The 276,350-nt window shown below is 40.8% G+C and overlaps 9 protein-coding genes, 1 long non-coding RNA gene and 1 pseudogene across 20 annotated transcripts; 6 read left to right on the top strand and 5 right to left on the bottom strand.

Annotated features, from left to right (window-relative positions):
* Window positions 1-40,769: 40,769 nt before the first annotated feature.
* Window positions 40,770-46,001, top strand: LOC124406120 (probable aconitate hydratase, mitochondrial). Its single transcript, XM_046881506.1, has 9 exons — window positions 40,770-40,934; window positions 41,911-42,065; window positions 42,281-42,447; window positions 42,606-43,015; window positions 43,077-43,422; window positions 43,714-43,916; window positions 44,112-44,674; window positions 44,767-45,115; window positions 45,250-46,001. The coding sequence occupies exons 1-9, from the start codon at window positions 40,902-40,904 to the stop codon at window positions 45,388-45,390; spliced, it is 2,367 nt and encodes a 788-aa protein (XP_046737462.1). The 5' UTR covers window positions 40,770-40,901; the 3' UTR covers window positions 45,391-46,001.
* A 544-nt stretch (window positions 46,002-46,545) lies between these two features.
* On the top strand, window positions 46,546-49,984 carry LOC124405141 (B9 domain-containing protein 1-like). 2 transcript variants are annotated; one of them, XM_046879797.1, is made up of 5 exons: window positions 46,546-46,929; window positions 48,273-48,384; window positions 48,592-48,700; window positions 49,203-49,321; window positions 49,502-49,984. In XM_046879797.1, exons 1-5 carry the CDS (start codon window positions 46,804-46,806, stop codon window positions 49,603-49,605), a joined length of 570 nt encoding a protein of 189 aa, XP_046735753.1. In that variant the 5' UTR covers window positions 46,546-46,803; the 3' UTR covers window positions 49,606-49,984. The 2 variants fall into 2 exon arrangements, with proteins under 2 accessions (XP_046735753.1, XP_046735755.1); XM_046879799.1 differs by lacking the exon at window positions 48,592-48,700 and having other exon boundaries at window positions 48,273-48,388.
* Window positions 49,630-74,185, bottom strand: LOC124405140 (trehalase-like). Of its 2 annotated transcripts, none has more exons than XM_046879796.1 (10): window positions 73,985-74,185; window positions 63,782-63,898; window positions 63,327-63,634; window positions 63,030-63,208; window positions 61,145-61,329; window positions 60,349-60,595; window positions 58,957-59,197; window positions 58,239-58,438; window positions 55,633-55,801; window positions 49,630-50,310 (listed from the first exon to the last, which is right to left on the bottom strand). In XM_046879796.1, the coding sequence occupies exons 1-9, from the start codon at window positions 74,077-74,079 to the stop codon at window positions 55,634-55,636; spliced, it is 1,740 nt and encodes a 579-aa protein (XP_046735752.1). In that variant the 5' UTR covers window positions 74,080-74,185; the 3' UTR covers window positions 49,630-50,310; window position 55,633. The 2 variants fall into 2 exon arrangements, with proteins under 2 accessions (XP_046735752.1, XP_046735751.1); XM_046879795.1 differs by lacking the exon at window positions 73,985-74,185 and adding an exon at window positions 68,829-68,997.
* A 12,499-nt stretch (window positions 74,186-86,684) lies between these two features.
* LOC124405652 (major royal jelly protein 1-like) lies at window positions 86,685-88,981 on the top strand. 3 transcript variants are annotated; one of them, XM_046880728.1, is made up of 5 exons: window positions 86,685-86,702; window positions 87,431-87,595; window positions 87,663-87,902; window positions 87,994-88,419; window positions 88,573-88,981. In XM_046880728.1, exons 2-5 carry the CDS (start codon window positions 87,509-87,511, stop codon window positions 88,873-88,875), a joined length of 1,056 nt encoding a protein of 351 aa, XP_046736684.1. In that variant the 5' UTR covers window positions 86,685-86,702; window positions 87,431-87,508; the 3' UTR covers window positions 88,876-88,981. The 3 variants fall into 3 exon arrangements, with proteins under 3 accessions (XP_046736684.1, XP_046736682.1, XP_046736683.1); XM_046880726.1 differs by lacking the exon at window positions 86,685-86,702 and adding an exon at window positions 87,049-87,302 and having other exon boundaries at window positions 87,431-87,597; window positions 87,684-87,902; XM_046880727.1 differs by lacking the exon at window positions 86,685-86,702 and adding an exon at window positions 87,160-87,302.
* Window positions 88,982-90,511: 1,530 nt separating this feature from the next.
* LOC124405653 lies at window positions 90,512-93,793 on the top strand (annotated as a pseudogene).
* A 39,867-nt stretch (window positions 93,794-133,660) lies between these two features.
* Window positions 133,661-162,709, bottom strand: LOC124405091 (allatostatin-A receptor). Of its 2 annotated transcripts, none has more exons than XM_046879693.1 (5): window positions 162,169-162,709; window positions 158,246-158,375; window positions 152,477-152,755; window positions 150,356-150,607; window positions 133,661-133,740 (listed from the first exon to the last, which is right to left on the bottom strand). In XM_046879693.1, exons 1-4 carry the CDS (start codon window positions 162,570-162,572, stop codon window positions 150,356-150,358), a joined length of 1,065 nt encoding a protein of 354 aa, XP_046735649.1. In that variant the 5' UTR covers window positions 162,573-162,709; the 3' UTR covers window positions 133,661-133,740. The 2 variants fall into 2 exon arrangements, with proteins under 2 accessions (XP_046735649.1, XP_046735650.1); XM_046879694.1 differs by having other exon boundaries at window positions 152,477-152,737.
* Window positions 162,710-168,081: 5,372 nt separating this feature from the next.
* On the bottom strand, window positions 168,082-179,676 carry LOC124405090 (prisilkin-39-like). Of its 4 annotated transcripts, none has more exons than XM_046879690.1 (6): window positions 179,535-179,676; window positions 177,087-177,168; window positions 174,624-174,761; window positions 174,397-174,489; window positions 168,658-169,134; window positions 168,082-168,534 (listed from the first exon to the last, which is right to left on the bottom strand). In XM_046879690.1, the coding sequence occupies exons 2-6, from the start codon at window positions 177,157-177,159 to the stop codon at window positions 168,146-168,148; spliced, it is 1,170 nt and encodes a 389-aa protein (XP_046735646.1). In that variant the 5' UTR covers window positions 177,160-177,168; window positions 179,535-179,676; the 3' UTR covers window positions 168,082-168,145. The 4 variants fall into 4 exon arrangements, with proteins under 4 accessions (XP_046735646.1, XP_046735645.1, XP_046735647.1 ...); XM_046879689.1 differs by having other exon boundaries at window positions 168,082-168,568; window positions 168,692-169,134; XM_046879691.1 differs by having other exon boundaries at window positions 168,082-168,568; window positions 168,692-169,116.
* Window positions 179,677-198,982: 19,306 nt separating this feature from the next.
* On the top strand, window positions 198,983-199,962 carry LOC124405092. The gene is made up of 2 exons (XM_046879695.1): window positions 198,983-199,230; window positions 199,849-199,962. Exons 1-2 carry the CDS (start codon window positions 199,007-199,009, stop codon window positions 199,952-199,954), a joined length of 330 nt encoding a protein of 109 aa, XP_046735651.1. The 5' UTR covers window positions 198,983-199,006; the 3' UTR covers window positions 199,955-199,962.
* Window positions 199,963-216,343: 16,381 nt separating this feature from the next.
* On the top strand, window positions 216,344-256,002 carry LOC124405350 (voltage-dependent calcium channel gamma-5 subunit). Of its 2 annotated transcripts, none has more exons than XM_046880174.1 (8): window positions 216,344-217,511; window positions 249,723-249,815; window positions 253,681-253,824; window positions 254,456-254,544; window positions 254,779-254,934; window positions 255,227-255,436; window positions 255,521-255,687; window positions 255,889-256,002. In XM_046880174.1, exons 1-7 carry the CDS (start codon window positions 217,277-217,279, stop codon window positions 255,674-255,676), a joined length of 1,083 nt encoding a protein of 360 aa, XP_046736130.1. In that variant the 5' UTR covers window positions 216,344-217,276; the 3' UTR covers window positions 255,677-255,687; window positions 255,889-256,002. The 2 variants fall into 2 exon arrangements, with proteins under 2 accessions (XP_046736130.1, XP_046736131.1); XM_046880175.1 differs by having other exon boundaries at window positions 255,521-255,693; window positions 255,867-255,977.
* On the bottom strand, window positions 241,144-256,054 carry LOC124405352. The gene is made up of 3 exons (XR_006929103.1): window positions 255,923-256,054; window positions 254,304-254,308; window positions 241,144-241,154 (listed from the first exon to the last, which is right to left on the bottom strand). It is a non-coding gene; the product is annotated as an uncharacterized LOC124405352 (long non-coding RNA).
* Window positions 256,055-258,681: 2,627 nt separating this feature from the next.
* Window positions 258,682-266,527, bottom strand: LOC124405351. 2 transcript variants are annotated; one of them, XM_046880176.1, is made up of 6 exons: window positions 266,209-266,527; window positions 263,513-264,827; window positions 261,114-261,342; window positions 259,896-259,973; window positions 259,590-259,727; window positions 258,682-259,318 (listed from the first exon to the last, which is right to left on the bottom strand). In XM_046880176.1, the coding sequence occupies exons 2-6, from the start codon at window positions 263,543-263,545 to the stop codon at window positions 259,068-259,070; spliced, it is 729 nt and encodes a 242-aa protein (XP_046736132.1). In that variant the 5' UTR covers window positions 263,546-264,827; window positions 266,209-266,527; the 3' UTR covers window positions 258,682-259,067. The 2 variants fall into 2 exon arrangements, with proteins under 2 accessions (XP_046736132.1, XP_046736133.1); XM_046880177.1 differs by lacking the exon at window positions 266,209-266,527 and adding an exon at window positions 264,898-264,915.
* Window positions 266,528-276,350: the final 9,823 nt, after the last annotated feature.

The raw sequence follows: 276,350 nt of genomic DNA, 5'->3' as shown, positions 1-276,350 counted from the left end.
TACGGATTGTAAAATCGCCAACGCAGGCGAAAGGGAAAGACTCGCTTCAGGGCTCGTTATGTAGGTACGGGCGTTGTCCAAGAATCGCTGATGCCTCGAGGGCTTCTCCTGCTGCAATTACTATACATACAGGCAGAGAAACGTGGAGGTTGGATCCAGCAGGCGATACGAATCGGTAAAAATCGGCACCGACCACCAACAGAACGAAGTTTCGTCTGCTCCGTATTTGGGCAGTTGTTTGATTCCCTAAAAAATTAATTCGATGTAAAGAATACGGCCGTGATTTTGCGAGCGCAAGTGATTTAGGAAATCCTTGCTCCGCAGCCTTTATATCTTCAATAAATTCGCTGACGTAATTGAGGCACGCAAAGCGTAACGAGCTGAGTTGAAAAAAATTTTAAGAAACAGGTCCAATTCTTTAACGCCTCGGGCTTGAAGAGCCTCGAAATCCTTGGAATGTTTCGAGCTAATTGCACATTCGATTCTAACTTTTAGTCACTGAGTGTTATTTATATGGATTATTTTCTGCAAGGAAACAGCTCGCGCGATTGCGAAAATCCATTTACTAGTCGTGCACCTCGCAATTGACCCAGAAATTTACCGCAATTTCGATTTCCATTTACTCCCGGAACCGGAGTCGATTTGACCCAACAAAAGGTTCGGTTTCAGCGTCCTTCGCCCGGGGTTATAGACAACTAATTCATGTCTGTAATATGGACATATACCGTACATCATAGACTCATGGTTAGCAATTTATTTGCCAACTAATTGCTAACAATACATCGATGAGTCAGCCATAGTGGAAAACGCAATAACGAATTAGTTCCTGTTCTGGATTAAATGGAACTGGGGCAAATTTGTTGTTAACAGCAAACGTTGATCGAATTTCGTAAATCGTTTGACGAGTGTAGCGAGTCTGTAAGTATCGTAGGTGTAACACGAAGTTACGTGAATACGTATAACGTATAAAGAGAGAGAATTAAGAAAGAGTTACGCATCTGGTGTAGTATAAACGGAAAAAACGTCCAGCTTGGTCATGTCTTTAAATATACAATATCCTATTTGCGATCTTGGTTAGCAGGACTGTCCGGCATTATTTAGCTCGTTTGAAAAATGGATGTTTACTCCGAATTTTCGACGTGTCAATACGTAATCGAGGAACCAGCGTCCTTAGGCGCCGCGCGCCGAGCCTTGTGTAATTATTTTTCGCTTTTTCTGATCGTTTTTGTGTTTCATTCATCGCATTTTATTTTCTCTCTTTTCTTCCACTCGGTGATGAATTATGCAGAGGTCTAACGACTCTGACATCTCTGTTTGTCGTGGCGTGCAGCCGGCATGAGGAACAATTATTGCCGCAGCTTACCGGGTCCAGCAAAGATATTTCTAATACTCCTAAAAAAATACACGTAGTTCAAGTATCTAAGTCCAGTTTCTCCAGATTGTGACACGTCGGATCTAAATTTTTAATTAGCTACGTTACCGGCGTTTAGTTTTCTAAATAGAGATAGTCAGATTCTATTGAAATTGTATCCTTCAATGCTTCGGCTGGTCTCTTTTTTCTCTTCTTACCATATCTCTACTTTTTTCTCTTCTTTCCATATTTCTACTTTTTTCTATACAGGCGATCCTTGGATTTGGGCGGCACGATTATAGCAAGTAGTTACTATAATGCGATGGATGCAATGCGTTCTTGCACGCTTTGAACAAGTGTTCTAAAGCTGAGCTAAAACGGTCGCGTTTCGCAAACGGCGCTGAGCTTAATCACTTCTTTTATCTCTAATTGTAAACCTCGAGTTTGCACCTAATGTGCGCGCATAACGACAGAGATGAATTCTCTCGAGTGGTAACGCAAGAAGAGTCGAGTGACGCAGATTTTTTCGTATCGTTATTGAATACCTCAATCTGCATTTCACCTCCAAGACCTTGGTGACGTTCTTTACCATATTTGACAAAACCACGCGGTTCTCCAAGCCGAAGAACTTTGAAGAGATTTATTTTTTCCTTCACGATTCTAATCAATTTCATACACTCGATTTATACGTGTCCCCATTTTGCCACTTCCTTCTATCGAATCTCTTCGTTCTTAGAGAGAGAGAGAAAAAGAAGAAGGAGCAGATGACATTCGTTATTTGTTCAATGAAAATTAAGAACCGTGATTTTGGTCATCGTAATCTGTCATCGATCGTAGTGGGTATGAATAATCGCTTCAAACGCAACAAAACATTGTTGATGTCAGACTTGATCGCGAAGTGTAGATATGATTGCATTATGCAAAGTATAATATACGTGTAAGAAATTGTTGTTGTTTTTGTTACTATTATCATTGTTATTATTATTATTATTATTATTATTATTGTTATTATTGTTAGCCAATTTAAAAAAAAATACGTGAACACAATATGACGGAATGCGCGAATGTGTTTTCGCACTAAATTGGAGTGCTAATTTCTTTAGGCAACCACACGTAACGATTCTGTAACAAAGTTATACGCCTGACTCTTTATTTATATGTTTATTTATTTTTTCTCTTATTCCGACTTCCTGTTTCTCTATATATATTTGCGATGAGAGTCACACAGTAGTTGAACCGTTGTAGAACCTAAGTGTGAATTTTCTTCAAACCGAAAACGAAGCAACAACCGACTTTACACAACAAAGTGGTGGCAATTCGCATGACCTCACTACACAAGTACCTCGTTATTACCTATAGTAGAAAAGGTGTTAATTGATGCGGTATTTACCAAACCAAGCCCGTATCAGTCTCTTTTCAACATTATCTTATACATCAACGTTTGGGATTTACCGCGACGATCTTAGTCGTTAGTGCAATTTAGGTGTAATCGAACATTCTTCGTTGTGACCCGGAAGTAACGCAATTCTTGTACCGTGTCTCACGATTTTGCCAATTTCGAGAACATTTCGTGTTTCGAGTAGCAACGTGCAGATTGCACCTAGGTAATAGTTATAGTTGATATGAGTTGCATAAACGCAGTGCAATAACCGTAAGAGTTGAACAATAATTCGGATCGTAATTCATTCGTGAACATTTCATTTCAAGAGATAGGCAGTTATTCGAACGTTAGAATTAGAAACTTTGAAATTTGCATAGAAATTTGCACCAGTTAAAACGATTTTGATTTATCGCCGACAAGTTTCAGTCGAATGTAAATTTCCTTCTATGAATTTAAATAGGGTATAATTATATAAAAATCGTATATTTCTCGTCACTATAATAACACGGTTCAATTTTCTCCTTAAATATTATTTAAATCACAGGAATACAAGTTTCGTAAGATATGAATGTTATTCGGATCTAGTTTGAGGGATCAAACGACATCTTATGTCACCGTAAACTGCTCGCTAAAAGGCGCATTAAGCTTGTGTTCGAGCAGTGTCATGTGAACGTGAATAAAAAATCAACCATAAATCAAGTTCCGTCCGTCTCTGTCTAGACTCGGTGATCGTCGTTCTCTGCAGGCTGCAGCGACGCTTCAGGCTTAAAGAGATCAAAATCTTCCAATCGACACCTGGACCTTACGCGTCCGCAGGACCCGGCACACCCTGGTAATCTGCTACTGGGAAATCGAGCGAGGCCGAGGAACACGACGGCAGGTTGTTCTTTCGGCAAACCATTAACCGTTTGGCAACGCGAAAGTGGGCGATTGGCTTGTTCGTCTGCACCATGGAGAAACGATCTTTCGACCTCTCACGCTCTCTGGATTAAACAATCTTCGCCGCTACATCGCTCCACGTGTCATTTGAAATTTATGAACGCCGAAAAGGACTCGCATAATACTTCACCTCCTGCCCAACGAAAACTAACTGAGACCGTTAGTTATAATCTCCATGTTGGAAATCAGGTACCCATTCCGTTTTGGAAACATTTTTAGTGTTGATCGCGAAAAAATTGATCGTCGTTTACACAGTTCACTTGAATTAACACTTTTCCGACGATTTATAGCCGAATCGTTGTATTTCGATTTAAATTTTATCCTCGTTCAATCGTCCAAATCTCTCGAATGCTAGAATCGTTTCACATTTATAAGATAACTCATCGAACTGTCAGTTGTTCCGAAAAATCTTTGCACTAGGTTTTGATTCTGATATTCTTTTCTCACTAGCAATTATTCGAATCAACTGTTTAAAAAGTCATCCACTCGTCGAGTCACAACTGACCTTTCTATAAAAGCGAGATCATTATGTCATAGAAAGGAAGTGGGTTTCTATTAGGAAGATGAAGACACGAAAAATCGATCAGCAAAACGCCGAGGGAAGAGGAGGAGGACAAAGCGTGAAACCGGACAGACACACAACGACGAGCAATTTTAAGTGACTGATTTGCATACATACGTGGTCCGCGGGACGGGCACTTCCATTACGAGACGATAACAGGTACTTTCGGTTAACATGCCAGCTTGAGTTGAATTTTGCCGAGTGAACAATTGTGCAAGACCTTATTCTGCGACTGCAAAGTACCTACATCCAGATGAGTTATATACGTCCTTGCGACATCCCTCGTCTTTGCATAAAAACAGGACAAAATTCACATACGATAGAACCGTCTGACGGTCCATACGGCCATTTGGTTCAGTGCAGGATGCTGCGAAGAAAAAGAGTGTTAAACAGCATTGTGAAACTGAGTCGAGTCGCGGATGTCATACCAATTATATAGAAACGCGTGATTTTTGTTGTCCACGAAAGTCTGCTCATGCTTTGGGTAAACCAAATTCGGTAGGTACTTGATCTTCTGGGTTATTGGAAATTTTTCTCAAATCGAATCTTTACGAGTTTAGATATTTATACTCTGTTTTCATCTGCTCTCTCGATTATTCTCTATCGTTTATTGTCACCGCAACGATTCCTTCGGCAGAGATTTTTCTCCCGTTTCCTTTTTAGGTCTGTGTGGTATGCAGCGAAGGACCGACGAACTGTGTGGCTCCTCATCGGATGCATTACATACCTGGGAGGCGCCTCTGAGGCGGTCAATGCTGCAGCATTCGCTCCGCAAGTTACGCCATATGCATAGGGAGAGACAGGGTTTCTGTTGCGAGATATTACGGTGTTGACCACTGTCTGGACCGTGAAAGATGCCCTACGGGTCTCGGTTCGGTTAAAGAAACCCGAGTCAACGGTCTCTCGACGAATAACAAGCCTACAGTATCTAACGACAAAGATTTTTATGTTTCAAACGAAGCGATGTCGCGAGTCTTCGTATGACCAGGTGTAAGTATACATGCGAATCCAGTCTATGCGAGGAAATGAAAACGAAAGAAGAAAGAATTTAAATCTGGCTAGTATTTCGGTACGATTACAATCGTATGAATTATGAAGCGGGCAAACTTTGTTTTCACTTTCAAACCTGCGTTGGACGTAATACTTATTATATATATGTATGAGTAACAAAAATCAACGTCTCACAGCCATGAGCTTGTCGGATATCAGGTGGAAGCGATCTAATCGCATCAAAGAGTGTCTAATATATATATATTGGACACAAGATTGGCATAAACAAGATAAGAAACAACGCCCAAGGAATTCTCTGCCGTTATGTTTACCGAGCATTGGAAAATAACGGAATTTCTCTGCAGCTGTTCGTATGGAAATTTCCGTGAAAATAACAATTACACGCGGTGCTTGCAAGAGGCAAAAAATTGAATGAAAACAACGAGCTTGAAGAAGAATTACATTCTATTTGTATATTGACTGCTATGTCGCAGATTTGTGCAGGTTGTGTTATAAGGAGACCCGCATTCGCCTTTGACTGAATATTAATAAGCCGAGTTTGTTTGCTATACTGATCACGTACACCTACTCAAAAAGAAATTCAAATCGAGCAACAAAAGCCGATCTTATAGTTAAGAGAGCTGCGGAGATACATGCGGAAGAAAGTGGCCGCCAAATCCATTCAAATCAACACGTGCTATCCGACACGCACTCGATATAATCTACGGGCTCAGAGGCTGGTGTATACATAAATCTATATGAATGGGGATTGAGAAAGAGTTTTTGAAGCAACGATTTGTAATCTATTTCAGTGCTTTACTAAATCTTCAATAAAAAAAAAAAAGAAAAAAAAATCAGTCCAGGGACTCAAAAGTTACGTTAAAAAGAGAAAACGGGAACTTGAGTTTGCCAAAATTTTATATTCTTATTGTTATTCAGGGTAGAAAAAAAAGTGCAGCAATAACTCCATGATAATATAATGAATTTTTGTGAACAAAAAATGTGAAAACAATAAGCAGCGAATGTCTGCTTCTCGTTCGAGTATTTTTTGCGCTGCACTAATTTCCTCTGGGAGTGTAGCGCATAAGACTGCGGTGAAATTGCGCAACCGGCCGCAATCCGTTTTTCAGATGCTCTGGCTGCGTGGATGGACGGCAAGTATCAAAGCAAGTACCAAAGTGTATGGCTAGGCCACAGTCACGCGGCTCATCTACAGTCACGCGGCTCATCTACTGCCACACACACACAAACGTGGCAATGAAAGCGCAAGAAATTAACGCGTCTGTCCACTTTGGGCGAGTAACCTGTTGTGCGATGCAGGGCTACTGCAAAAGGTACGTACCCATGCAGGCATTTTGCCGCCATAAACAACGTACACAGGTGCACGTGCACAATGGCATCAGACAACCAACGTGGGCTGCCTCAGTTCGACCGATTCCGAAATAAGACACGCTTTCTCCCGGGCAAAATATCCGAGAGACATAATTCGCACGAGTGTCTGTTATATGGGGGCATTCACGGAGTTTTGAACCGTGAAAATATGGAATTTCATATCGGACATGTTACGGGAATATTCCGCGAGGATGTCTTCATTCTCTCGCCCTCTTATCTAGGCGGAACTGCTTCACCGTTTCCGGTTTTAGCGAACGATTTAATGCACCACCTTATAATTGGACGGGTTTCACGCTGGGTCAGCTGCTCGTCGATGCGGAAAATTGAAGAGAGTGAATATCTTGATATGGGGCTTACAGGTCGTGAATCCCGGGCTGAAAAACTTCTTTTGTATGTATAGTACGCGTATTGGAGTGTTCTGCAGTCAGTGAATTCGAATTGTTTATTCCATTTCGTTTTGCATTTCAGATTTAAAGATCAAGCGATCTATGGAGCAGAAAGAATAGACGAGAAAGACACGAACAATCGATAGGTTGAAATGAATTTTTACCCCTCCCAGCGATGCTGTACAAACAGTTCCTGAAACATCTCGTTATGTTCGTTCCAGCACAGCGATTCTCTACTAATTGTTAAGTGATAGTTCCTAACTACTATAACAATACAGTGTGAACGAGATGTGATATTCACGAAAGCTCTGGGAGGCGTATCTGCCCAACTCCGTTTGCTTTCATTTCTAATACTTACAGTTATTAAAGAGTCGGATCACGTACGCAAAGACGACTCGCAGCAAAATGTTCTTTTAAAGTCTGTACCTAAGATCGTCTACAGAAATATTCACAATGATTTTCATAATTGTGCCCTTTCCAAACAAATTGGTCATCATCATTTCTCGTATCATCAAAGTGCAACTTAAAAAGACGTTTACATGTCGACATGCAAGCAATTTCAAGTATCTAACCATTACTGAAACGGTCTGGCAAATATCGAGATATATATGTTACTGCAGATGACGAGAGGCTGACGTTGGACAACATTGGGTAGATAATTATCACTGCAATTAATTGTTTCACATGATTCAGAGAGCATGTATCGTGGTCTACGCACATGGGTGAATGTGACAGTTCAGAATTGTCCAATTAGAGTTTGTTTGCTAGAATAATGCTGGTAAATAAATCACTTACCGTACGTCAAGGGACTGTCAGTCACTCACGTTGACGGTCGATTCAAGTCGACGAAATGTCTCGAAACAATCAACGAAATAGTGAGTAATTGGTTTAAGGTCGCGGCCTTGTCTCACATTTGCATAATACGTACAGTCTGGATTTAACATGACTTTATTTTTCGATCCCATTCTCGACAAAGTTGCAGACCTCTGCTGATGCGATATACTCGATCATTTATTCCGCTCATGAGACTGTGTGAGTTTTATTTTGATCTACGAACGAGTATAAAATCGAGTATAATAGTTTGAATCGATTAAAAATTTCGAAGCCGGTTAATATCGAGCGTGAAATCTTTCCTTCGCTGATAAATTTGGCACAAGGCAGTAGACTATGCAGCGAAGTGCTCGACTAGGTATATTATGTGTAACGTATATGTGTCAGCATCACTGGTACAAAGCAAACTCATATAATTACTAAGCCGAGCGTTGCGAAGTGAAATTAATTATCGTGTTGTAGAAATTATAACGCTAGTTTCATATCCTTTGCCATGTTTGGCGTCGTTCAATCCGGTGCAGGCTTCTCGGTAGCCACGCTAAATTTGACTTATCTGAATTACTTATTTGAATTACTGAGATTGGAATGGTGTAAGTTTGCGAAGTTTATTTTCGATTAGGAAGACGTTGGAATGTGCGAACGTTTTAGTGCATTCTCAAAAACTGGCTCGCCTTGGCGAAATTTTTTCCTCAAAATTATTTTTAAGTGATTGAAGAACAACTCAGGAATTGAATAGAAGTGAAACGAAGAAGAGCGAAAAAATAGATTGAATGAGTTCATCGCGTTTCTAATATATACCTTTTTACAGCTTCTGAACAGCTATTATTCTCATGGCGCACATTATTCTGTATAAGTGATTATATTTCAAAACGTTGAATTAACGTACGTTCGTGGCTAATCTCGGCGATAAACTCATGACTAATATGAGCCTCCGCCGTAATACGCGTTTTATAGCTCACCTAATTAGCTCCGAGGCGTACAATATATTCATGCTCGGTTATCATTCTCTCAAGTCTCGAAAATAAAAGTGAAACCCGTCTTGTAGGTTTCGCCAAAAATAGCAGATCTAGCAAAAATGCTATTATAGACCGAAAAAGGCATGAAGCCAAGCCTTCGCGCGGTGCTTCTAGTTTGGCCAATGACGAATACAACTTACACAAATAACAAAACAAAGAAATAAGAAAAAAACATTTCACCGATGAAGGCCAGGCTTAAAATTATTGAAATGTAACCGAAATCGAACGGGCCAAGGCACAGATATGACTCTGACCAGCCGCTCAAACGATGAAAATACTGCAAGAGTTTGTTGACCTTATTAGATGTATGGAGTTTCCATATTTTGCATAGAAAATGAAAAAAAAAACATACATGTACTTGATAAAAATAGAGCTCGAGTTTTTAATTTCAAACACGAACAAAGCCATTCTACTCGAATGACGTAATCTTAACAAAGTCCTCTGCCGCAATTTAGCGGACAAGATGTTTGGACCAGGTGTTTGAACTCGGCAGGTCTTCGTCCAGCAGCATCAGAATCGCAAGGTACCCAGAAGCGACGGATGTGAACCTTAACTATAAATATCTGATGAGTAGTACGTGAGGCGGAGCTGGTGTCGAGTTCATTGTCATAGTGATTGCAATGATGGTTCCATCCATGATTGACAATTTGAAGTAGCTGAGAGGCATGAGCTGGTGGGTATCGGTTCGTAGAATTACGTCAGTGAAAATGGAATTCCAAGTGTGTCTGTTCGTAGGAGAAGACGTAAAGGCGTGATCGAGTACGTGTACTACAGCACCCAGGTGAAACAGCTGGCGCATAATTACCAGCTTGCATTGTTAGTTCCAGCTTGTCGAGCACCACGGCCAACGCTTGGGTGTCCGACACACTCCATCGGCCACCAATGTCAGCTGGATGATTTTTCGCTAATCACTCTTCGCGTGCAAAGCCACGGCTCCAACATTCCGGAAGAGAAAGGTTAAGGCTTTCCGTGCTCGAGTAAACACGAAGGGAAAATGAACGCATGACTATCTTAAGCGATGCCGTCTGATCGGACGTACCCTCCTTACAGCTAAGTGAAGCACTTCGTCTTCAGCGAGAGCCAGTTTGCTTACGGGGCCTCAATCAGCGGCGTGACGCGGAATTTTTTGGAATTGGGGCCTTATTTGACACCGTATTGGAAAGCTTTATCACCTGAACAGAGCTGCGTGATAAAGTAACCAAAGGTTAGTAGAACTTTTGAGTTTTCGCCTACGTTTATTTGTAACACAATTTTATCGCAGAGCACTTTTGAGAAAAATAAGCAAACAAATTTTCATTGCTTGTTGTTATTTTGATCAGTGATTAGTTATTTTAATCAGAATTTAATTTCGCTGGCAACCCTTATTTATTTTGTTTTTTGCTGTGATTATAGAATGTCATCCAGTCGCAAACAAGGGAGTGGAAGGAGAACTTGTGTCACCCCGCTGGTGTCAACCGTTTGACGAGAGGATAAAAATGACGACAAAAAAAAGTGAGGCCAACTTCTTTCAAAATTTCCTGAAAATATAACTAATTTTGTGGAATACTGTGATCAATTGACTGATGCAATATGAAGACATGATTTTACGAGAGATACAAGGTGCACGCAGTCCAGAAACTCTGGGAGCGACGAATCATACGTAACTGGAAAGAACATCTGATTCGTACTGATTTTAACGAAGAGACAGAGGAAAATAATGGATTCATATCTCCGAAAATCTTGTTTCAATTCACTTACAGTTTATTCAATATGCCATAATTCTGGTACTAAGGTACGGGTGTCAGTGCATAGTACGTTAACAAGTTAAGAGGTGATGTACAACTGATTGATGAGGAATATAGTGATATGTTGGATTATTTTATAACAAAGCTAAGTGATATGAGGGCGGAAGAATACGATACATATAAGCTTATGCAGCATATAGAGAGAAATCTGTGGGATGAAAGGATTGGTATAATTTGTAAAGTTCCGCCATGTTTTTGCGTGCGTAAACCTTCGCGGGACACGATATGGACGACATTGTACTGTTTTATGTAACCTGAATTCTTGAAATCGAATAAACGAACATTAAATGAATTTCTGTGTGTCGTCTCTGTGTATACTGAACTGTTGGACGCGCTTTCTCATGTGTTTTCTGAGTTCCCTGGGGTCGAATTACTCTAGAGAGGGTCATACCAATCAATTCCAGGACGAGAAATTTTCGGCTCCGGGAATGGTGAGAAAACGAAGGCTAACCCCTTTGGATTTGTGACAAAAAGGTCTACGTCTTTGGAAAGAGTTAAAATTATTTCTTTAGAGCACTATTCCGACGTAATTTTGCGAGAGAAATCGATTTGTCGCAGTCCGGATAGGCTGCGAGCAACGCCTGAAAAGTTACAGCCAAAAAACTGCTCATTTTCGTCGTCATTTCTCTGCTGTTGGTCCTACGCTCTTTTTTCTGTGTTTTCTGAGTTCCTTGGGGTCAAATTACTCTATAGAGGGTCATACCAATCGATTCCGAGACTAAAAATTTTTATCTCCTGAAATAGAGAAAAAACTAAGGCTAACCCCTTTGGATTTTTGACGAAAATTTCGACGTCTTTGAAAAGTGTTAGAATCAATTCTTTAAGGCACTATTCCGACGTAATTTTGCAAGAGGAATCGATTGGTCGCAGTCCCAATAGGCTGCGAACAACGCCTGAAAAGTTACAGCCAGAAAACTGCTGATTTTCTTCGTCATTTCTCTGCTGTTGGTCCTCCGCTCTCTTTTATGTGTTTTCTGAGTTCCTTGGGGTCGAATTACGCTAGGGAGGGTCATACCAATCGATTCCGAGACGAAAAATTTTTGGCTTCGGAAATGGAGAAAAAACTGAGGCTAACCCCTTTGGATTTTTGACGAAAATTTCGACGTCTTTGAAAAGTGTTGGAATCAATTCTTGAAGGCACTATTCCGACGTAATTTTGCGAGAGAAATCGATTGGTCGCAGTCCCAATAGGCTGCGAACAACGCCTGAAAAGGTACAGCCGAAAAACTGCTCATTTTCGTCGTCATTTCTCTGCTGTTGGTCCTACGCTCTTTTTGATGTGTTTTCTGAGTTCCTTGGGGTCGAATTACTCTAGAGAGGGTCATACCAATCGATTCCGAAACGAAAAATTTTTGGCTTCGGAAATGGAGAAAAAACTAAGGCTAACCCCTTTGGATTTTTGACGAAAATTTCGACGTCTTTGAAAAGTGTTAGAATCAATTCTTTAAGGCACTATTCCGACGTAATTTTGCGAGAGGAATCGATTGGTCGCAGTCCCAATAGGCTGCGAACAACGCCTGAAAAGTTACAGCCGAAAAACTGCTCATTTTCGACGTCATTTCTCTGCTGTTGGTCCTACGCTCTTTTTCATGTGTTTTCTGAGTTCCTTGGGGTCGAATTACTCTAGAGAGGGTCATACCAATCGATTCCGAGACGAAAAATTTTTGGCTCCGGAAATGGAGAAAAAACTTAGGCTAACCCCTTTGGATTTTTGACGAAAATTTCGACGTCTTTGAAAAGTGTTAGAATCAATTTTTCAAGGCACTATTCCGACGTAATTTTGCGAGAGAAATCGATTGGTCGCAGTCCCAATAGGCTGCGAACAACGCCTGAAAAGTTACAGCCGAAAAACTGCTCTCTTTCGTCGTCATTTCTCCGCTGTTGGTCCTACGCTCTTTTTCATGTGTTTTCTGAGTTCCTTGGGGTCGAATTACTCTAGAGAGGGTCATACCAATCGATTCCGAGACGAAAAATTTTTGGCTTCGGAAATGGAGAAAAAACTAAGGCTAACCCCTTTGGATTTTTGACGAAAATTTCGACGTCTTTGAAAAGTGTTGGAATCAATTCTTGAAGGCACTATTCCGACGTAATTTTGCGAGAGAAATCGATTGGTCGCAGTCCCAATAGGCTGCGAACAACGCCTGAAAAGGTACGGCCGAAAAACTGCTCATTTTCGTCGTCATTTCTCTGCTGTTGGTCCTACGCTCTTTTTGATGTGTTTTCTGAGTTCCTTGGGGTCGAATTACTCTAGAGAGGGTCATACCAATCGATTCCGAAACGAAAAATTTTTGGCTTCGGAAATGGAGAAAAAACTAAGGCTAACCCCTTTGGATTTTTGACGAAAATTTCGACGTCTTTGAAAAGTGTTAGAATCAATTCTTTAAGGCACTATTCCGACGTAATTTTGCGAGAGGAATCGATTGGTCGCAGTCCCAATAGGCTGCGAACAACGCCTGAAAAGTTACAGCCGAAAAACTGCTCATTTTCGACGTCATTTCTCTGCTGTTGGTCCTACGCTCTTTTTCATGTGTTTTCTGAGTTCCTTGGGGTCGAATTACTCTAGAGAGGGTCATACCAATCGATTCCGAGACGAAAAATTTTTGGCTCCGGAAATGGAGAAAAAACTTAGGCTAACCCCTTTGGATTTTTGACGAAAATTTCGACGTCTTTGAAAAGTGTTAGAATCAATTTTTCAAGGCACTATTCCGACGTAATTTTGCGAGAGAAATCGATTGGTCGCAGTCCCAATAGGCTGCGAACAACGCCTGAAAAGTTACAGCCGAAAAACTGCTCTCTTTCGTCGTCATTTCTCCGCTGTTGGTCCTACGCTCTTTTTCATGTGTTTTCTGAGTTCCTTGGGGTCGAATTACTCTAGAGAGGGTCATACCAATCGATTCCGAGACGAAAAATTTTTGGCTTCGGAAATGGAGAAAAAACTAAGGCTAACCCCTTTGGATTTTTGACGAAAATTTCGACGTCTTTGGAAAGTGTTAGAATCAATTCTTCAAGGCACTATTCCGACGTAATTTTGCGAGAGAAATCGATTGGTCGCAGTCCCAATAGGCTGCGAACAACGCCTGAAAAGTTACAGCCGAAAAACTGCTCATTTTCGACGTCATTTCTCTGCTGTTGGTCCTACGCTCTTTTTCATGTGTTTTCTGAGTTCCTTGGGGTCGAATTACTCTAGAGAGGGTCATACCAATCGATTCCGAGACGAAAAATTTTTGGCTCCGGAAATGGAGAAAAAACTTAGGCTAACCCCTTTGGATTTTTGACGAAAATTTCGACGTCTTTGAAAAGTGTTAGAATCAATTTTTCAAGGCACTATTCCGACGTAATTTTGCGAGAGAAATCGATTGGTCGCAGTCCCAATAGGCTGCGAACAACGCCTGAAAAGTTACAGCCGAAAAACTGCTCTCTTTCGTCGTCATTTCTCCGCTGTTGGTCCTACGCTCTTTTTCATGTGTTTTCTGAGTTCCTTGGGGTCGAATTACTCTAGAGAGGGTCATACCAATCGATTCCGAGACGAAAAATTTTTGGCTTCGGAAATGGAGAAAAAACTAAGGCTAACCCCTTTGGATTTTTGACGAAAATTTCGACGTCTTTGGAAAGTGTTAGAATCAATTCTTCAAGGCACTATTCCGACGTAATTTTGCGAGAGAAATCGATTGGTCGCAGTCCCAATAGGCTGCGAACAACGCCTGAAAAGTTACAGCCGAAAAACTGCTCATTTTCGTCGTCATTTCTCTGCTGTTGGTCCTACGCTCTTTTTCATGTGTTTTCTGAGTTCCTCGGGGTCGAATTACTCTAGAGAGGGTCATACCAATCGATTCCGAGACGAAAAATTTTTGGCTTCGGAAATGGAGAAAAAACTAAGGCTAACCCCTTTGGATTTTTGACGAAAATTTCGACGTCTTTGTAAAGTGTTAAAATCAATTCTTTTAGGCACTATTCCGACGTAATTTTGCGAGAGAAATCGATTGGTCGCAGTCCCAATAGGCTGCGAACAACGCCTGAAAAGTTACAGCCGAAAAACTGCTCATTTTCGTCGTCATTTCTCTGCTGTTGGTCCTACGCTCTTTTTCATGTGTTTTCTGAGTTCCTTGGGGTCGAATTACTCTAGAGAGGGTCATACCAATCGATTCCGAGACAAAAAATTTTTGGCTTCGGAAATGGAGAAAAAACTAAGGCTAACCCCTTTGGATTTTTGACGAAAATTTCGACGTCTTTGAAAAGTGTTAAAATCAATTCTTTTAGGCACTATTCCGACGTAATTTTGCGAGAGAAATCGATTGGTCGCAGTCCCAATAGGCTGCGAACAACGCCCGAAAAGTTACAGCCGAAAAACTGCTCATTTTCGTCGTCATTTCTCTGCTGTTGGTCCTACGCTCTTTTTCATGTGTTTTCTGAGTTCCTTGGGGTCGAATTACTCTAGAGAGGGTCATACCAATCGATTCCGAGACGAAAAATTTTTGGCTCCGGAAATGGAGAAAAAACTAAGGCTAACCCCTTTGGATTTTTGACGAAAATTTCGACGTCTTTGAAAAGTGTTAGAATCAATTCTTTTAGGCACTATTCCGACGTAATTTTGCGAGAGAAATCGATTGGTCGCAGTCCCAATAGGCTGCGAACAACGCCTGAAAAGTTACAGCCGAAAAACTGCTCATTTTCGTCGTCATTTCTCTGCTGTTGGTCCTACGCTCTTTTTCATGTGTTTTCTGAGTTCCTTGGGGTCGAATTACTCTAGAGAGGGTCATACCAATCGATTCCGAGACGAAAAATTTTTGGCTTCGGAAATGGAGAAAAAACTAAGGCTAACCCCTTTGGATTTTTGACGAAAATTTCGACGTCTTTGAAAAGTGTTAAAATCAATTCTCTTAGGCACTATTCCGACGTAATTTTGCGAGAGAAATCGATTGGTCGCAGTCCCAATAGGCTGCGAACAACGCCTGAAAAGTTACAGCCGAAAAACTGCTCATTTTCGTCGTCATTTCTCTGCTGTTGGTCCTACGCTCTTTTTCATGTGTTTTCTGAGTTCCTTGGGGTCGAATTACTCTAGAGAGGGTCATACCAATCGATTCCGAGACGAAAAATTTTTGGCTTCGGAAATGGAGAAAAAACTAAGGCTAACCCCTTTGGATTTTTGACGAAAATTTCGACGTCTTTGAAAAGTGTTAGAATCAATTCTTTTAGGCACTATTCCGACGTAATTTTGCGAGAGAAATCGATTGGTCGCAGTCCCAATAGGCTGCGAACAACGCCTGAAAAGTTACAGCCGAAAAACTGCTCATTTTCGTCGTCATTTCTCTGCTGTTGGTCCTACGCTCTTTTTCATGTGTTTTCTGAGTTCCTTGGGGTCGAATTACTCTAGAGAGGGTCATACCAATCGATTCCGAGACGAAAAATTTTTGGCTTCGGAAATGAAGAAAAAACTAAGGCTAACCCCTTTGGATTTTTGACGAAAATTTCGACGTCTTTGTAAAGTGTTAAAATCAATTCTTTTAGGCACTATTCCGACGTAATTTTGCGAGAGAAATCGATTGGTCGCAGTCCCAATAGGCTGCGAACAACGCCTGAAAAGTTACAGCCGAAAAACTGCTCATTTTCGTCGTCATTTCTCTGCTGTTGGTCCTACGCTCTTTTTCATGTGTTTTCTGAGTTCCTTGGGGTCGAATTACTCTAGAGAGGGTCATACCAATCGATTCCGAGACGAAAAATTTTTGGCTTCGGAAATGGAGAAAAAACTAAGGCTAACCCCTTTGGATTTTTGAAGAAAATTTCGACGTCTTTGAAAAGTGTTAGAATCAATTCTTTAAGGCACTATTCCGACGTAATTTTGCGAGAGAAATCGATTGGTCGCAGTCCCAATAGGCTGCGAACAACGCCTGAAAAGTTACAGCCGAAAAACTGCTCATTTTCGACGTCATTTCTCCGCTGTTGGTCCTACGCTCTTTTTCATGTGTTTTCTGAGTTCCTTGGGGTCGAATTACTCTAGAAAGGGTCATACCAATCGATTCCGAGACGAAAAATTTTTGGCTCCGGAAATGGAGAAAAAACTAAGGCTAACCCCTTTGGATTTTTGACGAAAATTTCGACGTCTTTGAAAAGTGTTAGAATCAATTTTTCAAGGCACTATTCCGACGTAATTTTGCGAGAGAAATCGATTGGTCGCAGTCCCAATAGGCTGCGAACAACGCCTGAAAAGTTACAGCCGAAAAACTGCTCTCTTTCGTCGTCATTTCTCCGCTGTTGGTCCTACGCTCTTTTTCATGTGTTTTCTGAGTTCCTTGGGGTCGAATTACTCTAGAGAGGGTCATACCAATCGATTCCGAGACGAAAAATTTTTGGCTCCGGAAATGGAGAAAAAACTAAGGCTAACCCCTTTGGATTTTTGACGAAAATTTCGACGTCTTTGAAAAGTGTTAGAATCAATTTTTCAAGGCACTATTCCGACGTAATTTTGCGAGAGAAATCGATTGGTCGCAGTCCCAATAGGCTGCGAACAACGCCTGAAAAGTTACAGCCGAAAAACTGCTCATTTTCGACGTCATTTCTCTGCTGTTGGTCCTACGCTCTTTTTTATGTGTTTTCTGAGTTCCTTGGGGTCGAATTACTCTAGAGAGGGTCATACCAATCGATTCCGAGACGAAAAATTTTTGGCTCCGGAAATGGAGAAAAAACTAAGGCTAACCCCTTTGGATTTTTTACGAAAATTTCGACGTCTTTGAAAAGTGTTAGAATCAATTTTTCAAGGCACTATTCCGACGTAATTTTGCGAGAGAAATCGATTGGTCGCAGTCCCAATAGGCTGCGAACAACGCCTGAAAAGTTACAGCCGAAAAACTGCTCTCTTTCGTCGTCATTTCTCCGCTGTTGGTCCTACGCTCTTTTTCATGTGTTTTCTGAGTTCCTTGGGGTCGAATTACTCTAGAGAGGGTCATACCAATCGATTCCGAGACGAAAAATTTTTGGCTTCGGAAATGGAGAAAAAACTAAGGCTAACCCCTTTGGATTTTTGACGAAAATTTCGACGTCTTTGAAAAGTGTTAAAATCAATTCTCTTAGGCACTATTCCGACGTAATTTTGCGAGAGAAATCGATTGGTCGCAGTCCCAATAGGCTGCGAACAACGCCTGAAAAGTTACAGCCGAAAAACTGCTCATTTTCGTCGTCATTTCTCTGCTGTTGGTCCTACGCTCTTTTTCATGTGTTTTCTGAGTTCCTTGGGGTCGAATTACTCTAGAGAGGGTCATACCAATCGATTCCGAGACGAAAAATTTTTGGCTTCGGAAATGGAGAAAAAACTAAGGCTAACCCCTTTGGATTTTTGACGAAAATTTCGACGTCTTTGAAAAGTGTTAGAATCAATTCTTTTAGGCACTATTCCGACGTAATTTTGCGAGAGAAATCGATTGGTCGCAGTCCCAATAGGCTGCGAACAACGCCTGAAAAGTTACAGCCGAAAAACTGCTCATTTTCGTCGTCATTTCTCTGCTGTTGGTCCTACGCTCTTTTTCATGTGTTTTCTGAGTTCCTTGGGGTCGAATTACTCTAGAGAGGGTCATACCAATCGATTCCGAGACGAAAAATTTTTGGCTTCGGAAATGAAGAAAAAACTAAGGCTAACCCCTTTGGATTTTTGACGAAAATTTCGACGTCTTTGTAAAGTGTTAAAATCAATTCTTTTAGGCACTATTCCGACGTAATTTTGCGAGAGAAATCGATTGGTCGCAGTCCCAATAGGCTGCGAACAACGCCTGAAAAGTTACAGCCGAAAAACTGCTCATTTTCGTCGTCATTTCTCTGCTGTTGGTCCTACGCTCTTTTTCATGTGTTTTCTGAGTTCCTTGGGGTCGAATTACTCTAGAGAGGGTCATACCAATCGATTCCGAGACGAAAAATTTTTGGCTTCGGAAATGGAGAAAAAACTAAGGCTAACCCCTTTGGATTTTTGAAGAAAATTTCGACGTCTTTGAAAAGTGTTAGAATCAATTCTTTAAGGCACTATTCCGACGTAATTTTGCGAGAGAAATCGATTGGTCGCAGTCCCAATAGGCTGCGAACAACGCCTGAAAAGTTACAGCCGAAAAACTGCTCATTTTCGACGTCATTTCTCCGCTGTTGGTCCTACGCTCTTTTTCATGTGTTTTCTGAGTTCCTTGGGGTCGAATTACTCTAGAAAGGGTCATACCAATCGATTCCGAGACGAAAAATTTTTGGCTCCGGAAATGGAGAAAAAACTAAGGCTAACCCCTTTGGATTTTTGACGAAAATTTCGACGTCTTTGAAAAGTGTTAGAATCAATTTTTCAAGGCACTATTCCGACGTAATTTTGCGAGAGAAATCGATTGGTCGCAGTCCCAATAGGCTGCGAACAACGCCTGAAAAGTTACAGCCGAAAAACTGCTCTCTTTCGTCGTCATTTCTCCGCTGTTGGTCCTACGCTCTTTTTCATGTGTTTTCTGAGTTCCTTGGGGTCGAATTACTCTAGAGAGGGTCATACCAATCGATTCCGAGACGAAAAATTTTTGGCTCCGGAAATGGAGAAAAAACTAAGGCTAACCCCTTTGGATTTTTGACGAAAATTTCGACGTCTTTGAAAAGTGTTAGAATCAATTTTTCAAGGCACTATTCCGACGTAATTTTGCGAGAGAAATCGATTGGTCGCAGTCCCAATAGGCTGCGAACAACGCCTGAAAAGTTACAGCCGAAAAACTGCTCATTTTCGACGTCATTTCTCTGCTGTTGGTCCTACGCTCTTTTTTATGTGTTTTCTGAGTTCCTTGGGGTCGAATTACTCTAGAGAGGGTCATACCAATCGATTCCGAGACGAAAAATTTTTGGCTCCGGAAATGGAGAAAAAACTAAGGCTAACCCCTTTGGATTTTTTACGAAAATTTCGACGTCTTTGAAAAGTGTTAGAATCAATTTTTCAAGGCACTATTCCGACGTAATTTTGCGAGAGAAATCGATTGGTCGCAGTCCCAATAGGCTGCGAACAACGCCTGAAAAGTTACAGCCGAAAAACTGCTCTCTTTCGTCGTCATTTCTCCGCTGTTGGTCCTACGCTCTTTTTCATGTGTTTTCTGAGTTCCTTGGGGTCGAATTACTCTAGAGAGGGTCATACCAATCGATTCCGAGACGAAAAATTTTTGGCTTCGGAAATGGAGAAAAAACTAAGGCTAACCCCTTTGGATTTTTGACGAAAATTTCGACGTCTTTGAAAAGTGTTAGAATCAATTCTTTTAGGCACTATTCCGACGTAATTTTGCGAGAGAAATCGATTGGTCGCAGTCCCAATAGGCTGCGAACAACGCCTGAAAAGTTACAGCCGAAAAACTGCTCATTTTCGTCGTCATTTCTCTGCTGTTGGTCCTACGCTCTTTTTCATGTGTTTTCTGAGTTCCTTGGGGTCGAATTACTCTAGAGAGGGTCATACCAATCGATTCCGAGACGAAAAATTTTTGGCTTCGGAAATGAAGAAAAAACTAAGGCTAACCCCTTTGGATTTTTGACGAAAATTTCGACGTCTTTGTAAAGTGTTAAAATCAATTCTTTTAGGCACTATTCCGACGTAATTTTGCGAGAGAAATCGATTGGTCGCAGTCCCAATAGGCTGCGAACAACGCCTGAAAAGTTACAGCCGAAAAACTGCTCATTTTCGTCGTCATTTCTCTGCTGTTGGTCCTACGCTCTTTTTCATGTGTTTTCTGAGTTCCTTGGGGTCGAATTACTCTAGAGAGGGTCATACCAATCGATTCCGAGACGAAAAATTTTTGGCTTCGGAAATGGAGAAAAAACTAAGGCTAACCCCTTTGGATTTTTGAAGAAAATTTCGACGTCTTTGAAAAGTGTTAGAATCAATTCTTTAAGGCACTATTCCGACGTAATTTTGCGAGAGAAATCGATTGGTCGCAGTCCCAATAGGCTGCGAACAACGCCTGAAAAGTTACAGCCGAAAAACTGCTCATTTTCGACGTCATTTCTCCGCTGTTGGTCCTACGCTCTTTTTCATGTGTTTTCTGAGTTCCTTGGGGTCGAATTACTCTAGAAAGGGTCATACCAATCGATTCCGAGACGAAAAATTTTTGGCTCCGGAAATGGAGAAAAAACTAAGGCTAACCCCTTTGGATTTTTGACGAAAATTTCGACGTCTTTGAAAAGTGTTAGAATCAATTTTTCAAGGCACTATTCCGACGTAATTTTGCGAGAGAAATCGATTGGTCGCAGTCCCAATAGGCTGCGAACAACGCCTGAAAAGTTACAGCCGAAAAACTGCTCTCTTTCGTCGTCATTTCTCCGCTGTTGGTCCTACGCTCTTTTTCATGTGTTTTCTGAGTTCCTTGGGGTCGAATTACTCTAGAGAGGGTCATACCAATCGATTCCGAGACGAAAAATTTTTGGCTCCGGAAATGGAGAAAAAACTAAGGCTAACCCCTTTGGATTTTTGACGAAAATTTCGACGTCTTTGAAAAGTGTTAGAATCAATTTTTCAAGGCACTATTCCGACGTAATTTTGCGAGAGAAATCGATTGGTCGCAGTCCCAATAGGCTGCGAACAACGCCTGAAAAGTTACAGCCGAAAAACTGCTCATTTTCGACGTCATTTCTCTGCTGTTGGTCCTACGCTCTTTTTTATGTGTTTTCTGAGTTCCTTGGGGTCGAATTACTCTAGAGAGGGTCATACCAATCGATTCCGAGACGAAAAATTTTTGGCTCCGGAAATGGAGAAAAAACTAAGGCTAACCCCTTTGGATTTTTTACGAAAATTTCGACGTCTTTGAAAAGTGTTAGAATCAATTTTTCAAGGCACTATTCCGACGTAATTTTGCGAGAGAAATCGATTGGTCGCAGTCCCAATAGGCTGCGAACAACGCCTGAAAAGTTACAGCCGAAAAACTGCTCTCTTTCGTCGTCATTTCTCCGCTGTTGGTCCTACGCTCTTTTTCATGTGTTTTCTGAGTTCCTTGGGGTCGAATTACTCTAGAGAGGGTCATACCAATCGATTCCGAGACGAAAAATTTTTGGCTTCGGAAATGGAGAAAAAACTAAGGCTAACCCCTTTGGATTTTTGACGAAAATTTCGACGTCTTTGAAAAGTGTTAGAATCAATTCTTCAAGGCACTATTCCGACGTAATTTTGCGAGAGAAATCGATTGGTCGCAGTCCCAATAGGCTGCGAACAACGCCTGAAAAGTTACAGCCGAAAAACTGCTCATTTTCGTCGTCATTTCTCTGCTGTTGGTCCTACGCTCTTTTTCATGTGTTTTCTGAGTTCCTCGGGGTCGAATTACTCTAGAGAGGGTCATACCAATCGATTCCGAGACGAAAAATTTTTGGCTTCGGAAATGGAGAAAAAACTAAGGCTAACCCCTTTGGATTTTTGACGAAAATTTTGACGTCTTTGAAAAGTGTTAGAATCAATTCTTCAAGGCACTATTCCGACGTAATTTTGCGAGAGAAATCGATTGGTCGCAGTCCCAATAGGCTGCGAACAACGCCTGAAAAGTTACAGCCGAAAAACTGCTCATTTTCGTCGTCATTTCTCTGCTGTTGGTCCTACGCTCTTTTTCATGTGTTTTCTGAGTTCCTTGGGGTCGAATTACTCTAGAGAGGGTCATACCAATCGATTCCGAGACGAAAAATTTTTGGCTTCGGAAATGGAGAAAAAACTAAGGCTAACCCCTTTGGATTTTTGACGAAAATTTCGACGTCTTTGAAAAGTGTTAGAATCAATTCTTTAAGGCACTATTCCGACGTAATTTTGCGAGAGAAATCGATTGGTCGCAGTCCCAATAGGCTGCGAACAACGCCTGAAAAGTTACAGCCGAAAAACTGCTCATTTTCGTCGTCATTTCTCTGCTGTTGGTCCTACGCTCTTTTTCATGTGTTTTCTGAGTTCCTTGGGGTCGAATTACTCTAGAGAGGGTCATACCAATCGATTCCGAGACGAAAAATTTTTGGCTTCGGAAATGAAGAAAAAACTAAGGCTAACCCCTTTGGATTTTTGACGAAAATTTCGACGTCTTTGTAAAGTGTTAAAATCAATTCTTTTAGGCACTATTCCGACGTAATTTTGCGAGAGAAATCGATTGGTCGCAGTCCCAATAGGCTGCGAACAACGCCTGAAAAGTTACAGCCGAAAAACTGCTCATTTTCGTCGTCATTTCTCTGCTGTTGGTCCTACGCTCTTTTTCATGTGTTTTCTGAGTTCCTTGGGGTCGAATTACTCTAGAGAGGGTCATACCAATCGATTCCGAGACGAAAAATTTTTGGCTCCGGAAATGGAGAAAAAACTAAGGCTAACCCCTTTGGATTTTTGACGAAAATTTCGACGTCTTTGAAAAGTGTTAGAATCAATTCTTTTAGGCACTATTCCGACGTAATTTTGCGAGAGAAATCGATTGGTCGCAGTCCCAATAGGCTGCGAACAACGCCTGAAAAGTTACAGCCGAAAAACTGCTCATTTTCGTCGTCATTTCTCTGCTGTTGGTCCTACGCTCTTTTTCATGTGTTTTCTGAGTTCCTTGGGGTCGAATTACTCTAGAGAGGGTCATACCAATCGATTCCGAGACGAAAAATTTTTGGCTTCGGAAATGGAGAAAAAACTAAGGCTAACCCCTTTGGATTTTTGACGAAAATTTCGACGTCTTTGAAAAGTGTTAGAATCAATTCTTTAAGGCACTATTCCGACGTAATTTTGCGAGAGAAATCGATTGGTCGCAGTCCCAATAGGCTGCGAACAACGCCTGAAAAGTTACAGCCGAAAAACTGCTCATTTTCGACGTCATTTCTCTGCTGTTGGTCCTACGCTCTTTTTCATGGGTTTTCTGAGTTCCTTGGGGTCGAATTACTCTAGAGAGGGTCATACCAATCGATTCCGAGACGAAAAATTTTTGGCTCCGGAAATGGAGAAAAAACTAAGGCTAACCCCTTTGGATTTTTGACGAAAATTTCGACGTCTTTGAAAAGTGTTAGAATCAATTTTTCAAGGCACTATTCCGACGTAATTTTGCGAGAGAAATCGATTGGTCGCAGTCCCAATAGGCTGCGAACAACGCCTGAAAAGTTACAGCCGAAAAACTGCTCTCTTTCGTCGTCATTTCTCCGCTGTTGGTCCTACGCTCTTTTTCATGTGTTTTCTGAGTTCCTTGGGGTCGAATTACTCTAGAGAGGGTCATACCAATCGATTCCGAGACGAAAAATTTTTGGCTTCGGAAATGAAGAAAAAACTAAGGCTAACCCCTTTGGATTTTTGACGAAAATTTCGACGTCTTTGTAAAGTGTTAAAATCAATTCTTCTAGGCACTATTCCGACGTAATTTTGCGAGAGAAATCGATTGGTCGCAGTCCCAACAGGCTGCGAACAACGCCCGAAAAGTTACAGCCGAAAAACTGCTCATTTTCGTCGTCATTTCTCTGCTGTTGGTCCTACGCTCTTTTTCATGTGTTTTCTGAGTTCCTTGGGGTCGAATTACTCTAGAGAGGGTCATACCAATCGATTCCGAGACGAAAAATTTTTGGCTTCGGAAATGGAGAAAAAACTAAGGCTAACCCCTTTGGATTTTTGACGAAAATTTCGACGTCTTTGAAAAGTGTTAGAATCAATTCTTCAAGGCACTATTCCGACGTAATTTTGCGAGAGAAATCGATTGGTCGCAGTCCCAATAGGCTGCGAACAACGCCTGAAAAGTTACAGCCGAAAAACTGCTCATTTTCGTCGTCATTTCTCTGCTGTTGGTCCTACGCTCTTTTTCATGTGTTTTCTGAGTTCCTTGGGGTCGAATTACTCTAGAGAGGGTCATACCAATCGATTCCGAGACGAAAAATTTTTGGCTTCGGAAATGGAGAAAAAACTAAGGCTAACCCCTTTGGATTTTTGACGAAAATTTCGACGTCTTTGAAAAGTGTTAAAATCAATTCTTTTAGGCACTATTCCGACGTAATTTTGCGAGAGAAATCGATTGGTCGCAGTCCCAATAGGCTGCGAACAACGCCCGAAAAGTTACAGCCGAAAAACTGCTCATTTTCGTCGTCATTTCTCTGCTGTTGGTCCTACGCTCTTTTTCATGTGTTTTCTGAGTTCCTTGGGGTCGAATTACTCTAGAGAGGGTCATACCAATCGATTCCGAGACGAAAAATTTTTGGCTTCGGAAATGGAGAAAAAACTAAGGCTAACCCCTTTGGATTTTTGACGAAAATTTCGACGTCTTTGAAAAGTGTTAGAATCAATTCTTCAAGGCACTATTCCGACGTAATTTTGCGAGAGAAATCGATTGGTCGCAGTCCCAATAGGCTGCGAACAACGCCTGAAAAGTTACAGCCGAAAAACTGCTCATTTTCGTCGTCATTTCTCTGCTGTTGGTCCTACGCTCTTTTTCATGTGTTTTCTGAGTTCCTCGGGGTCGAATTACTCTAGAGAGGGTCATACCAATCGATTCCGAGACGAAAAATTTTTGGCTTCGGAAATGGAGAAAAAACTAAGGCTAACCCCTTTGGATTTTTGACGAAAATTTTGACGTCTTTGAAAAGTGTTAGAATCAATTCTTCAAGGCACTATTCCGACGTAATTTTGCGAGAGAAATCGATTGGTCGCAGTCCCAATAGGCTGCGAACAACGCCTGAAAAGTTACAGCCGAAAAACTGCTCATTTTCGTCGTCATTTCTCTGCTGTTGGTCCTACGCTCTTTTTCATGTGTTTTCTGAGTTCCTTGGGGTCGAATTACTCTAGAGAGGGTCATACCAATCGATTCCGAGACGAAAAATTTTTGGCTTCGGAAATGGAGAAAAAACTAAGGCTAACCCCTTTGGATTTTTGACGAAAATTTCGACGTCTTTGAAACGTGTTAGAATCAATTCTTTAAGGCACTATTCCGACGTAATTTTGCGAGAGAAATCGATTGGTCGCAGTCCCAATAGGCTGCGAACAACGCCTGAAAAGTTACAGCCGAAAAACTGCCCATTTTCGTCGTCATTTCTCTGCTGTTGGTCCTACGCTCTTTTTCATGTGTTTTCTGAGTTTCTTGGGGTCGAATTACTCTAGAGAGGGTCATACCAATCGATTCCGAGACGAAAAATTTTTGGCTTCGGAAATGAAGAAAAAACTAAGGCTAACCCCTTTGGATTTTTGACGAAAATTTCGACGTCTTTGAAAAGTGTTAGAATCAATTCTTTAAGGCACTATTCCGACGTAATTTTGCGAGAGAAATCGATTGGTCGCAGTCCCAATAGGCTGCGAACAACGCCTGAAAAGTTACAGCCGAAAAACTGCTCATTTTCGTCGTCATTTCTCTGCTGTTGGTCCTACGCTCTTTTTCATGTGTTTTCTGAGTTCCTTGGGGTCGAATTACTCTAGAGAGGGTCATACCAATCGATTCCGAGACGAAAAATTTTTGGCTTCGGAAATGGAGAAAAAACTAAGGCTAACCCCTTTGGATTTTTGACGAAAATTTCGACGTCTTTGAAAAGTGTTAGAATCAATTCTTTTAGGCACTATTCCGACGTAATTTTGCGAGAGAAATCGATTGGTCGCAGTCCCAATAGGCTGCGAACAACGCCTGAAAAGTTACAGCCGAAAAACTGCTCATTTTCGTCGTCATTTCTCTGCTGTTGGTCCTACGCTCTTTTTCATGTGTTTTCTGAGTTCCTCGGGGTCGAATTACTCTAGAGAGGGTCATACCAATCGATTCCGAGACGAAAAATTTTTGGCTTCGGAAATGGAGAAAAAACTAAGGCTAACCCCTTTGGATTTTTGACGAAAATTTCGACGTCTTTGAAAAGTGTTAGAATCAATTCTTTTAGGCACTATTCCGACGTAATTTTGCGAGAGAAATCGATTGGTCGCAGTCCCAATAGGCTGCGAACAACGCCTGAAAAGTTACAGCCGAAAAACTGCTCATTTTCGTCGTCATTTCTCTGCTGTTGGTCCTACGCTCTTTTTCATGTGTTTTCTGAGTTCCTTGTGGTCGAATTACTTTAGAGAGGGTCATACCAATCGATTCCGAGACGAAAAATTTTTGGCTTCGGAAACGGAGAAAAAACTAAGGCTAACCCCTTTGGATTTTTGACGAAAATTTCGACGTCTTTGAAAAGTGTTAGAATCAATTCTTTCAGGCACTATTCCGACGTAATTTTGCGAGAGAAATCGATTGGTCGCAGTCCCAATAGGCTGCGAACAACGCCTGAAAAGTTACAGCCGAAAAACTGCTCTCTTTCGTCGTCATTTCTCTGCTGTTGGTCCTACGCTCTTTTTCATGTGTTTTCTGAGTTCCTTGAGGTCGAATTACTCCAGAGAGGGTCATACCAATCGATTCCGAGACGAAAAATTTTTGGCTTCGGAAATGGAGAAAAAACTAAGGCTAACCCCTTTGGATTTTTGACGAAAATTTCGACGTCTTTGAAAAGTGTTAGAATCAATTCTTCAAGGCACTATTCCGACGTAATTTTGCGAGAGAAATCGATTGGTCGCAGTCCCAATAGGCTGCGAACAACGCCTGAAAAGTTACAGCCGAAAAACTGCTCATTTTCGTCGTCATTTCTCTGCTGTTGGTCCTACGCTCTTTTTCATGTGTTTTCTGAGTTCCTCGGGGTCGAATTACTCTAGAGAGGGTCATACCAATCGATATCGAGACGAAAAATTTTCGGCTTCGGAAATGGAGAAAAAACTAAGGCTATCCTCCTCGAAATCGGCAAAAATTTCGACGAATTTACAGTCACAATCAAGTGAACTGTAGAAGTTCCAGCGTAATACTGGTATCAGCACAACATCCGAGCCGAGACTCTATGTGATGTTGACGCTGTAGTTCTGAATGCATGTCTGCCTTCTTGAGAGGACCTGTTGTCTCTTGCTGAGCGTATCATAGACCAACAGTGGCGGTTTTAAAAATAGAACCCACACTACTCTTTCAGGAGGATTGGAACATAATTTACAAAGACATAGGTTTAAAGTTTAAGGTTCAGTTTATTTAATTTGCCTTAATCGTAGTACAAGTGTTCTGGTGTCAGTGTCAACTACTTCAATAAGTGATAAGTAATGTTAAGGCGGAAGACTCAAAGAAATGCAAAAGAATGCTTGAATATTACATAAGACATTCATCTATCATATGATAAGGAAGGAGTGCAATATACATAACCTCATCCAGAATATGATCAATGTTATATCAGATTTTTATAATTCCAGTTCGTAAGAAGAGTTCAAGTTCTGTTGTTTCTACAGGTGCAACGAATCTTCGCAGGATACGACATGTTCGATACTGTTTTGTCACTATTTCATGTTACTTGTATTGAAATTAATGAATAAATAAATTACCCCACATATTTATCGCATTACCTCAGCTGTTTGTTCTACCCCACCTTAAATGGTTTTATTGTAATTTGTGTCGATTTCTTTGGTGCTCTACTTCTGCTTTTTTTCATATGTTTTTTGCGTTTTTGAGGGTCCACTTAGTCTAGAAAGGGTACTGCAAATCGATCCCGAGACGAAAATTTTCGGAATGGAATTTGCTTCTGGAATGGGGCTCCTGGCTTGGTTGGAGCCCCTAGAGGGAGGTTCTGGTAGAGATGTCACATATAAACCACCGCGCCGTGATTGGTCGAGCGCCTGTTCCACCAGTCAGCTAATGATCCTAATCGGTGCGCCGGCGTATGTTGGCTTGTAAACGCTCGATCGATTTCGTCTGAAACAAATTCGAATGTTAGTTTATTCTGCTGTTAGTATCACTGCTAATCGTAGTGAAGCAAGGTTGCATTTTGCAACAATTAAGATATCTGATAACGATATTTTGTAATCTGCGGGTAAGAACAATTCAGAATCTGAAGTCTATCTAGCCAACGTCAACGTGAAATTACCAATACGGCTGCATGGGATGAATAAGCAGTATATTTTTTTTTTCGAAACATTGTTTTCCGTGTGTTTCATCAGTCTAGATATACATGCCTGTTCCTTGTTTATGATAAGGGATAAAAATATTTTATATTATGTTTATTCTAAATATTTGATTCGTGTTCATGTCGATTTTGTGTCCAGCATAAAACATAAGTATGTTTGTATCCTGGTTCCCAATAAATGAAATATAATCTAATAAAATGTTTATTCTATTCCCATGTAACTTCATTTTTAATTCCTCTCATTACACCGTGTGTTATGTCTGTAGATTTCAAACGTAGAAGTTATTAAATACTCACTCGCGACATAACTGTGTAAGTATACAAGAAGCCATATGTTTTTGCCGTGTTACTTTCGTTAGATGTCCTCCACGGCATGGGTTTTCGAATATAAACTTTAAATGGAATAAAAACCTATGTGAGTCGTGATTTTCACATAGTTGAAAGAGTTTCAGTTTTCCTTACGGGGTAAGCAATTATTTTCATCTGATGTCAAAATCATGTTTCACGTGAGTGCAGCTCTGCCTTCGTCTTGTTAAATCGTTAAGATTATTCTAATTCCGTCCGGTTAGCTAATATAACCTCACGAAATTGCTTCATCAAGATTCATGCGTAAGATTTTTATCTTACTGATCAATGTTTGTGTTAGCTTACAAATTGTGGCTGGCCGTACGTATGGTCCACTTTCAATTGGACAACATAGATTGGACCAGCAATTAACGATATTTCAACAAAAATCGACCAACATTTTCCGACGCCATAGAAACTGCATGAAACCGGTGCAATTCGGCGAGCGCAGATGCTTATACCCTTAAGAATTAAAAATCATGTGAAGGGGTCGATCAAAATAGATACTCGCGTAAGTTCTCCCACGAACAAGTTTACCCACAATTGATACTACCGTAATAAACGCCGAGGCTTTGGTCGAATGCAACGGATTAGCACATTTTTAAATCCCATCACCTGCAGCTGTGGGTATATCAAGTCATGCAAATGATGCCTGTCCGAAATGTCGCGTCTAGCTGCCACCGTGTGAAACCCTGTGGAGTCAAAGAACAATTTCTCTACCTGTTGCAATACATTTGTCGCGCCCGAAGATCCTATCAGCTGTATATACCCAACCCACATGTCTAATATGCAATCTAATAACCCTGCAAACAGTTTAACGTATAACAATGACGTGCCCCCAATCGTGGGTGGCGTTGCAAAAAATTCAATCAGCTAACAATAAATCTAATTTCAAACTCACCTTATCAGTATCTGACCAGGCTCTTACTCAATGGCTCCTGATTCAATTTCGACCATCGTTGCCTACCGCACATTACTACGTACGCTTCAGGACAAACAATAACGGCCATGGATGATATCTGAAAAAACAATGACACAAGACACCACATAAGTTATGGCAAATTGAGCAAAGACGAGTCTAAGAAAGTTAAGGTTTTCCATAAACTAGAAAAAATTAGTGAAAGCAACACGTCAAGAATTTCAATTCTACCTGTGAGAACAAAATGTTTATTGATCACAACTCGTAATTATATCTTAGTCCGACGTAACGGCTTCCTTAAATCCTTACGCCTCAGAGCTTATGATGGATCTTCTCATTTTAGATCACTTTAGTCTGCTCCAATGACCCGAAACCCTTGACTTTTGGAACATTGGCCTCATTTCAGTTGAGGGTTAGACACGGTCAGGCCACTGTGAGTTGGAAACAGATTATTTCTTACCCAATCTGCAGACTTACTTCACACTTGTGGTTATTCACTAATCCACGTTGTTTTTTTTTTGTTTTTTTTGGAATTGTCGCCGAACGAATTAATTCGATGCTTGTTTCAATGTTATGCAATTTTAATAAAACTACCTCAGGGTAAATCATTACTGATCGTGAGCTGTACTCATGCGGCTCTTTCTGGCGACCGTGAACCCGTAGAAAAAGACAGTACCTATATCAGTGCTTAACACCTAAGAAACACATTCACTTTGGATTTAGCAAGCGCCTTGATGATTATTTCGATTTCTCTATTCTCTTGCAGTTATGCAGTTGGTATGAACACAAAAATTGTTTGATCAGTCGATAGAGATGAAACAAGAATGCGATGAATGGAATTTTTTCTGCTTTGGACTTTCAAATTCCTTCAAATACCCACCTGGACACGAATACCTCTCTCTCTCTCTCCCTCTCTATTTTTCTCGCGGTTATTTTAAGCCTCTCAATTGCTCAACCCAACTGACTCAGACATAATAAGAATGAAACTTGACTGAAGGAACAGCTAGGCGAGGCCCTTTCACCCCTTAATGATTTTGATCCTTTGTTTCCTGCGATATTGGGTAACGTCGATATAATTCTAGCTTTCTTCAACCTTCGCCATTTGAAACCTCGAACCGATTGATCGCCATGCCTGTCAACGGAGTGCAATGAAAATTGTGATTAATGAATGCACAAACTTCAAAGATACAGTCCTTATTTAATGAAGAGATAACTCGGCATGAAATTTCATTCCAAATCAGGACTCTGCATTTTCGAGGTGGCATTGGAAGCTCCAGCTTAGGAGATTTATAGCCGGACGTTCGATTTCACAGTTAGCTCTTGTTCATTAGGGTATGATCAGACCAATACCCTGCAATCATCGAAGTAGTGTAACGGCCCGAACAATCCCGGTGCGGCGTCTATAGGTATGTATAATTATACAAATGACGTAAGACTTTTTGATCTATGACTTGAGGCGGCGAGCAAGGTCGCTGGTACATAAAAGAGCATCGCTCAAGTGCTCTTCATCACGCCTAGAATCTCGCAACGCATCGCAGAATATACTCGTCGTAAGACAAACGAGTTCCAAACCTGGTCAGGTCCCACCATCGCGGCGTCGCTCCGGAATCCTTACAGGCTAGGTTTAGGTGAGGCACGCGTTTTATTGTTAGTGCGTGCTTTACCAATTATTTTTCAGATGATCCAAAGGTCACGTTCAATTAGTATGAACCGGATGAGTGAACAGCCTTTAGCCGAAGAGTAGTCTGAGGTACACAACCTGGGCGCCAAAGAACTCGATACCGATTTTCCGTTTACTCGCTGACATGATAAAATCGCCAGGGAATTTCGAAACTCAAAGGACGTGTTAGACTCACCTACGGCGGTGATGCGATGCTCGGTATTTACGACTCGGCCATCATTACCTGGGACAATAATCCTGCAGGTTCTTCATAGTTCGGTAATAACCGGACTCACCTCAACCGGAATCAATCCACTGGGTGCGCTGAAATTGCAACCTTTGTCACCTAATAAAGTCTCCTGAAATTCTTCTCTCCTCGAAAACAACCGCGCTGAATCAACTAACAATAAATCATTTCTGCAGTTAAATAAATCCAAACTGACGAATATAATATTATTCATTCAATTCAAAAACGCGTTGGTTGATTCAATTGGCTCCCTTTAACTTAATCGTTTGTTACACTCAAATCAATCACGAACCATACTCAACTCAATCATTCATCGCATTCAACTAAATGCGAGTGGCTGAATCGACTTTTATTCAGTTAATTCAAACATATGTTGATTGATTCAATTGGGTTCCTTCACTAAATCATTTGCCACACTGAACTAAATGCGATTTATCAAATATGCTGTTATTCATTTGATTCTAGAAAACGTTGGTTGATTCAATTGCCTCCCTCGACTAAATATTTAACTAAGCTCAACAAAACAGGAACTGTCAGAACTATTTTTTTTTTATTCGATTTGAATACACGTTGGTTGATTTAAATAAATTTCTTTTGATCGAATATATTTAGTTGGTTTAACAAATTCTTTTTCTCGGTGTGCTTTTTTATCGATTATATTTTGAGAACCATTGGCGATATTATTGTCAGAAATAAGCTCCATGTAATTTTAAAAGCTTTAAACTCGTTCCATAAAGCCCGTTTGGTATGGTGAAGTGATTGCGGATTGATTTTTTTCCAATCGTCATACTTCGATCGACGGATTTTTGGCGCGTTATCGATCACTGCATGAATAATAATCTACTGCACTGAATAATTCGATATAATATTGTTACCTGTGATATTGCTGTCGTGCAGGTTCTGAATAATAAATGCATTTGGATCAAGTTTGTGTTGTGATATGCTAGCTGGGAGCCAGACGATCGTGATTCCTATCGATGCTACGCGATCCAAGCTGGAAATAATACACCTTGACATTTCGATTCGGGTTATTATTACTTAATAACTCTGTCCACTTTTGATCTATCCATGTAGAAATTATGCTTCTGATCAGTGGACCGAGCTCCTAAAATTCCTTAGGTTTTCTCTCGAATCCATAAATCCTGCCCACCAACCACAGCTCCATGGTTATTAACATGCAACATTAAGTACCGGATCGAATCACATGGTTGTTTGGTTGTATGATAATGTTCTACCAGAATATCTACCTTGAACACACAAGGCATAAACACCATCACGCTAAGGCTATTCCGATCGATATCGTTTCGTCAAACGATGCTGACTTCGCATGATCATTTCTTTCCTTATTTCTCATGAAAAAAATCCGCCAACGGCGATTATACAAAACATATTGCATGAACATATTTTCCGCAAAAAAAAATCCCAAATGGGAAATTTATTCCAAATTTTTGAGGTGAACCGATTTTTTTCAAAACTAATTGTAAAATTAGAATGAAAATAGCTTCACAAAAAACATCAATCGCTATCGAGAGAGATTCCCTTGAAATAAAGCCGAAGGGAAAAAAGTCTCAGCACATTCGAAAGTAAGAGTTTGTCATAACACAAGGTATGCACGAGTACAGGCAATGGTAGCTTGAAAAAGACGTTCCCTGTGATCTGGTTCATCTCGGCAATGATTTGCTATTTTGAAATTGAGTTTCGGTAGGATGTCGGAGGTGAGACTTTACAGCCAGATATTGCGGGCACCGAAACTTAGACCGAGACATAGACGAATTGCTCAGCGTGTTTGCTCTGCAGGTGGGAGTGGCTCGTGGAATTTTTCATTGTACATTTATCCCGATCGGCTGGCTCTTGAGCAAGACCGAAAGATCTCGGTTCACAAGGCGATCGGTTTTGCCCGAAAGTTGACTGCAGTATTATCTCCTCTCTGTCCTTTCGTGGGAAAGAATATTTATCACTCCTCATCAGCAGCGTCGAATAATTGAAGTCGCACTGCTGGTTGAAAGAGGGGTGCGTTGAGCAACGCTGTAATGGCCGTAACTCATTTTCACGAGCTCGTTAGAGTAACCGAGACGGTAGATATATATTTTATCGCGACTTGTTCACCGGCTCAAAAACGGTTGTCAGAACGCAGCTGGCGTAAAGTCCTCGTCGTCTTTACACAATGGACCACTGTTTGACGATATTCAGCTGCGATTACTCCGGGTGTAACCTTGTCTGCATCAGGTAACTCGGGTGCCTTAAGTTAAGCTTCAAAGTCTCGTACCCTCGCCGCAAGCGCGACGCGGAGACGAATGATCGAGATAATATCTGATTATACCACGCATTGTGCTCGGTCATACCCCGCACACAATCGAGAGCTTGGCAAAATGGCGAACTCGGATTTAGTAATTGGGGCACTTAAGATCCTATCGATGGATCGTTTGGTGTACCTACACGTTACGCGTTTCGTTTGTTCCACTGATGTAAATAGTCCACGTCCACCCACCGTTAGAAAGTGTTTGATGGACTCTGCTAGCCTCTTCTATTCTTGTCAAAATCCGATTGATCATGGGCCTGATCGATCAATCCATCGTTCATACCGCTACCGTCTGACGTGCTCAAGGTGACGATGTGCTCGTCAAAGTGTTGCTCCCAATCCTTACGGTGCAAATCGAAACTGAGACGAGTTATTCGCAGGAGTTGTAAACCGTAACATAAACCATCGAAGAAACCGAATTGATGAAGTTATTCAAATCGAGTAAACATGACGTCCCTGCATTGTGTTCTTTGCCCTGAGTTCGTGTCCTGAAGGACGTCTTCTGGACGGGGCAGCCTTGAGGGTTGCGGGAGTAACCTCGATCAGAAATCGGCTCGTATTCAGGCCACTGGTTTTCAATTGGCATTCGTACTCCAGGCGCCGGCATTGTCGGCATAGCTAGATCGATACTCTCGTCCACTCACCCACCTCGAGAAACTTCTTCCAACTTTACACGTTAAATCTGTCTTATTTCTTACTGCTGTCTTTCACCCCGAATATACTATAATTCACCAAATTTCATTCAATGCCTTTACTCCTGTGCAGTACCAACTCTGAGCTTGGTTCGCCCACTCGATTCGAGATTTATCTACTTCTACAGCTACTATTAACAACTGTCTGGATTCTAACTGATAGGACCCCAGTGCCAATGATCCACTTATATCGACGAGATAAAGTGTTGGGTTTAATTAAGACTTCCATTCGTTTTCGCTGTTTATCATTCCAAGGATCAATACCTGGTCGGCACGGGCCGAAATTCCTATTCTTAAGTTCTGAAAGCAAAAAACAAAAATATACCAGTCAAGGATCAATGTACCGTTGTTGCACCGCAACTCGCTCGTTCGATCTCTGGAACAATGAACCGAAGCTGTGTTAGAACTCGGTGTGGGCGTTGGTGTCATGTTAGTGCAGCTACCGCATTTAGGTACCTATTATACTCACGGCATAATTATATTCCTGCAAGTAAGATGTCCTTTCGCTGCCTTCGGGCTAGGGAACTTTTTAGAGAGTATTATTACGACGATGCGGTTATACATTGTTACGACTATTAAACAAGGTATGCTATAACGTTGTGGGCGTGATGTGGTTGCTCACCCACCATTGTTCCGGTATTTCATCGTTTTTAGTAACTACAGTGTACCATTAATTCATTCCAAGTTTTTCTAGTCCGCTTTTGCTACATGATCTATTTTGATTTTTTCTTAAATTATTAAGTGTCAATTTAACTGTTCCGTTCACCTTTTATCGGCATTTGCATTTGTTGCAAAATTGTCCATATTCTCTTCCGTACTACTTTATTTTACAATTTCGTTATGGAACAGAAGCTCTGTGAATATTAGACGTCCTGTGATGTAAAAATGTTGTAAGTTTACGTGGATTTGATTCAGTTTCAAAAGTGCAGCTGCACTGCAAGACGGAGCTATGATGACCTTAGAAAATAGAACTAAATTGAAAGAAAAACAAGTGAATACGTAACGGAACAAAATAGAAAAAAATGTATACCTACGGCAAGGTGTTCCAGATTTAAAATACCTGAATATTAATCGTTGTATACTTGGTCCGGGCTGTACCGTATATACAGCTGTTACAAAACCGCCTGTGACATTTCGTTATCTACTTTTCTATGTATACGCACGTTGTAGATTTTTTACGAAGGTATGCAACGATTGTGAAATCGAAACCAACCGAAGTGATGGTATGAAAAAAATACCGCATCGGTATGACGTACAATAATATCCGTAAGACAGTCCAACCGGTGAATTACACTGCATAAAAATACGCTGCGGTGTAATTTGCAGTGCAATTTGCAAACGAGATCACACTGTATTGCCGAAGACGCAGACCAACAGGAGCTTCAATAATCGTTCAGATACGTCTACACGCTAGTTGGAAAGACAATACATCCACCCACACACCGAACCTGCGGCAAGCACCCGAACAGAATATATCGCTGCCGATCGCCGATAAGACTGACAGGTTCGATCGGCAGTGACGTAAGGTCGGACAGACTCGTGTCCGACATCGTTTCAACGGCGAAAAAAGGAACCGCCCTAAAAATTAAGCCGAGTATCCTGCCAGGCATCACCTACAGGCTACCAGGGTACGCAGGTTCACCAATAAAAAGCAAACCTGCGGTGAGACAGAATCGCGAACCGATCGATCGGACCGAAGTCCCTGCAGCTTGTAGGTACATGCACGTTATCGTACTCGGAGGAGTAATTGTTATCCGGATCTATGGTCACCGGCGATTTTTATTTGTCGGCAAGAATAATGACTCCATTCTCTGCAAGGAGTCGGCAACTGCTCGACTCATATTCAGAGGTAATATGCACGCATTACACCGAGAGGATGTCATGCGGCGGCCGCGGCTAAGGTCCTTGACATAATTGCGGCCGCGTTGGGTGCACGATCGCGAAACTTTTGACCATAATTCCCTCCATCGGTCGCCACCCACACCTCCGGTAAACTGCATTATCAGTCGCGTGCAGACGGTGATCGATGATCGATGATCGATTTTCGACTCGCCGCCGGTGAATCGGCTGCTCCGAGTCACGGCCAGCATCCTGCACCCGCTGCAATACGTACTTACGCCCAGAAATTCTACACGCCCGTGAACTGGAACCGGTATTGGGTATTTTAAGATTGAGAAAATTATTTTGTTCCCTCACTGGCGACTGGAATTGGGTCAGTGGATCGCGTCCCGCCCGCGTTTCAACCCAACCTTCAATCTTATCGCTGCAGGTCGAGTAATCAGGCCGAAATTTTTGATAACGCGAGACAAGTTTTACTGCCTGTATAAGCAAGGATGAAGCAATTTATCAGATCGTCATCGTTTCGACAGTGTTAACAAAACTCTGTTTAAACTCTCGATTTCTATGATAATTGCCGAACGAATCGTGTTTCAGGAGATGGCTTCATTTCGTCGAATCACTTTCACCAATGGGATATTCAGTTCGTGCGTAGGTGGATTCGATGCAGAATCTAACAGAACTTCATCACTTTATCTTGATATCTGCTTGATGAAATATCTTGTAATTAGCAATTATAAACCAATGAAGTCACAACTTTAAATCATTTGGATAATTGAATTTATATTAGAACGTTTAGTCGATACCTACCACTATACAGATTGGGTAGTTAGAAAAATCATTTAGCAAATAGAGACATTAATATCATTTTGTGCATATTACTGACCACACAGTAATTCCTGCAGTAATTGCTACAGCTCTCAAAGTAATGTAATATCTAACTATTAAAAAAGTACAAAGCGGAGGTATCAATGGAATTAAATAAGCCTCGAGGTATATCGTAACTGTATGGTACGTTTAAAATCTATTTATTTGTCCTGCGTTAAAGAATTCCCAAATTTCAAATATATCTCATCATTGCAGTGAGTTTTTTCAATTGTCTATCATACGACATAAGGAGAGTGACTTAAACAGCGCAGACACAGTAGGCATGAATGCAGATCGGACAATAATTATACATCGCAAATCGCAGAGCTCGTGGGCGTGGGCGTGTCTGACAATGTGTAACACGGGACCGACTCACGCGATTATGACTAAGTGTACCTATGATATCAGTTTGATAGTGTACGGCTGCGATTCGTATTGGATCAGTTTTGCGCATAGATACGAACCTGCACCGGGTGGTCCAGGGAGCACTCTGTTATAATTTTATCTGATTATCTGAACCCTGCTGTCGTTCTGTTGTCCACCGCGATTCGGCGATCTTGTCTAATAGTGATCGATTCCCATTTATGCATATAGGTATGTCTATGATACGTATTATGAGCGAGTGAAATGTTCGCTTTAGTGCGCTCGAAGGACGATCTCGAAATAGTTGTATCAGCCGGCTTAACTTGGACTCAATTTCATGGAACAAGTGCGGGTAGGTATACATATACAGGCTTGCGCGACTGAGCTTTCATCTTGCTTGCAAATCCTTGCTTTATGCGTTTCACTGTACCTGCATTTTTGCAAGTCTTCTGCAGTCAGACCCGACAGCTTTGTCACCGTTCTCTCTGAAGTTGCACACCCTTTTTTGTCGCGTCATCTAGGAACAATTTGATGGGAACGGCAGATAATCACCCTCTGAGAATGAAAGCGTGCTATTTGCTGATGAAATATATTACATACAAGTGGATGACACCTTGCTATTCTAAGACGAAAAAATCACGAATCATATTATACTTATGCGGTGCTAGTAAGAATGAGAACAATAATGTTTCGATCCGATAAATATAATTCATGATTCTGCAGATGCTGGGTACCCATATTTCGTTATTTTTAAGAATAACATTCAAACTTAGAAATTTCTTACTCTCCAATCACGATTCTCAAGTTCCCAATTGATGTGGAAGAGTATAGAAACGCGATCGACGTTTGGGATTTATGATAATCAATTTCTGTAGAATTATTTATAACTAATAGTTTTCTGTTCATAATTTTATTTTTATTCGTAAAAGTCGTTCAATTACAAATACCCAGTGAAAACTGCAGCTTAACATTTATAATTTAAAAAAATTAAAGACCGATGTTACTCACTTTCGAAACTAATATTAGGTCAATTGTATACAAATCGGAAGTAATTATTTCTGTCGAAATTTCATTATCCGCCTCAAAACCGTCTATTTAATTTCTCTACTCAAAGGAAAGTGCGACTTTCAGTGAACGAAGATTTTAATACTTCTGATCTTCTGAAGATTTTACATACCAGCACAAGTTACGTTATACTTGGGACTAATGCTCCAGATGAGTAATAGGATACCTACAAATTACCTCTTTGATCTATTTACAGGTGAAGTGTTCTCCACTTTCAATGATCCATATTAATCTGCGCTGCAGTTTCATCTGACGCACTTGGCGCTTGCCCTAGGTGTAAATGGTCTGCGTCAACTAACCAGTCGGGTGTAAATACAGGTACCTGTATGTATGCCAAAACAAGAAAATATAATAATCGCAAAAGTAAAGTTATAATATGTAACTTCTTGCCTCGGAGCCTGACGCCACTTCCCTGGGGCGCATTTACAAACAAATAACATGCAATTATGTGTGCGAGGTAGTACATAATCATCGGAGAACAATTCGAACTAGCCAATGAAACCCATAAATTATACATTAGTGCATGTATATAATACGTATATTCATGTCACACAACCCACTTCGTATACACGACATTGTTTTGCGATGATACCGCGCTTATTGAGGTAGGTAACGACTTGTCACTTTTCCTTCGCGTTACTTCTCGCCTCTGCCTCGTTGTATACCTAAGTGCAAAGTTGAATGCTGAACTTCGATCATGCTAACCAGACTTGTGAGTTAGTAATTTAGAAATTTTTCAGCGGAATGAATATTCTAAAACGAATAAATGAACTCTGAGTAACTATAGTGATAGATAGAGTGATACAGAGGAGATCAATGATTCGACTTTGAATCGATGAAAATCACCTAAGAAGTCATATGAACCGAATCCAAACTTGCTAACCTCATCAACATCATGGCACCGATGAAAATGCTTGCTCTTTTTTGGTACTTATTAATGAACTACGAAAAAATAAACATTGTTAAATATTGGCGCTATCTAAAACCGCCGATAAGGTAGAACTCCAACAACTTAGTCGGCAATTCTTACCGGGTACGTCAAAATGATCGACAGCGATGTATCGATATCTTACCAACAACAGGTAAGTATAAATCGAACAGCAGTATCAGTAACAGATCCGTTACCGACCGAGTAATCTGCGGACGTGTCAGAATATGTGTTATGATTGAAAAATCGTCCAGAGTACGCAAGTTAAATGTCATATGATGCCTGAGATATATTTGCGTGTTAAATTCGTTGCACTCAGCTTACAATTTTATTTTTGAAACGTGTATCTTTAAAGCTATGCGGAACACGCAGTAACGAAAATCACGAGTTTCATGCCTTTGACATACCGAGGCATCATTCATCTCTCTATCACATGATATCAAAGCTGATCAAAGTGTTCAATCAAGTCTCATTTCGTAATGCAATTGACATGTCAAATCAGTTGACGCAATTGATGTTTGAGGTGGATTCAGCGTACGCTCGTTGGAATATTTCAACTGTAATAAAACATTGAAAATCATCTGCATGATGAACCTCGTCGTCATACATTTAATGAATGGTAATCGCGGATTTTTTTCTTTCGGTAGAATTCCGTTATCTGGAACTAGTTGTCAAGATTGAATCAAACAGAAAGAAAAACGAGTTTGGTCATTTTATTGAATATCTAATCAAGCTTTCGTTTTCAATTTATTTGAAACACCTGCGATCTCTATTGCACCGACGCTTCGAAATTTCACGGTTACTGTAGCATCGTCTTAATTATCATCGAATAGAGAAGGCTCAACGAAAGCTTGAAAATTTGTGCCATTAATTAATCCGCGAATAGCGTTTCTAACGCAAACGCAAATCCGTTTCGTTGAATTGAAAAATGCAATTGCATCTAGCGTGTGAATTGCGACTATTGGGCATGCGCGTTGAGTCGATGTCTTATAAAGTGAATCAGGCCGTCGTCCAAACGAAGTGGGTAAAAGGTTTTCAGTTCTCTGGTGGCCGGTTTGAGAAGAACTGCCACAAGAGTCTACCAGGTTTGCGCGTGCGCGAAGCAGCTGAGTTGTAAGCCAGTGACGAAGACCCGACAAGATTTCCCTGCAGAAGAGCAGCAATGTCGTATTGCGTTCGCGTTTTTAAGGCTCAGGTATGAGGAAAACCATTCGTACCAAATACCGATGAATAAAACATAGAATATTCAAAACGCCGGAGTTCCAATTGAAATTCGAACGGCGCACTCACTTCACGAGATTCGAAAATCAAACCGAAAAAACGTTAAAAAAGACTCTTGTATAAGCGGCACGCAGTAGATATCCACCTCGACCTCGTTCAGAGGTCACACGAAATCTTACGCATTAAACAATTAATCGGCAGACAGTGAACTCTGAACTTTGGCCGCAACGATGGGTCTTTTTTTCTAGTCCATATCGCACTAATTATGCGCATCTGTAATTCGTGAACAAACCTCGAAGAAACATGTAATAATGACGAGTAACCGTTACAGATGTTCATCTCTCCGCCTATATTTTGCAGTAGCAATGCGCGTCGTCTCGTCGGCGATGATTTATTCGTTTCGTAAACTCTTATCAATGTAAACTTTGATATCTAGACTTGAATTTTTCGCCTGAGATGTATACGTAATTTATTGCTGGCCTTGCTTATCGGTATACACATACTTGATGTAAAATTGCGTTACAGCTGGACTTTTCATCTTACGCCAGAAATAGATCGCAGGGATATTTTTCATTCAAAGATTAATTATCAGCGATACGAAATCTGCATTGCGGTAAACTCGATCTCGATTGTCACTCATTGGAGGCTCGTTATGCTCACTTTTCTGAATCGCTATAAGTATTATGCAAACAAAAATAACTCCGACAACCATTCAATAAAAATAGAAAAATGACCATTCGTTCCTCTCCACTTACGTAACTGAACGAGGAAAAAATACTATTGATTGTCTACCACGGTTATAGGTTATGTTGTCTTTGCTCCTGCTACTGCTTTGACTGCTCAGAATCAATTCCCAAAAAGTACAACCGTATTGCTGCGTCACACTAAATTCTTTTTAGCTACCTTGTGATCCTTGATATTGATAAATTTTGATTTTTTGTTTGAAACAGCGGCTAGCTGGGTTCGCTACCGACATCCAACAAAGATGCTTCAGCGTGAGTCCGTTAAGCTTCGCCGCCGCAAAGGTGGCCATGTCCAAATTCGACCAAACTACGTACCTTCCCTATGACAAACTCGAAGAGAACATCAAAATTGTGAAAAAACGGTGAGAGCTTCTTCGTTTGTTGGCAGAAAGGCAGAGCTGTTGAGCCGTCGTATCTTGACATCAGAGAATACTTGGAAATCACTAAATAGTTTGTGGAAATTAAAAAATTGTTTGTCACTTCATGCTAGCGACTTTTTATTTTATGAAAGCGTTGCCTAAATTATCTTTGGAAAGGAACTAATCGATCAAAATTATAATTGAAATTCTACTTTCAGACTGAACCGACCACTGACATTATCTGAAAAGGTTTTGTACTCTCACTTGGATGAACCGCAGACTCAAGATGTTGTCCGTGGAACAAGTTACCTCAGATTACGACCAGACCGTGTTGCGATGCAGGATGCTACAGCACAGATGGCAATGCTGCAGTTCATCAGCTCTGGTAAGAAGTTTTACCTATTCTCTAGACAAAAGTGATCGATTAAAAAGTTTTCAACGTATAGAGTAAAATTCTCACTAAAGATTCTAAACACTGAGAATAGTTTTGTATCCTAATAGGTTCAATTTCTGCTACCTTGCTTGTTCTTGTCTCTTCTTTAGGTCTCCCCAAAGTCGCCGTGCCTTCGACCATCCACTGTGATCACTTGATCGAAGCTCAAATTGGTGGAGCTGAAGATTTAGCCCGAGCCAAGGACATAAATAAGGAAGTATACAATTTCCTGAAGACAGCTGGCGCAAAGTATGGCGTTGGCTTCTGGAACCCTGGATCTGGTATCATCCACCAAATTATTCTGGAAAACTACGCGTTCCCTGGTCTGCTGATGATTGGTACAGACTCTCACACACCAAACGGAGGTGGCTTGGGAGGCTTGTGTATTGGTGTTGGTGGAGCTGACGCTGTTGACGTGATGGCCAATATTCCGTGGGAATTGAAATGCCCCAAAGTTATTGGTGTTAAGTTGACCGGCAAGCTCAAAGGCTGGACGAGCCCGAAGGACATCATTTTGAAGGTGAGACACGTTGTGGGTATAAAATGGGTTGCAGAAATAATGAGGAAGTAATTTTCCATAGGTTGCAGGTATCCTGACCGTAAAAGGAGGTACCGGGGCGATTGTTGAATACTTTGGCCCTGGTGTGGACAGCATTAGCTGTACTGGTATGGCCACGATTTGCAACATGGGTGCGGAAATTGGTGCTACAACTTCAGTTTTCCCATACAACGGACGCATGCAAGATTATCTGAAGGCGACTGGACGTGGAGACATTGCAGTTTCAGCTGATCAGTACAGGGAAAGTCTCCTCACTGCTGATTCCAACGCTAAATACGACCAGGTCGTCGAATTAGATCTTTCAACGCTGGAGCCACACGTCAATGGACCGTTTACTCCAGATCTCGCTAACCCTATATCCAAATTGGGTGAGCTTAATTATCTAAGTTGACGTGGTAGACTCGTGAGTTTATCGATCTTTCCTTACTTTACTTCGATACACCTTTGATGGCATCATGAAAATGAAGACCTGGTATTTAAACGATTGCTTTAATTTATCTCGTGATCAACAAAGTTCACTGTTTTTTGTAGTATTATATAATCTCCCCATCCCCCATTGTCTTCATGATCATATATTGATTGGAATCTACATGGTTTGATTAATTTTTTGTACTATCATTCTATAGATTCGGTTGGTTCAAATTGGTTTAAAATTTTAGGTGAAGCTGCTAAGAAGAATGGATGGCCAAATGAGATAAAAGTCGGTCTCATTGGATCGTGCACAAACAGTTCCTATGAAGACATGGGCCGATGCGCAAACATTGCCAAGCAGGCCATGAAGCACGGAATCAAGGCCAAATCTACCTTTAACGTAACTCCTGGCTCTGAGCAAATTCGTGCCACCATCGAACGCGACGGAATTGTAATATTATATTCCTAAGACATATGTTTCATCACTGATAATAATGATAATAGGGAGTAACTGACTTTTTTCGGGAAAGCCTATGTGGTTGAAAATTATTACAGTAACAACCAATTTACGTACACTTGCAATTAAAACAAAATGCTACATCACTTTTACTTAATCTCGAACTAACTCTGCAACCCATTTAAACAGGCCGAAACTCTTCGTCAATTCGGAGGTGTCGTCCTCGCGAACGCCTGTGGTCCTTGCATTGGACAATGGGATCGTCAGGACATCAAAAAGGGCGACAAAAACACTATCGTAACATCGTACAACCGTAACTTCACCGGCCGTAACGACGCAAACCCGGCAACTCACGCTTTCGTAACAAGTCCAGAACTGGTAACAGCATTGTCAATCGCTGGACGATTAGACTTCAACCCGGTTACGGACAAACTGAAGGGTGCTGACGGCAAAGAGTTCCTTCTGGACGATCCATTCGGTGACGAACTTCCTAGCCGTGGCTTCGACCCTGGCCAAGAAACGTACGACCAACCTCCTGCTGATGGTAGCTCAGTCAAAGTTGACGTCGATCCCAAATCTCAGAGGCTCCAGCTTCTGGATCCGTTCGACAAATGGGATGGCAAAGACCTTACCGACCTAGTCGTTCTTATCAAAGCCAAGGGAAAATGTACGACCGATCACATATCCGCCGCTGGACCGTGGCTGAAGTACCGTGGTCATTTGGACAATATTTCTAACAACATGTTTATCGGGTATGTGATCTAGATTACGTATTGTTTTTTCAATTTTTAGAAAAAAGTCTACCTACTTTTTTTGGAGGGTTCCAATTTACTTTGTTTTTTAGTGCCGTCAATGCAGAGAACGGCGAAGTAAACAAAATAAAGAACCAGCTGACGGGAGAGTGGGGAGCCGTTCCCGATGTTGCTCGTCATTACAAGAAGAATGGCGTCAGGTGGGTGACTATTGGCGATGAAAACTACGGTGAAGGTTCGTCTCGGGAACACGCTGCTCTTGAGCCTAGACATCTTGGAGGACGTGCCATAATCGTGAAAAGTTTTGCTAGAATCCACGAAACTAACTTGAAGAAACAGGGTATGCTTCCATTGACTTTCGCTGACCCAAGTGATTACGACAAAATCCAACCAACTGACAAGATCAACCTCCTTGGACTCAAAGATTTAGCTCCTGGAAAGGTTGGTTGATAAAGTTGTTTGAAATAAACGCAAGAAGTATCTGAAATTTAATTCTATTCCCTAGATAAGATCAGTAATTAACATATCTGATTCAGTGCTTGTGGTTAATTGCTTTGTTTTTCAACTTGTTTTAGCCTATCAAGGCAGAAATCAAACACAAAGACGGAAAGGTTGACACCATCACTTTGAATCACACGTTCAATGAGCAGCAGATTGGTTGGTTCAAAGCAGGCTCAGCGTTGAACCGTATGAAGGAAGTAGCCCTAGGAAAGTAGAAGGGTAAACAAAGCTGAACAGACGAAAGATGAAGATGATGAATTGAGAAGTCGAACAATGCCAAAAATGTAAACTAGCTGTAAGCTAGTATGTCACATAGATTGAATTTTCGAAAGAAAATAAGGAAAATTTACAAGGTCGTTCGTTGCTAGGGAATTTTAGTTCCGATAGAAATTTGATTTTCGAAGCGGCAGTTACGCGTACGTATGGTAGGCACTTAGGAAATAGAACAATGCAAATATAAGGTAGTATTCATTACGAGAACTGAAATGTAACGGAGCTGGCTATCACTAAGAATCATGCGATATTAGAGAAATTTTATAATCGGGCTAAAGTTGCATACTTTTTTAAGCACGTGCAATGTACAATAAGTAACGAAACATCTCTTCAATTGAATAAATTATTGTACGTATTATTGATTATGGGTGTGTATGGTCAGACTAGAATCAAAACCAGACTCAAAACTAGAATTATTCGCTACTTTTTACAGTGTCAATTCTACGATTCTATTCTGCATCTTTATAATCCATTGCCGATCATTCAAGTCTGATTTTGCCAACTGAATAAAAGATAAATCATAAAGAGCGATGCTCCTTCAATCAGTTCTGTATAAAAAAAATATTGTAAATTAAGCAAATCGGTAGTTTAATCCGAATAATAACGCCCATTAGTACTTTAATAATTGTTACCTAGGATATCATTTACTCAGTAATACTTATTGTACATATTATTCACTGTATCAATCGATTAAAAAGCAAGAGCTGTCATTTTTAACAGTTTTTGCCGTGTTAATAAAGTTTTACCTAGTATGCGTTAGTAGTTTCAACTCGAAATTTTTCATTTACCAATCTTGCGGCTACTTCAAAAAGAAATCAAAGCAATAAACATACCTTGCGAGTTATTAGTTTCTTCATTCATTTCAAGCAAAATAATTCTCGTTTTGAAGTTAATAAGTTTATCATTTGAAAATCACCTATCGTATATTTTAGTAGAGTCCTGCATAGTTATTTTCAAAAATAATAATTTCATTAAAAGTTTCACTGAGTTCTTATATTTCTACTTATTTGATCGTTAAATTTTTTGAATAAATCAATCCACCGGAAAAAATTAAGATCCATGTCACTGGCTACATAACAAAATTTTGAAAGTTTGCAATAATAAGCTTGAATTCTTATTTGACGTAGAATATAAACGCCTAATATACCTATTTTTGTAACCACAAATGTATCACAGGTTAACTGTCTAAACTTTGTCAGGCGCTTACACGTTCATCGTCGAAACGCGCGGATATCGTCATGACAACATAGCATGGTGAAATTCAAAACAAATAGTGAAGCGAACGTGTAAAAGCAAACCGTCGGAAGTCGATAGAAAAAATCTGATCTGTACTGAAAGAGAAGTGATTTTTCTCCATGTCAGCCGAGGGTGAATTTTTTTTATCAGTGACAGGATCGATCGAGTACGCAAACTTCTACGACATTGATAACGTGTATTGCAAATATGGATACCACTTTGGACCGGACTGGAGCATCGTCAGGGTACACACATAATTTATTATTGTCGTACTTTCTTATCTGTGTTCTTTTTTTTATTTCAACATTCCGATTGATCAATTTTCCCAGTGCTAAATCGTATTTAATGAGCGCAGTAATGTTTCCACGCTAACTATTCCATTTCTCACGGTAATAATATAAAAATGTTTTTTGTTTTATCCACTATCGTAATTGTACCTATGCTTGGCAAAAGTTTCAATTGTTATGTACCGTTGCTCGGTTATTTATTTAATAATTTCTACGCGCTCAATGTAGCGATGACATTAAAAACATTTATTAATTATCACGCCAGTTATTCAACGATGCAGATAGTTATTATATTCCTCGAATACTTGATTTGCATCTTACCTGCAGCTGTCGTGGAATAAGGAATGATTCGTGTGTTTACATCAGTCGGTAACGTTCTATGTGATATTTTGAGAGAATAAAGTCAGTTGATAAAAACTGACAAGGTAAAAGTTACTAATCTGATTTCCGATTTGCGCTAGTCATAAACTTCTGTTACGAAAAAATTTTTTCCACTAATAATCCGCATCTATGGCAATGAACTTACCTCGGTATGAATCTTGATTATTCCTGGGCGTTGTAGCCATAAAATTTAAGTGTCCAATTCATTACGGGCTGCATAATAAATATATTTTATATTCAAATGTTAGGCTTCGCGTACAGCACAAGATCCTACTTGCCATTAGTTATGTGATGTAAATAATCGCTTTCTAATATTTTAATAACGCTACATATTATACATAATACAGCCGTCTCGATCAATCTTTGCAGAAATTTATTCAGCCACTTAATCTTGATGGTTTCAAATAATCTTGATGGAGAAAAACGAGTTTGGTATACTATTCTTTTATTGTTATATTTCTCTTGTTTTCTTCCGCTCTCGAAAGAATTACCCATACATTTCATAACCATATCAAAGTATAGGTAGCACTTAAGGTTATTAAATTTCGCTGAAAGAATTTCGTCTCTATGAGTAACCAAAGTATTCACCCCCGGTTATATCGTCGCATAAATTGAATGAGAGAATAAATTCAAAACTGGGGATTGAACGTACGTGCTGTTATCGTTCCCGAGATCGGATCATGAGGTAGCCGGCTGTGAGAATTCGTGACTACAATTGAAATACTGCGAAAAAAAACGTGACAAAAGGCTGTCGTAGGGTATCATCCTCAAGGATTCTCATGCAGTATATGTAAAATAGGGGTGTAACGCGCCAATAATTTTTATTTGTGCGATCTCCTCTCAATAACAATTTTGACGATTTGAATAATATTCAGAATATTGCATATTGAATTGTGAACCAGAATTTGTCGACTCCACAGGGAATCGAGGAGGGTCTTACGCAAATGAGTAAAAAAAGCACCGACGCTCGCCAGGTTGCTGTTTGGAACTTTCCTCTTGATATTGCCTTCAAGAGTATCAATCCCCAAGGATGTAGGTATAGTTTAACACCGATAAGAAAAAAAATAGACCAACCACCCTCTACAATATTTGACAAGTTTCAAAATATTTTTACTCATACAATTAGTGTATATTATATAGGTATGACGTATCTATAGTATTTCTGAATATTTTTTTTTAGCTATCTCATAGCAAAATACATCGGTTGCACTTACGAAATACCGTTTTCCATCTTTTTAGGGCCTCAGCTAATTCTGTCAGTTTACGGTTTGGACTGTTTTGGCCATGACGTGGTTAGAGGCTACGGAGTTTGTCACTTACCACTGGCAACCGGAACGCACACAAAAAAGTACGTCAATTTTATCTACATTTTCCAGACGCTTATCTATATTTGAGTGGAATTGCATTATAGTCGTTTAGCTGCCTTGATCGAACCTTGAGAAAACAATTTACACAGCAATTGATTCAGACGTTTACTTTTCAATTTCTGCGAAGCGAGAAATGTCCTTTTGATAAGGCACGTCAGCCTTAGATACGACCTGCGGAGGCTGTTCACGAATGACGTGACCCCATTTTCTTCCACTTACCTACTTTCTCTCGAATAACAGATCAGGGTCTTTGCTCTTTTCGCTTCCCTTAAACTTCTGTATTTTTTCACATGCACAAATAAACGATCCACATTAATTTGGTGGAAAAATTTCCGGCTATTCAAGAGTGACCGCTTAATTTTCTGCACACTTGATGTAATAAAAATAAATTTGTAAATAAATGAACATAATTTAAAACCACTTTCGGCAAGATAATTATACATATAATCACTTTCATTATTAGCGCGAACCTTTCGTTTCCAGGGTGGCAGTGTATGTTCCGCAATCTTCTTCAATGTTGCAACAATTTATCGCCTGGTTCTCCGGAAGAAGACCGGAACTAATAGATCCAACGATACTTGCAACTGGTGGAGGGCGTGAGTGTAAGAGCCAATCGAATACCTACACATCCACAGCTTACATGACACATAACACATTTATTTTCTCAATAATCGACGTGAAAAGAGCTTCGCGAAAGAACGCTGAAGCTCGGCTTTGGCACCATCCAAATTGCAGTTACCGCAATATTATCTTTATAGTTGAATTTAATTTTTGTTTTTCAGTAACGAGGATGATTTCCCAAGGAACTATTACAGTGCGTTTTAACGTATCGATGAAGGATTTTTTTAAACTGGGTTACAGCAACGGCCAGCAGGCGGATAGATAACACTACGTTATCGAAATCCTTGAATAAATATTATGCCTTGTATGTTTATTGCCAAAACCCTATATTTACACATATACGTATATTGTATGTATATATTACAAATAAATAACCCGTAATTAGATGAACCGTATTTATGATATTTCCAGTACATCTGTATACGTAAACCAACGCGGCCTATTCGCAGGTAAATTAGGCATTATATTGTAGCATTTATGCTAATGGCATCTGCCGTTATTCAAACATAACGTATTGTCAATTAATATGTCCACTTAAGCGTATTTATCTGTACCGCGCTTTATTATCATAAGAATACTGTTACGGCGTTCATTCTGCAAGTTCCTGATGGCGGACGTACTTCAAACCCGTCGCATTACGATATATCAAGACATGATCCAAAGATTTGTTATAAAACAGTTGCACTTTGTCCGTACGAATCAATTTGATTTTCAATTTTTGTAACACGGTATTTTTTTTTTTAGATTGTAGCGGCGCTTTTCGTAGATATTAATATCGTCGATTATATTAATGAAAAACAATTAGGACTGGATTATTTTATCACCCTTATCGTATACGGTATAACGACTAATATAATATTTGCGGAGCGTCTTTTGTAAGCAAAACGTTGTAGACTAATTCTCTACGAAAGCGCTCTCGGTGAACTTTTCTTCTGAGGTATTTACATCTAATGCCTGAATCCCGAGGGATCTGAAACAGAGAGAGTAGAGAAATTTATTCAGATTTTATTCCATAGATTAAAATATTATCAGAACCTTATTCGTCCAGCTGTGCAGTCCAATTCGTTTCTAATTGGCAATTTTGGCGCGTGTTCAATTCGCGGGGACGTCGTGAGGAGAAAAAGAAGAACGAAAGTTTCGAATCAAATCTTTAATCACTCTCTCGTCGCTGGTGGATCGCATGCGTCAGAGAGCATAAAGCAGGGGTGGCTAATTGAGGCTGAATTAATCGAGCGATCCTGTTCGATCACGGTTTTAGTGGTTTGAGGGTAAAATGAGATGTTGGTGGCCAGCTGAACGCGGCAAGTCGCATCGAGTACACGTTCATTGATCTTCGTCGTTTCGCATGTTGGAGAGGATCGTTTAAACGATAAAAATACCCGGGTTTCAGGGGGTCGATCACGATCATCCTCTTTCAAGTACATAGATTAAAGCGTCCGTCGTTTGTTCCACCGATACGCGGTGCTGTACTACTAGAGAAACTACGTCGTTTTACCCGTCGACTAAATTTCCAGCTGTTATACCTATTATACTGGCTTTGCACAGGTATTTGCCGTCGCGGATCGATGCACACAGAGTCATACTGAAGCTGCAAAAAGACTAATTGTAAGACAAACACGAAAGGAAAAGCTGAGGGCATCGGTCTACGGGGAAAAGAAAAGGGTGGGTCCGAAAAATCATGAATTTCTTCTCTCACTGCAAAACCGATCACATCGCAAACCGTGAGCAGTTATGTTTTCAATTTAGAGCATGGTTCCAATATGATTCAACAAAATAAAGTGAATACCTGGTTGTTTATAAGACTCTGAAATCCGGCAAGTTATTTCGCTTGCAGCCGTTGCCGTGTCCGCAGACTATTCGACAGTAAACCTTGTGGAAAGGAAGCATAATGTATATAGAAGCTGTATACACAACCTTTCTGAAGAGGGCAGTAAAAGTTTGCTTATTATCACTGCCTTGTGCATACAAGGAAGACGAGCGTTATAAGTTGCAATAAAGGTTGCAAAATAAATGCCGGGGACAATAAAGAACACGGAATAATGCAGCGTCGATCCAAAAACGTGCAAAAACGTAGCCGTTATAATCTTGTGGATCCGGAAATCCGCGTGACCCCTCGCAGGATCTGCAGGGAATAAACGATCGAGCAAAACGCGCACTTTGATACGGTTTAATTCCGCGTTCGCGTGTCGGGGATTCTTTAGGATATTAACCGTTGTTTCATCAGTAGAAGGTCCTTAGAAAAACAGCGGACAAATACGGGATTCTCGCAAAGAGAAATTCACAGCAGTTTTGCCGCAGGCAACGAGAGACGAACAGCATCCTGACTTGGGATTTTCTTACTCGTGACGCTGCTTTTCGACTTTGACATCCCTGAAACACGCTGCACTGCTTCCCACGCCCGGAACCCAGATCTCTGGAATTTATTTTTATTGAATTACTTTTGTCGCGTAGAATTGGTTTTACATTTTTTAATTTCCATTGGATATGGATACATTACGTCGGATCACGCGTAAATAGATCAGCGTCTTTGCTCCGCCAATATACTCGAAACTGATGTTAAGTAATCAAAATTCATGCCGTCGTGTGCAAATAGTGTATTTTCAAATTGCCTGGGAATCGAATATATAATCGTAGGATATTTATTGTGCGATTGACGATTGATCGAAACTGCAGTGCAACTCAATCTTCTGCTGAATAAAGTACATCCTTAGACATCCATGCTTAATTAATTCCGAATATCTATCTGTACCTCGATCATCATCCATATTGAATTCCGCGATACTCGTTACGCTCTGTTCGCTATAATGGAATATAAATTAGCAATTTTTCCTCACACTGCGTCAGCCTTCGCGCGTATGTTCGAATTCAATGAGGCTTCGAAGGTCAATTGAATAGCTGATATAATTATTGCATCGAGCAATTAATTACCTGCAATTTCGCTTCAATAAAAATTGCTTAGTAAAACTGCATCGATAAGAAACAAGAATTTCCGCACTTGTCCGCGTTTATTTTTTATAATTTTCTCACTTAAGAGAATAATTCATACATCTGTCGTATTACCTGCGGTTTTCGAAGCGAGTTTTCAACTACATAAGACGTATGTACGTGTGAATAAATATAATTTTTTCTTCACTCCACCATAGGAAGTTCAGTCGGAGCTGTTGCTGTTCAGAGCTCATTTCGTCTCTCTCGAGACATTCGTACCTATGTGAAATGGCATTTTTTTCACACCTAGCTCGTTCCCCCGTATTTACGGCTTCCTTACGCTTTTCCTCCTCCTCCGTATTTCTCCCATCTATTCTCCTGAGAGCCGAATCAAATATTTACGTCGGAAATTCATCCGGTTCAACACGGCCGCGCCTCCGGCTTGACTGCGTCACGCACTGTCGCAGAAAATTGCTCGTCAAATTAAATTCTGATGTCGAAATTCATTTGGATATAATATACGATACTTTTAATGAAATTATTTTTCATTTTTCCAATGTACGTATAATTACACCGCTATTCAGATTTTTCGCGTACAATATCGATCTCCTTCGCAGAATAATTTGTTTTCTCGCTGTAATTTTTTTGGATCTTTCGATCATTATGCTCCTTCAGTTTCTCTGCATTTTTTCGCATGTTATACATCATACAGTACGATACACTATATGTGAGAACTCCGGACGCGGGATTCTGTGGTTGCAGATCCCTCAGGGCTCCATCATGTCACCCTGAAAATCCGTCTTGTAGATTCTTAGCACGGTGTTAGTAAGCCTTTAGGTATAATAATGATAATAATAAGTGCAGGAGTGAAGGGAAGAAAGCAGTAGAAAGAGAGAAATTACAGGGTAGTCGGACATTTCCAATACGAATTAAATGGAAATAATACATAAAGAAAAAGAGCACTTTTCGCAGATGAACGGCTGCGAACTTTCCCAGTGGAAGTTGTCCGCTTTAACAAATGCAAATTATTGTCGATGGTCCTGCCGAGAAAACGACGGGGTTCCACCAGCGCCAATTTCGGTAGAAGAAGGAAATTAAATGGAAGAAGAAAAAAGAAGAAAAAAAGAGAAACGTAGACATAACTGCGAGGCTTATATCGCGAGACTTTGTCACCACTTTGCCTCGCGCTCAGGTTCCGAGTCCTGCGGATCCCCAAAGGACTCTACCACAGAAATACATGATCCAGAATTCTCAACACGGTTTCACCATATAACCGAGAGTGTGGCTATTCGTGACTAGATAATCCAAGCTGCAGGGTTGTTGGCGGCGTGAATAATCCCAGCCAATACATAACCGGAAATATTCTGGCTCTATAAGTGCGTGGCTTTGATTTTCCCTTTTTCTGTGTTCTTCAATTGCTACCGTTATGAATTTTTTTCACGTAGCATTTTTACTCCCAGGGAAAGCGGAGAATGCGAAGAAGAGGAAAATTAAAAAACAAACCAAATTACGAGGAAGTTGGTTAATTGTTGGACGCGGCTTGCGCCCGCCAGTTCTGCTTAATGACTCGTGCTTCATGCCAAAGATTTACCTTTGACATTTAAAATTTTCCCTGCAGCTTACCGCGAAAATACGTTTGAAAAATGTCGTATCGTTTCATTCTGTACCTTCATTATTCATTAATTTCTTCTTTTTTTTTTTGGTACGATCCGTAATGTAATATTTGAGTAACGATATCTATTCCGCAAATTGAAGGGACGTGAAAATTCTTTTAGCATGATCGAAAAAAATCCAACCTTTTTTCGACAGGGAGTTGTAATATATATTTCTGACAAAAATTTCCTCCTCTTTCGTTAATATATTATTGTATTTTTAACGATATATGCCTGGAGGATGTGTTTTATTGCGAATACCGCAAAACATGTGATTAAAATGGAATGATTCCATTAAAGAAAAAAACGTTCGATATATTTCGACAACTTGATTGGATATTTTATATTTTCACCTTGCGAAAAAAGAGATAACCGTAATTTCCCGCAATTGCCAATTATTTGCAAGGTTACCCGCGCACGTGTGTATACATATAATTTTAATGAGCGCAGGTTGCGATTGAGAATTGAAAAAATATTCATTTCAACTCGAGAATTTATGTTTCTCTGTGGTAGGAAAATCCTTTAAAAATAAATGTTTCACGAATGAAAATAAAATTCCCAGGTAGGCCGTAGGATTTCCTACAATCCCGCGGAAATTTACATCAAAAATATATATTGCTCGACTGGGAATAGCTTAACGACTCTCCCGAGGTGCAAAGTGGCCATCCTCAACAGTTGATGGTAATATTTCAATTTTTATCTCGCAAATAGAAAGTCCGAGTCCGTAAATTTTGTATTCCGTACATTATAAAAATTTCATTTTGCATGAATTAGATGAAGACTTGATTGCGTATGATACATAATTTTTTAATGCCATAAATTTAGAAAAATCTACAAATCAGATATTATTTCAATTCTTCGAAGTTACTGTATTCATGGGTAACAAATTTCCGGATTCCACGAATAATAAATGTGCGGATATCCTGCGCTTGCTTTCCGGTTTCGAATCGTTCGACATTCGTAATAAGATTATAAGACTCTCTTCAATACTTGAGTAAATACTTGTATTACTTTCCAATTATTTGTTTTAATCTTCGAGCCATAAGGGTTCGGTGTGGTTTCCTTGTTTACCTTTAATCGCAATTGAATTAGGTACGTACATAATGAGCGGCATGGGATCTGAGAGAGAAATTCTACTCATCGTAAGTTGAAGAATAAATTGCGCTCAGAATCACGTAGCAGGACTTTCCCAAGCCGCCTTTCCGTCAGAAATATAATTCGGGTTTTTTTTATCACCCCTCGCTAACTCTTAATTGTAATTATAAATATTTTTATTTTCACTTCTTTTCCTCCTCCCCCCCCCCCCCCCCCCCGCCCCCTCCCGCCATCTTTATCCCACCGTTTGTGAAGATGAGACGGCCTCAAGTAATTCGATAAACAATTTTATTACCTCTTTGAACTTCCGCTGACTGGAAAGAAGTTTTTTTTATTACACACCAGTTAAAAACTTCTTTTATTTTTCATCTTTCTTTGCGTCGATAAAAGTGAGGACAAGCCTTTTGTGGTGCTTTATGTAGGCTAGCGAAAATATTTTCCCTTGTCTTTCACCAGGCAATATATAGTAAACGCTTATCGATCTATGTCGACACCGTATTGATGTAGCAGTGATGAAATTAGTGCGGCTATTTTCCTTATTAGCGTGTCAGTGTACTTGGTCATCTTTCGAAAATAAATTGAATCTAGTAAAAATAGTTAATATTAATCCGAAATCTCACCTTATCTCTCAGCTCCCTCACTGTCTGAACTTGATGCGCTATCTGTGCTGCTTATACTCTCGCCCCATTGGTCCATGAACTCCATTATCACTCCGAGTGTCCATCCGAAGCCGGTCTGCACAGTATATTCACCCCCGCCCCCATATTCTCCTGGGTTGATTGCACTGTACTGAAAAATTATGATTACAGTGTTGGAATTAAACAGGCAGATGAACAGACGCGGTAATCACTCGGTTGGTAAGCAGACGGGAATAAGATTTCAGATTTATAAGCTTACTTAGGGATAACTTAAGCATAGCCGCAGCTCTTTGACGGTAGAATTTCATTTATTTTCACGTTTAAACGCAAGGTAGCGAAGATAAGAAAATAAAACTGTCGAAGCTATTAGCATGCCAATTTTAGCGCGATCAATGATTCGGCGACTTTAATCGTACAGAATTTATCGTTGAATGGCAGGAAAAGTCTCCTGCAGCTTGATAGTGCTCGATTAACATTTTCTTAATTTGCAGGGCGTACGTTCGATAAGACTCTTCTTATCATAAATTAAAAAGAATTTCAATCATTCCCAGCTTTTTGCACAGTTCGGTGGGCTTGCTGCTCTTCAATTTATTATTATATGACTTTGGAAATTTAAATCCGCATCGTATAAACACGTCTCATACTGTCCAAGAGTGTTATTAAAACTTATATTATACGACAAAGTCCTTTAATAATGAATCTTACTTCTTAAGCTACTTGAGTAAAACTTATATAGGTACTACCATTCGGCAGCGCATTTATATTACATTTAACCCTTTGACTCGTAGCGTATCGTGAAATATATGAGTAAATTATGCAAAGCGTTTAATTTCAAATAATATTTCAGCTTACTAAATACCAGAAAAAAAAAAAAATGAAAAAAAATCGGAGAAAATTGCTTTTACTACTACGGCCTAGAGGTAAAAAGTGAACTAATTTTTGAAAATATAATCTCCACGACGTACCTAATGTTTGCATTAATATTAGCACCATTTGTGGTAGGTATCATACGTATGACGTATTCTTATTGTCACTTGGAAAATATTAGATGAACACTTGGTGTAAATAATAAATTTTCATGCCGTATAATATATGCGAGCACCTTCAAAGCAGCGTGTTAATCCCGTCTCGGGGCGGTTTAAATCGTTTACCAAGCACGTGTAATCCAAGTACGTGCCATCCCTTTGGCCTAATTCAAGGCCATTGCATATCAATAAATTAAATTTCAAATTATGAATTACCCAAGTTACATTGCCTTCCAAGCCTGCAAAGAGCCAGAGGCCAAAGGATTTTGAGTTAAATTGAAACGTACAATTCAATCTAGCTAGCATTATATTTATTCCGGTCCCGTTTTACGACGCGCCAAACAACGCCTTTCGCAAAACTTACGCCTTCGTATAATTCTCCCGCATAACGCATTGTGTCGCAGATAAAATAGTTACGACTAGGATTCTAGAGATCGTCATAAAACCCCATAAGTACAGATTGCAATTCTTATACGCTCGCACACACTCTGATGAAATGTATTTCCTTGACAGAAAATTTTTCTCAGTACATCGCAGGAAATTATTTCACTGAATTTTTCCATTATTTTTCAATAAAATTAATCTCAAATCACTGCAGCAATTGTCCCGCAAATTAGGATTTTTTTTTTACCAAATTTCGACTAGTGTAAATCCTTTCTTGAATTACAGAAAAGAAAAAAAAAAAAATTCCAATCCTGTGTAAAATCGCATCACAAAATCAGCATCTATGAAATTTTTAAAAATGTTTTCATAAATTTTGATACAATAAATGTGTGCCGCGTTTCGTTTCCACCGCAATAATTAACGTCGACGGGTGAGCTTGAATAATTCAGGGCTGCGGAATTGTCGGTATGAAATCTGCACGCCGAAGGAAAGAATTTCGCTCTGAATCCGACGTCCGTATTACTAAGCTCGACCTGAAGGTAGGTTTGCTTCTTTGTCAGTCCGTACCTTGGATCCATCTCCGGTATAAATCTTCCGTGTGAATTCACCTACGCATATCGCATTTTCTCCGATATACTCGAACGAAGCTGGCCACCTTTCCGAATATCCCAAAAATACTGAGACGCACAGCCGTGTTATTCGATATATCCAGGACCCATCGCTTCGCAGGATTTTATTTATAACCCGTCTTATTTATATTTTATCTACCCATCCAGGGTTTGTTCCACCCTCCGCGTCCGCACAGAGATATTTCGAAACGTCGGAGGGGTGAACATCTGCCTCTTTCACGTGCCACTGTGGCGGGTATATAACGGCGTTACTCTTACCAAGAGATTTGAATTTGCAGCCCGCAATGCTCCGCAAGCATCGTTACTTATCGCCTTGACGGAGGATATTTATTTCGCGAGAACTTGACAAATTTCACCCTTCCTCTTAAGCTCCCTCCCCATAAATTTCTCTTGCTCTCTTCATTCGCCAAAAATATTTCCGGCAGAGAGATACAATCTATTTCAGGCACTGTCTGAATTCGAGATGATAAAATTTCGAGATCATCAAGCATTCCGCACCCTTCGTTCTTCGCTATCCCTCAGTTCGTTGCTTTATCCTGCAGATCCTTACCTTTTCGAACAGCACGGAGTACTCCGAGTATCCGAGGTAGTTTGCATGGATCCACCTGGTCGCCAGGACCTTCGCTGTGGACGTGGCAGGCTCCCATCCGGTTCTTTGAAGACCGAATACTATAATCGATTGCATGTTGGGCCAGGCATTGGGGTAGTCCCATTGCTCCCCGGTGTAGTCCGTAGACACGGGGCTGCCTCCTGCGAAGGTATCCATCACACCAAGTTTCAATTAGTTCTAAGTCGTAATTACTTTCAGGGTAAGTTCAGGGTGCAGGAAGAAGAGATTTATTTTCTCTAATTTCAATGGGGCTTGTGGATAACTGGACAAGATCCCTGACAATGCAGATCGATTTGAGAATAAAGAATCGCGGTAATTTTTTTTCTGACCCCTTCACGGTTTTGATAAAAAATTCTGTGCAGCAGACACAAAAGCGCATTTGACATCGATGCGAGAATGATAGACGGACCTACGAGACGCCTGTCCATTGAAAAAACTGTATTTTCAATTCGGTCAAGATAACGTCGAGAAAATTTATGGAAAAGTTGATAACGAGGACGCTAAATAATGATCCTGGTTCTTATGATTCGCGAGCAATATCAACAGTTCTGATGTAAAAGAAGCAAGCCCGGTGCTTGTGCTCCGGTAGAACGATTGATTGGACATTTTTCTGTTTTTTCGTTCGTTTTGTTTTGATGATAAAAGTCATCGAACTCACCCATAAACTTCATGATGCCGTGTTTTTCAAGATGTCGAACGCTGCTCTCGGCGAGATCCTTAGCCTTCGAACGATTGTAGCTTCCGCAGTAAAGTGGTGCAAAGTTCGAGGCGTAGTACCGATTCCTCGATCTCTGATTTTCGATGTCGTAATCGAGCCACATCTCTTCCTCCTCGTTCCAGAGAATGTTATCAATCCCCTTTAGCATGGATAGGGCAATGTCGTGGTAGTAGGCAGCTTTCTGTGAATAGAGTACAGAGATGATATGTATATATGGGGTGTAATTAGAGGTGTAATTAGAGGCAGGTGAAATCTTTTCTTACGTTCGACCCTTCTGAGAAGAAGAAAACGGTTACAGAAAAAGGATGTAAATAAATGAACAAATATAGCCCACGCGAAACAGTCAATTTTCGCCGAAATAGTCTGGGTCAGGACTTGATTAGGGTCACTCGCCGAAATACGAGGCCAATTAATCCAATGCCATCCAGGAACGTGGATTCGAAATATTTCGGCCCGATGTTAAATTTCTATTAAATTAATTAAAGGAATAGTGAACGTGAATTTAAAATCAAAAACATGATCCTATTGCGGATACCAGAAACTCTGAATCACTTCGGACACGAAGGCGTGTAAGATTTGCGATTCCGCTTAAAAAAATACCGTTTTCAATTTTAGTGCGAAAATTTGAAACGTAAGTTCGCGCCATCATTAGTCATGTCTAAAAGTTGTACCTGAACTTGGAACCTTCATCAATTAATTCTAGAATTTTAACAGATGTAACAGAAATACCACAAATAACTTGTGCGACGTAGTTTTATCATAAGCTAAAGTTGAGCCTGAGATTTTCCTCAGTCTTTCAATTTACAAATCAAGTATAATACAGTAACATCAAACGCCAATAAAATTTCTTCGGCCAAATTCTTGTAACGGTGAGAAAAAGAAACTTATCTTAGAGAAAAAATAGAAGTATGAGAAAATAATGGTCTGCTCCGTTATTCGCGTGCCGAAGAAACTCTAAAAGCAAGCAACCTTAGCAAGTAAGTAGTTTGTTTTCTCAAGTTCGTGTCTTTAGCTGTCTGAGACGTGAGCAGGTGCTTTTGGCACGTATAATACTGCAAGCCCACGCAAGACTTCTTCTCAAAATCTCTCAGGGCTAGTAAATAATGGAGCTTTAACTCAGACGTGAAACGGACACTAAGTTACACCCGCGTGTTCTTGGAAACGGATCCGGCACGCGTTGACTTCCTTAGGACATAAAAAAATCTGTCTGGAAACAATCAATTGCTAAAAATTGAAATCAAAATCAATGAAAGGAAGGAACAGTGAGAAAAGAGAAGAAGTTGGAAGGAGGAAAGGCAGACTTATGTGTATAACATCCAGAAATAAACTCACCTCAGGATTGTTTAAGAGTGAGTGAAAATCGGCCATAATCCTGAAATCTTTTTGTAAAAAGGCGTTGAGATCGACAGGTACGATGGTTCTGGTCCTGATCGATGTGAGATTACCGAGCACCCCGTCGTCGGTCTCGTCGAACCATCGACCCGTGAAGTCCCAACCACTTTGGGCACCAGCCTTCATGTCCGTGTAGAAACTGTCCGCACATTCGCTCCCAACCTTCTGTGCGTTGTTGTAGTCCTCCCTACACGTGGGCAATGAAATTAATGCGAAATTCCGTGTATCGTTTTCCGTACTCCAACACGTTGGTTCATCAGATCCCACAACTGTTGCAGAGGCACGAGAGCCAAGGTTTGTCTCCAAACCTTTGCTCCAAGCCTTGGCTCTCGAGGCATCAATGATTATGGATTTTCTTCCACTTTTTGGAATCGAAAGACCGGGAAAAGCATCGACAGCGGAATACGGACCGTTCTCTCTTGGATATAATTATCTTGAAAAAACGTGCTCAAGTGGTACCAGAGAGTGGAAAAAGGTGGAGAAAAAATAAAGGTAAAATAAGAACAAAGATGGGAAAGGGAAGATAACACAGAGTGTGAGAGAATGAGACGGATCTTTCTTCTCTGCTGATTCATGGAATTCCTGTCATTTGCTTTGTCCGGAAAAAAAGGAAACAGCTCTTGAGGTTACTCTTCTCGATCCAGCTGGCTTGCAACTCTTTTATTCATGCGTACCTACTTCTCTAACGACAATGATGATAATAATGAATATCTCGCATTACTGCGGTTGTACATACCGGTAACTTTCTGGACGTGGTCCGACATTGCTGTGGACCGTGTATCGGGCTACTCGATACGTTTTCCCGCCTTTTTTGACGTCGACGAACATCTCCTGGAGCCAATAGTCCAACTCCGTTTCTATTGCAGCAATGTTGGCACGCAGAAATTCGGTGTCATTAGTAACTTCCATGTAACTTTGCATCTGAGCAAACGAGAATATTTTGTAGATTTTTTTGCTTCATACTTGCTTTGTCAGGTTATTGTCACACGGTTTTAATATGCCCAGAATTTCACCCCCTATCTCAGATCGCCTTGAATATCAACCTTCTGTGCGAGTTTTAACGATCATATTAAATTTCGACGATTTACCGATGCGAATTTTACATGTTCGTGTAATTTATTTTAAATACTTGTAGACATAATATCTCCGTATTTCGCGCAAGCGATTAGATCGTGAATAATAAACACGCGACAGTAATTTGAAATGGTGTTGATAACTTTTTCAGTTGAGATTCGGGATCTGTGAAATTAATTTCTGCGAAGACGTTTCTTTTTCACCCCCAAATGATTGGTTTACTTTGTTTAAGAACGGAACAGTTCCCTTCAATAGGAAACCTAAGTAAGCCGAACAAGTGGGTGCAAACGAAGGTTGAAATTACAGGTAACATGAATAATTCATTTCGAATATTTGACAGTTAATTAAATCCCTTGAAAGATGGTAGGTTTCTTGAGTCTTCCTTTTTTTTACTTATTCGATGTTTTTCGTTTCGCATTTTTCTTCTTCAGTCTCGTTACTACTTTAAGCCTAAAAAAATTTGTCGACCATCGGGATTAAGGGTTTTCCGTCTTTCCTCTTGTCTCGACTCGTTAAATTGTTTTGGCTGACGAGTTTGTTTCGAAACTTTTTCACTTTTGTCCTGTGAGCTTTACAGATACTTTTCGGTTCTTTTTGCGAAGGCAAAAAAAAGTCTAGAGATTCTTTCGAATACAGATGAGAAAATACTAAGTAACATAAATACCAAAAGGAAGAAATTTAGATAAAGAGAACCTTCTATACCCATTATAATTAATTCTGTGATTGCATTCGTTTTTTTCTGTATTGCCAACGCTGCTCGTTTATCCCTTCTGCGACTTCCATTGCAGCAGTTCTTTCAGACATAATTTTTTCGCAACTTTCTTATGACGGAAAATTTCACATCACGAGATTGAAATATCTTCGAGACTTCGGATACGCGAATGTAGTGGAAAATTACATCGAGAGAGAATGCATTGGAACCGTGTCAAAGATCCAGTATATCGTCTATTACACTCGAGCGTCTTTACAGCTGAATGGGTATTGCAGTATAGAGATACGTTGGATGTGGTGATGATAACCTTTGGCACAAGTGTATCGTAACTGTATACAATTGAGGAGAGAAGTGGTTGTGGTTGCTTCCACATGAACGGAACACAGAGAATGGCAAATGCGACGATCACAGACAAACTAGGAACTGGTATCTACTCCTGCTCCAACTAACATCAGAAGTGTCGGTTCGATATTCTCAACATGAATTCAAGCCACATTCACCAAGCTTCAAATAGCGTACAAAATTTGTCGAAATCTGCGTGGCACAATTTACACATGCTTTTGGGATAAGTTGAGCGATAAGTTTCGCTGGTGAATGGAAGTTTCGATCGTGTAACAAAGTCTGTTTTCCAAGCTTCTCAACAAAGATTCCCAGCTTCGAAGAGGTTCCCGAATCTTTCTAAACCCCCCGTTTAAATATCCAATTTGTCGAAATGTAAATCGTGTTTGGTTAAGAGAAACAGCCGTTGGTATTTTTTTACATCTATGGGTAATATCGATCGCCTGTTAAATGAATGATAAAACAGATAAAGAAAAGCTTTCGTCGTTACACCTACCATCTGCGCTAACATCGGTGGCTGACTTCTCATGAGGTAGTAGGTTCTGAATCCGTTTGGTATGAACTTGAATTTTTCTGCCAAAGTAACGAAATTAACCAGCATTCCGCGAACCGTTTCGTGCATACCGCACAAAAGCATACCATTCATTGCCCAGTAGCTGTCCCAGTAGTAGCATTCTGAAATTTGAATATTTACCAAAAGAAACGATGGTTAGATATTGCACTGGCTTATCGCTCGAGGGTTTAAGGAGGGAAAAGATGAAAAAAGATTGCTCCACATGCAGTTCATCTTCACCTCTAAATCGGCCACCAGGAATAATGAAACCATTTGGCGTGTAAATGAGACTGTGTCTCTCCGGGTGTTCGGCCACTTCAGGCTTCACTTTTCTGGCAAGTTGAGGCCATATGCCGTTTAGCTTCTTCATCCATTTTTTCATTTTTTCATCCTTGACGCGATTGAGTATTGGTGGATTTTCTTGCCAGTCAGGCAGTGTCCAGGTTTCGAGCTCGGACTCAGATTCCGATGCGAAGTTTTGACTCACGAACTCCGACACTTGAGTGTGATTTGGATTGTTGTTCGTTGCTTCCATCATTTTATTGAAGCTGTAACAGAAACAGGATTGCATTCTTCTTCACGTTGTGTCTCAAGGGGTTTATACTAAAGTAAATTTAGCTACACTACACATCGATGCGTTGTCGAGTTTAAATTTTTGACGACGTTTTACATGCTGAAAAGAACAATGGACTCACTTGCTGAGCGTAACTTCTGGGTCGTTGCGTTGGGCGAGGTCGACGAACGTCTTGCTGTCGTTGAATATTTCAGCCATTTGAACGCATTTCAGTAACTCTCCTTGACAGTAGATTTGGCTGAAAGAAAACAAGGGTCTGGTTATAGGTGGGTGATTCAAGATCAGATCATTCGGACAGAAATTTTTCTTCATCATTATGGCCGGACATGTTAATGCATTGAAAATTTCTCGAGGTTAACTTCAGTCTGTAAGTCCCAACCTCACGTGCCGTACCAGAATTCATTTTTCTTTATCCAATCGGTTTTGTTTCAAGGATATATTCACTTGTTTCCGAAGATCGGTTCGCCGCGCCGGTCGTGGAATATCGAAGTAGGTACGCAATCAGTTATTCGCGATCTCCTTGCGAAGACAATATGAGTGCGATTTTCGCGTGAAATATATCCATCGAATGGCGATGTGTCTTTCGAATTCCGATCAACTGCTTACGGTCTTGATTTATCTTATACGGTTTTTTTAAGGGCTGGCAATAGAGAGGATGAGATTTATTCGCAGAAACTGCAAAAATAAGTTACAGCTCTTGAGTCTTCCTTTCCCTGCAGAAAAAGACTCCAACTTTTTGTAACAAGAACTTGCAACTTCGCTTTATATATTTTATCGCCGTACCTCGAGAGTCTCAAAAAGTTTCTAAATCCTAAATTGTGGTCACTGCTCGACGGTGAAGTTTCGTCGACAATTTTCGCTCAAGGACCGTGGAACAGACGACAATTTTTCATCTTTCACTTCAGACGCGTGCCAATGGTGGTTGGAAGCGTGACTGCAGCGCAATTTCGTCAAGATTGTCTAACAAATATGCAGAAATGACTTTGTCGAGTGGAGCTATTCGTTACGTGCATAACTTTTATTCTGCCTCTCTCGTCGAGAGTCTGATCGTAAATTAACGGGAATATTAGCAGGTAAAAGAAACTGAAGTTAACAAACTATGAACTTTATCGTCGTAATTTTAATCTCACACCTCGAACTTTATCGCAATAAACTTTCCGCCTTTTTTCCCTGTTTTCGTCACACTACACGGAAAACGAATGTATGTACCTATTACATCATTTCAAAAAAATTTCCCACATTTAGCAATGAATCGGATTACACCAACGATATTTGGCCGTTTAGTTTAATGAGCAAAAGATAATTGTAACGGTATGATGAAATTTCTCCCCTTTTGTCATATATACTATTAACATTCGCTGCTTACAAAATTGCTATAATTACGTGCTGTAACTCACAAATAAAAATTAAACGTGTACAATTTCCGAGTTCTCAGAGAAGAAAGACGACGAGGAGAAAAAAAAAACGACGACAATAATTAAAAATGCACAACGCTGCCTGATTCTCTTTAAAATTTTTAATTAAAATTATACATAAATTACGAGAAGCACATTGAAAAGCGTGCATGTGACGTGAGTGGACAATCTAAAAGCCGTGGAACGCGCAAATATTCATTAATTTTTGAAATTATTATTATTATTACTCCTTTGACCTCGTAGTAAAAATTTATGCAACCTTAGAATAAGCTAAAACGTATAACGTACGTTTTACTAACCCACTCAGAGGTTTTAAGTTTATTTCCGGATCCAAATCATCGAGTCTATATCTTGACCCCGACGGATATCTATATACATATTATATATATATATATATATACATGTATAAAAGTATAGGTAACACAGGTATATATTTATCTATATCCAATATTCAATGGATCGAGTAAAAACAAACACGACGCTAGATGATGCCTATAAACCGTCCTGCATCGTTAAAACGGGAATGGTCCATAAAAGTACATTTTATTAAGGCGTGGACATGGGTTATTCATTTGATGAAATTGATCCGTTTATACCGACCGTCACTCACCGAGAGCTGCGTATAGAATAATACAACGGCATTGACCGAGGGAGCGACGTTCGCAGTGGCAATAATTCACCGTTGGACCCTTTATCCTCCGCAAAAAAATAAATAAATAAGAAAGTAGGCAAGAAAGCCTCGGACATCTTTCACCGGATACAAGTGAATGACGTTTCCCGACGTCATTCGAGTGGGAAGATCATGCCTCGATGCATCGCTAATTAATACCTCATTATTCCGATAGCGATGTGAACTCGTGCGTGATCTCTAATTAATTTCGGGCGTTACTCGGCGAATAAGTTTTCGTTACTAAGTCATTATACAGCTCAACTTACACCCACGATTATCGATTTGCGGATTCCCCATCACCCAACTTACAGTGTAACGTATAATCTTGATGGCTGCACGTTTCGACGAAGTTTCGGCCATGTACTTATCTTGGAATATCCTGTTGGACTTCCGCAGATTCAAGCGAATAGACACATATTTATTTTAACATTAAGGGTGGCTCGGTTTTTCTTCGAAGCCTGCATATGTCTTGCCAATTAATCAATGAACTTTGTAGGAAACTGACTGCACGGAAGACCTGCTGCTGCACGCTTCGATTATATTAGTATGAAATACGAAATATTTGATTAGACACGCAACGTCTGTTGATTGCAAACATCACTTTGAAAATCGACAATTCAGCTTGAGAATATTGCACGCTATTCCGTGCAGTTTCAATTTACAATTTACAATCTAACTTCACGAAGTACGAATGTTCGAATTGTTTGCAGCCTGTAGATGCAATCTTCTATAGTCTTACTTCAAGCAAAAGGTGTGCGAGAATAATTCTAAACGGAATATACGAGACTTGACTCATGCTTAAAGCACCGAGGATCAAAGCTGAGCAGCTGAACAAATGAAATGTTTGAAAACCCTTACGAAACACGTAGATTATCTTCGTTCTCAAGTGTTCGACATTTTTTTTCGAGTCTCGCAGCCTTTCCAATGAATTACGAGGCTTCTACCCGGGAGTAGAAGTCGATGCTTGATTTATTACTTCGCTTTGCGAGACGCCAATTCGTTTGCTTTAGCGCAGATGCGATCAGCAGGTGATGCGGAGCAAAGAAGAGACGTAAAAGAGGGCCGGGGATTAAGGGGTGAGGAAAGATATATCCACACGTACTCGAGGTCCGCCATTATAAAGCTCAAGCACTTGAACCGCGGTTGATGTTAACCAGAACCAGCTGGTATCTATCTATCCAGCTGAATTTCCTCCTCGAACGCGTTTCCGATACACCATATCCATATAATCGCAGTAACGACGTCTCAGCGCATCGCGCTTCACTCCCGGCCATCATTATACAACTTATTTTCTTTGCACGCGGTGCACTGTGTTATAATTAATTTGGCAAGCAGGTACTTTGCAATTTGCAAAAATTGGAATCCCCGAGGACAGAAATCATTCATCAGTCGGTGTAATTAAGACCAAGATTTTTATGTAGGAAAGGGGCGGGCAAAACGGCGACCCTCAAAAGTTTATTTAAAATGTTTTTTAAATAGTAAAAAATGACTTTTATAAACATTATCTATCATTATTTAGAATTTTCAATGAAAAAATTTTATTAAAAAAATTTTTTTTTTATCGTATTTGAGCCCTCGAAAACTAAGTATTTCCTTAAGTTCCCCGTTTTGCCCCTCCCCCCCCCCCCTCCCTGCCCCTTTAAAAATATGTGAACGTTACGAGTTGTAATTATATATGTACGCGAAATCGTAAAAATGTATGAAACGAAATAAAATCCGGTGTTCTGCTCCCCTTGTATTGTGAAGTAACTAGACAGGGAAAAATCTGATCCAGTTGTATTTGCACTTGTGTATTCATTATACGTCTGTACCTGAAGCATTTTGTAACAAAAAGTAGGAAAAATGTTGTGCTGTTCCCGTACGCATTTATAATAATAACGGGTTCAATATCATATTCAACGAACGTCAGTTGTTGTCCTCCCGGATAACGCAAATGCGCGGCTGTATTGTTCTTGGGTTATAAAAATGGAGAAAAAAATATTTACACAATACCTGGTGTTGTGTATCCATCGGACGTGGCAATAATTACCTACCCGCGTGTATTTGTACAATAAAAGTGGGTCGGTTTACGCAACGTTTGATATTTTAAATTATGGATGAACTATATACCTAATACCGCCGTCGTTGCACAAGTAGGTACGATGTGAGATTATTGCAACGCGTCGGAGAAAATTGAGGAAAAAGGAAGATTTCGAAATAGATGAAATGGGAATAACCTGCATCAACGTCTCGCCGTCGACGCTTATTGCTGCGCATCGTGAAACTGGGTGAGCAGGTGCCGCCAAGTGTGACTTAAGAACAATCGAAATTTTAAGTCCAGAAAAATCATGTGTCTTATATGTATTGAAAAGTTTAAAATGCATCCAAGTTTAAGTGTTCGACAAAAGCATCGGATTATTGTGAAAGACGCGTGCCGTGGTAAAAATGACCAAAACTAATCGATTATTTTTCCTTACATCCAGTTTTTGTTCGATATTCAAAGTATCAATTATTAATTATCGTTGTTTGACTTACCAAGTACCTAATTGATGTAATAATAAGTGAAAGATAAATGAATATTTTCACTTGAAATTGAAAAATATTTTGAATCAAACTATAAATTATCAAAAAACTTTTCCGATATTAAAACCATAAACTGAAGTTTACGAAATTTTTGTTTCAAATACACCGTTTCAAAGAAAAAAACAACGAAATAATCGATTAATCGATTAATCTTTACCGATTCAATCGAGTTTCCTTCGATTATTTTTTGCTCTTGATTAATCGATGCATTGATTACTTGTAGCTGAGTGGCCGTCGCTAGTGTCGCGTAAAGATAAGCTTGTGTGATAATCGTTGGGTCAAGGTCTTCGGTATTGACAAACGGAGGTTGGAGAGTTAAAAATGAGCTATGCTTTGCAAAACGGTGTGAAAAATAGAGAAAAAAAATAGTAAAATTAAGGAAAGAAGCGAGGGTAAAACAAACAATGTTGAAAATGATCGAACATACGTGTTACATGTCGAAAATCGGTAATTTTCATTTCAATTGGGTGTTTTTTTTTTTTTTACTTTTATTTTATTCTTGCAATGATTTTTGTACCTACCAGCTAGGTTTTGCAAAGGTAAAATTCATGCGTACTAATTTCACCGAGGTTCCAGTAGTCCTCAATACACATTTTAAATACCATAATTTTGCAGGTAGATAATTAGGCCGACTGCAAATCGGCTGCAGTACTTTCAAAATCATCTGCATCTCACTGCAATATATACATATAAATATTTATATATATAAATATATGCATATATATGTATGCTCAAATTTTTTCTCTCTCCTCTGTCGCAATTTTGCAATTATGCAAAATGAAAATCGCGTGTCTTAATCGTCCCTTTTTATAATTTGTAAACGAAGTCACGGTTTACCAACTATTTACCAATACTTATGAATAATCGAAGCCACGTGAACAATTTAACAAACGAGGAAGAAAAATCTGTTCCCGAATCAGATCGCGCCGTTTTTACCGATCATTATTCGCTTCTTAGGTACGTCAATTGGTTTCAGAGGCCTTCTAACAACTGTCACTTATCTAGCCACGTTTTTCGACCTTTAAACCGTATCCAACTGCGGCTGTACTTGAACGGAGGTTCGATTGCCAAGTCACGTGCATTAGTGCAGGTCTAGAGAGAGAATTATGAATGCTAATACCTACTGTCTGTGGATAGTTCGACTTTACAACGCACGATCTCAAGCGGTGTTAGTGTGGAAGGTAAAATTAGCATCTGAGTTGTCCAACGCCACCGGCGATTCGAAAATAGCATCGCCGGGAATATTTGAATCCCATTTGTTCATTGAGTTCCACAAATAACTGGGGCAAACTCAAGGCGCACTATCGCCACGGGGCAATGCAAACTTTTTAAATACTTTATTACTCGATTATCGGAATTCAGATTTACTTATATAATAACAACCGGTTTCGTAGATGCAAGCTTTCCGAGTCGATACTCAAAAGTTGCTGTATTTTTTAATGATTAAAAATTGAGAAAATCACCGCTCTATAGGTAAGTAAAAAAAAAAAAAAATATATTCGCCGAAAAGTTCACTCGACAGAACACGAGGATAGCAAATAGCAATTTTCTTACAAAATTTCGTATTGTTTTGAGATGAAACATATCTCGTTCCGCTCGTGGAAGGTCCTGGGCATGTATTTACTTTTCATTTGTATTAACCACCTCCGGCCTAGTTTACGTTTAATTCCCTATTCCTTAGACGGTCGATTGTCTCATTGACGCAGTATATTCAGATGTGCCGCGGGTGGTTTATTCACCACCCTGCGAATCCCGAATCACAAATTTTTCGTGACAAACGGGTTCCATTCATGATTCAACGTTCACCGTATGGTTAAAACGTTACACGCCAATGAAGCGGAGTCGAATATTCCACTTGAACAAAATTTATCCTTGGTCAAAATTCACGTCTGTTATTTTCATCCAAGATTACAAGATTTTTGTTTTGTCTAGCTGAAAAATATTTTCATCCAAATCCAGCCTCGTTTCTCTAACGATTCCTAAGTGCCTTACAATTTTTCATCAACACAATAGCGAAACAGACGGATGAATATTGGCCGTGAAAATTTTTCCAGACGCTGTTGCACCGCGTGGGCATGTAAATTTTTTCACACAATTCATGCTGTATGAATGGAATGCCTGCATTCGTAGATTCGCAGGTGCTTTATGACGTGTAAATAACCGTAATTGCCATCGTTTAGAGAACAATTAAAATTCAATTATTGTCTCGCAGAAACGTGTTGAGAAATACGGGATCAAAATTTATTTACCCCAGTCAGTTAACCTTCGTTTGAAAATTAGATAGTACATAATTGCCAACAATATTTGTGGATTGATTACTTGGTCATCAAGTGGAGCTTTTGAATATCCGACCAGCTTTCCGAAAATTGAATTATCACTACAGATGATTATTCTCTAGTGGTACTTCGTTCTTACCTTGCTATTCCTGTTCCCCTTTTCTTCCCTATCTTCACTTTTGCCGACGGAACTCAACTTTATAAACGATCCCGCAGACCTCTAATTATTATATCAACAGTTAACGACGTGTCAGGACAAACTATTGCCATTAGCGATAACAATTAATCTTCTTCTATAAAGTTGTCACTATTCATTCTACTTAAAGTACGGATAAAATAATAGCGACGGGTTTACTCTAGACCATTAGAAGCTAAACCCATTCACGCAATGATTCGCCTGATTATCCATCCAATAATTTTCCTACTTTTAATATCACACTTGTGTTTTTCACCACCAAAATTTTCGCTGACTTAGGTATATGTGTAATCGTTCACTTCCGTCGGAAGAATCGAGCATACGTGTATAATTCATAGTTAAGGATTGGAGAATTCCACTCGTGATAATGAGAATATTCATTTCCCGTGCAGAAAGGAAAAATTCTTCTTGTTTATAATACACATGTCCACAGCTCAAACGAACTCGAGTAATTACTCTAAGTGGAAATTTCCACAGGCACTGACAACTTGAAGAGATAATTATTATTGCAGTTCGAACATTGAGCAGAACGTAGAGTGAAATCGAGCTATTCCCTATTGCCGTTATCTTTTCCTCCCTTATCGAATAATTATAACATAAATCTTTTGTTTTAATTTATTTTTATAAGACAGTTAAACGATTGAAGCGGAAATCCGTAGAGAATTTTGTCGTGTATGATATTATTTTTAGCTTGAAGCAATAGTTCTCACATAAAATTGTATACACATTAATTCTTAATTTTGCGATCAGACAGGTGGAATTGGTCGAGGGTGTACACCACCGGCTATTGAACTCATGAGTCAAGTTCTGTAAGACTTTGTCTTGATTTTACGCGGATATACTTGAATCGTTACGTAATTCGTTCCTGACCCTCGAACGGCTTACGTATACGGGCTACGATATTACAAGATTAACGTTCTATCCTGCTGTGAGACTGTTTGTGTCCATAAATCGATTCCAATCTATTCAAATCCGAGGTAATTACGGTAGTCAGGTAATTAATTTATGGCCGTATGGTTACTCGGCGCTGAATCGAGTATACATCTCGTTAACATGACAAGTAAGTTTCTATAAACTGTACCGTTGACGGGATCGATGTTTTTCCACCATAAATTTCCCCCCAGCCGAAAAGTTTCCCTCATTAATTAATCTCTGTTCTTGACCATAAGTTTGGAAACATAGAAAATAACGATGATGTCAAAAACCAAAAACTTGCTCAATTCAATATCTTATTATTTTCAATTTTAATATCTACCATTAAAAATCCTTCTACACGCGAAACGAAGTCCAACTAATGCAAATGAAGATTCGTTAGCTGTCAGTCGATTTGATTCCTTGTGTGATTAGTCGTAAAGTGTTTGCCGAAATAAATTTAGAGAGGCTTCAACCTGTACGCAATAAGCAGCAGGCACTTCGTTTGTTTATGGACACGTCGATCATATTTCACCGTGTTAATTATCTTTCGAGTGGCTACGAGGTCAGACTTTTGAAACTCGATGGTTGTAGTTATTCTCCTCACGACAAGTTTGACTTTACTTTGCTAGAAGCGTTGATGAACTGTGCGGATACAGTAAGACTCTCTCAGATTTCTTGTTCGCGTCGCGTATAACGAAGGTACAACTTTCACTCTAGCTCTGTTAATAATTTCATGTTTAGAAGACTTTTCATACGCTTAGTATTTTCACACACGCGATGCGAGTCGCGACCCTCGTTCATTCGCTGACCCAGCTGGGCTCTCAACTGGAGTAATTACAACTCTTCGACAATAATAGCACTTACACGTGACACGGGACAAAGTCTCGTGCGTTGAAATACACGTGTCACACCCTACGGTTTCCAATGAGTGAACCGGTGTGAGTTATTATAATTCTCCCCGATCTACAATTTGTGCAGATATATTAAATCAGGTCGATATATGATGGACTGAATAATGAATGAATTACAGGATAAAGCTAGAGAGACGTAAGCACTTCGAAGCTTATATTATTTTACAGATCGTGTAGAATTTAGTTTTTGTATAATTTCATTGATCGGATATTCAAGAAAGTTAAAAATTTTCAGAGGAAAACCGATGGATCAATTATTCGATGCGTGTAATTGAAATAGATTGAAAATAAGAGAACGTTAATCAAGCTTGTCGATTTATTTTTGCGCTAAAGATTTTGACGCGCATTTTTTGACGCGTTCTGAGTTGGCAGAGATAAAATTCACCTACCATGATTGGCGATACGATTAATATAAACATAAGGATTTTATGATCAATGAATTACCTGCAATAATTCGCCTTTCATGAACTCAGCGTCTGTCGCCGTATCAAGATAAGAGAGAGAAGCAATCAACAATGAGTATTCGGTGAAGAGAAAATATTTTGCAGTATCGTGCCTCACAGCGACGATTTTATTAAAATAAACTTAGGTAATCGGTTTTTTTAAATTGTAATTTTTTTCCTGGTAACACATGCATTGTCAATCAAACACGTTGAATAACAAAAGTAAAAAGTTGATTAATGCTGCAGGGATTGTAAGCAAATGTTTATCGATCACCTAATGTTGATTTAACGAACAAGGTTAATGGGAAGAAAACAAACTGAAGAAAAAGATTAGAGGTGCGCACAGCCTGAAATAATAATTTCAAAATCGCAATGAAATGTTTTTGTTGGTTTCTTTTTTATTAATTTTTTTTTTCATGCGATGACCGCGTTATAAAATTCTGCAGAAAAACAAAGTTTCGATAAATGTTCGCAACTGTGTACGATGTGTGCTTTCACCTTTGATAAGGAAAAAATTCGCACTGCACGGTAATTTAACGATATATAAGTATTTTCAACAGATAGAGTTAAAATTTGCGAGAAAAATTAATACGAGTAATTGGTATAAATTCTATTCATTTACGCAGTGTATATCGCGACCTGAAAAAGAATGTCGCGATACAGCTGTTATTGACAGAATGACGGATATTGTTACACGGTTATTCTAGTATAATAACTTGAATAATTTATGATGCTCTGAAACGAGATACTTTTCAATATATGAAATATTTTCACCTATTTCCAGTAATAATAAATGAATCAACAACAGTTCAAGTAGAATCTCATACTTTTATCGGTATGTAGTGCCAAGAATCAGTGTTTGTAAAAGACGGTGATGAGTGGTTTTCAAATGAATTGTCAGAGATGAAAGCGATCGAAAATATCAATCATATTTACCTGTCACAGTCATGTTGTATTTTGCGGTGTTTACTGATCGTAGCTGCGGTTGAAAGATGGATCACAAGACACGCGAGGAACGAGTGAAAGATCATCTTGATGCGTTTGTAACGGTGGCAAATCGCCGTATGAATTGATAAATCTTGGATTAATTATTCGCGGATACTTTTCACCAAGCGGATCGCACAAGTCCTTAAATTTTGGGCCCTCCGTGTTTTTGGCCGCTGTTACCGGCGTCGCGACGTCGATACTTGTCCGCAGCTTTGACTCGGATCGGAGAATAACAACGATAAAATGAAATAAACGCCGGTGAAACTGTGCGGCGCGGCGTTGCGAAAACGATTTGCGGCAAATAGTATCCGCGCGGTTTCTAACGAAAGGTTCGCGCCGTCGCTCGTTTATATGCATCGTCGATTGATAGTAGCGCCTCGTCGATTGGTCGGCAAGCTTAATTTTCCTTTTTCTGATTAGTCGCAGATTAGCCCGGGAGTCGTCAGACCGAAGCGACATGCGAGCCGCGCTTCGTGCCACGTATATTCGACTATCGTCGTCAATTAAAGTAATATCATCGTCGGCGTTAAAACCGCGGACTCGACGAGACGTCGAACTTACGTGCACACGCTACAACGAGAGACATCGATTAATCCTCCAATCAGATTATTTCGATCACGAATCCGAGAGCTGCTCTCCCGGGTTTTTCGAATAAATTTTTATTTACGATTGCGCAAAACAGTTTCACGCTCAACGCCTGCATAGGTAACTGTAATTGGGAAGAGTTTTACGCAGTTAAAAATCCAGCGATTCTTCCGCAACCGTTTTAATTTCGTTTCACATCACCAGCTGCAGCTGATCTCGTTAGTCGGATCATGTATGTGTAATCACACGACACGTCGGGAAGCTGCAGGTATCAACTCAACCTGGGGAATCGATTGCACTGGTCCGGAGACTAAGGAAATAGGAATTGCAATGACGAAGCGTAGTCAAGGCAATCGCGTTTCGAGCGCATCGATCATCGGCGCAACTCGAGACGATTTGAAAATCTTCGAACTTTGAAATTCTTCGCAAATTCTCGTCGAGCTGCATTTATTCACGGACAGATCGAGCAAAGGAACATATTCTACTGAAAACTGCAGGAAAATAGGTTTTTCATTAAAGTATACTTTATAAATACAGTTATTAACTCCAGAAACAGTGAAAACTACTGTATGCCACACTTTTTTTTACGTGGTTATGTTTAACTAAAAATCATTATGCGTCACTCTTTTCCAACGATTTTGACGATTTTGACGACTCTCCAAGTCATTTCTCTGAAATTAAAAATATTCAAGGAATCGGCATAGTCGGCACATCCGATATTTGATTGCACCAATCCGTACCAATCGCAATCGCTGATCATTATGCCCTCGGAGATACGTTATCGTCGTCTTTACGACGACCGGATTCTCCGCAAATATAATAAACTGTCTTTGTGATCACCCTCATGATCAGTAGCATTGTTGCGTAACGAAACAACGGAAGATGATATCTATCGCGTTGTGTATTGAGCACAGGTATAAGGTTATACCCACGTAGTACAGGTATAGGATTTCCCGGCTTTGCTGCAATTAATGTCACGAGGCTTGATGGGCTCTCGTATTTCCACACACTCGCAGACACACGTGTGTGTTTGGTACAGTACGAAGCTAGTGAATTCGCCTGATGGATCGACTCTTTCGTTCAGCCATACACGCAGGACTTCCCACGTAAAATCGTGTAATTTCCATCGAACCCGTGCTTTTTACTCTCGGATCTGTTATATTCTGTATATTATTCGTATAAATGTCGACGAGGATTGTACGGCAACCGACTAGATCCGAGGAACGGAACGAGGATTTGTGACAAAAAAAAAAAAAAAAAAAATGGAAGTGACGGATAATCTTTTTCGAAAGGTTAGCCACAACCGCGGGGGCCGAAAAGTTCCGGCGAAAATTCACTCCGGTTACGTCGATCGGAAATTCGTTTGATTGGGATCGCAGCTGGGTTGGAATGAGAAAACTCGGGTCAAATGGAAAGCCAGGAATGCCTCCGCAATTCCGGAGCTCGTTCCCAGGCTCGTGTTTGAGATACCTATTCCGTTTTCATGGCCGCGTTATGCTCGTTCACTTGGACGTAACGGCCTGCCCTCGACGTCCCTCTAGTACCTTCGCCTATCCGTCCAACGAACCAGTTCACCTTGACACTAGGCGTAAATGGGTTCGTAAATAGACGAGTTATTGCCATATCTATAATTTTTACGAAATTGGGCTTCAACGCGCGGACCGAATGAAAACCCTTAAAAAAGGCTGCTGATTTCTCCCTTTGCATAGATTTTCGCACGAACGAGGAATAATTGATTCGAAATGCGGTTTTAATCTCGTCAGAAATCGTCGATCAATTGGCGACAGTAAGTTTGCAAATATTTTTGAAATCGCGTATTAAACTCTTAAATTTTCAGTTATCGTTGCTCAGAATGTGTCGTTCATGCGTCGAATAAAATTGACACATTCTAACAATAAAAACGATTAGCCTTGGTATGTTTTTCATCAGAGCAATAAACATTCCTTTTTCGATTTCATTGTCTCTACTTATACACGGTGAAGATGCGCAGAACTGTGTAATCAGCTGCTCGAGACTATTAATCCGAGCAATATGTGACCATGTGTTAATAAATTGTTGTTGTACAGGTGACTGGGTTCGTTTATTTAGAAAAAAATACTCCTACTCTTGTATTTACTGCATTATATACACACTTGTAGATTAAATTACGATAATCAAATATGCTCGCTCGGATTATGATCGTGCATGTCGGCACGTTCAGAGACTTCGTGATGAAACCCCTTTTCAAAAAGTACCCAGCTACACTGAAGTGAATGGAATTTTACGAAAAGATCAAACTATATCTAGCGGTTCTTAAGTCATGTTTCGATTAAAATCTGGCGCTTCGTTTCTATCGATAATTCGTGTCGCCATTATATTTGCACATATTCAGAAATTTTTATCACCTATATCGATCTGGTTGGCTAGATCGCACTATAGTCATTATACAGGTCATATCTTCATTCAAGCTCCAAGATGCTTATCAACTTTCTATATGCAGTTACTACAATTGTTCGGGAGATGAGGAGAAACTTAACGCTTATTACTTGGTTTGTTCTAAATTTAGAGCAAGAGCTATAAGGCATATCGTTTGTGGACAGTTGAATGGTTTGTTGTATAACAACCGTAACCAGTCACGACTTATGGAAAAAGGATTTTGAATAAAAAATGAAAGACGAAACTTGTAAAATGCGAAGTAAGCTTGAAGTTTAATTCGCGTTTCTAGTAATTTCACGCTGCTGTCAAGTATTTCTTTGTCTAAATCGTCTTTTTAAGTTTTATTTATAGGTATTCGGAGTTTTTTCCGTTTATTTTCGTTTTTACTTTCACTTGTTTGATCTACCTGCAAATTTCCTCCACCTGTATACATATAACACGTTCCCATCAGAATCGGGTTTAGATTTGTTATCAGAACTTGATGCGATAGCGTAATTAACATATTCGCCAAGGTTTTTCGTTCTCTTTCTTTTTCGTTTCATTCTTCCTAGTTAGGTTATTTGCCTGGGATCGTCTTTTTGTGTTTGCTTAGTTTTTTTCCGCTTACATATGTGTATCGTATACTGACTCTAGCTTGACAGATACTAATGGGCCCAATATGTGAAAGAATAGCAGTTACGTAACAGATATTTAATTAGACGTTTTTTACAATCTTCGGATATTAATATTCGTTTTAAATCTTTTTTTGTGCTCAAGCTGGACCGTCGGCTATAAAAAATAACTGCCAACGTTTTGGAGAAGTGGATTCACATGGCAATTTAATTTGATTACGTAAAATCTCGGATCGCTAATTTATCCAATGTAATTTCATTTTTTGCCATTTTTATAGCGTGAAACTCCGCCATTATGGTATTCGAGTAAGTGATTTGTGATCGAAATCAAATTCAATATTCAATTCACAACCTTTTTCCATTCCCAGCACTCGTGATATGAATTTTTCCGAAAAAGCGAAGCGTACGTGTGAGATCTTGAGATCGTATTCCGTTTTTAAGCTCCAGGGAACTCGAGTGATTCTTTGTAAAATGGAGTTTTCTCGCCACGGGAATATAATATAGTCTCCTGATCGCGCTGATGGATTTTATCGCAGATCCGAAGATTCCGTCTCCTCAAAATTGGCGATAATTTATACGCCTCAAGCCAGTCAACCTTGCCTCTTCAATAAGTGTCGACAGAATATTGCCATCCTCGAGCAACAGGCATACAGGCATATTGTATAATCATCGTGAGCCGAAGAGCTTACTTTTCAAAATAAGTAGCGTAAATTTTTCAAAAGATTAATCATACATTACTGCTGCATTTCTTGAAACCTTTATGAAGTTTTGAGCTCCACGGATATTGTTATTTTTATATATATGAATATTAGGGTGGCGCAAAAAAATCGACTTTTTTTTTTTTTTTCTTCGAGTCTGGTGTGACAAAATGTTAGTGTTTGATGTTCTAAGAGCCTACTCCAAAGGACAGCTAAAAAAAAAATTTTAAGAGGTCGCTCCACATTTTTAAAAATGTCAAAAATAGTCCAAAAAATTAAATTAAAAAAATTATATTTTCAGTATTTTGTTTGATTTTTAATTCATGTCGTGGTGTATTGTTATCGATTCTTTCTTACTAAATTAACGAAAAAAAATTTATGAAATTTTAATATGAATATTAAAAGGTTGCTCGAAAAGATCTAAAGAAGTGCACCAAAAAATTGAAAAAGAATTATGAGCGACCTTTCAAAATTCAAATTTTGAACTGAAACTTTCGGAAACTTATTTTTTTTTTTTTGTATATAAAATTATACCGTGGCGAGGAGAAAAAGAAAAAAAAATTTGTAAAATCGATTTTTGACGATTTCTGACGTTTTTAAAAATGTGGAGCGACCTCTTAAAATTTTTTTTTTTCGAACTGTCCTTTGGAGTGGGGTCTTAAAACATCAAAAACTAACATTTTGTAACACGAGACTAAAAAAAAAAAATAGTCGGTTTTTTTGCGCCACCCTAACGCATATGTATGTATCCATGCACGTACGTGAGATAATTGAAATCATGACTGTACGAAATCATTGGAAATACCGCAGATAAGCGAAGGCAATTATCCGTGAAAGAGATTGAGTTTTACATTAAAAAATGACACGTTTTCCCGAGTGTTTAAAGATTTTACTATCTATATTTTTTTCTTCAATACTTTGTTTGTCACTCTTTTAAAACCTAACCGTGCGGAGCGTCGATAATTTTTCCAACGTTCGTGCATAATGAAACTTTTTTAGTGTTTTCAAGGTGAAGAACACGGCTGCCGAAAACGAAGTTTTGGAGAGAAAGTAAAGATCTTCGCCATACGTGCCAACAAGTACTGAAGAAAAATCATGAATGAAGAAACTTCGTTGTTTAATCTCGACAACATGCAGGTTTATTACATAACGATTATAAAAATAAGCTTAGTGCCAGCCTTTGACGCAAATCAATTAAAATCATAATCCATGGTAGATTCAGGTACTGTCGCAACTCAACCGGAAGCAATTTAATGCAGCGGTCCGGTTTTCAATGTCTGTTATACCGATTAGATCCCAGCATTAACTCAAAAACCGAAAAAATGACCAATATTTTATATAATATTTTGAATCTTGAGCCGTCTAGGTAATTAACATCGAATACTCCAACCAACTATTTTTCTTCATGATAATTCTCGAAAACGATGAAGAGGAATGAATATTCATCGGGGATCGCCGCTAGCGGTTTCAAATAATAATTTTTCACGCTATTATAGAAGAATTGCAAATGATCATTAGGACTAGAATTGTGTAACGAAAGAAAAAAGAAAATTAACAATTATATCAATGATGAAGTGTTCGATTGTAAATAAACGATCAAGCTTACGAGTAACTTTTAATCCGATAATAATTGCGCGGTTGTTTTTATTGAATTCATAATATGAACTTGATTTATGAAAGCCACCTGGTATACATACACGAGTAGCAAAAAATACTCACAGATTTATCCGTTCAGGTTTCTTCCTCATTCGTTTGCAGTCTGCGCACGTGCGGACATGAAGTTCTTGAAGTTGAGTGACGCAACATGGAGAATTCCGAAATGGTGATGGCCATATCCCGGAGGACCTGAATCCTGTAATTGAGGAGAAACCATTCCTCGAATATCAAAGGGCCATGATGTAGGTATCGCTTTAGTTTTGGCTGGCCATATCCACTCTGCAAATCTAAACACCAACCCAATCCAATGCTATGACCCCAAGTTACACGCTGCGTCAAAATCCAAGCTCGCCTTGATCCTCAGCTTCCGTTTACACATGGAACAATGTGTACAGTGAGAGGTAGACGTTAATTCGAAACTTCTCCCTTCAATAGCCAAACAGAGCAGACAGTTCCGTTTTTCAAAATTTCGAATATCACCCGTCGAAATGCGTTCGAAAAAAATAGAATGAAATAAAAAAAATAATAAATAAACAAGCGAGCACTTATTTTAATTCATCCCTTTAATTTTGCTCTCCAGAGAAATAAATATATCACATGTCGACTTTTTCCGAGTATTTTCTTAGGGAGCGAGGTAATTTGATTTAGGGTAATTAGGAGGCTCTGCGGTTATTCCACCCCTGCGTGACCAGAATGGCTGTAGTACCAGGCGAGCAAAGTCGAGAGCAATATGGCGCCGCAGAACAGTTGGTCGCAAATTTCGTTACATCTCGCATTACTAGGTATATACACGGTGTGTATGAGAAAGATGGGAAACAAAAGGGTGTCTTTTGCATCTCCCTCTCTCTCTCCCTTACTGGGGGTGTTGAAAATTTGGAATAAACGGTCCCGCAGCCATATTCGCGTCCTGCGGAAGGTCCCTTTAACAATTTACTGCCTGCGCAATATCTAATTAATTAATGTATGTGATAGAAAGGGTTCGAAAATGTCCCCCCGCGCTTAAAGGGTTCGTTTTTAACGAAAACTCTCCGCACATTTGCACCGGCCGATAATGCAGGGTGTGTTTTACTCTTCCAAATTCAATTCAGGGGACGTTGTACGCGGTCGCCAAGGATCTATAGAGTGGCCAAGCTGAGGCCATAAGCTACCGGACGCAGGCCGCATATTGCCTTTTTCATGCGGGTCGTTGTTCACTGATTTTTTACGAGGGTGATATATAAGTTTAATTGGCAAGGCCATCCCCAGCTTTATGGGGCGTACGCTCTTGAATCGCGGACGTACTTTCACATCCGCTGAAATCTTAACTGCGCTCAGATCCCCGCAACAACTTCAAAACTGATGCACACTATAATTAGACTATTTTCGCACCTTCCAACACCCCAGAACTTCTAGCGGTGTGTTCAACAGGCGTAATTTCACCCCTGCAAATACAGTTCGCAGGCGAAAACGGGCTCGCAGTTTACCCTTTGTTTGCACTCTGTTATTCCGTTAATTAGCTGCTTATGAAATGCTTGCCAAGTTATACAGGCACGCCGTAGATTAGAGTGTTCGCGTGTGTCCTTAGTTCATTTGAAACCGAGTTCTCGTTTCTTAGGCTCACTGTGAATTACACCGACTTACCAGCGGCCTGGCAGCCTTCTGAAAGCTCAGCTTTCTCGCGAATAAATTTATTCGTCGCTGAAATCTTCATCTTCCCGGAGTCCATCACGGTGGCCAGTCAATTACTATTCAAATCCGACGATTACATCGGCTTAAAATTCTCCAAACCACGAAGTCTCTGTATCGAGAAAAAACCGCTGGGGTTAAGGAGTTAATCTTTTTTGCGATCCGGTGAACACCAGTCGGCGAAATCTTTTCAAAGAATCACCCAAGATTCTTCAAGTTAGAAAATGAATTCCGGATACTTAAACCTTGAATTCTGCAAATTGGTTCGCGGTTGTAAGCGCGTCGATATAATTAGGTATATAATAGAAATTTCCTGTCAACGCGGAAAGCACAAGGACTGTAACTGCTCTCGAGCGTTATGGGCTCGAAATTCACACGGCACGTTTGATTGCGCATGGATGAATTCCGTTTGGCAATATAAGCATAGCAAGAGCTTAGACTATAATTAATTCCAGCGACCTGCGGCACAAGGATCTGTAGTATACACGACGCAAATGGTACTTATTTACGAAACGTATGTGTTTGTCGCTCCTCCAGATACACTCGGCGTCACGTTCGCAAAGCAAACACGAGTAGGACATTCACGAGAGCACATCGTTTTCCGCATAATCAGCCTTACATCCTGCAGGTTGGACAGACACGGTTCTTTGGATTTCAAACAGAGCTAAAATTCAAGTGTAAAAATACCTGAGAGTTTCTGTAGTGAGAATGGCCCCGTTTTTCTCATGGATCAGGTGAATATGATGGGAATAAAAATCGAGTTCAAGGGATCCGGCGCGGGGTGAGGCTTCAACTCGAAAATGTGAGAACACGTCGACATGAGCTGCTATTTTATCCCTGGCCCTCGAAGCCTTAGGCCGTAAAGGAACTGATGGCCCCTTCTTTTTCACTCAGGTCGTGCCAAAATTAAAGACATAAATTACGGCCCTGTTTCACCCTCCAACGGTGGATACTTACCGATGTTTTATCGACCACAGGGTAATATCAAGGGATGTTTCTTCGCATCCTTGCCACAGGCCTTGGCCATAGTCTTGGAGTTTAATTAATCGTTGGCGATCTGCATGGGTTAAGTATTATCCTTCGGGTTACTACGCACAATTTTCAAAGTAACTTTGTTTCTTCTATCAAGTGTGCTAAGCGAGCCAATCATGTTGAAACAGAAGAAACTGAATTTCTGCGGTGACTTTCGGAGAAATTAATGAGGGATCGCATTGTGATGCAAAAAATAGCTCAGCCCCGCTGCGCGTTATTTATGAAGGGTTGTAACAAGCTGGATTAAATCTCAAATTTCCACCCTCTAATCCCTTCTCCAAGGTTTTTCCCTAGTTAAACAAAAACCATAAGGATTAGCGGGAGAAAAGTGTGGCGTTATTTATTCCTGTAGTATGCAAACAACGTCTAGTTTGTGTTGATGTGCATCACCTGGATCACGTGATAAGCAAAGTTTGTTGTAATTATAAACCTCAGCGCTTATAAATTTAACTCGATTGATTTGGGGAAAATCAAAGTTGTTACTAAATCGTGAAATTCGAACTTGAGTAAGACGGTTTTAGTAGCTCATCAGTATCATAATTCAAGTTTTGAGCATCGTTGAATGACAGCCGTCTGGGTTTGGGAAAAATTTGAAAATTTGTTCAGATTAATGTTTCATTTCAAGTTATACAATAGCCTGATCTTGCATGGTAATGTTTCCATGTTCAAATTTTTTTCTGTAAAAATTTGGTTGAAACTAATTCAACGAAACGTCGTTTTTAATTACGGATTGCATCGCACTCCATTTTTTTTTTTTTGTTTACGTATTTCTTTTTTCTTTATATAAAACAATTTGTTCATAGTTCAAGCTAGATTTTCAACGAAAGATTGAAAATTCGATGCGAAAAGCCCGTTTGTCACCTGACTGTGAGTGGAGATGACGTTTCATTTTGCAGTAGTTAGGGGAGGCAGGTGACAAGCCTACAGTGAACGAGGCGTGGCGGCGAAGTGTTTCTAAGTGCTAAGTGCTCGAATAACACCCCACACTTACGGGTCTTCGATGTTATGAAGCCTGGCTTAACGAATTTTGAACCAAGGTCTTCATTCCGCATATGTGGCTTTTGTGCTTTTGTGCTTTGCCCCTAGGCAATCCGAGAGCAAAAAGGCTTGAAACTTCAGCGATATAGTATATCAAACAAAACGGCAAAATGGTAATAGTGGAGAAAAAAAAAAATTGAGAGAGGGAACGAAGAGCGAAAGTTCTATCCATTTATCGGCGCCGAGGGCGGTTCATTGATTCCTCTCAAGCCTATTTCATTGGTGTTCATTTCGCCACTTATGAACGCTTCCAAAACGCTACGATCTAGCTGGCTAACATTCCACACAAAAAATTCATCAATTCGAAATTTCGCGCCTCCATTTTCTGCACTAATTGTTAATTTTCATCGATCCGCACGGATTGTAATTGGCGTAAAAATTCTGCGCCGTTTTACCTAGTTCGGTTAGTGGATTTCCGAATTAGCATACCATCGAGGCTCGCGAGTTTGCCGTCTTTTGCATACACAAATATCACCACGCAAATCTAACCCAGTTAAAATTCAGTACCATTGCCATTTTTTCATAGTTTTCGCGCAACTGTCGTCCATATCGTGATTAATGGGGCTATAAAAATTATATGAGGGTTGTCTACGCAGGGGGACTTCAAAACTGATTAACGAGGTGAGAATTATATTTACATGCGTATCTATACTGCTATCGAAATGGAGGTAGAAATAGACGTAGATAGAGAAAGTGAAAAGAGAGTAAATGCATTTATTTCAAGTCCCGTTCGTCGTGCAAATAGAGAGAGATCGACTAACAATAAAAAAAAAAAAACGAAAGAAAAAAAACTTTCACAACTCTATAATTTAGCGAATAAAACCATGTCAAATAGTTCTCATGCGTTGCACTTGTTTTTTTCTTTTTAGAAGAGACTTTTTCACTTTTCTTTTCCTTCTTTGTAAAGCATGAACGATCCATATCGGTGATAATTTTTTGCATCACTTTTTTCACATCGCAGGAGATAAATTCATGTGACTTTAGCTTAGTAATTATTTGAATTAAGAATTGCGACGCTTGCATGCAGGCAGCCGTCGTAATAAGGCCATGCAAATATTGTTGATCTTTGCGGCACCTTGCGTCTTGTGTCTGGGAATTGTCACCTGCTGCAAGCTCACGCTCCAGTTAATTTATGGAATACGATTGAAAAATATTGACACGTATTATACTCATGCAGCATTTTCGTTGGGGAATTTGGCCAACTCATCACCGAGTTTCTGTATGGATAGCACCCATATATCACCCTTTCAAATTCCCATCCCCTAGAGACAAACGTCTCTCATTTACAAGACGCACTTCCTTCCCATTGTTTGCAATGTCGACGTCACCCTGGTTGAGATTAGGCACGAGGCACGTGAGACAACCACAAGCGGGAGGTAACCTCAAGCGTAATTTACCTGTCTAATATGATTAATATAAACTATTTACTGTAATCCAAACACTCGAATTCCAGGGTGCGGATCAAAACCACGATTGGTCGAAAATTCGCGATGGTTCTCTAACTTGCAAAAGTATTTCGACTGGATTAATCCTATTGGGTTAGATATTAAATAATTTCAAACATCGACCAGATATTTCTAAGGGATGGTTCATTCAGATTTTTCTCAGATTACTCTACGCCCTCTTTTCATGGTCAGTGAAGTGCCGCAGCGAGATGAGGTGGCTTCGGTGGTGATTGGATTTCACGAAATCCTCTTTGGTATTCTGAGGGTACAACGGAAGTCGCTGGACTGGACATTCCGGAAATTCGCGAAGGTCTTGTCGGGACAAATCTATGACTTGACGGATCGGCACAAAACCGATGACTTCCGGGATACGAAGGTTCGATTGTCGCGGATATAATCGCCTGACCCAAGGGCGCGACGATTATGATCCCGGGTCTGATCTTTGGCTCGCGGCTACCGCGTTCCTGGGGGTTGAACACCTTCATCATCTCCTCGCAGTAAACCTCTTCAATGCATGATCTGCGGAGATTATTATTCTGCCCAGCGACAAAGCGCCGAGTCGAAATTATACCGCAGCACAAGATGCTTGACTCGGTTTACGTCGACTGTGAAAACGGTAATTAGTTTCTAACCGATCGCACCGTAATTGGGTTACGAAGTTTCGGTGCACCGGCGCGAGAAGTTCCTTCCCGAACATATTCAGGGTTTGTTTGGACTTGGGATATAATTAATTATATTTCCTCGCCACGCAAAGAAGACCAGGCCGGTTATTGCTTTCAGAACTTCTAACTTGATCGTGGTAAAGAATTAACCGAAGAAAGTCAGCCGCTTTGGTCCTTGATTATTCGACTAATTTTAGCTTCGTCTCAGCAACGATCAGATACGGTGCAATCGTTAAGAAGATAGCAGAGTCCTTTTATCGACGAATAATTGAGAAAACTTTTTCTTTCTCTTTCCCAAGCGCTTTTACATAGCCTAACGATGCGTTTCGAATATAAATTGGTTTTCAAACTTCAGTGAAAATATCTTCAGAGTCTTCAGCCCTTCACTCGATATCTTCGTCAAGAATTGTGAATGTCGCAGAATGCATAATGAAGATATATAACCGAGAGTAAGTACCATTTTACAGCACACAATTTTAACTTGAGACGCTTTTCATGTCCGAGTGGGACTGAGAATCCAGTTCGGAAGCACAGATCACGAATTATATTTGAACATGTCACGTGAAGATAATACGCTAGTCGTGACTTGGGAATAAAAACTGACATAAACTGAACACAGTGATTATCTGTATCTGCTTTGACATGTTTCGTATTTGCAGTAAATTTGCAATAAATGGAGTTTTAATATAGTTTGCTCTACTCGTTTACGACTATGAAGAAGGTATTGAATGAGTAAATGGCAAAAGGAAAATAATTTGTAGTAAAAAATATACTGCCTACAGCACAACCATTAAACGATCGCACAGAAGAAGTCTTGGTTGGTTTTACTGGTTGGATTTAACTCGAACAAGATTTTTCACGTAAGTTTGACAACTATTCGTATCATTTGAATAAACATAAGCAAAGAATTTTCGATATGAAATCATAAAGTTAATCAACGTTCCGACAAAAATAATTTATAGAAATTGGTACAAATTCATCGTGAAACTCGAACAAATATAATTTAGATCAGACTTTTTTTACTTTGGTAAAATTAACTCTAGAACCCACAGCGCACGAGTCACAGTACTTATCAAGGATTCCAAATATCAACCGCCATGATTTTGGAAATCGCTCGTTCAAATTGTGTTTGTTGCATTCTTTTCCAGGAGTGTACAAATCAAGTCCCCAAAAATAAACTTATCACTTTGAAATAATCTGTTTCAGTTGCCCTGTTTGCGGCTAAGCAACAGAAATTCAAGCGTAAGCTATAATAATAACAACTGCATGTAAAATGAATCTCATACAAACGGTCTTATTGACATATGCTGGTTGGACGTTGGCCGTTGAGCTTGAAATTCTTTACGAATGGAAGTATATAGACTACGTCTGGCAGAATGATGCGCAAAAGCAGGAGGCGATTGAAAACGAAGAGTACAATTACACAAGAATTATTCCAGTTGATTTCGTGAAAATCCCAGGTATTCACTAGAATGATCGGAGATAATTCACTTTTCATATGAAAAAATTGCAGACGATTTTGTTCTCCCTTTTGTCTGACAGAACATTGGAAGTAAAGTGATGTGAGAACTGATTAACCATCTTCTAGATGATCGAGTATTGGTAACAACCCCAAGATTATCCAATAACCCCGCGAGTTTGTCAACAATTTCGAATCAGACTGGCGATGGGGGTCCATTACTTGAGCCCTACCCCAATTGGGATTGGCACACGTCAACGAATTGCACAGGCATTACCAGCGTTAGCAGAGTTTTTGTGAGTAGAGCGAAGCCTCCCGAGTCCAGACTGATAGTCATCGACTTTATACTATGGAATTTTCAAATCTGGTATCCACTTTGCAGTTAGACGATTGTGATAGGCTGTGGATCGTTGACTCTGGAAAAATAGGAGATGTGTCCATATGCCCTGCTAAGATAATCGCGTTTAACACAACAACCGACGAGGTCCTGGAACATGTTATTATTCCATATGAATTAACGCATAATTCTGTAAATATAAGTAACGGACGACTCGAGATACAAGCCATTGAAACCCATGGAGACTCATGCAGTACTACTTGGGTTAGTAAATTACAAGTCAGGCGTAATTAGTTGGGAATAAAAGGTGTAAGCGTGTGGAGTTCAAACTCGCAAAATTCCATTCTCTCTTTAGCTCTACATCGGGGACCCGATAGGATATGGTCTTGTTATTTGGAACGGTTCGACCATATGGCGGTTGGAAAACGACAACGTTTACGCTCCGAATCCAACAGAGACACTCTTTTCGGTGGCCGGTGAGAACGTGACTCTCAATATCGGTATTTCGAACCTCGATATAACACCTTCTGGTTTTATTGAGCAAGATTACCTCCTCTTCGGACCCTTGGCTTCAAAGAATGCATATGCTGCTTCACTGGACGACTTGCACAAGTCCAATACAGCTGGAAACATGATAACGTACTACAAATCTGACCATACATTTCCTAGTCAGCTACTTTCCAGAATTTTATTTAAGTCGGGAGCCCTGATCGTCGTAAGCGCCTCGCGACTGTTCCTTTCCTGCTGGAACATACAATATCCCTTGGTAGCAAATTATACGGTAAGTATGCTTGCATGGGAAGGTTATTAATTCATTCAAGTCTACAGAGTTTCAAATCAAAGCACATCAGACCCTGAGAATATACATTTCCGTAATGCCCAACGAACATTAGTATATCAGTATAATATTATTCATCAATTTGAATTGATGTAGGCTGAAATACTCGAGGATGACAATGACCTACAATTCGCTAGTGCGGCCAAGGATATCAGTGGATCTCAGACCGGGCTTGAGAACGAACAATACTGGGTACTGACGAATCGACTGCAAAAATTCATTCCGGGTACTATGGATTTCGGAGAAGTAAATTTCAGGATCCTAAGTGGGAACGTGACTGTCCTTGTTAATGGCACAGTGTGCGAGCCTAAGTCACACAACGTTTCCTCTGGCATTGAGGAGAAACTGTTTTTTGAATTAGAAACAGTTACCGTCAATACTTCAGCGATTTCTCCGTAAGAATATTTTAATTGGGTTGTACAGTTTAAGTCGGTTTAGTCCTCATGTACCACTATTTTAAACAAGGATTAATCACCAAGTATCAATTGGTCTTCGTTCTTTTCCGTACATGATGAAAATTTTATTTGTTTACTTTGTATGGAATGAAGTTACATAAAAAAAACTTTACTGTGAATATCGGAATACGTTAATTCAGTCTGCTAATTCGGCGGATGAAAATTAGTACTGAGACGTTGTAACTGTCTTAATCGTTAACTGTTAGCTTCATCATCATACTTTCTTCAATTCTTAGAGGTAAGTCTACCACTGGATTGTTATATGGAAGAACCGTTGAATCGAAAAGCAACAAAGGTGCCACCTACATTGCGTAAAATTAGGGTTAGACGATTTACACTCAGTGACACAGTGCGTAAAATTGAGTTACTCGAGAGTGTTCACGCGTCAAAGAAAGCCTCTATGTGTAAAATCGAACATTTGAGTTGCGTGCACGCGCCAACATCGTTTTACAGCACTTCACGCACGATCCACAGACTTTGGAAATCGGACATTCTTGAGAAGATTTAAATTGTAGAGCAAAAAGAGTATCTGTAACGAAGTTTACACTCCCAATTAAAAGCATTCGTAAAATTTCGAATATCATTGATTTATGTTTCCTGGTTGACTGCACCCAATAGACGAGGCTGCTACCTCATATCATACCTCACACCTCGATCATATGGGCCTATTTACTGAAAGTGTGCCATGGAACACTTGCGTAATTCAAGATGCCCACTAAGATTATTAGCGACAGAAGCACTTGTGTTACGTCACAGACTTTCTCAGAATTCTGCAAAAAGTACGGCACCAAATATGTTTTAAACGCTGTGACTACATCGAAAAGAAACGGATAAGTGACGCAGTTACACTGAGAAAAAATTATATTTATTGTTAATAAACGTATATATGGATATGACAAGATAGATGTTTTTTTATTAAATTATTATCAACTTTTAGTCGAGCTAATAATGATCGATAGAATTTTGTTAATAGTTAACAAATCATATTTGGTGTAGCTAAAATTTGACAATAATCACGAAACATTTACCTTGTCAGATCCAAATATACGTTTACTAACAGTAAATAAATTTTTCTGAGCGTCACAGCGTGCAGAGATAAATCACATTTTTCACTTTCGATTAACGCAAGGTAAAGTAGCTCTAGAATTCTTTTGTTGTTGTCATGTCAGTCGCATGATTAGTCCAATCGCCGTCATATATCGCCTCACGAACATCAGAGTTCTCGTAAAAATCGCAGATTGCATAAAAGTATACATCACGACAGTCGACATGCGGTAAGTTTTTTTAAACAAAAAATTTGATATCAGTCGAACGCATGCCTTCCACATTTAAGTGAGATAATAATGCAGTTAGAAACTACAGGTCACGAATTATTCGAATACATTATGCAAAAATAACATGCTAGCCGTGACTTCATTAATAGACTAAAAAATGACGGAAACTCAACACAATGATTATCCGTTTTGCCCCGTTTCGTGTCTGCAGTAAAGTTGCAATAAATGAAGTTTTAATAGTCTGCAATAATCATTTACGACTATGGACGAGGCATTGAAGAAGTTATTGGCAACAGGAAAATTATCCCCAGTATAAAATCAACAGCGGCTGCAGCACAAACATTTAACGATTTCACAGAAGTCTTCGTTGGATTCCACTAGTTGATATTCATTCGAACCAGATTTTTCACGTAAGTTCTATAGCTAGCTGTATTGTTTGAACGAACGCATGAAATGAATGTTTAACCTGAAAATCAATTTCACCTCGATATGGAAATAATAATCAAAGCTGGTACAAATGTGTCTTGTAACGAAATCGATTGTCATTCTAAAGATACCTCTTAACGCAATGTAAAACTTACGCCGAAACGAGTGCTAATCGCTGATTTACCATATAAGTAAATATAATTACGTGACGCACAGCATTTTCAGCAATTTAAAAATGAACCGATAACAGGAATCCTACAAAACATTGTATAATTTCGAATGCACGATGAATCTGATTTACCCGAAATTTTGGGATCAGAAACTCCGGTTTTCATAATGACACTCTAATTCCGCATCCATTTGATCCTGCCAATTATTTTGGCTTATGCGGACAAGATGTGGTCAAAGAGGACTTTCACAGTGTCAACAAATCGCTTTTTCAAAATTTTCGCTATCACTGTAGCGTGATTCTATACGAAAAGAAATAAGGATTGGAGGATAAGATATGGAACGAAATAAATTTGTCTAAATATTCAATTGAGCCAAGAGAAATTGTTGCAATTTATTGGCTCACAGGGGAAAAGCCGCTGAGGCATAAAAACCCCTTATTATTACAGTAGTAAAGTCGTGTCAAGAGTGTATGAGGTGTTAGTGTACGATCAATGCTTGTGTCTCGCAAGTGGAGAGCTGCCGTGAGATTCAGAGGCCGAAGGCGTGAATCTACGGAGGTTCGATCGGCTGGCGAAAAGCTACCATTTAAATTGGAGAGGAGAGGAAGAGAACAAGAGAGTTCCGAGCGCGACTGGAATGGCCGGAGACTCGAATCAGACTGACTAACCGAGCGTCGATTCCCGGTCAGTTATTTATTCTTCCAACGATCAGCGCCATCTTTGCGGCTAACGATGATCCAGCCAATCGCTTACCCCCGCGATCGCGCTTAAATTTACCGCGGCTTATTGGTAGCGGTACGATCGGTAGAGATTTCGGGTATCAGATGGGGTAGAAAGTACGCGGGCACAGAAAATATCCGGCGGAAACCACGATTGCCTGTAAAAAACCCAATAATGTATTGTACATAAACAAAAGCAGTATTGCAGGCAAGCAGAGTTTAGAACAAAACGGAACTATTGGTCACAATCTGAAATTTTATCAATTGCATATATTGCATACAATCTTCAACGGAAATCGAACAGTTTGATTGTATGGATATGAACTTTCATATATGTAGGTAACCAGAAAACAAATCTTTCATAAGTTTTCCACGACTGATACAAATTAAGTTCACAAAAACGAACTGACCACTCGGAAATCATGTGTTTCGGTTGCCCTGATTATGCCTACGGAACAGAAATTCAAACATATGTTATAGGAATAACGGCTGCGTACCTACAGAATGAATCTCATACTCACGATCTTGTTGACATATGCTGGTTGGACGATGGCCGCTAAGCTTAAAACTCTTTACGAATGGAAGTATATAGACTACGTCTGGGAGAGTGATGCGCAAAAGCAGAAGGCGATCGAGACCGGAGTGTACGATCACACGAGAATTTATCTGGTTGATTTTCAGAGAATCTCACTGTCAGGTATTCAATAGAATATTTGGTTTCATCTGATCTACTCGTTCTCATTGCTATTGTTCTTCTAGCGCTTCGCGAGTAAACAAGATAAAGCCGGATTCACCTCATTTCGATTCGCCTCAATCGACATTGCACCTGAAAAAATTGCATACGTTGCATAATTGCAATTGATATTCGCCACAGCGTTATTTTATCAGGATGTGATTGCACGTAGGTTCTATCCTTAACGTTCTGCACGGTCAATTCGTAAAACTTCCTTTGATTTTGGACGACATTGTTTGATTCGTTCAAATACATTGCGATTCCGATGAAAGAATCAAAATCCTATGCAAAAAATGCCTCTGTAGAAAAAAGTCTTGACGACGAACCGAATAACGTCGTGAATGCTGATAAGATCGCGTGCAAATTTTTCATATACAAAGTGGACTTGTGCGAATCGAAACGAAGCGAAGGATACTTTTTCTCATGGAAGTGACGCAACAACTGATTGACCATCTCCTAGAGAATCAAGTATTGGTGACAACTCCAAGGGACTGCAATAACCCCGCGAGTTTGTCAAGGATTTCTAATCAGACTGGCGACGGGGGTCCATTGCTGGAGCCCTACCCCAATTGGGATTGGCACACGTCAACGGATTGCACCGGTATTGTCTCTGTTGCCAGGATTATTGTGAGTAAAAAAAAATGTGCCTGGTCCAGAGTGATGTTGATCGATTTTTGCCACGTCATTCCCATTAGTCTTCATACCCGTTTCGCAGTTGGACAAATGCAATAGGCTATGGACCGTCGACTCTGGGAAAATAGGAGATGAAGCTGTATGCCCGGCCAAGACACGACTTGCACAACTCCAATACAGCTGGAAACAAGATAACGTACTACAGATCTAACCATACATATCATAGTCAGCTTCTTGCCAGAGATTTTTCCCCGTATGGAGTCTCACTCGCCTCATTCGCAACACGTCCGGTAATTTCCTGCTGGAATATACAAAATCCCTCGGCATCTAATTATACGGTAAGCACGCCTGCATGGCTAGTTTATCAACCCATTCAAATCAACATTGTTCAACATCAAACCAGATCCCATGAACATGAATTTTCGTATTGTACGATGACCATTATTAGTATATTAATGTATTATTATTACTTGATTTACTTTCATATAGAGTCCAATAATCGAAGATGACAGTGCTCTACAATTTGCCAGTACTGCCAAGATTTTCAAAGGGATGGAAAACAGCTATAAGTACGAACAGTACTGGCTACTGACCAATCGACTGCAAAAATTTCTGCTCGGTACCATGAATTTCACAGAAGTCAATTTCAGAATTCTAGTTCAAACAGTGGCTGATCTTGTTGACGGCACAGTGTGTGAGCCTAAGCCACACACCATTGTCTCTAGCATTAAAGACAAACGTTATGTTGAATTTGAAACTGTTACCGTCGATTCTTCAGCGACTTGTCTGTAAGAATATCTTATTTTTAATTTAATTTAAGTAGCAATTAATCACTAAAAATCAACTACTCGTCGTTCTCTCCTGAACAAGATCCAAATGTTATTTGTTTACTTTGAATAAAATGAAGCTGCGTAGAAAAACTTTGTAAAAAAACTAATTCAACGAATGAAAATTGATACCGTGACGTGGTAACTGTCTAGACTCGTTGACCATTACCAAGGTAAGCATAATTAATGAAAATTCTTAGAGGTAAGTCAACCACTGGATCATTGTATGGACGAATCTTCGAAGTGAGAAGCAGCAAAGGTGCCACCGGCAAAATTTTCCGACAACACGCCTCGTATTCCCAAAACGGTCAGTTGGTTGATTGTATGTGCCACGCTGGGACGGTTGTCGGAACGGATGAAACGATCACGCGATCATTGCCGGAGAAAAACCTTTTGCCCGCGATCCTGCTTCTGATCCAACGCATTCATTGCTCTCCTTGTCTTTTCTACGGACCGATCACAACTGAGGGAAGAAACTGTGTTTCTCACAGTTTTCGAACCGGAGTTTACAGACTTGGATGCACTTTATAATTACAATTGTCGAGTCTTATTCCACATTGTTACCAAAGTCGCAATTCTTGACAGAATATGAAGCGAACTGACCACAGGTGGGATCACCAACGGTTAATGAAACGGATTTTCTTTTCTGCAATGGTCAATTCAAAGTCGCTTGTCGTTGATGATGGTTAATATCGATGAAACTTTGTAACATTAAGCAATCAACAACACCAATTTGATAGAAAAAAAGTGTTTATGTGAATTCATTACATGGTTACCTGAGCTTTTATTTCTAAATTGATGAGTATTTCGTATTAAATTCTTGTAGATGCTCTTGAAGAGATCTTCATACCTTGCGCATATAGTAACTTGATGAATCCTCAATGTTCGACCATCTGTCGTTTATATGAAATTAAGTATCGATTCTTAGCTAACCATCCCCCTCGAGTAGACTCGAAGTACGTTACCCAGAGCCATTTCGCTTGACTGACATTGTGAAATGGTTCAGCAAGAAATGGTTGGATGGACGAACCATCTCGCACGCACCGCGAATATTTATATTACGACCCAGAGCCTCTTGTCGCAGTTACATATCGCCTCGATTACTCTACGCTCCTCTACGCGGGAAATGGAATTCAATGATAAGAATAAGACATCCCTTACTCAAAACGATTTCGAGGCCATAGTGAAGCGCCGCCGCTGGTGCTGCTGCTGCTACTGCTTGACGATGAGAAGAATAATTTTCCTTATTCTTCGGCTTTTTCTCAAGGCGTCTGCAGGTTTTTAGCCCGTAAAACGCAATTTCGCTTCTAAACCTGCCGAAAATTTTTTGCCCTCGGTGTTTTAAGGCGGGAACATTGTCTATTTTACATTAGACCGTTCCACGCCGGTTATACGCGTGATCGAGGAGAGAAAGTACCATACGCCAAAAAATTTCTGCGAGATAAAATCCACCGTCATCTTTGCGAAATCTCTCCTTCCTCTTCTCCTCCTCCTGCCCCTCTCCATGCGTGTCACGTGCTTTTTATCTTCACTATCTTCTCATAGGGGATACCGTTTTTCCTCGTCTTATTCAGGCGAGCAAATAGCGCGTGGCGTGCCGCATTTAAGCCGAGGCTTGAGGGTGGCTGAGCATGAGACTCCGGCTGTACAAACTGGGAGTAAAAACGCTATGTAAGCAAGGCGGTACGCTGGTGGATTATGGGGGTGGTGTCGCGTTGACAGGAGACGCAAACAGAAATTTACCACAATTTAAGCGTTGGGCATACGAGACATTTTTCAACCTAATGCGATGTGATGAGCTTGTTTAAACTGAAATCGTTCCAAGCTACTGACTTATTGCGATCATTTCATTACTGCAATAGATATCGGGACTCTTAGACCCTGAAAATAATTATCATACTTTGTAAAGTAAGGTGGGATTTGATTTGCACTATTTAGGAACAGCTAAGCTTTGAATCTAGAGTCTTTAAGCGATTCTTAGAATCCACTTTAGGGATAAACTCATTGGATAAAAGTTGGAGTAGGTGGAAGATCCGAGAAATTCGGTGTCTCTCAAAATTCCTGATACCTATTATTGAAATCGAGACAGATACGTATAGTTACAAATCCATAAAAATTTCATTCGTAATTGAAAGTATAAAAAAAAAAGAAAATAATATCAATAATTTGATTTTATTTCAATGCTCGATATGACAAAGTTCTTGTTTCTTCACGTGAAGTCGAGGATTGGGATTCGAAAGCTCAATTTTCAGTCTAGAATACCGTGCACTTGATGTTAATTTTCAGATTTAATTCCTTTTTTTAAAAGCAACTAACACTATTTATCATCAATATGTTATCGAGGCCATACTATAACGTTTTTCCCACACGGTAACTCAATGTTTTGATTTACGGTGGTTACAAGTTGCCCCGCAGCATCTGTTTTACTTTTGGCTAATGTAAACTCCAGCTTCCGGTATCAAGGTGCAGGTTTAGATAATTCGTCCATACCTACCTTTCGTTATTTTTTTACTTACAACCTTTATTTCTATATACTTAATTTCCTGCCGAGCCTTCTCTATTCCATTTCTTCTACTATAGTACACTCCTAATTTCTCTATACATCACAATTTACCTCTCACTTAGTACTATTATCAAGTCCTCCTTTCTTGTCATTAGATTAACTTATTTTCCAAGTCTGTTACTCTAGCGGTAACAGCTCATTTACACTAATTTATACTTCGGGATACCTGCCCTGGTGTAATAAAAACACGTTCTTTTTCATCATCTTCTACGTTTGTAAACCGACGGTCACAAAACGTTTGTAATTATTGAGCATAATAAAGAGTGCTGCCTTCATCTACATCGATGATCAAAGCCGAGCAGCGAATTTACTTTGCCGACGGAGGTGCAGCTTCTGTACAACTAGCAGATAACCCAGGTAACGTCGTCACGGTCCACCGATATTTACTCCGCAAACAAACCCAACGTTGTTGCCTCGCCACTGTGCTTCCATTTACCCGACGGTAAAGTCAAGTCATCGGAAGTCCGCGAATTTTCATTTTTCTTTGACAACCGATACGAATTTCCAAAGAACGAGACTGCATCATGTCCATGTCAAATTTTTTAAGAAAAAAATTAAAAGACCGGAACCGAAAATCTTCGAGACTGCGCCAAGTAAAATTTGAAAAATGGTATTCCTGGTTGGATTCTGGCTCTTCAGTCCTCATCAAAGGACTGAGATATAAATTTCACCCTGTAGATAGGCTCGTACACGTGTTTCAAATGTTTCCATTAAATCACGCAAGAAAAGCGACCCTTCAGCAGCCCCTGATGCTGGTTTGATCCGGCTCCGATTGTTTCCAGCATCATTTGGTCAAAGCAATCCGCGTTATCGATCCTTCGGACAATTTCATACCCCTATAAATCAACGACTTGTGCGTATCGCCGACATCCGGTAATTCGTCGTTTCCCCCTCTTCTTCTTTTGCCTCTTTTTCTGAAATTATCGACGCTCGCTGGCAATCAATGCCGATGCCTGTTAACCCGCTTCGATGAACACTGACGGGTACTTTCTTCCCCTCGTGGAATTCCCATCGCAACGTATCTCGAACACGTGTTGGATTTCCAATATTTCAACCACACCTTGAGATACCTGCGTATATACCTGGAAGAGAGACCCGCTGGATTTACTCGGTTCCCTCTGGGACGTGACTTGAGCGATCAATTAATCCGAAGCAAGATTGTTACTTTTCTGCCTTGACACCCCGTGCAGACATGTATTATGAGAACGTGGCGATTATGCTGCGTGAAAATTTCCTTGTTCGCCAAAATTCGAGGCGTTGTGGAAACTTTACAATCGCCGAACTTTATATTCGAACTCTCGAAAACTTTTTCTAACGACAGTCACTTATCGGGGTTGGAAGACGAGCGTGTCTAAAACCACCCGCAAAATACGCCTCATTGAACTTTGCGGGGTAAAAACATCAATTTCTATATGGTTTTTGTGCAAACTCTTACGTAAAACTGTTTCTATTGGTTGTAATAACTTTCAAAATTACAATTTTGATTTACCTTTGAATTTGCTTCTACGATAATTTAAGGTTCAAAGTTTGAATTCCAATTTTGAATTTCACATTGAGACTTAAAATTTGAAACGTTTTCACTTTGATGATAAACAAAAGTTGAATGTAATCCGTATCTTGACGAGCGCATGAGCTGATAGTTGACTAACGATGCCCAGAAATGGATTTTGATATGTTTGAAATTCGAAATTGTTTGATTTCCAGCCGAGTACAAACAGTCACATTCGATTTTCGGCGAAGAGGGTTAACGAGCTCGCTAAATCACGAGGCTCCCCCAATAATTATACAGCCGGCGTTCTCGAACTTTGGATTGAGTACGAGCAGTTCTGCCTCTGGGTAATTATAAGGGTAGGTATCTACAATTGGTACCCGACATCCACCAATGGTAGAAAAGTACATTTATACGTCCCCGAAATATATATCTATATATATAAGGTATTCCACGCCAACTCGACAAACGATTTTCTCTTACCATTTTTGATTTTGTTTATAATTTTTCATACGATTATCCTGACTCTGAATAGTACTCCTGAGTTATTTCAGAATTTTTATGAAAAAAACGAAATTTTTTTTAATTTCAGAATATTCTGAAAAGTTCTTGGATCAATGACGATCACTTTAGACCCAATCTGGAAGTGGAATCTATTTTTTTATACTTATTTTCTCAATTTCAAGATAATAAATATTCGTACATGCAGTATGGATCCCAGATTGCAGATAAATTGTATTATTGGGGAAAATGGGTCGTCATAACTAATAATGAGAGATGCGATAAATTAGATGGACCGGAATTTTATTCCGTCGTATAACAGGAGATTCCTAGCTGCAATAAATTTTTATAGAATATTACCTCTTGTATAATTTTCTGATCCAGAATGATCTTTCACGTGTACAATTTCATTCAGCTGCGGAATTAAACAATGTAATTTTTGTGTAGCCAGTATGCGTTCGCTATTCTTAAAACGATTCTCTAGAAAATTCTTTGCCACTTCGTAGTTTATTCGCGCTGAAAATTTGATTGCCACATTCGTTAAATTGTGAGTTTTTTTTTTAATTGGTAAAAGAAATAAGAAAAACGTTGCCTCCACTTCCGGATTTGAGCTGAAGTAATCTTCCTTGATCGAAGAATGTTTGAGAATTTTTCTCGAAATTCTCAAAGACAGGATTTTTTTTGCCTTTGAAAATTCCGTCAACAAAAAACAGTTTACGAGAAAAATCTGAAATAATTCAGGAGTGCTATTCAGACTCAGGACAATCGTATAAAAAATTATAAACGGAATCAAAAATGGTGAGGGATAATCGTTTGTCTAATTGGCGTGGAATACCTCATATGTTTCAATTAATTTCAGAAGTTGAGAGCAAGGTGTGGCTGCAGGAATAATTTGAGCTGATGGATGTCGAGTGTGATGAAGCTGCTTCGGGCAGCTCTTTTATTTAAAACAAGTCGTTTGTTTGCGCCCTGGAATGAAAGTAATAAATCTTCTCATAAGTTATTTCGCAAATCTATCAACAAACCACACACGGCACAACAATGGCTCTAATTTGCGACACGCCTTTGATGCTGAATTAGCACCACACCATAAAAAATTTTCGTTTTCGAGACACGTCAGGTATCGAATTAAGCAACTTGCAACAGGATGGAATTCCGACCACTTTACTGCAGCGAAACCATCTTAATGGAAATAAAGGAGTCTAACGCATGGCGACGGGTCCTTTACAAACTATACACTAGTGGCGAACAAGTATTAAGACAAATGCACGACGAGGGCGTAGTTTCCATTAAACTTGTATACTATACATATAATCAGCAAAGTTCATCTGCCACGAGTGGAACGGGTTACTTGGAGGTAGGTATGTAAATAGTTGCACACAATCATAGGCACGTGTGCTAACGCCACGTGTGAGTAATGTTGTTCATGTGTCACGTGCAAACAAATCAATCTCTCGCTAGAGAAACGCTCGACTCGCTGAGTACAGAAATTACGTTTTAATTAGTTACTCGATGCTGGCGGAAATCGGAAAAAAAAATTTCCCATGCCTGTTCGAGTTCTACATCGAAAACCATAATTAATATTTCACGAATCTGATCGTGACGAAGAGCCCCTTTAATCAGTGTACAAATAATGAAATAATCTCAGCCTGACATGCAATGAAGGCCAGAAAATATCGACGATGATATCAGGGAGGAATCCACTCAGCTGGCTGATGTGTTCAAAGACTTTGAATAAAAATTTTACTCGAATTAAAAACGTAACTTGTTATTCTTCTTCCTTTATTCAAACCAAATGTACATGGCAAAGACTCAAGAGCACTCGACCATAATTGTGTTCAATTTCACGAACGAAGAACTAACCCCATTGAGAGGACGCCGTGCACAATGTATACATTCATTACAGGCACCCAAGGATAATTAAAAACACAGACTGCTCGTATTTAAGCCGAGAGTACATCTTCAGAGACGACAACTACCAGAAGAAAGTCCTCTGAACTGGAAGTAAAGCGTATTTTCCATTACGTCAGAGTTATTTCCATCTTTTTAGACTTCCGTCTTACATGCAAGATGTGATATTATATCTGCAACTGTAAATGCTTTCGATTAAAAATGGAACCAGCTATAGTTAGGCTCAATTAATTTTACTCCCTGTCAGTAATAAATTCGTTTTCCTCTCTCTGGAATTAAATCGGATTATTTACAGGAGCAACAGCGGCCAACTTTTAAAATATTCGAGAAGCGTAGCTTGATTTTTGGTATTTTTGACGGCTCAGTAAGTTCGATCTCGACTCGTGTGTCTCTCGTCAGGTTTCTGGCGTGAAAAATGTACTACCTGCCGGTGAATGTACAGAATGAGTGAGGCTGTTATTGGCGCACGTGAGGTGGGTTGAAATGCCCCGCACGTGAAAAGCGCTGTCCGCGAGTTTCAGTCGGTGGGAAAAAATAAATGAGGAGCATTATTTTGAAAATCTCGAATCTGAGGGAGAATATTGGCTGCCAAGTTGCGGCGAACGAGGAGGACGAGGTCATCCACAGCCTTTCGAGGGCTGCCGATATGAATAAACGACGAGGGCTACTCGGATAAATGGCTTCTAGTCTCGTCCCATAAATATACAGAGCTGCCATCGTCGACAGAGCAAATCTTGTCCAAGACTTGACCCTCCGCCCCGACGACGTCGACTGTGATCGAGATTTTTTTCCTCGCTCGTAAAGCCTTCGAACGAATGAGTGAGAAAAGAGCGGAGCAATCGAATCTGGCAAACGAAGTGAAAGCTAACTTATACTCTGTACGAAATTACTCCACGGTTTTGTACCCTTACCTATTTGCCGTACAATAATTGTGTCCATCTAATTTTACGGCCAACGCAGAGCCAAGCTCTCCGGGGAACGAGGCCGCAGGAATTTGATACAATTTTCCCAAACTCGCAGTTTTCGGTATTAAAGGGCGAGGAAATTCTTCCCGGATGAATTTCATTCGGTATCACAAGGACCAGTTTCAAAGTTCAAAAATACTTTCAGCTAATAATTTGGTCAAGAATCGCGTCGCTCCTTTCCACGTCCATCGACCGCACACTTTTAGACAGATTCTCTCAATTTTTTGCTGTGGCATAGCTGGGCTGCTGTTTGCTCGGAGAATTGAAAATCTTGAGACTAGACACGAAATTAAATACCGCCACGGCCGGCGGCCTCAAGTTCTGTCATCTGAAAATAAAAGCTAACTCCGCTGGACTTTTGCTCGTCGTTTAGTTTTGACTGGCGCGATTCTTCCCCAAATATGAAAAAATTTCTCATCTCCCTCCTCTCGACAACGTATTTCAACCTAACGCATTTTCCGATGGCGATTTAATTGGGAACGAAATTTCATATTCCAGATTCAATTAACACTGTGAAAGTAATGTAGCGTTCCTGGACCGCAAACATCAATCATACGACGTTATTTTGCACAAAATTCATTCCAAAACTCGGCGAATAGTGAGAAAGACAGTGGCACGCAGACCCCTTTCATCCCTGGCGTAATTGCTAATGGTTTTCTACACAACATTTTCCGCCCTAATAATTCAGGCTTTCACGGCTCAAGTGGCTGGGCAAAATTTGCAAAAACACTTTCGCGTGACGCGTGTATCTTGAATTTTTCATTGTTAGCAGGAGACGAATTCCGAATCTTGAATTTAAAATGCAATTGCTTAGTCGCTCTGAGCAACCGGCTTAGACTTTGATGAACATATTCGAACGTTTCTATGGAAGCTGGTTGCGAGGTGACTCGAGCTGCTGTCATCGTTAAGGGAAATTATAACCATCCTGTCACTTCCGGTGTTTGCACATCTCGATTGTTCGACGTCTTGCTATCTTCCGGCGCTTTAACGACCGTTCAGTGAGGTGGAAATCGCTTTGATTCATTCTCGAATCCAAACTTCTCACATCCGAGAGCTAATGACTAGGTTATAATCAAATTCAGTACATTTTACTGAAACCCGACTCCGAATGCGTCTAATTAAACTCAGTCAATCAATCACGGGATGAATCGTCTACATTCTACTTTGAGACAGGCGTTTCTGAAAGTCAAGAGAAGATAAGATAATTTCAGCGACAGATCTCTGTTGCATCATATACTCAAACGTCCGCTTGAATTGCGTTGAAAGCTCGTTGGTCGACGAAATTTCACTACCACATCCAAGTGCCCGTGATTTTCCACCATCACCACTTTTTTTGCAATTTTGCAATCATGTTTCCTCGTCCCAATAGTCCCACCAATAATGGTGGTTAGCCAGAAGCTACCCGTAATCGAAAACTCGCGTTCAAGTCGAGCTTAATTTTTGTAATGAAAAATATATCTATAGAACTGAGAAAGCCGCCTCCCGACCACCGCGAATATTAAAGAATATGAGATAATTTACATGGGGATCTTTTCAAGAGGAAACCGCGTGCCATTCCCTAAAATATAAATGCCCGGATGGCCGCCATAAAAGCTCAGCCGTATCAACGAACCGTTGCGTGTACTCAAGGGTTGGGCATAATCCACGATATATCGGCTGAATACCACCTGAAACGTGTGTTTTAAAAACAAAAATTAATGTCCATTATACACCCGTCGAGTAACGTTGATAAATTAACTTTCTCGGTAGGCTGTACCTTTATACATTTTTATCGCTAAATTCTATGGAGCCGGCTTATCGCTCAGGTGTCTCGATCGCTATATTCGTTTTTATTTCGTTCCTTTATTCCCTTCGTTTCTCTCACTCGATACAGGGTATATTCTGAGTGACGTCTTATTAGAGCCTTACAAATGGGTTACAAGAAAATCAACAACAATAGCCAGCTTGCTTGTATATATGAAAGAATTTTGGCTCGACTATACGGAGAAGAAATAAAGAAAATCGTGATAAGGCGACTGATGGATGGATGGATATATATTCGCGATCCATCTCGCCCATCAGTCAAAGAAGCTTATCCTTGGAATACACGCGTCAATATATCACGAAATTCATTGATGCACTTATTGGCAAACAATTTCAATGCGCCACAACGAACCGTGAGGATTTGTCAGAAAGAAAAGCGACGATGTTGCGGAATATTTGTCCATCGTCTACCCACGTTTAGATCCGCACATTTATTTCCTTCTATTTCGCAATCTGCATTCTACATTCTTTTATACTGGGCTGCATGATGATTTAACGAAAGGAATTGAGGCATCGAACGATCAAAAATTCACCGGACGATTCACGTCGCGTTGCATGAGAATAATTCTATTGATCACTGGCTCACGAGCTTAAATCGAACGGCTTTCAGATCAAAGATGCGCAATTCTGCGAATAAGAACTCGGGGATCAGGGAATGACGCTTCAGACGGGACTTACACCGAAGAAACGTGGGTGAAAACACGCATCTCTTCTTATTTGAAACGATCTAAAACCGCTATTCGTCGGAATTCCGCGCGTTGTAGAAGTTGACAAAATTTTCGTAAGGTACGAGGGAAAGTCGTTGTTTCATCCCTCGCTTTAACTCTGGTTTGAAAAATAGCCTGCAGGCTCTCCACGTATAATGGGGTGCAATTATGGCCAATTTAGTCTCGAGAAAACCGACACTCTAACACTCGGGTCTTGTGACCAAGTTATCCCGTTTCAGGACGCTTAAGCCGACGTGCAGACACGCGATGCCCTGCAGGTTGGCTGTTATCGCGGAAATAATTTGAGAAAACATTTATAATTAAGCGTTTTTTTTTTTTAAACCCATCAAATTTTTCACCAAAATATAAATTTCCACCCAACTTTGAAAATCCCCGCAAAGACGATGGGCGGGATAAATTCATTGTGTAGCAAATATTTTTTCTCTCAGCTTTCTTGCGAGTATCTATTTTTTTTTACCACGCAATCCAGAGACAACTATTTGTCAAAATTCTTCTTTTTTCTTTTTTGCTCGACTTTTTCTGGAGATGCCTATGGTGAACGAAATTAGCTTAAAAATATTCGGAGCTTTTTCCAAATGTAATTAAGCACCATGTATAATAATACGTAATGCCTAATACAACGTTTACGTGGAATTTCATTGGTAAATTAATACATATATAGTAAATATCGTGTACGCTGGTCAAAATGAAAGTTATGACAATAGATTTTCATGTGTATGGTGGGTACAGGACTCCCCAAGTGGTTAACGATCCCTTTGTGCTTTCCTCGAGTTTCAATTCCTTACATAAACTGGACTCGGATACTATACGGAAAAAATAGATTTCTAAGAACGAGCTCGATCGTATCGTCGCATTTCCATTTTAATTACCACGTGACACAAGGCGCGTTATTGAGACTGTTCATCTTACACAAAATTGCAAAGTAAAAGTAATTAGAAGGAGAGTGAAGAAAGCTTCGGCGAAACTTCAGAATTAGTTTCCTTGGAACAATCTCTTGTGAAAAAAAAAAAAAAAAAAAATGTCACTCACAATCAGCAGAGACGAAATTTCTGTTGAAATATGAATATGTAAAGCTGCAGAAGAAGTTGGTCAAAGAGAAAATTTCTCTCATTTAAATGTATCTCACGTATACAAAGTCTCAAGGTTTCATTCTAGCAAATCGTTGGTTAATTATTTATAGCGAACCAAGTTTTTTCTATTAGATTCCAAACGAAACTTGGTTTAGCTGTTTCTCAGACATACTTTCGCCCAATTTTTTTTTTTTGACGCACGATATTCCACTCAATTTCTGTGCCATTAAAGTACGAGCAGAGCAGCTGAGGCGATTATCGCGGGGAAATTTGTGGAGGCGTATCGTGTGTGCATACAAGTCGACGAAAATCGATCTGCACGCAGATCCTGTCGAGCGAAGCTTTGCCGGTGAAACTATGGATTATGCGCAGTCACGTCTTCCCATCGAGAACCATCGGACAGCTATATAACCCTGCAATCCTGTATTCAATTCTTGTTGCGCCTAATGAATGAATGGCATGTCAGAGCCGAGGTGAGGCGCCAGGCTTTCCTACCACTATCTGCTTTACTTCCTTCGGCAAAGAACTTGCAATATCCATGCATATATATTCGAGTGAATTTCCATTTTGATTCGAACGAATTTGAATTGACAATGAGACTCGGCGTTTTCTTTCTTCTCGTTGCAACAGCAATTCTGGTGTTTACACAAGTCGATAAATAAATTACAGTGGACTTGAAATGAATTGGGAAATTTTCACCCCTGGGAAAAGACGGTGATCAATGGAAAGTTACCACCGCGGAATGCCGTCAGAAAAAAGATATTATTTGGAATCGTTCTCGCAGAGAAAAAGTGAACACGAAATAATTCAGCTGACAAGCTCTTTCCTTGCTTGGTAAAGTGTAAATAATTCAATTGCCCGTGTGCAAATACATGTATATACATTATACATATGAAATTGTAATCTGGAGAAAATTTATTTACCTCACACCGTAGGCTCGGTTAAATTTCACATTTTCCCTTTCATTTTTGTCAACGTCGGCTTTATTTTCCCGGATTATATGCCACGTTTCTCTTAGTACGCACACACACACGCACAAAAAAGCAAACGTGCGTACCGGTTGCCTTCAGCTCGCATTTTGTATTCAGAATGTCCTTGCGTAGTCAGGTTCAATCACCAGTTTTGTGCCAGGACACGGGGGTGCATGTACATTGATGTAATAATAATAAACTTCCCGAGGTGTATGTATAATAGTACATTCACTCTTGGCGTTGGTTGCCTGCTTCTACCGCCAACTTGGAAGATCTAATTTAACACCAGTCAGTCACCTTCGGCAACGTTTTGACACAAGGAATCAAGTAGAACGAATTACCTAGGAATATTTAAGCCGATTTTTACTATGCTTATTCTCATTTCGAAACATCGCAGACGTAAACGTAAATTGAAAAAGTTGACCTGCGATGAATGACTAAGTGCCTATACGTTGTATAAAAGCCACATATTAAATGTAGAATGATCGTTGAAGGTGCAGAAAATACCTGCGGTGAACCGTTTTGAAACACAATTAGTTCGTTCTCGAGAATTCGCGATTGACATGGAAAAATGTTGAAATATTTTTGAATTATTCATGCCGAAATATTGAATTTAATTAATATACCTGAGTATACCAAGACGAGAAATGACAATTACCTAAATAATTGTTCACTCGCTGACAATGGTGAATAAAACTTGAGAGGTAAAAGAGGAAATGAAGAGAATAAAATTACTGATATTTGCATCCCATCGATTGAATATAAATTCCCTTATTGTACCTACGGACTTCGTAAACTCATTTTAAAAAGGCAAGTGTTATAAAAGTGTAATAACCTTCAATCTAAGACTCACCTGTGCAATATTTTTAAATCGCAGAACGGAATGCATAAGGTAGGAATAAAGTTTAACGTCAAAGCGTTCCCGTATTGTATAATTAGATAAAAAATCGCTACTCACTTTATTGCAGGCTGCAGCCATCCAGCTGGCCTGACGTGATCTTGATCCACTGCTACATAAACTCGACAACCGCACTGTATCTCGGCTGTCCGACGACATTATGCCGCGACTACTTGCCATAGTTTTCCACTCGACGTTAGTTACGCGGCATTAAGATGATACTGATCGGTGGATAATGGATCTGGAAAGGTCTTTGATACGTGGATACGTCAAAGAGGGGAGAATTCCAGGAAGTTTATTTAACGCAAATATTTTCCACTTAACCAGGGTAGGACGAACGACTATACAGGATGAGATGTGGGATTAAGGCTTGTCAGTTGCCCGGTAAGATGTCGTGTAACAATGCAATTACCTTTCACCATAAACATACTTCGAGGAGTTTAACGAAGCGAACACAAGATCGTCATTACCGACCACAGCTCTCTTCTTTTTCTTCTTCTTCTTATTCTTATTCTTATTCTTCTTTTTCCCCATCACCAACAACAACAACAACAACAACCATCTCTCGACGATGTTGAATTTTATAGATTTCATTATGTGCCCACTTTGCTCGTCAAAACAAAGGTTGATACCCTGCCCCGGGTTGTTCGCTACTTCACAAGTATCTACCAATACACACACTTTTTTCACTTTATATACCACACAGCACCGAGGATGTAACAACGGTCGATCGAAATTTATAACCGCTATTAGCCTTTATGAACGCATCATCAGACTCGGCACTCATTTTCCCTGAGAATGAGAAAAGAAGCGGGTATTGTCGAGGATTGAATGGCGATTCGATCGAATGTAATTGGAACTGATGCGTCCACGAAGATTTTTACTTCAACCTCAATCTCGCAGGGTGAATAATGCTTACAGCCCAAGCAGCTACACAGAACAATAAACAAACTCTAAGAGCATTTAGTATACAAACAAGTTTCGTACCACAGGTGTCGCTTATAGATGGTCACGTGCCAATGAAACACATCGCGCTCTCAATTCTCGGGATTATTTGACTCTTCTTTGTACGGCAGAGAGAGCTTCGCCTCGTTTTTGGCGTTCAACCATCTTTCATTGCCGTAAAATCTCACCATGTAATTGTCACGTGTACTCACATCTACGCCCTCAGCCACACCGATTCGACCCGATATTATCAACGATAATCCACACGCACTCACACAATAAACAACGCTAGGCAGTGACTGGGAAGGAATAGACAATGAATACTCGCACAAGGAGCTGTAGCGACAAGTCGTGTATCGAATTTGGTGGACGCTAACGAGGCGAGTGGGCGTTCAATGGACCAAGAAACATGGTTATCGTTAGCTCGCATTGTGTGACATAAATAGAGAGAAATTTTCGTTATACTTTCCGACTGCTACACGTATCTTGTTATTGCGTAGCCACGGGACGTTTGTCTCAATAACGATCTCCAGAAGCCGCTTCTGCGCTTAGGAAATAAGTTCAAATTGACAGATAAACGTGATAAGTTTCGCTGAACCGACGCGTGAATTCTAAAAGCGATACTTACGTGCAAACCCGAGGACAGATTTTTGCTCTAACTTGCCGTCGATATTTCCTCCGTAATTATCTAAGCAGTATCGACCAATTTTGCAGTATTTTATTATGCGCATATAATGTGGAAGTGATCCAGATTTATCGAGAGAGGGGATTTGGTACCAGAATGAATTCTAAACGGCAATTAATCAGCACCTCAAGATTATTCAAGGTATAATTTCGGCTCTTACGCATGAGAGTAATTCTCCCATCTAGTTGGGTTTGAACCTCTCTCTCGATGGCGCAAAGTAATCAATTTCGTACACGCTTACGGGTGTAATTGTCGTTTCGCCATTCATGGCTGAGTCGTCACCATTATCCACATCGCATAATGAACTCCGATTGTATATATTTATTTATACATAGATGTTGGAAGACATAATGGAATATTCTGGGCGTTGCCTTATGCTACAAGCCCCTGAACGAGATGGTTACTACAATTCAGACTCGGTGAATTCGTCCCTCGTTAAGCCGACAAACTGTATGTAAAATTGCCACCAAAGAGAAGCTGTAAGACTCGTTTGCATATAATATTTACAGACATTTCCACCTGGATCTACGTGCCTTGTGCGCTGTATGACTCGAGAAATAGGCATCGTTACATTTGCGTGGAAAGTTCCTTCTTATCTAGTTGTTAATCCTCCTAAGCAGACGTAAAAAAAAGCAAGAAAGGAAAAGGAGCGAAAAAAAAAACGACATGAAAATGTTTTCTCACCTCGTCTACGAGAGGCAATTTTCCACTTCTGTAATACAGAGCGGGAAAAAATCGCTACTTTCGTTAAATTTTCCACATAGCATTTACAGTTGCTCTCTGATTGAACATTCTCAAAGAAGCGAAGCGTTCTTTGAATAATATGACGACTAGTTCTTCTTCATTATTTACTGTGACCTGAAATATCGCATTCCGAATCTATGCTATGGCAAAGGTCGAGATAAATCCTGGACGAGGTTGGTAGCGGATTTGTATATAATCCTTGATAGGAATCAGCATGGGATTGGAGGATATTTCCTACGAACAAGATTTTCTTTATCCAATATCGAATTCCCATCTAGCTACGACTGCATGCATGTATCTATACGCGATTCGTGAAACTGATCGAATATTGAGAGCCAATCGAGGTATTCGAATATCGTACACTTTAGATTCTTACTTTTAGAATCAAATCCAAGCCACTTGTAACGTTATTGCGATATATTTTTGCCGATAATATCCAGCCTTGATTGGTATGTATGAATATTGTAATAATATTTGTCCGAATACAGAGTGCACGATCAAATATCAATCGAAGATCTACAGCTGTGCAATTGACTGAAGTACAAATAAAAAGTCTGCAGAATAAATTAAAAGAAAGTTTTACCTCTGCCGATGAAAACTTCGAGGCATCCGGCCTATGGGAGTGAAATATAAATATTCGTTCTTCGCTCGTTTTTTGGAATTTATACGTCTTTCCAGGCAGAAATTAATCCATGAAGTTCCGGTACGCTGTAATTACGAGTAGCCTTATTACGAGACGGTAAATAATATTATCTCGGTTTTTTTTTCTCTTGTGAAAACTCCCGGAGCTACAAAAGAATATTAGCAATTAAACTTTGTTGGTTTTAATTAACGATCGAGGCAAAAACTCTACGAGAGTCAAAATAAAGTAAGCATTTTACCCCTTTCGTATTGTCCCATTCAATTTTCCCCTCAACATCCTTCTGCTATTAGATAACTTCACTTAACGAATCATGAACAATAAGACTGAAAAAAGAGATTTGAGTCTAACTTACCGTGCCAATTTTCACTGGCTTTGTTTCAATGTTCGAATATACGAAGCGAAACCAGATCTCCGAGTCTTAAATTTTCACCGACTTCCGGTACACTCTACACACAGCCTGCACGGTATACGATCATGGTGAAAGGCACTGAGAAGGTCTAGCAGCGTCGTAATATCGTAATGGGTCGACGTATGAAAATGGAGAAAATCCATTTCGAATCATGGGATCGTATCCGACCTTGTTTACGATACCATAAAACAAATTATCCTTGCAAATGTTATCTGGACGTCCTGAAGGATATTCGGGCCACTCTGCTCAAAGGTGCCCATCGAGACCCTCGGAGGTGGTGCTGGACGGGAAATATCCTTTGCCTAATGGATCCGGCGGATGGTTCTGCGTACCTGTACGCTTCGCTATAGAACAGACTCGGTCCTTTCTGCTCCGTGTTTGAGATGAGAGCCGGTGCACCCGATACCAGATGGGGTTTCACCCCCCTCTAATGCAGATATTAGTTGAACAAGCCGCAGCGGAGTGTTTGTCTAGGAAATTGAATGACCACCGATCTGAGAGAGGCAGCGGGAGGAAATAGGGATGGTCGGATACGATGTTCGAGAGTTGATTCAGCCCCGTTTTTCCTGCCTGGCATTAGTTTGCCAAGCTGAGAAGTTGGGCACGCATTCTTCTTTGTCTCCAGTCTGCCAAACCGAGGGGTTCGGAAAAACCGCTCCGTCATATCGATCATCGATGAGGAAAAGAAAATGTGAAGAGGAGCCGGAGCTGCTCACTGACACTGGATATAATGATTTCTACTCACGTTTGCTTTTCATCTTCTGACAGACAGGAGCCTACCACTCGCTTATCTCAGCTCTGCACACACGAGCGCTTCACCTACAACCAGCACACTTAAAGCACAAATATTTGCCCACGGTTTATCTTCCCTGACCGTAATTTCATTTCTAAGTCATATCTTTTTCTGTACTTATATATATATATATATATTACATAGGGGGATGATACAATAAAATATATATATATATATATATGTAGTTAAAATAACACCCCTTACGATTCCTTCGATCGCACTGCTGGGAAATATGTTGTTCTACTTACACGTTGCAGTCTGTAACTTCAACAAGCGCAGATAATTGGACTCGCTATTTTTTGGGAGATCAGCGACTTGATATACTCGTATACCTACCCACACATACACACACTTGAACACATGTTCTAGAAAATGCATCTTCGAATGTAGATTTTGTTGAAATAGGAAAAAGTTTCCTCGAATTAACGTTTGCAAAATAAAAATGTTTGAAAAAAGATTGTATACGAAATAGCGATAACAGCTACGATTTAGCCTGCAATGCTGAACAATCGAGATTAATAATCCATAAGCTGCTGCGAGTGAGCTGATATTTTATAAGATCGTTGCAGTAAGAGCAGTGATTACTATTCAGGATACATTAAGGGTGATATGCGATAATGATTTATTCACGAAGGAGCTGGCATCTCTTAAGTAAGTCATCGCAGAGAGGTAGGAGAGCAGAGATTATTTCATGTAATCTGGATTAACGACGGCGTCTTGGTGCACATTAAGTAGAATCTGCAAGGTGAACGAGGCGCAGCTAACTGAGGGGGTGAGAAGAGGAACCGCAGTCGAGGGTCATAAATGCAAAGTGTGCCTTTGAAAGGGTAGAAAATCTCTCAGCTTCCGGCGCGAGGATCTTAAATATTCATATACGTTACTTGTTGGCGTTCTTTCGTCGGCCTCGATAGCATCTACTCGATATTCGTTCGATTGCAAGTGACGATTCGACGAGTGAACACGGTGAGCAACTTCCGCTAGCTACAGATTCCTGCACGTGTAGATAATTCCAGCAGCGTAGGTATATATACAGTCGCCAGATTTTCCGAGAGTCCATAAGATACCTGGAGTCTAGAAATATCGAGGAAAATTTCAGAGGGGTGACTTTCCCTTTGTATAAACTCGAGTAACCGGAAGACAAGGGATTCGCATCGTTCCCCCCGCTTTCTGGAGTTCGAAACGAGTTCGAGGAAGGCAAATTTGAGTACCGAAAGTGACGTTTCTCCGTAGAATCCTCCCATGGGACACGGTGAAACGAATGGATGGTCAAAGTCTCTCTGGTTTCTGCGCTGCGGCTACACATTTCTCGGATGTAAATCGAGGCCGGGAAATATTTTACAGTTACCTGAGACGAGAGGATCTGCGAATCGAGTCGATCTTTCGAATGAAGAATGCCGCAGAAAGTGGTCCCAACGGATTTGTTACCGGAATGTACGAAGATTGAACTGCTTCTCAGGAAATTCATCCGAAACGCTGAAGTGGCAGCCATTTTGGAACAGCTGTAATTAATTCAGGCCTTTTCCCTGATTGGTGTTAGGCCCTCGGATCGCGGTTAAACACTCATGGATCTACGCTCTTGTTTACGAAAATTATCGGCCGTCTATTTCCAGCTGGCATAGAGCATCGCTCTTCGGAGTCTTTGCCGAATCGTAGATCACTCTAAATTTATCGATTGTTAAGCAAATGACAAACTTATGACCATGTGCCCGCCACCATTTATCACCGTATAAACAAACAGTGAACGATGTGGCAAAACACGAATTGCTATAACTCCGGCTGTTCAGGGTGACTTTGCAATACGTTCCTGACTGATCTGTAAATCTTTTTCATACATGTTCGCTTGTCGGTAGAGATTCTTTTCCGTCGATCTAGATGTGGGTGTGTGAAACACACTGGTTTCTAGCTTAAACGCGTGTCATTTTTAGTAAATGTATCGCTTACGAATCGCTGCAAACATGTTACTGTGATGTTGTATCCATATATTGTTGTACCATATATCGTACCTCATATATTGAGAATAATCATCCGAGCAATAAATTTTTATAACTCTAGGCAATGGAGAATAACAACCAACGAGATACTCCACCTTATTGGAAAACGTTGAATGAAAAATAAATAACTCACAGAGCTTTAACGTTACGGTAAATTTAACTCGTTGCGGAATGCTTCTTCGACGAATAGAATACGTAGACGAGATGCTATCTCAGGCTCGGAAACGAGTGTGTATTCTTTTGAAACGGTGAACTCATTCCGGGGATGAACTTCGCCTCGATCCCTGGATCTCGATCTTGAACTAGTTCCAGAATCACTCCAAGTGCGTCATAGCCGTCGATGTCGATGACGTGGAGGGAAATCCCGTTCACGGACGTGCGTTTATCGGGATTTTAATACGTCCAAGGAAATCGAAAGTCCACCTCTCAGACCGTCGGCGGGAATTCGAGTGTATGACAATATCCGAGAGCTGATGGCGCACCGAGAGAAGATTGCCTCTCAAGGATGAGTGTGGATGAGGAGAGCCTGGGAACGAGAGATAGGGAAGCGCGTGGATCCTGTCGGGGTTCAAGGGGTGAGGAAAACAAGGAAGCCTGATCACCGTTCGCCCATTTAGCTCTTCCAAAATAAAAATCAGTCTGGCCAGACTAAAAATTTTTTAGAGATTATTCACATATTTACTTTTTGGCGGCTTTTTGCCACTCGACAAGTTTTACAAATATGTCATTCACTCTCAGGTACGTGAATTTATACTACTTTCTGTGCAAGGGAATTCTTTCGATCGATTAACGGATCCCGAAATATCCTTGACTCGCGTGGGTTTTCGCTTGTCTGACTTTCGCCCGACGTGTCTTTAGACTGGCAAGCATTGCGCACGCTGTTCAAGCTCACCTCTTTTACGCCAGGTGCGCTCGCTCTTTCTCTAAGAAGGTTTATTTTCTGACCAAGCATCAAACAAGACCCGCCACAATATATTTTCAACGTCAGTCCGATAACCAATGTTAATATTGTGCTGTACCGTATGCTTGCGAGTATGACCAATTCCGTTTATAAACTTCGCGTCCTGTCCTTATGTTTATAATACCATCTCTTTAGGAGATCGTTGCGAATTGACTTTGATGGATGAAGAAAATACTCGCTATGTCAGGTTGTGATTATTCTCTGAACAACACGCCATTTTTCATACGTAACGAACGAAAGTTGTCGGTATAAACCAAGGCGAAGGTTTTCCGAAATTCGGTTTGGTTCATTGATCATCGTCAATTAAAATTAGATCGATTTCTCGACGTTTGAATTCAGTACTGTGTGCTGAATAACGTATACATGAAAAATGGCAAATTGTCAATTTACGGTGATCGATAATTGCGACTAATTGAGTTAGCGTTAGTCCGGGGTTGATTCATATCTAAAAATGATCGTACCGTGATCGAAACACCCTGCGCGATATTATCTCAGCAATTCGATGGAATAAAATTGAGTATCGAATCGTAAAAATGGCACAATTACGAGCGTGTGTAGCGGTAAAGTCAGCTTTTGACGAGCACGTGTAACACACAAGAGTATTATTGGCCAAATGAACATTTTGACAAAACGCGTACGGATCAATAAAGATTCGAAACGTTTGAACAAACAATTACCAAAGGCAGCGTAAGCGTATATCACGTACCGCACATATCTGAGAGAGCAAGTATGTGCTCTCATTACGAGATCGCAATCGTATAAATATCATACGAGGACTAAGGTAAATATAATAAGCGATAAAGAGTACGAGGATAAATATAGACGAGGCGATAATGCAGAGCAAACCTTCGCGTACAGCTAGATCTCGGTTCTATCTGTACCCATAGATTAATCTCTGACCCCAATACTCACCAGGGTGCACACGCCGATGGTTATTTCCGCGGGTCGGACGTGCCGGGTGAAAAAATTGCTCCTATTGTGACCCCGGCGTTGATTAATTCATGTTTTCTTTGTTTCCAGGATGAGCCGTTAAGCAGGAAGAATTTCAGCAATGAGTCGACGATAATTCAGTACGAATGACGTCACGTCCACGTTCCCTCCTGTCAGAAAATTCCCACCGTCAATGAAAATTCGATTATAAATCTGTGTCATGCGTATATTCTTGCGATTAAATCAGCAGCGTAGCAGTATAAACGGAAATTATTTTACTCGTCGAAATAATATTACTTTTCTCATCCCGTGTATAATGCAGTAATTATAGTGATTGCTTCCTGTAAATGATAAAAAATTTACCCTCAGACTTTTCAATTTCGCCGAAAGTGTGTTTGTACAGGGTATCAAATAATATATGTCACCGTTTTACCAGATGATTCTCCAGATCGAAGTTGATAGTGAATAGTTAACTCAGGCTGAAATTTTTTAAGAATTTAAATTTTTGGGCTGGAATTATCAAATTTGCGCGCTTTAATTTACCTGCCCAATTAACACTCCGATAACTTGTTCAAGCCCTCGATAAAAGCGCTCTAATTCACCATAACTAGGTCATTATCCGACGAACAGCAACAAGTCCTAGAGCGTGGCACCCGATGGTCCGATTCCCGGGTTGCGACTAAATTTCAAAGCACTTTGCGAGCCACAAACCGGATTTTCGCCCGTCCGTTTAATTCAGATCGATGACACCCGAGCTTATACAAAAGAGAAGAGAGCTTCTCCAAAGTTAGCTGAGAGGTTAATGGCTCGTCGCTAGATTTTACGAGAGGTTAATGACTGTTTCAATGAGATCAATCAACCTGCTCGGTCTTTTTTTTTTTGTATGATGAAAATTCAGCGTTTTAATCCAGGACGATGCCGCTCTTTAATCCCGTCTCATCTATCAGCCGTTGTTAATAACGACTTTTGAACGAGGGTGTACGGGTCTAATCCCTTGTTCGCATGGTAATAATCATACGCAAAAGTGTGATCGATGGTCGGAATGGAAATCGTCGGTTATTACGTATCGCCAACCCCCCAAACTCGCGTTTGAAAAAGTGAAGAATATCCCGTCTCTGGTGCGACAGGGAAATAATAAATGCAAATGCACATCTACCCATTTAATCGCTGAATCCGTAACGTCCATTTGCCTGAAATTTTCCGCCTGGATCGCGATTTGAATATATATGTATATTAGGGTGGCGCAAAAAAACCGACGATTTTTTTTTTTTGAGTCTCGTGTGACAAAAGCTTAGTTTTTGATGTTTAAGAGCCCACTCCAAAGGACAGCTCAAAAAAAAAATTTTAAGAGGTCGCTCCGAATTTTAATAAACGTCAAAAATCGTCAAAAAATTAAATTAAAAAAATCATATTTTCAGTATTTTGTTTGATTTTTAATTCATGTCGTGGTGTATTGTTATCGATTCTTTCTTACTAAATTAGAGAAAAAAAATTTATGAAATTTTAATATGAATATTAAAAGGTCGCTCGAAAAGATCTAAAGAAATGCACCAAAAAATTGGAAAAAAAATGGACCTTTCAAAATTCAAATTTTGAACTAAAAACTTTCGGAAACTTATTTTTTTTTTTTGTCTATAAAATTATACCGTAACGAGAAAAAAAATTTAAAAAGAAAAAATCGATTTTTGACGATTTCTGACGCTTTAAAAAATGTGGAGTGACCTCTTAAAATTTTTTTTTTTTGAACTGTCCTTTGGAGTGGGCTCTTAAAACATCAAAAACTAACAATTTGTCACACGAAACTGAAAAAAAAGGAAAAAAAAGTCGGTCTTTTTGCGCCACCCTAATATATATACATTCTATACACATTTACGCTACCCTCGCAAAAGCCAGAAAATGCTGTTGCGAGGGGAATGCCAACGATTGCAGCAGATAGCACATAATTGTCGAGACCGAGTAAACGAACCTGCAAATCCAGGTAATTCGTGGAGACATTCAGGGAGCTGATCGTTCTGAAAACGTTGAAACTTTGAGTGAATACAAAAACCCGGTCTGCGGGTGAGGAAAAATTAGGGTTGCTACCCACGCGGCTTTTTTCAACTTTCATACGGCTGACTGGTGGGCCAAAGCAGTTCTGACCCTCGATGTAACTGACATTTCATTTCACCCATGAAACTCGGGACCGACCCTTGCGATTTATTCATTCGCACCCACAACTACGGCATGTCAAGAGAGCTGGATATAAAGAAAACGGCGAGAGCTCTTTGTGCTTGGCATTCGAGTCGACTCTGGGTATTGGAAGACTCCATCATCCACTTTTAATTCACCGATTCCTCACTCTGCTTGATTACGCATTTCGTTAATTACGCCGTTACGAGAGGTGACGCTGAATGGATGCTGAAGCATGCAGACCCTTTGCTGGATGGCATGAATCGTTTCTCAGACTTGGGCAATCGAGAGAACGACGCCTTCGCCGCGACGTCTGTAAGTGAATTTCTCACTTTAATAAAGTGATTTGCTTTGGTTGGTTCGAAATATGTTTTTTCTACGGTGCGGTCTGGCGAGTAAATATATGCCCTAACAGGAATTAGGTACGCGCTGAATTGTAAATCATCCACAAAAATTTTTTTCGCCATTTTTCGCCCGTTGACCGAAGTAAACGGTTCCACCCTCTGCACCCTCGAAACTGTGCATCTTCCAGGCTTCCATCTTTATTTTAGACCGTCAGAGTCTGACGTGGCTAAGTCAACTCGGCTGTATAAATTGGAATGAAATCTTTTCTCGAAAAATATATTGCGACAATCAAGGTTTGCAGAGGTATTCGGGGACGTCTTGGGATTAAAAGTTGCCGTCGCAATTCAGAGGCGAGTGTATCGCGGTGTCTTTCAGATGTCGGGAGTCCAGGTGAAGGTAATATCTCAGCATTTCCAGACCTCGTTTCATTCCCCAGGAAACTCATCAACCTCGACTTCTGATTGAATCAGCGCAGATGATTAACGGCTGTAATTCACAAGCGGTATAAAAACACCGAATGACCTGTCGGTTATCCTCGCCTCGATCTTTCCTCAGGATCTATTCATCTTGTATCACGGCCACGTGTAATACGCGCGAGACTAGAAGTCACATTTCCAGACGAGCGGCTCTGCTCCCGACGTATTTTCCATCCGGTTGAACAATCGATACGTACCTTATGTATAAAGAAGGGAGTTCAGCTTGACGCTGAGTGGTTGGAACGTGCCTGAAGTAGGTATGAAGCGGGGGAGACTTCTAATGAATTCATCAACAGAGACTGGCCTCAACGTCTTACTACGGAAGAGAATTTTCAATTTCCAGAGGCTGCTGTGGAGGCGACGGTAATGCACTCTCTGCACCGACTTCAGCGCTGCTCATGCTAAAATGCAATTATTATTATCATGTTTATAATCCCGTCGACAGTTTCTCCCAACGGTTAAATTAAAATTTCCAAATTCATGATCTCGGGCATTAAACTCGCATCAGCCTTAAGAACTTCCGACGTGGTAACGCACCTCCTAATCCCCGACACGCCCACAGGGCGCCACTTTTCATCTGCGATGCTGATCGAGCTGATAAAACATCCTCACCGATGCCAGGAGGACCTGGTTCCACCGGTCGTTATTACGCCCCAACTACGTGGCGTGTTAAGTCTTGATTATGCTGATTGTACGACCTCGACCAGCCCACGTTTCGAGGGCACCATGCTCTTTGGCACTTTATTCTTGCAGGGCATGCCCGAAAAGGGGTGCGCGGTGCGTGCCAAGTGATTTACTTCTCACTTTTTCCAGTCTCAAGCACCTTCTTAACACTTCGACCCGCCATTGACCCATCGGAAATGTGTTACACTGCGGCAAACATGGAAATATGAATATGATGTGAAAGAGTGACTTGGGCACATAAGGCGGGGAATAATTTAGCTCAACCTGACGATGCAGAATGCAGATGCTGGCAGATCCGTTTTAGAATATATCAGCCCACACAGTAGACTGTCGGCTTGCTAAATATCCGCTAGCCGGGAGACGCCCGAATTAAACGACGGATCTCAAGCACGACTCCGTAAACGAAGGTGAGGAAAACGAGGGAAGAGGAAAAAAACGGAAAACTTCCCGTGGCGAATTACGTCCGACGCGATTCCCCTGACGATTCCAACTATCGTCGCTACTTCACACCCTTTTTGGTTAAGGGGTGGAGTTCCATCCCCCTGGGAGAGCGTGAACCACCTTTATTATCGCTGAATCAAATATCACGAGTCACAGAACGCGTAGACTCTTACATGTAGGTATACGTATTGGAGTGATGGAAAAGCAGAACGGCATTTAAGACTTTTCAAAAGCAGTTTCAGTGGTGAAAAACGAGTGGCTGCAATTTAATGCAAGATTCTGCAAGGATTTTTCGTTTCTCACATTTTTATGTATATTTACTTTCTCTCGTTGCCTGACATTTCGCTTCTGCAGTTCAGCGTTGATACAGCAGATGTCATCGTTTATTTTCCAGCCCAGCTTAGGCCTGCCAAGTCACGCGAAGCTGGGGAGATTTCGTATTTGAACTGACGAAGATTACGGCAACGTCTCGAAATAAGTATTTCCTGAGCGTTTCCGGATGCTTGTCCGTCGTGTCCGTTGATAAAATTTATCCTCCTTTGTTTTTCTGTAGCCCGGTTTTTTTTTTTTTGCTTCTTCATTCCTTCAAGTCAAGGACGGAATGAAAAGCTGTTCCAATATTTTTCTACTCTGATTAGCTTTTGAACCATATAAGGGTGTTTAACAGGTATTGTTGCGAATGTAACCAGTAGCAGTAACGTTGATGAAATACCCATCGCATATCCCATTTAACGATTTGTCAAGGATGGAAGGATGCTTGTTGCAAGCTAGGCCTCTACTTCCCTATCTCGGCGCATAATCTATCACGTGGTATATAATGAGGTATGCGAAGAGGAATTGAATACGAGCTGAACATTGTTTAGTTGAGACCCACAATACCTTGTTTGGAATTTCAACGATTGAGAAATGTGAATTCTTTGGAATGGAATTTCATGGTATAAAAAGAATATGAAAGAAATAACTAATTAACAAAACGGTGCTGTAAAGTAGAAAAATAAAAATATCTAAGTGACGAAATTTAATAGAACAAGAATCGCATGCGTCATTAATCCAGATAGAACCTAAAAAATATTACCGCGGCGAACATAATTGCATGATTACATAATGCATAATTGGATTGCATATTCAATCCGTTGAGAAGAATTGGTGATAATGCAGAAGAATCAATTTTGCTTGTGTAAGAATTACTGCCAAGTAGAAGAATCTAGGATTTACTAATATCGCGTTGAAGAATATTAGTGGTTGCAAAGTTGAAAATCTGCCAGTTGGATATGTGAAGATCCAATCAAGTACTTGGTTTGAAAATCCGATGTTTTGAGTTTTTGGAGGAGCTGTAAGTGAGGAATAGTATCGAACGCTTTGCTAAAGTCAAACAAAATCAAGATTGGAATTCGCCTATCATCAATATTACGCCTGACGTCATCACATATGCGTAAAAGCACTGATTTAAAGAGAGAGAGAGAGAGAGAGGGCAGGTGGAATGGAAGAGAAGCGAACGGAGACAAACATCCGAATTCAACACAAGTTGGATCACGAAAGGAAATGCGAAGGCGAGAAAATAAGCTCTAGTATTTCGAACTTCTCACCCCTCCCTTAAAATGCAACCTCGACGGATGTTTCGCGGATAAAAGAGTGTCTCGGTGAGGTTGACGAAAGTAGCAAAACCCCGTGAGTCTCCTGCACGAGTGTATAAATCAAAGGAGTGCGAGAGGAGTCGAAGGAAACGGAAACGTGCCCATCTCCATGTCCCGATAGGAAAAGAGCAAAGGAAAGACGTCTCACGTCCTTCGGGATTGGAGCCAGGAATCTCCAATCTTGCTGCTTGGGGACAGGAGCTGATCGCTTCCGGGTCGCTTAAAAAACATAAAAGAATAAAAGGGCCGTGGGATGGCCGCTGAAGCGTAGCGACGTGATCCGGCACCCCGAGCTTTATTGCTGCAGTGTATGGAGCAGGCGCCTAGGCTGCGAAAGCTCGTCCATGAATTCATGCAGCTTCAAAGGAAAACGAGTGGCAGTTTCCTGCCTCAGCCCGAGCTGCTCAGAGCTTTTGCGACGGGATGAACCCGGCTGTAGGTACTGCACTACCCATGCAAATGTCGGCTCTATCATCCAGCATATCCAGCGAAATGTGCCAACGTCGTCCCCTGGCTCACACTAATTCATTCCGGGTTAGCTGCGCAGCTGGGACCTCGGAACACCTTCAGGACTCGGTCCCACGCGAAGGGGCCATTCAAGTTTCTATAAAGCAACATTCCGAATATTGTAATTATTCACATAGTCTAGTTTACTTACTCAATGAGCGGGTGTGAAAAATTAGATAAACTGAAAATCAGAATTACCAGGATTTTGAACGTAAGAATGTCGAAAATCGAAAACAAAGAAAGATCAAAGTGGTGAGATTGCTCCAAACCAGATATTCACAGAAGTGAAAACCTTCGATCATTCAAAATTTCGACGTTTCAGATTTTTTAATTTTCTCATTTTCACACTTTTGGAATTTTGACTTGTCGATGTTATGTCCTTTGGGAACTTTGTACTGTTGGAACTTTAAGCGTTACGTTTGGGACCATTTCAGACTTTAATCTTTCGTCAAAATTTCATTTCTTTACATCCAGTTTCGTCACCACAAAATCGTGAATTTGGTGCTTTCGGAACTTATCAAATTCGGGATTTTTGCTTGTTTACGCATCTGACAGGTGCTGATCCTGCTTTGGTACTCTTGAGGACCTGCTGGGAGTTGGCAATGGAATTGCAGGGTGCAGTTTGGAGTTCGGGGAGCTTTTTTCATGGGGACGTTATATACCTCGATGAAGCTCGGTTCGTATATCTGCTCTGTGAGCTGACGGTGATCAGTTTCTGTAAGGACTTGAGAGCGCCGGGACTTCATATCGCGGGGAAGGGCGAGGCGGTGCGACAGATAAGCGACGGTCGAGGGTGGCGTATTGATTTTCATTTTTAGGATGACCCGTTAACTGCGTACTTATCTGAAGAGACGGCGCTATTGGCGGTTCAATTCACGGGTAGCTTGACGCGGGCTGAAAGAATCCGACGAACATTCTGAGAAGACGGGATCGGACGTATCAAGGAGATCGACTACTCGACTTGATGGGTTGGACGTGATCAGCAGTTATTAACTCGACCGGTGTTCAGTAGTGAAAAAATCGTGCAATTCGCTTCAGTTGACTCAGTCCACGGAAAGCTCTGATAGAAATCTGGAGACTGCTTTAAACCTTGTTTTGTGAGGTTCAAACATTTCATGGAGAGCATAGAAGAACTGAAAGTATGAGAAAATCATACTTAGAGTAAAATCTTAGAGTGAATAAAAATTCAAATTATTCTTTCCAGGGTAAGTTACGATCTACGATAGTGTTATAACAATGAAAATCGCTAGTCAGTGTCTCCCCATAAATATAACATTTAAAGAACTCCGCTTTTAACTTTTCAAAACACGCATTTGACGTGAAGAACCAACGGATCTCGTAAAAGTGAGTGCAGTTTCGTCGCGCAGATCTGTGCAAGGCGTCACGCTTTATCGCGGATCAACAAGCTGCGATTGTAGAAGAAAAGAACATATTTACATCTACTCGTGTGTCACTTCTACTATAACCACCCGATGCCGGTGATTGTCAGCAATAAAATGCCCAAAGTTTGACTCAATTTTATTGTTTGAAAAATTTTGACGGTGTAAGCTTTGGAGAACGTGTGCTTGAGTCTGAATTGCGGATCGGTCCATGATACCGAGGTGTTCAAGAGCAACAATGAGCCGTAATTTGGCCGGCACTTTGAGGGACATTAAACGCAGACGTGACACGTTGATTGCAACTATTAGAGTTCAATTGGGTAGAGACTCCCGGCGGTTAAATTCTGTTGCGTAAGCTCGTCGACTCGTGAAAGCGATCCTCGTGTCGGTGGCGAGGCTTTGCCTGGCGGTTTTAGGAAGAGCTGCTTAACTGATCTGAGAAGTCGCTATAAGAGCTGGCACACCGATGATAAAGACGAAGAGCAGAGCTTGATAATCAGTTGAAAAACTTTGGCGCCAACTTGTTGCGCGTGCAGTGAAAAAAAAAATAAACACTTTCCTTTGGCGTAACTAGGAGGAAAGTGGAAAAGCTCGCTTTTTGTCGATAGGGTTCACGAAATATGCGACCTGTGATAATTTTAGAAGTTTGAAAAATTCAGAGGCATCGAATCCGCCTGAAACACTTCACGGATCAATTTGTGAGTGCATTAGTCGGTAATAATTTTGGCAAAGTGTTTTTCCTCGATCGGAAACGATCACCATCAAATCGACACTTACGTGTCACTATAAATTTTGGGCAACAGCTTTAGCTTGTACGCCCGAGATTCCAACGGACCACCTACCAGCGAAGGTTTATTTTCCAGCAGCTTCAAGCTCGGCACCAATCCAATAAATTCACGTGCTGTTAGTTACAAGGCTGCGATTCAATTGCCGGATCAAAACTCGAGTCTTTCCTTCTCTCTCTGTTAACAATAACCTTATACAACTCACCGCATCGGAGGAAATAACTTCGAGTGTTAACTGCCGTATAAATACGCAATGTGCATGTGCGGGCTTCTTCCACTTTTCACCCGGACGTGTAATCCTGTGAGAGAAACACCGTATTTTTGGGTTTCGAATAAATCAAAACACGCTTTTCTCGGTTAACTGCTTTGATCCTGCTTAAAGAAAAATACGTACCTGTAACGCTGAGGAACACCTGGTCTTTCCCAAGTGCGATATTTGTCGTACTTGTGAGTCCTGTTATTAAAAAAAAATTATTTTCAAACCCGAGTACGTCGCATAATTTTGTCGTCCTTTCTGAACGACGGCGAAGTTTTATATCACTGTATCGCATATCTGTGTAAGTATGTTTTTTTCCATATTTCGCGTCGAAGATTGTCTTGTCTTTTTCGCAAAACTGTAGAGAGACAGCCAATGATATTGCGAAAATACGCGCCTACGCAGGTGATGAAAGAAAATGCGATGGGAATATTTATTTAATTTTCTTCCTCGACAGGATGAATAGAAATCAGGTTTGTAAGATGTTTTTACTAGATTTCCTTTGAATCGGATGCTGGGCAAGACGGAAAATCCGAAACTCACGAATATATATCGCAAAATAACGTCGCATTGATTTTGGGAGTGTATAAATCGTGACTTGACGAATACGAGAATATTCTCGTAATATACATATATTAATGCAGTGAGAATAATACAGATTAATTGGAATCGAAGTATCGAGTTTGCTGTTTGAATAACACCCTGCGATCCTTTCCCCGATAATATTCGAGTATAACAATTATTCAATATCGTGATAATTAAACAAAGTCGTAACAGCTTGACAAAAAGAGAAAAAAAAACCGGGATAAATAAATTCGAGGGAAAAAAAGAAAAAGTACGGAGATCAAAGAGAATTTTTCGAATGAATTTTACAGAATACCCGAAGTCGGTTCAGCCCCCGCGCTTTCTCCTCTTGATCCGCGACCCCTTAATTAATGAAAATTGTCTTTTTTCGTAAATTTTTATTTATTTTTTTCGGAACCCTCTTCAATCCCGTGTATAATACTCCAGACACAAAGGTTCGAATTCTTCAGCCCCGGTTCTTGGGCTCTCCTGACTTTTCCAGCGATCGGCAAACTTTGCCACGATTGCCTTTATATCGGGTATACAAAGAAAACAAGGGCTATTGATTGGGTGACCTAAGGGTGCGATTCGCGGCCTTCGGGACTCGGAGCCCTGGGCTTGGGAGTGATAATCCTCGCCGAGATTCAATACCTTAATACTCGCGGGGCTGCGGAATTTCCCGACATGGCGTCCCGTCATCCGTATAGCAATTTACCTACCGGCGGTGATTGACCGTTTCAAGATTAGCCAAACCTGATTTCTAGCTGCGTTGCCTCAGGCTCAGAGGATTTTGGAAACGGTAGCCAAACCAAATGTCAAGACGAAAATCGATCCGGAGTATGAATCACGGACTGAAATCAATATCGGTCGTATACACGAAACCGTGATAACGGCATAACGCATGGAAATGCCAGACCGCTGGAATTAACCAATCAACTCCATCGGGCATCTGCGCCATTTCCTGCTGCTGGCTGATTTCATCAATCCAGCGTTGATAAGAAAGAATATTTTACACCTACACAGTAGAAAAGTAGTCAGCGTATATTTCTCCTGTTTCATTGAAGTCTCGAGTCTTTGAGGAAACTTGAAAATAATAGAAAAAAACTTGTCCGTCACAGCTCATTCTGGATAAGAATTCGGGTTGTCATTAATTATGTGCTAGCAGTCTCATTGATAGTGATTATCTCGGCTCGGTAAAGCAATCGCTTACAGCTTGGAAGAGGACTACTGTTGGTACTTTTGTTCGAGGTGTCGTCGTGAAAATCTCCTACTGAATGATTGTCGTCGGATTTTAAGTCAGTCTGAAAGGATTGCTGGGTATTTAGAGGATGTTTAACACTGCCGCTGGAGATCCTCTTTCCGCTTTTGTCCCCTCAGCTTCTGCAGTTGAACTCGAGCCAAAATTTGAGACACGCTGACTGCTTCGGCTTTTCAAAAGCCGCCTTTAATACCGGGGTTCCGCATGAATAATTATTCGCAATATCTGAATGGGTCATTTGGCTAAAATCGTGGATGAAAAAAGTCACAAAAGCTTGTTTCTTCATCTGAAAATTATTATCACCTACCTCCGAGTTGATGATTGAACTGCGATATGCGAAATAATTGATGTACGATTTCGTACATATATCGAAAGGCTCGTAGCGTCCTCCAGCCTTTGCTTCAAGCAAACTCTGGAGAGCCAAGTTTCCAATAAATATCTGTCTTGCTCAAGAATTCATCACGCCTCTAGTAAATCGCGCACATAATTCGCCTCGAAAGGTAATCTGCAAATTCATTGGCAGGAAGTAGCCGCACTTTGTCGAAAATTATTCAGGTGTCAATTGCTTGAATCGAACGGAATTACAAGTCACATGTAAATTGTTATACTCACAGAGATCTCGCCATAGGTTGAATTCCACGTATCTTCGAACCGATTACATAAGAATGTTCCAGGCAGTTCCACATTCCAGTCATCGACGTCATAACGGTGACGAATACAACCGAAGAGATATTTATTGCCTTTGTATATACATAATACCTTTATTTATACACATAGGTACAATCGTCCAGAAAATCTTTGCATGTAACATCATATATATATCGCGAATTTCATTTTCATCATTATCCTAATAATAATAACAATAATCATTAATTTATTACTGTTATATTTTCATCTAATTTTACTTTATTATACTTACAATTTTAAGTATGGTATTTAGGCGTTTATTCCGAATCCAGAATGGTTGTAGGATAAATTTGAAACTCCTATGAAGAACATTATCAGGTGTGCACGTTATTCAGGTCGACAGAGCAGGCAGGGGCTCATAAGCCGTTATCTATTGACCTAAACTAATGTATTAAAGTTTAACAGTGACAATATTGTTATACCTATACTCCATTGCCTCCGACTATCACGATCGCGTAACATCAATTAATAACATGTTATATAGGGTAAAAATAATAATCACAACGATGATATAATAAATACGCTTTACACATATTTTATGTTTATGTATATTTACTTATCTTTAGCCTATCGCTAATAACATAATGTTGCTCCTATACATATATGCCTATAGATATTATTCGTACGAGTAGCAGCGCGCCTATATTTAACGCTGCGATCGATTGCCAACGTATTACAATATATTTTCATCTATTTATATATGTATATTTCTTTTTCAATCTTCCAGTATTTATGTTAATATATATGTATATCTCTACTGGCAAACAATTAGCATCATCAACTTTATACACTTTATTTACATACGCCGATTACGGTAACCATTTATATCTAATGTATGCATACCAGATCTTTATCCAGCACTTGCTAAACAGTGTTATTATTATTATTATTAGCATTATTACATTTATTAGAGTTCGTGTAACAGCTTCGCGGCCTTGACTCGATAACCATGGCTGAAACATTGCTCGGATGTATATGTATATATATATATATAATTAATCGTACGTAAAGTTCTCTCGCATTTCAAAATACCCGCATTACGTATAGTTATATTGATTATTTGACCAAAACTGTTTCAATCGTTGTTAAATGTGAATCGATGTCGGTCAGAGTCGAATTCTGAATAAATAAACTTGCGTAGCGGAGTTCCGCTGATACATTGACAGGTTGAAAATTTAAAAATGGAGAAATATCGACGGAGAATAACGAACCTCTGGTTGGGGAAAGAGGATGAAAAATTAACTGTCAGCCGATCAACGTGAAAACATTTTACGCTCCGTTGAATGTACGCAGGCTGTGATTTCCCACCCCGACTGTCCAGCGGGCGCGTCACCCTGCGGCAAAGGCAGAAAATTAAAAACCGAGCATTTTCGCCAAAGGCGACGATGCGAGCAAATCAACAACGATCCGATTTATTTTTCACTCAATTGCCGATCAGCCGGCGTGATGCGTACGATCCAACACCGTCAATCCCATCCCCTTAATTTTTAACATAATTTCGGCTTGATTGATGCTGAGTTGTTTGAACAGCGCAAGTGGTGTTGGAATTGTAGAGAGTGATACGAAAAAATATAAGAATGTAGGTAAACAAGGTATGAAATGTTAAAATAACGTTCGATCAAAAATCTGCCGTATATATGAATCATCGTCACAGGATATAGAGGGTAAAACTGACGTTCAGAGATAGAGAGAAGACCTTCCACCCCCGCCCCGTCGAATATGCTTCATGCCATTTTCATTTTATGCAGGAAACGTTACGTGACATGAGTATAAAAGCGATTCTTTTCCGCACGTGCGCGTCATTTGAACGCGGAAGAGGGACGAAGAAAACGATACGTCGATCGGGAAGCTGGTTTTATACGAGCTCTTCAAGGTTTTAAGTGCAAAACTGAGATTTCAGGAGTCAGGCTCAATCTCGACTGCTGTAAACTGCAGCTCAGATATGGTATTTCGGGTTTTGATGGGTGGAAATAATGACGATGGATTTTTATTGAAACACCGTAAGACGTAACGGGAGGGTGCAGCGTATACCGTCAAACGATGGGTCTCCTAAAACGGATTATCGCTGCGATAAACGTTGATTGGGAGAATCAGACCAGCGAAACGATGGAGCGGTGTAAGCGTAAGCGTAAGCCCTGAGTAATTAGGAGCCGCGGATACAATGAGTAAATTGGGAAATTGGAGACCGCTGCTTGTAATTAACACTCGAGGGCCAATTGGATTGCGTTTGACACTTCGCTCCGAGGTCAGACTGCCGCGGGGACAGAGTCGAAACTTTCACCCAGACGGTTTTGAATAGTTTGTTAAGTTCGACGATGTTCAGTACAAACACCAGATATCTCGAGAATCGAGTGTGTCTGAGACGTGAGAAAAATGAAACGTTGGTTTGCTCAAAGGTCCAGACGTCTGGGTTTTCAGCTTCCATCCACCGCCCACACATGGCGGCGAATGAAACTGTTTGAAATTCTACCGAACATGAGAAAGAGAGCAAGCCGATGAACCTTCCTGGAAATTATATTTGTTCCATCCACTGCTTCACCGCAGATAGAAATCGTTCTACGGATTCCTCGGTGAGTTTGCTTGGCAATAGTTTTCAGTGTTCACATAAACCAGCGTCTCTCCCGCACAGATCTCTGAAGGCAATTTCTATTCTAAGCGTATCTACTTCCTTCTGTTTGGCAATCACATTTCAATACAATTCAATGGGTGTATACATTGCATGGGGACATCGCGTTTTATCGATTCCTCGGATATTTGTCCAGATTTTATACCGTCGACGTCGATCAACGCCTCGATCAATCCCACGTCCCACCTGCTTGGCAGGCACGCGTCCGCTACGACATCAACATGTCGAAACAAGGAAGTGACACCCAGCTCCTGGATCACTGGAACGAGCATCGATATCCCTCGTCGTTGGGTCGTAGAAGGGATGGAAAAGGGCGAGAGATCGATGGGCCACGATACGACTTACGATAAGGCTATCAAGCCTGCAGATGAGGAAACGCGAAACGTGAAATAGGAAAGGGGAAAAAAACACTGCGATGGGATTGCGTCGATCCATGGAGGCAAGGCCGAGACGTTCCACCTTGTTGAATTACGCCACTCGATCACCGATGCATTTACTTTTCTTTTTTTTTTATCACATTCGATCATTCAGACCCGGTGAACAGGTCTCGTACACTCTTGCAAGCTAAGGACGTACGGTGATCGAAAGTTTGGGTTTCGCTACAAAGCAGATTCATCCAGAGACTCTGCCGATCCTTTTCTTGATTCTTGACTTGACTTCTGAGTCCTGTATCTTCTTCTTGCTTCCTCTATCTTCTTTTAATTCGATTGATACTGAAAAGTCAACATTTATCCGATTGGACAATAATATGTCTTCCACTCGTTTGGGTTGGGAGTCCGAAACCCATTGAAAAATACTTGTAACCATTCACCAGAGAATCGGATAGAAATGGACTCTTTTAAATAGATTTGAAATTGTAGCCCATTGTGCCTGTTCCGTTCTTCTTTGAATGCTTGAAATAAACTTCAACGCGCTCAGAGGCATTTCATAACAGATGAAATATATTCGATTGAGAATGTTCCTTTGGAAAGTGGGAACAGGGAAGAAATTCTGGAGGCGTATTTTTCATTTTCTAGGTTTTTTCCACCCCCGCTAGAGCCTCTTTCCCCTCCATTTCACACCCCACGTTGCCAAAGCTCTGGGATTGGATACAGATCCGAGTCTATGACCCTACGGTCGTAAGATAATATTGAGTTCCCCATCTGCACTCTGCGCTGCGCATCGGAAGGTCCGCATAAAGCCTGGTATCCGCCCCGTTGCATCGAAGTTCCATATTTTCACCGATTACCATCCACGCGTTATCCTGTAGAAATGGAATCGTCCTCAAAGGGATCATTGCAAGAATTCAAACGTCAAAAGGGTGTATAGTAAGCATAAAAATGTTGGTGGTGAAGGTGTGATAAGTCACCGAGTGACTCGAGAAGACACATTCGCGTGTCTTAAAATTCCGAGGTGAAACTACCGCTCTGGTTTTACGACCAGGACATTTGTCATACTCGGTAAGATGGCGGTGTCCATATATATATATATATATATATATATATATATATATATGTATCATTAGAATTTTATCCTCGTCGTTTTTCACCTTGACTCGAGGAAAATTCTTCAGAGCAGATTATTAAACGTGCTCAAGGATATAGAAACGGCATGCGATGCACTTAATCGAGAAATTCTCTGCTCTCAACTTCAGAATCCTTCGTTTCTTGGACTGCAGGGATGCGAGATACCATAGATATTTGCTATTGAAAATTTGCCGAGGAAAAGTGTAATTCTCGTATTCGTCACTCGCGAAACGACGAGGTTTATTTCCTTCCGTTTTCTTTGCGGGAGCGCGAGTCACAAAGAGAGTATCGAAAACAATGAAAAGGTGAAATTGAAAAGCGTCAAATTATTGTTTGATATTGGCACGAATCAAGGAATAAAAAATTCAATGGCGTTTAGGAGTCGAGGGTTCGATCAGCTACAACTTTGCCAAATTCGCAACGCTATCCGTCAACCCTCCTGAGTAATTATTCAATTTCCGATTTTCACAGTTTAAAAATTCGACATTAAACGAAATATCGATTTGGGATGGGCTACGGAAATTGCAAGGTATACGTGAACTCGAGTGCCTAAAAATGCGGAGAATTTTATACATACAGGGTGAGAAAAAAGTATGAAAACCCCTGGATATCGCGCGGGGTTTGGTGAAAAAATTATTTATCAAGGTTAAATCTTGGGTTATTTTTAACAAGAGAATTTTGAATTGTCAAAAAGGAACCCCCGTTTTTGGTGCCAGATCGGAAAGGGTGGAAATTTTTACGCACAAATACATATCAAGGTCAACGCGACCTCTATGAGTTAAATAAAGGTCAAAAGTGTGCCCGGTAACAATAAGCGGATAATTTTGAGGATCTGCGTTTCACGCAAGATTTTTCACTTTGAAGTTGTCAGGTTAGGTCAGGAAGATCTGATTACCTTTTGAAAGTTGATTTTCAAATCAAACGTTTGTAAAATTTCCCGTTCTCTTCGATTCTGGCACCAAAAATTACAAGTTTCCATTTGAAAAATGAAAGTTGATCCAAAAATGATCTTGAACACGAGGTTCAAGGTTAAATCAAAGATCATCAACGAATCTCTTGTTAAAAACGACCTAATATTCAACCGTTATAATTTCTTTTTCTTCGCCCAGCCCCGCGATATTTCTAAGGGTGTCTATACTTTTTTCTCACCCTGTATACACTTCGAACGAGAATTTAGCACCTCGGGGTTCTACCCTCGCGCTATATTCGCTGTCGGTTGACTGAACAGGGCAATTATTCTTTTCCATTCAAAGTTTTTGCTGTGATTGTCTCCACGAGGATGCGAATTCGGGAATTCGCTCGCCCCACGATCGAGTTCAAAAGTAAAGATTCAAACGATTTTTCGTGCCGTGGATCACAGGGGTGCTGGATCTATTGACCAGTCACGTTACACTCTGGCGTCGCAATTACAACGAAGTCAGTGAAATGTGGATTGGGGGGGGGGGGGGGGGGGGGGATTTTATACGCCGGGCTGAGACTCGCGATTCGGTTTTATAGTTGCCAAAATTAGAAAGCTGCTGTCCCGGCTACGGCGAATGAAGAATCAGTTTAATCGTTCCGTAATTAAGGAAATCCCGTCAATCCAATTAGACTGAAGTTCTCGACGGTTTCGGCCCAGCGCGATAAAAAGCGAACGACCATTTCTGAGCAAATTGGAAGCGTGAGATTTTCGCACGAAACACAGACATCTTTGATCACGACGAAATTAGGCAATAAATTGAACCTGATTAAGGAATAAATTTCCACTAAGTACCAAGCGCCAAGGTTAGTGGTTTCAGTTGAATTAGACAAATCGCAGTTCGCGTTCTGACGACCGTATCGATACCGCAGTGAACCAATAAAAATCAGCTGAGGGTGGTTTTTCAAAGTTGAAAATAAAATTGAATGAATTTTTTTCACAAGTCGAATCATGGACGGTTTCTTTTCCGCGTTTGAAATATTATTTGATGTTTAAGGTCACGATCGAAAGTGCGATAAGGCGTGTTACAGGCATTAAGAAAGTCCGCCCCCCCCCCCCCCCTTCCTCATCACCCCCTCTCCAACCCCCTTTTCCTAATTTCAACAAACCTCAAAAGGATCTCGAGACAAAGGATAATCCTGCATCTGCGGTCTTGCCTGGCTGATGAATTCATGACAAGTCACTCGCCTCCGTTAAGTGTGTTCTATAATGAATCTTCAGGGATTTTCATCCCTTTCGATGAAGAAATTGCCGAAGAAACTTTGTTCGAAAGTTTAGATCGTAAAAAATGTCGACACATTTCATGAATTTGAGAAAGTTTACATTTGCCAGTAAATTAAATTGAAAGACTCGACGAAACTTTTGCCGACCCATGAGAATTACACACCATGTATGCCGTATTCCAAGTCTCATAACTCGAATTTTTCGCTTTTCAAATGTTTTTCGAAATTCTGAGAGTCACTGTTGCCATACGGTGTATTAATAAAGAATTTAAGGACAGTTTTTTGGATGAAATTGATTTTCATTTCTATTGAAAAATATTTGTGACCTTTGAGTGAAGAAATTTTCTGATACGAGGACGGAGAGGCGAATGATTGAATTTCACAAGAAATAATCTGTGGAAGGGTGGTTTTTATTTATGTCTACCCTCTTATACGTGAATCTGTCTGCAAGAACGAGGACAAACGGCGTGACGCCTTTTTGCGTAAAATGTTATCGAGTATGGGAGGAATGGCGGCTTGGCTTTGGTCCAACCCAGACGAGCTTATTTTGGTTGCAAATTGGCTCTTGTGTGTCGCAATAATTCGGTCTGAATGCTGCGATTGTGCGATATTATCGCCGAGAGGTTGAGTTGTACGTGAAAATTAATGACGGGCCTCGTTTTTTATGTATAACACACATACATATTTATATGTCTCACCGATGCTTCGCAAGCTCGCAAGCTCGCGAAATCGCGCCCTCATATACATCGCGTATCGATTCAACGACGCTCTCCGGGCTTTCACAGAGAAAAAACCTTTGAGATAAGAACTTTTCACCTAACTGTCACATCTGTCTTGTGAAAGGAGCTTTTATACTGTTTCGCTAATCGCGTAGAATGCGTTCACAGATACGCGAATTATTTAGAACCATTTCATTTAGGCTCAACAAAGTGGAAAGCGTTCGTTTCATCCCCTAGCTACTGACCGAGCACCGATTCACGATTCGTGAATTTTTTAGATCGCTTTTCGCAACATTGTTCAAACGTCAGTTATATCGGATCGGTTACTCGAATTTGTAACGGCTAATATAAATCCTCTTGTGTTCGTGATATTTCGTTGCACGTATACATTTCTAGATAGCTTTGTTCCCAGCTCAATGCGAATTCATGACACTGTGATTTTTCTTTTTTCCTTTTGTTTTGCACAAATCGGAGCGTGGAATAACCGCAGTAAAAGCTTACAATATTCGCTAAAATATACAATATCTCGTGTTTCTAAGCGTGCAATTTTTTCAGTTTTTCTCCGTTTTCTTCTTAACTTTTTCTGTCTTCGAATAACAACAATTAATTGTAATTAATGTACGGTTATCATAACACATTGTAATATTTTCGCTTGCGTATATATATATATATATATATATATATATATATATATATATATATATATATATATATATGTATGTATATATATAATATATATCATGTTTTATAACTCAGTTACCTTTACATCCACGTTGCGGTGTAACAATTTGTTGCCTAGCTTCATTCTAACCTGAAACCAAAAATAATTGTTTATTTTCATTTCTTATATCTTGAAAAATCTATTTCCTTACAACATTGACAAAAATTCATATCATTCACTTTTTCCTTTAATACCGACACCTTTTCGTAACCTGGTTTGGGACATTCACGTATGATCGTTTCCTCCGACTATCGTCTAGATATCAGATTATACGGGGTGAAGAAATATATATGTATATATACATATGTATGTAGGTATAAAAGCTCGTCGGAAACTGTTTTACATAATATTCCAGCTATACAAACCAGGTCAAACTTCATATCTCTGGATGACGCGCGGTGAACAGGAAACTTATTTTTTTCAAGCCGTATTTTTTATTGCTATATATTATATTGATATACATAGATATATTCGAATCCGGCTTTTACCAACAAAGTAGAAGAACTCTACCAATTTCTGGGGACCTGTTATTTGCCCAGTTATACATGCATAAGGAATCAGACCAGCGGGGGTGTCGTTAACGGCGTGCTATAAAAGGAGATTCGAGATACGAGGTATCACATATTCTCGGCAATTTCAAAGGACTACGAGTCAGACAAAAAGGTTGAGAAAATTGGTGACCTGCTTTTGTTATAACTGCTAGTACCGTTATTTTATTTTATATCATTTTTTTTTTTTTTTATCCTTGACAAGAAAACTCCTTGTCTTCCCTTTTCTAACATCCTGCAGGGAAAGATCTGACACGCGTGCTTATTTTTCCGTTCGAAAGGAAACGGGGTTTCTCCCTCTCCCCCACCCCCTCCTCCTTCTCTCTCTCTCTCCCTCGTTCTTTCTCCTTCGTCTGATACCCAGCGGCGCAACGGAGTTAAGCTAACAAACATCGCCTTTTCCCGTGAAGCCCTCATCTCTATTCCCCGACTCACAGTTCCCTCAAGGATTTCCGAGTTCAAAACTTGTTCCAATGAGCCGTATACCGTTATGGTCAACTGACAATGAAACCGCTGCTCATCGCTAGAGTTCGATTTTAATCCAATCAACCCAAACTTTCAATATATTGCCGAGTTGAAATTATTCAATGAGGCTTCGCGACAGGATCAACAGCAAAAGCTTCTTTTCATACTCCGAAAATAAGTTTAAGTTTAACAGAGAGATGATCATTCAAGCGCGATATTTATGTACGAAACGTGTACATGTTTTCGATTTTTTTCTTTTAAAAAACCGTTTCCTTACCTGCGGAATAACGACGCCGAGCTTTCAGTGCACGAGCGTCAATTTATAATCGATTAAATTATTCCTGGATGACGGGGATGCAAGACTGCAGGGGTTCAAATGATTTACCGATAACCAACTTCAACTGCAGCAGCTTATAATGATAGGTAATGAAAGTTCGTTAACTGGAGTCAACCAATTACCGTTACATAAGTTCCCCCTGCAGAGACTGCCGCGTCTTCTGGAGACAACTACCCTTGTTATCTTTCAACATGTTAAAGTCGTTGAGTTCGGTTGAAATTTCACCAATTAAATTGACATTTTAAAAGAGGCGATATTCGATCTTTTCTTCGCAATTCCAGTATTTTTTATAGTCGCATTTTGACGATATCATCCACGCTCGCAAATATATAATAATTTTATGAATTATACTAAATGCACAATTATCTCGGAAAAAAATTGAAATTTTCTATCAATGAACCTTTCTAACTGTTGCAAGGTACTAGGTTTGTTTGTTTACTTGTTTATTTATTTATTTATGAATTATTATTTTTGCGAAATACGTTTTTATAACGATACAAGACGGGGTGGTCTGTCTTGGAGAATAAAAATGCACACTTTGCGACGACGGCATCTGGTTCGCGGATAATAAAGATCTCGCAAACTCACAGTCTCGCTTTACTTGTTAGAGAATAGTCGTAATAAAAGTTGGTTTTATTACGACTCGCCTCGCAGGCAGAACGACTCAGGGAGCTCCGCAAGACTGTAAGGAGGGACGGCGTCTCCCCTTGAATCACCAGGACGTACACCACCTGGTATATCGGAGATTATCTCCCATCGAATATCGGAAGATCTGGAATCGCGAACTAAAGGTGCGCGATCTCGGCTCGCGAATGCGGTTGTTTCGAACGTGCAAAATCGGAGGCGCCGCCGAACACCCACTCGCCTTATCACCAGCTGTTTGCCCATCGGATAAATCTACCCCTCGGAGTTTACCCACCGAATTTAACGAGATAAACACACGCGCCTCAAACATTGTTTGCGCAAAATCGTCTAGTCTTGTGTACCTACCAAAGGCACAATTTCGGAGACATCGTTCACCGTGTTTGTCGTTCTCGGGAATTATTAACCCTCACCAAAGTCCACTTAACCTTCTGCTCGCCCGACAACTTTGGGAAAGATATACCGGTTTTAAATTCAATTAATCACAAGCTAGATTTCACAATTTTGCAAAACAGACCTGTTAGACTGTGAAAAAAAAGAGGGAAATATATCTATCCAATTTAATATGAATTATTTAATATCTTGTTCGATTAAATTTTTCGTGACGAGCTTTCTGCGAAATAGAAAGAAATATCAGTAAAATGGAAAGAAGTTAAGTATAATATTGTAACGATCTTTGCATTACGGAATAAAATGAAGGGTTTGCTGAGCGTAATTTAAGCAAAGAAAATGCTTTTATTGGCCATACGTGTTTCTAGATAGAAGTTAAAAACAAGTCTGTTGTTATAATAATAGTCGTCGTCGCAGCAACCTTATTCACTTTGTGACATACGAAAGCTCTTATATGTCTTTTTTCTATGATGACTACTAGATCAGAAAGTGGTGGAAAAGGCGGGGGGGGGGGGGGGGGGGGGGCAAAACGGGCGATTTTACCCTTTGTAACAATATAATAGCCTGAGAAATAATAGAACAGATCGTTACGCCCGATCCTATCAGGGTATAAATTATGTCGCTTGTCATTAACTTGCTTCAATTTATACTCGCAGTGTGGCTTTACGAGCTTTTTATAATTCTCCGATTTTTGCCTCTGCGGATATAATACGAGGACGAGGGGTAGCAGGTTTAATACTAAGGCCACGCGGTAACGATACTCACGAGTGATTGTCAGGCATTGTGTTAAGCTCTTCACCAAGTTCACAGTGCACAGTGAAAAACCCTCAGCGATGCTGTCTACTTCGCTATTCTCGTTTCGTGAAATAAATTCACATGAAATTTCAACGCTCGTACAAAGCCGCTTACCAATTTAAAAATATTCAGAACCCGAATTCACCGCGGCAAAATTTTTCATCATTTCTTTATTTGATAGGAATTTTGGAATCGTGGTGTACTACGATTAAGCGAAAATTTTTGTTTATTTTCTCTTCATCGAGTCTTGAAATTTTATCGAAAAATTGTTTTTAAATACTGGGTATATATCACTATGTCACAAACGCCCTTTCCAATTTTCATTTATGTAGAAGGTACAGACTGATTGATGTTCGTGTAATGCCTGGTTACGGACGGGGGTGCAACGTGACTACATGATTATCTGGACGGTACACGTGAAACTATGTAATTTACATGGAAAACGTGCGATTGCGTCGCTATGTAAAATTTAATTAATACCGATATACAGTGACGAGGATCATGGAGCTCGGTACTTTGACTCGTGATTGTATTTCACGATGTCAAAAAGCTCTAAAGAATAACATTCTCGCACAAAAATATTAGCCTTTTTGCAAAACAATTACATCAACAGGTGAGTTGTTTAAAATTCTTTTACTTCTAATCAGCGAATTAAGACTTCTTCATGTTTACTCTGCAATTATAATATTATGGGAAAAGTAAGGTAGTTAGACAAAATTATCGGTCCGAGTCACGATCACGTGATCGAATTAGTCACTTGTCGTTGAGAGAAAATGCATATCTGCCGAGAGTTTATCAGTGGTCAAAGCGTTTAATTTAATTTCGTCCCCTCGGTTTATGATTGAATTCTATCGAGGCTGGATGGCATTAGTTTCTCTAGGACCAAGACGAAACGAGGGTTCCTGGGTGGGTTTCAACGGGTTATTGGCAATGTAAAATCTAGCAAACGATCGCCAACAACATTATCCGAGTCCGATCTATACGGTGGTAATAAACCGTATACTCGGGCAGAGTGAGGCGCGATCAGGCAAGCTATTCTAGTGGATGCTGGGTATGAAAGGAAGGTGAAAAAGACGTACAGAGGGTTAATGCGAAGGTGAAATTGAAAACTGAACTCGCGTTTGGGTGCGGGTGAAAATGTTTCAAATTTTCGAAGAAGCGAAAATGTGTTTTCAAACATTTTTCAAATATAGAAAGTTGAGGAACAGACGAGTCAAAATGTGGAAAGCCATTATATTACGACGATTCTGTATTCTCGATTCCAGCTTTCGAAATTTCAAAATTTCCATAAAACAGATTTCCACCTCTTTGGAAATTCGACAGTGTGAAATTTGTGCTTTCTGGTATTTTTTAACACTGTCACCCCCACCCTTCGAATTTCACTCTCATTTCGCAGACGTAGAATTTATACAAGCACCGCGAATAAGGCGCATAGGACGAGAACACGCCAAAATCTGATTTACAACCAATTATGGATCGAAGTATTTAGCGATAACGCGATATCGCGATCCGTTTATCGGGAGGCAGTGGGCAGATGTCGAAGTGGTTTTATCTGGGGGCGTGTCGGGGATAGACGAGTGGACACGTCGCCCACCGTCACAATTAGGTGATACAATTTCCCGCATAATGCCGATATATCGATTGTCCCGCAGTTCGTTTCGCGTCTGCACGGTTCGCCAATTCCACTCGCACTTCCCTCGCCTCGATTCGAACCAGAACCCATTTAATTCCCGTAATGTGTGCGGCGTGGAAACGCGGAAAATCCAATGCGCGTTATACGATCCGCGCTCACAAGCGTCGGCACCACCTCCATTCGGGGTCGCTTTTACGGTCTGGTATTAATGAAGTTTGAGTTCTGGAAACTGGATCCTGAACTCGGGTCCAGGAGAAGGGGTTGGTCGACGCTCAGGTTCCTAGATCCTGTTTAGACGGGAGCTGTAGTTTGTACAAACCGCAGTTCCACTACTTGCACTACCAACTGCGAGAAGCGGTGGTAATTGCAGTTCATTGTTGATACTATATCTCTTAATGGCGGCTGCATTCGTTCGAGAAAGTATCTACGGTGCTTTTGACATTTAATCGCCTATAATTCAAGTCGAAACCCAATTTTTGTAACGAATAAAAGATTCCAATTCAAGCATGTATATAAATGACGTCACAAATCCTGTGAACAATTCAAGAACGTCGAAAAATCCTCTTTTTGACTGAATTAATTAGGATTGAAAATCTGTACGGCACATTGAACGGTTATTTTTCACTTGATAGTGGAATGCAATATCAACTATTCGATACTTGTTAATTCTAATGAAAATCCATAGACGTGTACCATCAAATGACAATGATTCGCGAGGAATTCCGTCGAGCAGTGTATTATATAGAAAATTGTTAAAAAAAACTCGACTTGTAGGAGTTGATTAATCGACTCGTATTTCGAAGTGAAATATATGTATATTGTATGTACACATCACTATCGAATTCCAATCATCTTGACCGGTTGAAGAAGAGTCTTCAACCACTCCGTACATTATACCTCAAGCTTTGAACCCATTAAAAGTTTTGATTTCCCATACAAACTGTGTTCCACAGTGCAAACATCAACTTTTGAAAACGGTTTTACCCTCCTTCGATTTAGTATAAATCCAAACTTGCAAAAACTAAAGTATCCGAAAAATATGTTCCCTGATAATCTATCGGTAGGACATAAAGAGCCATTAAGGGATCGGAAGGCTCAGGATAATATCCCAAGGGTATAAGAAACAGCCGGCCATTCCGTTTGGATACAGGCACGTAGTACATTCCGACGTGCTCGATCCACTTTGATCGGCCAAATTTTCCACCGTCGTCGCGGGCTGCTCTCACCCCCCCATAGTTGGAGATACAAGGGTTTTACTGTCGCGTAATTAGGACCGCGAGTCGCTTTTTGACCACCGGCAGTGGTTTGTGGCTTGTGGTTCTTCCTCAGCGTCTGATATTCACGGTACGTTTCGGGTCGTCGACATATTCCACTCCCCTATATGTACATCTGGGTACCACCGTATGTTTCATGTTTGCGGAATATAAGCGGCCGCGGTTAAGGAGTCGGGAAGGTGGAACCGAAGGATAGAAGTGAAAGAAAAGGGGCAAAAACCATTTACGAAAACAGAAACTGCCTCCAGTATGAATTTTAAAGCACGCTATTAGAGCAAAAGTATATTATACCTTCAATAGGTACGTATTTTCCATGGAATTTACATGAAATTTATACTTCGCAGGGAAACGTGATTACGATTTGTTTTTCTTGTTTTTATTTTTTTTCTTCTTTCTCAATTTTTGTACGTTTGGTTCTTATCCGCTGGATAAATTGTTAGAATATATTTCCATTTTCAAGATACGAAGTGAATATCTTGAAGAAAAAAAAAAGAAAGAAAAATGCATCTAACTTTTTGGGAATCCTTCATGAACTCGTTGATACGTGCGAGATCGGTCAGTCGAAATTCGCCGCCTGATTTTCGGCCCCAAGTCACGAAGCGGAAGTCTGCTCGTAGTTTGGTAAAAGTGGTTGGCGGATGTGGGGTCAGCGATATCAAGACTCTTGATTCACACGACTTAAGTTACGTGGCGAAGTGGGAAGAGTAACACGAACGGACGGTTGTAACTGAAATTTCCGCCTGGCAATCTTCGAGGGGAGTTTGCCCTACGGAAAGATGGTGCGCAAAACTTTTCTGACTCATCGAAAGTTTCCGCGATATCGGGGAGCTCCTCCTACAGGCTTTGGAAAAAGGAACTTTCGACGAACTTTAACATTCATCGAAGAAGTTTCGGTGCGGGAAAGAAAGCAATATACAATACTTTACCAAATAGTATTTCACCTCTCTCTATATATATATATATGTATTTTATATACATATACAGTATATCGTTCACCTTAATCTCCGAATCTCTGAATCCCTGAGACTGAAATCAGTTAACTCGATCAAAAGATTGTGATATTAGGCGGAGGAGAAATAGTCGCGAAAAGTTCAAAGTACCTGCTTGCGGAGTGCCACGATTTATATTCAAACCATGGTACACGTACGATATACATACGCATTTGGATATAACCCTGGGGTGTATTTTTCCGTGAACAAAAGCTTCGTTCCGTTGAAGTAATCAGAAGCAAGTGACTCAACTATTGTCGTTCGTCTCGAATGCCGCGTATTTTTCTGCAGAGTAAGCGGTATCCATCTACTGTCATTGTGACTTCGAAGTTAAACTCAATCCGACAAACAAATTTTTTAAAATCAAATTTTCCAGCCAAATCAAACGACAAAATTCACCCCTTGACCGACCGGAAAATATTCCGGATTTAAATCCTAACTCAGGGGCGTGTCGAGAGTCGTTTGTAAAAAAAAAAGAAGGAAAAAACCGATCCCAAGCTTCATCGGCCCTGTTTTGATTTACCGAGGACCCTGTCACCTCGTGTTCGAAGCTTCGACGCAACACGTGAGGGTCGAAAACCGCAATAAATAAAAGCACGTCACGTACTATCGGCGCCACGTTAAAACCTTTTGTAAAATTCTGCGAGAAGCGCGTTCTTTTTCTGCAAAAAAAAAAAAAAATATATATATATACCTGCCTATCGCTATTCCATCGGCTATAAATTTTGATTAGTAGAACTCGTACAGCTTTTCGCCTCTCGTGTAACGTGTGTGATTGCCGTGTGGAAACGAAGAGCTGCTTCTTGGTGTGCGAAATATCGTTGGTTGGACCCAGGGATCACGTAGGGCGCGTTAATAAGACCACAGATAAGTTGTTGCCGAAGGGACTGCGGGGCAAAGTATTTATAAATCGAATAAACTCACCACTCAGTCACGTAGACGATGCGACGGAAAGCTCTTGTGAAATTCTTCTTCAGTGGTTAAAATTTTCGCCCTTTTCAACCTTTGACAGAGAAGAACGCTCAAAATTCCGCAAGGATTGGAGAGTCTTGGAGATTTTGGGGCTCCCGCTAAAAGGGCTGAGAATAGTTGCATTCGAGCCTCAAAGCATTCTGATGTTGCGGCTGAAACACCGCGCTCTGCGTCTCAAATGAATTTTTTGAAATGAGAAAATCTGTGACAGCGATCGTTCGTCGTAAAAAATGGCACAAATCGGTGGCTGGAATGGCGGGATGATCAAACACCGCGAAGTGATATCAGTGGTTGAGGGACGGAAGCTGTATAAGGTGAGATTAGTTGACCAGGGTCAGTTTTTACTGCCGGCAATAAAACCGCGCGGAAAATTGTCAGCAGGAGAAATTCCGCCACCCTCGGGAAGAAAGAATGAAAGAAAGAAGTCGGGAGCTGCTCGTCAAGGGGGTGAGAATACAGCCCGGATGTTTTACCCGGGATGAATTAGCCAACGGAATTTCCGCAGGCGAACAACTCGGGATAGTGAATAATTGAATTTCAATTCGGTGTGTCTCGGTGAATGGACCGGAAAAGGAAGACAAATCCAATCCTGATCCGGCAGCCAATATGGTGAATCTTTCATGTGAATATGGTGATCATACATCGGGGATCGTCCTGTGCACATTCATAAAAATTTCACGTTTGATAAAGCCCCGGGAAGATTGGTTCGATCGCATTTATTGTTAGAAATGTTTCTAAATTCTCGGCCATGTATAATTTTTCAAGAATCGTATACGTGCTGCGGGCATTTTAGCTATCTAGATAATTTTTTCATCAGTGTAACGACTTTTATCACATTTGCGCAGAGAAGAGCTATTCAAGTTCTGTCTAACAGCTAACAAAGAGCCGCGCCGGCACGGTTAAGAATCGGCGAAAAGTTTGCGGTCGTAACTGAGAGGATGAGTAGCTCGCCCCTTTATACCTGGGAAAAATTCTTGACCGTGAACACGATCTTTCCATTAGACTTTTTCCTCCTCTCAGAGGCGTAAAGCTACAGTCTGAGAGTTCACAGACGCAGATGCGTCTCGCCGGAGGGAAACAGACGGCGATTAATCAATAGAGAGAAACAGTTTCAACCCTCCGCTGAAACGAGTCGCGAATAAACCGGACCTCGAACGGTGTCCAGATCACGATTAAGTGTAGGTAGCTGGCGACCTGAAAACCCGGTTGGGTCTGGATCACGTAGGCAGTGACGAAGGTTTCTGTACTAGAACCATTCCCGAGACTGGAGGCCTCGGGTTATACCTACAGAAAGAGCAGGAAAATCGGTCACGTGTTTGTCACGCTCGGCCGACTTTCAATTAATTATCCAAACTTTACACGATATTGAATTCAGCTCAACCTCCGCGTTTCCCAAGTTCCGATGCGAAGAACGTCTGCTTGCTGCTGCCTGTTCGATACAACCGGCACCGAAGGATCCTTGGCAGCTAATGAAATGATCTTGGATTCGTACCCGCGTCATTCGCAAAAATTTAATCTCGTATATACGAGTTATCTCATGTAACGACTTGAGTCTGCGAGACAGGTAAAGAAAGATGGAGCGAAGCTTTTTCGAGGCGATGTCTTTCAGGCTGACGATTTTATCCCGAACATTCCGAAAGTCTATTATTTCTCTTTCGTTTGTTGTTTTTTTTTTTTTTTTTTTTTTTTTTTTTTTATTGTCGCGAAAGAGTTCGCCACTCGAAGCAGGTGCAAAGACTTCTCAGAATTGGTTGAAAGAACCTCTTTGGCGACAACAATTTACGCCTTCGTACCATCCAACGGAATCGACGTAACTCGAATCACACTTCATCAATATTTGAAAGGATTCTTCCAAAGACCCGGCCGCGACGTGAGATTCGTCTCGTTTGAGGATGAGCCGCATGAGCGAGGAATTCTTGATGATCTGAAAGTTTCCGGAGCGAGGGTTTTAACTGAATACCAGATTAATGAATGCGAATTGGTTGCGCGTTGGGTGAAGACGAAAAATGAATGATGAATGAAAAACAGTGAACAAAGGAGTGGTGGTGTACTCGTTTCGGCGAGCATTAATTGGCTGGTATGTAGCCGGTTAGCTGCGGTCGAAAGGATGTGAAAGTGCTAAGGTAGTATTGACAAAGCTTTGCCCTAATCCAACTTCACCGAGTAATTTTCATATTAGGTTATCCCGCGTTAATTAACTTTACGGTGCTGTCCTAATTCCGAGTCCTCGCTAATGATAAGCGAAATAAACGGTGAGGTGGCGCCGGCCGAGTGATTAACCTGAACGGAGAGAGAGAGAGAGAGAGAGAGAGAGAGAGAGAGAAATGGCAACTCACACAAGTTGGAAAAAACTCATTGTCATTTGCGTCTCACCAGAGTTTCATTCATTTATTTATCTTCACTTTTTCTCCTGCACGTTTGTTTTCTCCCGGTCTACAACGCTCAAATTACACCTGAGCTTAAAAGCTCTGTCCAGACTTCAGCTTGACTGACAACTTGATTTCACGTCCAACGGACGCTCCACGTCTCGTCAAATATTTTTATCTATCGTGGATGAAAAAATTATTATTATGAGGCTTTAATAGGATCCCAGCTTTCGTATATACTTCGACTCATTGTATAACGATAATACGTAAATTCTTATCTGACGGGGGTCTCAGGGCTTTCAAAATTTTCTTTAGAAAACTTTTCTTTACACCGTTCGCGTGTTAAACTACGTGTAAATAGCAGTTTGTACAGGGTGAAGGCTTCATCGATTTGATACTTCAGAACATGAGACTGCTCTCAGTGAATTTAACCTTGAATTAACTCTGTCTTGCTGGGAAACAACTTTAGCGATAAAACCTCCGTAGTTTAACTCGGAAACTAGAAAAAATTCTCTTCTCTCCTTTTTGGGTATTATTTAAAAAATTTCAGATTTACAAAAACTGATGATTTCGGTACTTAGCACGATACTGCATTGAAATCTTTATCGAATTCCTTTCATTAAAAGTAAAATTCTATTAACGCGTTTTTATTCAAATCTCAATGAATCCAAATTCATACGTTTGAATCCGACTGATCGTGAGTCTTTGAATGAAGAAAAAACAGTCAATTTCATAGATTTTTGATTGTTTGTTAAATTACGATTCATTCAAATAAAAATATCAAAATTATTTTTAAAACAACCCGAAACGACATTAGTTCTCTTTCAACGGTAGATTATTTTGACAAACAAAGTGTACAGGATCACTCATCTCACGTGCATCTGACAGAAAACGAATATTCCCCCCCCCCCCCCCCCCCCCCCACAAGTTAGTGAAGGAGGGGGAGAATTTTATCGATGATCGACTTCGGAATTTGCCATTGACATTCCGTATTTCACGACTCAGCAACCGACACCTAACGTATCTGCACGAGAAAAAAGAATCGTACATTTCACCTCGATTATAATAACTATTTCGCCAGAATTACTTTGCAGTCTAATCCACCATAATTGGACTAGATAATATAATTCAGATATAATAATCTCACCACAATTGTTGCAAACTTTACACCATTACCGCAGATGCTGTTGACGAAATAGTTACAATTTTTTACGTATAGTTATAAAATATCTCATCTGCCAATGTACAGGGTGAAAAGTTTGACATCGAAAGTGAAATATATATAATTATTATTTACATCGTTACATAAGTCGGTTATCGCGAAGATAGGTAACGATCGGTGGTACGTTCATTATCGATCGATCTCCGCTTCGTTTCGTCTCTACATCTCGTCAGCTGTAACAGACAATGACGACCGTGAAATATTTCCTCGCGGGGTGATATTTTCTCCCCTGCAACCCAACAGCGGGATGGTTTGTAAGAATAAGAAGAAGGAACTCACCCAGTCGCTTGACAGCGTGTCTTCTTTGGTGACAAGAGGGAAAAAACGAATGGGGGTGAAAAAGGAGGGAAAATATGTATAAAGGCGAGAAAAATGGGTGGAAGGGAAGAACAGAGACCAAAATCACTGCGGGGGTAAAACGAAGTTACGTTTCTCTACGCGGGTGTGCGATGGGAAAACGGAATACGTCGGGGCGTTAAAACCGTCGTCAAGACGCGCAACGGTGAATCGGGAACTAGGGTTTAACTATTCGAATTCGAAGTGAACTTCGTTTCACTGACAGCCACTGTTCCCGGTTTCCCAGTTTATACGTGGCACGTGAAACAGGGATGTGAATACCGCAAGTCGGTGGTTAATTGGTGCAACAACAGCTTGAGTGACACCAAAATTAAGAAGAACATTTGTTTAAACTTGCAGTGAACCGAGTAAACGGTTCCGGTTTTTTTCGCTGCAGCGAAATGATGGCGGTTTTAAAACGGAATTAAACCAGCGGAAAGACCCGTAAACACCGAATGCGAAGTTATTTATTTTTCAATTTTCAAATCATAATATTAAAGAAGAATTTCACTGCACAATTTTTCCGTGAATGAACTCGAAGTACCGAAGACGAAGGAAAGACCGCGTTGACCGGAAAATTAAAATGGTAAAAAGAAGTTGATTACTCTCAGGCAAGTGAGTCGAGGGTTGAATCGTCGGAAAAAACATCACAATTTTTTTAACATGCCGTGAATATTACACGAAGGGCAATAAAACGAGAGAGATCGGCGTCAATTATCTCTAAACGAGTTTGCTTCACAAGCTACATAAGAAGCTGGCTTTCATCCCGGGGGATCGAAGCCGCATACATTGAACATCCCGAACAGCATTTAACCGCCGAAGTCTCAATGAATTCGAATTAAGGTGAACCAGACAGACTTCATTTATACGCAACCCGCACCCACGAGACCCTGACCAATATCTCCATCCAGATCGACTTTAAATTCAAGGAGAAATCGCCTTGGAAATCTAATTTTTCAACCTCCTGAAGTTAATTTTTTCTTTTCTCCACCTCCGAAGGAAAGTTTTTGCCACAAAGGTTATAAGAAAGGATCAGTAGTCGCGTAATTTCGACCGTAAATTTGTATTGAATCAAGGCTTTTGAGTTCCCACAAACTGCCTACATCGGATTCGCATAATTTTCAAATCACTCAATGGATAAATTGGGATGCGAATATTCAATTCCTCGACTTTTTAACGGCCACTTCTTTTCGTATTTCACGCGCCTCGATCCAGAGAGTGAATCTTAAAATTGGGTTCATTCAGCCATAGCCAACTCTCGAAAGTTTCAACCCCTCTTCGAAAGCTGAGGTCTCGATATGCGCGAGATGATCCGAGGCACGATTCTGCAGTAAACTGAGCTTCTCCAGCGTAAAATTATGCATTTAGGATAAAGTATATGATCGTAAATTGGGCAATTCTGTATAAGCTTTTTACGATATTCCGGCTCCCCGTATAATAATACTTTCATACATTATACTGTATGGGATTTTTGCCGGTTTGCCGTTAGCCCAGAATACAAGCCATGATAATAATTCCGCGCGTACTTTGGAATATCGGTCCTAAGCGGTTTCGTTATATGGTGCGATTTTTCCTCGCTTGCGAAACGGAGGAATAAAAGAAGCGCAATTTTCACAAAAAAATTTCTTCACCCCCTATATATTATTTCAGGGATGCAAACTGCAATCTTCAGTACATTAATTTCTACCAGGTATATATACCGGGAAAGTTGAGATCCCGCCAGACTGATTAATCGCGAAAAAATTCGCCCGAGATCAGGACTGAGAAATGAACACACTGAGTAATATATACGAGAAAAGTTTCACCTCGTTTTGCGTTCGCATTCACATGCTCAAAATAGCGGGTACTGAGCGGCCGCAATTCATCCTCTGCTAGATATAATATATATATTTTTTTTTATTCCCTACATACAAGCCCGCGTGAATTTATCGCGAATATTTTTATAAGGCACCGTCTCATTTTCGCACGTGCAGCTTCAGGCCAGAAATCGCACGGGGTTGAGGCCACCGATGTATGTGTGTATTTGAAACGTGGAATATCTCTTTCACGATTCAATTTACTTCGCAGACGATGTTTCCCGCTGAGTATGGGATATGAAAAGGTGAAAAGTGTATCTAAGAAAAATTTTTGTCGCGCCCAGTCAATCTTGTCGCTTTCTGGAAAAAAAATCACGTCTCACTTCTCTCACATTTCAATATATTCCTTCTCAGAATCAATCAATTTTATATCAAATTTACGAACTCTCTCTCTCTCTGTTTTGGCTTCGCGATTTTATATTGAAGAAATCAAATTTTTGTAATAAAAAAACCAATACTGAACACTTGAGGGTATTCGTATACCATAGTGAACTGTTCCTGGTAAAAAAGATTGGCATTTTTCTTCAGGAATAGTAATTCTAACGATGCAATAACGGCGAACGTTATAATTTTCCGCAAGATTTCCGGCTGGCAAGCAAACTTTCGTGGGTGAAATTTTCAAACTACGGAAAGGTGGAAGCCATTATACACGAGTAACAGCCTGAGCTGACATGGTGCAAAATTCGAATTCTGAAAGGGGTGAAATTAGCAAGTATAACCAGGCAAGCCGCTTCGGTAACGTTATAACGCATTTTTCACGTCAATATCAGCCTGAAAGTTGTGTAATAAGGCTATAAGTATAGACGTATAAGCTTATAACACACGGGCATTGATCGTGAAGGATAGAAAAATAACGCGACTATAATATACGATCGTAAAATGGCGATATTAAAATGTAAACTGATATTGAAATGAAGCTGCTGCTGCTGCTGCTGCTGCTGCTTGTATTGAGTACTTTCCAATAATTTCAACGCCCCTGTATGATTAATATTCAGTATCGATCTAGTATACGATATTATCGCACCTTTGCTACAGGATCTACTTAAACACAAGGCTGATCTCGGGGTAAAATCCGATTGACATACTCTGTAAAAGGGTGTTCACCGAAAGCTCATCCCCTGCTATATGAGAGTCGCAGTATATTATGTATAGTAGATTACATGCTTGGGGAATCTTGAAAGTATTTCCGGCCCGTAGAGAATTATTGAGTGAAAAATTCCAGACGATCTCCAAGAGCCAGAGGAGAGAAATCGAGAGATAATTCATATTTTCAGGTGAATCCTGACCGATTAAAACTTTCGAAAGGAATGCACTTTCATTTTTACGATTCGTTCGAGACGAGGATCTATGCAAGTGGGTATCTATCTAGGCGGAAAAATTTTCTTTTTCCATTTCGTCACGAGCAATATATTTTTGGGAACAGAAAAATATTATAGATCGGCGCTGGTGTAAGAATTATGAATGAAATACGCGTGCTGGACGAATTATAGCCAGTTCGCGGTCAATTCCCGTTGAATCAGATTTCGGAACTTGATTTATCTCGTGGCATAAATTTTCAAACTCTTCTAGAGGCTGCGTGAATAAGTGCGCAGAAATGGGTTCGGTTTACTCCCAGCAAAAATGATAATTTATCAGCCTGACGTAAAACCCAGTTCCCGATTCTAATTGCGGGAATGTACGTTCCTGATTTTTGATATAGCGAGGGAGCGGCAGGTTTTCATTAAGGTCAATAAGATGAAATTGCGTGATTTCGAATTGTTTGTATTTCGCGAAACCAACCGACGGGCTCAAAAATAGTAAACAATTTTGTACAACAGGTTTACTCATAAAAAAAAAGAGAGAGAATATCGAAGAATGTTTTGTCCAAGTAAATCAGTCATCGATTTTGTTTAAAAAAATTCTTCGACATTGGATTGAACGATCCAGATTCAAGATTATCAAAAGGGTATATATATCACACCGCAGCTCATAAATCTACAACTTTCGAAGATTGAAAATACACGAACAAATCGAAATGAATCAAGCCGTACCCACACGGAGTGAAAACTATTCAAACAAACGAAATCGTATATATACGTTGTCTGCCGGTCGGCTTGAAAGACGGACCTTCAATGTGAAAAAGAAAATAATCGGCAAGCGATGAAGCTCGACTCACGCATTAATTAACCGTCTCACGGTGGCCGTCGATTAAACCAGCGAGAAACCTAGAGATCTAATTTTGATCGGCGTAAACATTTCCGCACTTATAATGTCGGCCAGACTCAAACGACGAAGCGAATCGAAGCGCTTTTAACTTCGGATTTAAATCGTCTGGGAGCTTACGGATGTTTTATCCGTCCCTGCAGCTGTTCGGTCCGGGGTATAACTGTGCTCTGCATTTTCTTTTCCCTTATTTTTCGCCCCTTTTTTACCGTTGGTTTTGTCCGACAGTAGGAAACCTCCGGTGATACTTGCTCGAGAACGTGACTCGCTCAGCAACGATTGCTTTAATCAAAATCTCGTACAGCCTCGCCGTAGGCTAGCCGAGAACCCTACAGTTATACCCTCGTCAAAAACGAACGACTCTTCTCTTCCAGAACAGAGCCACCCTATTTTACGTAAAGAAGAAAGGTGAAGAAAGAAAAAATGAAAAATAAAAGAAAAAAGAAATAAGTTTCAAGAATAAAAGATCGTATGTCTGGAAATTTGGACGGACAGCTCGCCAATTTCACGGTGTATTAACTTCGAAATTTAGCACTGTTTCAATTATATTCAAACATCAAATGATCGAATATAGAACCCATCTAGTTCTTTCACGAATTTCAATGACGAAATTTCGTCTTTAACCGAAAACGTCAGTCGACTTAATGGAAAATTATAATAACTATCGAATTCACTCACCTATAGTATGTCACCCGTGCTGGCTGCTCGGGTTGTTTTCGTCGACGGTCCTCCGAGGCGATGATGAGGATCGGGGCGAGGTCTGCAGTAGATAACCTTGCGGAATGCTTTGCGAAAGTTATCGCTGAGAAATGCGTAGAGGATCGGGTTGACGCAGCTGTTCGTGTAGGCCAGGACGTGGCTAACTATCTGGACCATAACTGCGGCTGCCGACATCGGATAAAGATCCAGGGACTTTATCACCAGGATCATCTGCAATTGCAAGTTCGTGCGAAATTGGATAAATCGCGATCCAATTAACAGAAGCTTTCGAAAGAAACCGAGTCTTTTGCAAGACAGTTTTCGGATCTAAAATTCAGTGCAACAAATGTATCGTGTATTCTATACTTTGAATATCATTCCCAAGAATGTTTTTCTCCTTGTCGTTAGCTGCGCAAAAACTCGACTCAAGTCGTAGGCGGTTTTTTCTTTATTCGTTTTTATTACCTTTCACTCTTTCCCCTCGTAGAAATAATCGCAATAAAGCTTATATAACGTAACTGTCTGGGAAGTTTTGCGATGTATGAAAAATCCCTGCAAGTCGTATAACGTGTTCACGTATTACGATAACCTAGACAACGGATTGTTTATCGCGGTGATTTATTACTCGCAGTATGAAACAGCTATTAGATGCAAATATCAATGAGCATCTGCATGACTGTTATACAGTTACGCGTGCATATCTATAATATCAGGAATAATTGTATATGCGCGTGTGTAGTGCAAGCCTCTGTTTAATCGAGTAACGCATCTGCAATTATCGAATGTAAATAATAATCGTAATCAATCGATGCATGGAGCCATGATTAAATATCACGTTTTCAATTATCCTGTATGCCAAGGACTCAGGCTAAAAACTTCAACGTGGGGGGATTGATGCGCTCTCATCTGATTCGCAATGCTGCCTGCTTACCTACAAATGAACAGTATTCCCCAGTGGTCAACAGGTGAATAGAGCACGTTTCACGAGCCGTCAGCTCGGGGTAAACTCAATATCGCGAATGAAACGTCAATATTGCGGTACAAATGGAAAATTGTGTAATGAACTTGTTTGCAAACCCAATTTATAACTGCGACCCGCCAATTGAACGACTAAACGTCCCGTAATCGAATTACTAAAAACGATAGTCAGCATAAGAATTAATCAGTAGGTTGCAGGTCATATTTTTAAAACCAATTTTCATTCTACCAGAGTCACTGAGAGAAAGGAATATCCGTTTAATTGATTTTGGGATGTCGATTGCTCGAATAACATCGAGAATAACGTACATTTCAGCACCACTGATCTGTCAAGTAACGTGTTACTTTGGTAAAATAATACTCTCGAAGATAGATTGGTTATTTAATAATATACAGAAATGCGATATCATCTAGCTGTAATTCATTAAGCTTGCGTGACTCGCGCCGCGCCCTTTTCTGTAATTATAATTACGAATACATGCAAATGCGGAGAATTTTAAATAAGAAAGCAGAAGGTTGGCCAAAATTGGAGATTAGACGAAGTGATTACGACTTCACTAATGAAAGTACCTTTGATTTAGAAGTTAAGTAATACCTTTCAGGTTATCCCTGAATTCGGGCTAACTCTTACCAAGTAATGATAACAGTTACATCACAAGCCTTAGCGTGTATCGAATATGGCTTGAAATATAAATGAAAAAGAAAAAGTGGAAACAATTCTTTCCCGCATGATTTACGAAGTGAGTAATCGATACTTTCGCTCGTTCTGTCTGCAGACGCCCCGCGGTTCTTTTCTCGCGTTTTTTCTTCCACTTTTTTCACCCTTGAGAGGCAGTTTTCAGTTTGACGCGTTTTCTTTCACGCCGTCAACTTGTATTATATACACTGAACTTTTCTTTTCACCGCAGCTGAAATTGCGACCATGATAAAATACACATATAGATATAAAGTGGTATATCGACTCGTGTAAACTTTTCCATTTCATTCTCTAGTCTTGCGTCGTTGTTCCAACCAAGTGAAACGGTAGGGGGTACAACCCTAGCGATTGCGGATGGAGTTAATCATCCCTTATGGAAGAATTCACTCTTCGTCGAGAAACTATTTAGGAATTATATTTCTCACCTGAATGGGACACCAGCAGATTGCGAAAACTCCAACGACGACCAAAACGAGCCTGGTGACTCGTCTTTTGCCGCGTCTGCTTTCGGCGCTGACGTGAGCTCCTTTCCAGAGCCTGAGCAGCATGCAGACGTAGAGGCCGCAGATTAGGGTCAAGGGGATGATGTAGCTGGTCAGGAAGAACGTCACTTGGAACATCGGCCAGTTGAACTGAGGCAGGAATCGGCAGGCCGTCACCTGCTCCGTTGTGGAATTGTACTGATCCTGGAAGACAAAGCAAATCTACGTACATAATGTAAGAAGCGACTTCAGCTTTTCAACGATCCTCGCAACTCGCCCCGAACATTTTCATTCTCAGGGGGTGAACAGCAGACTGGATTTTTCCCCGTTTTCACACTTTGCAACGTACAATATCCCCCTTCGAAAAAATCTTAAATATTTGAAAATTGTATTTGAGAAATACTTGCACACGTTTACCGTAAATCTTTTAAACAACCCTCCCCACGCTTCGTTGAAGTACATTGTGCGATCACCGCAATTATATTAAAGCCATAATTTAATATCCTGTATCCAGGAACAAAGAGATTAGGTATACGACGTAGAACAATGTTCGAAGTTGTTTATAACACCGGTTCGAGAATGACACCAGCCAGGTGTCCTGTAATTAATGATATTACAATATACGTTAGTTACAAAAGCTCTCTTGCAGTTTAAGGGTGTGAACATAATCCAAAAAGAGTTGGTGTACATTAAATTCGCGCTTCAATCGCTGTGTAGAATATCCCCGGGTACTTCCTAATTGGCGAGGAGCTTTCGACTCCTCTAATACCCAGCAAATTCAGCCTGTTTGAGTTTCTCAACTATTGAAAATTCGCGGATCGGCTTTGCGTCTAGTTAAGTAGGGTTAACAAAGGGAGGCCTTGTTTAGCTGCTACATAAGTAACGGAATACCACCGCAGCCGCGCCTTTGTTTTACCAAATTGCAATCAGTGTTTAACTACGGTTCCTGGTCTGTAATCTATTGCGGGTCTGCCGTCTCTCTTCGAAATCTCCGCTCCAACTTGCTTCGTCGAGAAATACGCAAATCGCTCAGTGATTGTTTCAGCAGTTGGGTGGGCACTGTACAGAACCCTCAGCCAATCTACTCGTGCTTCTCAACAACTGAACGTCGCGTTTACCACAAAATTAATTGACTACAGCTCCATATACGTCCCGCGCTTTGTTCATACACCAGATAGTCTATCGTGTAACGATATTTTAATTTGTTTACGGCAAAGTTAATGAAAGATAATTGAAATTCAGTTATAGCTTTAGGTAAGGAAATTAGGCACACATTTAGATTTATCTGATTTATCTTATCCGTTTATTCAAGATTAGGATACTTGGATGCAGAATCTTTACTGGGTAATAGAACTGGGAACGGACGAATACCGCACGTAAATACATTCATTCACGACTCGTTCATACTTTAAAAATAGAGCAGCAAACATAGAAGATTAATTAATATAAATCATTGTAATAGAATAATAATAATAATAATAATAATATTAATATTAAATTTCTTGTCTTTATACGGAATTTTGCTGGTAAAAATATACATTTTTTCAGATTTTCAGGAGTTACCACAGAGAATTGAACTATATTAAGGTCCAAAGTAAAATTTTGAGCCGATTCGGTATTACCAAAAATCCCGACGTGTTGAGGTGAACAAAAAGCCTGTACACCGTAATTCGATTGAAATAAATTCAAACACGTTAGAATTCAATTGTGGAAAATTTATAGGGTGAAACCGAATTTTTTTTCGTTTAAAACCAAGTACATAGAGTAAGTAATGAGACTATTCTGAGTCCTCAGATTCACCAGGATACGTAAATTAAGCCCAGAGCGCGACGGGGTGACTCACGGATTCTAATTAAAGCCAGAGTTATAAGTCGACTGTCTCCAGGCTCATATAATTATGCAGAAATTTCATTATAACTCGGATTGCCGGTCGCAGTAAGAGACTGCAGCAGCGAACTTTGTCCCGTAAGCAGCGTCATTTCCCAGGGTGAGTTTACCTTCGGCTCGAGCGGATCAAATGCACTTTTCTCCGTCTAAATGTGGAGTAAAAAAAAAAAAAGAAAAGAAAAGAAAAAAGAAGGAAAAAAACAACAACTAGAAGAAAAGTAAGAGGATGAGGAGGTCGCTCGTTGCCGGCTTTACTTTTGCCTCTCTCGACTCGCTTTAACCCTCACCATGAATATAATCCTCGCCTATAATAAAGCAAGAGTGAAGCAACGCGCAGTATTTATGAGGTCGTAATTTGAAGCACGTCACGCGTTTTATAAAAGTTCTGCAACAATTTCATACCCAGTCTCAAGTGCCGTTCGAAGCGTTTCATTAGATCCGCGTTTTCCGTGTAAACCGATCCTGAGAAGAAATTGCAGCTTCTCTCCGATAGGTGCACAAAAACGGAAGACAATCATAGAAGGATTGTAAAACCGAAGGATACGTTAGCTGTAATTAAAGTTTCGATCGCGAAAAAATCTTCTCGGTGTGTATAATATCCGCGAATTCCTGCACCTTTTCACGAGATATTTCGCAAATTGAACTCCGGCCATTGCACGTTCCACGTTCTTCGAACGAGCATTCATCCGGCAGAAATTTGTGAGCAAATTTCTCGTTCGCATCCTGCGGGACGAGATTGTAGACCCGGGAATGTACGGAGTCGGGGTTTATGCTGTTCCGGAATATCGTTGCATCGCAGATTGCACTCGCGCTCCGATCTCATCCGCGTGAATAAACATATCCAGCGATCTTGAACGCGTCTGGGTTTGCCGGCCGATTGCCAGGAGGAAGCAGCTGACACCCACGTGCAATTTATAGCTGGATATCCACGCCCGGGATTCACTCTTGACATCGATCCGTCGAGGTAAATTCACCGGAGAAATTCCTCTGCAGACGATGTATGGAGAAATTGAGTGAAAAAGATCAAGACGCGCGTTCGCTTGATCTGGCGATAGTTTATTGATAGCTAGTCTGCAGGCTCTCATAAGCTGCAGTTGACGTTGACGTCACTGTATGGTGTCTAATCCTGTCACCGACTGGTTCGGCCACTACAAATCCATACAAGTCTTTACGGAATATCGCGTCTCGTGACGTAAACCCCAAGGTAGACATGGTATACAAGCACGGTTTATGCCCACTCCCGCAGGATTGCCTAATCGGTCGTTTACAGGATTATTACCGACCTTGTCTGCAAAACCTCTTCGGACTTCGAGTCGTCCTTGATAACGCGACGTGGTTGTTTGCAGATGAAACCGATCCAAGCTGCAGCCGTGAATTAAATACGATCAACTTCCGTCCGTAATTTCGGTCAGCAATCACAATCAGCGATCAGCGATCATCGAGACTGCGAGTGATAATATGCGCAGGATTCGACTAATCCCATCGAACGATATCAGACCAGGGTGGCAATGATCCATGCAGACTTATCGTATCAGTTAGGCTTGAGATAAGGCTGATCCGTTGTGTGTATGGGAATTAATTCAAATATGTTCTACATCCGAGGGCAAAAGGTTCATTTTTTCGGCTGAATTTCTGGGTATACTCATGGCGCCGGTAGGTCGGACGTCAATCGTGATAATTAAGCGAAGAGCGAAACGCACTGATTTTTGTAGCCGATAATTTCTGACCCACTTCGAAAGAGGTCCCGGAAACTTCGTGGTAATAAAGTGAAAACTTGGTTTTTTTTTCATCGTGAACACAGGAAGTAGCTTATGCTCTTTGACATTCTTGGCCATAAAAATGCAAATTGGTCGGTTTATTATCAGGACTTTTATTCCTCTTTTTCATTCAATTTCATTCAAATTTTATACGATATTTACTTCGATGATCCTGCGAGCATAACGGTGGCGGAAAAACAACCTGATTCAAATCAGACTCGTGGAGTTTATTGGGTCACGAGCAGAAGCTCCTCTTTTCGGTGCATTTTGAACAAAGCCCTGCAGCGTGCTTTGATCAATGCGACATCAAAATTTATTCGATTTGTGCAAAAAACAGAAAATACACGAAGAATCGTATAAATACGGATGTGTGCAGTACCTATATTATACATAGAATGGAAAACCACGTGTGAAATCGAAATATATCATATTCCGAAATGAGTATTGGAAAAATATGGAAACCAGGCCGCAGACGAAAAGAGTGCAAAGAATTGACCGTGAGAAGAGTAATCAAGATAAATTTCCGATGTCCGTGACACTGTTCGATCGTAATTTGTACGTTCAATTTCAAAGCGATTTTAATCTCATTGCAGATATGATATTGGTTTCATCTTCCGTCGTGTTCTCGCAGCGCTGTCAGCGGCAGCAGCAGCAGTGTAGAACTTTTAATTAGAATATTATTTGTTCCCACAAACCCATTGACGCAAGCATATGAATATAAAAATATACTTAAATATATTGTAACTGCTAATCGAACTGTGCAATTGGCGCTGATACGATTCCTGCGATCCACCATAAGTGCAAAATTCAAATTTCGTTTCAACAAGCTCCCTGAATATAATTCGCAAAAAAATGTTGACAGAATTTCCGAAGCCATACGGAGAGGAATAAATTGCGGAATATTTAGAACTTATAGCGAAGCAGCTGTTTACAATAGCTTGAAGCTAACGTGGCAACTAGACACTCGACGAAGATCGGAAGAAGCATCGTGATGAAGTGGCTCTTGACTCGCAGAGGGAGAAGACGACGACGGCGAAGAAAGTATTTTCCAAGGCAAACGGTGCACCTGGCTTTTCGAATCGCTCCTTTCGTACAATGGAGAAACTCACGGCAGCTGCTTGAGTAAAGAAAAGAAGTTTTCCGCCGTGTTCAAGCTTGCGATACACGAAGCAGTCGGTTCCCAGGCTCTTGGGACGTGTATATTTCAACCAGAGAAAACTCGAACCACAGACCGCATCGTCTCACCCACACAAATATTACCTCGAATTCTTCATATTCCACGAAGAATTTGAGGGAACAGCTTCGGTCTCCTTTGACAAGTATCGAAATCGCGATTTGCCTGGTGTTGTAATTACTGCGTTCGTTTTTTAAATCAGAAAACGTGAATTCGCCAATTTTCCTAGGGATAAAATTTATATTTTAATATTTTTCCACACACCACGAATTTCTTTCTTCACCATGCTCGATGACGGTCGGAGAAATTAACACGCCAAACGTGTAACTGCAAGCGCCTTGACAACCCTTCGTATCGTAGTGAATAAAAGTTGAGGAAACGAGATGAAAACTGCCCTTCGCAAGTTGAGTATATATATCTATATCGTATGTATATACTTAACAGACGAACGAAATGTCCTCAAGAGCTCGCGGGTTGCTGGCGTGTACACAACCCGCAGCTTCTATAATTACAAACTGAGATCTAATTAGCTCCGGAGAACTGCAGGCTTCTTATCCAGTGATTGAGGGTGTTTTCATCGGGCAGATGCCGACGACTTGACGAATCACTCCATTCATGTTTAATTATTCCTGCAGGTCGGTGTGGTAATTAGAAAGCTAGGATAATTGAGCAACATGGATCCTGATTATCTCTGAAGCTCGCTGACTATGCCCAGAAAATGCGAACGCCTGGAACATCCCGGGGATTTGTGTGCGAATATCTATCCAATGAAATCCAAATTGCCAAGAGCGAAAATTTTCCCTGCTCGTTCTCAAGCTCGGCAAAAATTCTTCTCTTGCTTTCCTTCAGTCATTACAAAATAAACCTAAGGTGGCAAAACTGCAGATGACTCACCTCGCCGTGCATGATGAGAACTGGAATCGAGGCCGTCAGAATGACCGCCCACGCAATACATATTGCGAAAAATGCGTGGGCTTCTGTTCGCACGGACATCGAGGCTATGGGGTGGACCACAGCGAGGTACCTGAAATCAAGGCCAAAGTTTGATTACAAGATGGTTCAGGGCGACCGAAGATCGAAGATCTGGGAACAGAGCGAGCGAGAAAAAATAATTTCTACAAATATTTTCCGCGCAAGTTATAGCACAGAATTGCAAAGTATTATAAAAGTCCGTACTTTCCGGCTGTCAAAGGTGAAACTTGAAATAATGTATGAAATAAATTTCAACGTTTTTCACAACGGTCGATGGAGGAATAAAGTATAATAATTCCGATGCTAGACAATTTTTTTTTATCCTTCAAGAAATAACCTTCCCTTTTTTGCACATTGGGAGGTAAATTGGATATGAAATTTTTGTAATAACGTTAAATTAGGAAAAGACTCATATTCGGGGCTGAGTAGCGTCTGTTTAAGGCAAGAATATCACTTTTTACGTACGTATAAATCGAGAGACTTTGGTAAATTTCAGTTAATTTAATACTATCTGATAATAAATTAAATTTGTGGATGCAAATGAATTACTATCATTCTTGAATTTTTCAGCAAAATGTAATTACAAACGGCGCAAGCGTTGTGGATGTGAGAAAAACTTCACCAGCGATAATCGGTGGCGTTTGATACTCTTCAATGAATTTCACCAAATCTTACTAATCTGCAATCTTTGGATCGTCGCAGCTTTTTCCCCGCACGCAGTAATAAATGCAAGCGAAACGAAATAAATACGCATAACACAGCGTATCGGAGTTAAGAAGAGTTCGTGCATGAATTCCTGATACGTACAAGGGGTAGAAAAAAAGAGTTTGGTAAAGATTTGAGTCGTATTTCGCTACAGCACAGCCAAAATTCCGACAAAACTGAATAAAAAAAAAGTATTTCAGTATCTTGCATCAAATGTTTATATTAATCGAGCATAAAGAAAATGCGAAGAATTTTATGCGGTCTTAGAAATAATACAATCGTACCTGAGTTGTTCTTGACGCGAGTTTTTATTAAAGGCGCAGATATTCTACCGCTGTTTTTTTTTTTCTTTTTTTTTTATACTCGCGAAAAAGCACAAACGTTGGTATTTCATAATGCGCAGGCAGATAGAAAAAAAGGAAGGGGATGGAGTAGGGGAGTAAGAAGAACTCCGGGCATTATTCAACTGCCTCATGTAACCGAGAATTTTATTGTGAGAAGCGCCAGGCGCTACGGAATTCCATGTTGTTCAAAATATTCAGCTGAGGAAACCGCTCAATTCGGAATTATCTTAAACGTGGAATAATGAGATAAATAGAGATCGAGTCGGGGGTAAACTTTCACGGCTAATTAGTCTTCGTCCGCCATCTCTGCACTCTGAAACTCACCCCTGGATTCCCTCATTTCATACTCCGCAATTCCCATAATTATAACGATCAGGAGTCTTCGTCCGAATTATATCCGATTAATTTTCACCGGATGCCTAATTGCGAGCTGATTTAACAGCACGGATTACCTCGCAATTAACTCAGAAATTTGTCAGAATTATATTGCAGACTAGCGGCTGTCAGTCACGATAACTAAAGAAAAAAAAAACACAAAGAGGAGGAAAAAAAATAAAAATATGCGACTGTCGTAATTTCAAAATGCAAAACTGGAAACTCCGTCAAACCCTCGAGACTTGAATTCTCGATACTTGAGCTTTGACCTCGGGTTTCGCGAACGTAAAACCGTTGCAGGTTTCATGATGAATATATGCGGGATACAAATCTGACGCAACACATCTCCCAGTTGCAGAAACGGGGCGAATAAACGCGAAATACGAAAATGGCGTACTTCCTTGCTCAATTTGTTTTACGACGAGCTCTGACGGCTCTGCATGTTTCAGACTTATTCCTTTCAATCATAATTCCAATTCTATTCACAGTCTAGACTATTGCGTTTTACGTTCCATCGTTAGGTTGCAATCAAGTGAATTTTCTCTATGTATACTGTATTACCATCCGTTTTATATTACAAGTTCGAATTTGTTAATTATATTATCGCTTCATACGTGGTCTCGTAGTGACTGAAAAACTGAAATTGAACCTGACAAGTAATTGTTTGCAATCTTTTAAATACATTTGTTTTCCCATTTTCTTGGCTGCATTGGAATATTTCGCAATAAGGTAATCGCAAAGGTGATTCTTGTCGCTTTCATATCATATATATATATGTTTTCGATATTTGAATAGCGAGTCTCTGTAAGATATGCACATATTTAATCAAAATCGCGTGTCGATGCAATTTGTCACGTCTGACAATAATTTTACGACAACTTGCCACATTTCTACGTTTCCGTGGTTTTCTGAGTCCACGTCAAATTTTTCGGGATTTTTAAAATCGGAGGAAAATTTTGAACAGTTTTCGGGGTTTTCATAGTCTAGGTCGACTATTTCAGGGTTTCCAGAAAAAAAAAACACAACGAAGAGAAGAATTATTGCTCAAAAATATACCCCGCCTCCGGGGTTAGTTATCACGCTTTGCAATTTTTTTTTCTCTCCCTCAAAATTCGATAACCTTATTCAGAATAGCCTTGAAACAACCACGAATTTTCTCTAAGTGCGCAACGGATTTATCTACAGTGCCCGATGTCTGACAATGAATTAAACGAAATCATATTTAAAACAATTCTAAAAATCAGTGAGTAAAAAGTGTGATAACTAGGTCTCTCCTGAATGAATTCGGAAAAAATTTGCACTTTGTTTAACCGCTTCATGACGGTAAAATGGCGACGAAAACTATGTATAAAAGTTATATTTGTCCGCGATAAGATGCCGTCACGCGAAATACTCACGTACTCGAAATATCAGTTACGAAGATACCTTCGCAACAATTTCTTATCACACGCATCGTTTAGTGTATTAGATTAGAGATACACGCGTGTGGATATAAATATGATATATACATGTACAGGTACGTACATACAATGTCATCCTGTGATAAAAACTTGTCTCTCGTTTCACGCTCTAGGAATTGCTCATGAGAAAACTACTCAGCGCCAGAACCTTTTAGCGGATTATACGACATCTTTTTATACCGCTATGGCGATTTTTTTTTCCTTCTATTTCACGTCAGATCCGTGTTTGTGTGCATGCGTATTATTTGACTTGACTGTAGGTGAGACCGTCGCGGTCATTGTACCAATGCGAAAAGATTAAAGCTCGCGAGAATCGCGAGGGGTGGAATTTACATCGTCGTGGTTTATTTTCAAAGAAATAAAAATAGGGAACTGAAAAATACAGGGGTCTCAATGACGACTCTCTGTACAATAAAATTAATTTTTTTATACATTTGTTCCAATAACGTTATCAGGTTCCTTCGAAACACCTGCGCATGCCTCAAACGAAGCCCAAAACAGCGCAATTTTATTACAGCCGGTAAGTTACGGTTCATTTACACTCTTCGGACGTGCACAAATGATTGATCAATAAATTACACGGCATATCATACAACGTTTCTCATCAATACTCTGAACTTACGATTATTAGCGTTGATTGAATATCTTTTTATCCTATCCAGCTTGTCATAACGATCCTACAAGTGTTTGACATTCGAAACAAAAAGCCTATTTCACACACTGAAGTGTAAAAAGCCGATAGCATTCGTGTCACGAATGTTTCCGCCTTTCCCCAAAACTGTAATCCATCACAATATATGTCTACAGTATTTGATCTCGGATCAACTTTTTCACACTTTCAAAATCGAACTTTAATCTACCAAGAAGATGAAAAAAAAAAAAAAAAATTGCTCAGTTTCGTTTTATATTTTTAATAAAAACTTTTGACGAAAATTTTGTATAGAAATATGGTTCAACTCACCTGTCGAGACTCATGAGGACCAGAGTATAAACACTGGCGCACGCAGTGACGATGATTAAATACTGAACAACTTTGCACCATAAATTTCCAAACGGCCAGAAAGGCAAGACATAGTCTGTCGCGGTGAACGGTACACAAAATATCACAAACAAGAGATCGGCAATGGCGAGATTTATTATCAGCAAATTCGTCGTAGATCGCATTCCAGGATTTGCCGCTACGACGATGACAACAAGAAAGTTTCCGAGGAGTCCGACGATCCCGATAACCCCGAATAGGAGCGGCACGACGACCGAGACGATATTGTGCAGCAGCTGATGGTCGAATCCGAACCCAAAATCGTCGGGACTCGACTGATTGAAGGTGCAAACAGTAGCGTTAGAAGTGTTGCAAATGCCCTCCATTTTGGGGAACTTTATGCAGCTGAACGTATATTTAGAAGAACTTCATACGCTGTTTATTCACCGATAATTTTTCCTCGCTTTCAGTCGAATTGTTCGCAAATTTTTCCACCTTCTGATCATCAAAGCCTCTCTGCGTTGTCCCAGGTATTTATTATTTTTAAATTGTTTTTTCAAAATAAATTCCACGGGAATTATGTCTCGCTCATCGTTTACCCTCACTTATACACATTTTTTTTTATCTTTGCACCGACGAACGCTGAACACTCCTGACTGTCGGAGATTCTTGAGATCGAGGAGCGATCCGTGAGCGGTAAACCGGACTTCCTGTTCGCCATCTTCGGCCTGACTTCATCGCCTCTCTCTTACACCGCTTGACTTATTTGACTTATCGACATGCATGAAATCACCGAAGTCACGGCGATTCGCGTCTGGTTTTCTACCGGATTAAGAGCCCGTCGCTCTCAGCATCGCGTGCACAGAATCTTGAACTTCACAACTCAGCAATTGTGTTCAGCTGATTAGAACCCCTCCGTAAAAGTCACGGAGAGCTTTCATCGCCTCGACGACAGTCACGGATTTGTTTTTCCGGTCACGTAGCTGCGGTCAAACGGAGATTACTTTCAACCTGTCTCATTGCGAAGAGAACATTTCTCTAGTGTGTTTTTTCTTAAAAATCGATGAACAAATCGTTACGATTTTTCCATCACTCTTCGTTCTTCGCTATTTTCAAGGCAGGTATTCTCCTGCACCAAAAACGTTCCGACGTGTCCGCCACGTTGTCTAGAACCGTCGGATTCCACACCGCAAAGTAAAGAACTTTGGCACATCGATTGGCCAATTTGATAAAGCGTCGATTATTACAAGCTCCGAGTACTCCTGGTTGATTTATGCTTTTCGATAGGAGCGGACGCGTCGACAACGTCGTATTATCATCCCTGCGAAGTGTGCGATCTTGGTCGTTTAGGTCACGGGGTTAATTTTTAACGTGGCAGCACGTCAATAAAACGCGAGGTTTTTTCGGGAAAGCAGCATCAGAGCTTTTCGATTCTTACCACTAAACTCGGGGGGAGGATTGGTCACGTGTTCGTTTTTGGAACGATCACGACGTCACTGTGATCGTTGGATTGAAGTTACGTCGCTGACGATGGATACGACGCGACTGTCGCAGATCTAACCGGCGATACCAAGTAGAGAGATCAACGTTTGAGCCGGCGCGCGTTTCGTCCGAGTGACTGAAGCGCGTGCGTCGATTTCGGAAAGCGAACACCACTCGTCGATGAAAGCTCCTTTCCATTTTCGCGAACTGGTCATCGGTAACACAGCTTCTTCCTCGTCCCTTTGTCGGTACTATTCCTGCTTTTACCCAGACCAGTCGCTCATTTTAGGCTTCGCAGTTCTCGGAGTGAGTGTTATTATCGACTGAAGATAATTACCATTTTCACAGAACGTTGATCGTATTCCTCTGATAATGATCTAACAAAAGCTGCAGCTTACCTGTGGCAGAAAGTTTACACTCATTTCTTTGAACGGCTGACTCTAGTTGCCTATAAAGTTTATCGCGTTTTAAAATTGTATTATTCAGAATATGGAGAACGTGTGAATAATTGTTTGATCAAAATTTTAACACATTGAAATAACGATCTAAAATAAAGTCACTGACCGTTAAAATCGTTTGTGAAAATTAATAAGCTCTTCTTCTTTAGCATTTTCTGAAACCCAGTAAAAGTTGAAAATTAGTTTGACTGAATTTTCATGGTGAACCATCGGCTACACAACTTATACACGTATAAATTAAAAAGGGGATTGAATTTCCGATGAAATAAATAAACGAGAATTTCACAAATAGAATTAGATTCGGAACGAATATACGAAAAGCATCCGTGACCGATGCTCGGTTATTTAGAGTATCGGGGTGGTTTCTTTTTCAGTTTTTTGCCCTGAACACACGTATAAACGTAATTGCGAAACGGCGGTTTGCCGGGCTGCTGCAACGGCGGTGTGACGTTATCCAGTATCCAATAAAATATCGCTTTCAATCAATGCTGGGAGAGCGATCCAATTTATCCTGCGGCAGTGCGATCCTTTGAACCGATTCTCCAGATCGGTAATTCTTCGTTTTAAACCGCGTAAGCAATCCACCCTTAACTTTTCCCGAGAAAACCACGCTTCCCACTTCTGCATTCCACACACACACACGCATACAGATTCGTCAGCGCAGCTCACTCAACCAGCTCTTTATATCTAGGTATAAAAATTGAGTTATTTTAATGGATACCGCGGCGGAAAGTTCACCGTTTTACTACGCCCTTTGATCGGATCGGGTTTTCAACCGTCTAGCTAATAAATGTCCATCTATCCGTCGTCAAGCACAAAGTCTACGCCGGTAACAATGATCCCAACGGGGTTACCGGGAGAAAAAACTCGTTAGGAACAAAATTTTTCCATTATTAATATCCGAAAACCGGTTACTGATCCGATCGCCATGCGTTGCGCAAAGCCCTTTGGAAAGCTTCGATTCTTCCTTAATAATTTTCCGGATATTTCTGTGCCACTTCACGCTTAATTGACGTATTTAACCCCGATTGATGAATATATGGTAATTTATAATATTAGGGGAAACACCGTGTGAGATAAAAATTTCATTCTCACGTATGAGAGAAAAAAAAAAAAAAAAAAAAAAAAACAAATTGCATCCAACTCAACCGTCGAATTAAAAAAGTCGTAAAAAATTACGTACAAGACTAGAGTATTCTGGATGTTTTTTCTCCAGTCGCGAAAACATTTTTTGGAGCATGAACGAAGGGATTTCTGCAAAATGAGTAGGATTCTCGTCGTTTTTCAGTCAGCTATTTAATGGAATTTTCAGGGTAAAGTAACAGCGTCACGTTCAGAGTTTGAGAATCGTCAGCTCGTTTTACCTGCCTGTGGACGGAATAGTTATTCGGTATTCTAGGGTTGACGATGCGAATATACTACCACGGAGAAACTATACCTACCCCTCTCAACCCACGAACAGATAGATTGGCATTTGGGATTATCGAGCGTCGATCTGCAGATATCCTGTCGTTTCCGCTTTACTGCTGCCCGTTGGAAGTTATAGTAGTAATAAAAAACAGCAGATTACTTTTCGCCATAGAAGATATAAATTTCGGCTCCCCTTGTCTCCGCAGCAGCAGAAGCAGCAGAAACGGGAGGGCAAAAACGTTCGAGCTTGACTCACCGCAGGGTTGTAATTAATAATAATTGCTGTCTCTAATCATATATATCTTTATACAGTGCAAAAAGAAGAAGACGAAAGTATAATAATAAAAAAAAAACAGAGTCAAAGACAAAAAAAAAATATGATAAAAACTCACGGAGGTGGAACGGGAAGAGAAAAGAGAAAAAGAAAGATTGAAAAAAATATATCGCGGCCGCAAAAACCGACGAATCATTTTCGTGCACCTTCATTTTTGGAGATTATTTTGTTCAACTCGAGTCGAGGGACGATGGCGACCTGGAATACAAGGAGGACTGTGGAAATAAGGACAAAGAGGACTTTTTTACGGACTTAAATGGAGCTCTAATGCAGCGACGATCCCCTCTATGCTTCGATATGAATAAAAGCTTCTTCTTCACATTGAATTACTAATTATTAGATCATTACTCAGATAAGTATATTCCATCTCTGCGATGAAATCTTGCCACAAGATCACGTACAGAGAGTTCAAAATCGCGTTTGAAAATTTGATGAAAAAATCTCGAAACAAAATTGTAATAAGAGAAAAAAAAATTTTTTAACTCGAACTCCGGAAACGAAAATGACTTAGAAGTGTCGACTGCAGATTTTCCCTATTTTTCGACGACTGTAAAACTTGACGTCCTTTTTTTTCATTGTTAACCCAGAGGTTATAGTTCACAGTCCCACAGGTGTAGTAAACTCGTCTGAGCTATGCCCAAGACGCAGAAACGATCCTTGAAGGACCAGCGGTCTTATTTTCTTTTATTTACTATAGGTCCTTTGCTTTTTCTTCTTCTTCTTCTTCTTCTTCTTCTTTTTGTTCTTGTTCGTTTTGTGTTTTCGCCATTTACCCGCAGTTTTACAACTGTGACGTTGCGGTAAAATATTGACGATCGACTGGGGCGCGATTTCACCTGGTTTGCGTATAACTTTGTTCTTTCTTTCTCTATACACAGTCGTCGAACTTCTACACGCTCCATTAACGCATTTATTACCTCCACCATTTCCGTTGCCAGATCAGCTCTCCGCCAACACGTATAACCAACACGTTTTTAAACTTTGAAAAACGTGAGTTATGCGCCTCATACTTACCACTACCCTCCGTCAGATCGATAAGGCAACGTCGAAGAAACGGCTCCCTCGCCTACATCAGACACCCCTAGTTACACACAAGGTACTATCTTTAGACGATAAAGCTTTGTTGACGACAACGGGGAGAGAAAAGGTGAAGTGAAATTCTTCACGTGCTTACACAGTCGTCCGAGTCACTCCGGGAGGAACGGGAGAATTTCTTTGAAGTCAGCTGTATGTTACGTAAATTGTGTTAGAAGTGAACAAACGGCAGAAAATCCCAAGAATAAAAAAAGAAAAAAAAAAAAAAAAAAAAAAAAAACGAGCTACCGAACAAGATTCTCGTGTAATGAAATATTAGCTCTTCGTATTTGACGAAGTTTATCCGATTGTAATTCGCAACAAAAATGCCTGATTTCTGTACTTGAACAATGATTCCAAATTCCGACGAAAAAATTTCGGGACTTTTTTGGGAGCGATAAATTTCTTACGGGTATAAAGTGTTGGGGTGTCGGCGTGCGCTGGAAAACTCGTAATTCTTGCGACAGCGAGTATATATATTTAAGGGTTGACCAGCTCGTGGAAAGACTTAAGTTCCGTGTGTAAACCTTGGCAATGTTTCCCCTACGCTGGTCAAACTTAATCCATATTGGATTTGTAAATCCAGATGTGGTCTCAGGGATGAAAAATTTTCCCACATCAGCGTCGTTTCAACGGCAATCTTCTGGGCTGCGAAATAACCAGCCCTAAACGTGATTCAGCCTCGTCATGGTGGATTTAATATACCGTGATACCGAGGAACAAATCCCATTTACACAAATCCCCGACACTTTTGTGCATGTTTGAGCTTGCGGTAGATAATTGGTATATCACGTCAAACAGACAACGATTCGAAGCGAAAACATTTATGGTAGATACGTAAAATATTTCTTACCTATTGCTTTGCCAAGCGCCTCTTCTGTTTTGTTTTTAAACTGTGATGTTCGTTGTCTTATGTCTGGCGAGGTTCATTCATAAATGGACGAATATTGTCACTTATCCACATTGTACAATGCATTTTATTATCTACTCAAAAATGATTGTTAAACTGCGTAACGATAATGTTAGCTTGACAAGAAAACAGTTAATAAAATGTTAAATAGCAGCGTTTTGACTCGAGGAAATTTGTATCGTATAATATTCGATATTGACGTTTCGATTGCATCTAATTTACCTACGATTTAAATATAAATAGAAATTTGTAAAAGGGACGAATTTCAGCGCCAAAGCTGAATAAAATTTTTTAGTGTCTTCCAGTCACCCGATCGATTATGGCTTGTGAAACAACTTTCTGTGCCAAATTTTTGGCAAAGTCTTTAAGCTTGTCAGTAAACCCATTCGACTGAGGAGGTGGCGGACCGTAACCTGGCTGTCCATACCCTGGTTGACCATAGCGAGGCTGCCCATAGCCTGGTTGTCCATAACCTGGCTGCCCATAACCTTGTTGACCATAACCTGGCTGACCATAACCTGGTTGACCATAACCTGGTCCTCCAGGACCCGGTTGCCCAGGACCCGGTGGTCTATAACCCTGATTAGGATAGTTGAAATTGTATCCTTGTCCTTGGGAAGGCGAGGATCCTTGATTACTGGGATATCCGCCGGAAGGATACCCGGCGTTAACGTTGCTGCCTGACGTTCTTCTCACCGCTGTTTCACCACCAGGGTAACCAGATGAACCGGAGCCTGGGTATCCAGAACCACCCGGATATCCGGAGGATCCTGAACCAGGGTAACCTGAATTCACGCTGCTACCTGACGTTCTTCTCACAGCTGTATCACCACTAGGATATCCTGACGAACCAGTTCCTGGATAACCGGAAGAACCTGAACTAGGATAACCGGAAGAACTGGAACTGGGATAACCGGAGGATCCAGAGCTGGGATAACCGGACGAACCTGAGCTAGGATACCCAGATGAACCTGAACTAGGATAACCGGATGAACCCGAACTGGGGTACCCAGAGGAACCGGAACTGGGATAACCTGAGTTTGCATTGCTGCCAGAGGTTCTTGTGGCTCCCGATTGCGCGGTAGGGTATCCAGAGGATCCAGAGCTAGGATAACCGGAGGAACTGGAAGATGGATAGCCAGATCCAGAAGGAGAGCCTGAGGTTGAAGACTGACGTGGGTAACCGGAGTTGGATCCAGAGTCCGTCGATGCAGATTCACTCTGACGTTTCCAGATGACATTAGCTTCTCCAGTGCCATGTTCTGCAAGAATGTCACCCCCTAACTCAAAATTACCAATTAATGCCTCGGTTTCGAGCCTCTCTAATGGCATGCAAAGTCCAACACCAATCTTCGCGTCTCGCTCCGACAGATTCTATTTTTATATTATATTTATCTGTTTTTATTTCTGCGCAATGTTGGTTAAAATGAACACTGATTTTGCGAAGCTTTATCGAATCTGCAGTTCGCTTGAGGCGATATCAAGCTTCTCTCCAACAGTGGATGCAGGATTTGAACTTTTGCTGAATTGGATAATTGTTAAATTTGTTAGCCCTGTTATGCTGCCTTTTTTGCGTGTAGATATTATCTTGAAAGTTATCATGCACCATGGTTTGATCATGCGGTAGCGCCTCTATTCGGGAGTTATAAAAGCCCTTACATTGTTTAAAAATAAATGCATATACAAACGGTTGTAAACTGTACAAAAGTGAGAAATAGAACGTCACGTTAGAGGATGAAAGCTGTTGTACTCGTCGTATTTCGATGAGGCAGCATTATACGCTTTTTCTTTTTATTCGCTTAAGAATATTAAGAATATAGATATATAATATATATTTATGGTATGTTAAATGCACAGTCAGATCAAAAATATCTATGACACTTGTAGAAACAATAAAAAAATTCATGGTACTATTTTTCTTCTATCATATCAGTATTTAAATTCAGGTACTATAGTCAAAATAAGTACCTTTGCGAATTCGATCCCAGTTTTTAAAGATACCCTATATGTATAACTGACCGCGAATTTTACTGGTCATTGTCATAGGTGAGAGACTTGCTTCTTATATTTATGTATATTGTTCGCTTGGCTTCTTCTAGAGGTCCATTCCACAGTCAGATTAATAGAAAAAGAGTTCGCTGGATCACCCGGAGAAGGTCCAGACTCTGTTTCCCTGACTGTCCGTCTCAGTATGGGTCGTATAATGGTTGGCACCACCCCCGTAAGAGTTGCCTCCGTACCCGGAATTCCTGTTGGGATATGGGAAAGGCGTGTATCTTGTCCTGCTTCTGTCTCCTCCGTATGTAGGATTTCGGTTCCCCGAGTATCCGGTCGTCCCTCCGTACGAGGATGTCCTTGGGGGTGGTGTCGGCCTGTAGCTCGTTGGGTATCTTCGTCTCCCAGTTTCTCTCCGTGGAACAATATCTAAGGAACGGTATTGATGGATGCCGATGATCAGATTTGCATTACGATAATGGCGTCTCTCTTCCTAAATAATCGAATTTAGCGCGTCTTTTCAATCTTGAGGAATCTCAAATTCCGTAGAAATTACATGGCTTGAATTTCCTCGAAAATTTATGTTTAGAAATAAATCGTATGTCGAGATGTTCGTCGAATTTGGTGAATAATTATTCTCTTTACACAATTTTCCGATTGTTTATAAAGATTCGACGATTGATTAACGAGACTGTTTCAACGTTCTTAAATCTAATTTATCGGAATGACTAGAAAATCATATACGTGGAAGCAAATATGTCGGGTCAAATCTAGAGATTAGAGATTAGTATTTCAAGGTCAAAGTTCGGACGTTCGATAAACTTGTGGAGATATAAAACACTACGTTTCAGACTTCGTGCGCAACAGATTATATTATTGATCGGCAACATTTATCGTGGATAAAGGCGAGAAAATTTTTTGTATGGGATTTACACAGAACAACGATGATTTTGTATCTGGCCACCCAAGGCCCACATGTCTCGTTATTTAATTTATGTACAATGATAAAAAAATACACGAATATAAATATGTATGCACCCATTGAAATATAGGTACACAATATATATAATACATATATATTATATATATATATATATACATTTCACATTTACGTTTGATTATACTGTAAGTTTGTCGAAAGTCTATTTATATTCTCCTTTTTCCCATTATTATAATCACTACTGTGTTTCGTCACCAGTATCTACTGTAATAAAATTATGTTATAATACCCCATGACGTAATGTGAATGAAAAAAAGTGACGAAAACAGAGAGAAAATCATCCTGATTTCAACTTTTGCATAAATGGACGGCTCACTATTTTTAATACTAAATTGTTTCCAACGTAAGAAGCTATATTATGCAAGATATTGCTAAGTAGTACAAATACGAAGAGTAAACTCATCGGGTATTACAAAGGATATATCCGTGAATTTTTCCGCAGCTAATATGAGGTACAATGTATACGATGAAGTCGATAAAAATGAATTATAGGTCAAAGATCGATTCGTTTTACTTTCTTTCTTTTACTTCTCACAAATATTTGAAGGATATAAGCGAATCTCTAGACTTGTGAAGACGAAACAGTAAGCATACGGATTCAAATTTACATAAGGCACGGAAGCACTGCTGTTTCCTGTATCGTCATGGCTTCAATTTAACATATATAGATACATAAGATACTCGTACGCAAAATAAATCGCGACGGAGCATTTGAATTTACAATCTCAAGCTACAAACGATGTTTTAAATTGCATAGACAATTTCAATGGTATTTAAAAGTAATTTACAAATTATTATGTCGGACAGATTACAATTGGCCTGTAGATTAAAGTAGACATCACAGCGTAGAATGTAACATTAAGTAGAATCTAACAACCTTACGAGAATGAACTGCGACTTCTTTCACGAAAATCACGAAACTCGAAGCTAACACGACGAACTCGTGTCAACCCCCTTGAACCGCGAAAGGAGAGAGACAAGGGATGGTATGTATAAAGAAGAGAGTCTCGAAGAGTGGATTTCTATTCGTGGAGCGGTCAAAAATCCCGCAAAGGGTTCAAATCGAAGGATACAAAGAATGGTTCAACGCGGTAAATCGTTCGTTTGATTTCAATCGAACGTCGATCATTTGCTCCGCGAGCTGATTAAAAACCCGGAATTTTAACTTTTCAAATATTCTCCGGCCGATGAAAAATGTGCAACTCAAAGAGATTCTAGAATTGTAAAAATATTGATAAGAAATTTTTTTTTTTTTTTTTTTAAATAAACCAAAGAGTGTGACCAACGTCTAGTAAAGGTAGTATATAAAAAGCACGTCGTGTGTGTTCACGAAAAAATCTACTTTTGCTTTTACTCATTACGGTTTCACCGTATCGTGTATCAAACACAAGATTACGAAAAATACTTTACGACCACAGCGAATGAGACAAGAACAAGCGAGACGGTCGGCGAAGCGATGGAACATCCGCTCTTCCTGCGATAGCCGGTGTTCGAGTTGAAACTATTGTATCCACGGTTCTGAGTACTGGTCGGATAGTTCTGGTGGCCGGGATATTGCTGGACCGGATAATTTCCCGGCTGTGGATAGCCGCTGGGATAGTTTGACTGAGGGTAGTTTGATTGAGGGTAGTTTGATTGAGGGTAGTTTGACTGCGGGTAGTTTGGCTGAGGGTAGTTTGGCTGAGGGTAGTTGGTCTGTCCGGGGTTCGGCATCCGGTTCACTGTCGGGTAGGGGGGGTAGCCGAGGTTCGTGTTTCCGGTCGAAGAGCCGCTGTTCGAGGGATAGGCGGGGTAGCCCAGGTTGGTGGAACCGGAACCGGAAGCTGGCCGGTTGCTCGGGGGGTCAGGGGGGTAGCCCAGATTGGTCGCAGAGTTGACGGGGTAGTTTTGCCCCGGGGGTGGAATCGGAGGCGCGTTCGCGTTGGAGTAAGGATTTTGGGGGTACGAGGGGTTCGCGTTCGGCGAAACTACGGGCGGCGGGTCATGGCGATTGTTCGTTTGCGAGGGTTGTCCATTCACGATCGAGACTCCGGCCGAATCGTATCCTGAAAATATTATGGGGATGGTTGATGCGAATTTCATCCCTCCAGGCGCTGCGCTGCTGCCAAATTATTATTAAACATGCAAGCCAAGCCACCGCTCATATTCAATCAGGGTTAATTGTAAGTGGTGTGCCGATTGCGGTGCATCTGGCATATATATTCTCATGCGAGGATAAGGCGGTTGTTTTTTTTTTTTTTTTTTTAGCATTGGTTAATTTTGCCATGATTTTTTATCGGTACGGTGAGTTAAGCAGAGCGAATGTAACCATCGTCCAGATATAATACGCAGTTCATGTTCTTAGAGTGCAAACTGACGGCGATTACGTTCGGAATTCACAAATGCCTTTTCCGATAAGACTGTTTTAAAAAATTTTATCGAAATACAGCGCTTTTAATCTGTTCGTTGCCGAACGAAATCGCCTGGCAGTGTGTTCAAGCTTACGCGAGCAGAATTACGTGAAACTGTGACAGTCGGTGACACGGTGAGTAATGGTGATTAGTGCGAATTGATCGTTTTAGGTGTCATTGAGAGGAAGATTAGGTGACGCGCTTCGCGTTCGGATGGGTCAAACACTGTTATGCTGGAAGTTATAGCCATGCTAAAGTCAGCTGTGTCAGAAAGTTTGAACCAAAGCTACAAAAATACGGGATGGATAACGAAGGTAATCAGATTTAACCATGACGTCGTATTTTCGGAATGTAAATTGTGTTCGCGATTATCCTATCGTTTCAGTTTTTTTTTTTTTTTTTCTTTTATGTGTATTTCACTGTTCGGTCTGGGTAATTATTTATTTACTACACTGCATCGTTGACTTTACTCTGTGATCAATATTTAATACTAATTAGTCGTATGAATACGCGATCTAGAATGGTGAATACATTTTAGGTCAAATATTATTCGCGAAAAACTTTTGTTCTGTATCTATCCCATATCTTATTTTCTGTGTATATACAACAAGTGTGATTGATTAGCGCCGTGAAAACGAAAGAAACCGTATCTCCAGAAGAAAATAAAACCTCAAAAAATGTGTGACTAATTTCTACCAAATATACAAACTTATGTGCAGAATAGAGTGATGAGAAGAAAATATCTAACTACTGAGAATGGGGAGTGTTCTTGAATTTTGAATTAATCAGTGAACTAATTAGGAATAGCATGAAACAAATTGAAATTAGGTATTCTAAACTGTTTCAACTTGTTTGAAATTCAAACATTTCTGCAAAATCATATATCGTCTCATTTCTAGATTGACACGCTGCTCATTCTCGTAACAATAAATAGTAATATTCTGCTTGCAAAATATTTATATACATTTGTTGTGCCAGTCTCAAAATTTAGTGAAAACTTGAGTGCGTATAAAAATATTTGACTTTCAAATCAACGCCTGTTCAAAGTAAAACGTGAGATCTGGCACATTGCGCTTTGCACTGCAGAAGTTACGTACATTTGAAAAACAGAAATTAGTCTTAAACAGAAAGTGAATCTACTGAATTCGCAAGCTTACCTTGTCCTGCCAGCGTGCTTACGCAGGTTGGTATTCCATTTTCTGATCTGCAGTACTGACCAGCCGGACAAACGAGTGAAGTGCAGCTTTCGGCTGTATGGAAAGCACAAAAGTGTAAGTGCACGGTATTCGATTTGAAACCAGTAGATAGCATAGGATTTTTATTTTTGCATTCCAGCACAGACTTCGATTTCTTTGTCTTTTCTTTCTGTTGGCCGTTTACTCACTTGTACTAGACGACCGTTTACAGGTTGGGTATCGACCGCAAGTATCACCTTCGCTCTCATAAGTTCCGCAATCTTTCCTTTCCATGACGCACACTTCATTGCTCCGGCAGCCGATGTCCTTACACGATCTTCCATATTCTGCAAGGTGCAAAAGACAAAGCATTACATTCAATCAGATTCGCGAACTTCTATGAGACGGTGAGGAAATCGGTAAGTCTTGACAACTGAACTTGATCATGGTTCGTATGAATTTAGACCCTCAGATCGGGTCTTTGAAATTTTGAAATCGATCGGTAAATCCCAGACTATCAACGCTGGGGAAAAAAAATTCAAGGAAAATAAATCGCAGGTTTCAATTTTTTTTTTACGCAATTGGGTTATTCAGTATAACGTCAGTCGGCGCAGGCCAGGAAATCGTAAACAAATTATTATTCTCGGTAAAACCAACCTCGCTAAACTAAACAAATGTTAGGAAGCTGCGTTCAACAAGTATACTTTTCTTGGTAATCGAGCGAAGGAACGGAAAGATGAGTGTTACACTGTGAATACATTGCACACATGTGCATTAATCGCACGCAGGCATCGAAATACAGTGTCTCGCTATCACACGACGCAATAAAATTACACGGCTACTTCGATCCGTCTGACTATGGGTTATTATTCTTACGTAATCGAGAATCAAATGGACGGATCAACGCCAACAATAATGTAAGTGTGGGTAAAGTGCGCGGTTAGTGTAAAGAGCGATAGTCACGTAGCGTTCAGCACGAAAAGATCACTTGATTCCAGCCTTGTTTCAATAATGATGAAATTTTTTGCTGAAAGTTTTCAAATTTTTTCCCCTCACAATGAGAGATTCGTTACGATAAAGGCCGTCGATCAATTTTTAATGCGGCAACATTGGTAGTCATGGCGACAAAACCTGTACGCACCTACATGGACTTTTAATTAGCATCGTGACCTTGTTCGACAATCACCCAACCCATCCTACTATATATAATATTCGCATGCGGGAATGCAACCGAACCTGAACATGTTTTTGCAATTCTGGAATGATGAGAGCCCAGTTTTATTCTACACGTATTCATTTATTGAAATGTTAATCGTGTACCAACTTTTCTCAAAACCAGACTTTAGATTATTCGTTTCTGTTAGTTTATACGTATCAAGTCTGAATTCATACTAACTGCTGTAATATTATGATATTCAGATATGTATGAGTTATAATGCTTCAAAGTTACTCTAACGATTAATTTTTTTGTAAATTTGCCTCGCAATCCCGCAACTTTTTACTTCTATACCACCTCGATTGTTCGACAGCGTTTCGCGAATTGACAATTTTCAATCTATCTCAGGGAAATACGCGGGCGGTCGGTGCAATAATTGAAAATTGCCGAGGTCCTCGGGATATATGAGATTATGATTAGCTGCATTATCCCGTTATGGGTGAGCAAACAAAGTATAACCTGATCGAAGCCTAGAACGATCATATATTTTTAGAAACCGACACCCGCGCTGCTTCCGTCGTCGATCCAATTGCAAGTGCATCAGACGCGGTGCGCAAAACCAAGTAATTTTCCTCGAAGATCTGGAAATCCCGACGAACACAAAGAAATTAGAAAACCGTGCGGAAAATTTTATCTCTATACATGTTTTTGAATTCTCACAACCTAGCACGAACCATTCAACGACGAAAAATCCGTGCTGCAAATAATTGATCGATAACTCCGGTTTCTGAAATTCTAAAACCAACATATCATCGCTGGTATTCTAAATTGGTAATTGATCCGCTAGAGATATGTGTTGATTGGATGAATCGATCGGATCGAGCAGCTGTGACAAAAGTTTTAAACTAAATTATACATACAGCTAACTTGAGCAAAACGATCTATGCGGTTGATCGAGTAATAGACCAATCGCTATACACTAAGAGACGAGCTGCGCTACAAGAAGTTATACATTTATGTCCCAGTTCGGGCAAATATTTGAAAGTTCATTAAGTTAAATTTGATTATAGTATAAGCAGTTCAGAAAAACATGCAATTTTCATTTTGTCGTTCCTAATTACCCATTTACGTTCTGGAATTCTTTTGAAGCTATTAAACTACGAAATGGAGACCAGGAAGTTTCAAGTATTAAATATACACTCCAAGACATCCGCCTCGTGATTGAAAGACACCAATTCAAAGGTCATAACAATTGAGGGCTAAAGCGTGAATAAAATCGAATCAAGTCGTCCGCAAAATGGACTGCAAAACGGTGCTAACAAACGACTCGAACACCGATGATACGTTATTTTACGTTCAATGTTGCTACATATATTGTCTTCGTAAGTTGAAGTTGCAAGAATTGAAGTATGGACAACCACAATTCTGTGATATTTTCCTTTCAATCACTGCCGGAACATGATGAATGTTTCTTAGAACTTTAATGACGTATATGGATACAACGTCAGATACTTACTGTTGTACGGGGCGGCGTCTACCAGTGACGTAATCAGGAGCACCGCGACGCCACATAGCGTCCGACGAAGCATTTTTTCTGGCTGAAAAGAAGAAACGCAAAAATTTTAGCAAAGAAAGAGAATCGCGGCTTTCTGATTTCCTGATAAACACTCGAAAATCACATCGAGTAGGAAGTGCCAGACTTTTGTACTATAATAGTTCGCATAATTGGAATTCATGCAGCAAATGAAACGATCGAAAACTGCAAACTGCGCGGTAATCGGATATTCATTTCCTTTTTGGCGATGCACTGATTCATCGAATTTATTGAGTCAACTATTGCAACGTTTGTCTTTTGCTGACAACCACTTAGATTTAATTAAGAGTGTCTAAGATAATATAATGTAACTATACATTTTTCAGTAATTGATTCGCGGGATTTTTAGCCCTGGTTTTACCTGTATACCGGAAGTGAATAATGGCACGATTATAATTAACGAACGTTGCCTTTTGTTCTGAATTAGAAAACGCATTCGAACAGCTTAGCGATATTAGTTCTGCCAGCAAATTCAACCGTTTCGACATTGCTAGTCTTCATTTTTTCCGGCAAGCTATTCTGAACATTTAAGCCTTTCAAAACCGGCTCCTGTTTATCCGAAGACTGAGCAATGAAAGTTCGCTGTTCAGAAGTGAGCAGCAGCGTGTAAAGAACCGTTTTTCCTTTTCGGTAAAAGTTTTTTAGACGTCCGAAATCACGTTTCAAAAGATGAGGATAAACTTTTGAAAAATAAAGATTGTTACTACCATCCACCAGTTTTATAAGCGTATTATTAAATCCCATCACTCAACGCATATGAGATACAAATAAACAAAAAATTAAAAAGATGAGAAGTAAGAGAAGAAAAAAAACTCGATATAAGCGTCTCTGACGAACTTGACTGACCTCGAGAATCCAAGAGAAGTGGACCTACTGGAAAGTATTTAGCAACTGATCTTCCTGCGAGGAAATTCTCGTTTTATAACGACCGTATGCACGAAGTATTACGGATAACTGGATGATTACAATATATTGAGAAGGCGGCCAGTATAATCAAAGAAACAAATAAACAAAGAAATCCAATCGCGGTCAAGACGACTGACCTTTGGTCCAGAGTAATATCACCCACCTACTACGCGTTACCTAGTGATAAATAAGAAGTTCAATGTCCATATGATTCCGTGACAATATTATTGCAACGCCATAATAAACATGTCTCAAGACCCACGGTCATAAGGCAAGGGGAACGTAAAGGGTGGTCCTCAAGTCACGAACTGCGTTGGACGCGGTTAATAATAGAGAAAGAAGTTCGACTCGAGGCCAAATCACACGCGCTGTGTTTATTTATTAGGAATATAAAAAATAAAGAACATCTCGTGCCCACAGTGGTATAATTGGATGCGAACAGACAGTCAGGTGAGAACGCGGCTAATCAGTCTAATCGGTGAATTCCCGTGGGACGACGAGGTTGAATTATGAGGGCAAAAGTTCTATTAATAATTGTGATGGGTTTTAGAAGCCGGAATCGCGTGACGATATATGAACGGTAAAAACCCAAAAGTTGAAAAATAATTGGAAAACACGCACGCAGATATCGCTGGTCATGTTTTTGTAACCCAACGATGAACCGGCACGTTGCGTAATTATTTAGACCAAAGTGTTTTTCGTGTTCTTTGATTTCGTTGATCCGTACCATCAGCAGCGGGTCAATGGAGATAAAGTTAATAAAAATTTATCGCAAACTGTCGTCAAAGTCCATGTACATAATGGACGCCGTTACAGGGTCACAGCTTGGAAAAAATATTCTATCTCGTCAGACCGAAAATATTTTTGTATGTCATATTCTATGGCGCAGAATTAGAATGCGACGATCAATATCCAGCTTTTGCCTATCTTTGTCAATATATATGTATACACTGTTTGATATTTATCTGTAATCAATTTGTATGTATTGTAAGTTTGTTTGTGAACTTGTAGTTCCAATATCCGAAACCGTTTTCAAAATCGAACTGGTGATCAGTAGTTTGACAACAACTGACCTGTAACAAGAAACAACGTGGTGCTTTAACCAGATTTCATGGTCAAGATGAAACCAGCCTCTGAGAAACACAGAGAAACCGATGATGGATAAAGAAATGTAAATTAATGAAATTCAATGTGAATAATATTTCGAGTTCTGGTAAAAATTTAACGTCGCAAAATGTTAAAAATATTATTGCGTTCCCGCCATGTCTTGCTGTTACACGGTGGGATTAGGAGAATACAATGGCATAGAAGTCGGTCTGTTTCCACGATTGAACTGAAACCATATGCAGCAGCTGTTCGTTGGATGGTTTCGGGAAATAGTTTAACGTGAAAAAAACGTACTCGGATTTGATCAGGATTATTTAAAAGGCGTGTTTTTCAGAACCAAGTATAATGATTACTCACCGTGTGTGAGAGCGCGATCTATCCTTCACCAATGTTACTTTAACACTGGGGTCTGAAACGGCTCACGGTATCCAATATGGCGGGAATGTGAGAGTGAGCGAGTGTCCGACCATGTAGGCCAGAGAGAGAGAGAAAGAGAAAGAGAGAGACCGACTCTGCGACGCCGAGGACCGTAACCGGTGGCCAAAGTGCGACGGAGAAAAAGGCGGCGGCTTTAGAGGGAGCGAGAGAGACGAGCGAAGACTATTACGGAAATAAGTCGAGGGAAAGAGAGAACCAGATAGAGAACGAGAGAGAGAGAGGAGAGAGAAGAGAGGGGAATAGAACCGGCTGATATTCAGCACGAACTCTGAGCATGCGGAGTTGCGAGAGGCGAAGAGAAACGAGAGGGGAGATCACGAGACGGGGGAGGAGTGAAGGTCTGGAATAGGCAAGGACAGTGGCAGAACTAGCCTAGATATGAGGGAGAAGAAGGAAAAGAGAGAGAGAGAGAGAAAGAATGAGTGGAGAACTTGGGCATACAGGAGAGCGGCGGCGTCACGACGACGTCACGACGACGTCACGATTGCGAAGTAGTCGAAAAGTTTACCGGGATCATTAGCATCGGAGGTGTCATCGATTTGTACTATTTTTGTAGTATATTTTTACCACAGACATGATGAAAACCATTTTTTCTATTGTACGTTGTTTAAAGAAATTAATTATTATTGAAGTAAAAAAATTTATTTGTTGTTCTTATACATCGTATTATATCTGTTTTGACGACGTGAGATTGGGAAACATGATTGCTTTTGTTATTCATCGTTTAAATATTTGTCACACGCCAATTAATAGACCGTTGGTTTTATCGTTCGATAGTATTTTTAGGTGCATGGGTACGATATTGACGGATGCCGGTGATCAGGCTTGCATTAAGACAATTAATTAAATGGCGTCTTTTCTTTTCTTATCCCTTCGTTGACAACCTATATTCTCACTCACGTCGTTGGCCATCTATGAACAATTCGTTTTTGACAGTCTTTAACCTACCTTAAAATTAAGGTAATTAGTTTGAGGTTTCTTTTTGATATCTATTATTATTATCTTAGAATAAAAATTGTCACTTACCTTTAGACGATTTTGATAATTTTAAATGGATTTCCTGCAATAGAGTTTTTAAGGGAAAGAAAAAATCATTCACGTTTGTGTATAATACTGTAACGATAAAACAAACTTATGACTAAAATAAGCTTGTGCTTGTAATGATATTGACAGTACGTAGCGCACGTAAAATAAGTTTACTTGAGAGGTATTGTTCATGTAAAGTACTCAACTTACCTCTAGTTTGATCTTTCTTTTCACTTAACACAGCATATGTAGGATAATTTCAATTGACACTGTTTATGTAACGAATTTTGAATTACCTTATCTATCGATCTAGCCAGCATATTTGGAATTTGAACTTTCCTCTGGTACTTTTTCCTCTGGTCCCAATTTTCCAAACATTCGTTACTGCATTTGTACAATTAGTTGTACCAGTTCATTCTTAATTTCATTCGAAAAAGTCCGTGGATGACGGAAGAAATGGGACTCGTTGTTTGTAACTAAATTTTTCTCCCTGAAACGACGCTTCAATTTTTGTTTTGGAATATTATGTATTTTGCAAGTTTCATTTAATCCGAAACTTAGCCGACTTTTGCGAATACTTCAAAATTACTCCAACGATTAATTTTTTTGTAAATTTGCCTCGCAATCCCGCAACTTTTTACTTCTATACCACCTCGATTGTTCGACAGCGTTTCGCGAATTGACAATTTTCAATCTATCTCAGGGAAATACGCGGGCGGTCGGTGCAATAATTGAAAATTGCCGAGGTCCTCGGGATATATGAGATTATGATTAGCTGCATTATCCCGTTATGGGTGAGCAAACAAAGTATAACCTGATCGAAGCCTAGAACGATCATATATTTTTAGAAACCGACACCCGCGCTGCTTCCGTCGTCGATCCAATTGCAAGTGCATCAGACGCGATGCGCAAAACCAAGTAATTTTCCTCGAAGATCTGGAAATCCCGACGAACACAAAGAAATTAGAAAACCGTGCGGAAAATTTTATCTCTATACATGTTTTTGAATTCTCACAACCTAGCACGAACCATTCAACGACGAAAAATCCGCGCTGGAAATAATTAATCGATAACTCTGGTTTCTGAAATTCTAAAACCAACATATCATCGCTGGTATTCTAAATTGGTAATTGATCAGCTAGAGATATGTGTTAATTAGATGAGTCGAGCGGATCGAACAGCTGTGACAAAAGTTTTAAGCCCAATTATACATACAGCTAACTTAAGCGAAACGACCTGCGCGGTTAATAGAGTAATAGACCAACCGCTTATATGTATACGCTACGAGACGTGCTGCGCTACAAGAAATTACATATGCATGTCAAAGTTCGGGGGAATCTTTCAAAGGTCATTCAGTTAGATTTGATTTTAGAATGAAGAGTTCAGAAAATGATGCAATTTTCATTTTGTCGTCCCGAATTACCCATTTACGCTACGGAATTCTTTTGAAGCTATTAAACTACGGAATGGAGACCAGGAAGTTTCAAGTATTAAATTTGCACTCCAAGCCATCCGCTTCGTGATTGAAAGACACCAATTCAAAGGTCATAACAATTGAAGGCTAAAGCGTTAATGAAATCGAATCAAGTCGTCCGCAAAATGGACTGCAAAACGGTGCTGAAAAACGACTCGAACACTGATTATGTGATATTTTACTATCGACTCAAGCATAATGTGAACTTTTTTCACCTGAAATCGAGACGAAAGTGACATATTTTACCGCTTAAATTTTTCACCTCATTTACGGAAAAAGTTGACTCTTTCCCTGCAAACTCCATCTTTTTCACTAAATAAAAAAAATTATCATCTTCTCCCGAATTTTTAAGGAAAATGAACTTTACAGCCAATATAATAGAATATGTTACAAATCGATGTGTAACATCCTAGCTCTCGGCATGTGGCGTTTGGTTGGACCAGAGTTCTGGACTGATTTTTTCAATGCAACGAACATACGTAACAGGAAGTAGGGAAATCACTCGCTATTCAATTTACTGCAATATGATTCTTCGGTGCGGCCTCCTGTTGGTGCTTGTATTAAGCACTTGATCAATATTTGTGTTCTACGATGTGCATTCTTTGGTACACGTATGTGATGACGTTAAACCAATTGGTCCACTCGATACTTACAGTTGTTGTAAGTATGTAAATTTTTTTCAAAACATTAAAAACAAAATGACGAACCTGGGAGAATCTTTATAGCAATTAGTAAGTAGAATAACAAAAGAATGCACAATAAGCACGACACGTGAAACAATCTAGTCAGTAAATTTTTGAACAACGGAAAACAAAAACAAAACTCGGTATATAAAATCGCTGAAACTCAAGGACTGTATCAAATTAGCACAAGAAGCTGATAATTTTGTCTGTGCCAATTTTAAAAGTGCACTAATTGCAGAGAAATTCTTTTACACAAATGATACAATTTATTTACGTGGGAAAGAATTTATAGGAAAAGCATTCCATTCCTAAATGGATTGATCGTTATTATTTTTAAGTGGTACATTCTCGAAAATGTTTTCGTTTCATTTGAAGCCCATATTAATTAAACTTAGTATTTAAAGCATAGCATAACAGGCGCGGATATTTCAATCGCTGCAGCCTATACAAAAAACAAAGCATCGAAGGATGATTGTTGTTATTTTTGAGTGATATATTCTCGCAAATGTATGCGTTTCATTTGAGGCTCATATTAATTAAACTCAACAGTTGAAGCATTCCGTTTATAAAGCAGTGAGAATTCATTTTAGAAAACGTGATGTATGATTTCATAGCAAAATTATATATTCAAAGCTCATTTCTTGATTATCAATATCAGCGCGAAATTTTTTTTACGGAAAAAGAAAGTAGGGTTCTAATTTCTCAAATTCATCTCAAAAGTTCAATTTTTTTCAAATGGGGGGGGGATCTCGATTTTCAGAAAATTCCCCGCATTGCGTTTGCCGCCATCTTGATTTGAAAGGGGATTTTTGGTTTCTCGAATAACTTGCTTATTTTCAACTTCAGAGTGAAAACCATGATACCCAAAGGCGTAGAAAATGCAGTTCTTCACATGTTTGGTAGTTGTAATTTTTCACCCTAGGATCGATATTTATAGAGCTAGTCTGCAAATAAAGGTAAAAAAACGTTTATTGCAAAAATGGTAATGACTAATCAAGCAGGAAATTTTATTTCCTTTAATTTTGGTTTTTTACCATTCTCACTATAAACTTGATAATAAACGAAATAACTGAAAAACAAAGTCCACCCCTGAATCACGTATCAGTCTGAAAATATTGATCCTAGGTCAATGACTTGAATCAGTTGAAGTGGTGGGAAAAAAAGTGTGAAACACACGTCAGGGGTAACCAAGCAGCTTTCTTTTCTTACTCGTTTCCTTTTCGGAGGGTCTAATTTTTGCGGTGGTGTCTGCACCGTCGCTCTTCGTCTCTCTTGCACAGTGCCGCATGATCTGAATAACAAAAGGTTCCACTGCATGGGCAGAGACCGAATAAATATGCCGGGCGAATTGTTGAAGTGACGGGAGGCGGTCGCTATTTTCCGCAAAAACATTTCCCCTGTTCATGATCCACGCGGACAAGACTGAGCGACATTTGCCTCACGGGGAAAAAGTTTTCTGGGGGAGTACAGACAGGGAGTCAAGGGGGGACAAGCGTAAACCACCAAATTCCCCAAACTTCAATGCATGCTGACAACAATAAACTCTGATTCCTATTCCTACGCGTATAATATTTATTTATCTGTCCAACATACCACCGAAAAATCTCATTCAATTTTGGGAGTTTTCGCGATCGAGAGATTGAATGTAAATTGAAAAAATTAGCATCCACGTGTGTTGTATAATAATCCGTTGGGGGTGGATACGGTACCGGAGAGTCAGAAATCGATGGATCACACATGGCGACGTATTTTCTCCGACACATCCGTTCCAACACGTTATAGACTATTAGATTCTCTTTACTCTTTGTTTTATATCAAAAAACTATCACAGATCATCGAGTCTACACGATTTTGAAAACTCAGTCCGAAATTTTAGTCTGAAGCGTAAATGTATAGTGATCTCCAAGTTATACTAATCAGGCTTACCTCTAATTTAAGATCTCGATCTATCGTATGATCGATCATTAACACCAAAAGTTTTCTGTGAAACTCACCGCCAAGCGCCAGCAGATAGGCAACCGAATCTACATTCCGTATTCCTGACATTCAAGGCGTAGCTATGGTTGCCTATATACTGGCGCTGAGTGGCAACTCGCGGAAAATTTCTGACGCAGCAACGAATCAGTGAGTTTTAATTTTTCTCGCCTACCGGAAAGAGTTATTAATTCTCGTCAAGGTGGCGCGGTGCAGCGCCATTGTGACATAACAAGCCTGTGTTTCACGTCTTGTATACATTTCTCTGCGTTCTGTATTTTTTAGTTTTTCCACATTTTATCACGGCAGCTTTTCACTTTACCGCTTTCAGTTTTACGACGTGCCAGCAATATTTTCACAAGGTATGGCACAACAGCTTGGCTAGTTCTCACTTGGCGAAGCTGAAGGGATACAGCAACAACAAAAAAAAATGAACGGTAATATAAAAAAGAAAAAGGAAATGGAACAAAATGCAACAAAGAAAACACGTTTCTCTGTATTTTATCGACTTTTCTACTGCACTGATGAGTTTTCCCTCCGGATCGCATCCAGGTGGTGAAAAAAACTACCTCTCATTTATTCTCAGTACCTAGCTTAACTGAGACTTACACATTACTTGGCACATTGTTGCACTTTAAATGGAACTAAAAATTTTGTAATCCTTATCAACCTCGGGCCTCGGCTTATGGTAAACCTCTGAGTGATTCGATAAACATGAAAAAGGATTTTCCCACAGCATGCATTCGAAATAAAAGCAAATAACAACCAGGATCATTATGCATTCAATAAAAAACTGGAAAAAATAGTTTTTACAAAATCCAGCTTAGATCGACGAGCAATTTTAGAAACGTAAAAAATCCGAGAAATTTCAGGGGGATGGAAATGGAAAATTGTTAGCCTAAGGGAAAAGGTGGAAAAGGTTTGCGTTACAGGGATCAGTAAGGATGTACGTGCAGATGCGGTTATACGGAAATCGGTAGTGTTCGTGGGCGTTCGGAGCTTATGTGGTTGCATGGTCCGCATGGTCTAGGGAAGGGTGCCGAACTGTTAATTTCATTGGGAACCACCTAGTCGGCAGAATCGGGCTGCGGGCCGGACTACAGGAAGCGCCGGTGTGCTGTATGGCGAAGGGGTCTCACGTAGCGGGCGGAAGTGGACTCCAATCTTGTAAATAACAAACGTGAAGGCGACCCCTTCGCGATCCGTGCTGCCAATTGCCACCCTGGTAACCAACCCAGCTGACCCGAACGACCCGCACTTATTCGACCCCCCCCTTCCATCAACCTAATGCAACCCGGCCGATTTCGGACCTACGGAGTCGCAAATATTCAAGGCATGGTGTAACGGCAGAGGAAATTCCGAAGAAGAGAATTTTAGTAGAATTTTACGGGGGAAATACTGTTAAATGCCGGCACGATGAGTTTCCTGTTAGGGAAGTTGGTTGTAGGACGGTAATTCATACTTGTGATTGAAATTTTTACGCAATAGCCGTAGATCACTTTCAAAATTGGAGATATTACTGGTATTATAGACTGAAAGTTGTACACTCGTTTTGAGGTCAGTTTAAAATTTTTTTTAAATTGTTGAAAATCTAGTGGATTTTTTAAATTTTAATCCATACGATGGTCCATTTTATCCAAAAGAATATTTTCGACTAAGTCAATAGATTATATTTCTGAGGAGATCGGAAATGAAGCATCGTTATTGTTTACAATTTTAGTACTTGCTGTTTTCGAATTTTTAAAAAGATTTTTATAGCTAAGGAATATGATAAATTTGACAAATACTCAAAGTAGGACTGTCTCGTGTAAACGAGATTAATAAAGAGTCTCAATTTTTGGCCAACCTCCAACTAATCATTTGCAAGATCCTATGCGATTGATTCTCGAATGTGTTGCCTGATGTTTACGATTCTGATAAAAATGTTTCACTCCAAAAAGTTAGACTTTCATCATTTTTCGTGAACTTCCGTCTCAATAGTAATGAATAAAGGGATTTTATAAATTCTGAACCCGAGAAGTCTTTAATATCCTTTAAATCTTTTTACATCTATTCTACTTCTTGATGCAGTAGAGATTTTGTTCTGCTCTTTCTGTACTGCAGAGGATAATTCCACGAGTAAGGGATTAAAGCCCACTTGATCATTCGAATAGAATCACTATGGAGACTGGGTATATGCATAACGCGTTAAGTCGATGAATATTAAGTACAGATACCAGACTTGATCGGGCTTCTCGGATTCTCAAGAATAACCCGGCAATTTCATTTCATTTTCAATCTCGTTAAACACGAAAGAGCCTGGGAGGCGGCGCTAGACAATTTTCAATTATATTCGTACTTATTCCAATTTGCTTCCAAGCTGACTACATCCACCCAGTCAACCTGACTCAACCCAACTCAATCGGCGTGAAACCCGAACCCTGAAACCCTGCCCAGACACTGTGTTTGAATATTTAACTGGCACTGCAGGAAGTTGCGTGGCAAATATGAGCCAGACTAACGCCCAGATAAAAACACTAGACACTGGACCAGCCGTTCTATTCCTCCTTATTATTTGACTCGTCATTCTTTCACGGTTTCCATAGTATCTGACGACTCGTTTCTTCAGATTCTTAAAAAGTTCGGGCAAATTTGTGGCAACAAATATCCGGCGAAGTGAATTGCGACTGCAGGCACCTGCAGATCGGCAGCTTGACAGCCACGAGTAGATACGTAGAATGGTAAGGGAGGAAACCCACCCTCGAGCCGAACCCCTTTCTCCTTAACGCGGCGATGGGCAAGGGCGGTTTGGCGCTTGCGCCGATTCGAAGGGGGATGGAGATGATGAGGGAGGATGAGGACGCGGAGGAAAGTGAGGGAAGAGAGGAGGTCGGGACAGTAGGACGTCGGGCGTCGACCGGTAGTCGGACCTTCTGCTTCGGCTTGGTTGCCCACCGCGGACTCGTTTCACCCTCGCGATCGAGGATCTCGTGGAGTTTTGCCGAGCTAAGAAACGTGGAGGGCGAGAGAATCGAGCCTCGTGAGGAATAAATTTTTTTTTCGAATTCATCTCGGTCTTTCGGAAAAATATATCCGCGTTATACGCGTAAATTTTATACGTGTGAAGGAAGTTTCACTGGGATTTTAATTAAAGCTGGAAACAGAAAACAAAGAGGGAATAAATAAGAGAGGAAAAGAGAGGAGAGGAGAGATTAAAAAATTGAGTTAAATCACGACCGGTGACGGATTGTACTATAAGTCAAAGTTGATATCTGCACACGTGTGTAAATGTTTGCGTGATCAATCGGGGGTTGGGAATATAACGTGGGGTGGTCAGTTTAAACGACGGGATTTATGAGGAGCGTGAAAGCGTCCTGCTGCAGTTGGTAGATAGATTGGACTACTTTAAACTGACGGTTCTTTACAGGTTGAAAAATCTAAATAAACGCTACAACGTGCAGAGGATTGAATGAAAAAAGGAAATAAAGTAAAGAAATGTAAACTAAGCTAAGCTCAAATGAATAAATAAAAGAAAAAAACGTGAAATATTGTAATCAGTAAGCGGTGAATAATCTGTTGTGAAATTGTCGTTCGTTTGAATCGTCACTACGCATTTCGTATTATTAAATATTTAACGTTAACGTCTACCGGACAGCCACTCAAGGCACTTCGGAGAGAAGTGATTTCAAGAAGGATAAGAAAATAAAGTAACAAAATCTCGTTTACATCGCTGTCAAAAGTGATGTTGATAAATAATGTTCGCGATGATGTGTCACCTCGTGTAACAACGCAAGGATCATGCCTGCAGCACTGAGAAAGGACTTCAAATTAAAGTAGGTAGGTACTTGGATTACACGAGGATACGAGACTCGGTATAACCATGCAATTTGGCGCTGTGTCAAAAATTTTATTGAGGATGACGTGTGCGGCAAGAATATTTCACTCCGATACTTTAAACCCGAAATGTCTGCAGTATTTTAATCGGAACAGATGTTTTGAATGGTTTGCCAGTACACAGGACACAGAAAGAGCCGCGCACATGTTAATGTCGTTTGTCAATGACTCAGTGCTTCGGGACGATCTGAATTTCAGATTTTTTGACACGCCGCACCGAGGAAAAAGCTTGCTTGAATTTATGAATACTTTTTTCCAGGCATGTCACGATTGAATATTCGCTACAGGAAAAGATACAAATAGAAATGGTTCGTGTTGTCACTTTATCAAGAGATATCCTTACGCATATTTGAAGAAAAAAAATTCAAACACGTACATCTACGAGCATAAAAGTAAATGTATATTCAAGAATTCGAGTAAATTTGTCGCAAGCTCATGGATTAAATTTTCATAAATTGAGCTTGACGCTCTTTCACTTCACTAATCATGAACGAAAGTTCGGCAATTCAACTACACCAAATGGAAAAGGTCGTTGTAAAAGCTTCAAAATTGGTGTAAAACCTCGTCGATTATCGAAGTCGAGCTTGCATGTGCATTCTGCATTGTTATTGTGCATTGTACATCGAGTGAAAACTATATACGAGCGTTTGTTAACGGTTAATGATGACTCAGGCAGGTGGAAAACAATATTGGCAATTACACTGCAATGGTGACAATGCAATATTGAATTATTTAGCCGGATCATTGGACCCGAAGGACTGACCGAATGGAGCGCGTGTTAAAAACAGTAAAATCATGTCAACCGCGAGAAATTTCGAACCAAGTTCATTCAACGCAGCAGCGAGTGTAAAACGTCAGCAATGAAAATGAAATTGCAAAATGCTTTGATCAAAGTTCGAATATTATGTCTCGATTTAACTGTTATTTTTATATGTTTTTTTTTTCATCTACATGAAATTGATCTTGCAAAATTTAATTAAAAATTTAAACAAATAACTCGCTGCAGAAAAATAACACGAATGAGTTATCGGAATGTGTGGATTTAAATAAAAGGACGAAAAAAGAAATGTTTATAAATACTGAAAATGATTGAGTTTTATTACCGTATGCGATTTCCAAGGATGGAACTTTAATTTGCTTGAATTGAGATTGTTAATTTATTGCCTTTCACCGATTGATCTATAGCATTGCAGATTGTTGCAAAGCAGAGATATACGTTATAAAATTGGGAAATAGTTGTGATTTATCGGAAGGCTATCGAATAACCATATCCCATATGCTGTTGTTAGAGTATCTATCTCTATCCACTACTCAAATTCCATACAACATATCTATAGGTTCAATCGACCTCTGGAAATTTCATGATATAAAATGAGGAAAAAAGTAAAAGATAACAAACAGCAATCGCAACTATAATAACCTTGAATAGGTTAGCGCGAAGATTTGTTGTTTCATTTTTATTCACCTATATCAAAAATAAAAACTGCTTTCATGAAACATTCGCTTTGCATATTACTATATTGAAAAATGAATGTGAAAATATTTTCCAACGTATCGAGCATCCGAAATAATGTTTGACCAGTGATTCTGAATCGTAAGAAAATTATGCAGAGTATTACAATTATATCCAGAGAAAATCGGGGAAGAAATTATCCCGATTAAATAATCAGCAATAAAGTGTTTATCCAGACATTCGCGCCCCTGTCTCTCAGGGCCGCAATGGCGCATACCCTACATAAACAAGTTAGGTTGTTGAAGGGAGGGTAACAGAGTCTTACGAGTTGGGGTGCACCTACCTTACGCATCACCGAGATGATAAAATATGTGGCGAATGTCTGAGACAGGTTCATCGCGTATGTATACGCCATATTACCTGAGAAATATATGCCCAACGAGCAAGATGAAAATGGGAAGTGAAGTAAGTAAAATAACAAAAAACAAGAAGTATATAGGGAAAAAAAAAAAAAAAAAAAAGGAAAATTTAGAATGAGAAACGAAAATGAAAAGTCGAAGTGGATAAAAAATGCTTCGCGAAACATGTATATTTCTCAAGAGACGTCGGGGATATTCATCACGTGACGCAGTCCCTCTTTGATCATAAATTGGGACCCACCTCCGTCTACAAGCCGTATAATAATTTGCATTCCGCCCCAAAATTATTCCACTTTTGATACATTGCGCATCCGAATTTCATATAACATGAAAAAAAAAAAAAAAAACGGTAGGCACGTAGGTATACGCAAGTATACTGCTAGTTTTATTTTTCAAGTAATAATCTTATGCGTAAATAATGCGACCGCGATCTTCATGCGATCGTCAAACCGCGTGAAGTTTGCTCGTAATTATGCACTCAGACCGTAAAGCAATGTAGCGATATTGCGTCCGGGATACAACGACACGTTTCGCAGGACGCGTTGCGATACTTGTTAGCCGCGATTCAGGAGCCGTGGCAATTCGGAGGGTGGCGAAGCTGATAGGGGTTGCTGTTGGTATATAGGGAGGGTGGTGATGCGATAGCCTTACGACGTACGTATTAGACTGCAGACGTCGAGTCGCGTGGTGAGCATCCACCGCCACTGAAGAAGGAAAAGCGTCCTGTTCTCTAGAATAATGAAGATTAATGTCCACCAGATAAACGGCGACAGTCCGACCGGCGCATCTTTTTTTTTTTTTGCTTTAGTTTCATTCGTTTCGTTCAGTTTCTTGACCGGTTTGCTTCTTCCTTCCCTTATGAGAATGGGGAAAAAGATTCTGCGATTCTCGCCGAGAAGAAGGGTGGAGGAAAAAAAAAATCTAAGGAAAGCTGACAATGAGAATTGGAGACACTGGTGAAAACCATATAAGGTTTTTCCGAAAAAATATAAATCCCGTACGTCGATTTATCGGAAACGAAATATGTTCCAAAACCAAATTTTGCACGTCCAGGTATAACGGATTCGATAAGAGATCGGGGGGATCCTGGAGAGCTGCAGGGATACCGGGAGGAAGCTACACGATAATTGGCGTCGATCGCCGCGGAGACGAAGGGATGATGGAGGGTCGTGATATTACACTTGATATACCTATACATATTTTTGACCGAAATCTGGATTTCTGGTCACGGATAAAATCCCCGAAGCAATTTGTCGCCGCTTGAATCGCGGCTCGTGTGCAGTCGCTCTGTAATCCAAAGTCGGTTCAGAACTGCCTCCCGTCGAGCTTGCGAAAACGAAGATGAGCCTGAAGTAAAAACGGACCATTGGTTACGTATTCGCGATACGTCATACACTGCAGGGGATTTCCAAATGAGAATGACCAAATTCCCGATCAATCGAGTATAATCGATTATATTATTATTTTTTTTTTTTTGTTTTTTACTTAATTTATGTGATCAGCGAATCAAGTATTATAATTGTCTTATTGTTAGTTACTAACAATAAATACCTATTTGATACAATAATATAAAATTGAAAAATATTTTGAAAGGAACTGTAGATTATCAAAAAAAATTTCCGCTATTAAGATTACATACTGAAATTTATGAAATGTGCTTTCATGTGCTGGATTATTTTTTTTGATTCGATTAATAATCGATGCATCGATTATTTTTAGCTCAGTTGTCGTCGTCGCCATGATTCAAAAGTTCCAACAAGCTCACGTCGCTCTGTTCATCCGAGACTTGGACCCCAGCTGGTAAACTCCGATTGTCATTTTCTCATCCAGTGCAGTAGCAACAAGTTTCGCAAAAACTTTTTACGGAATTCGTAAGTACCGGATAACAAACGACTCGGTACGGAAGAGTGATTCAGGAGTATAAAAATTCTGGACAAAGTTGGAACAAGGAATAGCCTGATTGGGAATCCTCTGAGTGAAGTGGTCGTCTCTAATTGGAAAAGAATTGTTCGCTTTTAACGTCACCGCATAATTTGAAAATTTTATTAGAAATTATTGGGGAACCAAATCCCACGATTTATTGAAAATAATATGTATTATGTACCTACGTACAGACGCGTGTGAAGAATTGAAAATTATAACGTTCGATCTCGACGTTCTACGTAGTCTCCTTCCCACATTTACGCAAGAGTAAATCTTGCAAATGCAAATTTCAATGCCATGGTATATTAGATTCAGAAGCAATTTCTTTTTCATTTTTATTTTCACGTCTATGGAAATTAAGCTGTGCTGTAGAAGAAGAAGGAATTATTATTCGCTATCTCTTGTTTAAATTTCAGCATCTCGCATTTTTGAATTCATGTCTTCTGGTTCAAGGTCATCCGATCGTTACAAGAATCCGCGATCAGGAAAACAAAAAAATTAAAATCAATGTCGTTTACTCCAGTGATTATTATCATCGATCAAAAATCATTAATTTGGTGCTAGCTATTTTCGTTTTTTTTTCACTCTTTGGAGCATTGGTTTTGAATCTTTAGAATTCGTACTCCGAAGGACTTCTGTTTAAAAATGACGATTCCCTGAATAGCATTGTCAAGAATTAAATCCAATTTAATGAAATTCCAGCTGGTTTGAAAAGGTATACATCGAAAGAGTCTGTGACTGAAGATTTATGAAGGCAGTAACCAGCCCCTAATTTGCCTCGGTGGTTCCGGACTTTGAACGAGTTTTATTTCCTTGTATTTCTTCGTCTTTTACAGCAGCTAATTTTCGCGACAAGCTTTCAGCCTTCACTTTTTATTACTTTCAAATAGTCCCGAGGTTAGAATTGGTTTTCGGTCTAATAATGCGACCGCATTTTCCATCTCTACACGATGTAGCGTGTCTCGGGTATCTTGAGAACAAGCTTACGGAAGCCTAATGCAAAAAGTGCATAAATCTCACAACGATCACCGTCAAAGCTGCACGATTACAGCTGCAGCCGAAGTCTGAAAGGTGCGTTAAGTTCCTAAGAGGCACGTTTCGTTGCAACTGCACTACGCTAAGATTGCATAATTTATCTTGGTTGGTTTGAATGTATATATTCCGTGTCAAAGGTTCTGGAGTACGGATGTAAATTAGCAAAACGAGATGAAAGTGATACGTTTATCCACACTGCACGTTTCTACAATCCTGATACGTGCAGCGAGGAGAGGAAGTGCAGGAAAGCGTCAGTGCAGACTTCGGCGAATAATCTCAACGTTCCGAAATAATTAATGAAGTATCGAAAAAGTTGGAGAAGATCGTTAGGAAGAATATTTTCCTGGGTATCTAACTACATAGACGTATATATTCCGGTGCTGAAGATTCTCGCCAGCATGAAAGGCCGGCGCAAGCTTTCTTTTGACATCCCAACCAAGAGCAGGAAAAATAAATGTGAAAAGACGAGCCGTCGTATTATTCGTGAAAACTCACCTCAGGAAAAAGTCTTCCTCGCGAAAACTGTCCAGTGAGATTAGAGAGAGAAAAGGAGGAATAAAATGAATAACAAACCACACCGGAAAGTACGGCCTTAATTCCTTTCCACCCCGGAAAACTCGGACCAAGTCTGAAATTTTATGAAGAACGACGCAGCTCAGCCTGCGGGAAGGGGAATGGCTTGAGCTTCGAGCTTTTGTCCTTTAGTATCCGACAAGGAGGCGCGAGGAGCACCGTGATGGTAATCCTGACGCGTCGTTCAAAGTCCCTCGGAATCCACGCAATAGGCTTAAGTCCGTGAAAATCCACAACACCATCTGCAGATCCTGCAACGGTTGTTTCGTTCTGTACAAGAATACACGTGGCACCGCATCTACAGAGCATAAAAGCACCCTCTTAGTTGCAGACTCTGCAACAATTCACCCGCAAGCTCAATACTCGTATATATTTTTGTCACTTTAACCCTTTCAAAGAGGCAGTCAACTGCCTGGTGTGACTATTCAGGGAAAACAGTTGCGCGGAAAAGCTTCGACTCCGCAGGGCTTCGCCACCCTCTTTCACCCCTACTCGACACACTCCTTACAGAAATTAAGGAAACTTGTAAGCTTTCGCAAAACACCGCGCCTAAGTGCCCGGGATTTTTTGCTACGTTTATATTTACCTTGAAGTCACACGTATTATGACAATTAGCAGTTTTTTTATGTTTGTTTCGGTAGCTTGAGAAAGATTTAATTGGGGCTGGCTGTGACAGCGGTGAAAATCAAAGAACGCAGAATCTCGTCGTCGGCGTAAATCAGAAGAATGCAATTTTTGTAAACCGCGCTAATTTGAAGTTTGAAAAATAAAATCCTGCCGAAAGACGAAATTGTTATTAAAAAACTTTACTCATTCGTCAAATAAAAATCTCACGTCGAGTTCTATTGACGTGAATTTTCATCTTATCTAACAAATTTTGTCACGTACTAATTCTCCCACAAGAGTTAATGACTCCTACTAATCACAGCACTTATACCGTTTAGTTAGATTGCCTCAATGAACAGCTATGATATCCACTGCATCAAGTTTCATCTCAGCTTTCATTAAACTTGCGAAAACATCTGGCACTGACAATGCGCGCGGGCACAAGGAGAATTTAAGTCAGAACTTGCTCGTCCGCGATTCTCAGCAAAAAGATGGCGATTTTACAGGATGCTTTATACATACATACCAGGAGCTATTGACGTCGAAGCAATTAGGAGAATATGTGAATCGCAAATTCTCGCTTTGAGATTTTGCCAAAGGCAATACTAGCGTCGTAAAAGGCGCGCCAAAGAAGCGGCGAGAATTGAATTTTCGAAGCTGACGAAAATTACGGTGAAATTACCCGCTGAAGAAGGACCCTTGAAAAAAGCTATGGCTTGACTCGAAGCTCTTCACGCTTATATTAAAGGGTTGCCTGAAATTACCGATATTATCACAGGATGTCAAGTACCTGGTAACAATCAATCGGAAACAATAATACAGGCGAGAGACGGCGTCGTTAAATTCGTCGATTCAGCCTACGGCTAATTAGGTATACAGATCGCAATTAACGTTTCGCAATCAGCAGTTCGAAGGAATGAAATTATTACTGAAGTTCGCGAACGTTCTTACCGGTGTAACGAAAGTCAGATAACAATTATATTAAACGATTACGACTCTAGGAGGGTGTCGAATAGCGAAATGGAGCCAAATCTGGAGCTTTCCAACTTCAAAACGACAGCAGTTGGTAAACTTTAATGATAAACTTTTGGTTCCGTCATCGGATGAATGAACTTAGTGACCGCAGAGCCATTAACATCCCGATGTACATACATTGTTCATCATCGCTTCTCGCCACTCGCGTGATCTCAATAATTCGTCCATATTGATCCCGCGGTGTAGAAATGAGCCAAAAACTGCGGAAGCCATGACTGGACCCTGGGGGTGCTGCAGTTGAGGGTTGGAGAGTGAAGGGAGTCGACAACGTCTGTGCTTATCTTGATCTTCCGTGCTCATATTTCACGCCCTTATCCAAATCAACCCTACGCGAATCTAATTTTGTTCACTTTTAGTCAGAAGGATGACGCGATTTGCGATAAAATTGCAGCCATTTTCTTTAACGGTGACATAGTAATCGAGGGCCAAGTTCTTGAGTAACAATCCACAAGCTGTGGTCAGATAAGTATAACGTGTATCTATCTGATATCGTGATTCCGTGTCGACGTACAGAGAGAAGCTCGTTTGAGTATCTCTAACGAACCAGGGACCACCGCGAATATGTTGCGGGTGACCACTTCTGGCTCTGCAACCTTCACCCGGGGGAAAACTTGTTTTCTAGGAATATTCATGGACGTGATTTCAAAGAGAGAGATGTTTTCTACCTCGCGCTAAAATCTCCTTAGCGCTAATTTTATGCCCCACGAAAATCACGCTAATTTAACCCTTTCTTTTGTCTTTTTGACTCGCTTTTTTTTCACCTCTGATTACCGTGAGTTTCATTAAATTTTATCCTTGTGGAGTCGAGCTTTCCTTGCAGTTGGTTTTACTGGTTTGCTTATCTCCTGTCTTAGATTGCAGAAAATCGTAAAATTCTTTGCAAAAATATTGAGCTTGAAGTCAACTTCGATATACAATTTCAACTTTTATAGCCAAAGAACTGTTCGTCGCCAAATCGATTTGTAGCAACTACTTGCACGCAGTTATTCGTGTGTTCTAAATTATATATTTCCTGCTTTCGCCTGACAAATGACGAGCAAACTTTATACCTAAAAAGCAGGATTTTGTCGGCCCGTAAGTCTTGCGTATAAATTTCGTTTTATTACAGTCTGCAAGATGCGGAGAAAATATTTTTCACATTGAAACCCTGGAATTTTATGAGTAAACAAAACAAGCCGATAACATCCCTGAACAAGATGTACCGACAGGATACCTACAAGCCCTGACTTCGTTGTATGATTTGATATTCAAAAAACCCCGGGGCTTATCGGAGTACAAATAATTATTTCAAGGTATCCCGAAGCTTATTACGGAGAGACGAGAAACAATGTGAAAAGGAACAACGATACCAATTGGAATTAGAAGGTAAATTTCAAAGTGACAACGGTTCCTTGTTCTCCTTTTGGAAACTAGAGAAACACATCGATTTTCCACCGACGCGTCGAAACGATACTAAATACCAACAAAACAAAATCAAATAAAATAATACCATTGCCTGATTCCGTGAGAACCGAGGCGCAGATGAATCGCGATTGATAATCACCCTGCGAAAATACTTGAAAGCAGAAAAAAATGAATAAATAATTAAAACACAACCTCCTCACCTAACATTGACTCAAGGTAATTAAAGCAGCGCGATTTCGACGAGAAGCGATTGTGGTTCACCCCAATCTGTTCCAAATATAAACCCATTTGAAAAACAATATATCTCCTTCGTTCCCGCGTCCCTGTGATGGCTGGGGTCCTTTTTTCCCTCCCCTCCCGACCTTCCGCTCATTTCTTTCCTCGCCTGTTTCTATCTTTCCCCCTTTCATTTCCCTCTTGTACGTACTTATACAGGTATACATACATATAGGCGAGGCGCTTTTTCCGCACGTCGTATTCGTTTCCCGTCCAAATGTTTGATCTCCTTTGTATGCACCCCTTTCTTATCGCACTTTTTCTCGCCAATATCTTATCCATCTTTCGTCAGACTCGAAGCGTCCTCGTCGCCCGCTTGGCATAAAAGTCGAGAGCTTTTTATGAGTTCGGCAAGCGCTGGAGGCATTTTATACACATAAAGTATATGTATATATATCTAGACGTGTTCGTGTGCATATTGCGCACCCCCTGGGCCGAGACTTTCCAGAGAACTGATCATGCTGTATCTACACCGCCGTATCTAAGCATCCGTAAGGCATGGATAACTCGCGAGACTTTCTCCGCGCGATCTCAAGTCGACTTTAGTCACGTTGAGCCGAGGGCCTCTACTCCTGGGGATTTACCGGCTCGGATCCACCTTCTCTCCACTTCCAAACTCGAACATCGTGCAATCCGACAAAGGTTGAGTCAAGTTAGCCTGCTTTCAAACTGACTCACTATTATTCGAACGGATATCCGGTGCCGCATTATTATACCACGTGTGCCTAACGAACGAAAGCATTTCGGGCAGCAATAGAATATACCTCGTAAGATTCTTCTCAAACGCCAAGTTCCTTGGTTAAAATTTAATTTTTTGCACAAATGATTCAGTTTTTAGAAAATTCAGGCTTTTTAATCAAAATTCTGGGGAAATCATTCATCATTTTTAGACTAAATTCATGTAGCGTATATTGAGCAGTGAAAGTTTGACAATTATAGTGAAGATCAATATTCTTCCAACAATCTTTGCAGTTGTTATAAAATCCTGATTTTTTCTCTAAATAATACACACTTTTCTAATAAAAGTCAGACTATGTTTTCTTTTTCAAGGTTTTAGCTTTGCTTCGCAGTTGAATTCATCAAGTTATCTGATCTTGAGGAATAAAGCTCCCAAAAAAGATTATTCTAAATCAATTCACTAATATAAAACTAGAAAACACACCAAATCGGAAATCAATGAAGTTAAAGTCAAATTTGAAATGACTCTAACAATAAGGTGTAAGTAAGTAAGTAATACAAGCGAAACGATGCAGCTACTGCAGAATTTGCTACAAACATTCGGGATCAATCAAGCAGAACGTAAAACAGTGAGATAAATTCTAAGCTTTCGTGATATTTCCTCATACTTTACTTGGAAAGCGATAACATTTCTTGGCAAAAACGCGTAATGTTGTTGAATTTGAGGAAAGTTTTATAATTGAAGCCGTATAGTTAGGCATTATCTGTTTACCCAAACGCTCTTATCGGATGATTCTTGGCACTGCCCGGTTAATCATGTATTATCGTAATCGAGTGACAGGATGTGACGCGTTGACGTATTTCTGTGTCAACATCAATATGCATTGGAGTATAAATACTCGCACACTCCGCTTTTCGTCGTCACTGCAATTTTTCGCTACATTTTTTACGGAGTCAAAATGACGTCGCTATTAACGTTGATTCTTCTTGGTCAAGCCTGTTTGATCGCCTCAGCACTTGGCTTTCCGCGGATTGTATCAAATTGGAACGAGGAAAATAGCGATGAAATTCAGTTTCAAGTCCAGCCACACGTTCCACTGGTTATACAAGATTCGAGCCAACCGATCTTGGAATCTACCCAAAATGAACCTGACTTTACGGCCATCAAACGCGATGATTACAAGTAAGTAACAGACGATTTTCGTGCCATTACACGTAATTGGAATCTTCGGGTTATTTAGAAAATTTATACAGATGTTGCTAAAGTTTGAAAAGGTTATTTATACTCAAACAACGGTAATGAGGTTCTACTAAAAAATTTGTGATACTTACAATAATAATTAATTCAATCAACTAATCCGGAGTGAAATGAAACCAAATTCCGTAACGCGTTTTTATTTGCAGGTTGAAAAATTCATAGTTTTATTCTTTTTGCTAAATATTTAAATAGCAAATTGGAATATTTTCACAAAATCTTTATTTATCGATCGTTCCGCTGGTTGTGGGTATGCTTACCGAAGTATTGGAAGTTACTGATCTTAATACGTTGGATTAGTGATATTTTTTTCCTGTATCGTAATAAAATTTTTAATTTGCAACCTTTTTATTCTTCACTGTTCAAATTTTTAATGTTGTTTTTTTACACTTTGCAAATTACTTACTTACGCAACAGCAAATTTTTGGTGTAATAGTCGTGTGTTTTCGTCACCATGCAGCGTCAAATCATGTCTGCTCAAAAACTTGATCTACAGAGTTTATTTTTTTTATCAATTAGATTTCTAATTTGGCATGTTTTCGACAGATCCACGCCTGAGGTTGTTGCAGACGAAGTTAACAGAAACGCTGTTAAATTGACCACGGCTGGAAAGATTAGCGAAAGTGAAAGCGAGTGGAGTGATTATCAATAAAAACTCGGTCGTCAAGTCGGAATCGATCGATAAGTCCCAAAAAAAAACGTTTATTTCTGGTGCATTGGCTGATACACGCACCTTTACGGCGGTGAGAAAATGAATCCAGAACGGCAATCCTCTCCCCAAAATATTTTTAAATAAATAGAATAAGTTAGAATAAGTAGAATTCCAGATAACGGGCCCAAGAGTGCAGCCTCCATCACCCATCTCTACTGCTACAATTGTTTTAATAAAAGATTTTTTCTTAACAATCTTCGCACAAAATCATCCGATATTTTCTTTTACTTTATAACCTTCTCCCAACTTCTTTAAAATCTATTACACCAACTCATTGCTTTAATTTTGCTGAAAACAATATGTTCGTCGCTATAGAGCTTCAAGGATCGACTCCATTCGCTTGTCTAGATAATTCATCCAATTCATTAATTCCAATTGAGAAATGAAAGAAGCGAGAGTAAAAAGTAGGTCGAGTTACAATCACATCCATTCGATTGTCGCAGATATCTCCGTACGAAATACGTTACAGATATGCACTCAAAGTAGCGATTACCAAGGAACATTCAGCCGAAAAGGGTGGCGGAGGGTCGTCCTTTTGTCAGGGTAAGTGCCGAAGGCGATGGGTCGACCAGCGATCACCAATCGCCGTCAACAATATCCAGGGAACTGCTTTTTGATGCAATCTTGGTAATGGATTTCTCGCAATTCATCGCGTCCACTTTCACAGAGCACTTGGTAGATGGAAGTGCGATAAAAATCAGCCCTAATCACGTCTCTTGGTCTGCATTTCGCTAGTTTCAGTTCCCACCGACCTTTGACCAATTCTCAGAAACTGGAACTCACAATTTGTGATCGTGAAATGCGAAAACTGACGATTACAATATCGTTTCTTGTGATGGCAAAGGTACCGGAGACAATGAAATCATTCACCGAAATGAAATCGGAATGAAAATTGTCTTCGCCCCTTTTATTCGACCGACGTATTTCCCGACAGAGAGGCAAATCCGAAGCAACTCATTATCATGCCTGCGTCATTTAAAATTGGCGAGAAATTCGTGAGTTCACATTGCGTGAGTAATAATAACGCTCGCGATAAAAAAGGCCGCTGGTCGGAGAAGATTTTTGTACAATGTCACGCAGGGAGAAATGTTTGGGTAGAACACTGGGTATAATTTGTTCGACAAACCTGCAGAGAGGAAATATACGTTTACACACTGATACTTACCTGTATTCTCACAGGAAGCGTGTCGTCGTTGTATTGCCACAATAAATTGCAAGCAGATGAAAGCCTCGCAACAAGAGGTGTGCAGGAGCTGCGTATAATCTACAATACGGAGTAACAAAGGGAGGAAAAATGTTTTTTTCACGCTCAACGAATCGTCTAACGGGGTATAAAATTGACTTTGAAAATCGTTACCCAAGCTCGGAATACTCGCAATCCCTTATCATCGTCATCATTATGCGTTCCTCGGTTGAAATTCATTCATCCCGAAGGCACCGTTTGCTTTTTATTTTCGTTTATTTCCATTGTTTTCGAACCCCTGCACGTTGCCACCTTTAAAAAACGATCTCCCACAGCGCCGGCCGGCATTTCCGCAAATTTTTAAATTTCATCTTTCGCGCCCATCTGCGAGAGTCGAGTCTCCTCTGCAGCCGGAAAAGATGTGACGGATATCAGAACGGAATTTTGATGTTAAAACTGGAGGAGAAGGCTTTTGGTTAACGTTCTCGGATAGCGGAAGGGATTATCGAACGACGCGTTGTTTCCTTTTCGTCGCTCGTCCAGAGTAACATTAACGAGGGGTCTTAAGTCCCGGGTTAAGGCAAATAACGATCAGTCGACTGGGAATGCAGCTCAAAGCCCGGAGCAGGGTGGCTGCAAGGTGGTGGAACGGCGAGGTTGCGACAGTCAAGGTTTAACGACGGCTTTCACCAAGCCCTAAAACGTCTCTTATAAATCCCCTCGCAACTCGTCAATTAGAGCTTTACGACTCGCTTGAAGTTAGGGAGGGAAAATTCGCCAGCTTACAGACTACAATGAGCTAGATTGTCCGATCCGTTGCATTGCAGCCGTTGTTTCCCGCCTCATGTGTGATGGAAAAAACTTTGTTTTCTTCACGTCGAAAAGCCCTTTTCCAAAACCCTCCCCCTCCCCCATCCCTTGGACCAGCCATACTTGTACAGCCGACGGAGCTGAATGATTCCTCCACTCCTCCAATCATTTTGTGCGATCAACGTGCCGGACAGCCTTAAATCGCTCACTCAGATTTATCGCTGCAGAAACTACGGGATTCTGCGGGAAGACCGTGTTTCGCATTGAAAGTTAACGGCGGTGACGTCACCTAGCCACGACTCTTTCGGCTATTTTGCTCCGAAATAAATGGAGCCGATAAATTCCCCCTTCCTTGAATTTCCCCTGAAGAAGTGGCTCCTCGACTTGTCTATGGGTTCCTTTATATATTTTTCCGATCTCCCGATTGTCGATTCTTCCTCTCACCGTTTTTGTTTCTGCTTCTTTTGCTCTAGTATAATATATGTATTCATTCGAGCCGAATTTGACGAATCGTCGGCGAGAATCCTGAATTCTGTACAAGATTCCGCCAATTTGTCACGATCGAGGGATAGCGCAAATTTTTGCGTATGCAAACTAGGTAATTCAGTCAGCTTTCAAGCTCTGAACTCCTTTTGCACCCTCCTTCCATGTTTCACTCCTTTTATTTCTCAAAACTCGACTCCTTTCTGTATAAAATAACGAGAGTTTGCGTGGCGTCGTGTAATTAGCCAGACAAACGAATGACTAATTGCACTTTATTAAAATGAATTATCGCTGTGAATTAGCGTTGCAACAATAACCATAATAATAATAATAATAATAATAACAACAATAACGGTCATAGTTATAATAATAATGATTCTCATCGTAAGAGAATAAACCGGAAATGAAAATTATAAACAAGGAAACCGAAGCAACGTAGCTAAGTAACAGACATAATCATAAACTCGTTTTAAGGCATATTATTATCGACAAAATATCACCAATTCGGAAAAATTATTTAGCATTAATCTGATCGCTCGTTGTTTGTTTCAATATCACTTCGAATACAATCTGTACAGTTCTCACGTTGATTAAATTCTGGGTAAAAATATTTGAAGTAAATTTTCAAGGCTCATAAATAAATTTGTAATTGTACGATTTTTCGGCACTTTGGTGAAAAATGGTCCAGGCAACGGCGTTGAGCTTGCGGGTGTTAATGCCGATTCTCATCGTATACGGGATAGGCGCACAAAGGCGTAGATTTAAGCTTCAGCGTGAACATTGGTGCGGCTAGAAGCCTCGGAGAGGGGGAGGAGGGCGAGGGAACTTGGTTAACTAGCGCTTTGGAATGGCGGGCGTCTGCAGGGCGATACGGGGGTTAACTTATACGGTAATTAGAGGTAGTTTGGCCATCCATCCTTGTTACGTTCATTTGAATCAACCCTTGGTCACAGCGCGGGCACGCCGAGGGCTCGTCTGACACGACCCAGCCACCCAGAAACCTTCAGACCTCCCTTATACGACGCCCGGTTCGTCGCCCAGCCCTTTCACCTTAGCTGCTGCTTTCGCCGGGTTAACCGACTCTACTTTTGTCGTCGGAGTCATACGTCTTTCGCCTTTTACAGGGTGTCCTTCGCCAAAATAGCCACGAGCTCACCGGAAATCGATGGCTTTACGTTCGTTCTTTGAGCAGCGGTACAAGAATTCGCAACGGGGATATCGATGAGGGAGAATTCCGGGCACTATGCGTCGTAGGGAACCATTACACCCATTACAAGTTGTATGGAATGTAAATATGGATTTTATTTTTATCGTCTTGTTGGAAATCCTGGAGGCTTTGAAAGATTCACATTCGATTTGTGGACTGTTTGAAAACATCGAAACAACATCTTACGTAGTTGCTTAGTTTATTGTAAGCACTGTGGTTGATGATTTAAGCGCAGAATACCGATTTATTGTTTATTCCATTCCCAAAAAAATTTAGGAAATAAATGATATTTTGCAAATTCACACTCCTAAGCTAAAACTGCATGTTTTCAGAAGAGAACAACGCGCCTTGTGAAGTCATATTGGATAACTGATGTACACTTTCTACCTTACGATCGATAATTAATCGGTTTTTATAAAAAAAATGGCTCTATTAGCTAACCTTGTATGACCTACTGCCCATAAATTGATTACCTACGGAAAATGTGGTTTTTCATGTTTAAACAGCAAATATAGACCATGATTTTTCTGCAACCGTCAAAATTTATAGTATATATATATATATATATATATATATATATATATATATATATATATGTATGTATATATATAGCAATGCCCCCTGCAGGAGATGCAGGAGACGAGCTTGGCTTTTACCCTGGCTTTTAATAAGCTGATTACGGAAAGATTCAGGAGCAATCCTTACTGTGTTGGTTTTTCACCATTTCTCTTTGCAGCTTGTTTGTTTGCTCGGTCTTTGGGGTGTATTCTTTGCGTTGTACGTTTCTTCTTTCCTTCCTCTTTGGACTTGATTCGCAAGGCGGAAAAGCTGCTTTTGCGCTGCTACGTGATTTCCTGTTGAATTTCAATTTATTAAAATGCCAAATGCCGCTGCAGGCTTATATCTGTCCCCGCCACTCTTCCAACTCACGGGCAATACTTTTCTGTTTCGCGTTCTCGAATGCGGAGTATAAAAGGCCGTTCTGAATTTCTGAATATAAACAGCAATATTTTGCAATTCATGGTCGAGCCATTTCGCGCGACAGCAAACCCGGCTGTATAAGCACGATGCAGACAGACTTCAACCGTTACCCTGAATTATTCATTTTATTTTTCCTACCTTGAGCCTTTTTTGCCTTCATGTTTCCGCGGTCCGTGCGCACCTTATGCGTAAATATTCTCAACATGAATTCCGAGTTTCGACCATTTTCCAGACGGCACTGTTTCAATTCGACATCATCAACAGATGCAGCTATGTAAAAACATGTAATGTCTGCCGTGTAAAAACGTGACGTTACAGAACAAACCTCGCAAAGTTCGAAAATTGAATTTCGATATTTTATGGACCGGAGATTTTCTTTAATTTGTGATATAATAAAGCGAGCCCCGGAAAAAAGTAAATTACGACCACGCTCAAAATCTTTCGAGGAGCGCGAAAGGAAAAGTTTCGCGAACTCATAATTTTCCAGAAACGCGTGTGCAGGGCGAAGGAGCCGAAGGTTGAGAAAGTTTCGAGTTCTTTGGTTCAAAGTTCAGTTCAAGTGCGCTGCTTTTTTCCAGCCACTGATCCACCCCCGTTGCGCTCACGTCCCCTCCTCCATTTCCGCTTTTTCCCTACATTTCTTAGCATCCTCAGGTGTGAGCAGCTCAATTCTGACTATAAAAATGCACACGCGTCGAATCCGAGACTCTTCTTCCTTATTCTGTCGCGACTTTATTTTCCTGAAAAAACTTTCGTTTATTAAGATGAAAACAAATTATTTTCCGGGATTATAGAGTTTCCCTTTACGAGCGAGCTTTGTCAACTTGGAAAAAGGAACTTTCTTTCCTTTATTTTTTCCATTTTTACTCCTTCAACTCGCTTTTATTATTCCTAACCCCCGTCGCGTCGGCTCTCGCTACTTTTCCCTCTTCGCTCCCTTCTCTCTCTCACTCTCTTTCTCTTCCTCTTCACGCCTGGTCCATTGTTTGTAGCTCGACAAATTCACCCCCGTCACGGTGTCAACGAATCCCTTTCTCCCGCCCCTTTCTCTTTCTTTCTTTTTCTCTCTCTCTCTTTCTCTCTCTCTCTCGCTCGGTTGACGCGTAAATATTATTATTTGCTAAATCGCAGCACCCGCCTTCTAATCTCACCGCCAAGGCAACTGGAGCAATTTTTGCCGGCTTCGAAAGCTCTAACCGCGAATCTCATCGTCGTCGACAAGACGCACACTTGGTTGAGCAAACAGTATAGAGAGCCCGAGTATTATACGCTGCAGAGCTTTATTCGCTCCCGAATTGGGCTGCAGGATGCAGAAGCTCGATTCCTAATGAGAGCAACCATCCGCTGACTTACGGCTCCGGCGTTATTCGTGTCGCAGACTCGGTTATGCCCGTATTTACAATGCCAACCAACTCCATGAGGACCCTGGAGTAGTCAATCGAGACGACGTCCCTCAGAGTCAGCAGGATGTTTGCTGAACCGCGCTGAGGATCCCCAATTTCACGCGGGACTTGCTCTACCTACACAATTCGCAAGCAACGCATACATGGACGGGACTTTGTCTCAAGCCGACGTCTGACATGAAAACTCGGAACCAGAAGCAGTGGAACCCTAATTGCAATATCTGTTTTTTTTTTTTTTTTTTTTTTTTTTTAATTTTTATTCTAGGATAATGCAGAAAAAAGATAAATGTTCAGACGATGGATTGCGAATCTGGATGGATATGCGATCGGCATTATCGAGAGAGCGGTTTCGGCTGTCTATCGAATCTCCGAAACGCAAGCCCTTTGCTTTATGGCTTCTGATCGCTATATAGTCGGTTGCCAAATGGAGCGTGGATATGATCGGGCAATAAAATTATTGGTTTTATCATTCGTCGAGTATCAGATCCTGGGAATATCTGTCTCTACGCCAAGAGACGGTGTTATAAATAGATCGCGCGATGTGTTATTGCTCATCGATTTTGCAATTGGACAAATTATCTTCGCGCAACGAGATGGGTCTAGTCAATGTTCATAAACTGGCAACACAAATGCGATCAAGAAATTCAAATTCTCTCGAATAATTGGCCAACGAGACGAAGTTTATTCGACAATTTTTCAGTCGGATGAATTATTATGGATTTATGGGGTGGAATTTCTGTCTAGTATTTTTTCACGTTTTACCTGCCATCACGTAAAAGCTTCGTCATAACTATAATACAACGTGTATGACGTGCGCGGCTAATTCGCTTTTCGGACATGTAAATGCATTTACCCATGCATTTACACGTGTGGTTGTTATTCATCCGGCAGTTGCAGTACGTGACTCAACCTCACCGTAATTTCGATGAAGTACTACCTTAGTTTTCAGAACCTGCACTAAACGTGGAGAAGCTGGGTGTGCAACCACCTGTATCTGCTGCAATCGCGTCTCCCTGCAACTTCGGTACGCTTCCTATTATAATAATGAACCCCAAGCTGCATGACAAGCGTTGTACCAACCCGAGATGTAATTACGTGATTTCAAACAACGGAGGGAGGATATTTCTGGATCTAAAACTCGATCGCCAGGCATGAATTATCAACTAAGAATCACGGAAATACTATGAAAGTGTCGCTGAAAATTCTGCAATTCGATTGATTTTGTAATCTGAGATATGAATGATGAAATTCATTTCCGAAATACCGTGGATTGGAATCGAGTGAATTTTACGCGTATCATATTATGTTCAACAAATTATAGAATTATATAACACGCAATGCGACTGAACAAAAATTTTTCTATCATATTTTTACTCTTCTTCAAAAAACCGTTTGTTCGTCAAGATCGTGCTTTATCTTATTCCGATATTTTTTTTATTTATTTCCCGACCGTCGAGACTCCAATCTTCGTAAAAAAAAAATTCCAAACCCCTCCGAAAGCAGCGGCAGCATTCTTATCTTTCAGGAAGATGAGTAATTTTTTATTTGCTTGTAGAAAAACTGAGGGCAGAAAATCGGTGTGAATAAAGCTGAGGATAAATTTGAACAAATATACGTACAATTGTACAGGGGAAAAACTAATAATGACAATAATTATTATTTTTACACAGCTGGGAGTGAAGGACGTATTTTTATTCAAATTCTAACTGAAAAAAAAGGATCGAAAAGGTGATTCTGACTGATAGATATCAGCTCCGATTCCCTGCATCAGACGTACGTGTGAAACGTAATTTTCTCCGTCCACGGTTCGTCGGATCAGGCGTCACATCCCACATGTAAACACGTACTGTATGTACGGTACATAGGTAATACCAATGCGGAATACGTAAGCCGGAAACGGATGAGTGTTCGCCTGCAAGCGTCCTTGATAAGAGCAAATATCCACGTCCACCCGACCCGAAGGGTTGAAGTGAAGACGAAAAAATGGGAAGAAGGAAGAAACAGAGGGATGGAAATAAAAATAATAACTAAATAAAATAAAATAAAATAACGGACGAGCAGGAATGGGACACGTCAATCGGCCCTCGCCGACTTTCCTCCGCTGAGCGAGGAATCCTCCCTCGGGATCGGGTTCCTCCTCCCCTCAGATCGTTGACGGAATACCAAACGGTGGAAATATCCTCGAAGAAATATCGAAAATATCCATCGATAGCTAGGCTAGTGCAACGGCCAACCGGAAGCTGACCGGATTGCTGAGCGCTCCATGCGAAGGATGCTGATGGAGAGGCGGCCTTGTTTTCGACGAGCGACTGTCGACGAAAGGGGTGAAGAAGAGAAAAATAAATAATGAAACAGGAGACAGGAAACAACGCAAATTTCCCGAGTATAATTACGCATGATAATTACGCTGAGAGCTTGAGGGGCGCTTATAGAGACAAAGAGAGAGAGAGAGAAGTGGAAATCGGAGGAAAGCATCGAGTGAAATTCCATTTTTTACAGTTACTATGAAAAATTCTAGTTAATTAATTTTCTTACAATGATCATTCAATTTGGGTACAGTTGGAATCAGAAGAAAATATGGCACAATTAGTAACTATTTAGTGGAATTATAACATATTTTCAGGTTACTAAAATAGCAAATCTGTTCGTTTAGTTGACTGAGTTTTCATCAGTTAATAAAGCCTCAAAAGTATCGGGATAGTTTCAGGAAAATATGAAATACGTGTGACCGCAATTAAAAAAAAAATAGTACAATACTTACTAGATTTTATGGTCACAGGTTCACATTTAGATTTGGATTTTTACCCAGAACTACGATATCTGTTGGTTATTGTAAAAAAAAAAAAATGCGTAAAGCCAATAATTAAAAATTTCTCCCGGGTCGATAGGGGGTGGGGGTCAAATTTTTTCGGAATCTTGATTTCCGAAAGTGTCATTGATTGGAATGACTTCTAGTCAGCGACACTTTAAAAAAATCAAGATTTTCAATAACTCATCTTTCTTCATTTTATTTTCGCATGCTTGAAATTCCGATGCTTTCGGTCATTCCAAATATCGAGCCTTCAAGTTTTGACCCCCAGAGGGTTGAGTGTGTTGGTCCATAAGAGTTTTTCGTCGGACGAATCGCTAGGTGCTAGCATATTGCAAATACGCTTGAATTGGTCATAAAACGTACGTAGGAAGCAAATAAAATCCGACATATAACGCGGAGATGAGACCTGATCTCAACCCGAACAAACGGCCGAATCCCCACAAGACGTCTATCGAGACGCACATATCATATGCTTACATATCATATGTATGTACAACCAGTCACTGAGTGCGCCACGACGAAGAAACTTGGAGATTTTTCCCCTCAGGCAAAGGGGATGAGGGAGAAAGAGCGATCAGTCGCCTCTCTTGTAGCGTCTCTATGTCGGCGTTACACGGCTCTTGAATTGCATCAATTCCGTGCTTCGACACGCTAGTATTAAAATGTTCGAGTATGTTGAAGATACGGAAATGTAGGAATACCTCATACATAAGTTTACGAGTATTTTACGGAGCTATATCCGGTTGAAAATTTGCCGTGAAAATGCGCCACAATTTTACGGGAAACCGAAAACATAAAACTGAAGGGTTGAAGATAAACTCCAAGATAAAATCGCGCCGATTGTTTCCCGTGCTAATTAGCTGCAGGGGAATCGATGGACAGGGGCGATAAACTTAACCTGATCTGCGCTGGTTGGTAATCGAGTCGAAAACTTCAATTCCCCTCGGAAGTTGGATCTGAGATAATGTCATTCGGGATAAAAGTTTCGATTCGATCGATTTGACTTTCCAGGGACAAATCAGAATATCAAGTTTAGATTCAAATCACGACAGAGTTTAATATACGATGTGCATGCATAACGAGTCTACGGATCTCCCCGTTTATGAAGCTATAGAAAAAACTTTGAATCAAGTAAGAGCTTTGCAGAGAATTCAGAAATGCAAGATTCTGAAAATTCAAGTTACGATACAGCAGAATTCTGAAAAATAAAGCTTCAATGGAGTAAAATTCGAAAATTGAAACATAATCGCACAGCGTAGTTTACTCAAACTTGTGGCAGTAAAAAGTCAGAAAAACTGAAATAATAATATGGAAAATCTAAAGCAAAGTAAGATCAAAATGGCGATACTTCTCCAAGCTAGAAATTTACAGAAATGAAAATTTTGATTTCTTTACTCTGAGAATCACCACCAAATAATTCGGATTTTGGTGCTTTCGGAACTCCTCAAATTCGGAGTTTCAACCCCGCCCCATAATTTTCTAGCCTGCTTGGAAAATCACGTCAGCTACAAGTTCGCAACAGCATTGATCTTGCGATCCATGTACTTACGATCACCCAACTAAAAGAAATCGCGAATCCACCCGGCGCAGCTACGTATCCTTCTAAGAAGTCCTGCAGGGTTTAGCTTCGAGCTTTTCAGCGTGATATTGCCTCGTCCAATATATCGGGGCGTGATATTGTGGCATGGAAGGCGTGAAACTGAGACTATTATTGTAGCGTCTCTCGAGTGCATTTTAACCCACCCTATAAAGAGAGAAGGAAAAAATAATCTCATGACCGGGATCAGGGTGCTTAGAAAATAGAAACCCGCAGCAATAAATTTTCGCCAAAGGCTTAGCCAGCAAGTAAGATTGCAATTTTTCGAGACTTACCTCTAAGCTGTAAAAGTTACACCGTTCGAAACTCGCTCGAAATGAAACCAATTAAACTTCAGATCTCCGTTTTCATTTCTCCTCAAGAACAAAGGATGCGGTTCAAATTAATACAGGCTCCAGCTCGTTAATGATGACGGAATTAATTGCAATTAGGTTCAAATAACGAGCCGGTCTCAACAGCCTTATACACACCTTCTCTCGATTCTAGATATATTATACAAACAGGCACGTTGCTCTTCACTTCCTTAGCTGGAATAACTATACCCTTCCCTCGACCATATTCCTTACATTTCCTCCCACAGGACCGCAACTTCTTTGCGTAGAAGTGAAATATTCCAGATATTCGATTTCATCTAAAAAAAAATCGCGTGATTCAAGATTTTCAAAAGTCACTTGATCAAAAACATAAATCCATTAATGAAAGTCACCTCGGTCGAGTTCTGCACTGTTCAAACTACAAGATAAACGGAGCAGCGTGCGCAATACTGCAGGGAAGTAATTAATTATTATCCCTTTCCGTATTCCGTAAACACGTAAAGTCCAAGTTCAACAAAGTTGAGCCCGAAATTCTGTGGGACAGGTTGATTCGAGAAACGGAAAGCATGTGACAGGAATTTATAACCAACATATCAAAAAGGGGATGTGAATAAACCCGATTCTCCCGCAATTCGTTTCCTCTCGACATTCGCTCCTTTACTTTCCTCCCGGATTCTCGACCCGCCATTACTAGCTCAATTTTAATCACTCCGAGCTTCTCGTTCAGCTTAACTCACCGTCTGACCGTATCCAGTCTCTTTCCTTAAGCTCGGCAAACCCGCTGCTAATTCAAATGGAATCCCTCACTCTGGTCGGCGAAGACCCCTCGGTGTCACCGGGTATTAAAAGACTTCCATTTTTCGTTGGGCTTTTTCCTCCTTCGCTTTATCCGATGATCCGCTTCTTCGGTTTTTCGTCCCTTCAGACCCAGTTGAAATTTTTTCTTAGTGGTCGGGTACCGCTCAGGTCAATCCTGTTATCAAATCTCTCGTCAGACACAAAATTCATTCGAGTGATGAAACGCATTCCTGACAACATCTAAATGGCTGGAAGTACCTTTCCGCCATTTTCTGGACGGACAGAAAGTCACTTCGATCACTGTTGGTTGCGGCGAATTTTCTCAAGACAAACTGGCAGCCATCTTCAGGCGTCTGAGTAGGTACCTGAGGTTTTTAATGAAACATCATCTCGATTTACATCGCACGCAAGAAACGTACAGAAATGAGACCTCCGGCTGGGTGTCAAGTATAGAAAATCAATTTCTTCACAGAGCTAATTGTAATCGATCTGCTTAAATATTGTAAGAAAACTGTGTGATCCTGTGGAATGGAAAAATCGGTATTAGCAAAAGGTAACGCAGAGCTAACTTCAGCGTAAGTATTGATTTTCTAATAGAAATCCTGGCGTGAACCGCGAATTGAAATTACTTGGGAATCTAAATTATTCCAACGTGAGTAAGATGTGCTCAAGAAACTTAGCAGGATTAGTATCGTTTTAAACCCGACTAATCGTAAGTCCCAGTGATACATTAGATCACAGCTCGTCAGGAGGTATATTAATGCGCGTTGATCAGTGGAGTCTCCGCGGAAAATATCTTCTCAAGCTTTTGCCGCGAGTAGTGAAAACGAATTTTTTCCATTTCCAAAGAGTCTTTTTTCCACCATTTCGTCAATGAGAAGAAATTCCCAGCCGTATTTTGTCCGGCGAGTAAAAAGTAGAGAAGCAAAAACTGAGCAGAAGAAGAAAGGGGAAGGAATGAGAAGAAATTCAACAGCTATATTATACGCTTCAGGTTTCCTTGTACATCACTTTTGTTATTTGTTTTATTTATCTCTCCGATTTCTTTTTTCCACTCCAGTTTCGTAGGAGAAATGTGTCGCGTGAAAGAGGCCGAGTGAAATTCGCGATGACACCGGGGTGAAAAAGAGGAGGAAGTTTCGTCATTCATCGCGCTCACAGCGCTGTGATAAGCAGAATAGAAAATTTATACGTTTCGTTTACGCTTAGGTACTGTGCGTAGGTGTAGTCGTCAGACGAGAGTTCTGATTACACAACGGAGGAAAGTGAAATATGTTTCGCCGAACAGCGCATGTAAGATCCCCGATTCAAACTTCTAGATCTAACTTGAAACTTTATCTTCTTACGTTTGTTCTTAATTACTGTACTCAATTTTTATTCCCAAAATTTCCGGAGCATTATTAAATCAAACGCTTGAACTGGAGTAAGCGTTGCAGTTATAAATTACTGTCTTCTTGCTCGTGCAGTTTTGCATGTGTGAAAACGAAATAGGGATGAAATTGTCTTTTTAACGATTAAATTTCAATTGAAAATTTTTCTCGAGGATTATTCAAACTTGATGAATCAATTACGCAGAGTTAAAGCGATAAAACTAGACGAGGAAACCCAGTTTTTCATCCCCTCACAAGTTTGTGTACAAGTATATTTATAGCTAGAATAACCGGGTAGCTGACTGCGGTGAATTTTTGTATCATTGCTGTTGAAAAGAAAGTTTGTTTAACTGGGGCCATTAGGCAGTTAACCAGCCGCAGAGGGCTCATTAGAATGCGGCGCGGGGCTGAGCGTATTACGCAAAAGAAGAGGCAAAAGAAAAGTCACATTAGGGGAAAAAATTGCAAACTCAGTTCGCGTTCCGGTGAATTTGGAAAAAAAAAGAAGTAGGTCGAAATGAAATGATGGAGGGTAAATAGAGTAAATATTAAAACCGAAGGTCTACCGACAGATGAATATTAAATTATACCTTCGATATTTCATCAATCTTTTTTGCCGTCTAGGCATAATATAATACATAACACCGTAGCTGCACGGAGACTCGAAGCTGAGCTTTTTCTCTCGCTTCTTTATCTCTCGGCCTTTTCCTACTTTATTTTTTTATTTTTTTTTATCTCAAAGTTAGCGGCGGGAAAAGTTGAACCCGGGTCAAAGCTCAAGTCCCGATAATCCCTGGGGATAAGAGTGGCTTCGCTGAGAGGAGGGTGGGAGGCCAGGGGTGAGAAGGTGGTTATACTGGATGAAAAGTCGGGGGAACAATTCTCTTCTTCACAGCTTCGGCATACGCTGCAGTCTCGGTGCAAATCGTGCTAATAGAAACTTTGGAAAATTTATACTGTCTGATTACTTTGACCCTTCCCTTTCCCTTCTTCGCCATTTTTCTAGCATGACCCTGGCGAAAATTTTATACCCCAAATTACTAAAGTCTTCGAAATGACGTTGAAAACGAGTGGATCTACTCATTTTCTACGCCATTTCGAACACTTTCGTAATTTGGTGTGGAAAATTTTCGCCAGGGGTGGCTTGTGAAATGTAATGAAACAGCTTCAAACTGCTCCAAACGCAATTATCCGGAAACTATTCTGCCATATTCCCTACTCATCAACATTTCTGACAATTTGTTACATATTTGTTAGACCGCTTCAGGCTTCTGCTGTTGTTATATGTATATGTCCTAATATACATCCGATGTCATCAAGAGTTTTACGATTTAACGGAAATCAGTGTTCAGTAATTTACCGTAAGGGAATCTGTTCAAATTCGATGAATTCGTGCGTTTTAATATTTGCTCGACACAAATGAATGTGACTCCGCTTTAACAGTCGATGCTATTCGACTTCAAATATTCCTTCTTTTTCCCCCTCGATTGTTTAAACACGCGCTTTCAATCAATGCAAATGAACTTTTCTCCCGTTGTTTAGAGTAAATTTCGCAACCAATTACAATAAGGGTTGAATAGAACTGACGGATTTTACTCACGATTACATTCACTTCATCTCAATTTCGACATCAAATTTTATTCAGTCCGTCCAAAAATAAATACCTCGTCATATTTCGTCGTCGAAATAATGTGAAATAATTCGACTCTACTCTGTTGCCCGGAAATGAAATCGAAGCAAAAAAAGGCGTATTTCCTGCCTCGCAAGGGTGAATCACTCCTTGAACCGACTATCCGCGGGCTTTATGCATCGTCCTTGTACCTGCGGAAGGAATCGAGGTAGCTTTAATATTTGAATCACTTGTTGAACGGCTCGACTTGGTCAAGAACACCTTCCTTTTCCCTCAGGGTGAAACAACGACAAGCCGCGAACCCTGAACTGACAGCAGAGTGAAAGAACTATTAGATTCCCCAGAATGTATTTTCACTGCCGATGAGATATCAACACTGATAATAACATAAAAGGATACGTTTTCGCTGTTTTATTGTTACAAAATATCTCTTGTCTGCTGGTAAAAGATACACTATAACTCACCGAATCGACGGAAAGATTCTCCATCTATCAGTCTGATACAAGAATCAGTTTGCCAGTGCGAAATTCATAAACCATTCTCTCAATCGGCAAATATTGATAACATGATCTGCATTATCGAAGAGAAATGTGAAATAAACAGAAAGAGATGAACAGCTTTTTTCTGTCTACAATTTGAAATGGGTGAGGGGGGGTAAAGGTGGTTGTTTTTACTCTAAATTGCAACAGGTATTCACTTTTCTGGACGCCTTAATCCGAATAAAGCAAGAACAAAGGGTTCTGTCTCAACAGGAATTCAGAACCGTTGATAATTCGATAGCAATTTACAAGAATGGACACAGCGTCAAAGCTCGACGAAAATGTCCCGATTTAGTATCACGCTTTGACGAATACTAATTGCAAGCGTCTTAACGCGTTTCGTTGAACGCAAGATGAAATGGAGGCCTCGTCCATCCTTCGGGACTCAGAGAACTCCGCATATTCCTAAATAACCCGGGTGTGAAATGCGGAAATAAACCTTTAATTTGGTGAATATTTAAATTTCCATGAACACCGCGTGGGTTTTCAACTCGTGTTGAACCGGGATTTCTCTCTAGACTTACACCAGATTACCAAAATCAGTTTTGGTTTTTTCCTGGAATGTTCAGTACAATAATTTCCATGATTTCTAAGTCTATTTCCAACTAAAAAAAAAACCATTTTCTTGTGTTTCAGCTTTGGAAAAGCGGTGCGGAATCGATGAGCGGATTTTGTCGTCAATCTGTAGTCAAAGTGGGAGAGAAACTATCAATTGCAAAGCGCCGTTCCGACGCTGACAATAAACAGAACTGGCACGGATCGGGCATCCAGACCTACTGAATGGGGTCGTAAAAACTTTATGCAAGCTTTGCAGCGGTGCTTAATCGAAACTGAATAACTCCTTCTCGCCAATGTAACCCAGGGAGACTGCAAAACCAGGGTGGAAAGAAAAGAACTCGACGAATCACAGGACGAGAATATATTTCAAGGAATCAAAATATTTCTCGTCACACATGAATAGCTGACAGTGATGTCACAGTTTCTTTTCGGAGTATTATTTCATCTCCTTCTCTTCTTTTCTGCCGTTATAAAGAAAGTTAAACGAGACATCGATAGCTGGTAAAAGCATAAAGGGGTTGACGAAAAAGTGGCGCGATATTCTTCGCGAGCAAATATTTGTAATTGTTGTAAGTATTTTCTTTGCAAAAGAGTGAAGTTTCTTTTTTTATGGTTACAAGAAAAAAATTTCTACGTCCGTGTATATTTTTCCACATGATAAATCGAACGGGAAAATATTCGTGAAAGAAACTTGCATCTCGACAATCACGAAGTCTGACGTGTAATGGTAAAAAACTTTACCTCTTCGTCCTGGGAATAAAAATTATTCAATTTTAAAGCGCACCTCCACTTTCGTTTCAGTCTGTAGCCGCAGTAGCACTTTAAACCAAGGAAGCTGACATTAATTAACATAAATGCAGATTACATTGTTGTGTCTGTTTAAATTTTGCATAATTCATACAGCGGTTTTAATTATTGAGTGTAGCAACGGTAGTTACAATATATTTGTTCAAATTAGCGGTCTGATTTTGAATAACTGTGCGATAAAATTAGCCGATTATAATCCAATTCCTCGATTACACCTAAAATTTCCGTTGAATTTATGACAGGGGTAAAACTTGATTGGAAAAAGTTACGGTTTGGGGGAGGAGGGAGGGAAGAAAATCAAATCAAAAATCTCGACCATTTGCCGCGGCAAGTTTCGATTCTCGTTCATGGTCGACTAACAGTTGTCGATATTCCGCTCGCGTATGAATAAATCCAATCGGTCGAAACCATGCTTCGTTAAATTTGGTTAAAAAATTCACGCAAGAACCATCGCCGCGCGTTACGTTGTGGCGGTGAGTTTAATCACTCCGATGTTAATTACGAAATGACGTGACGCGGGGGTTAATTTCGGTAAAATCGTGATTATCAATCAACGCGGTCTAATTTTCGCACCGGGGAGTGAGATAAAAAATCACGGAAGAAATCGCTGGGTGAAAACCTGGTGTTTCAATCAGTCCGGAGCGGAGAAAACCGGCGTGCAAAAGAGGAAAGGAAGACCATAAGGGGGAGAGAGGGAGAAGGAAATAAGAGGAAAACGAGACAGTCATCCCCTGGTAATTGGGGATGCCCCAAACGGAGGAGAGGTCGTGATGTCTTGCTGCTGCGCCTGCTGCTGCGGAGGGTCCGGTGGGAACGGCGGAGGCTTAGGAATTACATCAGGGATTTCAGCCCTGCTATCGCTGATCGTTATAACGGTGGCAATAACGACCGGAGAGTGGCTGCTGACCGAGGAAAGACTCCCGAAATCGGCGTCGAGCAACGCGAGCGTCGAACCGGACAGCAAAGTGACCTACAGCGGGCTTTGGAGGGTTTGCGCAACGCTTGGTAAGCTCGATCACTGCATGACGATGATTTAGGGTGTGGTTGAAATTCTGAATGGAGGAAATCAAATTTCTACGAAACATCAAGGTTTGAATGGAGCGTAACCCCGTAACGCTCAAAATTCAGAAAAGGACAAAATGCCGAAAGGGTATAATTCCGACGAGTCAGAGTTTCGAAAGTGCGAAAATGAGAAGATTTAAAAAACTGAATGATCGAAGATTTTCAGTTCTGTGAATTTCATCACTTTGGTCTTTATTTGTTTTGAATTTTCAATATTTTTACGTACGTAATTCTGGTCATTCTGAATTTCAGTTTTTCTGATTTTTTTTTGTATACACTCGTTGAGTAAACTACGCTTTGTGAGTATATTTTAATTTTCAAAATTTTACTCTACCGAAACTTTATTTTTCGGAACTTTGCTTTATCTTGACTTAAATTTTCGGAATCTTGCATTTCGGAACTTTAACCCGTCGACTCACCGACCACTCAAAACTTTGTTGTCTCGCAACAAAGTTTGATTTTTCTCCATCAAGTTTCGCCACGAAATAATACGAAATTAGACGCTTTCGAACAATTTAAATTCAGAACTTGAGCCCCGCCCCAATGATTTCCGCCCAATTTATCGCAGGGCAATATCGCTTCGATCTTACCTGGGATTAGCCGAATAATTATATCAACAATGCACGTTAAGCGCGCGATATCCACGCATATAACCTGCGTATGATAGAGACGACTTTGCGGGGTGCTTGTTTCGCATGATCTATGGACGCGCCGGGGGCTTTACCTCCATGAATAAAATAGCCCGAAGGATATCGTCTAGCGGGGAAGTTCATAGGCACCCGAAACCCCGGAAAGCCAGGAACCGACCGAACCGCCCGGGTTCAATGCGGCCTTATAAATTTGGACCACCGCCTTGGCCTGTTTGCCATGAATACGTTACACGCGCGGAGCGCTGATCTACATTATGCAGGGCGCTCGATCGCCACGAAATCACACGTCGATCGCCGCCACGCCTCTTTTCCATCTTCATGCCGATTTATTCTCTTTGATTTTTCTCCGAGCCGATATTAATCCGTCTGAAAATGTGAAAGCCCAGATAGTATCAGGTTGGATTCATCCTCTCCCATATTATCACATGCCTGTAGGTATAGATATGGAATTTCATCCCCCTAGCTGTGATTAAACTGTGCTCCATAGTCGCTGTATTATTATACGTTTCTACGCTCGTGCATCGTAGGACGATAGATGCGTACACGCTTCAATTCGCTAAATATGTATGTTTCTCCTTTTACGCAACGTTGATATTAAATTCCAGTCTAAGATTTGTACACGGACACAGAGAGACACTCGTGGAGAGCGGAAATCCCCCGGCGGAAGAACAAAATTGACACCCTATCCGACTCTCGGGAATAAATCTGCGAAGAGATTCCTGATCCTTTATATTATCTCGAAACTCGATGGGTGATACCGATTCAAAATTGCATTGCATATTCGTTTGAGATTGAGGAATGTGTTGAATTTCGTTTGATATAATTTTCCTCCATTTTTTCTTTTTCTTTTTATGTCGCCAACCTTGCCTTCAAATTATTCATCATCTGTAATATGTAAACGTGTATTATAATTAAACAGGATTGCTTAGTTGTAAATGTTTTACAAAATATAAGTTACACGATGCGATGCGGTATTCAGGGTTAATTTTAATTGGCGATTTATGAACGACGTTCGGCTGTTTTGCCCCGTTGGTTTTTAAATTAACGACTGTCTGCGCAGCGATGCCCGTAACGTTGAACGAGGGTGGAATAAACTGTTCTTACCCTCTCGCTTTATGGGGCAATAAATAGTTGGATAAGGATTATCGATCATCTGTATCAAAGGGAGGGGCCACGAGAAGGGGGGGAGGGGAGGGGGAAGTAATTTACCAAATTAATAACTACAGCCAGGGGTAATATCATCCCTCTTCGATCTCTCTGTAGTAAGCGGATTAAAAACCTGATGAAATAGGCGTTCGAGGTATTCAAAAGGTTAATCAAAGTCTAGACTGCCTTTCCTTCCTTGAAGAAAAGTCTATCAGTCGTAAGGTCGCGGCAGTGAATTATACAAAAATTGTGGTGAAGTATTCGGAAGAACAGAAATTTTTTTTTTTAAATAGAAACGAAATGATGAATAAAGGACAATTACGGCGTAAGGATTCGGACCCGAAGCATCAATCTTTCTATCCAAGAAGGCAGAAAAAAAAGATAATAACTCAAGCATTAACCACTATATATACGTGCAGACTCGCATGACCCGCTTACTCGATGCCTTACCTGATTCTAGACACGAGGAAATAGCTAGTAGAAGGATATGATTTACGCGGGTCGTCGGACAGACACCTGCAGGATAATAAACTTGTAAATCTTCCTTGTTATCCCCGGGAAACTGGTCCTCCGGCCAAAGGATTACAACTATATGAAGATTTATATATAGAGTGTTTGGAACCTGCAGTATTTCAAAATTTCTTATACCTTTGTGATTCCGAAATCTAGCTTCAAGTTTTTATTAGTTTCCTAAAGTGAAATACCGATTCATCATTCCGCGGTAATTTCATTCAGCTTTGCACAGTTGGTAAAATTCAGTTGCAAAGAATAAAAAAAAATTTTTAAATTGAGAGGCGTTTAAGGAACTCACAGTATCCTCGCGCCTGATTCTTTTCGCAAATCTCTAAGCCGGTCTGTAATTTTCTTCTCTCTGTCTCTCTAGAATAACTTTTATTCTATTTTTATTTTGTAAGCTCAGTGGCTGCATTGTCTAATAGTGTTATACACATAAATAAATTCATCTATCTATCTATCTATCTCTCTCTCTCTATCTCTCTCTCTCTCTCTTTCCCTATATATACACCTATATATTATATAATACATGGTATAGGATAATTAGTTCATCGGCTTAGGGGAAATTTCCGAGCAGGCGTTGTTATCGTCGAGTAACAGTCTCGTAAGTAACTGTGCAGGCGATTTGCTTGGATCGCGGTAAGCGGTCGGAATCTAATCAAGTTCGTCCTCGATTTGCGGATTCAAAGCATTCGGGCCCCGGAGGTCGGAGCTCTGGGCTCACGATATTGTCACGTCAGGCTCGCTTATTTGACCCTCGGCTAATCCGAGTCCCTCTCCGCCTCCCAATTCGGTTTCAAAGCGATATCCGCGGCCTCGAGATGCAGTTTCACCGAGTGCTCCGCGAAATCAGTTAAAAAAAAGTGGCGAATTACCCATCCGTGAAACGGCCGCATCCTTCGAGGAAAAAAGAGAAGGGAGCTCGATCCTCCTCAAAGATTTTCAAGGTTTTCATCGAGTAAGAAGATCATCTTCGAAACCGCGGAGCAACGTTTTCAGCGAAAATAACTGGTCGGAAAATCGGAAAGATCTACCTGCGATGTACCGCGGTGAATGCAATCGGCCCAGGAAAATCAATAACTATAAAATGGTCGATGCGCATTGAAAATCGGATCACGATATAGGGCGTTCCGTCCGAAAGAGCCGACGGAGTGACCCTTGGAACGACACTCATTCAATTCCTCGCTACCCTCGGCATGCTCGCCCACCTTTCGCGAGTTCGCTTTCTCCCGTGCTCTTATCCTTTACATTTGCATCTGAATCCGTGCCTTTGAGCGGGATTTCTCGTCGCTGCAGGAGGCGCGAGAGCAGGATTGTAGACGCTTATGTAACCGTATACCCCCGAGGAACCGGGATTCGAGATATTGCTTCACTTCCTGCGGCGTTTCTTCCCTTTTCATTTCCTCTTCGGTCGCTATTACTAGCCTCACGATTCTACACGCTCTCGAGATTAACAAAAGCTCGAGATGCTGCCGGCGCGTTTAACACCGACTATTTCACCCCGAGTTCAAGGGTGGTTTGCAAACGTATCATCATCCGGGTACACCTCTGTTATACTTGCATGCTTGTAGCTGGCAGTAGCTGCGGACGCAAAGGCCTCGGGATCAAAGACCCACCCTGCAGCTTTCGGTGGTGCAGTCTTGCCCCAGCAGACAGCTATCGCCTTTACCGATCGAGCTTCGCCGCTGCATGCCTGTATTTCTCAGAGCTTTCCGCATGAATAACCAGCTGTGTTCTTCTCTTCCCTTTTTCCTCCTCTCTTCCTCCCACCACCTTGGCGAGACGCGGTTTTGGGAACCACCGGGTGTTCCGGTTCCGTGATTTTCCTCAGACGAAGGGACGTAGGCACACTGTATACGTATAATGCGAAGCAGAACCGTTCCCGAAAATTGACTCGAGTGCAATTCAAAGTTTATTGACCGACCGACCGACCCGATGATTTAGCCCCTTGTTTATGCTCACACGGGTTTTCTTTTTCCGGTGGTGCACTGCGGCTTCCGGTCGATTTCGAACTTCGGAACGGGTCTCGATCCAATGGATATAGTACCTACACGTCTTGCACCCCGCCCAACCCCGGAACACTGCTAATCTAGATAGTATGAAAATAGTGTTCCCATTTCCTGCATGAAATCGACTACGTTTCTACCTAGCTGCTTGCGATTTTGAATTTAATACAATAATAAATACCAAAATCCCGGGGATCGACGATCGATGAACACGCTCTGTGTCGTGCATGACAAGGCCCTGCAAGGTGCACCACCGGGGATGCAATTTGTCGAACCGTAAACTCGCTGGCGAAGGTGGGTGCAACGATATAAGCCGGCCGGTGAATTCTTGTTAATCTGTTTTATTTGCGGTACGTAACCGAACGGTATATGCACACAGGAAGAATAGGTTTGTGTATAGTTGGATGCGCAAGCGAAACGATAATTTCTGTTCCGTACCCGAAACACGAGCTCGCTTAACGAGCTCTCGACACCAAATCGACCGTGTTGGACGGTCTAAATCCTTTACGTGGTGTTTCAATTTTACCCAGCACACATCGGGAAATAATTAATCCCCAGAGTTCCCGTCGCGCAATTGTAACATGTGAAATTGGACATTAGAAAAACAGGATCATCGAAGCATATTATAGCTGCTGCTAATCCTCTGCGGTTTTTATAATATATTTTAGGTTGAAAGTAAAGTAAAATTCGATGAAGAAAATGCTGAAAATTGTTTTCCTTTATTCAAATCGCAGCAATTTTCGTTCCGATCCCCCAGACGCTGGCTTGTTTTATACCCCGTTTTCTCATTTGGCGTCTAAGCGAAGGGCCCCCCGACCCTCGGCGGGATCGGGCGTCTTCCAGGTCGTTCCCCAGGAGGGCTCTTTACGACTCGCTAACGGAAAATGCCGTGAGCGTCCGGCAACGGGGAGGAATAGGTACAAAGCTTTTTCGGGAAATTGTTGTTCCCGCCAATTTAGGGAGCACCTTGCCGTTCCAATATCGCCGATCTCTGTCCCGGTAACTCTGCGAGATACTTTTACCTTGCCTTTACTTCCATGTCAGAGTCAGAGTTACTTACACGATTGCCGCCGTCCCGACATGCCCCTCGTTTCTTCTAATCTAGATCCGGATAATAACCATCTTCTTCCTCGTTACGCTCCGCGTTTCTATTTCGGGATAAAACTCGGACCTTCGTTATTTCTTCATCACATGCGTGAAGAAGAAACGCCGCAATACGTTGCTAAACGGGTAAAAATGTTTCCCAAGTGTCGCTTTCAATTTCATATTTTTTTCGCTTTATCTTCTTCTTCTTCTTCGGTTGCAAGCTCGTATATGAACTCGCCGTACACGTGAGTAGTTCTCATCAAATTCCGACACTTAAGTCCCGAGTTACGTGCATTCATTATCGGTGTAACATTTTGATTGTTAAAAAGAAAAACCTAAATATCGTCATCGGAAAAAAATTGGTCAATTTATTACCTTGAACGTCATTCCCTCACCTTGTCCTTTGATCCGAAAAAAATAATAAAGATGTTCATAATTTATGCAATATTATACCCTATTAACTTTATATATAATTGTTGTTGGGACATCTTTATTGTTTTTCTTCAGCTTTATATACCACGTTTTTTTAATTTTTAACAGATACACAGCGAAAAAAATGGCAAGACAAGAGAAGTTAGTCCCTCATGTTATAATTATTTTAAAGTCATTTTTCCGTATGTTATAAAAGAAAAGTATGACTTTTAAAAAGACTACATTTAGTAAAACTTTGGATTTCTGCGCGATAAGAAATATTTTGCTCAGTACAAAATTTTTTTATAAAATCCGAACTGAAATTGCGTAATTTGATGAGAAATATCCATCTACATGACGAACGAAATACCAGGGTGTAAACACGCGTGGGCGGGTGGATTTACCCTGCAAGAGCAACGGAGCAAAGCCAGATTATAATATGTGCTGATATTTTCATTACCCCATAATTTCGTACAAAGTCGTTTTCTCGTTCAAATCATTCTCTCATACAAGGGTGATGTGGATTTACATTACCCTGTAGCAACGGCAGTGGCAGCAGCTCGTAACGCGAAATTTAAATTACATTGAATCACCGTACTGGGAAATATTATGCGACGCTCAGGGGGATGACAAAATTTAGGGAAGGGAGGCACCGAGGTTCACGGAAAACTTCCTCATGCCTCTCTAACTGTATATAAATACCACTAATTATTTTTAACTTCTAAATGTACCTACGTTGCCGAACTTTACATGCAAGGTAGAAAAAAAAATCAAGAAAAAAAAAATTTCATCTGTTCATTTTATGGGGTTGTAAGTCTAATGGCGGATTTTTTTTTTTTTTTTTCATTTATTCTCACTTATCCTTAACTTCATATTTTTCTTCTATCGCGTCAGCTAAAAAACTGTGTAGCTACGATTCTGAAAACAAAAAGTGAAACGTTATGGATCGCTGCGATATAGGAAAAGGGGGGAAATTAAAAGGCAGAGAAGAAAATAAAGAAAGCAAAGGGTAAAAAGCAATAAAAGTGAAGGTGAAACGGGCAGCCTCCTCAAAACCAGTACCATTTTCCGGGGCTCGTCTTGTACAAGATCGCTATCTCGGATTATCCCCTCAGCATCTTCCCCTCATCCTTGACTCTCACAGACGATAGATGCGCTTTGTTTCTATCTCGTTACGCCCTCGGCTTCTCTCTAGATACGAGGTTAAAAATTTCTTACATTCATTCGATTTTATAGCAGAGAGCTTTCAAATTAAATACCGGACAAAGCGACGAGAGGCGAAAGAGTTTGAAGGGGATTGCTCGAGGGTGGCTTTCGTCGTCGTAGCTGATGCCAGAGGCCAGGAGCAAAAGGTGCGGGCAAAGTAGATGTAAGAGGTCAGGCCGCACAAAGAATCGAGGTGGTAAGACGAGCGAGAGAGAAACGAAGAGAGAGGAGGCTTCACCTTAAAAGGCATTTCATCCTTTTCAGCTACAGAATTGCATTTAGGCGACGTCGTAACCTAATTTACAACCATTTGCCCGATTGCGCGCGCCTTACCTTCCCTCGTCAAGTTGTGTTTTTCTTTTCACTTTTATTGTTCTATTTTTATTCTTTCGCACTGCCTATTCCTTTGCTCTTTTTCACGTTTTCGCGCCAGATCCGTAAAATTGCGAAACACTTCGGAGTTTATCGGCAGTAAATACGGGTGAATCGATTCCGATCGTGACTACGACTGAAACGGATCCTTAAACTGGGGAATAATTCTTCCGAGAATTGCGTCGCGGTAAAAGTAATATTGTTGTGTGTAAATATCTGAGCGGAACTTTTATCAGATACATTTTCTGCAGTATTTCAGACTTAGTTATGACCCAGGCAATATTATGGGCGATAATTATTGTTTTCAATAAAATAAGAAAAAATGGGACAAACGAAGATCGATTGCTTCCAGCAAAGTTTTAATGCTCGTTATAAATCCGGGGGATAATTTTGTACCAGGGAATAAATATCCGTTTAAGAATTGACGAAAATCATTAAAATGAATAAGTGAAAGCGTTGATATAATTAGAAGGTCGTTTTTGGAGAGTGGAAAGTGTAAACTGCAGTGAAATTTCTGCGCGAGGCTGATGAAGGAGACGAATTTGTGGGAATGAGGCTATCTGGCCAATTTCAGTTAAGCGAAGTAAGCGAATTAAAACGCTTGTTAGGGGTTGTTCCTCGGAAGGGCGGAATTAGCAGACCTAAGCATCCTCTTGTGGCGATGAACCCTTTCTGTTCAACTCGCAGACGCTGTTTACCTCCGGGCATTCGGGTTTCATTTGTACCAGGAAGACGCAGCCCTTGTGGTTGTTCTTTAATTTTCTTCTGCCTTTTTTCTATCTTCTCATTTCATTTTAAGAAGGAGAAAAGCTCTCCGAAAGCCTTCCCCCTGCATAACTGACCTTCGCCAACAATTGAAGTGGCTTACCGACGCTTCGAAACAGAGAGAGAGAGAGCTTATCGTGTCTGCAATGGGGACAAAGTGACAATCTCCAGGAACAAACCCGGATTAAGGTGCACCACAGGGCTTCGAGAATCCCTCGAGGGCGGTTTGTTTCTTCTTCGAAATGTAAGAACATCCCGCGGGCTAAGATGCTAAGCGGGGCTTCAGGGGAAACGAATTTTTCACTGTGTGAAGAGGGGAAAATTTACTCGCCTTGGAAGCTCGGCTGACTTGAGAAAACAGGTTTTGATCGTTTGATAAAAACTGGTTTCTTTGAATTCACTAGATTTTTGCATTTAAAACGTTTAGTAGCAAAGTATTGAAACCAAAGTTGAAGGATCTATAATAAACGTTGAGAATTTAAAATCGAAGTGTAGCGATCAAAGTGAAATCGACCGAAACAGTATTCTAGACTTAATGTATGAAGAAAAAAAAATGATCAAAATCCGTGGATTCTAGGTGAAAGAAAAAAAACAAAAATTACGAAGTATTTATTGCACAACAGAACACCATCCATTCCGTCAGAAGTGAATAATTTTACAATAAAAAATACGTTGAAGTATTCCTCAAAATCCAGCTTTTAGATTGGCCAGGCTTACCTTTCCAATCCAGATTTTATAACTTTCACAAAACAAAGTGAACATAAAAAAACATCCCTTCTTACTTGAAGCCACGCCAAGTCTATATCCGCGGGAGATTCGATTAAAGCTTTGAAATTAAAGCACAGCTTAAGCGCAAGTTGCTTCGTTCTCTCTATCGACTGATGAGCGGTTGTCGCGGACCATCAAGCCCGACCAACTTGTCCATTCTGGATTATAGATAGAAGGTTGAACCTGCAAGGACGAAGTTCGGATCGCCTCGGAATTGAAGACAGAGCCAATTATTGCAAGCTCGGAAGCCGGGGAGCCTGAACGAGCTTCAGCCGGTCGTACAAACGACTATATGCGGTGGACAGGGTGGTTCACCGCCAACAAGTTGCGTCTGTCCACATGGTATGTGTGTCTACATACCTAACATGTACCCACCGAACTACGCGAGTACTCAATATTTACCTTCACTGACCTGACCATCGATGCAACCGATGTGTGCACGCGAAAGTAAACAACTACCGGAGCGGGTGAAAAGTTTCCTGCATTCCCTCCCTAATGTTTATTTTTCATTTTGAAAATGTGGGTGTCCCCCTCCCCCCCCCCCCCCCCCCCCCTCCCCTGACTCCAGCACCGCGAACCGCAAGATTTCCGTGCGTCTGGAAAACTGAACTTTAATTAGCAGGCCTCAGATTTCGAATTACCTCATTGAATTACCTGGTGACCTTATTTCTTGCTAGTTTTTTTTTTTTTTTTTTTTTTTTTTTAATATACCTACCGCACATCGGTAGTAAATAAACGGGTGAGGAGGAAAAAAGGTTGGGAGAAAACTTTCCTATCGCAAGTATCGTTCGAAAGTTCTACGGCTTGTTGAGTACAATTTGTTTTTTTTTTTTCTTTGCAAAATTCGAAAGGTCAAAGCTAATTGTTCTTTCTTCTCAAATCTACCATCATCTTATTTTGATAATCTTTCACTACCGTTGCGAGCATGGGAAATAATGTTGCAAAGAATTTTATTTAGCAATCGGCAGTTTTCAAAATTTGTTCGTTTTTCAGTTGAAACAAATTCGAAAGCTCAATCAGCTAGCTTCCAGCGCAATGCGATATTATCGTAAAACGAGTTTACCTACCCAGAAAACTCTGACCGATAGTTACAAATGCGAGAAATCGCAAGAACAATCCAACATACAATCTGGAGTAAGTATAAGAGAAATGGGTGAAAAGTAAGAAAGAGCTCGTAAAAAGCGTATTCATTTTGGCAGGGAATAATTATTCTTTGTCGCAAAGTGAGTTGGTGTCCCAGTTTGTTTTCTCTGCGGGTCGGCGATTTGTCAAACGTCATGTTTTGCGGGTATGAATGATGTCCAGGGCACCGGACAAGCGACGTTATAGCCAGGAGCACGAAGAAACGGTGGCCAAAATCCGGCGTTTCTATCCTAGACACGATATTCCGCGGTGTATTTATGTTTACACCCTTCAAGGCGAGGCCTCGACTCGAGCCCAACTGATTTATGCTCTCCATACGTCCAACTACACCCCCATCCCCATGACCAAAGTTACAAACTAATATAGGCTGGTCGATCACGTGGTGGCAAAAAGCCTGCGGCGACGAGAGACACGCACAGGTAGAAGTGCGGACGCCATTTTGTTGTGCATGTGTATGTGTGAGGAGGAGGGAGGGCTTCTTCGCTGCTGAATTGGCGGCAATTTTCCGAGTTATAAGGCATGAAACTGGCCGATAGTTTGCCAACTTTCAAGTCAGATGTTGAGGGACCCATCATGGCTGCTACCAGGCTGGGCTTGTGCTTTGCAACTTTGGTAAACTGCTCGGACGATCGGTTTACAACGTCTCACAGTGGCTTCGGTTCTTCTTGGAAACTTCATGTCTATTACGAGGAAATTTCTCCCCAGTTTTCGCCGATTCGATTCTGTCTGTTCCGCGGTCGCCGGCTCTCTTATACCCGAAACTCTTCACCCTCGTTGCTTGAGAATATCCTGCACACACATTCGTCTTCTGAACTATCCATCCCCCCCGCGAATTTGGCGGTATTATTCTTAGATGATCCTCATTTACTTTTCACTTATTTCACGATGATCGTCTCGCTGCGTAGCAATTTCCACCCTCTCGAAACTCAGCGCCCCTAAATCCGTTCGCACCCTGTACTCCGACCGGCACAAATCAATTCCATGATCTCACTATCGCGATCGGGATAAATGTCCTGAGTTTGTCACTCTAACTGGCCTGGTGAAAGCTCAGATACGAGTGCCGAATGACCTTCACGATGACTATCTTCGCGTCGTATTTTGTCCTCAATTGTTGGCCATTGGAAGAAGATTTCCAAACTTTTTTATCATCGAAGTAATCTGTTCAGAAAGAAACTCCGGTTAAACGGGATGTAAAATGACCAGCGGGAAGTGAAAAACTTGATAAGATTCACCGATTTTTATGTAGTAACGGATTTTTTAGGAAGAATTTATAAGAATGATGAACAGCATCCGGCGGAAAAGTAACAAAGAAAATAGAATACTTTTGACAAAAAAAAATTTCCGAGATTGCTTAAAGGATGTAAAAAAAAATCGGACTTTAAAATTGTGACCAAGCGGAACTTTATTTTTCAGTCTTTTTTTTTCACCGTAGCACGGAAAAGAGAAAGTTTCGAATCGACGTATTCAGCGTCCTGCAGACGCAGGCAGGTCGGTTGGGGTTGAAAGTGCGTTATGGGAGCGACAATAAAAGATATTTCAAATCTAGCTTGTCGGGGCAAAAAGTAAAATCTACGTCAGCGAAGGGTTGGACGGTAGGTGATGAAGGCCGACTCAAGGCCACTAAAACTAGGGCGAAAAAGGGGATGCGATGCGGAGCATTCCTACACCCAGTCGTAGTATGAGGAATGAGCGCGGAGAAAGGGGAAGTACATAAAAGAGAAAAACGGCCCGCGATAAAGATGAGGCATGAGTCGCGGATTCCCTGGGGGGGAAGGCGAAAAATCGAGAACGGAAGAGGACGGCGTGAGCGTCGGACCCACGGGATAGAGAGACGTAGAAATAGGAAAGGAGTCGGCGAGCCGTCCTTTATTTATGTCGGAAAAGTTTTCCTCCCCGTATCGCCATGCACGTGAAAGTCGGAAATTAATTTTTGCGGACAGGCCGCGAAGCTGCATCTCTGCAGGGTACAATCGACCAGACTCGTCGGGTAAAGTTAAGGAAATACGAGAATTGTGCTCGGTATAGTAATTAATTTTTCAAGCCCCTGACTAATTGTAGGTAACTGTTGTCTGATAAGGTGAGAAAGGGGGGTAAAATTTTTTCAAATTAATAGTATGTAAGAGAAGAAAGAGGAAAACGGAAGAATCAACAGGTATAATCGAAAAGAAGAGAGAGAGTGTATCGTAGATTCAATTATTCCAGCTCTAGTTGCGAGCTTACAATTAGTTCCGCAACTTCAAGACTTCGTTAAATAATCAAATACTTAAAGCTTCCAGCGTGGTTACAACCAGATTTTCACTTTCCACCGTATATTGTATTCTCCTCGGGGAGTTGCATTTTTAACCCTGATTTCAACAGGGGTAAAAGTTTTTTCTCGTATACATGGATGTATTTATCAAGCCGGCAGTGCGAGCCAACGTTATTCCTTTTGCTCCTTCTTCGCTGCGTCAATTTTCGTTCAAGTCAATTTTTCCTCGGAATCGGTTTTCGTTTTTCTTTCACTTGAAATTGAGACTTGAATAAATCATCAAAAAACTTTTCCGCTATTAAGACTATATACTGAAATTTACGAAATTGCGGATTCATTTGAACCATTTCAAAAAAATACAAAATAATTGATTAACTTTTACCGATTCAATCCAGTCCTGTTCAATTATTATTTTTTTGAACTCGATTAATAATCGATGCATCGATTATTCTTAACTTAGTGAAAGGAATTCGTGATAGAAATTCGGTAACACATTTTTCAGTCCATTTTGCGAGGTGTTATCTCAGGAGGACGATAAAAATTTCACCAAATCCATGCGGGTTCCGACCTTCTGGGCACCCACGACGTTCATTTTTCATAAGTATACCTATACGTGTATATATACGCCAGTTTTCCAACAACAACAAAACCAAAGTCGCGCATAGAATACGAATAGAACGACGCCGAGTCTCATGGCTCACTCCGACGGCGTTGGCAGTTATTGAAACTCGAAAAACTTTCACCGAGTTCAGAGTGAGCGGGAATTACTAACGTCGGTAAGGGGAAGTGGCACTCCAGCGTGATTCCTCGGCTGAAAACTAGACGACGTATATACATATAAAAACGCGATATAATAGCACAGCCGCGGTATTCGCCCCCGGCAACCGACTCAGGGGTGCGTATTTCGAAATCAGTTTGGAGCTTTCGAAGCGCGTTAAAGCTCCCTCAATGATATTCGCGAGATTCGCCAAGTTCAACGGAAGCAATTTCCAGATCTGAGATTGAGCTGCTGCAGCTTATTGCCAATTAGAAATTTCCCTCCATTCGGAGAAATCCGCGAGGTTTGATTTAGCTCGGAATCAAATAAACACACGTGTGTTATACCAGGAATCTTGCACATCGACTCGAACGGCTTTTCATGATCCCGTCAAGTTTTCAAATTGAAAAATCTAGCCGGGGGTTGTTAATTTTTAATATTTCTCAGCAATGAAAAATATTCGCGTCTGTGGTCGGCGAGGGAATTTGGCCGCCGTAGGATCTCGATAAAGTCCTTGAATTGGTACGACAACGGGCTTCCAAAATGGGAAATTCGCGCCTCGCTAGACGTCGACGTGAAACTCGTCGCCCTCGGTATCCGCAAGCGCAAAACGACACCTGGGTGCTTCAAAGGGGCTCGTTTTCCACAGTCTATGAAGCGGATCTCGTTTTCGGCGAGAGAACACCTCGAGGCTCATTGCTCGTCGTCGCAGCAGGTAGGGTAGAGCAATAAGGACAATAAGGAGGAGCAGCCTTCTGATGGATCGAACGACTATATAATTAATTTTCAAAGTGTCTGACGCGCTTACGCGACACCATTCCTCGTCTCTGACGAAGCGGGAGGCGACTGATAGCGCCTTTGCTGCTGGCAGAAATTACCACGACGATAACGTTCCGCCAATGGAAGGCAAAACCACCCCATCGAGTTGTGCGTTCTGCTCCTGCAGGCTGCGTTACACGCCCTATGCGTACGGTAATAATGATCATCGAAGGGTTTTTACAGTGGGTACTAGTTTTCTCGGGTGAAACATCTGGATATATTATATTCATCGGATGAATTCGTCCTGGACGGAGAGATCAAGTTTCAGCAGTGATGACTCGGTGAATTAAAATATATATACATTAGGGTGGCACAAAAAAACTGACTATTTTTTTTTTTTAGTCTCGTGAGACAAAATGTGAGTTTTTGATGTTTCAAGAGCCCACTCCAAAGGACAGCTCAAAAAAAAAATTTTAAGAGGTCGCTCCAAATTTTTTTAAATGTCAAAAGCCGTCAAAAAATTAAATTATAAAATTATATTTTCAGTATTTTGTTTGATTTTTAATTCATGTCGCGGTGTATTGTTATCGATTCTTTCTTACCAAATTAAAGAAAAAAAATTTATGAAATTTTAACATGAATATTAAAAAGTCGCTCGAAATGATCTAAAGAAATGCACCGAAAAATTGACAAAAAATTATGAGCGACCTTTCAAAATTCAAATTTTGAACTGAAACTTTCGGAAACTTATTTTTATTTTGTCTATAAATTTATACCGTAACGAGAAAAAAACTTAAAAAAAAAAAAAATCGACTTTTGACGATTTCTGACGTTTTAAAAAATGTGGATCGACCTCTTAAATTTTTTTTTTTCAACTGTCCTTTGGAGTGGGCTCTTAAGACATCAAAAACTAACATTTTGTCACATAAGACTCAAAAAAAAAAAAAATACTCGCTTTTTTGCGCCACCTTAATAGACATATACTATATCCTTGGGTGAAAAGAGCTTGATGACCTGCAGACGGTGTCTGAATATCATGAAAATTCATATCCGTCGTTCGTTCGGGTTCACGTATCTCATCCGCCTACGTTTTCGAGGCTTGAGAGTAACATTGTGGCCGGGAATTGTACTCGGAGCGAGCATTGTTGATGAAGGAATTTCGGGGCGGTTTCAAGCCTCAAATTCTGGACAACACTGTTATAAGCCCCGTAGGGACTCACAGGTATCTGCAATTTCCATCCATCCTATAATTCGGAGTAATTAACCATACTGTTGGACGTGATTCGTCATTCATCATGTAAAATCGTCCATTATAATAAACTGAAGTTATTTTTCTACTACTAAAAACGAAATAAGTAAGTAATCGAGCTGTGGTAAATTCCTATCCGAATTGGCAATGAACCACGGTTCTGCGATGCTGGGTAAAGTTCGAGGCATTTGGCATACATATAGCGTCGAGGGAAACCGCCTTCAGAGATCCGTCGGGCGGTCCCGGGTGTCCAACGAACCAGAATGCTGGACAGTTTGCTCGAGCTGTGTGACCAGAGCGGTGGAAATTCTTGCAAACACGAAGACGGACGGATGGAAGGATGGACGCCTAACAAAACCTGCGAGACAGGCGATGCGGTCCTTTTGCGCTGCGGCGATGCGGGTCCCTGTGACAATGTAAACATGCACAAAGGATAAAACCCGTTGCGGGGGAGATGCGCACAAAGAGGGACAGCGGGAAGAACGGGGAAATTCCTCCTCCTGGACCAAGACTGGATCCCTCGATCCCCGGACGCGCGTTGACTGTCGGACTTTCGCGATGAGGGACTTTTGGCTCACTTCCGTTCACCTTTTTCCTCCCTCTCTCTCTCTCATTCCCTTTTGGAAAACAGCGAAATGATAATTTCGACTGAAAACTGCACGGAACGTCCTCGTAAAATAATAATATTAGTACGAGCTGTGACGATGGCGTGTATTTTCTACCCGAGATATGAGCTTGCAGGGAGTGAGCGGGAATGAAATTGAGCCGGGAGATTAAAATTTACTTCGTAGACGTATCTACGTGGGGTGCTGAACGAAGTTTGGTCTGCCGTTTAGACCCGGGGAAACGATGGCTTTTCCGTATGTTCAAGTTTGTGGCATTACTTTACGGACGCCCGCGAAATGGCGGCGAGACTGGGGCTCGGAAAATGTGAAAATGCGAAACTTCACTGACATATTTTCACGTCCTTTATACAAATTATCTTCTTTCCTCTTCACGATTTTTAACTTTGATATACATTAACCGGGTAATAGAAACTGCAATATTAAAACAGAGACGGTTATACCTACTCATTGTAATTATCAAGAGGCTTCGATGGGATAATCATTTGTGAAGTACGAATAATTCGTTGATAAATTAGAAAAAAGTACGGGAGATCGGAAGTTCAAGCAACGTCGTGAAATTCCACTGCGACCCGTTCTTCCGGGTAATAGAAAGCAATGCACGATTCATCATCAACGAGAATTATCCGTTTGCTGAGAGAAAGAGCCGTGACGACACGTTTATAGGAGATAAGACGTGCTTTGAAATCAGTTGGAACAACGGTCTTCAAACGCCACAGAACAATGGTAATGGTTCAGCCCAAGTTTGGAGCGAAGTTAAATCACGTTGCGGTTGCAAATTCCAGGTAATACATGCACAATCCGTTCACACGACGTAGTACCTGCCTGCAATACATATAAACTACGGTTTTACAACTTTGCGTTACACGCGAAGTTGTTGAATATTTCGATTACAGAGGATAGAAGTGGAAACTTGGCATCGCGGAAATAATCCTTTTCCGTGAAAGTGCACACTCGGATGAATCCGGAACTTTGGAAAAAGAAAAAAATAAAAACTCTTTGAATAACCAGCGGTATTATAAGTGACTACAACGTAAAAAGTCCGCGTAACTTTGCCGGAGGTATGAAATGAAGCGAGCTAATTAAAGCCTCGAAGAATGAAATCAAGCCTCGCTAACGGCGCAACGAAGGTAGGAAAGTTGGTTAAACTCGCTGGTTGATGGACGACTGACTGACGGTCGGAGAATTTTCTGGGCCGTACGGCGGTAGGAGATCGTTGTTAAGGAGACAATTTGATTAATTCAATACCTAATGGAAACTAAGTGGCATTCTTACCCCTCCCTTTCATCTACAAGCAGAGTAGCAACGTCAGAGAATAAATTCGCACAAGCGAGCCGCCGCTAACTATTTTACACTTATCAACATCCATTACCTACATGCGAATCCGATTTTAATTTTGCGTCATACTCCGCGTAACGAAAATACGATTTCCAGCGAATCGCGTTATACTTGCAAAACTTCGTGATGAATATACGTGGAATCTTTCCGCACGATATTGGTTCCGCTATTCCTTACTAGCCAGTCAAGGTTATTGACATCCGGAGTTCCGCAACGTCGAGTTAAGATCACGAGTATAAGGAACAATATTCCGCGGTGGTGAACGGGGAAAAGGGAAGAAGGAGAGAGAGGGTGTAGTTCTAGGCTATCCAAAGGCAGGAATATTGTCTTGGCAAGCGTGTAACAGTCATTTCCGGGTCACGTCGGAAGTCGGCCGCATTGCTTCGGCTCCGATATTCGAGAATGAAACGAGCGACGCTCCGTATATTATATTTTCTAGCAATACCGCTCGTATAATTCCACCTCAATATATGTATGTATTTATATATACATATATTATAGGTGTATAAATTCTACGTAGAAAGAGAGAAATTTCGTATACATACAGCGTGTTTGACACGTTCGCATGCCGAGCAGACGACGCCGTGAATAATGAATGACAAAAAGGCAGGATGCTTTGAATGGTTTCCGCCAATCGCGTGGTTAATTGCGAACAAGCGAAGAAAAGTCCCATCTATAATCCCGGGGTTGAATAATGCACCTACGGTAACAGCACTAATCCTTGGGTAATCCTCGTGTATCGGGATACATAAAGGACCTCGCTAAGCGTTCAAATATGTATGTAAATGAAAGAGAGAATACGAGGCTCTACGCTCGGTGAAAGCGTCGCGTCGTCTCTATTATTGAGATATTAATTCACGCTCCGTTACGCGTGGGGGGGGGGGGGGGGGAGGGGGCGTCAAGTGTTCACCCCCTCCGCGAAATCTACCCTTCACAATCGCCGAGGGAGAGGGACAGAGAGAGAAGAAAAAAGAGAAAAGGCATCATAGGCAATTTCTCCCGCGGTCATAAATGACGCTGGTATAACCGAAACCAGCCTCGTCAAGGGTGGTGTTTTAGCCAAGATTTACGGGAAGGTCGTGCCGATCCTGCGACCCCGAAACCCCGCCCTAATTGAACCCTGGTATGAGTAGGTACGCACCATTAGCTTCGCGATGACGTATTATAGGAATATACATGTAAGGCAGCAGAGGGGATGTAACTACGACGTGTGATACAATTACCGGGAGACACCCGTTATATTAACCCAAAGCGCGACGAGCCGGCGCCGTGTAATCAAGCTCCCGATACCATCCACGTCCACGTCCGGTGAACTCGCATCTTGTCACCGTATTATAACAAGGACCTACCAACGTCCTGCCAACCACCGCGGCCATTGTCAACACCAATTTGTTCGATCACTTGGTGGAGTTCGTTATCATAGAATTGTACTTACTGTCCACCGAGGTGTTCGCCGTAGGAAGAGAAACGCTGGGAAAAAGCAGTAAGAGAGAGTAAGAGAGGCGTAAGAGAGAAACGAGAATATCGGAGCATAAGTTGTGTGCTGCCAACGCGTCGATTTATTCTTACCCTCCGACAAATCTTGTTCTGATATTTTGATAGGCGAATACGGAGTGCCGTTATTGGAATTGACGGGGTGGTGGCTGCTGCTAGTCACTTGTCGACATCAGACTCAGACCGCGAGTTCTCATACATCGAACCTCCACCCCCAACCGGCAGTTCTGCACTTCGTTCCATCTTCCGTATACCCATAGGAGGAGGTAAGAGAAACGAACCCCGAAGCAACACAGCACGGAATAAAGCTGTGAATCTAACCGTGAAAGTAAGCCGTGAAGAACCAATCTTTCTCTCAGAATTCGAGAATCACCTTGAATACCGGGTGTCGGGGAACTTGGAGGGATCCAAATATTGCCATAAGAGACGTTGCGGGGTGTCTTAACGTGGAAACGAAGAGCTTCTATCTGTTTTTTCTTCTTTTCTCTTTTTTTTTTTTTCTCTCTTCATTTCATTGCTTTTATATCTCTTCCCTCCCTTTTTCCAACAAAAATTTCTAGGAATTTTCCCGCGGTTGATGCTGCTCGAGGCACTGGCGAACCGGATGCTGCAACCCTCTCTCTTCCTCGGTGGATTTTAATAACATCGAATGCGTAGCGGAGCGAATGGCTCGGCTGGAATTGGTTCGAATCCTTCTCTTGACGGGAGAGAGGCGGGATCTCCCTAGCTGAAAGCGAAGGGACGGTAGAAGGAGAGCGACTTCCGGTACGCAGGGTAACGAGTCATTTCCTCTTCGTCGCTCCGTCACCCCATCCCGCCTGCAGTCCCACCTCGACCCCATTCCTCTCCGGAACCACTAAAGCTCCTCGAATATTACCGGCTAAATGCTTGCCGGCTATGACTGGCTGGCTGGTTGTAAGGAGCTCTGATGCCTTCCTCGGGTAATCCTAGGAAAAGCGTTTTTCATCCAGTCGTGCGGAGGGAAGACGAGTCCAGTCTTTGCAAGCGCGCTGCATCTTACAATTTGTTTTCCAAAAGTGAAGAATAACATCGTACGATATTTCATATTTTCCTTCCAGCTCCCGCTTTCGTCTTTGCAATCCTTCTTCGTCGTATTCTCGACCTTTCCTCGACCACCGCAAACGGGTCCTGGTGAACTGTCATTGGGGACGACACAAGGGTGTACCGCATCACGTTTAATATCCATTATACTTGCCTGTTTCTCGGTGGGCGAGATATGCCTGCGGACGGCAGCGCATCCGAGTTAAGAGCTTTTTCGAAGAACAAGAAAAAGAAGAAGAAGAAAAAGGAGAACAAGAAGTTGAGCGTGATAAGGGAGCGGAAGAGAATGCGAGAGAAGAGGCGTGGAAGGGTGGCAAAAAAGCAAGGGGGCATTAAGGTCGACGGTACTGTAGCAGCCCGGGTCGCCGCACGTACCCAGCATCCGCGAGCATCAATATCTATAAAGCTTCTTTGTTATTCAAAGTGAAGAAGAAAGTTCCGAGGAAGCCAGGAGTACGCTTATTACACGCACACACGTGGCTGCCGGGGAATTCCCTGCCAAGGTATCCGACGATGTTCATAGTCGCGGCTATGGTTCGTCTTGTGAATTCATCTTCATTTAAAATGCTTTTAGTAATTCGTGTTGGTCGTAGTTCCGACTCAATTCCGACTCAGCCATGCCGGCCATACGAATATTATCCTTCATACCCTGCATCGTTAGCTCGGCACATGACAAAATACACTCAAAGTACCAATAAAAGTGTCATTATTGGTCGTTTCTATACCATAATCACCGACTGCCGATCGTCAGAGAATTACTAATGCAAGTGAGACTCTGGAACTGTTTGTTATGGTACAAAGGACGGGGATTTTCCGAAGGGTAATCACAAAAGACGTTCAAGCAATTCGAAATGCCTGTTAAGACACTGTCTGATGGTATTAAGTTTTTGTTGGAACCGTCAAGAAACGCGCAACCGGCTCTAAACTCTCTGCTGGAATCCTCAGTGAATTTGCGGTAACGAGACGGAGGATGACTCGGGCTCCGAGCTGAAGCTGCGAGTCTATCTGGGTTCTCGGTTATTAGTAAGCTTATGGTCGGCGGTGCAGGGACAGACTGAGTGACGGCACGACAGACGAAGGTACACATAGTCGCGAAATTAGGGAGGTAAATCCTGGAGCAGTGTATTAGGCGAATGTGCCTTGCACAATGGAGCCGAGAAATAGAGAAAGAGAGAGAGAAGAGATAAATAGTCAAATACGTTGCAATGCAAATATTCTAGGTACTACAATGTGCGAAGACTCACTCTTTCGATCTTGTGTGCACATAGTTCGAAGCGATTTTGCCTATATATCCGGAAGCAGCCTGTGTGCAGTTGGGGATTTATTTCTGTATGGGTTTAAAGTGGAGTCCAATTATCGCGGACCAAAGCTGGGAGTCCATTCGCGTCAGAAAAACTGCAGATTTAATTTTCCCTTCAATTTTATAGCTTTGTAGTCGGTTAGAGGCACCGGTGGAGGTCTTCAACTATTCATGCAGTATTTCAAGGTATTAAAGTCCTGGAAATGTGACGAAGCGTACCCTTCCAGTTTCTAGATTTATAATAAATGGTTAGAGGCTGAAAAGTGTTTCCCTCATTTTTCACCAAGGTTTCCGTTTTCGTCTCATAATTCACGTAGCCGGCAGAGTTGCGCACCAAAATTGCGTGAAAATTGCGGAGACTTCTGCTCCGCATCTTATTTCACCGAAAGGAGGCAAGACGAAACTCCTCTTGCTATGAAATTGGTTCTGGGTTTGCCTGAATCCGTAAAACAGACTGCAGTAAAACAAGTGACGCGGTGAAAAAAGGTAAGGAAAAGAAGAAAACTGGAGTGAAAATAAAACGAGAATCGAGATTGGGTCGCACGGCATTCGGATTGAGTTAATTGCCAAGGAAAAGCAATTCTTCTCTACTTGTCGTTTGCGGGACAAACCGATTGTCCCTGATTTCTCACGCCCAACGAATTTCGAGATAAGATTGGGCCGCGTTCCAATCTGGCGAAGATCATTCCGATTCTCTTCTCTTTTGTGTTTATTCGGAAACCCTCCTCGTACCCCCTCGGGGAGTCTCGACTCTCTGGCTTTGTTTGAACTTCTCGTTCGACTACCGTATAAAAAGAAAATAAATATGGACCATAGTGTATGGTCAGTACAGCTGCTTTTATAGATCAGTTATAACTTGTATGTATCATGTAGTTACTTACCTTGTACATCCAAAGATACGTACGCAAAGATACAGCAGATGGCACTTTTCAACTCACAGAACAACAGATTCAAACTGTACCGAGTGGTCTTGCGTTACTTTATTGACATTTTTTAACCGGGTCAGGACGTGGCGCAATGTTGTTTTTGCGATGTCCTCCACATCGAGGAACCTGGAAACGGAAAAGGAAAGGCTTTCGATTAGTGATGATTTACCAAAATTTTATTCAAAATTGAATTATACTCTTTCGTGCATGTAAACTGATGATTTTTAAACAAGGGGATTCTTTGCGTAATCTCCAGGAAATAGATGGATAAAAGAAGAAGAAAAAAAGAAAGAAGATTTTCACCTGTTCGAGCAAGTTTTCCCGCGATTTATCACCGTTTATGAAATCTCATAGCTCGGCCGAACAATTCAAGGAGGATCTTCAGGCGCCACCGTTTGCATCTCTGAAAGTCCGCCCTCGCCAAATTCAAAAAGCCAAATGACGGTACCCGGGATCGCGACTTAATATAAAATCGCGAGCCCTTAATTTGCTCATAAGAATATCACCCGCGGAGCGAGGCGGAATCTCTGCAGGGTTGAACCCTCGATCCTCTCATAAAACAAAAGTTTTGCTACTCTCTTAACTCGCTGTTTTACTCAAATTCCCTCACCCTTTCTGCTTCTTGATGCAGTACATCATCCTTCACAGCAGTACCGTTTCGCACCCAGCAGTTCAAACACCGACCGCAGCAACAGCAGCAGCAGCAGCAGCAGCAACCCTTCCGGAGTAAATTGAATTTTTTTCTCTCTTAATGAAGGCGGGTTGAAATAAATGTCATATTTATTCAAATTCTGTCACATTTTCACCCCACGCTTACGCAGCAGCCTAGCTTCGCAACGAATAGCAAAGGAGCGAAATAATTTAGCGACCACACCCGCGAACTCCGAAACTTCTCTAAAACTCAACTCTTAAATCAAGCGAAACGAGAAGTCCGTAGTCGCTCTTGATTACCCGGAGCACTCAATTTGTAATTTACCGTTTCTACCGCGCGTTTTTCCTGCGAAGTCTCGCGCTAAAACAGGTCGAGTTTAAATTCAAAGAGAAAAGGGAGGGAGAAAGCAACGATATAAAAAAAAAAAATAATAATAACAAGAAAAAAAAAACAATAGATGAAGAAAAAGAAAGAATGAAAAGGAAAAAAACAACAAAGGAAGAGAAGGTGTAGGAGAAAGTTGAGCAAAAATTTCCGCTCTCAAACGCCCTTCGCCTATATAATGAAAAGTTTATATCCGCAGCAAACGGGAAAGTTTGTAACGAGGAATCTTTATGCCTTATTCCACCAACTTGAGATATTAAAGTAATTAGAAATTATAGCGACTCAATATATAAAAACGACGGGTACAGATTCTCCCCGAAAGTTGAAAAAAAGCTGTAGAATCTCTCTGTCTCTATCACTCGAATATAAATTGCAAAATTTTTTCCACCATACGCGACATGGCTTGAAAAATTCAGTGATGGAAATTCGATGGCCTGAATATATGTATAGTAGGTTAGCACTTTGCGTCTACGAGCAGAAGGAAGATAAATAAGCTAAATTTGCGTGAAAGAGTTGATGGAGGCGCGGAAAACTTAGAAACGTCAAACTTTCCAGTCCCATGGCAACTGCTTTTCCGAAAACTTTTATCAAAAGAGAATTCTAGACTTTGTGCCGCGGGAGCAAAGGTCGATAGGTTTATTACGACACGGTGACTGGAAGGGATAAAGGAAACAAACTGGTGAGAAGAGGAGGAGGAGAGCCTCGACGGAATGAAGTACGAAGTGACGCTAAGGCGGCGCCGGAAATGCACCAAGCGCTTCTCTGCATTCAGACAAGTCAATGCAGCATCACTCGCGCAAAAGCTCGGCTTTCAACGTTTGAAGGAAGCTCGCGGCGCGAACTCCGACGGCTTGCGGTTCTCCCCGGGGTGGAATTACGCAATCAATAGCTGCAACGTATCTGCAAACAGGCAAACGCTCGCGTACTTTCACCGAATGCTCGGCTTCCGGTAGGCTCAACTTGAGCCGCGTTGGCCGATTTGCCAATTCGCCGATTCGCCAATTACCGCGGGGAGAAATCAAACAGCCGAAGTGGTAATCGGCTGTATATATATATAGTCGTAACGATCCGCAGAAAAAGCGCATTATTGTCGAGGATCGAGAGGCGGGGAAATGATCGGAAACGAGACACGCGTCTGGAATAAGAGGATGAGTCAGGCATGATTGCCGGTATAATCTGGCCAATTAAACGACCCAATGTCACACGTTTTTGCGGGGTGATAAAATCAGTCTGGAGTTTAATTAAATTCTAACCAGATTCTCGCCCACCCCGACGCAACTGACGTTGGTACATTGTTTTTCTAACCGATTGCGACAGACTCGCGATCCAAGCCGTCAAACGAATGCCGATTACGATCGAACGTCAGGAATAACGCGATTACAAGCAGACCGATTCGTTCCGATTCCCACTTCGGATTAACCGAAAAAATCTATAGCCTTCTACACGCTCTGCAGGTGTGACGATTTTGCGTTGAAAAGCATCCACCCTTGAGGAACAAAAGGAACTCGGACTCACCGCAACTATCTCGAAGATTGAAAAGAGCAACTCCAATTAGTGGATAATTTGATTGAATTGAGAATATGACGTCACTGCGCATCAATCCGGAAGCTGGCTTTTCAGAATCGGCCTGAAAGCCGTCGCGGTCTGAGATTGGAATTGAAAAGCGGTGAAATAACGGGAGCAGGAAATGCGCTCTCGAATACCACGATGGATATTTTTATCCGTCTTCAAATTGGACAGCTGACGATTGCCAATGGACGCGGTACCATCAGGATATCGGTGAACGAGTGACCTTCGAATTTGACTGATCTCGTCTTCTCTTACCCTCCATTTATTCTTGGTCTCTGTACTTCGCGCATCGACCAGTCGATATGGCCGAATTAACTTTGCTTCCCGTGAATTAGTGGTTCGGGGATTACTTACGCCGTAGAAAGTTGATCCCAATTAGTAGCAGCGGCAGCAGCCGCAGCAGCAACTAATCTACATCAGTTACAATCGGGAAGGCGGATCGTTCGGCTCCCTTTTCGTTCCGTCCGGATGTTAGATGGGTTTGGTCTGGTTATTACTATTCAAGTCAGTCGCGGAGGTAAACGTGAGACAATTAAAGGGAAACGTGCCAGCCTCCACCCCCACCCCCACCCCCACCTCCACCCCCAACCCAACCCCGACGCGATGTTCTTCGCTAGTTCTTCGCTGGCAAGAAGGTTTCCGCAGCGGAAAGAGCGTCGAAGAGTTACTGGAGTTCCAAAGATGAGAGCATGTGATAGATTCCCCTCGTCAGTGTCGGACGCAAGTAATGCCAAAGGGCTGGTTGCAGATGCGGAGTAAAATTTTTCCCTCTTTTTTTCGACTCTCAGATGACGAAGCATCGGTTTCGGATACCATCACGAGACTCGGCCTAAATTTAGTGGAAAATAGAATTTTCCGCCTGCTCATTGACGGAATCATTCATCCATCCGCATGCTCGCAGATTCAATTTTCCGTGAGATTGACTCAGCCTGTGTGACAATGGCTCAATGTTTCTTCCCGCCTGTCATTCGATGTATCAAAAACCATTCTGCGTATGGCTGCAGGCAACTCTCTTCGTCATTCATTCGCTTTGAAGCATTCGAATACTCTTGCAGTGGATTCCTTCGTGCAGAATTTGTCACAGATATTACATGTATGTGCAAGGAAGCACATCCACCCACGCGAGGGACGGAATAACAGATAAAGTTTCACCCAAGAAGAACCGAGCTCGGGTCACCGAGGGAGGCAAGGCAGACTTATGGCTAATGTGTGAGTGGGGTGACAATGAAACAAAGATAAGGACCCGAGCTGTGACGAATCGCGACTGGCCGCCTTGAATACCGAAATATCCTAGACGATCTACCATCAGCTTTTCAGGAGCCCCCTTTTTGTCACTGTATTTCGTTTACTTTTCTTCTTTTTCTTCCTCCTAGTAAGGTGATCCAAAGGTAGAAGGAAAAGAGAAAAAGAAAGAGCGAAGGTTGAAAGTGACGTAAAGGAATAAGCTGATTTCATCAGGGGCGTGGTTGGAAAGCACGATTACGGTTAACTGCGGCAGCGCAGCGAGGCTGCGTTTACGTTTAAGTGGATTATTTGTTTCTTCAACCTAGGCGTTTCGCTGCAGGCGCTCGGGTTGGCGAGTAAAGGGAAACTGACTGTGCAGAGAGGGATTAAAAATAAACTATCCCTGCAGCGAGGAAAACGCGACTCGATTCTAAATCCGCGGTTGACTCAAATCGCTCCCTTAGCGGTCCGTGGTCGTAGAATTTTAACATGAAAAGGGGCAACTAATTGCGTAAGAGGATAGGAAAAGCGGACTGCTCGAGGAGCGGGGGGACGGGGAAATGGAAATAGAGGATCTCTTTAAACCGGGAACGGGATTCGAGTCGTGACCCAATTTCCATCGGGGCCACTTCGTTTCCAACTTCTTTTACTATCGGAGCTTCTCCCTTCCTTTCTCTGTTTCCTTGTCAAGCATATTTCCAGGCAAATGGTATTCGTTACCTCACCTGTGAGAAATCGCATTATCCTGGCACAACTCGTCATCACCTCGCAGCATAGTGTGTCCTGGGTTTCATTACCGCCATCCGCCATGGTCACTTAATCAATCCCTCCGTCAGACCGTGTTCTGTCACTTAGTCCGCACTGAACTGGGAGTGAGAGCCAATTTCGTTAACAGCCTATACCATCTCTCCCCTTATGTGGACACCCAGAGTGCTCCGTCTTTCCCTTGGTTACGATGGGTGTTATGGTTACTCGACATAAAGGTTCTACACGTTGTTGGAAAGGCCTCGCCTTGATGCTTGCCATGCCTTCTAGGTCGGTGTCACATTTCGTGCTTACATCCATTCCACGAGATGCACGTTGAACGGTGATTCAAACAGAAATTGGAAAAGTTTGATGCCATTCTCAAGTACCCGTCATCAGATCTTTAAAGAAAAGCACATATTTTGTTGCTTCGCTACAAAACCGTCACGATACATCAACAGCGAAAGTATAAGTATAACGTTGAACTTCTGTCCATAAGTGTATTATACGAATCATGATAAATATGAGATGTTTTCGAACGTTGTAGTAATCACGTGTCAATAAGTTAAACCAAGTGAACAAAACGCTCGGCTGACTGAGCTCAGATTCGGTTTGAGGGTTAAGCCATGCTACGTTAACTCAGGTTGTAAGGGTTACCGCCGATTATCGTTGCTTGAGTACAAGGTGCGTCTATAGCATGCAGTCAACTGCAGAGAGGAGCCCACCCTTCCGTTGGAGGGTGGGAAAATCAGATAACTGAACGCGATATTCACCGATCAACATTAGGGGGTGGGCTTAATTATCATCTGTATACGTGCCCAGCTTGGTTTGCGGGGCTGATGGCGAGCATCGAACGCCTTTTGAATGGATGTGTTAACCCGAATACGTATCGCGAGTGAGGATTTCGATCCAAGGGTGGCTGGCTTCTCCGAAGGCGAGGCCAAGGAGGAGGGAGTGGTGGAAGACATCAAACTCCCGCAACGTGAGAGACATGATCCTGGATCAGCGCCAAATAACGCTATTACAATAGGCGGGAAAAAAGGATTCTTTAGAACTTTTGCACTCGTTTCATCTGTCGATGATTGTTTCCAAATCTGCAGAACTTTGCAACGTATTCCATTATACCTCGTCACCGTCTCGCCGTCGGGTTTATTATTAATACGTACGTTAGAATAGCTTCATAAATACAAACGCTCGAATTCGTTCGTTGCATACATTAACATGGTTTGATGCAAAGTTCTGAGTGCTCGTACAAAATTTTGGTAAATAATTTCGAGCGTCTCTTTGGAATGAGACATCGCTGCACGTTACTTCCTTCGTCGTAAAGATTCTAAAATATTCAATATGATAATACGAGTATATGAATACCTATGAATTCTAGGTGACTTCACGACTACTGTACAAAGCTTCTCGCCATATTTTTACTTCCGGAATCTCGAATATAAATTAAAACGAAGTTGAGCAGATATTGCACGGTATTGATGAAATCCGGAATAATAATCCTAAATCCGCGCAGACTGCTTTGGAGAATTATGAAACTGCATCACCCTCATGTCGCCGAGGGTAATCCACGTAGCTGCAGGTTATAGTGGCTCAAAGATACGTCGTATACGGCGATAATGTACAATATACATACGGCTGATGTTCGGTATACCAACTTTGAGTGGTATAAACCGTAAAAGGAATACAATGCCGGGAGTACTAGGGAAGCGAGCACTCTCTTCGATCCGTGAGTACCAACCCCACTCACGCCAAGTGTATATACATACATGTACACCACGTGCTCGTTCACAGAAATATAACATACATACGTACATGTAGCAGCATCGTTTGTCGGAGAGAAAACAGATACAGATAACCCTGTTTCTGCACCCGGAGAACTCGAGGATATAGATAAAAGTTTTGAAAACAAGTGCAGAATTGCATTTTCTATAGAGTCAGTCTCCTCAGCGGCGTACAGGAGCTGGATTCAGTTGTCGGAATCACTATAAAGCTTATCCATAATCCCCAAGTTTTCGAGTAAGTCCTCGAGGGATGAAGTGTTTCCCGTTGAAGAGAAAGGGACGGCGAAGCATTGTACGAGGATATAAACACGACGTCGAACGAAAACTGAAACGAGAACGGTCTGAGGTGATCTCGTTGATAAATGTGATAAGGACTGGAGTTGTCATATTTCCAAGAAAATGGCGCAGCAGTGTATTTCCGCTATACGGCAAAGTCGGAAAACTTCGAGCTTAGCGAATCTTCAGGAGGGTTTCGATTCAGCCGTTATTCCGAAGGAGGTGAGAAAATTATACACTCGCTACGTACCTACCTACGTTCTTTGAGAGTAATTAATAATCCATCGAGAAACTTTCTACGACGGAGGAATTCTCGCACGGTATGTTGAGCGGAGCGAGAACTTCGCCGAAGAGGAAACTTGTACAGATTACCCGTTTGGTATAATTACATGAAATTTTTTCCTCGTCTCTAGGTACGTAGCATCCGAGTATCGAAAGCGATACCGAGACCACAAGGGGAAGATTGATGACGAAACTATTGCGAGGTCCTCGAGTCTATTGTGGTGTAAGCCTGATTATCGAACATGAGTAGAATTTTGGTTCGGATGAATCTATCGGGGTGGAATTCCCGTCGGATAATCTTCCTAATCAGTCGGTATGTCAGAGTGTCGAGGCGGAACGTGACTCTGAAGCGTGCGGGAATAATGCAAGAGCATGATTGATTCCGAAGAAGAGTAATAAAAAACGTTGGTGTTGGTACAGCTCCCAGCGCGGTCGGTAAAAGTGGCCTGAGGCACATTTGAATACAAACAGCTTTTCTTCCCTCATCTTCACCCTGATAAATCATTCCGCCTATATTAATGACGTCATTTCCTGCTCCGCCCTATTCCAATCTCCCTTCACAACGCCTCGCCTTGCTCCGTCGCGAAGCGCAATGTTCACAGTGCCGCGAGTTCCTGGCTGGAATATTTGGCCTTCTCTGAATGGATTCCCACCCTCCAGACCGACTCGCTCGATCCTTTGCTCCCTGCTTGCCGCTAGGCGTTGGTTGCACCCCCGGTTCTTCACCCGCGCGACATTCACCGCCACTCAAAGTCCTCGTCGAACACCACCACCCCCCTGCCCCCAGGGACATTTGTCAACTGTTAGAATTCCCAACATTTCAAATTGTCGGCGTCCCGTCGGTCCGTTTACCCGCTTGTTTTTATTACAAGGGTTGAGGGGGCGGCGCCGCTCCAGCTTTATTGCCAATCTTACCGTTGTCACCATGGCAACAAATTCGAAAATAGATTTCTCCCATTCCGTTTACGATCACCTTCGCGTTTATTCCTAGCTGAACGACCAGAACCGTTTGAAACGAAGCGACGGATGGACGCAGGTGAACGGACTTTGAAAAAAAAGGCAGAATTCGAGATCTGATCTGTGATTGGTTATACATTATAAAATACAGTTCTGCATCGAAATGAGTACAAAAATCGCGCCCAGTCAACTGAACTTGTTATATTTGAGCTTAGAACATCTGTCCGGCTGTTATGTTTTAATGAAACGCGTTGACGAGGGGGCGAAAAGCGAGGCGTTAAAATGACAAAAAGAAAAAGAGATTGAAACAGCTAAACACGAAAAAAATGAATTCAAATACACGGTCTCTTGTTCAGGGTGCCTGCGGTGTTTATCGTGGCTTCCAACCCACGGCCCTATTAGCTCGTCGATTTAGCTCCGTCCTTACTCGAGAGTTCGTGACTGACATCCCAATGAAAAGTTATGGCTTCGCGTTTCCTGCACCAGGCGGAGCAGACATTGTCCGGCCCTAGTGCCATTTGATACGGGGTTAATTATAACGCGAAGGAAACACCCCGGCCCCCTCGCGACTGAACTCATCACGCTGCATCCTGAAGGGTCCTCGGCACCCGCTTAATCTCCGTCCAGGAAAATCTCTCCTTGGGACATGAAGAGAAACAGAGAGGGAGAGTGACGAGGAGGGAAAACCTTCTCGAGAGCGAGATCAGCGTCTACCTATTAAGCGACAATCATGTTTCAGCATTAAAACTCCGGTCATGTGCCGCCGCCATGATCGTATTCTCATACTCTGAGCACTTTAATTTTCTTGAAAACGATTATATACGCTGTAGGTGTTTTTATCGGACAAAGTTCGAAGTGCGCAGGAAAATATAAGGACAAACGAATGCTACCCAATAGTTTCGCTCGATTGACTTTGCGCGTATCAAATGGCCAGAAGTGTGCGTCTCGTACGTCATCCTGTCAAGGCCCATTCGCAATTCTTCACGTCTTTTCCCACCGCAGATACACGTGTAGGGGGGAAAATGTCGCCTACACGTTTGGACCATCTCTTCTCTTCTCTATTGCCTTTTTCTGCGAATAAATTGTCGCCGTGGTCTTTTTCGCGGTGTCGCTTTTTTCCAAAGTCAATTGAAATTCAGCTCCGAATCAACTTCGGGATTGCACTAATCGACCATCGATAGTCCAGGGATATGGGCTGAGCTTTATATCGGAAACAGCGGCTCCGGACACACACCTCGACATTATGGAGCGTAAAAGGTTTCCGAAGCAAGAATTTTATTTGATTATCAGCCTGGGCTCTGCTCGATTCACGGTAAGCGATTTTTGATCCTGTTTTATCGTACTTATACTGCCTTCGTCTCGCGGTCGGATAAGCGCGTGAAGCTTGCGGAGTCGAGCTTGAATTGAAAGGCCAGCTTTCGACTCGCACAAGAAACCGGTTAATCGCGGGATGCAGCTGGGCACTTTGAGCCATTGGCGATTCCCGGAAACTTTCCATCGAGATTTTCAATTAAATTCCATCAGTCAGTCGGCTTTGTACTTTAACGAAACTCCGACGACTGCTGCTGCTGCTGCTGCTGCTACCGCTGCAATTGCACGATTGGAACTCTTGGAACAAAATTGAGATCCCACCGCGTGTTTGCGAGAAACTATAAGTCGACTTTCCTGGCCGTTCAGTTTACTTAACCGCAACCCTGACTTCCTTAGCTTTTCACTGAGGTCTAACATTTCGAGAAACGTGCCCTTATATCTTCCAATCAACGATTCTTTAAAGCTGGACGAGTTTAAAATTGGATTTTTCTAGGAATGTTCCGAGGACTTTGGTCTCTCAAAGGAAATCCCTTTTAAAGCGGATGTACTTAAATTCTGATCCAGTGGCGAATGTACGAACAGAACGTTTCGTTCGCCTCTAATATATTTTCATTGTTTCGAAATTCATTATGATTAGTTCTCAGATATTGATAAACTATTCTAAACGACAACTTTAAAAATGTTCTACTACAAGTGCAGAATGGCCGAGAATGAGAGAGAGAGAAACGGAGACTTCTTCACAGGGTAGAGCACACAAGTTTGAAAAATATTTGCGTTACAAAAAATGAAGCACGCATCAGTATCCGTCTAGAAATGGGAATCTGAGACAGGATCTCTGGCCTCGACTTCCGGTTGATACGGAGGGGAGAGTCGTGTGACAAATTTAGGAATTTTTCGCTGAAAAAGAGGTAACAGAAAAAAAAAATCCAGAAAGATCCATTAATCACGTGGTATATACGTCAAACGGTCATTTATTTGACTGCCTTGAAGAGTTTTTCAATTCCACAGTACAGAATAGTCACTAAACCTGTGAACGAGGCTGCATCATTGGCACGAAAAATAATCTCGAAAACATTCAGCTTTCTAACAACCACGCGAGGGTCTGATTAAGGATGAAGAAAATGATGGGAAAAATTCTTATGTTTTTAGCTTCGCACGTGCAGTACGAGTGCTTCAATATCGACTACTTTCCAAGCGAGGAGTACAGCCCGGATCCCAACGACTCGACAATGGCCATACCGTGTAAGTGAAATCTTGACGTTATATATATATACCATTCGTGCATGGCTCTTCCGCCGTTTCCTTTCTTCCTTCCTCCTCTGCTTCCTTGCTTCCTTGCTTCCCCTAGATGCTTAATCTGATAGCAGCTAGCACTTTGCCATGAACTGTTTAGGGTGCTAATTTCATCACCTCGCAATAGCTCCTCCTTTAATTTCTCCCCTCAAGCCTGAAAATTATAAGTAAATACTACAGAAGCCGGGTAAAAATAGGCGCGAGAAGAGGATCCGAGAGGAAAAAATACACGCGCAGGGTATAATAAGCTCGCATAGTAGCGAGCACTCTCGATCAGTCCGACTTAATGGGTATATATGGAGTCAATGTAGGGGGAACCATCCGAAACTGCGGATAGCTTTTTATCCTGGGGATGGAGGATTACATTTCGAGATGATGTTCGAGTCCCGTGGATTCTCTGCGGGTTTCCAGGGAAAAGTCCTTCGTGCAGTGGCACTAAATTTGTCACGCCGCAGGTGTGACTCGGGGGGCTGAGAGTCGCACTCCCGGCATATCCAACTTCCCCTCGATAATATATCACGCGATAATTCCGATATTATGTGGGGAACAGAGATGTAATCCGAGTTTGTTTCCCCGAGCAAAACCGGTGTAAGGCTCGGAAACGACATCCACTACCATTCGTCTGATACCGACGGACGCGTATTTCAAGGGCTTCGCGAAGGGATGACAACAGGATTGATTGTACACCGCATAAATCCCCTCGCTCAACGCCAATTCCAAGCCAATTTTTCGCAATGATTACAAAACGTTCTTGAAAGCAGCTTTTGTCTTTTCAACCCTCTTCGAATGGCTTCGTCGTTTCTTAAAACTTTCTTTCCTGAATATGTAGGAACAATTTCGCTAGTTCCTGGAGTTGAAAATAGCAGGAATCACGAACAATTCATCTATGAACGGGACGAGATTCGCGATTAATATTCGCGGTATAGGCTCGCGATAAAATTGAATTGAGTAAGCGTTTAGAGGTGTACCGTAAAGGATATCCTCTCGGGGTACGCGGTGCTTGCGAACTTCCGGTTGAATTTACCAGCGTGGTTGTCGTAGGTGCGTTTAACAATAGATTTCAATGTTCACGGTCGGAAATGCTTTATGTATCCTGCAGGGGTTGGATCTCCGAGTTAGACGCTCAGACCGCCGACTACATCCTGCGTTATCCGTGTGTCATTTACGCAGGCCTTTCGGTGTTGGTAAATTGTGTAAATTTGCCAGATTAATTGGACTGTTCTTCCTAATTAGCTAACCTCGTTACCGGCTAAAATTGTTTGAATTATTAATTAAGGAGAAACAGTACGTTTCAAGCCACCAATTATAGTGCTCGAGGCGCGAGTCACTTTGTCTCGGTTTTCGGATAACAACAATGATCGCGTAATATCGCCTATCAAGACGTGCTTGTGCAGCTGAAACAAGTCTTCTCACCGTCATATCGTTCCCGAGGAAAGTCTCTCTTCGTAAAACAATTTCCTCGCGCCCTGTCAGCCAGGTTCAGTCGAGGGATAATGCAATAATGGCATAGCTTGAGCGTGTAATGTGTAGAATAGGCGCGAATAGATACCTACGACAATGAAGGAGCGAGTAGAACCAGTTTCTAACGAAATTTCCAACGCTCTTGCACAAGACCGTCACATTTTGCGCAGGTCTAATTGATCAACTTATTGAGAGTAAATTTTGCGAAACTTTTGGTTAATTATTTCGCGTTACATATACATATATACATACGTAGTTCGTAATCGATGGAATTGAATTGATTGCAACGAATTAGCAGAGGTACACACGCTCGATTGCGCTGTAATTGTATCGAAATAAAGTCTCTTGTGAATTTTCGCTGAATCGGAATCAGCGAACTTCGCGCTGCAGTTTGATGAGCGTGAAAATTTTTACCCGAGCTTGCAGCGTCGAGTAATTTCGTTTGTTGCAATTGCTGATCACGTACGGGAGACAAGCAGTGTTAATAATTGGTTGGGCGGGGGCGGCGGGACGCCGGCGAGAATGTAATCTCGAGTAAAACCTGTTGTGAGATCTAGTCGAGGGTAATGCTATTTTGCCTGTGGCACAAGTGCTCGCGTCTTGGAGAAAATGGGAAACCGGCGAATGCTGCTGTACAGATCTACGTAATTCCAGCGAAACGAGAACTCGCCAGTTATTCCAGACGCCTTCTTGACCCTTTGCAAAATTTTTTTGTGTTTTGTGTTGTAAAAGTAAAATGTGTAAAATTTTTTAAAAGATATATATGTAAATACAGGGTAATTTCCTACAAGGGTAGTTTCTTATTTCGGTCATGTCTGAGTTTTTTCCCGCTCCCCCCCCCCCCCCCTGCCCCTCCAAAAGTAATCAACATATAAATAAAAAAAATCTGTATAAGTCTCCGAACTTTTCCGATAACTCGAACACGCCCCGCAAAGCAGTTGAATTTTTATACGGAGAATCGCATGCATTCGAAGTTTTTTAAAGAAAACTCTTCATTGTTTTGAGAATGTATATCATAAAAAAATTTCCTCCGGTTATTTTGTAGACAATCTAATGGTAAAAGATTTCTGGTGAAATTTTCGTAAATCGAATATTTATCACGTTATCAGCGATCAACTGTCTTCATTTTTTCACTAATAACGTGACAGATATTAGATTTGCAAAAATTTTACAACAGATCTTTTTTGTAAAGTATTAAATTTTCTACAGTATAGCCTGAACATTTTTTTTTATATTGCATTGTTTGAAAAGTAATTAATAGTTTTCTTATAAAAATTCGAATGCTTCATGGGCCGTGTTAGAGTTTTCGGAAAAGCTCGGGGACTTTGACAGATTTTTTTCCATATGTGTTGATTATTTTTGGGGGGTGAGCGCGAAGAAATTCGGTCATGAAAAAATAAAAACCAACCTAATACATAAAATTATTATATCTGCTTATTCTTCGTTATCTTGATCATAAATTTACCAATAAATAACAAAGCCTTTCAAAAAATGTCAATTTTTCATTTCGGGCGCCGCTTATTTGAAAATTCTCATATTTTTTCTATCCATTCAAACAGCAATGCTGGGTTTTGTAATTATCAACTGGTATTAATCTGAACGACGTTGGTCCAGTCATGAGTAATAATTATGCATATAATTCTACTTTGAAATAGATCCAGCCGCCGGCGCGGGAGCTATTGTTCAGTGCTGTGCAGAAACACGCGAAAACTATTGTGCTGAAATTTTGATCAAATAAAGGTGTACATACCCATAACCGCAGCATATACTATACATATTGGCAGTCAGGTAAAACCATGAGCGAACAATCGAGTCAATAATTAATAGCCTTGGGAGTAATACCTATTCAAGCAAAAATTTTTGGCGGGAATTTTTGTTCATTTGCCCAATTCACTCGTTCGTTTGTTCAGCTTGTTATTTCGTTCACTTTCGTTTTTCTTCACTGCAAAGACTGTGAAATAAAGGCACGGCACTCGGATTCACATGACAGTAATTTGAAGAAGAGGCCGATATGCGAAAACAATGGAATTTTTCGCCAACCTTTGGCAGCTTTTGTCCTCGTGAATCGTGGAATAATAATATATTCGCCAATATAAGTACGTATGCACACGTATGACGCATACCTACTCGTTCGATGATAACGGCCAACGATATGAGCTTGAATTAGCGAGTAAAAAAGACGGCTTGCTTTCGCTGAATTTAGCAAGGCTGCTAATGGGGTTTCGAATTGTTGTTTTTGTTGTTTTTTTCTCCTCGACATATCCCGAAGCCGAATCGGTATCCCTTACGCTTCGCTTCCGCCTGTTTTATGTAATCCTGTAATTGTACCAGGTCTGTTTAATGCTCTTTACAGACGCGGTGACCAAGTCGACGATGTTTTTTTTAGCAGCAACCCTCCTGCTGGTCGCGGCAGAGGTTTGCTATTTCGCTGCACACGTTTCCCATCCAAAACACCGGCTCTGCGTTTTTATCGCCGGTGTGGTTTTCATAGTTTCCGGTAAGTGCTTAATCAACGTTACTCTTTACGCCCGTTTATCTATGGTGGGGTTAATTTTTACACGACGGAGAAAAGGACGAGGTTCATTAGAAGGTTGATGAGCCTGGATGAAACGGTGCCTAAAAAACACGATGAATTTTTCTCGTGTAACCAACCGAAACGAGGGAAAGTATTTCTAAGGAATTTTGGCACTGCATAACGTCCCGCTGCAAAAGCGCATCCTGCAACAAGCTTTCAAAGCCGCAAAAGTACGGGAAACGCCAAGGGAGTGCATATCTCGCATCTAGACGTAGGAGTCGACCGATCTGAGAAAGTTTGTACACCAAACTCCGTAAGAAACTTCATGCAGTAACCGCGCGACGAGAATTTCACCCGAGCCTGCAATCTCGGGAACACGACACAACAATTCGTGACGTTTCTTTTTAACCGGATGTTGCCGCGACAGTTGGAAAAGCTCGAGAAGTCCGTTACTTCTACACAAGAGCTTTATACTCTCCGAAGAATAATCCCCGTCTTTATACACCTCGTGTACCAATCTGTGTAGCCGATCGAACGTAGAGACTGAAAAAGTCCGAGACAAGACAGAAGGAAATTAAGCGCTGCTCTTCACGTCTTGTATTTTCTTTTTCAGGATTGCTGATGCTCGTCGGCATGGTGATGTACATATCGGTATTCAAGGCAGAGGTTGGGAGTAAATTAAGAACGAGATCGTCATTTCAAGTAAGCAATAAAAGATTCCGAAAACTTTTTCCATCTGCGACCGGAAGTGTGGCGCAAGAATTATTTTTCTTATTTTATTTTCTCCTTTTCTTCTAACGCTAACATCGAAAGACACGTGTAAGATTATTGTCGGTCGGGAAAAAAAAAAATCTCCTATTTTTCCTGCTAAAGGAAACGAGAAATTCCTGAGAGATTTTTACTCGTAACTATATACTTCCGACTCGTCATTTTCAGGGTCCGCAATTCACCTACAGATATGGCTTTTCCTTTTTACTATACGTAAGCGGATTCATAACGACCGAAGTTGCTGGTACCTCGGCGATATTCCTCTACATATCCTGGCACCAACAGGAATGGATCAGGAAAGACTCCCGGCGTAAAAATTATGGGGTTCGTAAAACATTCGGTGTATAATTTTATTTAACGAGCTGTAGATTAGTTTCGCACAAACGTTATCAATTTCCAATTTTTTCTGCTTTCTTATCGTATCTACACCTCATAAGTCGACGGAATAATGTCGCGAAAAAATTACAGTTTATATATCAGTCGTCAAAGCATTTCCAATACTTTGCATAGCAGTAGACGATCTAATTTTTCAAACAAGAAAGAAATGGGAGAGAACCCCGATGAATTAAGGGTACTTCGATGTCCTGACGAGAATGCACTTTTTTCTAATCCGCAGGGCGTCTATCAGCTGGAGCACCATATGCACCAGGAGAATCACGTGAATAACCAGAACCACGGTAGCTTCCTGTGCGAGAGGCATCAAAAGCGATACTTCTTCGGGAGAGACTCGGTGGACGTTGATTTCGACGAATTTCTACCCCCGCCTCCGAGTCTGGACTACATAGAATATCCTAGACAATTTCCGCGGGATCTGACGGCGCAAACGGTAAGACGAAGAAGCGTTTTTCCGCGACACCGATGAACTGTGATTAGCAAACCGCCCTCCGATTTCTTTCCCGCAATTCTCAAGGTGAGCACCACCGCTGATGTACTTCAAGAAGAGTACAGCCCCAGTGCTCAGCACGAGTTCGTCACATTTGACCTGGAGGAGCCACTTCCGCCGCCGCCTCCGGTTAGGGAATGCGGATGGGGTCTGGATACGATAAGAAGAACTACTCCCGTCTGATACAGCGTCAGGTAATCGCGAAAACTGTCGAGGATTTGCACGCTAAAATTGCGGTTACTTTGCCAGTCATTCGACTTATCGAACCCAATTAGTACCTCGCATTTGAAGAAGATTAGCGAAAGTGGTTTCCCACTTTTCAAATCTACATATTTTTAAAAGTTTTCGATTTTGTGTGAAAATTTTATTATAGTTTAGATTTCTTATTTATTCAGGTACACAAAACTGGTACAAGAATTCCAATTGGACGATGAAGATGAGGAGGATGGTGACGACGAGGATGAGACCGAAATCGACGAGCCGGATGACGTCGAGACGTCCAACGATACGGATCGTATCTTAAAGGACGAGTGAATAACCCCGATATGGTAAAGCTACGTGGGAGAGAATCTGAAAAAAATCGAAGTTAACAAAGTTGTGTTGCGATGTCTGCATAAACGTTTTTTCGCATTGTTGGGAGAGGATGAAAGTAGAAGATTATTTGGAAATTGTGCAATGGCATATCCCTCCATTTGAAACTATGACAGTTCAATGAAAAAATATTATACCCTGAAGTGAATAATTTTAAATGTATATAAGTGCATATTCAGATAATTTACTCCATACTACTAAGATTCTGATTAACTGCCAATTACCGTCAAATATTTAAGTCGGTATAAAGAGAAAAAAGTATTATTAATAATGAAAATAAAATAATCGATTCTGTCCTACGTGAGACAGCTGAATATGCCCAAATATTCAGCTTACAAGCATTGTTATCCGCATAATTAAACGCTCAACTAAACATTCTATCGAATTCAACTGATTTATAAATAAATAAATAAATAAATAAGCGCCATTTCTAAAAGTGATATGTCAATAATTATTTTTAAATTTTCAACAAAAGTGTTCTGTAATCGCTCGATGGTAATGGACTTGATAAATGAATGAACTGTATCACTAGCTTAAGATTTATATTAAGAATTGAATAAAAAATTGGTTTCGCCAAGAACGAAAGTGTTCAGTGCAGTGTAGTGTTAACGGACATAAATTTCGATATGATGAAACGATCGCGATCATCGCGGACCTACTAGATGTAATTTTAAACATCGGTGCCAATGATCAATAATAATACTGTACTTTTAACAATAAATGTCACACGATATGAAGTATGAAATTATAATGGATAAAGTCGTCGGAGGATCTTTACTATCGTCTGATTCATGCGATTATTATTCTCGAATACTTGTCAGGACGAAGAGACTACGCCAACAAATAACAAGAGGTGATTAATTGATGCCATAAAAATTGAAGCCAGTGGCTCGAATCTTTCCCTCCGAAATAAGTAAGATTCATCGTTTTAAGCTATACGCCGTTTCCCCGCAATCTGGGTATATTTTACCCGTTAATAAAAAAAAAAAAACCAGACGAACTGAAGTATTTCAAATATGGTAATTTGTCTATACAGCGATATCGTACGTTGTTATTATAATATTCGTAATTAATCATTTCTGAAATAAAATACTCGAAAAAGAGACTTGAATAAATGCATAATACCGACAGCTGTTAATCAATATGGACGTCAGACAAGTTCTGCTCAATCCTCCACACTAAACATTACTTACTCTTTAAATTGCTTGCATAATTATTCATACGCAGATATTGTTTTCACTCGATGTACTATATTTTTGTGTTTTTAATTCAGCAAGCGTCGAATCGACGTTTAATTTTTATAATTCCCACTGTTTGAAAGGAAACAACGCAGTTGAAATAAATGGTTATTTATACAATGAACAAAATGAGAATAAAAATGGATTCATATCAGCGTCTAAGTTCCACCCATTCGTTTCTATGTATAGTTTATTACTCATTATTAAGAATTATATATATTTACAATAAATGTCTTTTTATCAACAACGGAGTTGTGTTAAACATTAAAAAGCGACGGCAAAATACGTTAAATCTATATTTATTTACCTATTAATAATATTGTATATTTGATTTTAGTTTTTTTTTCTTGTGTTCTTGTATGTGTGTATGTGTGTGCATATGTGTGAGTTTGTGTGTGTGTGCGTGTAATGGTATACTAATAAATATAGAATTACGTTAAGTATATATTATATAAAAATAAATGATTTTTTACTAAGTAAATTATAATTTACGTGTAGACATAGATTTTATTATTGTTTGAGGTCATTATTGTTGTTATAGCTGGCAAAAACTGGTAATTATATATTCAAACAACTTGACTTTAGGTGTAAAAGTTGTTCGGAATCCTGTAACTTTGGAGAAAAATAGGAATTGAGAGAAATTAAAGAGGTTGAAGAGAAGAGAACAAAAACAAAAAACAAATTAGAATAGAGAAAATCACTTCAAAAAAAATATCGTCGTATATATTTCAGATTATAAATGAGACCACAGAAAGTTTCATTGAACAGTTTTTTTTTTTTTTTTTTTAGATGCTACGCGATCGAAGCTCACGTAATTACACTTATATACATAAATATATATGGTAGCATCAGATGTGTTTATATTATTAATGTATATTAGGCAAGCGTGTTATACCGCAGAACAAGAGTTGAACCTATTTTCTTACCCTATTGTGACCTGACGTCGACGTAGAATGGCACTCGGCCAAAGGCATTTTAATATCAAAGCTTATACATTATGTACATACACAGATATACCTATAAAGATACAATAATTTACTTCGAAGTAAATTTGTATCCAAGTACGACCTACTTCCGCTTCGGTAATTTCACTTTGTTTTTCATCTCTCCTCGTTATTAATTTCTCCCTACTTTTAACTTTGAGTATTGAATTCTTTGTACATGTATATTGTATACATAATAAGCAGATATTTACCTAATTAATTATTCACATGAACAAAGAAACTTCCGCCCTGTTCGATTGCTTGATATCGATTTTTCCCCTCTTTTTTCCCCTCTCAGTCGCCAAACTACCATTTTAAGTATTTTCAGTTTCTAGTCCTCATCTCTGATTGCACAATTACATTTTTTTTTTTTTTATTACAATTTTCTCTGACACAAGATGTTTTACCAGCTCAGTTTGAAGTTTAATTATCGACACTTTTTGACAAGACAAGGCTTTCGAAACCGACGGATAAATCGGCTTGCAGCGCTTTCTGCATTACCGACTATAAATAAGCTCCGAAATAAAGCTCCGCGAACTTGCGTCAGGTCTCTGTTTCATCGACGAAGCAGATTCGAAGCTTTCGATTGAAACTCTCTCTTCTCCATCTCCTCGTCGGCCTGCTGCAGGCTCTTCAAATTCATCTAAACGTCTTTCGAAAACAGTTTCAGTAGGTAATGAAATATATATATGTTTCCACGTATACTTTCAATCAGAACAAAAATACAAATGTGCAAAAAATTTCAAAATTAATCGAAGGCAATTAACGGCCGATAATCGTCGGCTCGTCGGCCATGGCGATTTCCTCCGTTGGAGCCTTGTCGCGTTTCCGTTTCCTCGAGAATAACATGAAAGCGCAACCGGCGATCAAGTTTGCAAGGAAGACGAGCCAGGCAAGCACCATCGAGTAGTCGTACTTCTTCACAGCCCCTTTTGGAAAGGTTTCAAAAACGTTGAGTTTCTCGTACTCGATGGCGGATTGGACCACTTGAATGACGACCATCACGCAGGCGGCTGTAAGTTGAAGAAAGTATTTCCGTTCATTAGCGGCTTGGAAGACTCCCTTAACCCGGAAGTAATTAGCGGCGAAAGAGTCGACCTTGCGTCCCTGGAATTCACGTTCATTAAGCGTGTTCGCCTGAAGTATAACACCTTTGGTGGAACCAAAGCAAACTTTACCACGAGGAAAGCTCCTTTCTCGAGAATCGGGCCTTTGACCAGTCCAACGAAGTGTCGAGCATGGTAATTAGCCCCGACCGCTTTCTAAACTAATTACCATATTTACCTGTGATGAAGTGGATTCCACCGGCGAGCCTCTTGAACATGTATCTGGGATTGCGGAAAGTGTAGATGGAAAATCCGAATCCCATAAGCATCAGGAATATACTGATCACAGCAAATGAAACCTGAGTTTTGATGTAGACTGAAATACAAGGCGACGTTACTTGAGCTTACGAAGGTTACCGATCGCGTTCTTTCTGAGAGTACTTTGCAAAAAAAAAAAAAAAAAACCTGATAGTTTAACTCGAAGAAATTCTCAGTTTTTTCTTTTTTTTTCCCAACACCACAACAAATCCATCATCAAACTCACCCAGCATCTTTTTCTCAGGTCTGGGATTCCGTAAAGCGTCAGAATTCTTGGGAAATAATACCTGACGTTTGCAATCCTCTGAAAAAGTAGGATTAAAAGAAAAAAACATTTCTATATGTACGTATGTATATATACATGTAAGAAGTTGGACGTTAAGCTCACTCGAGTGCCGTAACAGAGTTCATCGCGGATCTCTCGAGTCGTAAAATCGCGGGCATTTAAATTCGCATAAATGTTTAGTGAAGAGAAAAACGTATCATATGATTCAGCGGAAAAATTCCAGCCGAATAGTTTCGGCGGCCCTAGAATTTCATGCCCGGCGGGAGATGAATGAAACATTAGCCAGCCCGACTCCGGCAACGTTCGAATTCCGGCTTACCAGAGTTTTTTTCCCGAGGTAAAAATCGGCAGGGATGCTTCATTGCGACGCAGAAGATCTCCAGCCCAGATTCAGATTCCCGATATCTGGCTGCACCGCTTATTTTGAGTAAACGAGGTTTATTTTTTCTAGTGATTTCGACCGATCGTAAATTTATCATAATCGTAGCTGGTTTCGCTTTGCGGTAATAAGGTAACGCGGTTCCAGCTGTGAATTCGAGGAACCAATTGCCGAGTCTGTTTGTTCAACATCGGGCCTAAGGTCAAAGGCCATCGCAAAGTGAATGCGAGTGGCTAAAGCCAGTCCTGAGCTTTCTATGAAAGCAAACTCCGTAAGTCACAGGTCGATAAACCTCAACTGAAACATGACATTTGTAAGCCATAGCTTTTGATAGATACCTTGTCGGGTGAAATTCAGCCGGATCTCATTAGCCAAATTCCCTTTGATCCAGCTACCATTTGCTATTTTCAATCGACATGTCTACCCTACCTCAGAAGGCGATGTACTCTTGGGACACCAGTGTCCCAGCCAAAGAGAGTTGAGCTTGGACTCAACTGTGCCACGTTTTATGACCCAAGCTAAGCATCGGCTGACTGCATTGACATTTCGCGAGAGCTGCGAGAGTGGGCTCGTTGCCATTAATAATTGAGGACCACGGAGCACCCGAGGGCTCGAGGTAAGTGCAATTGATGATCGCGACTCCACCGTTGCGGCTAAAACGTAGAGGCCTTTTCGCCGGACAACGAAGAGTTACTGCCGAACGTTAAGCTACCCTTCGAAACATGGAAAAGAGCTTCTACATACAGAGAATAAATCAACAACGCTTGACGATGACGTACCAAAAGCAGTCCCGTTTTCCTGTCCGTGCGTACACGCGCCCCAGAGACCCTGGTGCCTGTAGAGGAGGACCCTGCCTTTGTTGTCACCAGGGTTGAGGGGAAGTCCTGTAATTTGGTTCGGTGCCGAGACCAGGAACCAGTGGTCAGTGCCGATCGCGATCGCCCAAATGCAGACAGAAAGACCGACGAGACACGTGCAGCCCAGAAGTACTCTTCGTTCGAAAATTACCTGAAAATAATTCGGTGATTACACATTTTTTTCAAGACGTTACCAAATTTTCATCAAGGACTTTACAGTTTTCTATTTGCTCAAATGATCGAGATCGATCAAGCAAAGTTTGATGTTTATGTGAAAGTTTCTTTGGCGCATTTGCTGTGACTTCAGGGTGATGATAACGGATTTTCGATCTGCGATGTTGCACTTTTGGATGCATCTCTGCGCCTGAGACGATATCCTAATTGCAACGTAGAAACTTGAGATCCTGCTTGTATATCGGTATTTCAGCATTCAGACGTCGTTCAAACCTGATCAAATTACACTATCTCGACAATGCACATAAGTTTGAACAAACGATTGTTGTCCGACGATAAAAAAGAGGAGCGCAACTTGGCAGTGAGTAGCTATTTGGCCAGTGGCCCCAAACTTTTCTTGGCTTAGATCAAGACCACGTGACTGGTCATTTTCGATTTCACTCTTCACCTACATCCCCATTTGACGTTTAGCCCGCTTCTTCGAGGCGTGCTGAGTGCGATACGAGTTTCGCCCGATTCTTTCCTGTCCGCAGCTATAAACAGCCGACATATTTACGTGCGCATAATGACGGTGAATTCCGCAATTAACCTGTATCTCATCACTATGATGCCGAATTAAAAAAAGTCTCGATGCAATTTTTTACGAACCATTTCTTATCCCGAAGAGCGCAGGCAGCCAACGTAATTCGAAATACCGAATACCAGATGAGAGTGCGAAGTATTTCATTCTTGAAAATAATTCCACCTGTCACTTGCTCCCTCTGACAGATGAATGCAGTTGAATGATTCCAAACGAGTCTCAAGATACCGAAACAAACAAATTTTCTCTGAATACCTGTATCTAATAGGTCGCTCGTGTGTATTCTGGGTTATTTTTCCTCATTCTTCTCTTTCTATTTTCAATTTACAATATTTCAGGTATTTTGCCGAGTTGAAATTCCAATTTCTTTCTTTCTAGTTTCACATTGACTCATAGACAATTTTCGAAACTATTGACAACAAGTGGCTGGAACGAGAAGCACTGTCGAAAATCACGTCGTAAGAACGATAAAGAAAGAAAAAAAAAAACAAGGTAAGTCATTCGAACGCGGAGACAGTTACTACCCCACGATAAAAGTTCACACTGACATTGACCGTAATTTCAAGACTCTATAGATCGCAGCTGCTATCTGACTCACTCTTAAAGCAGCAATAAATATCCGAAGCAAAAATTTAATGGATAAAGAAATAAGAAAGAAAAATAAAAAAAAAAAATAAAAAACAACACAAAAGAAAACTAACACTCGTATCCGAAATTCGGGTACAAAAATAGCGAGGATGCGGTGAAATTGGCGACAACATTATACGTACCTAGCCATGTAGGTATCGCGTATTATGCCGACACGAGTTTGGCACCTACGCGATACGCGGCGCTGATCTACAACACATTTCACTGTAATTGGGCAAACAGATGAGAGGAAAAGACTCGATCGAGCCACGAGGCTCCGGCTGTTCTATTTTTAAAACACAGCGAAAATGCGTACAATTGTTTACACTGCGAAAGCGTGTCACAGTAAAAACGACTCTGAAAATTTTCGACGCTTTTCAGCAGCGATATATGCAAGGGCTGGATCCTGCCGCTAATCACCCTGATTCGAATCCCTCGCCGATCCATTATCGTATCAGTTTATCACGACAGACAAACAGGGTGCGGTTAACGAGGGGCTCGCTTTGAGCTTGGGACCATCAACTTGCTACGAAAGTATTTTTCATACAATAAATTCCATGGATAGATAGATAAAAATCGGGGCCAATAAACCCCTGAGATTTCGTCCCTGTGCGACGATTCGAAGAGAAGAACTCAGCAGAGCCAGATTGAAAATTGAAATTGAAAAAATCTAATCGCGAAGAAGTTGTAATAAATTTTCAGAATTTATTATTGACATGCGGCGACATAAATTACGCCTGGAAATACGACAGCTGAGATTGTTGTCGCGTGTCTTCGCGTCTGAAGTAGTCCGATAGTAAGTATGATGTATTTAAAATGTACAAAATACTTCAATCGTTAATAAAACAAGTGCGATTGCGTACACAAACGACTGCTCTACGCGGATGAAATGTTCGTGTTTTCCGGTCGACGAGAAAAACGATGATGATTAAAGCCTCACCTGATCGTAAAGTGACTTCATCCTGCTCGCCATGGTGTCCGGGGTTCGAGAACTCGTGTCACTTCTAGGGTTGTTTACACGCGTGATTACATGTATGTAAATATATTTGATTTATTATTATTATTATTATTAATTTTCTTTTATCTTCAGAAACTCGAAATATCGGATTAATCAGAGCGCGAGACTCTGTGCTAAATATGATGTTTGAAAAAGTTTCATTAAGATACCGCTAATGATCGTTCAAACTACCGTTACACATTGAAACTACAAGTTCTTAGCGTATCCTTCCGATATGTTACAATGATTTCAACAAAGGCCTTGACGTCTATGATGATTATGCGATTATACACCTTCGTGTGTTCGTGTCTGTGCGTTTTGCACGTGTATTCATGTACGGTAAATTGTATCTGATATGTTTTCACGCCCGTCTTCTCGTTTAGTTCGCAAATCCGAAATAGAAGATACAGTCAGACCGAATCCACGAGAGCAAAATTTGTATCCACGCGGGCTGACCGAGGTTTGATAAATGTCACGTAGGCCGACACCGCTGGCACATCTGGGATGATATATATTTTTGTTTTTTCCATCCGACTTTTTTTTAATTGGTTTATTTTCTTTCGTGTTTGCTGTTTTTATTTTTGTTTATTTTATTTCTTGTTTTGTTTTTTTTTTTTTTTATTTCTCTTCTTTTTTCAATTGTTTTCTCGTCGATATTTTCGTTTCCTCAACTTGCGGTTGATTCTCTTAATTTTTGGCGCGACCGGGGCGACTACGCGATCAAAAAACGTTGACGTATTTGTAATACGTTCTTGTTGTTTTTTTTCTTCAGTCTTCCTCTTTTATTTATTTTATTTTTTATTCGTTTCTCCTATGCTCTATTCTCTCCTCTTATTTTCCACGCCGTTTCTTTTGATCTCCGATGGAACAAGTTCAGCCGGATTTCAATATCAGTTTCGTTCCTCAGCTTCGAAAGACACTGTGTGAGTACCGCGCCACTCGTGGCTTGTGGAATTCAAATTTAGAACTCGCTATTCCCTCCCGTGCACACAATATATCCAACTGATCTTCGTCTTCGTGGCCTTCCGATGCCGAATGCTCGGCGGTCTCTTGTTTCTTTCTTTTTATTATTATTTTCCCGCTTCTCGTAGGCCGCAACACGTTTCTCGTAACCAAAAACACCTGCAGCCTGTGAAATTAATCCCTTACGATAATGAAGCAGTCCGATTTCAACCCTGTGCCAAACTCTCGAGGAACACTTGGAAGATTTTAACGTGATCCAGGGATAACCACGTGCAGCAAAGAGCACGACAGCTGTCTGAAACAGAAAATAAGCGCTTGAACAAGTGGAATGTCGGATGCAATTTGTATGTACATGTAAATCGTACCCTGTAATATGCTTGAACTCTGTGAAAATACAAGAAGTCCAAGACGAGAAGGTGCAGAATTGTACTATTTGATTCCAGGATCGTTTTGTTCTATCTGATGAAAGAAGAAATAATTTAAACAAGCAAATAAACAACATTGCTAGACGTTCGGGAAAGAAGTTAGACAAGGCTGGAGTACCTAAATCAATCGGATTGGCATTAAAAGAAGCTACGACTCGAGTATTTCTACAAGCCTCGGAGGAATGTTATTGAATTGTTTAACGGTAGCTTGTATAGAGCAGTAATTCACTGTTGAGAAATCGTTGTTTATTAGTCGAAAGAGTTGATGTTCGTTCGTGACACCTTACATCGTTGGTTTCGGGTTGATCTTTCATTGGTTCATATTTCGTTCGTCTAACCAGCCAATTCGTAGTAATAATAGATCGTGGCTTGTCGAAAATGGAGGAGAAACGAACGGCGGGGGCGTGGCTGACACGCGACGTAACTAGAGCTTGCGAATTTCGGACAGAGTGTAAGTGTCGCGAGATGTAAGATTCCGCGAGGCAGTTGGAGGCGATCAGTTTTCAAAAAAAATTCAATCTTTCACAGCCAAAAAGCCAACGCTCTAATGGAAAATTTTCAAACTCGAGATACGATCGGTGACACAACAATGCGAGCTTGCGTCCCCGGGAGCTTCCAATTTTTATTATAATTCCAAGGCCGCTGCGCCGCCTCCGCTTCTTGAGAAAACGGGAACAACTTGTCACCGCTTTCTTAGTCAAGGGCGTGCTGTTGAGGGTTTTCACTGCAGTAACGTCCCTTCGGAGGAAAATACGTCTGTTAATTTCCTCCGACGAATTAATGATCAGGAACTTTCGCGCGACGTTGGGTAACCACGGATATATTCTTATAATATATGTATGTACACATTTTTACACCTACGATACGTAAATTTTTATACTTTATAGGCTTCCCACAGATTTTTTACACCTTACTGCTGTCGCTATACGTAGGATATCAGCCCGTGTAAATAGATCGCGATATATTTTATTATCCCCGAATTTAGCGCAGGCCAAAATTCATCTTGAATTCCGTTTCATTTATTTTATATTTTTCTTAACCACGAGCGAATTTTGCTTGGAATTTTATATTCAAACGCTTTTTTTTTTTCTTACGAATCTTTAATTAACACTGCAGCAGAGAATTCTTCTTCTTACGGACTATCGATGACTCAATCGAGTTAATAATTATTTCTGTAACTTGGTTCGACTATTTCTGTGCTAGACTATATGCCGTAAAAATGAACGACCTCACGAGAAAGAGAATTCTCACCTTTTTAGTAACCGGTGAAATCGACGGGGTGGTTTTCTTCGTGTCGTTAGACTTCCTTTTATCCTCAAGGGTTGTACGTGACCAACGTGAGCCGCGGAAAGTTCTCTGCTCGGCGAATGATTACATTTTTGGTTCCTGTATTATGGCACTGCCTACCAAAATTTTTGGCGTTCAATCACTTATAGTCTGCTTCAAGTGTCCTTTCACCTTTCCTCTGGACGGCGTTTCGTTGATCCTTGACCGACGTACCTCCAATCGGCCACTTCTGCTTCCTGTCCAGATACTTTTTCCCGAGGATTGCAGCTTATGCATTCGCAGCAACCTGTAACGCAAAGCGTAACGCGAAACAGCGGAAGCTTTAGAAACAAACTTTGTATGTGGAGGGTTTTTTTATTGGCAATCTTTATTTTTATCGCGAAACCGGGCAATTAAACTCTGCACGGAACGGGGACCGTAAACTTGGCTCGTTACGTCACTTCCGGTATACTTATGTAGCACTTTTCTGTCCAGATTTCATCTACGCGTACACGTGAGTCAACTTATACCGTGCCGTGCAACACGTGACCTTGTCACGCGAAGAACCGGAAGTACGAAAGGCCGGCTTTGGCAAAAGAAAAACGAAACACGGGCAAATAACATCTGGCTTAACGCTCGCACTAGAAACTTAGAAATGAAAAGAAGAGACAAAAAATTCTAGAACTTCGGTTATAACCTTAGGATTCGTAGATTTCTGGGAAATTGAACTTGTAAACTCGTTAAACGTTACGAGTTTTTCAACGGTAAATTGCTGAAATTTTCAGGGTACAGATTTCGATATTTTGAGAGTAGATTGTACTTCGATTTTTTCAAAAAACCTCGTCAAGACTATTTCTAAAATTCTGACGACTTATTGAAATTCGACTTTTTAATGCAAAAAGAAGAAAATCTGCGCTTTCAAAATTCGCACCCTCTTATCTTTCACCTGCACGTGAGTATCAGCGATCGCTGTGAATCGTTGACTCTCCAACAAGATCAATCGTTTAATTTTGACAGTAGTTATAAATTTTTACCAGGTAGCAAAGCGTGTTCCCCAATTGAAAAATATTCAAAAAATATCGCGAATGAATCAAACCAGGAACCGTTCGGCAGCCCGAAGAGTTACGACCCATAACGCGAATTTCAAGTTCAACATGTGCTTATGAACCTCAGTTTAAGTGACTGGAGTGAGCCTCGTGTTTGGTCATCATCCGATTCCGTAATCCACCCGACAGTGGACATAATCCACTCACGATCTTCGATCGCTAAGCTTATTACCATGTCATCCTTGCAGTCATATATCTATAGATAGCCAAGAGGCGCCAAGAAATGAGGGGCGATGCCAACTCGCGGGAGATTATTCGCCGGAAACTTATTACTCCGGGTTAACGCACGTCTAACTGCACATCTGACCACCTTTTTCTTCGTCTTCTTCTTCTTCTTCTTCCTCTTCTTCTGCTGCTGTTGCTCCTTCAAGTTGTTGGCGCAAGGCGCCAAATTCCACCGACACTTCCCAGCTGTGACCCGGTATTTCAAGTCGTGACGTCACGCCGCGAGGATCAACATGAGCCGTCGACGTCTACATAGCTCGCATTTACACCGCGCAGCTGAATAACGAGCGAATGGAATTGAACGACCACCTTATCGATGACGCAATTTTTCCCACCAGGGTCGCGTAACAACTTCCTCGAAAGTAGTCGCCCGGCATTTTATCAGTAAGTATGGATGAAATCAAATTCTGTAGATGTAATCTTCTCCCTACCAAAAATTCAATTTTCCTTGCAGCTCATGGACCACTCCTCTTTTTCTTCTTCTTCATCTTCTTCTTCGAATCGAGAGATCGATTGATCGGAAAGACAGAGAGAAGGGGATGAAGTTTAATTCGTCGCCGGCGAGTTGTTGATCGCAATTTTTCAGCCCGGGAAAAACGTTTTGGCAATCGGTGGATCTCTGGGTGATTAGACAATGAAATCCCGGGAGAATCCGCGCGGCCTACGCGGGCGGAATTTCGCAAAATTTCTTCGCCCTTTTTCCTATTTTGATACTGGCAGCTCGGAGCTGAAAACAACGAGCTTCACCTCGCGCCAAAAATTCGCTCTCTTGTCTCGTCGCGTGGGACACCTGCCAAACTAACAAACAATGCCTCGCTCGGCGATCGCAAGCCGAGCTTGCAGGGCCCGACGACAGCTGACCCGCGCTCCCTCTGCACCCTGAGTAAGCTCGGCTTGAAAATCTCGAAATCCACCGCCAACCGCGACAACGACGCCACTATTTTTGCGGCTGGTTCGCCGCAAGCCAGGAGGCGAACCCGACTAGCTCCACCGTAAATATATTTGCCGGTCTGACACGATGTCTGCATAGAAATAGCCGGTCTCAGGCTCACGAGTCGCAGAGTGCGGTGACTTACGGAATTTCTTGATAATCCTTTCGCTTCCACTTCAACCCTCAAGCTCGAATTGACGAGGATTTATTGCCTGGGTGTGCGAAGGAAAGAATTGGTTATATGAAGCCTGGAGTGCCAAGGACTTTGGGATGCACATCGGATGAAGGGTCAAGGTTGCGTTGGCTCAGAGATCAGTGGTTCAAGAAATCGACGCAGCGGAAGATGAACCGAGAAAATAAGGTTGAGGGATAGAAGCCTGTAGGAAATACGAATTCGAGATTTCTAAAAGAGAAAGAGAGAGAGAGCCTCGATGTTTTCCCGACTGAAAATTGCCATTTTATTTTTAATACAGGCGTTACACAATCTAGGAAATAATAAACAACCGGCAAGTGGCTGTTCTCGGGTTTTCAAACAGCGCGTCGAGTCGTTCGAGAGATACGAGAGATACGAGAAAGTTAGAGAGAGAGGCGCTTAGAATTTCGTTTCAAGTATCAAGGGGATGTCGACGAGAGTGTATCCAGTCGCAACGTTGACTCAGGATCTCAATTTCCGTCGCATCGTCACTACAGACTCCGTAGCGAAACTGGACCACGTTCAATCTCTGCTTAAAGAAGGATGCGAGGAGTCTGAGAAAAAGAAGAAACGAAGTGAGCGTAAAGTCACGCGATAAATTTATAATTAGATTCAGCGGGTGTCGAGATTTGCAAAGCTTACTGTGTGGTCCGCTCACCGTTTTAAACACAATGTATGCAGAGCCCCTCGTAAGCTTAAAAGCTTGCCTCAAACCTTACCGCAATTGTTTAATAGGTTCCCGCGGGATAAAACAGCATCAGTTTCTCTGGACTGAGTTGACCAACGAACCCTGCAGACGCTGCAGCTGTTCATCCCCCCCCCCCCCCATCGCCCCTCCGCCCCTGAAACCCACCGGCTGCAGCAACTTCACGGTGAACTTAAGCGCGGGTAAAGCTCTGCCTATAATTATAGCCGATATGCCCTAGTCCCCGATGTTGCCCACCAGCACCACCACCTTGCGATAGTCCCTGCAACGCGGCGGGGGAACCGCTTCGCAGGTTATTTAAAACGGCGGTCGAGTTTGTCTTCGTCTTTTTATTTTCTTTTTTTTTTCTCTGTTCTTTTTCTTTTGCCTCTCATTCTTCCACCACCCTCTGGCCCTACTATTTCCACTCTTAGATCGCTAATAATAACCCCAAACGTTGCACCGGCTTAATTCTGTATCCTTTCGACCCGATTTAGCTCCCCCATTCATGTAAACATGTCAATCACGGCTACGCCAGATCGTCTTTATAACAACGCGCCTCTTGCACTGTGCAGCTTCGATGGACCCACGTGCAGCGGCTTATTTGCGCCCGAAATGCAGTAAATGAGAGGCAAAATTAGCATCGGCAAACTGTCTGTCCGAAATACAGTGGACGGTAAATTTCCTCCGAAATTAATCAATGTTTATCCCAAAAGAGCGAAAACTCGACGAACAGCTGGCTTCGGTCTTCCAAGTCCACCGAGCGAGATCTAAAGACGAGGTTTAAGTATCGTTGCGATTGTCGAAATTTTAAAACATATTTTTGGACAGATTACACAGACGGCATGGTTGTAAATGGTCTTGTTTCTCTCCTGAATTAGGGAAATATATACGCTCGAACGCCGAATTGAGAATATTCCCAAAGTCTTGGCGTGAGGATAATTCTTTAATCTTGTTTCACGAATAACTACCAAGCTCCCGAGTTCTTTGATCAAAAGGAGAACAAGGTATGCTTCGATCGATCCAAGCCCCCTGGAGGCGAAAACTTGGCGAACAGAATAAGAGACGCGGCTTTGTTGTCGAGATAAACTGACTGAGCGAGGCTTCGAAGGAATTGTAATTGAATACGACGTTCCAAGGACTAGATCGGCGCAATTGATAATGCCGATGCAAAAACCGAGACAAAGGAAAAAGGGAATCGCTTATCTACTTTAAGGACGATTAAGGCCTTCGGTCGACCGTCTTTCGGCAAGTGGTTGCTCGTCAATTTCCGTCGCGTCGGTGAAGTTCTTAACGTCGGAGGAGCTGGCGGTCCAAAGTGATTCGAGTAAATACGCGTGATCGTCGTGGGCGAATTCGCTGCTAGTCGGCAGAAGTTTAAACGAAAACGTTCGGGCATCCAAAACAAACAGCAATTATCTCAAGACCGCGAACAGGGATAGAGAAACGACGCGATGAGTTATGACTACGCAGCAACATCAGACGTACCAACCACTATATACCTATTCGTTGCATGCAGCATGCTTAAGTTTTTGGCCGACGAGACATCGAAACGGTAAACAAAACGCAACCTCTTACCGTTCAGGACTTGTAAAACTTGACACTGTTTTTGCATAGCACATCGGCCATTCTGACTGTCATCAAAGGTCCGTTTATTCATACCACCCGGAATTCCGTTGCGGAAAACAAAAAGATTTAGTACTGGATGAGAATAATCGGCATGCAAGATTCGCGTTTCTTCACTTTCCCCCCGGCCGTTTGATCTCCATCCCTTCTTTCTTCCGTTCATCATGCAGCTGCAAGTGGCAGCCGTCTTCGCTTCGGCTTGACGTGATATTAACTTTGGCTTTCGGAGGCTGAGAAGCTCTCGAGAGCAGTCGGATACGTCTACGTCTACGTCAGAGTTTAATATCACACTTCCAGAGGAAATCCTGCACCCGTCGAGCATTGAGACTCAACCACTTCCACTTCCATTTAGAGCTCCAGAATTACCGAGGAATGTCCCACGTGCCTCGCAAACAAGAATTCTTCATTGACCGCATGGACGTAATCAAGAGCTTTTTCATTTCAATTGAGAAACACGCAAAAGTCGTTTCAGATTCCACAGACGTTTATACGTGGCGCCGAAGCCAGTATCCAGGATTTTTCTCTTCCTACCCCGTTATTTTCCGCTGTCTCCATCGAATTGCTATTCATTGTAAGTCACCAAACAAGAAGACGTGTGGAGATTCAAAAAAAATTACACCCAACCTCTCTTCCTCACCTTCGATAGAATTCCTGTTGTCGATAATGATGCCTATGATCGCAGAAGATCATTCGATAAGGATAATCGAATCAGAACAAGGTGCAAAAGAAGTAGTTTGACCGTATAAAAAGATACTGGGTAATAAAAAACTACCAATTGCTATCTATTTTCTTCAAGGTATGATCAACTCGATCTCCATGCTCGTTAAGAAGTTAAAACAAAATTTCGTTTTTTGTTTTTAATTTTTTTTTTCTGAGCAAAAAAATTTTATAACCGACTTGTACATTTCAATGCAAAAAATGCACCCTTTCGAGTATTTTTAAACGTCAAAAAAATTCTTTCACAAATTGTACAGTCTGAAAATAGATATCCTGATGTATACTGTACAGTTTAAACAACACTGTATCGCATTTACCAAATAATTATTTGCGGCATATTTCGTAAATCGGTAGTCCGAGCAACGATCAGCCCTAATAAGTAGTTATTTTCAGATAGCGATACCTACCCTCTCGCTCGAGGCTGTAACCTGATGTAATTAAAGGAAAATCGACCCACATATATCGGGTCTCCAATAAACAATCTCATCGGCCGCAGTAACGAGACCCTCGGTTATAGTTGGGCATCAGCTTTCTTAGATATTAAACTCTCCCCTGGGCTGCTACCACGGCTCATTCGCTCAGTAGGTCACCCTTCAGCCATGACGCCAGTTTTAGGTTGGACTAGACCGATTCCTTCGCCCCTTTTATCCTCATATTTTCTGAACACTGACCACTATCCCATTTGGAGAACTGGGTTATGGGGTTAAGCCGGTATTACGGTCCGATCAATTCCGGCTTTTCATCTCTTCCCACAAGATCGCTAATTCCATAGATCATCGACCGACGTTTTTCGTGGCTATCATCTTCTCGCATCAGTCATTTGGAAAACAAACGCCATAAACAATTGATTGATCAAACGTCATGTCGCTAAGATACAATGACAAAGTTTCCAGAAGGAAGGAGATTCGAAGTCGATTTCACGCAGTGGCAGCTTGACAAGAAACGGAGTAAGTAGCTTCACCGAAGTTTGCTGAGACCGTTTGAAATACGATCAGAAACTTTGTTTCAATGAAGCGAAAGAACCGCGAGAAGAGCATCAGGGGCGAATCTCAAGTGTATAGATCGATTCTAAAGCTTGCTGAGCGTGAATTAATACGCGCAGAAAATATTCGAAGATGCGTGATTCACCGTTTTGTATATTATCTCAAATAGTCGGCTTTCGGTGAATTATTTTCAAATAAATATCATATACTTGTATCCTAGGTCGAAATGTGTGTATGTTGAAACAAATGGCCCGACTCTATGATCTATAACATATACCAACGTATTTTTTACAGATTCATTTACAACAGTCTGGGAGATAATAAAAAAAGGTTATGCTTATTTGTAGTGAAGTTCAGTCGATGAAACGCGAAAAATTCAGTCCAACTGATCGCAATTAATCGTGTTATCACCTCCGCGTTTACACAGACTATTCCGCATAGTTTCTTTCGCAATAATTTACGTATATCCAGAACACGGCAATCTGCGATATCACAAGTTTGGTCTATCAGAACACGTATCTCATGATTCAAAAAATCAAATAAACTGGGAATCAAATTAATTCGAGACTTGATTGATCGAAGAAGAACATTTTTTTCTTTCTTAAAGATTTCTCAACTTCAATCGAAGATTAAGAAATATCCAGAAACGTCTTACTCTCTTTGGAGTACCTTTATTCAAAAAATTGTATCAACATTTCCGCTATTTGTATTGTAAATGCTGATAAGTTCGTGAAAAGTTTCAATAAATATCCAGTTTTTCAGCGTAACACCGAACTGCAACTCGACGAAAACTCTTTTTACAAAAAAATAGATAACCGGTAGATTTCCATTTGTAGCTACTGTATACATCGAAGTTATCTATTGTTAACTACTGAAAGATGCTTGTGAAGTGATTTCCAAGCAATCAGCGTGATTAGAAAACTATTATAGTTAGCGAGAGCTCGTTACTCGAGTAATTTCTACCCCTAAACTTCCCGTGCCTGAAAACAATTTTGTTGCACGTAGTCAGGTGAATGGTTGTAACGAGTTAGATGAAGGTCAGAAAAAGATTCTCGGAAATACGTCATAGCAGATGTCATTTTCCATTGAGATTTTCCATCACGTTACAGAGCCACGTGACTGCTCACAAATCAATCGAATACCAATTCAATTTGTCGATCAACCTAAACCATCGTAACTGGTACTTGCTCTGTATTATCCGTCTGACGACAGCAAACTTTTCATCGCGCTCAAGCCAGCATCAGGTATTCTATTTTCCTTAGTCAACGTAAAGAGCCGATGCTGTAGGAATGGATTTGCGAGCTGCCGATGTGGAAACTTTGTTAGTTTAGCCCGAGGCAGATGAAACAACGGGCGAATCGAGCTCGGCCAATTTTCCTTTATTCTTCGGTCTTTGTTTTTCTTTTTCCTTTTTCCATTACGTTCTTTAGATTTTCTTTTCACCCGCTGGCGACTTTCAACAGCGGAAGCTCGATGCCAATTGTTTTACACACCCCGAGCATGTGGCGTCGCGAAACTTAACATTGGCACCTGCTTAACTTCTGTGTCATACCGATGCCAAATTACGGACCCAAAATTCCAACGCGAATTTACTAGAAAGGAAATTCCAAATTCCTTCGTTTCTTCTTTGTAAGAAGAATGCGTCAAGGTGGAGTGCCATGGATACCCCGATTTTCCGTCTTTTATAAAAAAAAGTAGCTACGATACGTTCCCGCAAGTTTATAGAATAGAGAAGCATACATCGAAGCTCAGAAATCTTCACATATTCATATTCTTTGTTCCAGAGATAGTGTGAATAGAGATAGAAAATTCACGGATGATTTGTACCACGCGTTATAATTCCCCATAGCCAAAAATAGAGCGCAGCGTCTGATCTTATCTTATATGCGGAAGCGATTGGGATCGTGGGTCAATGTTAATTAGATCTCGGAGATTATTTTTACACTGTTATTTCCGTCCCATGCAAATATGGGGGAGCCATTTATAGCCAGCCGAGTATCCATGAAATATACTATACATGTGCATTTTATAGTCTCGAATCGTGTTTTCATCGCTGAGCGCTTTGAGCCAAAATTAAGAAGCGAGACGAAGAATCGCGCGAAGCATCGCGGAAGAAAATTTTTGACACAAGCCTCGACTTTTCCAATTTTTCACCATCGGTGAAACTCGATTTTAATTACCAATTTCGACTTCGACGCCACTTCACCGTGTGATGGAAACCTAATTTCAACCCCGCCTGTCCGTATGAAAGTGAATTTCTCAGGCGATGTTTGACAAATGCTGAAAATTGTCTTATTCAAACAACGCTGCTGCAAAAATCCCAGGGAATTAACTTTACATTATTCATACGACTTCTTTGAGAGTCGATATTGCCGCTTGGTAAACTTCTGCTTCGCAATAATTAATTCCCAACGTCTTTTCGTGTATTTCAATTTCATTAACAGGCTTTACTTATTCTCTTTTGCGTAGAATCTGGTGGTGGGTACTGCTTTATGATGAAGAGGGGAAACATGCGGCGTTCGGAAGGTCAGAGGGATGAAAGAAAGAAGGGAGGGATTTCCAAGTACGTTCCCTGCTTGATCTTTCAAACTTCTAACTCGAAGGGAATTCTCGGTACTTTTGAGCTGTTGAAGCATCGGCTACTTCACAGTGATAATCAGATGCTTGCCGAAAATTCGAAGGGACGGCTTGCCTGAGGCCCAAACTTTCTTAATTAACTCACGACGTGAGTTTCAATTTTCTTCGAAATGAATATCAGCAGAACAAAGAGGCACCGCCAAGAGTTAAAGTTAAGCAAATTAATACGTTGGAGTAAATAAACGACGCGCAATTACCAACGAAATCTAACCAATACTGTGTGGAGTCCTTTAATTTTTAACAATTTGCGTTATTATAAACCTTTTCTTGTTATAAACTCATACATTTCGTTGTTAAAAACTCCGCAATTACGGAATTCTGGTTGCCACTTTTCAGTTCAACGGAACACCTTGATAAAAGAAAAAAAAACGAGAAGCCATGTCGAGACGAATGGGAAGATGTTATTGCGAAGTTTGAAACGAAATTCGAACAGATCTTCCTCGATTCCTCGAAGTCGTATAGAAATAAACAAAAGTTGGTAATTGGGGTACAACAGATCCACGTTGCAAGTTCTCGCCTACAATCGATCGTGGTTCGTATAACAATATCTCACTTGTGAAACCGAACTGAAAATAAATACAGTTTCTCTCTGTTGAGTCGTATTTGTTTTCCTCTCACGATTTACTCCGCATTTTTCAACCAGTTACAAGCAGCGAAGGGTCCGAATATATGTACAAAACGTGAAAAAATTTCAGACTGTCTATCAGGATGTAGGTGGTTGATTTTAGGAGGATATTTCAGAGTTCCAAGTGAATAGATCTGATAAATCAACGTCAGTCAGAGGCGCTTAGACCTTTCCTAAACGTCCGTCAATCTGCCGCATCTCGTCGAGGTAACGAATTACCAGTCAATAAATTGAGATAGTAAAGTTGAAGAGCTGGAACGTTTATGCAGCAGGAAAGTCGAGGGACTGAAAGAGCTCAAGGAACCATTCACGTCAGAGTGCATTAAGAGGAAAGAACTTGAGATGCTGTAGCAACAGATCATCTTCCAGACGAAGGATTCTATGGTGAGAGAAGAAACG

The sequence above is a fragment of the Diprion similis genome, chromosome 4 (assembly GCF_021155765.1).
Source record: "Diprion similis isolate iyDipSimi1 chromosome 4, iyDipSimi1.1, whole genome shotgun sequence".
In the NCBI taxonomy this organism is placed as follows: Eukaryota; Metazoa; Arthropoda; class Insecta; order Hymenoptera; family Diprionidae; genus Diprion; species Diprion similis.
The sequence above is the reverse complement of the archived record's forward strand: the minus strand, read 5'-3'. Positions and strand labels throughout refer to the sequence as shown.

Excerpts from the sequence above, each read along its gene's own strand:
- LOC124406120 (XM_046881506.1), top strand. The coding sequence starts at position 40,902 with ATGTCGTATTGCGTTCGCGTTTTTAAGGCTCAG. Across the intron at positions 40,935-41,910 it reads TTCGCGTTTTTAAGGCTCAG|CGGCTAGCTGGGTTCGCTAC; the intron begins GTATGAGGAAAA and ends TGTTTGAAACAG. Across the intron at positions 43,423-43,713 it reads TAACCCTATATCCAAATTGG|GTGAAGCTGCTAAGAAGAAT; the intron begins GTGAGCTTAATT and ends TTAAAATTTTAG.
- LOC124405141 (XM_046879797.1), top strand. The coding sequence starts at position 46,804 with ATGTCAGCCGAGGGTGAATTTTTTTTATCAGTGACAGGATCGATCGAG. Across the intron at positions 46,930-48,272 it reads CGGACTGGAGCATCGTCAGG|GGAATCGAGGAGGGTCTTAC; the intron begins GTACACACATAA and ends TCGACTCCACAG. Across the intron at positions 49,322-49,501 it reads AACTGGTGGAGGGCGTGAGT|TAACGAGGATGATTTCCCAA; the intron begins GTAAGAGCCAAT and ends TTTGTTTTTCAG.
- LOC124405140 (XM_046879795.1), bottom strand. The coding sequence starts at position 68,977 with ATGCAGATGATTTTGAAAGTACTGCAGCCGATTTGCAGTCGGCCTAAT. Across the intron at positions 63,635-63,781 it reads CCAGAAGTTACGCTCAGCAA|CTTCAATAAAATGATGGAAG; the intron begins GTGAGTCCATTG and ends TTTCTGTTACAG. Across the intron at positions 59,198-60,348 it reads CACTCTTAAACAATCCTGAG|AAAGCTGCCTACTACCACGA; the intron begins GTGAGTTTATTT and ends CTCTATTCACAG.
- LOC124405652 (XM_046880726.1), top strand. The coding sequence starts at position 87,116 with ATGAATCTCATACAAACGGTCTTATTGACATATGCTGGTTGGACGTTG. Across the intron at positions 87,303-87,430 it reads TGATTTCGTGAAAATCCCAG|ATGATCGAGTATTGGTAACA; the intron begins GTATTCACTAGA and ends ACCATCTTCTAG. Across the intron at positions 87,903-87,993 it reads ACTCATGCAGTACTACTTGG|CTCTACATCGGGGACCCGAT; the intron begins GTTAGTAAATTA and ends TTCTCTCTTTAG.
- LOC124405091 (XM_046879693.1), bottom strand. The coding sequence starts at position 162,572 with ATGGAGGGCATTTGCAACACTTCTAACGCTACTGTTTGCACCTTCAAT. Across the intron at positions 158,376-162,168 it reads GTCCTCATGAGTCTCGACAG|GTACCTCGCTGTGGTCCACC; the intron begins GTGAGTTGAACC and ends CCTTGATTTCAG. Across the intron at positions 152,756-158,245 it reads TTCTCATCATGCACGGCGAG|ATTTGCTTTGTCTTCCAGGA; the intron begins GTGAGTCATCTG and ends TTATGTACGTAG.
- LOC124405090 (XM_046879690.1), bottom strand. The coding sequence starts at position 177,159 with ATGCTTCGTCGGACGCTATGTGGCGTCGCGGTGCTCCTGATTACGTCA. Across the intron at positions 174,762-177,086 it reads AGACGCCGCCCCGTACAACA|AATATGGAAGATCGTGTAAG; the intron begins GTAAGTATCTGA and ends TGCACCTTGCAG. Across the intron at positions 169,135-174,396 it reads AAGCACGCTGGCAGGACAAG|GGGGTGACATTCTTGCAGAA; the intron begins GTAAGCTTGCGA and ends ATTTTGAGTTAG.
- LOC124405092 (XM_046879695.1), top strand. The coding sequence starts at position 199,007 with ATGACGTCGCTATTAACGTTGATTCTTCTTGGTCAAGCCTGTTTGATC. Across the intron at positions 199,231-199,848 it reads ATCAAACGCGATGATTACAA|ATCCACGCCTGAGGTTGTTG; the intron begins GTAAGTAACAGA and ends TGTTTTCGACAG.
- LOC124405350 (XM_046880174.1), top strand. The coding sequence starts at position 217,277 with ATGTCTTGCTGCTGCGCCTGCTGCTGCGGAGGGTCCGGTGGGAACGGC. Across the intron at positions 217,512-249,722 it reads GAGGGTTTGCGCAACGCTTG|CTTCGCACGTGCAGTACGAG; the intron begins GTAAGCTCGATC and ends TTATGTTTTTAG. Across the intron at positions 255,437-255,520 it reads GGGATCTGACGGCGCAAACG|GTGAGCACCACCGCTGATGT; the intron begins GTAAGACGAAGA and ends GCAATTCTCAAG.
- LOC124405351 (XM_046880176.1), bottom strand. The coding sequence starts at position 263,545 with ATGGCGAGCAGGATGAAGTCACTTTACGATCAG. Across the intron at positions 261,343-263,512 it reads TGAAGTCACTTTACGATCAG|GTAATTTTCGAACGAAGAGT; the intron begins GTGAGGCTTTAA and ends AATTATTTTCAG. Across the intron at positions 259,728-259,895 it reads ACCTGAGAAAAAGATGCTGG|TCTACATCAAAACTCAGGTT; the intron begins GTGAGTTTGATG and ends CTTGTATTTCAG.